At 42.6% G+C, this 288,358-nt stretch overlaps 1 protein-coding gene and 1 long non-coding RNA gene across 2 annotated transcripts; one reads left to right on the top strand and one right to left on the bottom strand.

The window, feature by feature from the left end:
* Positions 1-145,915: 145,915 nt before the first annotated feature.
* TNFSF11 (TNF superfamily member 11) lies at positions 145,916-252,558 on the top strand. Its single transcript, XM_030200542.1, has 5 exons — positions 145,916-146,147; positions 167,925-168,080; positions 243,156-243,201; positions 245,659-245,751; positions 251,363-252,558. The coding sequence occupies exons 1-5, from the start codon at positions 145,977-145,979 to the stop codon at positions 251,794-251,796; spliced, it is 900 nt and encodes a 299-aa protein (XP_030056402.1). The 5' UTR covers positions 145,916-145,976; the 3' UTR covers positions 251,797-252,558.
* A 1,848-nt stretch (positions 252,559-254,406) lies between these two features.
* On the bottom strand, positions 254,407-273,701 carry LOC115468660. Its single transcript, XR_003941900.1, has 3 exons — positions 273,681-273,701; positions 265,204-265,209; positions 254,407-254,494 (listed from the first exon to the last, which is right to left on the bottom strand). It is a non-coding gene; the product is annotated as an uncharacterized LOC115468660 (long non-coding RNA).
* Between the last annotated feature and the right edge of the window lie 14,657 nt (positions 273,702-288,358).

The following is a 288,358-nucleotide window of genomic DNA, read 5'->3' as shown; positions in this document are numbered from 1 at the left end:
TTAAGACTTGTGTGCAAGAATCATATCAGTGCTTAAGACTCAACATGGCACTGTGCTTCAGCATGTAACGTGCCTGCTTCAGGAGTCTGGCAATTGGTAATTGTAGTCAAAAATATACTGCTTAGTAGAAAAAGTGAGGAGGTCTTTAAAAAGGCCATGCATATGTAAAACAATGCACTGTGTGAGAAAATAGCGATGGTATGAACCAACACAATTCAAATACACCAAAGGCGTAGAATAAAGCATCAGTGCTCATTCACTTTGCTCAGCATATGTACGGTTTAATGGGGGTGGGAGGGGGTCAGTGACCACTGAGGGAGTAAGGAGGGTCATTCCTTTATTCCTCCAGTGGTCATCTGGTCATTTGGGGCACTTTTCTGTGGCTTAGTTGTTGTTACCTTAAGTGGAAAAAATTGATACCAGACTGAGTCTTTTTGTATCTTACATGTGTAGGAGGGAAAAGCCTCAGAGGTCCATGGTAAATACAACACCCTATTGGACTGGTCTGTGGAATGCCCTTTCTATGTGTTGCTGCACTATATCCCTGATGAAGCCAGTGGGTGAAAGTGTGCTGCAAGTTTTATGATGTTCTATTGGTATATATAAAAGAGCTAACCGTACAAGCAGTGCGTTTTTTCTAGTGAAAAAGGTGCTGGTACTCAAATGCCAAGCCACCCTTCAGGGGTGGGGTGATCACTGAGGGATCCACCCCACAATAGCCAGGCCCCCTGCAACCAATCACAGAATCTATAACAAGGCAGAATTGGTGCGTAGACCCCAAGCTCTTTCATTAAAACTTGGGGACCATGGGTCAATTTTAGCAGACAATTGAAAAGGTGCTGGTACTCAGTACCCCCAAGTACCCCCTCAAAAAAGCCCTGTGTACAAGTAGCTATATACTCCAATAAGTGCCATTCTATGTTTAAAGACAACAGTATAGAAGTGAAGTTACATAACAAATATTCAGAAAAACACAATAAAAAGGATTGAAAAAATTTCAAATAAACAGGAGGTTTTTTAGACCTGTGAGGAGGTTCGCCCAGCTACTGTGGTATACTACAAACTCCATAGGCTGAGCTTCTGAGGTATTTTTCCTCCCGTACTACAACATAATTAGTAAAATCAATATTGCTTGCTATTAAAGAATTGAGAAGTACTCAGATAAGCAAAGCAGCCATACTAATCTTCAATCATATATATAAAAGAACAAAAAAACATAAAATATTTGTTGGGTTAAATAAAGTGTAGTAATGGATGGAAGCAGATGAAAGGGTTTTTGTCGATGATAGATAGAGGTTCAGCGTGAACAGCCCAGAGTAAGCTTTAAACAAGCATACAAAGAGTGTTCCACGGACTGGTCCAATAGGATGTTGTATTTACTACGGATCTCTGAGGCTTTTCCTTTCTTTCCCTCCTACAATTGTAAGATATGTAGGCTCAGTTTGATATCAATTTTTTCCACTTAAGGTTAACAGTTTTGTGCGTGGTGTGGATTGAGGGATAATTTGGTTATTAATTGTTGTTACAACAGGTCTAGCCCAAAACATCTTAGTTTTAGTCCTGAACATTTTTGTTTTGTTCCATTATGGCTGAAAAATGTCCAGGTCTTAGGATTTCCAAAATCCTGCCCTAATTAACATGCCCCTGAAATACTCCCTTGAGATTTGGATGCACTGCAGACAAACTGCATAGAAAAATGTCTGGAAAATGGGTTTCGAAAATATCGATTTGGATGTTTGGTAAGAAAACTGTCCAAATGTTGCTTTATGCCAATTTTTAAATGTTTTTCTATTTTGAAAATGAGCCTCATTACAGCTTGACCAAGGTCACAAGGAGTGTCAGTGGCAGAAGCAGGATTTGAACACTGACTATCATTGTTCATAACCCATAACTCAACCACTAAGCCACTTCCAGAATTATCAGAAACAAGAAAGTGTTGCAGAATGGTTAAAATCATTAAAATCTTCTGGTAACCATTTGTCGATTACTTGAATCATGAAAAAAAAAGTTTTTCTTTTTCTTTGTTTTTCTAGACTGCAAAAATTTTCTTCTCTTTTATATTTTTTCATTTTTTCCCTCTTATCTAATTGATAGCTATGAAACGGTAAATGGATTTAAATTGCTGTTTGCACAGGCATGGCCCATGTGTTGTTTTATTCCTTTATAAAATTTCAGTAAATAAATTAGAGCTTCTGGTACTGCCCTGTGTAGGAGGCTAATAAATAAACTGAGCAAGTTGGGGGTTTGTTTCTAAGGTTCTTGACTGGATAAGAATTTGGTTGAGTAATAAATGATAGAGCCTGCTGTAAACAGAGTTCAATCTGAAGAAAGAGAGATGGTTAATAATGTCCCTAAGGAGCTGCTCCTATTCAATACGTTTTTGAATAGATTTGAAGTTAGATTAGGAGGAAAAATGAATCTTTTTGTGGTTGGTGCTAAGATATGCAACATAGTGGAAATGTCTGAAGGCCCCAAGTTTACCTGTGCTGCTGGCTGGTTTGGGGCCCCCCTAAATTCCTGTCCCATGCCCCAGTTTGTCTTAAAACAGGTCCTGGTCTCAAAAACATCCATGACCCGGGGAGACGGTTCCAAGATGGCGCTCTGAACGCACGCACCTGACGTAGCTCCGAGTGTTTGTTGCAGATCGCTGTTTCCTCCGGGTCCCTCGACTCCTTGTTATCGATGGGGAAACGAAGGGGGAAGATAAAGGAGGTCCCCTCGACTCCTCGACCATCGTCGGGGTTGAAACAATCCACTCTGCAATTTCCTACGGCGCAACCGGGTCCTCTGCGCACATCAACTCCTCCTGTAAATGCCGACGTATGGACGTCAATGGGAAGCGGAGATGGGGCTTCCCTGAGCCCTGTGGAACGCAGGGCTCCACCACAGCCGGGGAGTGAGCTATTCTCAACAGCCCAAGCAGAAACGGACACCGGAGTGGTGAATCCGCAACTGTTAGAGGGGAGGACTGTTGTCAATCGGAACGGGACCCAGGTCCAGGCGTTTTCGGGCGATTTGGCCTTAAAGGTACTACCACAGCATATTGTGACTAAGTTATCATGCACTGAGCTCCCGTCCCTCACCCCGGTACCAGCAGGTGAAATAGTTAAACCCTTAAATGTGACGCTTGAGTCACTGTGGGATATGGTCTATAACACTCACTCCTCTATGCAAAAAATGTTGCAAGAAAATACTAATGATATTAGAACTCTTTCAGACGCCGTGCTGATACAGGCACAAGTAACTGCGCAGCAGTCCTGTAAGATTGAGAGTTTGGATACTAAAATTCAAGAAATGGGGACTGTGGAATCTGCTTTGGTTAAAGACAATAATTTTCTGCATAAACATTTAGAATACCTAGAAAATCAGGCTCGTAGACTTAACCTTCGGTTCCTTAATTTCCCCAAATCTCCTCTAATTTCCCCAATGGACATGGCGAGAAAATATATGATTGATATACTAGGAATGGATAAAGACTCATTGCCTCCTATAACTCGGGCCTATTATATCTGGAATACTAGGGGGATAGTAGGAGAACCCCCTATACGAGGGACGGATGCAGAAATGAATCTTCCTTCCTTCCTGGAAACCTCTTTGGACGTAATTACCCACAGGACGACTATGCTGGTCACTTTTGTGCTGGAACCAGACCGGAATGCAGTACTAAGGCTTTCCTTGAGACATTTAGATAGTGTGTTTATGGGTTCCAAGGTTAGGATTTTTCCAGATTTATCTAGGCCAACGCAAATGAGACGCAGGGCCTTTTTGGAACTGCGACCCAGAGTTGAGGCCATTAAAGCAAACTTTGTATTACGTTTTCCTTGTATTTGTAATGTGATGTTTGAAGGTAAACAGTTTCAATTTGTGGACCCTAAACAGCTTAAAGATTTCCTAGATGCTAGAAGTGAAGTGAATGTTATATGCCCTCCTACACAACAGGCTGGAGTCTGAACATAGAGGTAGCAACTGTGTATTAATTTAATATTCTTGTTAAATTTTCCCTATCTTGGAACCAATTTTTTCTTTTGTGTGGACAGAAAAAATGTTCTCATTGTTTCCTTATATGTTAAATGAAATGTTTTTCTGTTTATGGAACTAAATGTGAATTGCATGGTCACATTTATTGTGTATCATTGAAAATATTTAAAAAAAAAAATTTTTTTTTAAAAACAGGTCCTGGTCTTATTTCATTGGGCAATTATGAGCTACTGAAAAGGATATTCTTTTTATGCATGTGATCAAACAATATAATGGCCTCTTCTAAAGGATTCAACAATGAAATCTGTGTCAGACCTTAGTTCAAACCTCAGCTCCGTGTCCCGGTCACATATGTTCAGCCTTGCCTCTGATGAATGTTTATTCATATCCTAAAACCACTATGCAATCTGACGTCAGAAGCCTGTATTGCAGTGACAGACATGAACTGAGATGCACTGGCACAGCTGTTAAGGCACATCTGTATTTGCTTGCCTACTACATTAACGTCTACTGTAGTTCTGGTTAAGGATATGAGCCCTTCACTTTTCCATGTGCTAATGAAAGGTGCCAGATTGATACTCCTGGAAATTAAAGTTCTTCATTTATCCTGAGAAATGGTATAGCCTGGGGAGTGGCTGTGAAGTCTTTCCCCACAGTACCCTGCCAATGTTCTTCCACCCTGAATTAGAGGGATCACATCTCTGTAGCTGAACGCTTTTTGGTCACTCTGCAGAAACCATTGACAATGGAACAAATTTGTGCCAGATTATGATAGTAATGATGTAGTGGTGCGAATACCAGACCACTGGAAACTGGATTAAAACTAGAAACTCACTTCTTTTAAACCACCAAATGGCTTTACGATAGTAATGGCTTTGAACTTGTGACCTTGAGGTGAAAGGCTCTATAACTTTATAGTAATCTCTCAACTAATCCAGTCCTCTTATCCCAGTTTGTGAAGAACAATGCATATATCTGATAGAATAAACTAGTATGCTGAATAGATATGAGTGAGTGAAGTGAGACATCATGTTTCTTTTTTTTTAACATAATGATTTATTTTATTTATTTATTCAAACTTACTAAACTGCCTTAACTAACTAGCAGACCAAGGAGGTTTACAATTCTAAAAATTACCATTATAAAAGGAACAACAATATAAATAGGAAAGAGTAGCTATTGTAACGGGGGGGGGGGGGGGGGGGGGGGGGGGGGGGTCAAGGGCTAAAGGAAGGAAATAAATAAAAATACTCACCTGGGGCTCCGGGATTTGTTGGGGCTGTTCGGGGCCTGAAGCAGAGGAGAGAAGCGTTGAAGGAAGCAGCGCTGACTTTTTGTTTTTAATCGGGGCTGTTCGCGGCAGCGACGGGGCTCCGGAGAGGTGACGCCGTTTTTGGGGCCGGTTGGGGCACCTTTTGGCCTGGCGTGACGGCATTGGGCGGTTTTGGGCCGGTTTTGGAGTGAGGCGTTACGGGGAGTAGCACCGGATGAGGGAGGAGCACCGAGAAGAGACGGCGATGTCGGATTTCCCTGCTCCCGGGGACGTTTGGACACGTCCCCGGGTCGGGAGTGAAGTGGCAGTGTCGGCAAGCCCGACTTGGGCCAAGTTCTGAGGGCCAGGATCGGAGGACAAGGGGGAGAGAGAGCGGCAAGGAAGAGGGCTGCCGGCAAAGAGGATGTCACGGAGACGTGCACGAATGTGCATGAGGTGGCGCGCCTCATGCACGAATCACGGGCGCGCATTTTCGCGTGTAGGGCGAAGCCGGGGCCTAGATTTTGGGCCAGCTTTGGACGTTTTTTTGTTTTAGTTCCGTTTTTCACTACGGAGGACCGGGACCGGAACCAGTGGGGGTCTTCACGCAAGGGGAAATTCTTCTTTCAGGTAAGGGGTCGCTTGACCCGAAATTTTAATTTATTTAATTTTAAATTGTGAAGATAGCGTTTTTTATTTTTAAAAATTCGGGGTTTTGAGTTTTTTAAATTTGGTTTTCAGTTTTGGGGTCGGAGAATATTTGAGGATTTTTGTGGCGGGTCAGATTTCGAGTTTGCATATTTTAAGTGGGAGTTTTTGGTAGGGTGTTGTTTAAAGGGGATCTGAAAGGGTTAATTTTTTTTATTCGACGGGGTAGGTTTAGAGGGGGTAGTTTGAATTTTTGAGATATTTTTAAAATTATTTTGGGATTTTTGAAAGGGGTTTTGGGGGGAAAATAGTGGGGTATGGTTTAAAAAGGGTTAAATTTAAATTTTGAACATACAGCTAGGTAGGGAATAAAAGTTTTATTGAGTATGGGAATTTTGGGACAGGTTGGATAATGTTTAGTTGAGTTTTCATTTTAATTATTGATTTTCTCATTATTTCCTATAGGAAATCAGTAATTAAAATGGGGATTTAGCACTGCTGGTCAAGATTCTGTCGGTCAGCAGTGAAGCTTGGAATTTTGAAGGAGGTGGCTGATTGGTTGGGGAGTGCTTGGAATGCTACTGAAAAGAGTAGTTACTTACCTGTAACAGGTGTTCTCCGAAGACAGCAGGCTGCATATTCTCACAAGTGGGTGACGCCACGTCGGCCCCGGAGGATTTTAAAGCAAAATCTCAAAATCTCTTTACGGCGTTCCGTCGCGCGAGCGATCGTACTGCGCATGTGCGCACACCTATTCCCGCTCGCCGAGCGGACACGCCCCTCAGTTATATCCAAAAGATGGAGGAGACAACTCCAAAAGGGGAAGGTGGGAGGGTTTGTGAGAATATGCAGCCTGCTGTCTTCGGAGAACACCTGTTACAGGTAAGTAACTACTCTTTCTCCAAAGACAAGCAGGCTGATATTCTCACAAGTGGGGTATCCCAAGCTTTCAGGCTTACACAACAAACAGTGGTCAATAGAGTCTCGCAACGGCGAGGCCAGAATAAAAATTGACCTGAAAGAAGAAACATCTAAATGAGTGTAGCCTGGAACAGAACAAACATGGGCTTAGGAGGGTTGGAGTTGGATTCTAAACCCCAAAGAAGTTCTGCAGCCCCGACTGCCCAAAACCGACTGACGCGTCGGCTATTCTGCTGAAGGCAGAAGTGAGATGTGAATGTGTGGACTGATGACCACGCCGCAGCTTTGCAGATCCCTTCAATAGTGACTGATTTTAGATTAGTCACCGATTCAGCCATGGCTCTAATTTTGTGAGCCGTGACATGGCCCTCTAGAGTCAGTCCAGCTTGGACAAAAATGAAGGAGATGCAATCTGCCAGTTAAGAAGAAATGATGCGGTTTCCGACAGCAACTGGCATTAAAAGAAATAAACAACTGGGCGGACCTTGCGAGGGAGCTCGTCTGCTCCACGCAAAAAGTGCGCAGCTTGCTTTCGCCAGGGCTTGTAAGATGAGGGAGAAAGCATGTTGGCAAGACAATTGACTGGATCAGATGGTACTCTGATACCAGCGCCAGTAAGAACCTTGGCTGCATGCGAAGAACTACTCTGTTAAGATGAGAAGTAAGGTAAGGAGCTTGAGCTACTAGAGTCTGAAGCTCACCGACCTTTCGAGTTGAAGGAACAGCCACCAAGGAAAATGACCTTCCAGGTCCAATACTTCAGATGACAGGAATCCAGTGGCCCGAATTGAGCTTGCAGCAGCTGGATGAAAACGACATTGAGACCCCAAGATACTGAATAAGGAGTGATAGGGGCTCTGACCGAAGCATAAGAGCCAACTGTAAAAATTATTGGGGGTGCTAAGCCCAACAGAAATAATCCCCCTTAGACACATACAAGGAATTCTCTCAATACTGTGGGAGAAGTAAACGTCATGAAGTGGACAGCTAAAGGCTGACCTTTTACACGTTGATGATAAGCTCTTATTGCACGAAGATGAATACTGACCGAGTTGGTCTTGAGACCAGATTCAGACAGGTGTAGAAAGAACTCAAGCAAGGTCTGTATAAGACTAGAGGCAGGATCTAGGGCCTCGCTGTCACACCAGACGGCAAACCTCTTCCATGAAAAGAATAACACCTCTTTGTGAAATCTTTTTCTGGAAGCAGGCAAGAGTCGGGAGACACTCTTCTGGAAAAGACAACGAAACCTACACTCTCAACATCCAGACCGTGTGAGCCATAGATTGGAGGTTGGGATGTAGAAGTGCCCCCTCGTTCTGCATAATGAGAGCTGGAAAACATTCCAACTCCAGAAGAAGAGGGAATCGTATCTGACGTAGCTAGAAAGGAGCAATCAGAATCATGGCTCCACAATCTTGCTTGAGAATCAGCAAAGTCTTTTCCACCAGATGTATGGTAGGATACGCATACAGAAAACTTGTCCCCCAAAGAAGGAGAAAGGCATCCGATGGTAGTCTGCCGTGAACCTGCAGCCTGGAACAGAACTGAGGGACTTTGTGATTGAACTAAGTTGCTCAGCCTGTCGGCCAGACTGCTGTTTACGCCAATTAGATAAATGGCTTGGAGAAAACAAGCCGCGTTGGCGAGCCCACCGCTACATCTGCATGGCATCTTGACTCAGAGGACAAGATCCAGTACTCCTTTGTTATCGAGTACATCACAACCCGATTGTGTGGTTGATTAAAATAATTAGGTTGGATAGCCAGGAGGGATGCAACCTTCGTCAGCAGCTTTTGACTGAGTAAGGTGGACTGGACACCTCAGAATCAAAATGGAGAGAATTAACCACCTCTGAGGGGAATTCCGAAGACTGGCGAACAGTTGGGTTACATCCTCTAGATGTGCAAAAGTGTCAAGGGAGTGACGTGAACTGTGGAAGCCATGTGTCTAGAAGTCTCAATATTACTGTGCTGTAATCTGTTGAGACGGGCAATCAACGTGTTAAGGGAACACTTGCACTCCCAGTCCATGAAGATACGCTGCAACAACAGCTAGGCACTAGGAAAAACATACTCTGGACGCAAAGTGAGTAGAAGTATCTTGTAAGCCCAGAGAGCATAACCATTCGTTTTCCTGAAGTATGGGAAGAAGGATTGCTCAGGGAAATCATCCTGAACGAAATCTGTTGAGGCCCCTTATGTCTATGATGGGACGGAACCCACAAGGAAGGACCTGGGATAGAAACTCAATCCTTCTTACCCTTGTGGAACAGGCTCGACTGCATTGGTACTGAGAAAGGCAGAGAGTTCCTCTGCAAGTACTCACTGTTGATGGAAGCTAAAGGATTAAACTTCCAATGAACAATGTGGAGGGTTTGATTCCAGATTGAGAATGTATCCTAACCGGACTATTTGAAAAAAACCCCCGGTTGGAGGATATAGAAGTCACCTGTGGTGGAGAATATTTGAACTTCCCCCCGACAGGCAGACTGGCCGGTACGGACATTTGTTGTTTTTTTTTTTTTTTTTTTTTTTTATATATAGTGGCTATGCTGAATTGGAGCCACTCCAAAACCCCTCTCTGGTTCCTGCGGAATAGCTGCAGGAGCCTGATTAGGTGCACGCCGCTGACTAGAACGAGCGTGCTGATCTCTTTAAAGAAGTTTCGAGATGAGGAAGTGTATGCACAGCATATCAACAATTTTCTGCTGAGTCTCCTCCTCCAGGTGAGAGGCACACAGTCATGAGAGTCTGCGCATCACCATACCTAGAGCAGAAATCTAGGTGTTACAATACAAGTGATGAAAACGCCATTGGACAGGAACTTGCGACACTTGGAAAAAAGATGTAGCCTACTCCGGTGGGAATGTTCATAAAGATCTGGCAGGACTTGGTCTTGGACGCGATCATGCCAGCCTGGTACGCCATTCTCCAAAGGAGGCTAAGGATGTATGCTCTGGCCTCGGGGGCGCCGAAGCAAGTTCTTAGAACTGCTATCAGTTCTGAGTTGAAGATGGTAGTCCAGGACCTCGAGCATCTGGCATTGGGCTGATTGACAATCTCCATTGTAATGTGTCAAGACAAATAGAGGATCTAGAGGATTCTCAGCAGAGAAAACCCCATGACCTTCATGTTCATCAGATGAACCATCATTGAACTGAGCCAACTACTCAAACAGAGCAGCTCAGATGCAAACATTGACCAGTATAGAACAACTGTCATACATACAATTCTACAGAACAGCTATGGAAAAATATGTTCTCCTGTAGCAAAATGGCTGTTCTTAACATGCATTTCTGGGCCTGGAAGCCAAGGTATGGAGGCGCGGTAAGTTCTACGAGCGAACACCCATACCAGAGGCAGCATCGGTGAAGGAGACCAGTTGAAAAGCTAGATGCCGCGGGAGGCGGTAGCATCCATGGCATCCAATGGTACCCATGGTCTCGAAGCCAAGGACAACATCTGGCAATGCAAGGGAATCGAAACCAGACTGCCAGATGACTTCCATAACAGAGATGTGACCGATGGTACTGATAGTACTCATGGCACCGACGGTGCCGATGATACACATGGTACCGATGACCCCCGGTACCAATGGAACCCATGGTACTTGGTACCGATGATAGTCATGATATCTGGTATCGATGGTACCCATGATACCCTAGTACCGAAGGGACCCTTGACATGTGGTACTGATGGTACCCATGATATTCGGCACCAACAGCACCGACGGTACCTATGGTACACATGGTATCGACGGTGCTCAAGACACCTGGTACCAATGGCACCCATGGTACCGATGGTACCTGGTCATGATATTTGGTATCGACGGTACTCATGTACCGACGGTATCCATGATACCTATCCATGGTACCGACGATACCCGATACCGATGGTACTCGTGATACTCGGTACCGATGGGCGATGATACCTGTGATCGATGGTGCCCATGATATCTGATGCCGATGGTGATACCTGGTGCCGACGGTGCCCATGCACCGAAGACACTCGGCACCGATGGTACCCATGGTACCGATGATACCCGGTGCCGACGGAATCCATGGTACCGATGGTACCGGTACCGACGGGACCCATGGCACCGACCATGGTACCAATGTTCCCGGTACCGATACTCCTCGGTACCGACGCACCGGTGACATTCGGCACCGACGGCACCCATGGTACCGATGATACTCGGTACCGACGGCACCCATGGTACCGATGATACTCGGTACCGACGGTACCCATGACACCCGGTACCGATGATACTCGGCACCGACGGTACCCATGACACCCGGTACCGATGATACTCGGTACCGACGGTACCCATGTGCGGTGTATCGACGTCCAATGCCAGGATACCTCCATAATAGAGGGAGCAACGCTCTCGGCACCGACTGATGTCTGAAGCCCGAATACCTCCATAATAGAGGGAGCAAAGCTCTGGGCACCGATGGTACCGACACCCGCTGATGCGCCCGAATAACCTGCCAAGCAGGAGGCGCCGAGGCAGGTGGAGACCTACTCGATGCATAACTATACCCAGCGTGCATCGGTCTCTGTCGGACTCCAGAAACTCCTTTGGGCATCCCTGACAAGTAGCATAAGTCTCGTCTTTGAGACACTACTTGCGCTTCACAGGGAGATGATCCGGTCCTTTGGGCATCCCTGGCAGAGTAGAATACGTCTCGGTACTTTGAGACACTACTTGCGCTTCACAGGGAGATGATCCGGTCCTTTGGGCATCCCTGGCAGAGTAGAATACGTCTCGGTACTTTGAGACACTACTTGCGCTTCACAGGGAGATGATCCGGCCCAAGACACTTCCGCCGATGCGTCCGAATGACCTGCAGAGCAGGAGACGCCGAGACGGGTGGAGACTCACTTCAAAGGTTACACCACTGATATTGTGTCACCAGGCTGCCCATTCAGTGGCTGACCAGGGATGCACCTGCTTAGGTTCCTGGTTTTTCCTGTGACATACACCTTCACCACTTGTGAGGCTCAAAGACAGTAGTGTGCTGAAGCAGGCTCTCACAGCTCTCGAGAGCAATTTGTTTAAGTTTTAATAAATGGATCAAAAAATGTGGGCTTGTTTTATTTGCTGGCTAGCCCACAGATAACAATATACCAGCACTTTCAAGAAAAAAGAAAAAGAGAAGCTTATATGCTTCGTTGAGGCACAGCCCCTTGTGACTCTGGCAATTACTTAAATTTTTTCTTGCCTCAGGTACAAAAAATACCTGTATATATAAGCCACAATGAGCCTGCCATAAAAAATGAAAAAATAAAAAAGAGATTTACTCCGAAGACCTGAAGAAAACACGAAGCCCTAACGAACTCCGTGTCTCCTCAGACGCGGAAAAAGAAAAACTGAGGGGCGTGTCCGCTCGGCGAGCGGGAATAGGTGTGCGCACATGCGCAGTACGATCGCTCGCGCGACGGAACGCCGTAAAGAGATTTTGAGATTTTGCTTTAAAATCCTCCGGGGCCGACGTGGCGTCACCCACTTGTGAGAATATCAGCCTGCTTGTCTTTGGAGAAGCTCCCTTTCCTTGGATACGGAGTCGTTGGCGGTTGGGAGAAGGTGTTGGGATCTGGTGAGGAGAGGGTGTGTTTTGGTGTGGCTGGTGGAGATAGGTGATTTGACGGTGAGTGATGTTGATTTGAGTTTGGAAAAGGGAGTGATTGGTCAGGAAGAAAGTGAATGAATAAGGAATTGGTGAGGAAGGGTGAATTAATGCTGGTGGTGCTGATTTGTATATATTTAGAGTTAAGTGTGAATATTGGGATTACTGGGGGGGGGGGGGAAGTGATTGTGGGGTGTTGTGTGGGCATGTCCCCGGGAGCAGGGAAATCTGGCGTCGCCGTCTCTTCTCGGCGCTCCTCCCTCATCCGGCGCTACTCCCCGTAACGCCTCACTCCAAAACCGGCCCAAAACTGCTCGATGCCATCACGCCAGGCCAAAAGGTGCCCTAACCGGCCCTGAAAACAGCGTCACCTCTCCGGAGCCCCGTCCTTTAGCCCTTAACCCCCTGTTACACTATTCATTCGCACAATTATACCACAGACACAGCCTGAGTTAAAGAGCAGAGCCAAATTAGGTACAGGAGAAGTAGGGAGGGGAGAAGCAAAACACCAGGACTCAGTGGAATCAGCAACAAAGACAGACCCAAGGCAAACTATGATGTCTTTTGCTACACTGAAATGAAAGGTAAGGAAATGAAATACAGACACACCCATCTCATTGCGTGCAAGGAATCAAAAGCTTCAGAATAAATAATGAATTCTCTGATGTGGATGGAGGTAAAAGCAGAGGCAAGGGGCTTTTTAAACAAACAGTGAGTAAGAAGTGCTCATCTGTACCATAATTTATGGGATGCTGACTAGTTTGAGAAAGATCTCATAGTCTATATTTGTACATAACACACATCAACAACTGTTACTAAATTTTACAAATCTTTATTAAATCATTCTCTTAACATAAATATATACTCCCTTGTTATCTAAAAATTCCCGCAATCATATCTAAACTCATTCAATCCATACAATCCCTTTTCTTAAAATCATTCCTTCCTATATAAAATATTTTTGACTCCAAATGGCCATGCCATACCCAAAAAATTTTTTCACAACATGTACACAACAAATACAATTCAATTATCTCATATGAGATTTCTCACACATTCCTGCATTCCAATCTCTTATCTCTCTATATAAAACGCACCGCCAACATTCTAATGAAGCCTCACTTTCCCAACATTCTAAAAGTGAGGCGGCAGAGACCACTTTTGATCCAAGAGTGTCTGCCTCGCCCACGCGTCAAACGTTATGATGTCGGGGGCGGAGCAAGCACACTCACCCAATAAGGAAAAGCTTCTTTCATAAAAACAAACAAACACCAGCAACAACAGAAACCCCCCCGCCCCCCCCCCCCACACACACACACTCTCTCAGTCAATCTATTGGATTTGTAGCAAGCACTTAGTTCAAGTACACTGTCCATTTGCTGCAAAAAGGTTCGTTGCTGTATCAGCATGTACCATCTACTATTCTGAAGCCCTCTGATGTCACGTACTTCCAAAACGGTTCGTGAAGGTGAAGCCATCAAACAGACCATCTCTTTGCCCCACCCTCGCGTCACAACATCTCGCGATTACGTCGACGGCGCGTCCTCTCCCGCCATTGGCTGAGCCGCACGTTAGGCATTCCCCTAGAAGGCGCGGCGAAATACTGTCATTGGACGAGCCTTCTGCATGGTGTAAGGAATATGACGAAAGGAAGAGGGACCCCAGCTACCCACCGGAGAAAAGAGAGCCGGAGGGTAGGAGGGAAGACCCTAGGGATGCTCAGGTTTCGCCCAAAAGGGACATATAGATGGGAAACTACAACTCCCAGAAGGCCACAGGAGAGCTCCGGGGGAGGAGAAGTAGGGTGCAGAACCAAGGAGCTCCAGAAGGAGGGCCGCCAGGGAAAAGGAAAAGCTGATTCTCCCACCTGGTGGAGGAGGTGGTGGAACCAGTGGCAGGAGAAGGAAAAGCAGCCTAGCAGAGTTAATGAAGAAAAGTGTAATCAGCTGGAAAAGGGGGGGGGGGGGGAGGAGAAAATGGACTGGGCTACTGAAGGAGAAGGGGAGAATGAACCAGAGGCGATGGAGCAAGAGGAGGCTGAGCTGGTCTTAGACGAACCCATGGAGCTCTTGGCTATGGCTCAGCCAGCACTGGAGGTATAGGGGAGAGGCCTGGGTCAATGCGGGAGGAGGTCAGGAGAATAGAGACTGACCCAGAGGGTGGGACCCAAGGCTTTGAGCCCGCGCAAAGCCTAGCTCTATTGAACTGTACTGAGAGAAGCCAGGCTGTAATTGGACTGTGTTAGAAACAGCCTGACTTTATTGAGCTGTGCTGAGAGAAGCCTGGCTGTACTTGGACTGTGTTTGAAACAGCCTAGCTCCATTGAACTGTGCTGAGAGAAGCCTGGCTGTAATTGGACTGTGTTTGAAACAGCCTAGCTCCATTGAACTGTGCTGAGAGAAGCCTGGCTGTAATTGGACTGTGTTGGAAACAGCCTGATTTTATTGAGCTGTGCTGAGAGAAGCCTGGCTGTAATTGGACTGTGTTAGAAACAGCCTGACTTTATTGAGCTGTGCTGAGAGAAGCCTGGCTGTACTTGGACTGTGTTTGAAACAGCCTAGCTCCATTGAACTGTGCTGAGAGAAGCCTGGCTGTAATTGGACTGTGTTAGAAACAGCCCGACTTTATTGAGCTGTGCTGAGAGAACCCTGGCTGTAATTGGACTGGGTTTAAAACAGCCGAGGAGCTGTTAAAGAAAAGGGGGCTGGGTTGCAAATCCCAAAAACAGGCCCAAGAAAGAAGAAGAAACACATAAAGAGGAAAACAGAGAGCTCGGTGCTGGTGGTGAGGAGGCTTCACGGACTTAGCCAGTAGGAGCCTTGTTTACAAGTGGTGTCAGGAGTGGGATTTTGCTGCGGGACCTGTCGCTAGAGGAGGCCGTGACCCGACTGGACGAGAAGCCCCACGAGAGGGCCAATGCTGAGAAAGGCGCAGACCCATCTTGGGTTCCGGTAAGCGGGCCTAACTGGGGGAGGGGGGGAGGTGTTAGAGGGATCAGAGAAAGAGTCCAACTTAAGTGAGGTAATCGCACTTGGAGGTGGTTCTCTGTTGTTTTGTCCCTCCCCCAGGTGGCAGTGCCAGTGCCGTGATGGACCCCAAGGAGATCTTCGGGTGGATGACTCTCCAGTTCCAAAAACAGCAGGAGCTGACGGCCAAGATAGTCGAGGACTCTCTGATGGCGGCCCGGGATCAGCAGCAACCAGTACTCAACATGCTACAAGACTTTTTCCAGAGAGGGGCTAATGTTCCCCGTGAGGGGGAAACCGGAGCAAATGGACACGGGCCCGGAGGAGGCGGTGCGGTAGGACATGTCTCCATGAATGCACTTAACTGGGGGAAGTTGTCCGAGCAGGATAATGTGGACGATTTTTTGACAGCATTTGAGAGGGTGGCTGGGGCGGCTGGGTGGCCACAAGAGCAGTGGGCCATGAGATTGGTGCCTTCTCTATCCGGGGAGGCTTTGGCAGCCTTTAGGGATTTGTCTCCGGAAGAGGCTGCCAACTATGGAAGGTTGAAAGAAGCTATCAAGGACAGATATGGACTCAGTACACAAGCTTACAGACGTAAGTTTAGAGCCACCAAATGGGAAAAGGGGACCCCCCCTAAAGCGGTAGCAAATAAGCTAATGGATTTAGTGAAAAAATGGTTGGAGCCCGAGCGACACAACCTGCACGAGGTACTGCAAGAATTAGTAGTGGAGCAATTCCTCCAGGGTCTGCCCGACGAAATTAGGGCCGAATTAATAAAGAGGGGATGTAAGACGGTAGAGGGGGTGACATCGGGTTTGGAATGTTACCTGGAAGCCCAGCAGTGGGGGGGGGGGGGGGGGGGGGGGGGGGGGGCCAGAGCGGGAGGGAGGCAGGACTCGGGCGTTAGAAAAAGGGGGCCCGAAAGTTTCCCTAATTAAGCCGGAGACCCCCGCAGGGAGTAAAAAGACCGAGTTAGACGCCGGCCCGAGTAGAAAGGCTATTCCTTTTGGGAGCAAGGGGTGTTTTAAGTGTGGTAAGGTAGGCCATTTCAAAAAGGATTGCCAGTGGCGGGAGGGGTGGATCTCTCAGGTAGAAAAAGGAGTTAGGCCCAGGTACCTAACTCAAGTTAAGGTGGAGGGAGTACCCATCACCGCCATGTTAGACTCTGGGGCCGACCAATCCATGATCTCCCGGAGGCTGTGGCAACAGATAAGAAAGAGGAGGGCCCCGGGCGGGGAGACCTATGATGGAGGGGTGTCTATCCAATGTATTCATGGGGCCAGGACCCGTTATGCACTCCAGCGGGTCAACTTACAGGGGCCCACCGGAGAGCTAGAGCTGGCCATGGCCGTTCTACCCAGATTGCCGCATGAGATGATTTTAGGGAGGGATTGGCCTCCATTTATAGAGTGTATGGGGGAGAGAAAAGTGTTAGTCACTACCAGGGCCCAGGCTCACCGCGAGGTAGACGAAGAAACAGAGGGAATAGGGGGGGGTTTTTCCTTTTCAGGGGGAGGTATTGGGCGAACCGGGCCGGGAAAAAAAAGGAAAGCCGTGAAAAAAAAGGAGCAGAAGGGTAGAAGGGAGGCTCTTCAGCGGGCACAGAGGGAGAGTTACCTGCCAGTGGCCCCGGAAGAATTGAGGGAGCAGTTTCCCCAATTTCATAGGGAGCAGGCCACGGACCCTACCTTAGAGTATGCCTGGGAAAGGGCGCGCCAGGGAGAAGGCCAGGTAGCTCCGGGGTTCCTGATAGAAGGGAACATCCTATATAGAAGGGTGCCAAATTGGGAGCACTCGGGCGGAGGGAAACAGCTGGTGGTACCCCGAGCTTTTCGTCCGCTGGTGGTAAGGCTGGCCCATGACCATCCTCTGAGCGGACATAAGGGCTCCCAGGCCACCCTGACCCAAATATTGGCGAGGTTTTATTGGCCGGGCATATATGGGGAGGTGGAAAAATACTGCAAGTCCTGCCCCAGATGTCAGAAGGTATCAGACAGATTCCCTCCTAAAGCCCCATTAAAGCCGCTGCCACGGGTAGAGCAACCGGTGAGGAGAATAGCCATGGATATTGTGGGGCCAGTAACAAGGTCACAGCGAGGGTATCTCTATGTGTTAGTAGTTATGGACATGGCCACCAGGTATCCATGGGCCCTACCCTTAAGGAACATTTCGGCCAAGGGTATTGCCTGGGAACTCATAAAAATTTTTTGTGAGGTAGGTTTTCCCCAAGAAGTTTTGACAGATCGGGGTTCCAACTTTATGTCCCATACCTTAAGACAAGTATGGGAGGCCTTTGGGATAAAACATGTACGTACGGCGGCTTACCATCCCCAAACCAATGGGATGGTGGAACGCTTTAACAGGACCTTAAAGGGGATGCTAAAAAAAGCCTTGGGGGAGGATAGGACCGGGTGGGACCAACTTTTACCCTTTGTGCTCTATGCATACCGGGAGAAGGTGCAAGACTCCTTAGGAGTTTCACCGTATGAGTTAATGTTTGGCAGAAGACCCAGGGGTATATTAGATATCGTACAGGAACACTGGGTACCTCCGGAAACCAGCGAGCAGTCCGTGGGCGAATATTTGCAGGATCTAAGGGGCCGATTGGGTAGGATGCAGGAGTATGCCCAGGACCGGCTAGAACAGAGCCAAGAACAACAAAAGGGATATTACGATAGAGGGACTCGGAACAGGGAGTTTGCCGCCGGGGATAGGGTCCTCATCTTAATCTCAGAAGATCCCCATAGGTTCGCCTCTAGATGGAAAGGACCCTGGGTGGTGAAGAGGAGACTCGGTCCCCTCACGTATGAGGTGGCGAATGAGAGGGGTCGGGTCCAGACGTTTCACGTTAATCTTATGAAACCTTGGGTAGCGAGGGTAGGGTTTCAAACGCGGGGGGACGAAAAGGAAGGAGAGGAGTTAGGGCCTCAAATAAGAGAGATTTTCAAACCCTGCGAGCCCGGAGTTAACCCCCGGTTACCCCAGGGGCAGCAAAAAGAGATAGGAAGGCTCTTAGAGCGCTTTAAAGATGTTTTGACAGCATGCCCGGGGAGTACCCACCTAGTAGAGCATGACATTGTAACTGAACAGGGTAAGATAGTAAGGCAAAGGCCCTATAGACTCTCACCAATGAAAAGGAGGGAAGTCATTAAACAAGTGCAGGAAATGTTGGACTTTGGGGTAATTGAGGAATCCCATAGTCCCTGGTCCAGCCCGGTGGTGTTGGTGTCAAAACCTGAAGGGGAGTGGAGATTTTGTATTGATTTCCGTCAGCTTAATGCTATCTCTCAAGCTGATGCCTATCCTATGCCTTATATTGAAGAGTTGGTAGACAGGTTGGGGTCAGCCCAGTATCTTACCACTTTAGATTTAACAAAAGGGTACTGGCAGATTCCCCTTTCCCCCGGAGCCCAAGCAAAGACAGCTTTTAGTACCCCTATAGGCTTGTACCAATTCAAAAGGCTGCCCTTTGGCCTAAATTCGGCGGCGGCGAGCTGCCAACGATTGCTGGACCAAGTCCTCAGACCACATCAGACATATGCCGCGGCCTATATGAATGATGTGGTAGTACACAGTGAAGACTGGAACAATCATTTGAAACAGGTAGGGGCAGTGTTGCAATCGTTTAGGGAGGCTGGACTTACCCTTAACCCGAAGAAATGTTACTTTGCCCAGTATAGGGTGAAGTATTTGGGGTATAATGTAGGCCGGGGGGAGGTGCGACCCTTACTGAATAAAGTTAAAAGCATCCAAGACTTTCCCCGACCCAATCGAAAAAAACAATTGCGTAGGTTCCTGGGTATGGTGGGGTATTACAGGAGATTCATCCCGCACTTTTCTGTAATGGCTACTCCCTTAACGGACATGTTGAGGGGTAAGAGCCCGGACCAGCTGAGGTGGGGGGAGGCGGAGTTGTGAGCGTTAGAGCAGATGCAGCAGGCCCTGTGCCATGAACCGGTGTTGAAGGCCGTAGATTTCGAAAAACCCTTTATCCTACAAACGGATGCGTCGGGGAGGGGGCTAGGGGCAGTGCTGTCTCAGGAACATGAAGGGGCAGAACATCCCGTGCTATATCTAAGCCGTAAACTCCTACCTCATGAGAACCATTACTCCACCATAGAGAAGGAGTGTTTAGCTATTAGGTGGGCAATACAAGAGTGTACGGTCTATCTCGAAGGGAGGCAATTTAAGCTAGTAACGGACCATGCCCCACTGAAGTGGCTAAATTTAATGAAAAATAACAATGGGAGGCTAATGCGGTGGTATCTAGCACTACAACCCTTCCAATACACAGTGGAGCATCGTCCGGGGAGATGTTTGGGAAATGTGGATGCCCTATCCCGGGTAGGCGAGGATAAGGAAGAAAAGGGGGAAGAATTGGGGAGTAAAAGCTTAAGGGAGGGGGTATGTAAGGAATATGCCGAAAGGAAGAGGGACCCCAGCTACCCACCGGAGAAAAGAGAGCCGGAGGGTAGGAGGGAAGACCCTAGGGATGCTCAGGTTTCGCCCAAAAGGGACATAAAGATGGGAAACTACAACTCCCAGAAGGCCACAGGAGAGCTCCGGGGGAGGAGAAGTAGGGTGCAGAACCAAGGAGCTCCAGAAGAGGGCCGCCAGGGAAAAGGAAAAGCTGATTCTCCCACCTGGTGGAGGAGGTGGTGGAACCGGTGGCAGGAGAAGGAAAAGCAGCCTAGCAGAGTTAATGAAGAAAAGTGTAATCAGCTGGAAAAGGGGGGGGGGGGGGGGGGGGAGGAGAAAATGGACTGGGCTACTGAAGGAGAAGGGGAGAATGAACCAGAGGCGATGGAGCAAGAGGAGGCTGAGCTGGTCTTAGACGAACCCATGGAGCTCTTGGCTATGGCTCAGCCAGCACTGGAGGTATAGGGGAGAGGCCTGGGTCAATGCGGGAGGAGGTCAGAAGAATAGAGACTGACCCAGAGGGTGGGACCCAAGGCTTTGAGCCCGCGCAAAGCCTAGCTCTATTGAACTGTGCTGAGAGAAGCCAGGCTGTAATTGGACTGTGTTAGAAACAGCCTGACTTTATGGAGCTGTGCTGAGAGAAGCCTGGCTGTACTGGGACTGTGTTTGAAACAGCCTAGCTCCATTGAACTGTGCTGAGAGAAGCCTGGCTGTAATTGGACTGTGTTAGAAACAGCCTGACTTTATGGAGCTGTGCTGAGAGAAGCCCGGCTGTACTTGGACTGTGTTTGAAACAGCCTAGCTCCATTGAACTGTGCTGAGAGAAGCCTGGCTGTAATTGGACTGTGTTGGAAACAGCCTGACTTTATTGAGCTGTGCTGAGAGAAGCCCGGCTGTACTTGGACTGTGTTTGAAACAGCCTAGCTCCATTGAACTGTGCTGAGAGAAGCCTGGCTGTAATTGGACTGTGTTAGAAACAGCCCGACTTTATTGAGCTGTGCTGAGAGAACCCTGGCTGTAATTGGACTGGGTTTAAAACAGCCGAGGAGCTGTTGAAGAAAAGGGGGCTGGGTTGCAAATCCCAAAAACAGGCCCAAGAAAGAAGAAGAAACACATAAAGAGGAAAACAGAGAGCTCGGTGCTGGTGGTGAGGAGGCTTCACGGACTTAGCCAGTAGGAGCCTTGTTTACAATGGGCGACGATGTGGAGAGGATTACTTTTACACTCCAGAGGAGAAACGCTCTACTGACAGCTCGGGAGATCCAACCCCACCTCTTGCGATGACATCGCCGGCGGCGCCGGGAAGGCAGAAGCCAAAAGTCGCATGGACAGACGTCAACGGCAGGGCAGGAAAGGCAGAAGGCACACAAAACCGCGACCAACGCAGGGGGAGGGAGGAGCACCACCACGGACACAGGGGGAGGAGCAGGAGTACAAAAACAAAACCGCGATGCGCGCACGGCGACGAGTAGGCCCTGCCCCACCTCCTCGGCGCATCGCTCACCACCTCCCCCCCAAGCACATACCTCCCAAACAATCGCCATGCCGCTCATCAACAGTGCCCACAGGGAACGCAGCTTGCCAGACAGCACGGAGGAACTGTGAAGGCAGGGAACCTACAGAGACACGCAGGAAGCGACAGCCCATTGCCACAGAGCCTCACACAAACACTGATGAATCATTTCTACACAGAACCCCGGTACCTCTGTCTCACACAGAGGAAAATAGCAGGAAGCTATGTACAACACACAGAGGTATAGAAAGTGTGACAGCCTCCATCACGATAGCTCAGGGACCTCACGGCACAGATGGCAAATTGCCTGGCACAGCCAGCCTCACGGGAAAACCTCCTCAACTACAGAAACCAGGATCACATACGCACTTGCACACACTCATTCTCACCCACACACTCTCTCTGTCACACCCAAACTCACATCCACACTCATTCTCTCACACACACACACACACACACTCGCACATTCACTCTCTCTATCACACCCAGTCACTCTCACATACACTCTCAAACATACACACTCCCAGGAAAGCCTTGCTAGCGCCCATTTCATTTATGACAGAAACGGGCCTTTTTTTACTGGAGAACACCTGGAAACTTATATAAAGAGGTGGGGGGAGAGGACCCTGGAACTGGGAACGAGGGAGGAAGGGAGGGACGGTGAGGACCCTGGAACTGGGAGGGAGGCAGGGTGAGGGAAACCCACGAACTGGGTGAGAGGGGAGGCAGAGGAGGGGAGGCCCTGGCACACACTCTCCTTCTCACACACACACTCTCGCACCCGTTCTCACTCTCTCTGTCACGCACACTCACCCGCTCACTCTCTATCACACAGTCACTCTCACACACACTCTCTCTCAAACATACACACTACGAGGAAAACCTTGCTAACGCCCGTTTCATTTCAGTACGAAACGGGCCTTTTTTTACTAGTGTGTAAATAATCATAATAATCATATCATCACTTGTTTTCTATCTCATTTCTCTTTAACACAAATGTTCAATATTAGCGATGCTATAGCTTTCTTTTCTTCTTCTTTTTCCTAAGTCCTTTTCATCTGTGTAGCTACTAATCACTGCTCAGTTCACAACTTTAGAATGCATTCCTTTTAGGTATCCATACCCATCACGGAATCAGTGTTCTGTATTAAACTTGTATTCAGGCAACAAGTCATGTGCTATAACTCCTTGCTTTTGTCCATTGAGGCACTCTGATCCTGACCTTACACGATCGTGTTTCGCTTATACATTTTTTATTTATTTATTTATTTATTTGTACCCGCACTTTTTCCCATTCATGGCAGGCTCAATGCGGCAGGCAATGGAGGGTTAAGTGACTTGCCCAAAGTCACAAGGAGCTGCCTGGGCCAGGAATTGAACTCAGTTCCTCAGTTCCCCAGGACCAAAGTCCACCACCCTAACCACTAGGCCACTCCTCCACTCCAAATGTCTTCAGGGGTCATAAATCGGCTCAAAACAGCATCCGATGTGCTGGTGGTAACGTCTCAAAGGACGCCCACACATAATCAGACAAGGTGATTAGGTAAAGTAATCAGGCAAAGTAATTAAATACGTTAATTGGAAAAGGTAATCGGGTATGGTAATCGGGCAAAGTAATTAGGTCCGGTAGTCGGGTACGGTAAAGTAATCAGGTACGGTAATCAGGTACAGTAAGGTAATCGAGTACAGTAATTGGGTATGGTAATTGGGTATAATAATCGAGTACAGTAATTAGGTACAGTAATTAGGTACAGTAATCGGGCACAGTAAAGTAATCGGGTATGGTAATCGGGTACGGTAATCAGGTACGGTAATTAGGTGCAGTAATCAGATACAGTAATCGGGTGCAGTAATCGGGTACGGTAATCGGGTACAGTAAAGTAATCGGGTATGGTACAGTAATTAGGTACAGTAATTAGGTGAAGTAATCGGGCACAGTAAAGTAATCAGCTACAGTAATCAGGCACAGTAAAGTAACCGGGTACGGTAATCGGGTACGGTAATCAGGTACAGTAATTGGGTACATTAAAGTGATCGGGTACAGTAATTAGGTGCAGTAATCGGGTACAATAATCGGGTACAGTAATTAGGTACAGTAATTAGGTGAAATAATCGGGCACAGTAATCGGGTACAGTAAAGTAATCGGGTACGGTAATTGGGTATGGTAATCGGGTACAGTAATCGAGCACGGTAATTAGGTGCAGTAATCAGATACAGTAATCAGGTACGGTAATCGGGTACAGTAATTGGGTACGGTAATCAGGTACAGTAATCGGGTACAGTAATCGGGTACAGTAAAGTAATCGGGTATGGTAATCGGGTACAGTTCTCAGATACAGTAATCGGGTGCAGTAATTGGGTACGGTAATCGGGTACAGTAATCGGGTACGGTAATTAGGTGCAGTAATCAGATACAGTAATCAGGTACGGTAATCGGGTACAGTAAAGTAATCGGGCGCAGTAATCGGGCACAGTAATCGGGTACAGTAAAGTAATCGGGTATGGTAATCAGGTGCAGTAATCGGGTACGGTAATCGGGTACAGTAAAGTAATCGGGTACAGTAATCGGGTACAGTAATCGGGTACAGTAAAGTAATGGGGTACGGTAATTGGGTACAGTAATCAGATACAGTAATCGGGTACAGTAATTAGGTGCAGTAATCGGGCACAGTAATTGGGTACAGTAAAGTAATCAGGTATGGTAATTAGGTGCAGTAATCAGATACAGTAATCGGGTGCAGTAATCAGGTACGGTAATTGGGTACGGTAATCGGGTACAGTAAAGTAATCGGGTATGGTAATCGGGTACAGTAATCAGATACAGTAATCGGGTACAGTAATTGGGAACAGTAAAGGAATCGGGTACGGTAATCGGGTACGGTAATCGGGTACAGTAAAGTAATCGGGTACGGTAATCAGGTACAGTAATCGGGAACAGTAATCGGGTACAGTAAAGTAATCAGGTATGTAATCGGGTACGGTAATCGGGTACAGTAAAGTAATCAGGTACGGTAATCGGGTATGGTAATCGGGTACAGAAATTGGGTACGGTAATTAGGTGCAGTACTCAGATACAGTAATCAGGTACGGTAATCGGGTACAGTAAAGTAATTGGGTATGGTAATTAGGTAATCGGGTACGTAAGGTAATCAGGTATGGTAATCGGGTACAGTAATCAGATACAGTAATCGGGTGCAGTAATCGGGTACAGTAAAGTAATCGGGTACGGTAATCGAGTACGTTAATCGAGTACAGTAAAGTAATCGGGTACGGTAATCGGGTATGGTAATCGGGTACAGTAATCGGGTATGGTAATTAAGTGCAGTAATCAGATACAGTAATCAGGTACGGTAATCGGGTACAGTAAAGTAATCGGGTACGGTAATCAGGTACAGTAATCGGGTACAGTAAAGTAATCAAGTATGGTAATTAGGTAATCGGGTACAGTAAAGTAATCGAATATGGTAATCGGGTACAGTAAAGTAATCGGTGCAGTAATCAGGCACAGTAATCGGGTACAGTAATCGGGTACAGTAAAGTAATGGGGTATGGTAATGGGGTACAGTAATCAGATACAGTAATCAGATACGTAATTAGGCACAGTAATCGGGCACAGTAATCGGGTACAGTAAAGTAATCGGGTACGGTAATCGGGTACGGTAATCGGGTACATTAATTGGGTACATTAAAGTAATCGGGTACAGTAATCGGGTACAGTAATCGGGTACAGTAAAGTAATCGGGTATAGTAATAGGGTACAGTAATCAGATACAGTAATCGGGTGCAGTAATCGGGTACAGTAATCGGGTACAGTAAAGTAATCGGGTATGGTAATTAGGTAATCGGGTACAGTAAGGTAATTGGGTACAGTAATCGGGTACGGTAATTAGGTACAGTAATCAGATACAGTAATCGGGTGCAGTAATCGGGTACAGCAATCGGGTACAGTAAAGTAATCGGGTACGGTAATCGGGTATGGTAATCGGGTACAGTAATCGGGTACGGTAATTAGGTGCAGTAAGATACAGTAATCGGGTGCAGTAATCGGGTACAGTAAAGTAATCGGGTACGGTAATCAGGTACAGTAATCGGGCAGAGTAATCGGGTACAGTAATCAGATACAGTAATCGAGTAAAGTAATTGGGTACGGTAATCGGGTACGGTAATCGGGTACAGTAAGGTAATCGGGTACGGTAATTAGGTGCAGTAATCAGATACAGTAATCAGGTACGGTAATCGGGTACAGTAAAGTAATCGGGTACAGTAATCGGGTACAGTAATCGGGTACAGTAAGGAAATCGGGTATGGTAATCGGGTACAGTAATCGGGTGCAGTAATCGGGTACAGTAAAGTAATCGGGTACGGTAATCGGGTACATTAATTGGGTACATTAAAGTGATCGGGTACAGTAATTAGGTGCAGTAATCTGGTACAGTATTCGGGTACGGTAATCGGGTACAGTAAAGTAATGGGGTACGGTAATTGGGTACAGTAATTGGGTACAGTAATCGGGTACAGTAAAATAATCGGGTACGGTAATCGGGTATGGTAATCGGGTACAGTAATCAGGTACGGTAATCGGGTACAGTAAAGTAATCGGGTACAGTAATCAGATACAGTAATCGGGTGCAGTAATCGGGTACAGTAAAGTAAACGGGTATGGTAATCGGGTACATTAATTGGGTACATTAAAGTGATCGGGTACAGTAATTAGGTGCAGTAATCGGGTACAGTATTCGGGTACGGTAATCGGGTACAGTAAAGTAATGGGGTACAGTAATCGGGTACAGTAATCGGGTACAGTAAAGTAATCGGGTACGGTAATCGGGTATGGTAATCGGGTACAGTAATCGGGTACGGTAATTAGGTGCAGTAATCAGATACAGTAATCAGGTACGGTAATCGGGTACAGTAAAGTAATCGGGTACAGTAATCGGGTACAGTAATCGGTACAGTAAAGTAATCGGGTATGGTAATTAGGTAATCGGGTACAGTAAGGTAATCGGGTATGGTAATCGGTACGGTAATCGGGTACGGTAATCGGGTACATTAATTGGGTACATTAAAGTGATCGGGTACAGTAATTAGGTGCAGTAATCGGGTACAGTAATCGGGTACGGTAATCGGGTACAGTAAAGTAATCGGGTACGGTAATCAGGTACAGTAATAGGGTACAGTAATCGGGTACAGTAAAGTAATCAGGTATGGTAATCGGGTACAGTAAAGTAATCGGATAAGGTAATTGGGTACAGTAATCAGATACAGTAATCGGGTGCAGTAATCGGGTACAGTAAAGTAATCGAGTACGGTAATCGTGTACGGTAATCGGGTACATTAATTGGGTACATTAAAGTGATCAGGTACAGTAATTAGGTGCAGTAATCAGGTACAGTAATCGGGTACGGTAATCGGGTACAGTAAAGTAAGGTAATTGGGTACAGTAATCGGGTACGGTAATTAGGTACAGTAATCAGATACAGTAATCGGGTGCAGTAACCGGGTACAGCAATCGGGTACAGTAAAGTAATCGGGTACGGTAATCGGGTATGGTAATCGGGTACAGTAATCGGGTACGGTAATTAGGTGCAGTAATCAGATACAGTAATCAGGTGCAGTAATCGGGTACAGTAAAGTAATCGGGTACGGTAATCAGGTACAGTAATCGGGCACAGTAATCGGGTACAGTAATCAGATACAGTAATCGAGTAAAGTAATTGGGTACGGTAATCGGGTACGGTAATCGGGTACAGTAAGGTAATCGGGTACAGTAATCGGGTACGGTAATTAGGTGCAGTAATCAGATACAGTAATCAGGTACGGTAATCGGGTACAGTAAAGTAATTGGGTACGGTAATCAGGTACAGTAATCGGGTACAGTAATCGGGTACAGTAAGGAAATCGGGTATGGTAATCGGGTACAGTAATCGGGTGCAGTAATCGGGTACAGTAAAGTAATCGGGTACGGTAATTGGGTACATTAATTGGGTACATTAAAGTGATCGGGTACAGTAATTAGGTGCAGTAATCTGGTACAGTATTCGGGTACGGTAATCGGGTACAGTAAAGTAATGGGGTACGGTAATTGGGTACAGTAATCGGGTACAGTAAAATAATCGGGTACGGTAATCGGGTATGGTAATCGGGTACAGTAATCAGGTACGGTAATCGGGTACAGTAAAGTAATCGGGTACAGTAATCAGATACAGTAATCGGGTGCAGTAATCGGGTACAGTAAAGTAAACGGGTATGGTAATCGGGTACATTAATTGGGTACATTAAAGTGATCGGGTACAGTAATTAGGTGCAGTAATCGGGTACAGTATTCGGGTACGGTAATCGGGTACAGTAAAGTAATGGGGTACAGTAATCGAGTACAGTAATCGGGTACAGTAAAGTAATCGGGTACGGTAATCGGGTATGGTAATCGGGTACAGTAATCGGGTACGGTAATTAGGTGCAGTAATCAGATACAGTAATCTGGTACGGTAATTGGGTACAGTAAAGTAATCGGGTACAGTAATCGGGTACAGTAATCGGGTACAGTAAAGTAATCGGGTATGGTAATTACGTAATCGGGTACAGTAAGGTAATCGGGTACGGTAATCGGGTACAGTAAAGTAATCGGGTACGGTAATCAGGTACAGTAATCGGGTACAGTAATCGGGTACAGTAAAGTAATCGGGTATGGTAATCGGGTACAGTAAAGTAATCGGGTACGGTAATTGGGTACAGTAATCAGATACAGTAATCGGGCACAGTAATTAGGTGCAGTAATCGGGCACAGTAAAGTAATCGGGTACAATAATCGGGTATGGTAATGGGGTACAATAATCGGGTATGGTAATTAGGTGCAGTAATCAGATACAGTAATCAGGTACGGTAATCGGGTACAGTAAAGTAATCAGGTATGGTAATCAGGTACAGTAATCGGGTACAGTAATCAGGTATGGTAATCGGGTACGGTAATTAGGTGCAGTAATCATATACAGTAATCAGGTACGGTAATCGGGTACAGTAAAGTAATCGGGTACGGTAATCAGGTACAGTAATCGGGTACAGTAATCAGGTACAGTAAAGTAATCGGTTATGGTAATTAGGTAATCGGGTACAGTAAAGTAATCAGGTATGGTAATCGGGTACAGTAATCAGATACAGTAATCGGGTGCAGTAATCGGGTACAGTAAAGTAATCAGGTATGGTAATCGGGTACAGTAATCAGATACAGTAATCGGGTGCAGTAATCGGGTACAGTAAAGTAATCGAGTACGGTAATCGTGTACGGTAATCGGGTACATTAATTGGGTACATTAAAGTGATCGGGTACAGTAATTAGGTGCAGTAATCGGGTACAGTAATTGGGTACATTAAAGTGATCGGGTACAGAAATTAGGTGCAGTAATCGGGTACAGTAATCGGGTACGGTAATCGGGTACAGTAAAGTAAGGTAATTGGGTACAGTAATCGGGTACGGTAATTAGGTACAGTAATCAGATACAGTAATCGGGTGCAGTAATCGGGTACAGCAATCGGGTACAGTAAAGTAATCGGGTAAGGTAATCGGGTATGGTAATCGGGTACAGTAATCGGGTACGGTAATTAGGTGCAGTAATCAGATACAGTAATCGGGTGCAGTAATCGGGTACAGTAAAGTAATCGGGTACGGTAATCAGGTACAGTAATCGGGCACAGTAATCGGGTACAGTAATCAGATACAGTAATCGAGTAAAGTAATTGGGTACGGTAATCGGGTACGGTAATCGGGTACAGTAAGGTAATTGGGTACAGTAATCGGGTACGGTAATTAGGTGCAGTAATCAGATACAGTAATCAGGTACGGTAATCGGGTACAGTAAAGTAATCAGGTACAGTAATCGGGTACAGTAATCGGGTACAGTAAGGAAATGGGGTATGGTAATCGGGTACAGTAATCAGGTGCAGTAATCGGGTACAGTAAAGTAATCGGGTACGGTAATCGGGTACATTAATTGGGTACATTAAAGTGATCGGGTATAGTAATTAGGTGCAGTAATCTGGTACAGTATTCGGGTACGGTAATCGGGTACAGTAAAGTAATGGGGTACGGTAATTGGGTACAGTAATCGGGTACAGTAAAATAATCGGGTACGGTAATCGGGTATGGTAATCGGGTACAGTAATCAGGTACGGTAATCGGGTACAGTAAAGTAATCGGGTACAGTAATCAGATACAGTAATCGGGTGCAGTAATCGGGTACAGTAAAGTAAACGGGTATGGTAATCGGGTACATTAATTGGGTACATTAAAGTGATCGGGTACAGTAATTAGGTGCAGTAATCGGGTACAGTATTCGGGTACGGTAATCGGGTACAGTAAAGTAATGGGGTACAGTAATCGGGTACAGTAATCGGGTACAGTAAAGTAATCGGGTACGGTAATCGGGTATGGTAATCGGGTACAGTAATCGGGTACGGTAATTAGGTGCAGTAATCAGATACAGTAATCAGGTACGGTAATCGGGTACAGTAAAGTAATCGGGTACAGTAATCGGGTACAGTAAAGTAATCGGGTATGGTAATTAGGTAATCGGGTACAGTAAGGTAATCGGGTACGGTAATCGGGTACAGTAAAGTAATCGGGTACGGTAATCAGGTACAGTAATCGGGTACAGTAATCTGGTACAGTAAAGTAATCGGGTATGGTAATCGGGTACAGTAATCGGGTACGGTAATTAGGTGCAGTAATCAGATACAGTAATCAGGTACGGTAATCGGGTACAGTAAAGTAATCGGGTACAGTAATCGGGTACAGTAAAGTAATCGGGTATGGTAATTAGGTAATCGGGTACAGTAAGGTAATCGGGTACGGTAATCGGGTACAGTAAAGTAATCGGGTACGGTAATCAGGTACAGTAATCGGGTACAGTAATCTGGTACAGTAAGTAATCGGGTATGGTAATCGGGTACAGTAATCAGATACAGTAATCGGGCACAGTAATTAGGTGCAGTAATCGGGCACAGTAAAGTAATCGGGTACGATAATCGGGTATGGTAATGGGGTACAATAATCGGGTACAGTAAAGTAATCAGGTATGGTAATTAGGTAATCGGGTGCAGTAAAGTAATCGGGTATGGTAATCGGGTACGGTAATCGAGTACGGTAATCGGGTACAGTAAAGTAATCGGGTACGGTAATCGGGTATGGTAATCGGGTACAGTAATCGGGTACGGTAATTAGGTGCAGTAATCAGATACAGTAATCAGGTACGGTAATCGGGTACAGTAAAGTAATCGGGTATGGTAATCAGGTACAGTAATCGGGTACAGTAATCAGGTATGGTAATCGGGTACGGTAATTAGGTGCAGTAATCAGATACAGTAATCAGGTACGGTAATCGGGTACAGTAAAGTAATCGGGTATGGTAATCAGGTACAGTAATCGGGTACAGTAATCAGGTACAGTAAAGTAATCGGTTATGGTAATTAGGTAATCGGGTACAGTAAAGTAATCAGGTATGGTAATCGGGTACAGTAATCAGATACAGTAATCGGGTGCAGTAATCGGGTACAGTAAAGTAATCGAGTACGGTAATCGTGTACGGTAATCGGGTACATTAATTGGGTACATTAAAGTGATCGGGTACAGTAATTAGGTGCAGTAATCGGGTACAGTAATCGGGTACGGTAATCGGGTACAGTAAAGTAATCGGTTATGGTAATCGGGTACAGTAATCGGGTACAGTAATTGGGTACATTAAAGTGATCGGGTACAGTAATTAGGTGCAGTAATCGGGTACAGTAATTGGGTACATTAAAGTGATCGGGTACAGTAATTAGGTGCAGTAATCGGGTACAGTAATCGGGTACGGTAATCGGGTACAGTAAAGTAAGGTAATTGGGTACAGTAATCGGGTACGGTAATTAGGTACAGTAATCAGATACAGTAATCGGGTGCAGTAATCGGGTACAGCAATCGGGTACAGTAAAGTAATCGGGTAAGGTAATCGGGTATGGTAATCGGGTACAGTAATCGGGTACGGTAATTAGGTGCAGTAATCAGATACAGTAATCGGGTGCAGTAATCGGGTACAGTAAAGTAATCGGGTATGGTAATTAGGTAATCGGGTACAGTAAGGTAATCGGGTACGGTAATCGGGTACAGTAAAGTAATCGGGTACGGTAATCAGGTACAGTAATCGGGTACAGTAATCTGGTACAGTAAAGTAATCGGGTATGGTAATCGGGTACAGTAATCAGATACAGTAATCGGGCACAGTAATTAGGTGCAGTAATCGGGCACAGTAAAGTAATCGGGTACGATAATCGGGTATGGTAATGGGGTACAATAATCGGGTACAGTAAAGTAATCAGGTATGGTAATTAGGTAATCGGGTGCAGTAAAGTAATCGGGTATGGTAATCGGGTACGGTAATCGAGTACGGTAATCGGGTACAGTAAAGTAATCGGGTACGGTAATCGGGTATGGTAATCGGGTACAGTAATCGGGTACGGTAATTAGGTGCAGTAATCAGATACAGTAATCAGGTACGGTAATCGGGTACAGTAAAGTAATCGGGTATGGTAATCAGGTACAGTAATCGGGTACAGTAATCAGGTATGGTAATCGGGTACGGTAATTAGGTGCAGTAATCATATACAGTAATCAGGTACGGTAATCGGGTACAGTAAAGTAATCGGGTATGGTAATCAGGTACAGTAATCGGGTACAGTAATCAGGTACAGTAAAGTAATCGGTTATGGTAATTAGGTAATCGGGTACAGTAAAGTAATCAGGTATGGTAATCGGGTACAGTAATCAGATACAGTAATCGGGTGCAGTAATCGGGTACAGTAAAGTAATCGAGTACGGTAATCGTGTACGGTAATCGGGTACATTAATTGGGTACATTAAAGTGATCGGGTACAGTAATTAGGTGCAGTAATCGGGTACAGTAATCGGGTACGGTAATCGGGTACAGTAAAGTAATCGGGTATGGTAATCGGGTACAGTAATCGGGTACAGTAATTGGGTACATTAAAGTGATCGGGTACAGTAATTAGGTGCAGTAATCGGGTACAGTAATTGGGTACATTAAAGTGATCGGGTACAGAAATTAGGTGCAGTAATCGGGTACAGTAATCGGGTACGGTAATCGGGTACAGTAAAGTAAGGTAATTGGGTACAGTAATCGGGTACGGTAATTAGGTACAGTAATCAGATACAGTAATCGGGTGCAGTAATCGGGTACAGCAATCGGGTACAGTAAAGTAATCGGGTAAGGTAATCGGGTATGGTAATCGGGTACAGTAATCGGGTACGGTAATTAGGTGCAGTAATCAGATACAGTAATCGGGTGCAGTAATCGGGTACAGTAAAGTAATCGGGTACGGTAATCAGGTACAGTAATCGGGCACAGTAATCGGGTACAGTAATCAGATACAGTAATCGAGTAAAGTAATTGGGTACGGTAATCGGGTACGGTAATCGGGTACAGTAAGGTAATTGGGTACAGTAATCGGGTACGGTAATTAGGTGCAGTAATCAGATACAGTAATCAGGTACGGTAATCGGGTACAGTAAAGTAATTGGGTACGGTAATCAGGTACAGTAATCGGGTACAGTAATCGGGTACAGTAAGGAAATGGGGTATGGTAATCGGGTACAGTAATCAGGTGCAGTAATCGGGTACAGTAAAGTAATCGGGTACGGTAATCGGGTACATTAATTGGGTACATTAAAGTGATCGGGTATAGTAATTAGGTGCAGTAATCTGGTACAGTATTCGGGTACGGTAATCGGGTACAGTAAAGTAATGGGGTACGGTAATTGGGTACAGTAATCGGGTACAGTAAAATAATCGGGTACGGTAATCGGGTATGGTAATCGGGTACAGTAATCAGGTACGGTAATCGGGTACAGTAAAGTAATCGGGTACAGTAATCAGATACAGTAATCGGGTGCAGTAATCGGGTACAGTAAAGTAAACGGGTATGGTAATCGGGTACATTAATTGGGTACATTAAAGTGATCGGGTACAGTAATTAGGTGCAGTAATCGGGTACAGTATTCGGGTACGGTAATCGGGTACAGTAAAGTAATGGGGTACAGTAATCGGGTACAGTAATCGGGTACAGTAAAGTAATCGGGTACGGTAATCGGGTATGGTAATCGGGTACAGTAATCGGGTACGGTAATTAGGTGCAGTAATCAGATACAGTAATCAGGTACGGTAATCGGGTACAGTAAAGTAATCGGGTACAGTAATCGGGTACAGTAAAGTAATCGGGTATGGTAATTAGGTAATCGGGTACAGTAAGGTAATCGGGTACGGTAATCGGGTACAGTAAAGTAATCGGGTACGGTAATCAGGTACAGTAATCGGGTACAGTAATCTGGTACAGTAAAGTAATCGGGTATGGTAATCGGGTACAGTAATCGGGTACGGTAATTAGGTGCAGTAATCAGATACAGTAATCAGGTACGGTAATCGGGTACAGTAAAGTAATCGGGTACAGTAATCGGGTACAGTAAAGTAATCGGGTATGGTAATTAGGTAATCGGGTACAGTAAGGTAATCGGGTACGGTAATCGGGTACAGTAAAGTAATCGGGTACGGTAATCAGGTACAGTAATCGGGTACAGTAATCTGGTACAGTAAAGTAATCGGGTATGGTAATCGGGTACAGTAATCAGATACAGTAATCGGGCACAGTAATTAGGTGCAGTAATCGGGCACAGTAAAGTAATCGGGTACGATAATCGGGTATGGTAATGGGGTACAATAATCGGGTACAGTAAAGTAATCAGGTATGGTAATTAGGTAATCGGGTGCAGTAAAGTAATCGGGTATGGTAATCGGGTACGGTAATCGAGTACGGTAATCGGGTACAGTAAAGTAATCGGGTACGGTAATCGGGTATGGTAATCGGGTACAGTAATCGGGTACGTAATTAGGTGCAGTAATCAGATACAGTAATCAGGTACGGTAATCGGGTACAGTAAAGTAATCGGGTATGGTAATCAGGTACAGTAATCGGGTACAGTAATCAGGTATGGTAATCGGGTACGGTAATTAGGTGCAGTAATCATATACAGTAATCAGGTACGGTAATCGGGTACAGTAAAGTAATCGGGTATGGTAATCAGGTACAGTAATCGGGTACAGTAATCAGGTACAGTAAAGTAATCGGTTATGGTAATTAGGTAATCGGGTACAGTAAAGTAATCAGGTATGGTAATCGGGTACAGTAATCAGATACAGTAATCGGGTGCAGTAATCGGGTACAGTAAAGTAATCGAGTACGGTAATCGTGTACGGTAATCGGGTACATTAATTGGGTACATTAAAGTGATCGGGTACAGTAATTAGGTGCAGTAATCGGGTACAGTAATCGGGTACGGTAATCGGGTACAGTAAAGTAATCGGGTATGGTAATCGGGTACAGTAATCGGGTACAGTAATTGGGTACATTAAAGTGATCGGGTACAGTAATTAGGTGCAGTAATCGGGTACAGTAATCGGGTACGGTAATCGGGTACAGTAAAGTAATCGGGTATGGTAATCGGGTACAGTAATCGGGTACAGTAATTGGGTACATTAAAGTGATCGGGTACAGAAATTAGGTGCAGTAATCGGGTACAGTAATCGGGTACGGTAATTGGCTGCGGTAATCAGGTACGGTAATTGGGTACAGTAAAGTAATCGGGTACGGTAATCGGGCAAAGTAATTAGGGATGGTAATCGGGTACAGTAAAGTAATCAGGTATGGTAATTAGGTATGTAATTAGGTACAATAGAATAATCGGGTACAGTAATTGGGTGCAGTAATTGGGTACTGTAATCGTGTATGGTAATTATGCACGTTAAAGTAATCAGGTACGGTAATCGGGTAAAGTAATTGGTTACCGTGATCGGGTACAGTAAAGTAATCAGGTACGGTAATCAGGTATGTAATGAGGTACAGTAGAGTAATCGGGTACGGTAATCGGGTACAGTAATCGGGTACAGTAATTAGGTGCAGTAATTGGGTACAGTAATCGGGTACAGTAAGGTAATCGGGTACATGTGGGAAAGAGGAACCTGAATTATAGCTACCCAATGCAATTAGGTACAGTAGAATAATCGGTACAGTAATTGGGTGCAGTAGTCGGGTACAGTAATCGGGTATGGTAATTAGGCACGGTAAAGTAATCAGGTACCGTAATTGGGTACAGTAAAGTAATCAGGTACGGTAATCAGGTATGTAATTAGGTACAGTAGAGTAATCAGGTACGGTAATTGGGTACGGTAATCGGGTACAGTAATCTGGTACAGTAATTAGATGCAGTAATTGGGTACAGTAATCAGGTACAGTAAGGTAATCGGGTACATGTGGGAAAGAGGAACCTGAATTATAGCTACCTAATGCAAGGTTCCATGTTAGGAGTCACCGACCAAGAAAGGAATCTAGGCGTCGTCGTTGATACATTGAAACTCTCTGCTCAGTGTGCTGCAGTGGCTAAAAAAATAAAATGTTAGGTATTATTAGGAAAGGAATGGAAAATAAAAATAAGCACGTTATAATGCCTTTGTTTCGCTCCATGGTGCCACTGCACCTCAAATATTGTGTTCAATTCTGGTCACCACATCTCAAAAAAGATATAGTGGAATTAGAAAAGATACAGAGAAGGGCGACAAAAATGATAAAGGGGATGGGACAACTTCCCTATGAGGAAAGGCTGAAGTGGCTAGGGCTTTTCAGCTTGGAGAAAAGACAGCTGAGGGGAGATATGATAGAGGTCTATAAAATAATGAGTGGAGTAGAATGGGTAGACGTGAATCGTTTGTTTACTCTTTCCAAAAATACTAGGACTAGGGGGCATGGAATGAAGGTATAAAGTAGTAAATTTAAAATGAATTGGAGAAAATGTTTCTTCACTCAACATGGAATTACTCTGGAATTCGTTGCCAGAGAATGTGGTAAAGGTGGTTATCTTAGCGGGGTTTAAAAAAGGGTTGGACGGCTTCCTAAAGAAAAAGTCCATAGACCATTCTTAAAATGGAATTGGGGAAAATCCACTGCTTATTTCTGGGATAAGCAGCATAAAATGCATTGTACTTTTTGGGGATCTTGCCAGGTATTTGGGAGCTGGATTGGCCACTGTAGGAAACAGGATGCTGGGCTTGATGGACACTTTGGTTGTACCACAGAAAGGCAGTATATCACATCCATGACTTTTCTTCTACTTGTTGCTCTCTTCTTCCAGTTGACCTCAGCACAGAGCCTATGAATAGGCATGAGTATTCACAAACTGTAGAGTGGCACTACTTTTCCTCCCTAATGGGCTTTCTGTTAGCATAGAAACCTCAGAAGAGGTGGCTCACAAGCTCTGTGTTAAGGCAATGTAAGAGGAGAGCAGTGTGGTAGTAGGTCTGGATAGAAGCAGGGTAGAGGTAGAAGCGTTCTGGTACTGGTTAACATTTGGAACCAGAAGCAGTTGCCTACTTTGCCTATGTCTAAATTAAAGTTGCCAACTGGATCCAGATACACAGGACAGGGTTGCTCCAGTCCTGGGGTTATCCCAGTGCATACTGGGACTTGCAGTCTTGCTTATCTTAGGCCATGTAATGAGGAAATCAGAACTACCAGTCCCTGCATGCAACAGGGTAAACCCAAGACTGGAGTAACCCTGCCCGGCAAATCTGGATCCAGATGGCAGCCTTAGTCTAAATCAAGGCCTCATATATTTTCTTTCTTGACTTGAAGGATCTTGCATTTTTCACTAGAGAGTCATTTTGCATTTCATTGCTAGCCCCTGAAACCTCAAGTGCATTTTAACATTTTGATCATTACTTTCAGAGAGTTAATAGGGTTTGCTCCAAGTTATTTGGTCCATCGAGTGGTGTGGTACACACCATTCTGATGCTGAATTCTAGCCAACACTCACGACTTCACATATATGTAAAACAGATCATTTTCTGGTAGGGCTCCACATCTGTGGAACTAACTGTTCTTAGAACTGAATTTAAGCCTAACCTTTCCATAAAACATTGAAAACCTGGTTATTTGACCAGTTTTCTCATTCTTAGCTAGTTATGGGAGTCTTTTACTAAGGTGCGCTCACATATTTAGCGCACGCTAAAATTGTGGGCGTGCTAAATGTTAGAGGCGCCCATAGGTACAGTGGGGGAAATAAGTATTTGATCCCTTGCTGATTTTGTAAGTTTGCCCACTGACAAAGACATGAGCAGCCCATAATTGAAGGGTAGGTTATTGGTAACAGTGAGAGATAGCACATCACAAATTAAATCCGGAAAATCACATTGTGGAAAGTATATGAATTTATTTGCATTCTGCAGAGGGAAATAAGTATTTAATCCCTCTGGCAAACAAGACCTAATACTTGGTGGCAAAACCCTTGTTGGCAAGCACAGCGGTCAGACGTCTTCTGTAGTTGATGATGAGGTTTGCACACATGTCAGGAGGAATTTTGGTCCACTCCTCTTTGCAGATCATCTCTAAATCATTAAGAGTTCTGGGCTGTCGCTTGGCAACTCGCAGCTTCAGCTCCCTCCATAAGTTTTCAATGGGATTAAGGTCTGGTGACTGGCTAGGCCACTCCATGACCCTAATGTGCTTCTTCCTGAGCCACTCCTTTGTTGCCTTGGCTGTATGTTTTGGGTCATTGTCGTGCTGGAAGACCCAGCCACGACCCATTTTTAAGGCCCTGGCGGAGGGAAGGAGGTTGTCACTCAGAATTGTACGGTACATGGCCCCATCCATTCTCCCATTGATGCGGTGAAGTAGTCCTGTGCCCTTAGCAGAGAAACACCCCCAAAACATAACATTTCCACCTCCATGCTTGACAGTGGGGACGGTGTTCTTTGGGTCATAGGCAGCATTTCTCTTCCTCCAAACACGGCGAGTTGAGTTCATGCCAAAGAGCTCAATTTTTGTCTCATCTGACCACAGCACCTTCTCCCAATCACTCTCGGCATCATCCAGGTGTTCACTGGCAAACTTCAGACGGGCCGTCACATGTGCCTTCCGGAGCAGGGGGACCTTGCGGGCACTGCAGGATTGCAATCCGTTATGTCGTAATGTGTTACCAATGGTTTTCGTGGTGACAGTGGTCCCAGCTGCCTTGAGATCATTGACAAGTTCCCCCCTTGTAGTTGTAGGCTGATTTCTAACCTTCCTCATGATCAAGGATACCCCACGAGGTGAGATTTTGCGTGGAGCCCCAGATCTTTGTCGATTGACAGTCATTTTGTACTTCTTCCATTTTCTTACTATGGCACCAACAGTTGTCTCCTTCTCGCCCAGCGTCTTACTGATGGTTTTGTAGCCCATTCCAGCCTTGTGCAGGTGTATGATCTTGTCCCTGACATCCTTAGACAGCTCCTTGCTCTTGGCCATTTTGTAGAGGTTAGAGTCTGACTGATTCACTGAGTCTGCGGACAGGTGTCTTTCATACAGGTGACCATTGCCGACAGCTGTCTGTCATGCAGGTAACGAGTTGATTTGGAGCATCTACCTGGTCTGTAGGGGCCAGATCTCTTACTGGTTGGTGGGGGATCAAATACTTATTTCCCTCTGCAGAATGCAAATAAATTCATATACTTTCCACAATGTGATTTTCCGGATTTAATTTGTGATGTGCTATCTCTCACTGTTACCAATAACCTACCCTTCAATTATGGGCTGCTCATGTCTTTGTCAGTGGGCAAACTTACAAAATCAGCAAGGGATCAAATACTTATTTCCCCCACTGTATGCATTGGCGTCTCTAACGTTTAGCACACTCACAATTTTAGTGCGTGCCAAAAATGTGAGCGAACCTAAGTGAAAGAGCCTCTATATTTACTCCAGCCACAACAGAAAAATCCATAGAGGGGCATAATCGAACGGAAACGCCTATCTCCATGGGCGTTTATCTCCAAGAACGGGTCCGTGAAGGGGCGGGCCGAACCGTATTTTCGAAAAAATGGACGTTTTTGAGCTGGGCGTTTGTTTTTTTTAGCGATAATGGAAACTAAAAACGCCCAGCTCAAAAACGTCCTAATCCGAGCCATTTGGTCGTGGGAGGGGCCACGATTGGTAGTACACTGGCCCCCCTGATATGCCAGGACACCAACTGGGCACCCTAGGTCAGTGTGGTAGACTTCAGAAAAAGCTCCCACATGCATAGCTCCCTTACCAAGGGTGCTGAACACCCAACACCCCTCCCCCAAAACCCACTACCCACAAATGTACAACACTACTATAGCTCTTAGGGGTGAAGGGGGCACCTACATGTGGGTACAGTGGGTTTTGGAGGCCTCCCATTTACCAGCACAAGTGTTGCAGGTGGGGGGGGGGGGGATGGGCCTGGGTTCACCTGGCTGAAGTGCACTGCGGTACCCACTAAAAGTGCTCCAGGGACCTGCATACACGCAGGCCTCTAGGACTGGTTGCTGCTATATAACCTTGGCAGACCAGTTGACACTTGAAGACTAATCTCTACGAAAATGTCCTTTATTGGAATAACCGCCTTTACTCACAGTTAACTGCAGATCAGAGGTTGTGCCCCACTGGCAACGAGTCTCCCTGGTACTGAGATGAGCAGTAGGTCAGAGCTGGCAGAATGCTGTACAATGCCATCTTTCAGCCACATTCAAGGGAAGAACTAAGTTCTCTAATGTGGCTAACACAGGAAAGGGAACTAAAACTGGCTTACAAAAATGGCCACTACCACATGGACTACAACAGGAAACACAACAGGGCACACTCTGACCCAGTAGGCTGGGGGAAAAGCACCATGGGAGAAGAGCCTACCAACTATCAACATTGTGAGACTGTAACACAAGCTAATGAAATCACGGAGCCCAATACCCTACACCCACCGCAATGCAATGCTGATGTGACCCTGTAGTGCACCCCAGAGCCACATCTGACACAGGGAAAGGCTGTGACAGGATCGAACACATTCTGCTGTCATGGAGGTGGGTACGGCATTTGAGGCTGGCATACAGGCTGGGAAAAAAGTTTTTTAAGTGGGTTTTTTTGGTGGGAGGGGGTTAATGACCACTGGGGGAGTCCGGGGAGGTCATCCCCGATTCCCTCCAGTGGTCATCTGGGCAGTTGGGGCACTTTTTTTGGACTTGTTCGTGAAAACAAAAAGGTCCAAAAAAAGTGACCCAACATCATGGTAAAAATGCCTTTTTTTTTCGATTATCAGCTAAAGACGCCCATCTCTCCTCGGCTGATAACCATGCTCCAGTTCCGCCTCCACCACGCCTCCGACACACCCCCGTCAACTTTATTCGTTTACGCGACGGAGTGCAGTTGGAAACGCCCAAAATCGGCTTTCGATTATACCGATTTGGGCGCCTTTACGAGACAAACGTCTATCTCCCGATTTAGGTCGCACTATAGGCGTTTTTCTCTTTCGAAAATAAGCTGGATAATGTCTCATCTTTGTAATTAGAGGATTATTCTTGTTTGGCTCTGTTGGCTCTTGATTACCTGAATTAATCCAATTGTTCTGAAAATTGGGGGGGGGGGGGGGGGGTGGCTAGATCTTAGTCATACAGCCTGAGCAACCTGGCTTCAGAGGTTTGTGAGAGAAGGGATGAACAGATATGAAGTTAAAAGCATGCCATTTTTCCAGTTTGATACTTATGTTCTATCGCAAATGAATACTTGAAAAAAAGTGACATAATTTTACAACTTTGGCTATTAAGATGCCTGCATTAATGTTGCTTTTCAAACTGATGCTTTACTGTAGCAAGGGCAGGCATAGGGGCCTTTTTACCAGACTGCCTTAGCACATCCTTATGTGGGTCATTCCCTACCATTGGGATAAAATGGCTGATGTTTGTATTTCCTGTAATAACGGCCATATGCTAATTTTCCATTAGCACATGGCCAGTAGTGCATGAGCCTTTAGCACCACTCTTTATGTAAGGGTAAGGACTCATGTGCTATGACATACTAATTGGTTACGAGCAGCAATGTAGCTGCACTCTCTGCCCCAGACCTAAAAAATAACCCCTTCTTTTTACAAAGTCATGCTAGCAGCCCATTCAAAGTGAATGGGCTGTGTCGGCATTACTGCATGGCTTTGTAAAAGGCGGGGGGGGGGGGGGGGGGGTAAATGTACTTTTTAGCATGTGGAAAACACATACACATCCAAAAATCACTATGGGATATGGTAAGCCAAGTTCTGCTGAACTAAGAATGCTGCAGGTTAGTAAAAGGACCCCATAAATTATTAGGGTACAGTTCATTGCCAGAAAATCATAATGACATGATATTGCTCTGACTGGAGGAGATGAAAAGCCAAGGAAGTTGCCAAAATACCACTATCCCCCGGATTCTATATAGCGCGCCTGGCATCGATTACACACAAAAAGAAAGAAAAAAACATGTTAACATACACAGGCTTAGCAAACACAATAAGAGCAAAAAAAAAGTATTACCAATAAAAAGGCAAAATCAATAAAAATAATTTAGAAAATGATTTAATCAAATCTGACATGGTCATGTTTCGCTCTCAGGCTGTGCCAGAAGATCAACAAAGAAATGTTTTATTCAATGGCAAATGAACTTTGAAGTATAGCTCAGGCAGACAGCTTCATAAATGTCAGATCTACGCATCACAAATGTGCTGGTAAGCAAAAGCTACTGATGGATTGTATCAGTGGCTCCCAAACCTTGTCCTGGAGGCACCCCAACCAGTCAGGTTTTCAAGATATCCACAATGATATATTCATGAGATAGATTTGCATGCAGTGTAGGCATGGCTCTTTCTTATCCAAGTTCAATGAAGCTCTGGGTAATGGAGAGCCAAATATTTTGTATTTATACCCTGGACACCATCTTGGAAGATAAGAGGACAGTGCTGATGAAATTGAGTCCTTTGTTACTTGTAAGTATTGTGGGTTTTGTTTTTTAGATTATATGATTATTATTTTTGTACTGGTTTTGGATTAAAAGTTTTTTTAATTTCTCATCTGTTTAGAGCATAACTCCTCTGATACAGTCTCAGCGAAACAAAGGTCCTTGTCAGGCGTTGCTCACTCACAAGACCCTTCCAGGTGCTGCAATTGCTAAAGACTTCTCCTGCACACCATTACCTGCATTATTAACCTAAATACTTTATTCTGTTTATACTTTTTTGATTTATGAGACACTCTACATAATCCAGTGAGTCTATACTGAGTTCATGTTTAATTGCTATGCACTTTCAAAGATTTTGCATTATTCATCACCATTTTGTAGAGTTTTGATTAGAAATGGAGTTTTTCTGACCAATGATGGTGATTTTTGCTGTAGAGGCTGAGTACCTGTTTTTTTTGTATAGGTCACTGATGTCTTTTTTTCCATTTCCTTATAGGAGGACTTGAATTTATTTATGATTTACAGATTGAGGTTTCTTGTGTAATACTAATATTTTCTATTCTGTACCTCATAGTAGTTTTATTTGTAAAATATTGTCATAGAAAAAGTGTTATGATTTTTTAAAATGATGACACTGAGAAAAGGTGCTGACTTATGAATACCCAGTGTCCTGAAGTTGCTGACTTCTATGATTATCTTAGATTGTTGAGGCAACATAACTTTAATGAATCATTTACATTTTGAAATGAGAAGTGCTTGGAGTTATTTGGTATCTAAGGAGCAGTAGCTGCTTGTTTTCCAGGTCTCTAGACAGTGTGGGCCACCAATAATTTCATGTTAACAGGCTGAAACCTCAGGTTTCCATAGCTTGGAGACTGAAGAAATGAGTCAAGATGTAGCTCGTGGTACCTACAGCACAGCTAAAAAAAATCTGTTTGCTTGATTAATACCACATCATCCATTATGGCAGGGATTCCCAACCCAGTCCATAACACACACCATAGCACACAGGTTTTCATGATACCCACAACGAGAAAAATGTGCATACAATGGAGGTAGTGTACGCAAATTTATCTCATGCATATTTATTGTGAGTAGGTTGAAAACCTGACTGGATAGGTGTGTCCCTATTTACCTATTTAGTAAAACATACTTGGAACAGCTCAAAGTAACATCTCTATCCAGCTATATTGTCTGTATTTCATTAAGAAATATGAAGCGTCACAGAATTTTACATTCTTTATACTGTATAATACAGTATATAAACTATCTATGGTCAGTTAAACTCCTCAAGTTATTTTCACTTACTTATGTATTTTATCTATTAATTGCAGATGCCACTGAAACATAATCAGGCTTATTTTCGAAAGGGAAGGACGCCCATCTTCCCACACAAATCGGGAGATGGGCGTCCTTCTCCCGAGGTCACCCAAATCGGCATAATCGAAAACCAATTTTTTGCGTCCTCAACTGCTTTCCGTCGTGGGGACGACCAAAGTTCACGGGGGCGTGTTGGCAGTGCACTGAAGGTGGGACGGGGCGTGGTTAAGAGATGGGCATCCTCGACTGATAATGGAAAAAAGAAGGCCATCCCTGACGAACATTTGGTCGACTTTACTTGGTCCCTTTTTTTTCACGACCAAGCCTAGAAAAGGTGCCCAAACTGACCAGATGACCATAGGAAAGAATCGGGAATGACCTCCCCTTACTCCCCCAGTGGTCACCAACCCCCTCCCACCCAAAAAAACTATTAAAAACATATTTTCCCAGCCTCTATGCCAGCCTGAAATGTCATACCCAGCTCCATCACAGCAGTATGCAGGTCCCTGGAGCAGTTTTTAGTGGGTGCAGTACACTTCAGGCAGGCGGACCCAGGCCCACCCCCCACCTGTTACATTTGTGGCGGTAAATGAGAGCCCTCCAAAACCCACCAGAAACCCACTGTACCCACATGTAGGTGCCCCACTTCATCCCTAAGGTTATGGTAGTGGTGTACACTTGTGGGTAGTAGGTTTTAAGGGGATATGGGGGGCTCAGCACCCAAGGTAATGGAGCTATGCACCTGGGAGCAATGTGTGAAGTCCACTGCAGTGCCCCCTAGGGTGCCCGGTTCGTGTCCTGGCATGTGAGGAAGACCAGTGCACTACAAATGCTGGCTTCTCCCATGACCAAAGGGCTTGGATTTGGTCGTTTTCGAGATCGGCATCTTCGGTTTCCATTATGGCCAAAAACCAGGGACGACCATCTCTAAGGTCGACCTAAATGTTGAGATTTGGACGTCCCCAACGGTATTATCGAAACAAACGATGGACGTCCATCTTGTTTCGATAATACGGGTTTCCCCACCTCTTCGCGGAACGTCCTTAGAGATAGACGCCCTTAGAGATGGTTGTCCCCGTTCGATTATGCCCCTCAATGTAACTGTGGTCTCACCAGTTTGGGTACCAACTAGCTCATCACAGGCCAGGGGCACCCGAGACCAGGGCCATAAAGAATAATTCAAACCACTGCAGTTTATTTCTAATCACACATTGAACGGGGCGCAGGCCAGGGCCGGATAAAAATCCGGAAGGCCATAGGATGTTAAGTTGGGGCTTTACTCTCTAATCACTTTTCTTTGTAAGTTCAGGGCAAGTAAATTTCACTCTCATGCAAAGATTATCTTATCACGTGATATTTTAGCACATGGTCCCATTCCCTGTGCTAAAATAACCCATCTTAACGGTAGCCTAAGTTGATAACTCCCCCCCTCTATTTTTTCAGTAGAGTTTTTTGACATATGATTTAAGTGTGCCAGTTGAGACCCGTTGATGGGTTACAGGAGGCAACGCTGTTTTTGATTGAGGTCTATTTTCTACGTTGTTTTTTTTTAAATTGGTGTTACCTTTGTTTAGTGGTTTTATGCTTAGAACATTCAGTCCACTGCACCCTAGTTTGCGCAGCTGGTATTTTGATTTTCAGTTTTTTACTGCTCTTCTGTCTTTTTTGATTTATTGTTGGGTAATTGAAATTTCTCATTATTATTGTGTTACTATTTGTTAGCCTACCTAATTTCTGTTAAAAATTATACTATACTTACTTCAAAAACTTATATATTGAAATCTTTTTTTTATTCCCGAAAGAAATCAACAGTACAGTTATACAGATAGTATTTTAACATTTAAATCCAACATCCTACCCTCCCATCCACCCTCTCCCCTCCCCCCTCAAAAACCCCCCAAAACCTATAGGAGAGCAGTGCTGAGTCCGTTACAAGCACTAGCCAAGAGTCCATTACATATTGAGCAGTCTACTTCGTGCAGTGGGCGTTTGCATGTTCCAAAATGGGCTCCAACATTTCTGGAAGCGGATGCCTGTAATAGAGGAAAAGTCTTGAATTTCCAGTCGTTCAAGTTTTAATAGGTGAAACATTCATGAGCGCCATTGCTGAACTGAAGGCTTATTGTAAGACAACCATTCAGATAAGATGACTTGTTTCGCAGTTAGTGTAGCCTTCTGCACAAAGGTTGCATACCCCGTGGGGGTGGGGGGACCCAATCTTGGGACACCAAATAGAAGCACTGAGTCGTAATGCCATCCCACTTGCCACATTTTAGAGACCTGTGATATTATTGCCTTCCAGAGGGATGCAACAACAGGGCACTTCCAGAACATGTGTCCCAATGTTGCCCCTTCTGTTCTGCATTTCAAACAAGATCCCTACGGGGAGAGGCGCATGTGAAAAGCCCTACGAGGGGAAACATATAAGCGCAATGCGAATTTATATTGAAGTTCCCAATGTACCACAAATGGCGTCCCTTTGCCTTTGATAGAATGTGATTTTTAAATTGTTCAACAGATAGGGTAACCTGAATATCTTTCTGCCACACCAAAAGCAGATGTTTGTAGTCCAGCTCTGGAACAGTGTCCCGGATGGGTCTGTGGTGGAATGAGAGTGGCACCTTTTGTTGTGCTTCTAGAGAGAATGCCATTGTGAGTTCCTCCTGCACATCTTCCGAAAGAGCTTCCCATGGCAAACATTGCACATAGTATTTCAGTTGGGCATAATCAAACTCGTCCTTCCGCTCAAGAGTAAATTCCCCCCGGAGTTCTTCAAATGTTTTGGGTTTCCCTTCTCGGGTCACCACCTGTAGTAAGTAAATGATTTCACGTCTCTGCCAGCAGCAGAACGTGGGGTAGAGATGTCCTGGGGGAAAGGCTGGATTATTATATATCGAAAGGAACGGTGTCACTATGGAAGAGAACTGATGCAGTTTGCAAATCCACCGCCACGTAGCCTTGGCGGTGGGAACTATGGAAGAGGTCTTTAGAGGTTGAGGGATTGGACCCCCTGCTGTGTGTAAGAGGTTGCTGAAGTGAATAGCAGGTGATAACTGCAGTTCCAAGGCTGTATTGGAGTAATCCTGTGTAGATCGGAACCAGTCATTAATGTGCCTCATGCCACTTGCTATCGTTATGTGGCGTATACTTATAAGTCCCAGTCCTCCATACTCCACTGGGATGCACATGGTGGCCAAAGAGAGTCGTGCCCTCTTTCCTCTCCATAGAAACTTTTGCAACATACCATTCAGCTTTCGCTCATCAGACGTCTTCAAGAAAAGTGGTAGTTGTTGAAAAACATACAACCATTTAGGGATAATAATCATGTTGTACAAGGCTATCCGGCCCAATAGGGTGATAGGGAAGGCTTCCCAAGTCCTGAATCTCTGTTGAGTGTCCTTTAACAAGCCCTGTACATTTAACTGATAGTTTAGATAGATCTGCTGGAATTTTTACCCCAAGATATTTAATCGAGTCTTGCACCCACTTAAGGGGGAAATCCACTCTACTAAGCCCTTGAACTTTGGGTGGGGGGGGGAGAGCACTTGTGACTTATCTAAGTTTAGCATAAAACTGGCAAATTTCCCAAATTGCTGCATGCGTTCCAGTAAATTTTTAAGTGAGTTAACTGGGTCAGTCAGCACCACCAGCAAGTCGTCTGCGTATGCTAAGGTTTGAATCTGATGACCGGAGAGAGTTACTCCCCTCACTCCCCCTGACATGGTAAGCTTCCTTAGGAGCAGCTCTAATGATAGTATGAATAGTAATGGGAAAAGTGGGCACCCCTGCCGAGTCCCTCTGCTATGGGGAACCTTTTTTCTTTAAAACCATTAATCAGTAAGCAGGCTGATGGGTTACTATATAGGGACTTGATCGCTTGTAAAAACCAACCCCGAAATCCCATATGTGACAAGGTGCGAAATAAATAGTCCCATCCCACCCTATCAAAAGCTTTGTCAGCATCCAAACTCACATATAGGGATGGTCTCTGTGTTTCCTGACAGTGTGCTAACGCCAGCAATAAGCGGCGCACATTGTGAGCGGGTTGACGTCAACGGATAAATCCTATTTGCTTGGGCCCTATCAACCTAGGGAGGCATTGGGCCAAGTGTTCCGCCAATATTTTAGAGAGCAACAACATCCACATTTAATAAGGATATAGGCCAATACGAATTGGCCTTTTCTGGGGGCCGGCCAGGTTTAGGTATGAGTGTTATCAGTGCAGTGTTATCATGTGGAGGTAAACAGCCCCTCTCCACCACCTCCTCAAAGTAAGCCAACAACGCCCCCAGAGCCTGGGGGCTAAGCGTTTTATAATACTCTCCCGCAAATTCGTCTGGTCCTGGGGCAGAGAACAGCTTTAAAGCTTTGATTGCTGCTTGCAACTCTGATAATAATAATGGAGCATTTAAACAGTCCAGTTCTGTTGGAGTCAAATCAGGAAGACCTAATGTAGACAAATAAGCTGATAACTCCTGAGGGTTCGGTGGGGGACCTGCTGCATAGAGTGCGGTAAAGTGGTCTGTAAAAATTTTTGATATCCTTTCTAAGTTGTTGGTGAGGACTCCCTGTTCATCCCGCAGTGCTGTCACCGATCTCGGCCTGCCCCCATTTTTAATGATCCGGGCCAGCATTTTACCTGGTCTATTACCAAACCTGTGCAGCTTGTATTTGCAATGTAGCAACGAGTGTGATTCTTTCTCATGCAGCAGAGTGTTAAGCGCTGCCTGAGTGGCGCATAGATTCTCCAAAGAGGTCTTAGAAGGACACCTAGCATGGGCCGTCCTGGCTTTCCTCAGCTGAGTTTCTAATTGGACGATACCTGCTGCCAGTCGTTTCTTGCGTGCTTAAACGTATGCTATTATGTCCTCCAGATTGCTGCCTTTGAAGCCGACCAATATAGAGAAGGTTGCCCTACCATTATTGGTAGTATATTCAGTCTACTTTTCTTGAATATATTTTTGGAAGACTATATCTGTGTGCAAATAAGATGGGTAAAGCCATCCTGCACCTCCTTTTACATCTGCAGCTGTCTCCATATCCACCCACATTAAAGCATGGTCTGAAACGTCTTCCGGGCCAATCTCTGAACTCTTTATCTTTGAAAATAATCTGTGATCTACCAAGATATAATCAAGCCATGCCAGTGTACCGTGGGCTCGAGCTCTTTGCTTGTAATCATGCTCCCCGGGGTGTAACGTACACCAAGCATCTATTAAATTAAGTGTTTGTATAAAATTGGCGAAAGTGTTTGCTTGCGGCCCTCTATAGTGCATTGAGGTCAGACTAGAGAAGTCTAAGGTAGGGTCGGAAACCATATCAAAGTCTCCGAAGACCATCATTTGTAGTGAACTGCGGTAATTCAGCAGTTTTAACATTACCACTCTGGGCCTCTTCTTATCCTCAGTCAGCCGGCCCACGCGGTGCACACGTTCCACTACTAAGGGGCCCATTGAGTTTGTGATCGCCAGTTCTTTCGACAGCCAAGCTTCGATCCAAGGGGTTAGATTCCACTGTGGAATATTCTCCGGAAGCCGTACAATCTGCAAGTTATTACGCCTTGAACGGTTTTCTAGATCTTCTAATTTGGTAAGATGTTCCTCAAGTTGCTTTGTCAAACAGGCTAAATCCGGGCCCTGCTCGCATATGTCGTCTTCCAGTGCTGAGACATGAGCCTCCAGATCCCCAGTGCGTATTGCCAATCCGTCTATTGTTGTGTGGACTGCCTCCAATTTTTGATTAAGTTCTTCCCAGCGGGGTTCTAGCGCTTTCATTATAGCCGTTAACTGTGAAAGCTGGGTCTATGTAAACGTTGCCACTGTAACATCCGGCGTCTCTGCCATCTTGACTTCACCATTACTGGTTTTGGTCTTCTCTTTTCTCAGTGATTTTTGAGCCATGAGTGACGGACTCTTACCCAGATACTTGTCCATACGTTATGTGATGAAATTGATCACCAAATGCGGGCATCCCCGCTCACGATTTTCTAAAGTGGCTCAGTTGAGAGCTGGGGGTCCCGGAGCTTCAGCAACACACAACCACCTTGCTCAGAGCATCATGTGGTCTCCCACTTCAAAAACTTATTTATATTAGGGTTGTGCTACTCACTTCAAAAATTTATATTAGGGTTGTGCATGCATTCAAAATGTTGTTGACATTTCCCATATAGTTTCATTTTGGATCCTTTTTTTTTTTTCAAAAAGATTAGAAAAACCCTGAAAATGTTGGCTTTTCTGGTATATTAATAGTGTGCACTCTTTCAAAATAGTGTGCACTCTCCTGAAAGCCTGCACACCATTTGCAAAGAGTGTGCATGATTTGCAAAAAGGGTACGCGCTTTCCTAATATTGCATGTGTATTCAAACCATTGTGGACGTGCAGAGAGTGCACAGTACACACCCCTTCTGAAAGACTGCTCTCTTTTTGCAAATAGTACACAAATAGGGGGGAAATTCTAGAACTGGTGCTTAAAATTTGGCGCTGAAAATAAAATCGATGCTGCACGCAGGCATTTCAGGATTGGCATCCTTTATAAAATAGCATGAAGCACCGATATTCACACTCAACTTTGGGCACAAGGAGTTATACCAACTGAAACTAGGTATAAATCCCAGTGCACAAGTTGGGTGCAAGAATTCTATAACACTGCGTGCATTTTAAAGGAATGCCTCTAGCCTGCCCATGCCCCTCCCATGGACACATACGCTTTGCAGATCCATGCAGAAACACTTAGGGCCCCTTCTACTAAGCCACGTAAGCATCTACGCGCACACGTGCGCCAAAATGGACTTACCACACGACTACTGCATGGTTCTTGCGGTAATTTCATTTTTGGTGCGCATCCGCTACAAGCGTCTGGAAAATATTTTTTATTTTCTGGCGCGCGTAGCAGACGCATGCTGAGTGGCAACTGACATGCATAGGTCATTACTGCCCAAATTTTTTACCGTTAGGTCTATGGCTGGCGGTAAGGTCTGATACCCAAAATGGACGCGCAGCAATTTTGATTTTGCAGCATGTCCAATTCCGGGGGAAAAACAGAGGCCTTCTTTATAGGTGCATTGAACAGTGGCGTAGGAAGGGCGGGGCGGTGGGGGCGGTCTGCCCCAGTTCCACGCTGCTGGAGAGTGCATAGATCAGCCGCGTGGTTGTCGGCTACGCTGGTTCCCTGCTCCCTCTGCCCCGGAACAGGTTACTTCCTGTTCCGGGGCAGAGAGAGCAGGGAGCTAGTGGAGCCGACAGGCGCGTGGCTGCTATCTGCACCCTCCAGCAAGAATGCACCTGGGGGGGGCTTGATGTGCCGGGGAGGGGGGTGTCATTGCGCTGGAGGGGGGTGTCGTGCTGCTCCCTGGGGGGACGAACACCGCTGCACCCGTGGGGGGGGGGGGGGGGGGGGTGCGCAGCGGCGATCCGCCCCGGGTGGCAGCCGACCTAGGATCGCCACTGGCACTGAAATATAATTCTGCTTGCGCCCAAAACCTGCATCTACACTACTGCAGGCCACTTTTTACCACGGCTTAGTAAAAGGACCCCTTAGGCACTATGGTAAATGACCATGGAAATGTGTTTTCACACAGATCTGCCATGTTTACCCCGTTTTGGTGCCTTGTATTAGTTAGAACACTTTTTCACACCAAATATTCAGCGCAGAAGTTGTGCCTAACATTCGGTGCCATATTTAGAATTTCTCCCACAATGTGCACTTTTTTAAAGAGTTTGTGTTCTTTCTGAAAGAATGCACACCCTTAGTTGCTCCTGTAACAAAAACGAACACACAAACAGACAAAACAAAAATTCCTGTAATGAAAAAGGGAAACGATATGAAACGAAAATTTTCAGGCTGAACACCCTTTATACACATGTCCCAAGCACACTCATCTTCACTCTCTTTTTTCCCCAAACACAATCTAATCCTAACATGCCTCACCCCCCACACCTATATCCTCCACAATTCTACTGAGCTCTTTTCCTAAACCGTGAAGGCGCCTACATGCACAAAAGTGGAGTTACCGCACGGCTACTGCGTGGCCCTTGTGGTAATTTCAATTTTGGCGCGCGCCCGCTAAGCGCATTTGAAAAATATTTTTTATTTTCTGGTACGTGTAACAGACATGCACAGATCATTACTGCCCAGATTCTTTACCGCTAGGTCAATGGCTGACAGTAAGGTCTCAGACCCAAAATGGACGCGCGGCAATTTTGATTTTGCCACACGTCCATTTTCAGCAAAAAAAAAAGAGAGGCCTTTTTTTTACAGGCGCACTAAAAAATGGATCGGCGTGCACCCAAAACCCGCACCTACACTACTGCAAGCCATTTTTCAGCGTGCCTTTATAAAAGGACCCAAACCACATGGATACCTATCATTTTTTTAAACTATAAAACCATCTCACAAGCAATCCATAATCTTTCTCATTCATAAATGTCTCAAAAATCATATTGTTAAGATTTGTAATTTGTTTTATTCATTTTCTGTTTCTTCACTGAATCCTAGTAAGGCCGTATTATAGAATTCCTGCATTTTTGAGGCATTGTACTACTGGCTCACTGGTGTGTAGGGAAGTGTTTTCAACTTTTTGACCTTAGTTTGAGTCAGTTGCATGGCAGAACCATGCTCACTGTGCTTTCCCTGTTAGTTCCAGATGTTCCTGGCATGAGGAGACTCTTTCATATCTGAAAGACGTATTATGACTTCCTGAAGAATGTAATGATGTTGATAATGTATTCTGTGAGGGAATCAGGCCCTTTGTGACTCATGTGTGAAAAACAAGAAAACCCTCCACCCCCACCCAAAAAATACCACCAAAAGCTAACATTCTACCAAATAACAAGAAACAACCACAGATTATCTATATACATCAGAATCAAGCTTGTAATTTCACAACATGCTAAGGAGATGTGGAGGGGCATAATCGAACAGGGTGCCCAAGTTTTCCTGAGGGCGTCCTCGCAGGACATCCCTGCGAAGGGGCGGGGAAACCCATATTATCGAAACAAGATGGGCGGACATCTTTTGTTTTGATAATATGGTCGGGGACGCCCAAATCTCCACATTTAGGTCGACGTTAGAGATGGCCGTCCCCGATTTTCGGAGATAATGGAAACTGAGGACGCCCATCTCAGGAATGACCAAATCCAAGCCCTTAGGTCGTGGGAGGAGCCAGCATTCGTAGTGCACTGGTTCCCCTCACATGCCAGGACACCAACCAGGCACCCTAGGGGGCACTGCAGTGGACTTCAGAAAAAGCTCCCAGGTGCATAGCTCCCTTACCTTGTGTGCTGAGTCCCCCAACCCTCCCCAAAACTCACTCCCCACAACTGTACACCACTACCACAGCCCTTAGGGGTGAAGGGGGGCACCTAGATGTGGGTACAGTGGGTTTGTGGTGGGTTTTGGAGGGCTCACATTTACCACCACAAGTTTAACAGGTAGGGGGGGGGATGGGCCTGAATCCGCCTGCCTGAAGTGCACTGCAGTACCCACTAAAACTGCTCCAGGGACCTGCATACTGCTGTCATGGAGCTGGGTATGATATTTGAGGCTGGAAAAAATATTTAAAAATTTTTTTTAGGGTGGGAGGGGGTTAGTGACCACTGGGGGAGTAGGGGGAGGTCATCTCCGATTTCCTCCTGTAGTCATCTGGTCATTTAGGGCACATATTTGTGGCTTGGTTGTAAAAAAAAAAAGAACCAAGTAAAGTCAGCCAAGTGTTCATCAAAGACGCCCTTCTTTTTTCCATTATTGGCCGAGGACGCCCATGTGTTAAGCACGCCCCAGTCCCGCCTTCACTACGCTTCCGACAAGCCCCGGGAACTTTGGTTGTCACCGCGATGGAAAGCAGTTGAGGGCGCCCAAAATCGGCTTTCGATTATGCTGATTTGGGTGACCCTGAGAGAAGGACGCCCATCTCCCGATTTATGTCGAATGATGGGTGCCCTTCTCTTTCGAAAATGAGCCCATTTTGCTACATTTCAGTTAGTCAGAGAAAGAAACCTCTTTATATTTATTTATTATTTTTCATAATAATACCACAGGCAAGTAAAGGATTAGCTTCAATCTATTAAGGTAATACTGAAAAAAAAATGCAAGAAAAAAAATACATTTGACTAATATACCAGTGTTCTTCAATGCAAGGCCCAGGGGTCACTGGTGGCCCCTGGATGCTTTGAGGAGACCCCCATTGTCTTTCTGATTTTTTTTTCTTTTCTGCGCTCTGCTTCTCTACCCAGGCCCAGGACAGAAAAGGGAAAATGGAAGAGCTGCATGCTTGAAGGGCAAGGCATTTCTCAACTGACAAAAGAGAATGCATGAAATTTGAAGGTGGGCTGGTGATGATGGATGTCATTGACACACACTGGTCAGCTGTGCCATACCCCCGCATAGGAAGATATTTGGCAGCTCTCCTTCAGCTCATTAGAATTCAAAGTGGACCCAGCTTAAAAATTAATGAAGACCACTGCACTAAATCAAAGATAATTAATTTGCCTTTGTATCGCTCCATGGTGCGACTGCACCTAGAATATTGTGTTCAATTCTGGTCACCGCATTTAAAAAATGATATAATGGAATTAGAAAAGGTACAGAGAAGGGTGACGAAAATGACAAAGGGGATGGGATGACTTCCCTATGAGGAAAGGCTACAGCAGCTAGGTCTCTTCAGTTTGGAGAAAAGGCAGCTGAGAGGAGAAAGCTTTCTTCACTCAACGTGTAATTAAACTCTGGAATTCGTTGCCAGAGAATGTAGTGACTATGGCATGTTTGAAAGCATCAGGAACAGTCACAGTGGAAAGTGAAAAATTGAGGATATGACAGATAAAAGGGATGACAGTAGGAGAGATAGTGTTAAGTAGTTGGGTGGGAATAGGATCGGAGGAACAGGTAGTTAGTTTTGAGGAGGAAAGAAGATGTGTAGTTTCCTCTTCAGTGATTTCAGAATAGGAAGAAAAGGAGGCAGGGGTTGGAGGGTTGAGAGAATGGACTAAGGGAAAGAGAGGTTGAGAATTCAAGTTTAATCTTGTGAACCTTATCATGAAAGTACTCAGCCAGAGTCTGGGGAGAAAGTGAAGAGGGAGTTGGAGGTGAAGGCACTTTGAGGAGAGAGTTCAGTGTGGAAAGAGATGTTAAGGGTTTGAGCCAAGAGAATTTGTCAACTGGATGTAATAATCCTGTTTGGAAAGTTAAAGAGCAGACTGGAAGGAGGTCAGCAAGAATTTGAAATGTATGAAGTCAGCATGGGCACGGGATTTCAGTCAAAGGCATTTGGCAGAGCGGGCACAGGAACATAGGTAGTGGATTCTAGAGGTCAGCCAAGGTATGATGACAGCGACGAAGGCGAGATGTACTCAGATAGAAAGGAGATGGATGAATGGAAGGAAGGAAGGAAATGTTGAAGGTTGAGAGCTGAGAAGAAGGAAAAGGACAAAAGAGATGGTGAGATGATGAAAGCAGAGGGTGGGCAATGTGTCCGTGCAGTGTACAGTGGTTTCAGATGGAGAAACAGATTAGGAATGGACAGTAACAGGAAGAGAAAGTGTACTGGAGCCATAAGTAGTAACAGGGAGAAAATATAAATGTAAAGAGAAAATGCTCTTAGAGCGGAGCAGGGGCGTAGCCACGGGTGGGCCTGGGTGGGAGAGCTGGGCACCTCTCTGCCAAGGAAAGGCTTACCAGGGGTTAGGCAGAAGCCAACATTTCTCCCCCTGAGGAGTGTCTCCTCCTTTCCCAATAGTATACAGAGTGCAGCTGTACCAAGAGGCTGAATCTAACTTCCTGTTGCAGGTCAGAGTTCACTCACAGGCTCCCTCTAAAAAACTTCTAAAAGAAGGGTAAAAAAAAAAAAAAACCCTCCGAAATCTAAAACAGCTAGACAAGCTTAAAAATGTAAAATAAGCTTGAAAAACCAAAAGAGTAATCAAAATTTGAGCATATACAAAACATGCATATTTAATTAGATGATGTCATCTCTTTAAAAAAAACCTCTGAAACAAACCTCTAACAAAAGGTTAAAATGCACTAGAATCTAAAAAAAAACAGCTGGACAAACTTTAAAAATATAAAATAAGGTTAAAAATCTAAGAAATAATCAAAAATTGTACATACTTAAAATCGTGAGAAATGTGGCCACGTTGGGTTGTGTTTTAAAGTGGCAAGAATAAAAGCTTACTGTCGCTTAGTAAAAGTAACCAATAAATAGCTAAAATCTCCAACACAGAAAGATTCAATACAATAAAAAAGGGGGGAGGGGAAAGGAAAAAATTAAAGAAAATCATGTCACTTACTGGGCTATGAGGAACAATTACACCATACCCCCCTTCCTCAGAGGTCCCCATTGGTGTAGCTGCTACAGAGATTCTTCTAGTCGCCAAAAATGTGGTCAGCTGTGCTGGTTCCTGGAAAACATAGTTGTGTAACTCTTAATGTATAATGCATTTGCAGAGATATTTTAAGTAAACAGTAGATCTTAACTGGATAACACCAGTCAGAGAAAAATTGTTTAAGCCTTTATTGAGTTTCATGCAAAACATTTGGGAATACCAAATTTTTCTTTCCAAAATAACAACATATTCCTAGATTTGAAAACATATCTTAACAAAAAAAAAACATTTCTATCCATGCTATTAGAAGGAGAAACTATTAGTCTCCAGTTATCACTTGAACTATCTCTATTTTCCAATGAATCCACTGTGGTGTCTCCTCCTTCCATGTGACCAACACACTTAGGGGTCCTTTTACTAAGGTGCGCTGAAAAATGGCTTGCGGTAGTGTAGGTGCGGGTTTTGGGTGTGTGCCAATCCATTTTTCAGCGTGCCTGTAAAAAAAGGCCTTTTGCCGAAAATGGGTGTGTGGCAAAATCAAAACTGCGGTCTGTCCATTTTGGGTCTGCGATCTTACTGCCAGCCATTGACCTAGTGGTAAAGTCTCACGTGGTAACCAGGCAGTAATGACCTACAAACGTCAAATGCCACTTGGCGCGTGTCCGATACGTGCGTCCGAAAATAAAAATTATTTTTCAGCTGCGTGAATCAGACGCATGCCAAAAATGAAATTACCACAAGAGCCATGTGGTAACCGGGCGGTAACTCCATTTTGGTGTGCGTTGGGTGCATTTAGATGCTTACGCAGCTTAGTAAAAGGGCCCCTTAGAATCCGGTAGATAATATGCTCTTACTATCAATGGAATAGAATCCTGTAGTATCTGTAGAACTTCCAAAAATATATTTTTATTTGCTGCTTAAGTGTAATATTAGATACCAATGGGATATTGAAGAATCTTAAATTAACGCTACGAATAGAATTTTCAATTGACTCCATTTTAATCATACCACTGTCAAACCAGTAACACACATTCCCAATTCTATATATAGTGCCTTAATCTGTGTGCACTAATTTGACTGCACGGTCAAATTGTAGACACAACTTAATTAACATGCCAATTAGCATGGATAATTGGTACTTAACCAGTTAGCAGCACTAATTGGCTTTAATTAGAATTTACGTGCACAACTTTCTAGGTGTATTCTATAACGCGGTGCACATAAATTCTAATGTGCACAGTTGAAAAGGGGGCATGGAATGGGTGGGTTGTAGGCGTTTCAAAAAACTATGCACACTATTATAGAATACACCCGATCTGCACCTAACTTTGGCACAAGTATTTAGGCCTGGTTTTAGGTGGTCTAAATGAGTGCACCTAAATTTTAGGAGCAAGAATGGCGCATAAGTGTATTCTATAATCTACACCTAACCTTAGGCATAGTTTATAGAATCATGCTAACTGTGTGGCTTTATGGTACCGATTTTTAAGGCGCCATATATAGAATTTCCCCCAAAGCTTGTACTGACTGTATCTGAGTAACCTTTTGTTGAAAGTTTCAACCTTCTCAGCCATTGTATTCAAGTTGAGGATTTCAGAGTTTTGCTGATGTATTCTTCTTACCAAAGCCTTAGGGCACTGTTTAGTAAACCATGTTGTAGGCAGTGGCGTAGCTAGGGTAGTTGACACCCAGGGCCAGTCATTTTTTAACACCCCCCTCCAAAATCCAGTTCCAGGCATACCGAGAATACAAAACACTCAGGATCTCTAGAACAATCTTACCATACCAGTAATTTCTACAAGTCACATAAGGAAAAGGAAAGCATCTTAAACACTACAGTGAGCGCTAGAACATCAATTCACCTACTGTAAAATGTAACCAGACAGAATAGTACAGATCGTCGATCCTGAAAAGTCAATGCCAACTGAAAGCCGTGTCTTTTTCACAAACACAGATAAGTCCGAAACCACTATAGAATAAGTAATCAAACTTTCTATTTAGGCAAAAATTAAACTGAACCCACAAGAGGCCAGACGGAGCATACAATACAACACCACAGAAACAGAAAATAAAATAATACCATTTTATTGGACTAATACATTTAGCTTTCAGAGGCCAAAACTTCCTTCCTCAGATCAGTATAGTGCTTTTACAATATCCTATCCTGACCTGAGGAAGGGGGTTTTGTTCTCCGAAAGTTAGTCAAATTATATTAAAATTAGTCCAATAAAGATTACCTTATTTACATGTTCTATTTATAAACATTTATTAACACAGCTACAATACTATATCCTAAAGCAAAATAATAAAAATATATATTTACAGTTTATTGTCTCTGGTTTCTGCTTTCCTCATCTTCTTTTCATTGTCTTCCTTCCATCCAGCATCTGCCTTCTCTCTCTCTCTCCCTGCCATCCAGTGTCTGCCCTCTCTCTCATGTCCCCTCCATCCAATGTCTGCCCTCTCTCCCTGCCCTTTCCATCTAGGATCTGCCCTCTCTCCATGTGCATCTCCTTCCTTTGTCTTTCCTTCCCTCCATCCTTGTCCAACATTTCTCCTCTCTTCCATCCATGTGCATTTCCTTCCTGACTTTCCTCCCCTCCATCCATCCATGTCCAACAACTCTCCATTCTCCCCTGCACTCTCCTCCATCCACCCATATCAAGCAAATTTCCTCTCTCCCCTGCCCCCATTCATCCATCCATATCCAGCAATTCTCCATCTATGTCCAGGAACTCTCCATTCTCCCCTGCCGTCTCCTCCATCCACCCATATCCTGCAAATTTCCTCTCTCCCCTGCCCCCATTCATTCATCCATGTCCAGCAATTCTCCTCTCCTCTGCCCTCTCCTCCATCTATCCATATCCAGCAAATTTCCTCTCTCCCCTGCCCCCTCCATCCATCCACGTCCAGCAAATTTCCTCTCTCCCCTGCCTCCTCCATCCATCCACGTCCAGCAAATTTCCTCTCTCCCCTGCCCCCTCCATCCATCCACGTCCAGCAATCTGTTCTCTCCCCCTGCCCTCCCCTCCCATCCATGTCCAGCGATTCTCCCTGCCCTCCCTCAGCTCCCTGACGGCCCTCCTCTCCGTTCCTTCCTGCCTTCCCCTCCATCCATCCACCCACGTCCAGCATTTCTCTTCTCTCCCCCATGCCCTCCCCTTCTCTCCATGTCCAGCAATCTGTTCTCTCCCCCTGCCCTCCCCTCCCATGTCCAGCGATTCTCCCTGCCCTCCCTCAGCTCCCCACAGCCCTCCTCTCCGTTCCTTCCTGCCCCTTCTCCCTCCATCCATGTCCAACATTCTCCTCTCTCCCCTGCCCTCTCCGTTCCTTTCTTCCTATCACCTGACAGTTGCCCCCACAAAACGCAGGGCTAGCGCTGCAGCAAAGCAGCTCTGCTCTCTTTAACAGTCCCTGTCCCTCTGAGTCCTTCCTTCCAGCCCAGGGCAGCCCTCCTCCTCCTCTCCGCACCCCCCTCCCCGTGTCATAACCCTTTTACTTCCCGTGGTGGCAGCGACGTCAGTTACGTTACGAAGAAGACAGCACAAGCTCCCCTCCGGCTCCAGCTTCTCCCTTCACTAGTTCGCTCTGCACACAGTGAGTGCCCTGCCTTCGCGATGATGCATTTCCTGTTTCCGCAAAGGCGGGACACTCACTGTGTGAAGAGCGAACTAGCGAAGGGAGAAGCTGGAGCCGGAGGGGAGCTTGTGGTGTCTTCTTCGTAACATAACTGACGTCACTGCCACCACGGGAAGTAAAAGGGTTATGACACGGGGAGAGGGGGTGCGGAGAGGAGGAGAAGGGCTGCCCTGGGCGGGAAGGAAGGACTGTTATACGAGGTGCCTATGGGGGGGATTTTGGGTGCGGGGGCTGCCTGGGAGCGGCGGATCACCCCCCCTTGAGCTGACACCCGGGGCAGACCGCCCCCCCCCTTGCTACGCCACTGGCTGTAGGCATGCTAGCATTTTTAGCGCAAGCTAACACTAGAGACACCCATATATTCCTAAGGATGTTTCTAGCATTAATGTGCTCTAATTTTTAGCGTGCACTAAAAACACTAGCACACCTTAGTAAACATTGCATTTAATTTGGGGAGCCAGACTATTTAGAATAGGAATAATTTTTTTTTTGTAAAATCTGAAATAGATATCCATATTGAGTCCAAGGATATCTCAGCAGGCTTTTTAGAGTGTTTCAGGTAGTTCATGTACATTATCAGTTAAATTATCTTCTACCTCGTGGTCAACTTTAGCTCCTAACAGCATTTGATACAAAGTTCCACCAGTTGGGTGCTGCTCCAACTTTTCTACACTGGAAAGATTTCCCATGACTGGCTTCACTGACACATTATTTGCTAAACCATCCTCCTGCTGCCCGAAGACTCACACTTCTTCCAGCGAGCGTAGGGAAGCCTGAGTAGAAGAGCTAGAGGGGCATAATTGAATGAAAACGCCTATCTCCATGGGCGTTTATCTCCGAGAACGGGTCCGTGAAGGGGCGGACCGAACCGTATTTTGGGAAAAAATAGACGCCCATGTTTTATTCAACAATGTGTGAGCTGGGCGTTTTTGTTTTTCAGCGATAATGAAAAATGAAAGCGCTCAGCTCAAAAACAAATAAATCCAAGACATTTATTCGTGGGAGGGGCCAGGATTCGTAGTGCACTGGTCCCCCTCACATGCCAGGACATCAACCGGGCACCCTAGGGGGCACTTTTACAAAACCAAAAAAACAGGTAAAAGAGCTCCCTGGTGCATAGCACCCTTCCCTTGTGTGTTGAGCCCCCCAAATCCCCCTCAAAACCCACTGCCCACAAGTCTACACCATTACTATAGCCCTAAGGGGTGAAGGGGGGCACCTACATGTGGGTACAGTGGGTTTGGGGGGGTTGGACGACTAATAAGCATTAAGCAGCACAATTGTAACAGGTAGGGGGGATGGGCCTGGGTCCACCTGCCTGAAGTCCACTGCACCCCCTAACAACTCCTCCAGTGACCTGCATACTGCTGCCAGGGAGCTGGGTATGACATTTGAGGGTGAAAATAAAAATTTGTGAAACATCATTTTTTTGTGGTGGGAGGGGGTTAGTGACCACTGGGGGAGTCAGGGGAGGTCATCCCCGATTCCCTCCAGTGGTCATCTGGTCATTTAGGGCACTTTTTGGGGCCTTATTCGTGAAAAAACAGGGTCCAGGAAAAGTGTCCTAAATTCTAGCTAAAAACGCATACTTTTTTCCCATTATCAGTGAAATGCGCCCATCTTTGTTCGGCAGATAACCACGCCCCAGTTCCGCCTTCGCCACACCTCTGACACGCCCCCATCAACTTTGTCCGCATCCGCGACGGAGTGCAGTTGAAAACGTCCAAAAATCGGCTTTCGATTATACCGCTTTATTCGTTTTTGTGAGATAAACGTCCATCTCCTGATTTAGGTCGGAACTTGGGCGTTTTTCTCATTCGATTATAAGCAGGCTAGTCATCTTCAGTTGTAGAGGCATGGTCCTAGCATTCAGACTCAGTCATTTCAGGCCCAAAGGAACGTTCCACACCTCCCTTTATGGCAGACATTTCTAGCAGGCACTGCTCCGGATATAATTGTTGTTCCCCTGCATGCTGAACAAAATTATCAATCGGACCAACAGTAGATACAGTAGGTGACTTAGGTGGCTTCAGCTTCTGGCCACCTTTTTGTTTCACCATCGCTGAATAATAGGAAAAAGACTCTCATAGGCAAATAAATATGCGTGCTACAGCCCTTGAGTTTGCAGCAGCCATCTTGGATCTGATGATGATCAACATTCTATCAGTTCACAGCTTCTAACAGTTTCTCATCAAAAAGTAAAGGGAGAATTTTGGAAGCCCAATTTTTTGCTTGATAATTTTGGTGTTCAAATTCATGTGAGAGATTTGTGTTTTCTTGCATACCGACTTTGGTGAAATTTTGCCTACAAGCAAACAGACAGATGGCAGGATGAACATTGATTTTTTTTTCACATAATGCTTTCCAGCATTCCAGTTTTGCGGGAAAGCGTAATAATGAAATAAAAAAAATGTTTTCAGTCATCATCTACCAATCTTACTAGAACAGATGATTCAGATGTACTAGGTAGGGCAATGGAAATGATTGGTCACCACAGTATAATACTTATGGTAAACAGCTCATAAGTGAAAAAAACCTTAAAGTTATTTGGTTGTGCATGTTTTACAATAGGAGCTGATCGGGATATGTTGCTTTGCTTTTTTAATTTTTAACATATTATTTTTCAAAGCAAGAGACACAATACGTGGCTTGTTTATAAACATTTTGTACTACGAAACTTTAGCACATAGAAAGGAGATGAGTAGTCAACTAGTTACGCTCATTGCCCTGAAAGGTAAACTATAGTGAGTGAATCATAAAGCTAAAACTTGCATCACTCCACTGTTGCAAAATATCACTATATTAAATAAAAAGTCCCCAGTTGCATAATGCCAAGAAATTAGTGCCAGGATGGGATGGGGTAGTGGGGCTTGGGCTGTCCTAGTTCACTGGGAACACCATGTTGTATTGTGACTGGCTACCTGCCATCCCACTGCTCCTCTATACAACCATGCTGACTGGAGAGGAAATTAGATAGTAATGTACTGTAACTCCCAGAAATCAAAACATTCAATCTTGAAAAGATTTAAGTAATGGGCTTATATCATATTCCATAGGATCAGTAAATAGAATGTTCTGAAAGTCATCCATACGTCAAGAGAGAAAATCAAAACATAAAAAAAGTATAGCAGAGATTCATACTGTCAATACAAGTCATTTTAACTTTCAGAAAAATGGTAAGATATAATTTTAGTGACCTTGCAGCAGTTGATATAAAAGATATGTAATATATTTTTAAGATGTGATTAATCACATATACTTCCATGAGGCAAATAAAGTACTGTGAAAATTACACAGAGGAAAACACAGAAGTAAGGGTGAACAGCCAAGTTATGACACCTCTTTGTTGGACTAACTTAGGTTTTTTTTTTACTAAGCCACGACAAAAAGTGGCCTGCTGTAGTGTGGGCACGTGTGTTTGGTGTATGCTGGGCCAGTTTTTACCGCATTGGGGGGGAAAAAGGGCTTTTTTTCAATGGGCCAGGAAAAGGGCCTGTGGTAAAATTGAAACCAGCGAGCGCCTATTTAAGGCCTGAGCCCTTAACACCACCCATTGATTTAGCGGTAAGGGCTAGATTAATACCAGAAATACTGCGCACGGTAGAAAAACAATTTTTGTCTCAGTGATATGGGTGCATGCCAAACCTGAAATTACCACTAGGGGGCGCACTAGCCTGGTGGTAGTCTCATTTGGCACATGCTGCACGTGTGTAGAGCCTACCGTGCCTTTGTAAAAGGGCCCCTTAATGTATCTTTGACAAGTTTCAAGAGTTGAGTGGAGAAATAATACAGTTACACTGGGTTTAAATAGTACAAACTCGCCTAGGTTTTACATTGCAGCACATGTTGGTACAACTTACTGATTGAGACAGCAACAATTTAAAGTTCAAAGGCCCTATTGGGGCAATTTTATACATAAGATGCTAACAGCTATATGAATTGATTATGCACGTAAACAGTTAGGATACCAGCATTTATGTGCCTGTATGTGCACATACGCATGTAAATACCAAAAATACGCTTGAGCGCTATTCTGAAAATTCTTTCATATCTTGCATAGTGCGTGTTTGACAGATGGGTAGAGACTGGGTGGAGTGTGGGCAGGACTCATACTTACATGCAGAACTTATAGAATTCTATAAGTTTTGTGCATATGTCTGGAATTTAGGTGCAAGCATTTACATCAGTTCTATGGCCGAGAGAAGTGCTTGTGTCCAATTATATGTGTGTTTCTAACCTGATATACCAGTATTCCATAAAGGAAAATAGGTGCCTACTTTCCTTTATAGAATAGGTGCCCTCCATGTACTTAAATATAGGCACAATATTTTATTTAACATTTCTTTATACCACACAATCCAAAAGTTCTCTGCGGTTTACAAGATATACATACATAAAGTCAAAATACAATTCTTCACGCCGACATAACATTACTGAACTAAGTAAAATAAAATAACAAAAACAACGAATATAAAAATCTTTTAAAACTTCACTCTCATCACTCAATCTGACTTCTTCCACCTTCTCAAATCAGATCGTCTTCCGCCCTCATACACTTGTATAAAAATGTAGGTCTTCAATTCCCTTTTGAACTGTTTGATCGCTTGTAGTTTCTTGTCTCAGTGGTAAATAGTCCACAAAGTAGGACCTGTTACATAAAAAATAGCTACTCTATATTCATTTAATCTTTCACTGCTGCTTTTTAGCTCCCATTACTTCCCTCACCCGTAACTGTCTTGTTTGTCTGTATTACTTAGATTGTAAGCTCTTTTGAGCAGGGACTGTCTCTTTGTATCAGGTGTTCAGCGCTGCATGCGTCTGGTAGCGCTATACAAATGCTAATGCTAATAATACATCTAAATACAATTATGCAGAGCTCAGGGTTCTGGAAGTCTGATACACATGTAATTTTGCTGCTAATATTTCTGAAACCTTACCAATTACATAAGTACGTAAGTATTGCCATACTGGGAAAGACCAAAGGTCCATCAAGCCCAGCATCCTGTTTCCAACAGTGTCCATCTAGGTCACAAATACCTGGCAAGATCCCCCAAAAATTACAAAACATTTTATACTGCTTATCCCAGAAAACTAAAACTAAAAGCAAGATTTTGATTTTATTACAATATTCAATGGGTAACCAATGCACAGATTTCAAAAGTGGTGAGATAAGCTCATATCTATTGACACCTGCTAACACTCTAGCCACAGAATTTTGTGCTACCTGTAATGCCTGTAACCGAGATCTAGAAATGCCAAGTAACAGAACTGTTACAATAATCAAAACACGGTATTATAAAGCTTTGTACTACTGTTCTGAAGTTTTGTTGAGCTAATAATTTTTTTTTAATGTCTAATTGGACGCAGTTTGAAAGCCACATCTGATAAGGGGTGAGAAAGTCAATGTTTCTATTCCTTTTGTGTCCGTCTCAAAGTGTTTGATAATTCTAGTTTTACAAGTTTTCTGTTCCTGTGTGTTCCTTTCAAAATTAGAATGAGCAAATACTATCCGCCAGATTCTGTATAGGTCGCCCAAAGATCGGCATGCAATTTTGGGCATGGATCACAGATCTGCACTTAAACTAATTAGTTAATTAGGGGATAACAATCAAATACTGACGTTAAGAAGCAGTTTTCCGTAATGAGGAGTTACATATGTATCTGCTCTACACCTTATTCTATAACATGTGCACCTAAATTTCATAGCACACAACTCCAAAAGGGCACATGACCATCGGAGGGGCACAGGCGGGTTATGGGTGGTCCCAGAAATTAGTCACGATGTTATAGAATACCTGCATTTGCGTGCCTAACTGCCATCAGTTCAACGTGAACATTTACACCAGCCTTTGGCAGAGTTAATCCTAGTGACCAAAGTTAGGTGTGAAATGTGAAATGAGATAGAATTCTGTAAAGGTCATTCCACACTGAGCAACCTTTTACAGAATACTAACTTAGTGGCCCTTTTTCTAAGCTGCGGTAAAAGGGGGCCCTGTGCTAGCGTGGCGTCTGCTTTTGCTGTGCAGCAGGTAAAAAAAACTGAAAATAAAAATGGCTGTGCAGTAAATTCACACTTGCCATGCAACCATTTTGTGGGGGGAGCACTTAGATACCCCACCCATTGAGGTGGCGGTAAGGGCTCCTGCTATAACCCTGGCGGTAACCGGGCAGCACATGACATTGCCTGACTACCACCAGGTAACCCCCTGATGAAATATTTTTAAAACATTTCTGCTGGCACCGGGAATGGCACGCATTGGGGGTGAACTACCGCTGTCATCTGCATTGGGCCGGCGGTAGTTCTGGGTTGCCTCACAGCAACCCTTTACCCTTAGTGTGCATCATTTCAGTGCCTATCTTTTGGTGTCATTTATAGAATCTAGCCCTTAAGGGCAATTCTAGAAATTGGTGCCTCAGTCTAGGTGACCCAATGCTTTGCACCTAGCACCAATCTGTAATAGTATCTTGGCACCAAGATTCCATTAGAGAATACTAGCGTAAAGGTTGGAATTAGTGAGTCCATGTGTAGGAGCGTCCTCTTAAGCCATCTCAATGACAGGCATAAGTTGGCAGGCTTAGGTGTGCCACGCGACACACAGTTTATAGTATTCTATAAACTTAGTGCCTAACTGGGAGACATGCCCATGACCCACCCATACTCTACCTACCTGTATGTCCCCTTGTGGTTAGGCTCTACTTTATACAATAGCGTATTGTGCACATAGGCACCTAAATATAAATGTGATGGTGCCTTTGATGTGTGTAAGTGCCGCATACCTCTAGCCAACCATTTAGTTTTGTCCCCTTTGAGACTAACACAAAAGTACTCAACAGAGGCATTAGTTTTCTTACCCATTATCAGATAAAGGGCGTTTGAACTGTAGATTAAGAACGCATGAATGTAACAGTTGTCCTACTGGGTTAGACTAATGGCCCTTCTTGCTTAGTATCCTGTTTTTAACAGTGGCCAACCAGGTCACACATACTTGGGCAGAATTTTAAAATGTAGGAAGATTCTATGCTACTTACACCACAGGGTTAAGTAGCGGCTTTTCCCAGATCTACTTTAATAATGGTTTATGGATTTTTCCTCCAGAAATGTGTCTAAATCTTAAATACAGTTACATTAATTGTTTTTATCTCATGCTCTAGGAATGAGTTGCTGAGCTTCGTGATGTGTTGAATGAAAATAAAATTCCTATTTGTTTTAAATGTATTACTAAGCAAGTTCATGGAGTGTCCCCTAGTCTTTGTACTTTCTGAAAGAGTAAGTAATCAGTTTGTATTTACCCATTCCACTCCACTCAGGACCTCTATCATATCTTCCCTCAGCTGCCTCTTCTCCAAGCTAAAGAGCCCTAACGTTTTTAGCCTCTCCACATATGAGAGTTGTTTATCCTCTTAACCATTTTGGTCATCCTTCTCTGTACCTCTTCTAATTCCAGTACATTTTTTAAGATGCAAGAACCAGAATTGCACACAATACTCAAGGTGCAGTCTCACCATGGAGTAATACAGAGGCATTATTATATTATATTGTTTTATTCTTTGTTCCTTTCTTAATAATTCCTAACATTTAGGTTTTTTTTGGCTACCATCACACACTGATCCTACACCGGACTACCTCACTTAAGTGGACACGCATAACGCTTTATGCATCACTTTATTTTCCATGCCGGAAATGAACTTTCTATATTTGACTATTTAACCTACCCTATAATTTACTTTAATGCAATACCACCTTGTAATCTACTCTATCATTTACGAACTTTAATGCTACACCACTTTGTATTTATCAGATCAGGAAATGGCATCTGTCACTATGGAATAATGTAAGCCACATTGAGCCTGCAAATAGGTGGGGAAATGTGGGATACAAATGCAACAAATGAATAAAATAAATAAATAATCAGAAGATTTCAATGTATTGTACAGAATGACACCTAGATCCTTTTCCTTGGTAGTGATTCTTAATGTGGAACCTAGCATTGTGTAGCCATAATTTGGGTTATTCTTCCCAATGTACATCATTTTGCACTTGTTCATATTACATTTCATCTGCCATTTAAATATTCTGTCTTCCAGTCTCCCAAGGTCCTCCTACAATTTCTCAGTCTGCATGCATTTTGACAACTTAGAATAATTTTGTGTCATCTGCAAATCTGATCACTACACTTGTTGTTCCCATTTTTAGAAGTATAGGTCCCTGTGATACTCCACTATTCACCTTCCTCCATTGAGAGAATTAATGTTTCAAGTTTTATTTACATTTTATATACTGTGTATCGTATACAGTTACATATTTTACAATTTTATTACAACAAATTAAGGAGCCCTTTTACTAAGCCACAGGAAAAAAAGTGGCTTGTGCTAGTTTTTGTGTGTGAAATTGGTACATGCTGTATTTAAAATATTGTGTATCAAAATTAAAATGGAATTTTGCCTGACACTGGAAGCCAATGCTCTTATTTAAGTAGAGGTGTAGCATGGTCTCATCGTTTTGCGCCAAAGATCAATTTTACGGCATTGCAATAATCTAAGCAGGGTTGCCAACTAGATCCAGATTCGCCAACAGGGTTGATCTAGTCCTGGCCTTACTCCATTGCATGCAGGAACTTGTGGTTTTGATTTCCCCATTGGATTTCCTAAGAAAAGCAAGGCTACAAAGTCCCTGCATGCATTGGGGTAAACCCATGACTGGAGCCCTGTCAGGTGAATCTGGATCTAGTTGGCAATCCTCCAAGCATCCAAGCACTAATGAATGAAGAAGAGTACACATTTTTTAAAATCAAAATAAGACTTAACTGACTGTATTTTTTTTAATTTAAAGCAACATATTTCTGAAAATCTAATTTATCAACAATGATGACACCCAAAAGTTTTAGGCAATCCACTATTTGTATTTGCTTGCCATCTGTGGCTAGTTCAATAAGCATTGATTTATCGTTAGTTCGGGAAAAGTTTAAAGCCTTTTTTTATCTACATTAAGTTTTAACTTATGGAGTCACAGCCATTCCGAGTTAGTACTCGGTTTACCATTAAATGTTTTGATGGAATGAAATAAAGAAGAAATAACTGAATATCATCAACATAAGTAAATGATGTAATATCTAATATTTGAATCAGGCTAGATAAAGCTGATAGAAAGATGTTGAATACTGTAGGTACCCTACTCTCTGATTTACATCTTATAACCAGTTCTCAGTCACAACAGTATATTGCCTTTTATTTCTTTTTAAGTGCCAACACTCAAAACATATGTGTTGCCTCTGCTGTTGATTTAGATCAGGGGTGTCCGACCTTGGCCCTTGCCAGGTTGGGTTTTCAGGATTTCCCAATTAATATGCATGAGATCTGTTTCCATGCAATGGAGGCAGTGGATGCAGACAGATCTCATGCGTATTCATTGGGGAAATCCTGAAAAACAGACTGAATTGTGGCCCTCAAGCACCGAGGTTGGACAGCCCTGTTTTAGATGATAACAGTTATAAAATGGTTGCTCTCACCTCACATAGCTACTGCATAAGTATGCATTCCTGCGTACATTTCAAAAAAGGCTCTACGTCGGCAGATCCTTTCCTAAAATACTACTGGAATCTGATGCACCTTTGTAGGTGCAATACAGATAACACATTTTTGGGGGTGTTACTGGGGTACCTGAAAGAAATGGGTCCCAAACAAGACTAATATTAGTGAGTAAAGTGTCAGAAGCAAATGTGTTCCCATTATCCTTAGATCTAAACCCACTTTGCCCAAATAATAGAAAGAACTCCACCACCAAGTATTATAAAAATAGGGCAATTATTTTATTTACAATAGCAGCAGATATCATAAGAAAGGCAGGAATAAAAACACAGTCTCATCACAGAAATAGCTCAGAGTAAACACACATGACCCTAGAAAGACTGGCTTAGGACTCCATCTCCAGACCTCTAGATGGCAGCGTGAGCTGCATGTTTTTGCTGGGTCAGACCCATCTGCACAACTCAAGTAGGAATATCTTTCTATTATATGGAAGTGAGAGCTGTTTGAGTACACTTAACTTTTACTGTCCTTGCCTTTGCATAGTTCTTTATAAGTTGTAGTCAATAAACATTTTTTCCTATAGACACAGAACTGGGAAATTTCTTGTTAGGCCGTTATTATTATCTATTCAAAATCAAGAATGACTGATGCTTGCCATTACTATAATAGAAATACCAAGAGCTTAGAGCACATACAGTATGCTTCAGTAGCACGGGGGGGGGGGGGGGGGGGGGGGCACTTATGAGTACAAATAAGTCTTTTATGGTCCACACCTGGTGAATCAAATAAATGCTTCTGTAGGCCAACAGAAACATTTCATTTTTTCTCTCAGTCTTAAAATTGCCTATGTCCCCCTGTTGTGTGGTTGTATGTAAACACTCTCAAAACCTAATAAAAAACAAAGTCAAATAATCAGAATGAATTACTGATCCAATCAGAACCATGAACAACCATATACCTGTTTGTCTTCTGGGAGCAAGGTGTCTAACACATGAGAGTATTAACTTGCTTACTGGCAGTTACTGGGAGATGCCTCTGTTAAAAAAGTGATGCTGCTTTTGACTCTAGCATTATAAACATATACCATGTATTGATCATGAATGTTTGTGGTTGTGCAATTTTGGTGGAGTGAATCTCTTGATGACAAATGAATCTCTGGTATACTGGGTCACCCTGTATTAAGACACATAAAACCAAACATGCTTTTTGTATTGGTTTACATTGAAAGGATTTAATCTACTCTGAGACTTATATTCTGCTGAATCCTCGAAGGTCCAAAGCGGATTTCAAAAGTAGTAATACAACTACAAGAGCAGCAAAATAACTGGGAAACACAGATAAGATTAGTTAATCATAATTAAAATTAACGTAAACAGTTTTTAAATGAAAAGGTTTTAAGAGTATATTGAAAAGAGTCATAGAATTTTAACACCTAAGATATTTAGGTAGCGAATTCCAATACTGAACGGGTTGAAATCCATACGAACTTTTAAACCCTTGAGAAATGCACACCTTTTTGATGAAGGAAGATAAATAAGTGACACATAAAACTTTCAATATCGCTGCGTAAATAATTTTTGAAAAAACTTGTGTCAAAAAGAAATCGCATACATAAAATAGAAAGCTCAAAGGGTTTTTTAATTCTATAATCATCTTTTTCCTTTGGGTGATGAGAAATTCACTACTGTTTGACTTTAATTTCTGTGCTTGTGCTTTTTTTTATATGAATAAATATATTTTTTGGTATCCTCATTCGTTCTCCTCACTTTTTTTGTACTATATCTTGAGAATTGCCCACCTTCAGCATGGCCAAAATTTTGTGTTCCACAACACGCATTTTAACTTCATTGTCGAGTGCCTTCTCAAAGGCATGTTTTGGTTGTGGAGGACAAGAATACACAAAACTATGGGGTCCTTTTACCAAGCTGCGGGAAAAAGGGCCCTGTGCTAGTTTTCCCACAAGCCGGGGTAATTTTTTCCACAGCCAGTAAAAGCCCCCCCCCCTCAAAAGAAAATGGCCATGCAGTGAGATAACTCTTACCGCGTGGCCATGCAGTGGGGAGACCTTACTGCCACCCACTGAGGTTGCGATACGGGCTCCCGCATTAACTCGGTTTTAACTGGGCATCATTCGGCGATGCCCGATTGCTGCCGGGTTATTGCCATGCAAGCCATTTCTGGGGGTTTTCATTTTCCCCCAGAAATGGCATGCACTCAGGGTGCGACTACTGCCGGCGGCCACGTTGGGCCAGCAGTAGTCCCAGAACAGAAAGTGTAAGCCCGTGTTGGGCTTACCACCACTCTGTAAAAAGGGCCCCTATGTATATTACTCCCAAGGGAAAAATTTATCTACAGAAAAAGGTGTAAACTCTTTGAACACTTTTCTCAGGGCAAAAATCAAATCAAAACTTCCCTGCCTGCTTAAATCACTTGGAGCAAGCTAACTGTGGATATTCAACAGCACTTAACCAGGCAGTGCCACAGAATATCGGCACAAAAAGACCATTTATGAGCAAGGGATACACAGGGGTGGGGTTAGGGAGGAGCCAGGGGTTCTCCCGATGCCAGCAATATTCATTGCTGGCACCTCACATGCCAATACTCACCATAAAAAGGTGCCCTCTGCTCCTTCGACATCCCCACTGGTGAGGCCCAGATCCCCTCCCATTACCACAGAAAGGTCTACACCCCTTCAACCCACTCCACAGATCCAGACCCCTCCTGACCCTCCACTAGGCCTACTTAAATTCCGTAATGGTCCAGAGGTGCAATGGGGGAAGAAGCAAATCCCACTCACTTTTGCCCCTAGCAACTGCCTCTACAAAATGGCTGCCTCAACCTCTACCTAGGAATGTTCTTCCAATATCCATCAACTCTGCTAGATCCTGGACTGTTCATTCTCAAGTGCAAATGTTAGCATAGCTGGATAACTGGAGACTAATTTGCTTTTAGTTTTTTCTCATACTGAAACTTGGTCATTATACTGGCAAAGAATAATTTCTTTTTAGAAAGAAAATCTTGGTAGTGCAAACACAGCAAATTGACCTGCTCTGTTCTGTGCTATTGCCAAACAGTAACCAATTAGCACAGGATTAGTGTGTGGGGGTAAGAGCTCAGACACTCATTTTTGTTAATGACTATGCGCTAATGACAACATTAGTGCATAGCTATTAATTCAAAAATCGGAAGAGCAGCCATTTCCTGGCAGCAGTAAAAATGGCTTTAGCACTTGGGAAAGACCCACGTAAGGGTGCACTATGGCCATTTTTTACTGCAGCATGGTAAAAGGACCCCTTTATGCTTTAATGTTCTTATGACGATATCAGTTGTCTGAGGAAGACTAATACAAAAAGCCAAGGTATACTAAACAAATGAGTCACAAAATTTCTATGGCTGATGAACAATGAAGGTATTAATCATGAGTTAGTCTGCTGGTAGATAGTTTAAAGAAAATGACATCTAACGGTCAGTAATGGTAATGTCATTATCTGTCTGAAATAGTTGAGGTTGTTATAATAAGCAATCACTGGATGGAAGGCCATAGCTTAAGAATGACAGTGCCTTAACATCAAAAGGTGATGTGAGTAATGCAGTGCTGTGTGCATGACAAAACTTACGTTGAAGACCCTCATTATCATCAGTACACTCATTGTATACTTTGGCAGAGAAGGGGAGAGAGATTAAAGTTAAACAAGCTTGGGAAAATAGTCCAATACATGTAAAATATAGCTGGAGTTATTAAATATGCCACAGAGGGCCCCTTTTACCAAGCTATGGGAAAAAGGGGCCTGTGCTGGTGTCGGAACGTGTTTTTCAAGCCGATGCTCCCTTTTACTGCAGTGGGTAAAAGGGAAGTCTCTCTTGCCTGCAGGAAATGGCCGTGCGGCAAGTAAAGCACTTGCTGCGCAGCCATTTTGTGTGTGTGTATGTGGGGGAGCCCTTACCGCCACTCATTGAGATGGCAGTAATGGCTTCCACTCTAACCCAGCGGTAACTGCACAAGGCACTGCCTGATTACTGCCGGGTACACTCCGGATATGACGGCACGCTAGGGGTAGAAAGTACCGCTGGGCTGCTGGGGTTGCCCGGTGGTACTTCCTGTTTAGCGAGCGGTAAGTCCACATTGGGCTTACCGCCGCTTAGCAAAAGGGGCCCTGAGTTAGTAAAAGCCAATGTCATTAACATTTTTTGTAATATCTTTTTTTTCTTGGCAAAAATAGTATTAGTCCATTTGTAGTCATATCTATCTATATTTATATATCTATATAAAAATATCTATATCTAGTTTATTAATCTTTATGCCTTCAAATGGACTAACACTAATTTTGCATTTTCTGAATCTGTCTTTTTTCCTGCCTTGCTCATAGAGAACCTGCCTGCTTGAATGACCCGTTTATATACCTATCTGTTCATTAAAATCACCCAATGTAGCCTACAGCAAGTGTAACTGGACATAAGAAATTTATAGTGATGGTATGACCATATTAAAATGCTCAACCATTAGCATAAAACACAACTAAAAGAGCAAGGCCAAACACTGAAGTGAGCAGCCAAACACTGAAGTGAGCAAATTAAATCATAGTAATAGCAATGATATGATGCAATGTCAGTCCGGTACTCATTAAAACACAGTAAAACATTCATATAACAGTGAAACTTAGTAAAATATTCACATAATTAGAGGCATGGTACTCATAATGTTAACTTGTCTTGCCCTTAGAACTTATGCTGTAACCATCCTTGCTTTATGGACTTGCTGTGCCTGCATTGAATGGAAGGGCTGGATTAACCATTCCGCAGATTAGATGGCAACAGTTCTGGAGGGTGGGGGGAGATGGGAAGAGCAGCTGCAGCCAGGTCACAGGAAGCCAATAGGTTTTGACAGTCACATTAACTCAGAGAACCAGGTATGGGGGGGGGGGGGGGGGGAGGATTCTGTAACTGGCCCTCGAAAAGGAGTGCCGGAAAAGATTAGTGCTAAGCTCTATTCTATAAAGGGATGGACTCGGAAAAATCCACTACATATTCTAGGATAAGCAGCATAACAATCTGTTTTACTGTTCTGGGATCTTGCCAGGTACTTGTGACCTGGATTGTCCACTGTTGGAAACAGGATTCTGGGCTTGATGGACCTTCCGTCTGTCCCAGTATGGCAATGCTTATGTTCTTATGGAACTTACCTGGTGCAAATGTGGGTACCTAAATGTGGCAGGGATGCACATAACTTGCAGTATTCTGTAAATTACATGCTTAAATTTAGATTAGGAACTGGTTAATGGATAGAAAACAGAGGGTAGGGTTAAATGGCCATTCTTCTCACTGGAGGAGAGTGAATAGTGGAGTCCCCCAGAGATATGTACTGGGACCATCTCTAGAAATGGCTATGACGAGTGAGGTGATTAAGGGGGTCTTTTACAAAGGCAAGCTAGGATCTACATGCATGCTGCATGCACCAAAACAGGACTACCACCAGGCTACCAACCCCCCCCCCCCCCCCCCGGCGGTAATTTCAGATTTTCCGCGCACCCATAGTGCCTGGATGATTTAGTTCCTCCCATGTACAGCGTTTCTGGCAGTAATCGGCATTTGGCGTGTGCCAACCGGTCACCATGTGTGTAGCATATGAGCCCTTACCGCTAGATCAGTGGGTGGCATTAAGGGCTCAGGCTGGTTTTAGGTGCACGCTGGTTTCAGTTTTACCACATGCCCTTTTCCTGTCCCATTTTAAAAAAAAGCACTTTTTTACAGACACGGTTAAAACTGGCCCGGTGCGTACCAAAAACATACGCCTACACTACTACAGGCCACCTTTTACCGTGGTTTAGTAAAAGGACCCCTAAATTTGTGGATGACACAAAAATGTTCAAAGTTGTTAAAATGCAAGCAGACTGAAAAACTGCAGGAAGACCTCACATGCCAGTACTCACTTACCATAAAAATGGCAGATGATGTTTAATGTGGACAAATGCACAGTGATGCACATTGGGAAAATAATCCAAATTATGGTTACCTGATGTTAGGTTCCAGCATTAAAAAAAAAAAGATCTAGGTGTTATCGTGGACAATATGCTGAAATCTTCTGTCCAGTGTGTGGTGTCAGTCAAAAATCAAACAGAATGCTAGTAATTATTAGGATAGGGATAGAAAATAAGACAAAAAGTACATATTGTCTCTGTATTGCTCCATGTTGTGACCTCACCTTGAGTATTGTGTGCAGTAGCAGAATTAGAAGAAAGTTCAAAGAAGGGCAACCAAAATGATAAAGGGAATGGAACTCTTCTCAAAAGAGGCTATGAATCTTCAGCTTGGAAAAGAGATGGCTGAGGGGAGATAGATTGAGGTCTACAAAATCCTGAGTAGTATAGAATGGGTAAACTTGGATTGTTTATTCTTTCAAAAAGTACTAAGACCAGGGCCGCCGAGAGGGGGGGCAGGGGGGACAAAATTCCCTGGGCCCAGGCCTCCAAGAGGGGCCCGGTGCCGCAGTCCTCCCCACCCACCCCCCCTCTGTTCACCACCGGGCTGGGCCCCCCTGAATTCAAATCATAGCGCCTCACCTCGACCTCGCTCCGTGTGAAAGAAGCACAGCAGCAGCAGTTTGCAGATCGCCTCCCTCCCTTCGGGCCTTCCCTCCCTGTGTCCCGCCCTCATCTGACGTAACTTGCGCGAGGGCGGGACACAAGGAGGGAAGGCCCAAAGGGAGGCGATCTGCAGACTGCCGCTACTGCGCTTCTTTCACACGGAGCAAGATCGAGGTGAAGCACTATGATTTGAATTCAGGGGGGGCCCGGCCCGGTGGTGGATGGAGGGGGTGGCGATGATGATGACCTCGGGGGGGGGGGGGCCCGGGGGTGGCCTTGCCCCGGGCCAAGCGTAGCATATGCTGGTAATTTAGGAACATAAATTTTGGGAGCGTAAATTTAGAAGCATATCCTTTGCAGAATAAGGCCCCATTGTAGGAGGAAAGATTACGCTCGTAATTTAGGAATATAAATTTAGGAGTGTAAAATTAGGAGCATAAACTTTGTAGAATAAGGCCCTAGTTGTTACATGCGTCATTTATACAATAGCACTGAGCACTCTGCTAGCATTTATACGTATAAATGTACTTACTCATATGCTAGTAATTTACAAATGTATGCAATTGGCGCATAAATTTAGGAGCCATGTTACAGAATGAGGGGTTATCCCCCAGATTCTATGTAGCACACCTAGACATCTGTGCCAAAATCCATATATAGAATCTCCCCCCATAAGTTTAAAAGCTTGGGGGTCGATATTCAAAACAATTTAATTGACCAGAAATGGCTCTGGGCTGGTTAAATCACCTATTTGGGGTAACTGCTCATTTTCAGCGGCACTTAACTGATTAGGGTCACTGAAAATAACCAGTTAGTGCTGAAGTGAAACCGGCTAATTTGGGGGCTTTTCATGGACAGAGTTGGCACTTGGCCGGTTAAGTGCCGATATTCAGCATATTCCAGTCTTACAATTCCATGTCTAGCCTTCCTCCTTTTACTAATATATCTGAAAAAAGTTTTACTCAGTATTTTTTTCTGTTTCTTTTCTTATGTCCTTCTGTAATTCATTTGCACCATCTCTTTTGCCCTTAGTTTTTCAACCACTTGTTTGGAGAACCTACATCAGTTTCCTTTTCCTTTTATTTACTTTCCATAGATAAAGATTTCTGCCATTTTTATAGTACTTTTCACCTTGGACCACTGCTTTTTCAGTTTTCTTATTTCCTCCCATCCTATCAGCTCTTTCTACAGTATGTCTGAAATCCAGGACGTTTTGTTTCTTAAATACACTCTCTCCATTTGTGAGTACTAGATCCAGCATTGCTCCTTCCGTCACCATTTGTCTGAGCATCCATGATCTCATATTTACATCCCAATTCACATCTGGCAGGTTGAAATCTCACAGCAACAGCACCTTTCCATTTGGTTATCTATGGTCAGTTCTTTGCCCGGCTGTTTACATAGTAAGATCCATCCAGTCTGCCCAACAAGATAAACTCATTTACATGGTATGTGATACTTTATATGTATACCCGAGTTTGATTTGTCCTTGCCTTTCTCAGGGCACAGACTGTAGAAGTCTGCCCAGTACTGTTCTTGTACTAAGTTCTGAAGCTAAGGTCGAAGCCCCTTAAAATTTACACTCCAGCCCATCCCTATCTGTTCAGTCACAAACAGGGCATAGACTGTAGTAGTCTGCCCATTTTGTTTCCCAATTACCAGTGTCGCCACCCAATCTCTGCTAAGATTCCGCTGAACCATTCCTTCTAAACAGGATGGTCTGTAACAGTGACGTAGCTGGGGGGGGGGGGGGGGCGCCAGGGGAGCGGCTGCTCCCCAAACGGACTTGCACCGGCGCCTATTTTTTACACAATGTGTTGCATTTAAAATGGGCGCTGGGGCAAGCAGAAGTTCGCTCTCGCGTCACTCTTGCTCCCCCCGTGCCTTCAACCTGGCTCCGCTTCTGGTCTATAAACAACTGAGTGGATAGAGGTGCCATCTTCTCTTTCTAACGTGACCCATATTGCTTCCTCCTTTCCCCAAGCCCCTTGCATTTCAGCTGCTATTATATTGTTTTTCACATACAGTGCTACTCCTCTTCCTTTTTCAGTCAACTCTATCCTTCCAAAATAGATTTATAGCCTGGTATGGTTGCATTCCACTCATGGGAGTCATTGAACCATGTCTCTGTGATAGCCGCAATATCTAAGTCTACCTCTAACATCAGGGTTTACAAATCCTGCAATCTGTCAGAGATTGGGTGGCAGCACCCGTGGTTGAGAGGCAGGGCTAGTGGTTGGGAGGCGGGGCTAGTACTGTGCAGACTTCTACGGTTTGTGCCCTGAAAATGGTATATACAAATCATGGTCGGGTATATATATAAAGTAGCGCATATGAGTTTATGTTGTTGGGCAGACTGGATGGACCATACAGGTCTTTTTCTGCCATCACCTACTATGTTACTCTCAGGCTTATTTTCGAAAGAGAAGGATGCCCATCTTTCAACACAAATCGCAAGATGTGTATCCTTCTCACAGGGTCGCCAAATCGGTATAATCGAAAGTCGATTTTGGGCGTCCCCAACTGCTTTCCGTCGCGGGGATGACCAAAGTTCCTGGGGGCATGTTGGAGGTGTAGCAAAGGCGGGACTGGGGCGTGCCTAACGCATGGGCGTCCTCGACCCATAATGGAAAAAAAAGGGCATCCCTGACGAGCATTTGGATGACTTTACCTGGTCCTGTTTTTCTTACGACCAATGCACAAAAAGGTGCCCAAACTGACCAGATGACCACCGTAGGGAATTGGGGATGACCTCCCCTTACTCCCCCAGTGGTCATTAACCCCCTCCCACCCTCAAAAATTTTTTTTAAAAAATATTTTGTGCCAGCCTCTATGCCAGCCTCAGATGTCATACTCAGGTCTATGACAGCAGTATGCAGGTCCCTGGAGAAGTTTTAGTGGGTGCAGTGCACTTCAGGCAGGCGGACCCAGGCTCATTCCCCCCTACCTGTTACACTTGTGCTGGTAAATGTGAGCCCTCCAAAACCCACCAGAAATCTACTGTACTCACATCTAGGTACCCCCCTTCACCCATAAGGGATATGGTAGTGGTATACCAGTGATGGCGAACCTATGGCATGCGTGCCAGAGAGGGCATGCAGAGCCCTCTCTGTTGGCACGCACACCAAGCCACATTTTCTTCATCCTTCGTGCTACAAAAAGAAAAAAAACCCCAAGCAATCACAGCACTGCGCGCCATCCAGTTCCCGCCCCCCCAAAATTTAAAACTCATACCTGTCCTGCTCGGGGTTAAGGCGGCGTCAGCAGCAACAGCACCAGTGAAAAGCGTGCTAGCTCGGCGTGCCTTCAGCTTCCCTTCTGTCTCTCAAGCTCTGGTCCCGCCCTCAAGGGGGGAGGCCTGATGCCTGGTGCTGGGTGGGAGGGAGGGAGGGAGGCCTGATGCCTGATGCCTGGTGCTGGGTGGAGTGCCGGGTGCTGGGTGGGATGCCTGGTGCTGGGTGGTGTGCCTGGTGCTGGGTGGGTGGGAGGGAGGGAGGCCTGATGCTGGGTACTGCTGCATGCTGGGTGGGTGGGAGGGAGGGAGGCCTGGTGCTGGTGCTGCTGGGTGGGAGGGAGGGAGGCCTGGTGCTAGGTGGTGCTCGGTGGGAGGGAGGCCTGGTGCTTGTTGGGAGGGAGGGCAGGGGGGGGAGATGAGGGTGGCTGGACATGGGTGGCTGGAGAGGAGGGCAGAGGGAGAGGAGGGTGGCTGAAGGGAAGGGCAGGAGGGAAAGGAGGGTGGCTGGACATGGGTGGAGGGCAAGAAATGAAGAAGAAAGGAGGAAAGTAAATAAATAAATGGAAAGGAAGCCCTGGAAATGGAGTTAAGAGAACAGATAGAGAGCAGCAGAATCAGCGACTAGGACCAATATGGATAGAAAAACAAAATCACCAGACAACAAAGGTAGAAAAAAATCATTTTATTTTCATTTTAGTGTTTGGAATATGTCCAATTTGAGAATTTACATCTGCTGTCTTATTTTGCACTGGGTATACTGGAGCTGTTACAGTTTACAGAAATGATTTATAATGAAAGAAAATCATGTTATTTTTTTCTCCAATACTAGTATAATATTTTCAATGATGTCTGTTTATATGCGCAATGGCTGGTGTAAGGGGTGTGGCTATCATAGGGGTGAAGTCATATGTGGTGACCCCACCCATAATGAGTACTGGCACTTTGCGATAAATAATTAGATTTTGGGTTGTTGTTAGGGCACTCGGTCTCTGAAAGATTCGCCATCACTGTAGTATACAGTTGTGGGTAGTGGGTTTTAGGGGGTTTAGGGGGCTCAGCACACAAGGTAAGGGAGCTATGCACCTGGGAGCTTTTTCTGAAGTCCACTGCAGTGCCCCCTAGGGTGCCCGGTTGGTGTCCTGGCATGTGAGGGGGATCAGTGCACTACGAATGTTGGCTTCTCACACAACCAAATGGCTTGGATTTGGTCATTTCTGAGATGGGCGTCCTCGGTTTCCATTATCGCTGAAAACCGGGGACTACCAACTTTAAGGACGACGATCTCTAAGGACGACCTAAATTTCAAGATTTGGGCATCCCCGACCGTATTAATGAAACGAAAGATGGGCGTCCATCTTGTTTCAATAATACGGGTTGCCCTGCCCCTTCACCGGGACGTTTTGCGAGGACATCCTCAGCAAAACTTGGGCGTCCCTTTTGATTATGCCCCTCCACATGTATATGTATGTTGTTTATACTGAGACCATTTATGTTCATTGCTTTCCAGCTATATGCTGACTGTATTATCTGCTGTATATCTTTTTGCCTAGTCTCCACTTCTACTTTTGCTGAGATGATTTTGTATTATCAACTTTATTTCCCACACTGCTTTCACACTTTTGCTGGGGGCGACTGTGAACTTGCCTGCTTCCAAATGCCATCCCTCCTTCTAGTTTTAAATGCCTAGAAACATATTTTCTCGATTTCTCACTAAGAAATTTCTTTCCTTCCACAGAAAGATGTAGCTCATTTTTATAGTATAACTTTTTGTTTTCCATATATTGCCCCAGCTCATTATGTATGTAAAACCTCCTTTTTGACAAAGTCTTTGAGCCACTTATTGAACCATCGCCCTGCAAACTGCCCAACCTCCAAAAAATACCCTCCTGCAACTGCCTTGCCACCCCACAAACTACCCCACTCACAAAATCTAGACCTTCCCCGATTCACAGAAACACACACTCATGGATTACAAATCATTTCCTAGCTGCATTTTAAGTTATTCAGGTATGTGTCTTATTTTTTTTTGTTCTTTTGCAGAGCTGCCAAGGCGGCTGACCCACTCAGCAGGAGATCAAGGGTCCGCCCCCAGCCCACTCCGCCCCATCCCACCCATTGCTCTGCCCCACCCTCAACTCCTTCATTGCCCCGTCCATCCCAACCCATTGCTCCGCCCAAGCACAGCTAATTCACGGCCAGCGGCAACAGGAGTGGTCTCGTCCAGCGGCAGCAGGAAATGCCTTCACAAAACGTCATCTCCTGCTGTTGTGGGATCAGCGGGAGATGACCCACAAAAGCAGGAGCGACTTGGCAGGTTTGTATTTGCAGTGTGAAACTTTCTGACTGAATTGTACTGTCAATTAATATCTGTTTAATTTAACAGAAACCAGAATGCAGGTATACACTTTTAAAAAAACTACAATAATGTAAACCTAAATGTACACTGATGAAACAGTATTATAAAGTGAATTGTGCTCAGTTTTTTTGGGAACCAAAGATAAAGATAAGGAAGATTATTCGTCTGATGTATCACAGAGTGTTTTGCAATATATAAGCATTACGTTGCCCCGGGGCTTGCATTGCTTTCTGCATAGGACACCAGTACTCGCGCCACCCCACTCACAAGATCGTCTCCTTTCAGATACTACAAGAGCGTTTTTTTTGCTACGACTATACAGCTAAGTAGTCATTTTTATGATTGTTTTCTTTTATTGCTAACTTTTGGTATGGGAGTGGAGGTAGGTGTGCAATGATGCTGGAATGGTGTCTTTATATACAGTATTTGCAGCCTTTGGGTCGATGTAAAGTACCAAAAAAACTGAGCACAATTCACTATATAATATAGAATATTGATTCACTATATAATACTGTTTCATCAGTGTACATTTAGGTTTACATTATTGTAGTTTTTTAAAAAGTGTATACCTGCATTCTGGTTTCTGTTAAATTAAGAAGTTATCATAAGGGAAACCGATATTTAATTAAAACCCATCATATCTACTAGCTAATTAATATCTGTTGCCATGGGCAGCATTAAATTGAGACATTGGCAATTTAGGAGAATACCTGGGGTCCAAAGTTTAGAGAAGCCTTCTCAGATGTGCTCAGGATTCAGGAGGTTAGGACTGGCAGCTATCTGGTGTTGTTAGGATTCTACTAATTACTACATTCATGTCCAGAAGCTAAAAGGATGACTAACATGTCTGGTCATTTTTTCAGTTTAAAACCACTATCTGCAGATCTCCAGTCTTTCCTGCTGTGTGAATGAGCCTGTCCCACCAACTAGCAACAGGAAACTGTTAGTGGGTAGAATCTAGACCATGGGAAGTCTGTGGGGCGGAGCACTGGAAGGCAGCTCAAATCACAGACACTGGGGGTGGAATCCAGACAATGAGAAGTCTGTGGGGAGGAGCACTGGAAGGCAGCTGAAGTCACAGAAAGAGAGGTGGTGAGCCCTGCTCTGCTGTAGAAATGAAATTGCATGAAGTGAGAGATGGAAAATAAATGAAGTTATTGTTGTAATGAGCAAAGTAATTCCAACAGCTTTAGTATCCAAACATTGATTCACAGTAACATAGCAATTATGAAATGTACCTTTCAAACAGTCCTCCTCTATTTCCCCTCCCAGTCACAGACACACAGAGAAGCAACACAGTTATAAATATATACATACTAGTATGCCCATTTATACACAGACACATACATGCAAGCATTTGCACACACATGTACAATCATGCACATACATACAAAAATGCACAGAGATATCAGACCACAAAGATAAACATACACGCACGCGCGCACACACACACACACACACTGTTCTGCCCCCATTTTCATGGAGGCACGGTATATTGTGATGTATATTTAATATGAGTATTATTTGTATTTAATTGCATTGTTTGTTTACTCTATAGTTTGCAGTTCCTGTGACTAGCTCCTTGTGAGCTTTCCCTATTGCCTGTGAGTTCTGAGCTAGGGCCAGCCCTCTTTCTTTGCCCCGCAGGCTGGGTGGTGTGAGAGGCTCAGACTGTGTCTTGCATGCCATGTGCCAGCTTTCCTGAGAGCTGACCTTTTTCAGTTCCACTGTGGTTCCATCAAAATATTTTTTTATCTTCTCTTTTTCCTCACTCACTCTCTCTCTCTCCCTTAGGTTGCTGTAAAAGACATTTTCCCTTTCTTTCTCCCTGTTTGAGTCAGGGCCGGTCCTAGGGTCTCTAGTGCCCCCCTGCAGACTATGAGTTGGCACCCGTGCCCCCCCCAGCACCTCTTTTCTCTCTTCTCCCACCCTGCCCCTGTCCAGCGATTCTCCTTCGCCCCCATCCCCCGCCATATCGCGCCGCCCTTGGTGCTTTAAATCTTCAATTTACCTCCATTCCAGCAGCCGCATCATTTGAAAGCCCTGCCCCGTCTCTAGCCTTCCCTCCCTTCATGAGTTCGTTCCCTCAGAGTCCCGCCCTCCAGGAAATGATGTCAGAAGGTGGGACTGCGGAACGAACTCACGAAGGGAGGGAAGGCTAGAGACGGGGCAGGGCTTTCAAATGACGCGGCTGCTGGAACTGAGGTAAATTAAAGATTTAAAGCACCAAGGGCGGCGCGGTATGGCGCTGCAGCGGCGCCCTTGAAGGCAGGCGTCCCCCTGCGGTGCTTACCCCGCTTACTGGGTTTGACCGGCCCTGGTTTGAGTTTACAGCTTTTACGCTCAGCAGTCCTGAGATCTGGCCTCTCCTTGCCTCTGGGGTGGCTGGGTACTGACTCCATGTTGCAATAGGCATAGTTCTTACAGGCAGCTGAATTGTAGATTGGATTTTTTGTGCATAGGGAGAATTGCAATAACATAGATTTGTCTAGGAATTGAGAGTCTAGTGGTAAAGTTTTCTAGTTGGGGAGGAGGGGGAGGTTTAACTGACTGTGTGGTCAAACTGGGCACTGACCTGGACTGGACTGACTGAACCCAATACTCCTTCTAGAAGGGCAACCTTCGAAAGCTAATCAAGAAATGTATTAAGTTATGTCCAATAAAAAAGGAATCATCTTATTTTCTTTTCCATGTTTTATTTCTATTGATTACCTTTAAAAGTGGACTAATAAGGCTACCACACATCTCTACTCACATATGAGAAAACAGCAGTTCCACCACAGAGGATCAAGACCTGGAAGAACAGACAGAAGATAAGCCTGGAACGAAAGTATAATCAGGAACACAGTGGGTCATAAACTTTAGACAATTCAAAGCAATTGTGAAACATACAATGGGGAATGTCAAGGGTTGTCTTTTATTTATTATTTACATTTTGCTCACACTTAAATTTTTTACAGAAATAGGGCAAAACCACAAAAGGGGCGGGTCTATATGCATGAAACCCACTGTACCCACATGTAGGTGCCCCCTCGTCACCCCTTAAGGCTATGGTAGTGGTGTACAGTTGTAGGGAGTGGGTTTTGGGAGGGTTTGGGGGCACCAAAGGTAAGGGAGCTATGCTCCTGGGAGCAATTTGTGAAGTCCACTGCAGTGCCCCCTAGGGTGCCCGGTTGGTGTCCTGGCATGTGAGGGGGACCAGTGCACTACGAATACTGGCTTCTTCCATGACCAAATGCCTTGGATTTGGTCGTTTTTGAGATGAGCATCCTCGGTTTCCATTATTGCCAAAAACTGGGGACAACCATCTCTAAGGTCAACCTAAATGTTGAGATTTGGGCTTCCCCGACCGTATTATCAAAACGAAAGATGGACGCCCATCTTGTTTCGATAATAGCGGTTTCCCCGCCCCTTTGCCGGGACGCCCTTAGAGATGGTCGTCCCCGTTCGACTATGCCCCTCCACGTGTATGCCCATCTGTAAAATACGTTCTATGGAAGATAGGTGCAGATTTACAGAATAGTACTTAAGTGGAATTTTGGCATGTATATTCATATAAGAACATATTCCTGTGTATATGCCATTATTCTAATCAATAATGCTCATGATCTATGCATCTCTGCTAGCGTGTACTTTTTAGAACTGCTCTGCTTGACGGTAATTTTATAAACAATTTATTACATAGTAACATAGTAGATGACACAGATAACAACCAGAACGGTCCAGCCAGTCTGCTTACCAAGATAAACTCAGTATAATGTATGATACTTGATTTTGATCTGCCCTTGTCATTTTCAGGGCACAGACTGTAAAAGATGACCCAGCACTGGCCTTATTCTCCAGTTACTGAAGCTGAATCTGTTCAGCCACGATCAGGGCACAGACCATAGAAGTCTGCCTAGCACTGGCCTTGCTCTCATTACTGAAGCTGAATCTGTCCAGTTATGATTAGGGCATATACTGTAGAAATCTGCCCTGGACTGGCTTTGCTTCTCAATTATTGGTGCTGCCATCTAATTACCACTAAGCTCATTTGGTTCTATGCCTTCTATATAGGATTCCTTTATGTTTATCCCACACCTGTTTTAATCCCATTACTGTTTTCATCTCCACCACCTCCCGCGGTAGGGCATTTCAGGCATCTACCACCCTCTCCATGAAAAAGTACTTCCTGACATTAATCCTTAGTCAGCCTCCCCCCCCCCCCCCCCCCCCCCCCCCCGCAACCTCAGTTCATGTCCTCTAGTTCTACCACCATCCCGTCTCTGGAAATGATTTGTTTGTAAATTAATACCTTTCAAATATTTGAATGTTTGTATCATATCATCCCTGACTCAGGGTGTACATGTTCAGGTCCTCAAGCCTCTCCTTATACATCTTGCAATGCAAACTCCATACCATTTTCATTACTTGTCTCTGAACCGCTTCAAGTTTTTTACATCCTTAGTAAGGTACAGTCTTCAAAACTGAACCCAATACTCAGCAACGATTTCCCTATATAGGAAATTTTCATTTGCTGCATTGGAGCTAGATAATCATTTTTTATACTTTAAATTAAGCAACTGATACAAGAGATATCATTATCTCAAATAATAACTCCTAACCTCTATTCACTTGTACAGTACCCTTGTGTGTTTTAACTTTCCCACCTTATTCATTCTCTTATCCCTTGTTTGTCCTGATTAGATTGTAAGCTCTTTTGAGCAGGAACTGTCTCTTCATACTCAAATGTACAGCACTGCATATGTCCAGTAGCGCTATATAAATGATTAGTAGTAGCAGTTTTTAAAGCTGGCAGATGAGAGCTTGAGTAATGTAAAAAAGTATTTTTGGCACTAGGTTTTGATATACAAGTTCAAACTTAAACGTTGAGAGCATGCTCTACTATTACTACTACTAATAGCATTTATATAGCGCTACCAGATGCACGCAGCGCTGAACACCTGATATAGAGAGACAGTCCCTGCTCAAAGAGCTTACAATCTAGGTAAAACAGACAGACAAGACATTACGGGCAAGGGAATTACAGGGTAAAGAGGAACAGGGGAGGTGGAGGTCAAATGAGTAGCGGTTAGGAGCCAAAGGCAGTAGTGAAAAGGTGAGCTTTCAGCATAGATATAAAAACAGGTAGAGATGGAGCTAGACGTATGGGTTCGGGAAGACAGTTCCAGGCATAAGGTGCCACAAGATAAAAGGAACAAAGTCTGGAGTTAGCGGTGGAGGAGAAGGGGGATGACAAGATAGATTTCCTAGCGATCATCTCCTCCTATCCTGGGCCCAACTCTCTATTCTGGATTCCTCAGATAAGTTCCCGGTTAAGGTACTTCTGATTGGGTCAACTCCTCAGTACTGTGAGGTTGTCGCTAGAGTTTGTGGCCACCATTTTTAAACCAGAGCCACTAGAGGCAGGAGCAAGTGAGCTATGCTCTTGCCTCCATGACCCACTGGTCCATCATTGGAAGCTAAGGTAGGCATGGGGGGGAGTGACCTACTGGCACAAGGAGGGCTTCTATTGTGGGAGGGGTTCTGGTAGAAAGGTATGGTCATTTTGAGTGGCTTCTATGCTTGGGGGGGGGGGCAGGAAGGGAGATTGGAATTGGAGGAGGGAGGCTTGGTATGGTGGCAGAGTCCAAGAGGGTGGATTGGAATCAAGGGGGGAGGGGATTTAGAGGACCTCGACCTGGCATCCCCTTATGTGGGTCCTGACTGAATATCATCCGGGACCCGCATAACATCCAGCAGCCACCACATGCTCAAACAGTTCCAGAATTCAATGCTGGTGTCTGGACATGGTCAGGCATTGAATATTGGGGGCTAATTTAGCCAGTGACAGTCAGTGCTTTAAAACACAATTGGGCTCATTTTCGAAAGAGAAGGATACCCATCTTTCGACATAAAGCGGAAGATGGGCATTCTTCTCACAGGGTCGGCCAAATCGGTATCATCGAAAGCCGATTTTGGACGTCCCCAACTGCTTTCCGTCGCAGAGATGGCCAAAGTTCAAGGGGGCGTATCGGAGGCATAGCGAAGGTGAGACTTTGGCGTGCCTAACACTAGGATGTTCTCGACCCATAATCGAAAGAAACAAGGATGCACCTGACAAACACTTGGATGACTTTACCTGGTCATGTTTTTCTTACGACCAAGGCACAAAAAGGTGCCTGAAATGACTAGATGACCACCGGAGAGAATCAGGGTGACCTCCCCTTACTCTCCCAGTGGTCACTAACCCCCTCCCACCCTCAAAAAACATCTGTAAAAATATTGATTGCCAGCCTCTATGCCAGCTTTAGATGTCATACTCAGGTCCATGACAGCAGTATGCAGGTCCCTGGAGCAGTTTTACTGGGTGCAGTGCACTTCAGGCAGGCGGACCCATCCCCATCACCCCTACCTGTTACGTTTGTGGAGGAAACAGCGAGCCCTCCAAAACCCACCACAAACCCACTGTACCCATATCTAGGTGCCCCCCTTCACCCGTAAGGGCTATGGTAGTGGTATACAGTTGTGGGTAGTGGGTTTTTGGGGGGGGTTCAGGGCTCAGCACACAAGGTAAGGGAGCTATGTACCTGGGAGCAATTTATGAAGTCCACTGCAGTGCCCCCTAGGGTGCTCGGTTGGTGCCCTGGCATGTCAGGGGGACCAGTGCACTACAAATGCTGGCTTCTCCCACAACCAAATGGCTTGCATTTGGTCGTTTCTGACATGGGTGTCTTTGGTTTTGAAAATCACTGAAAATCAGAAACGTCCATGTCTAGGGACGTCCATCTCTAAGGATGACCAAATTTCAGGATTTGGGGGTCCCTGACCGTATTATCGAAATGAAAGATGGATGCCCGTCTTGTTTCAAAAACCAGGTTTCCCCGCCCCTGGATGGGGACATTTTGCGAGGACGTCCAAATCGAAACGAGGACATCCCTTTCGATTATGCCCCTCTAACTGTCACCAGCTGCATATTGACAGGACTCTTTTCTTTTGGAAGAACACAATAACTCTTTGCAGATGTAATAATGTGTTTTGAGGTTCTCCAATTTTTTTTGAAAAATTGCTCACATTATTAATGAACATTGGAGTATTCTATCACTATACTGTTTTTCAGGAAAACTTCTAAGAATAATAACTTACACTAGGTCAAAGTATTTAAGAGTATCTGTGCCCTTCAGACTTACCAGAATTAAAAAGCCCAGATTGACGTAATAGATGGAATTCTGTTATTGAGACATTATAAATGTGATAAAAGTGAAACCTGTAAGGTTACTGTGCAGAGGAAAGAATTCCAAAATCCAGCAGATGAAAAAACATATAAGCTTAAACATGTGAAGTCCTATTGTAGAAAGGATGTGGAGAGGGAAATTCAGACATCCAGGTCATGATGTAGAGAATTACCACAGTATTTTGAAAAGGCTCTGTCATGCATGACTGCATATTCATGCCTTTTTCATCCCATGGAAACAGGGTCAAGCACTTTGGACTGCAAAAGGAAAGAGTTCCTTTCTTGCAAATTTTTGGTGTTGGCAGCTTAAATTTGATATTCTTGGTGGACAATTTGATGGGATTGTTTCTAACTGTAGGGTGTAGTCTGTCTAGACTATGTTAAGAACCCACTGATCTGAAGTTATAAGAGCTATCTTGCTTGGAAAAAATTCAGCCTCCCTCCTACAAGTAGGTCATCCAGAATGGCCATGTTTATTACAGCTATGATCTCATGGTGCTAGTCACAAGTTTGTCCCATACTTTGAGGAGCTAGCTGTGACTTCTGAGCCCTTTTGTGGTCATGGGCAGGAGTGGGAGCTCTGGGTATTCTGAGGGAGGGGGTCATGAGAGGGGAGGAAACCTATGCCTTTGAGAGTAGTAGGTCCTCTGTTGCTCTCTACCACAGTTCCTCATGGATAAGGAGGATGAGCCAGGAATGGGCTGGAACAGTAACTTGATGGTCTCAGAACGCTTCTTAATGAGGTCAGCGACCTCCTCCATCTTGTCACCAAAAAGATTATGGCATGGAACGTCTGCCAGCTTTTCCTGAACTGCAGGTTTCAAGTGTAAGGCATGTAACCAAGCAAGTCTGCATAACCCAATACCCATAGCGTAGGCCATGGACACCATATCAGAAACATCATGGGTTGTCCAGACCATGTGCTTTCCACACTCCTGCTTGGTTTCTAGATGGTGGAGCTCTGCAGCTTTTTCTGGGGGCAGAGTATCTGCAATCTCTGAAAAACTGTGTACTATATTCCAGAGCTGGTAAGAATATATACATGAGGCAAGCTTAGCATTCTGAAAATACGTTTTCCCAAAAGATTCCAAATTCTGAGCCTCTTTTCTCAGGGGCACCAAGGAGTGAGTCTTGGAGCTTTTGGCTCTTTTGAGAGTGGATTTGACCACTTTGGAATGGTGAGAAAGCTAAAGCTTCTCAAATCTAGGAGCCTTTTGGCCATAATCAGACTTTTCATGTATAGGATGAACAGAGGTGAGGGCCAATGTTTCCTCGAAGGAGAGGCCTGGTGTGTGCACATTTTTTTCTCATGTGAGCAACAAATTTTAATAACCAACAATTTTTGAGCACCAGTATTAGCAATGCATTTCTGTATATAGCACAAAAAAGCTTTTATGTGAACAACCATGTAAAATCCGTGAGCAATGCTCCTAAAATGTATTAGCAATTGCTCATGCACTCTGCTTAGAGGGAACATCGGTGGGGGGTGGTATCTCCCACTGCTTCATCAGTATACTCCTAAGGATTCTGTGTTTGGCCACTGTCACATCTTCCATCATAGGGGTATCAGACTCAAGGTGTCCAACAACTTGACCCAGGGCTCATCTTTGGTCTCCAAATCAAATGGGATGGACCTAGCCATCTCCCTGATAAAATCAGTAAAACAGAGTTCCTCAGGAGGGGAGTCTGGTGCTTCTTTAGAGTACCATGAGTGGTGTAAATTACGCTCATAGAAATAATTCTCTCTCTATGTCTGAATCGTTGCCTGCTTTAGTCTACTGACAGGCTGGTCAGGGCTTGGATGGGGGTGTCAAGTGAGAGGTGATCTCTGGTGCCCCTAGGATGGAAGCTTCCTCCTCTGAGGGACTGGGCACTGACACTGCCTTGACACTCACTGGTTCTGTTGCCCTTCAGGGTACCGGTGTTGATATACATGTGATAAGCCTGGCATCCAAAATGGGCTGAAGCTCCACAAGAGCTGATATCAAAGCTCTCAATGCTTGGGCATTGCTTTGGACTTGAAGGCACCCCATCTCTTCTTGCAATATGGCCCAGATCTGCTTCTTGAGGGGAGCCAGCAGTAAAGGCTAAGGCTTAGCTGATGTGGTTATATCCTTCAAACACATTGGGGCCAAATCGATGGCCTGGTCTTGGCTCAATGGAGGCTGGCACACCCGCTCTGAGGTCTTGGAGTGTGAGCAGTCCTCGCAGCACTTGGTACTTCTCAGGTATCAATGGTTTAGATGCGTCAGTGCTCTCAAAGCAGTGCCTTGAGCGGGGACAATGCCAATGTTCTCTTGGCATCATTATCACTCAATGCACAGCATTGGGGTCTCTCAGCAATGATAAGGATGAAGAGGAATCCTTTCTTGTCCTTGGTGTGGGATTGGAGGATGTCTGATCCCAGTGGCTGCTACTGACAGTTAACGTCAAAGCAGACAGAGTCCTTCTCGATGTTGATGCATCCATAGAGTTTTATGCATCTCTGGGAGTCATTGAGACTGATAACTTCAATGCCAACGTTGGCACCAAAAATATTTTTGCACTCTTTTCATGACCTCTAATACTCCTTCTTGGCATCTGTGAACAGAGCTCAAAAGAAGAAGGATTATGATCAGGCCCCAGACCTTGCAGGCACTTATTGTGAGTCCATGAGGGACATGGTCTCTTGCTACATTGGGTGCATTTCTTAAAACCACAGTGTGTCTTCAGGGACATGTCAGGGGGAAAATAGCTGATGCAAAAATCAAATATCTTGATTTTGGAAAAAATACCCCGACCAGGTTGTCTAGGGCCTATGTGTGCCTCAGAAAAGAAAGGAAATGTCGAAAATACTGAAAACCTGACTGAAAAACTACAAAGGAAGGTAGGCACTAACCTGTGCAAAGACTTACACAAAGACAAGATTAATTATTAAAAATCTGAACAAAAAAGAAAGAGATGCAAGCTGATGGATAATCCACAAAATGCAACACCACTATTCCAAAAGGGTCCCACGTGACAGCAGTGGGTGGGAAGGCACATGCATGCACTATGAAGTGCCCTCAAAGCAGTGCCGTAGCGAGGGCTAATGGCAACCGGGGCGGGTCGCCGCTGCACACCCCCCCTGGGTGCAGCACGGCGTGACCCCCCCCCCCTCTGTGGCTCACCCCCCCGGACCGCATTCTTACCTGCGGGAGGGCCGATCCGCCCTGAGTGCACGTCACTCGGAGCTGCGTCGGCCCCGCTGGTTCCCTGCTCTTTCTGCCCTGGAACAGGAAGTAACCTGTTCCGGGGCAGAGGGAGCAGGGAACCAGCGGGGCCGGCACCCCCGAGTGCGTGCACCCGTGGCGGACCGCCCCTCCCGCCCCCCCTTCCTACGCCACTGCCTCAAAGACTTCTTGAAGTTGCTGGATATTCAGTGGCACATATCCAGATAGTGCTGCTTAATATCGGTACTAATTAGCCATTTTAAAAATGGGCAGGTGGGGGGCCTTCCAGAAGCAGAGTTGGGGAGGAGCCAAGAGCTATGCAGGTATCAACAATATTCAGTGCCCACACCTGCATAGCTAAGTGACCAAATAGGACTGCACAAATAGAAGTTCTAACTTTTGTCACTTGGGTGCTGGCACTGAGTATCTGCTGGCACCTGCATAGCTTTTAGGTAGTGGCCAAAGCTGTGGTTTAGCTCCTCTGTCTTCCCCACTCTCCCAATGAGGTCCTACTCTCCTCCTAACCCCCACCAATATGACCCAATCCCATTCCTAAACATGAGTGTTGCCCTCTCCCAGCACCTCCCGGCAATGACTGACCCCCTCTGAAAACAGACCTCCCCAACAGCATACCTCCTCCCTAAAAACTGACCCTTCTCCTGGCAGCTCCCTCTTAATAGCAGATTCCCACCCCCAAAACAGACTACCCCCCCAAACAGCCCTACCCCTCCCCCAAAACAGACTCCCCTCCTGGCCCCTTCTTCTAATAGCAACATTAGCGCATGGCCATCAGTTTGGAAAATGGGAAATCAGCCATTTTCTGACTGCAGGAAAAACACCCTTAGCGCATGGGGAAAATCTGCATAAGGGAAAGAGAAATGGAACTTGAAATATTTCCTTTCTGAGGTTTTTGCAACTACATTCAAAGTGGTTTACATATATTCAGGTACTTATTTTGTACCAGGGGCAATGGAGGGTTAAGTGACTTGCCCAGAGTCACAAGGAGCTGCAGTGGGAATTGAACTCAGTTCCCCAGGATGAAAGTCCACTGCACTAACCACTAGGCTACTCCTCCACTAGTGACATGCCCTCTAGAAGCCTGCACTTGCAGATCAGCAATACGGCCGCGCAGGCTTCTGTTTCTGTGAGTCTGACGTCCTGCGTGCAGGACGTCAGACTCACAGAAACAGAAGCCTGCGCGGTCTTGTTGCTGATCTGCAAGGGCAGGCTTCTACATGGAATGTTGCTAGTGGAATAGCAACATTCCATGTAGAATCTCCAATAGTAGCAACATTCTATGTAGAATCTCAAATAGGGAAAGGGAAATGGGACTTGATATACCGCCTTTCTGAGGTTTTTGCAACTACATTCAAAGTGGTTTACATATATTCAGGTACTTATTTTGTACCAGGGGCAATGGAGGGTTAAGTGACTTGCCCAGAGTCACAAGGAGCTGCAGTGGGAATTGAACTCAGTTCCCCAGGATGAAAGTCCACTGCACTAACCACTAGGCTTCTCCTCCACTAGTGACATGCCCTCTAGAAGCCTGCACTTGCAGATCAGCAATACGGCCGCGCAGGCTTCTGTTTCTGTGAGTCTGATGTCCTGCGTGCAGGACGTCAGACTCACAGAAACAGAAGCCTGCGCGGTCTCGTTGCTGATCTGCAAGGGCAGGCTTCTACATGGAATGTTGCTAGTGGAATAGCAACATTCCATGTAGAATCTCCAATAGTAGCAACATTCTATGTAGAATCTCAAATAGGGAAAGGGAAATGGGACTTGATATACCGCCTTTCTGAGGTTTTTGCAACTACATTCAAAGTGGTTTACATATATTCAGGTACTTATTTTGTACCAGGGGCAATGGAGGGTTAAGTGACTTGCCCAGAGTCACAAGGAGCTGCAGTGGGAATTGAGCTCAGTTCCCCAGGATCAAGATCCACTGCATTAACCACGAGGCTACTCCTCCACAAGGGAGCCCTAATCCCACTTTCTACCACAGCTTTGTAAAAGGACCCCTATGTCTTGTTATATTGCAACATTCTGGTGGAAATGTGGAATGGAGTGTTACATAGTTTCTTAAAAAGACTTGTAATTTCAGTGAATGAACAGCTCATGTCACATAATATTTGGTTTTGAGGGATATTGTGACATTACTTTATCCACAAGCATGTTTTATTGATGCATCATGCCAATGCCTGTGGGGGAGTCTTATAAAATGCTTTCTAATGTCCAGACCTCTGTCCCAAGTGTTTCATAATACAGCAAGACTGCATATTTTGAAGAAAAAAAAACCCTACATCTTTCTACTTCTTTACATTCCAATGTTTTACTTGTTATTTGTTCAGCTTTTCAGGAAAACAATCAGAGCAATGATAATATTGAATACTTGTGTATATTGTGAATCAAGCAAAAACAAGAAGGGAAATGGTCATACTGCCTTTCTGTGGTTACAATCAAAGCAATTTACATACTATATACAGGTACTTATTTTTATACCTGGGGCAATAGAGGGTTAGTTGACTTGGCCAGAGTCACAAGGAACTGCAGTGGGCATCAAACCCAGGGCATCAAACCCAGTTCTCCAGAATCAAAGTCCACTGCACTAACCACTAGGCTACTCCTCCACTCTACTCCTTCCATAAACAATCACTAGTCAAACGAAAAGAGTGGAAGGCATTGAGACAAGTTACCAGGATGGCCAAATGCTCAATTTGCTTGTAAGATCCATAGAAATCAAACAAAATAAAACATGGAAAAGAAAATAAGATGATACCTTTTTTATTGGACATAACTTAATACATTTCTTATTAGCTTTCGAAGAAGAAGGGCAACCTTCAAAAGCTAATCAAGAAATGTATTAAGTTGTGTCCAATAAAAAAGGTATCATCTTATTTTCTTTTCCATGTTTTATTTTGTTTGATTTCTATTGATAACCTTTAAGAGTGGACTAACACGGCTACCACACCTCTCTACTTGTAAGATCCAAAAGGCATACGTAAAATACAGTCTTCAACTGCAGTATACAGAACGCACGTTACATCAAACCCAATCAGTCGTATATTCTAAACAAGAAGAAGCCCACAACATGTGGAGTATGCATAAATCATTTACATTACACCGAGCAAAAATCTAATGAATAATAATGTATTGTGTGAGACCGTCTAGGGGAACATCCTGAAAGAAAAAGGACATTAAAAAAAATACTTAAAAATATACTTTTTCACAGCTAGGAATATTGGTATTTTCAATCAGTTGCTTCAACATGTGGCTACTACAAGTTTAGTCAATTTACTGCTTTAAAGGGGATTAAGAAATTGTTACTAGAGAATGATTACATAAGATATTAATATAAGGATGTGCCTGATAGAGCTGAAGACTCTCCAAACATGCAAAATTATCTCTTTTTTTTCTGTAACTCGGAAATCAGTTTAGGATTACAGCATAACTCTCATCTCAAACTTTAAACATACATTCTAGGGGGTGTATTGAAGGACTTTGAGGCACTAAGACTATGCCACACCTTGTACTGTTATTTGAATATTTTTAATGCTGTAATTGTCTATTGCCTATGTTTGACTTATTCTTGCTATATACACTGCCTTGAGTAAATTTCTTCAAAAAGGTAGTACATAAATCCTAATAAATAAATAAGACTAAGACAGACTGTTTTCCAGCACACAGTAAGAGGGTAATAATATAACATGGTGTCCACTATGAGCTGGATTCAGTTAATTCGGTGCTGAAAAAAATTGGTGCCAAAAAAAAATCAGTGCTGAATGGTATTCTTTATTGGGCATTCTGGGATTAGTGCCCTTTACAGAATAGCTCATGGCACTAGGATCTGTGCTCAACTTTGAGTGCGAGGAGTTACATCAAGTGAAACCAGGTGCATGTTGGGCACGGATCTGCACTATTCTACAACACCGCATGTATTTTAAGGGAATGCCCCTGATCCGTCCAAGCCCCTCCCATGACCATACCTCCTTTGCAGATCTACACAGAAGCACTTAAGTGTTATTCTATAAATGGGAATGGATCGTTTGCGGAAGTAGCACCTAACGTTCAGCGCCATATATAGAATTCCCCTGTATTGGCATTGGCTATTGCAGTTATCCTAAGATGGTTCTTGAAAAAAAAAGTAGGTGCCTACTTGTCTTTATAGAATACTATCAGAAGTGGCCAAAGACATACGTACAGAAGGCATGATCACTTAAAACAGCCCAATATCTACTATAAATCCTAGTGCCTAGATGTTATCTCATATGCAAATGATAGAATTTACGTATGCATCTGTATGCACACCCACCAGCAAAATATAAGCCATCAAATCATGGAGTGTGCTTTCATGCTAGTCAGTATTCTATAAGAGGCTACTGAAACACCCAGATTCTATATATGGTGACTAGAGTTCTACGCAGAAATCGGCATGTGTAGCTGATTTGTGCGTGGAACTTAAATAGGTAATAAGCCACTCAGTGCTGATAATTGGATGTTAACAAGCTATTATTGGTACTAATTGGCACTAATTGGGATTTACACGCATAGCTCACTAAGGGCTCTGTTTATAAAGGCACACTAGCATTCATTAGTGTGCATTAAAAATTAGTATGCGCTAACTGTGTAGGCACCCATAGGAATACTGTGGGTGCCTGCACAGTGCACACTAATTTTTAGCGTGTGCTAATGAACACTAGCTTACCTTTGTAAACAAGCCCCTAAGCATATTCTATAAGGGGATGCGCATTTGGACCGCACGTATCTCAAAAGGGGCTGTTGCCATGGAAGGGGCATGGGTGGGTCATGGGCATTCCTAAAATTTATGCCTAGTGTTATAGAATATACCTGATCCACATCTAAATTAGTCATATGATTTTAACACCAGGTTTTATTTGGTGTATATGGCCATGACTAAATTTAGTCACAGGAATGGGCACTATGCGTATTCTATAAACCACGCCTAACTTTAGGTGGTTAAATATTGAATAGTGCTAAACATGTTTTTTTTTTCCACACTGATTTTTTTTTTTAAGCACCATATATAGAATTTGGTCCAAAGTATGTAAATGAGTAGAACGACTTCATTTACATACCTTCCTTCCACCTACAAATATCAGCTCTTTATAGAATATTCATGACAGAGATTTGCATGCCATGCCTCCACTGCATGCAAACCTCTAATGAATATTCATGGTGGATATCCCAAAAACCTGACTGGCTAGGGTGCCTCCAGGATCAGGTTCGGAAACCACTGTCTTAACCATTTTATAATGATGACTGGTGGATGGCTGAAATGTGAAATATAAAGCAAGAATGGTTAAAATAGGCTAGCAAGCTTTGAGCAGAAAAGAGGCCATGAGAAGGAGGACCATTTCTTATTAGTCCACAAAACACTTGAGAGGCACTTCAGATCCGTACCAGTAGCAGCGCACAAACAAGTAGATCCAGGTGTATGGTTGAAACAATCACTTTATTAAGACAGAACTCTTTGAATTTGTCAAGTTTTGTCTGTCTAAGATTCTTGTTAAAAGATTCTAGCTGTAAATTATAATCTTGGAACAGTAACTCAAAACACACTCCATATGCTCTTTCAAAAAAGTAAGTTCTTTATCTAGCTTTACTTTTATTTCCATCTTTCTATTTTAGGTCTGTATTACCAGATCATCAGATTCTGAGAACTTCTTCTTTGAAGCTCAGGATATTTTTTTCCACGGAGAAAAAGATGTCTCTGCCTCAAACAAAAGTCCACAAAACACTTGAGAGGCTATCTTGAACAAATGTTCCCTGGATCTGATGATCCTGGTAATACAGACCTGTACTAAAAAGATAGAAATAGAAAAAAAAACTTAGATAAGGAACTTACTTTTTGAAAGAGTATGATGTGTGTTTTAGGTTACAGTAAAGTCAAAAACACAAAAAAGGTAGAAACCTCTTCGTGTCGTCCAAAGCAACAGTAGAGGATGCCACAACACCCAACCAGCCAACGGGATGAAGTCAGAGTCCTTTATTCAAAGCACCAGTAACTGGACCTGACATGGTCCGTGTTTCGGCGGTAAAACCACCTGCTTCAGGGGTCACAATGCAACTTGCCAAGCAAAGGTAAAAAATAGTGAAACCTAGCGCAAAACACTAGCACAGCAAGTAAATCCGTCTGTAGTGTTATCTCAGCTGAATATTAACTCTTAGCACATATGGCTAGATTCTATATATGGCGCCTGAAAATTCCGCACAGAAAAAAATACACCTAGGCATATTTTCTAAAGTACACCTAAATTATGTAGAATAGGCTTAAATTTCCACGCGGTATATAGAATAACGCCGAGCACCTCTCCATGTGACCAAATGTAGTCACGACCATTTACACCATTTTTTACTTGGAGTAAATCCCAATGCCTAAATTAGGCGCAGAGCGGGTTTATGCTATAACAACGCTCATAGATTTCAGAAACGCCCACACCCCACCCATGGTCATGTCCTCTTTTCAACTATGTGTCTTAGAATTTAGGTGCAACACATTACAGAATACACTTAGAAATTTGTGCACGTAAATCTTATTGCCAATTAGTGCTGAAAATTGCTTGTTAACATCCAAATAACAGTGCTGATGACCTAGTTAACCAATTAAGGGGTCTGTTTACTGAGGTGCACTGAAAAATGGCCTGCACTAGTGTTGGTGCATGTTTTCGACACCTGCAGATCCGTTTTTTTAGCGCGCCTGTAAAAAATGCCTTTTACTTTTGGCTGAAAATGGACATGAAGCAAAATGGAAATTGGCGTGCATCCATTTTGGGTCTGAGACCTTACCACCACCCATTCACTTAGTGGTAAGCTCTTGCACGTTAACCAGGTGGTAAATCATCAATATGCGTACAATGCCAATTACCGCGCAGTTAGCACTGCATGCCAGAAAATAAAATATATTTTCCGGCACACGTAGTGGATTCGCATAAAAAATGAAATCACTGCCTGGGACATGCGGTAGCCAGACGGTAGTTCTGAATTGGTGTGCGTTGGGCACGCGTAGGCACCTACATGGCTTAGTAAAAGGGACCCTAAGTTACACACATTGTTATTAAATACGCTTTGATTTCCATGTGAAAATTAAGGTGTCATATATAGAATCCCGGGGATAGTGGCTAACCGGCTATCTGTGAAACCTCAACTGCTGGCCGGCTAAGTTTACTTACTTGGAAGAGGAAAAATAGTTATGATTATGAATTTCTTTTTATTTAAGCAGCCCATTTAATTCTTTCAGGGGGTCTTCTACTGAGGAGTGGCCTAGTGGTTAGGGTGGTGGACCTTAATTCTGAGGAACTGAGTTCAGTTTCCACCTCAGGCACAGGCAGCTCCTTGTGACTCTGGGCAAGTCACTTAACCCTCCATTGCCCCACATAAGCCACATTGAGCCTGCCATGAGTGGGAAAGCACAGGGTACAAATGTAACAAAATAAATAAAGCTTAGCTTGAGTTATCTTCAGCAGGGCCCATAGGAATTAAATGGGCCTTGCTGCAGATAATTTGAGCTACGCTTTGGTAAAAGACAACCTCATGGATGCCCTTAGGGTTTTGGAATTATAAGCTGAAAAAAGTATAGAACAAGAAAAAAATCTAATCAAAGATGCATTGTCCCTCTGGCTAACAGTGATCAGACATATCCTGTCCTACACTCAACAGAGAAGTATCCACAGAGTAAGTTCTCTCTGTACATTTTCTGTTTCACAGGCACACTGTGGTTGCAGATTGACAGTCTGTGGGATGTAGGCAGACTACCTAGTATACAATTGCACTTGTGAGAAGAGGAAGTGTCCAAATGCTTTGTGGGAATGTGGGCGTTTGATTTTGATTATGAGTGACTGCTTTATCAATCATCAAATTCTGTTATGAGGGAAGCTGTCTCGATGGAGCTAAGATCAGTAGAGCTGGAAAACAATAGTACAGTGACTCAGCTTTCTAGTCCTGAAGCTTCACAAATTTTCAGTGCCAAAAGGAAATATTGCAAAAATATAAAGACCCCACCCCTCACCCCCCACTCCACACGCACATACATTATATACAGGAAACCATGGTTTTTGCAAATTGTGGTTAAAAATGAACAGTCCCATATTTCAACATTTGGGTTTTCAAGTGGTGGGTATTTTGGCCACTAGTGGAGAGAAATATTTTAATTGACCTCTTGGTGCTGGATGACTTATCAATGTGTCATTCACATAAAAATAAATGTCAAACAGAAGATGTAGAAGATACCTATTCACTGTACTAAATTCATTTTTTCATTAGGTTTTGAGAGCTATGCATCTTTTGTCAGGCCTTCATACATACTCTTCATGTTCAAGTGCGTACATCTAGTAGCGCTTTAGAAATGATAAGTAGTAGTAGTAGTTTTTAAAGGAACTTAGGGGACCTTTTACTAACACATGGTAAAACTTTGCACTTACTACATGGCAAGTGTCCAAATTACCACACTGTGGGATTCTTTTATAAAGCCACGCTATCGATTCATGTGCAGCAAATGACAGGAAGCCCATAGGAAATGAATGGGCTTCTTCTCATATGCCACATTGGGAATCAACGCACGGCTTTGTAAAAGAGGCCCTGTAAGTGTAAATCCTGTGTGATAACTGTTCAGGGTTTTCCCTATATCTTCCCATACAGGTACAAAAAAATAGTTTACCATGATATAATGTTATCATGCCTTTGTATCGCTCCATGGTGTGACCACATCTCAAATACTATGTGCAATTCTGGTCACCGCATTTAAAAAAAGATGTGAGCAGAATTAAGAAAGGTATAGAGAAGGGCGATGAAAATAATAAAGGGGATAGAATGACTTCCCTATGAGGAGAGGCTAAAGCGGCTAGGGCTCTTCAGCTTGGAGAAGAGAGAGCTGAGGGGAGCTATGATAGAGGTCTATAAAATACTGAGTGGAGTGGAATGGGTAGACGTGAATTGCTTGTTACTCTTTCCAAAAATACTAGGACTAGAGGGCACGCAATGAAGTTACTAGGAAAAAAATTTAAAACAAACTGGAAAAAATATTTCTTCACTTAATGTGTAATTAAACTCTGGAATTTGTTGCCAGAGATTGTGGTAAAAGCAATTAGTTTAGCAGGGTTTAAAAAAGGTTTGGATAAAAGAAAAGTCCATAAGCCATTATTAAGATGGACTTGGGAAAATCCACTGCTTATTTCTAGGATAAGCAGCATAAAAATACTGTTGGGGATCTTGCCAGATACTTCTGACCTGGATTGGCCACTGTTGAAAACAGGATACTAGGATTGATGGACCTTCAGTCTGTTCTAGTATGGCAACGCTTATGTGGTAAGTGTGTTGACAGTGCAGATGTATTTAGGGGTAATTCTTTAACTGGGTGCCTATAATAGAGGAGCGACTGCGAGGATCAAAAATTTACATCAGGCGTGGATGCTGTTCAAAAACACCATCCTGGAAGCCCAGGCCAAATATATTCCGCGTATTAAAAAAGGAGGACGGACGACCAAACGACAGCCGGCATGGCTAAATAGTGAGGTGAAGGAAGCTATTAGAGCTAAAAGAAAATCTTTCAGAAAATGGAAGAAGGAACCGATTGAAAATAATAAGAAACGGCATAAGGAATGTCAAGTCAAATGCAAAGCGCTGATAAGGAAAGCTAAGAGGGACTTCGAAAAAGAGATTGCGTTGGAGGCAAAAACACATAGTAAATTTTTTTTAGGTATATTAAAAGCAGGAAGCCAGCAAAAGAATCAGTTGGACTGCTAGATGACCAAGGAGTAAAAGGAGCGATCAGAGAAGACAAAGCCATAGCGGAGAGATTAAATGAATTCTTTGCTTCGGTCTTCACCGACGAAGACTTGGGTGGGATACCGGTGCCGGAAATGGTATTCGAAGCTGATGAGTCGGAGAAACTTAATGAATTCTTTGTAAACCTGGAGGATGTAATGGGGCAGTTCTACAAACTGAAGAGTAGCAAATCTCCTGGACCAGATGGTATTCATCCCAGAATACTGATAAAAATGAGCTTGCAGAGCTATTGTTAGAAATATGTAATTTATCCTTAAAATCGAGCATGGTAGTGGAAGATTGAAGGGTGGCCAATGTAACGCCAATTTTTAAAAAAGGTTCCAAAGGAGATCTGGGAAATTATAGACCAGTGAGTCTGACATCGGTGCCGGGCAAAATGGTAGAAACTATTATTAAGAACAAAATTACAGAGCATATTCAAAACCATGGATTAATGAGACAAAGTCAACATGGATTTAGTGAAGGGAAATCTTGCCTCACCAATCTACTATATTTCTTTGAAGGGGTGAACAAACATGTGGATAAAGGGGAGCCGGTTGATATTGTGTATCTGGATTTTCAAAAGGCGTTTGACAAAGTACCTCATGAAAGACTCCGGAGGAAACTGAAGAATCATGGGATAGGAGGTAGTGTTCTATTGTGGATTAAAAACTGGTTAAAAGATAGAAAACAGAGAGTAGGATTAAATGGTCAGTATTCTCAATAGAGAAGGGTAGTTAGTGGGGTTCCCCAGGGCTCTGTGCTGGGACCACTGCTTTTAACATATTTATAAATGACCTAGAGATGGGAGTAACTAGTGAGGTAATTAAATTTGCTGATGACACAAAGTTATTCAGTCATTAAATTGCGGGAGGATTGTGAAAAATTAGAAAGAGGACCTTACGAGACTGGGAGACTGGGTGTCTAAAAGGCAGATGACGTTTAATGTGAGCAAGTGCAAAGTGATGCATGTGGGAAAGAGGAACCCAAATTATAGCTACGTCGGCTCCACGTTAGGAGTCACAGACCAAGAAAGGGATCTAGGTGTCATCGTTGATGATACGTTGAAACCTACTGCTCAGTGTGCTGCTGCAGCTAAGATAGCAAATAGAATGTTAGGTATTATTAGGAAAGGAATGGAAAACAAAAATGAGGATGTTATAATGCCTTTGTATCACTCCATGGTGCGACCGCACCTTGAATATTGTGTTCAATTCTGATCGCCGCATCTCAAAAAAGATATAGTGGAATTAAAAAAGGTGCAGAGAAGGGCGACAAAAATGATAAAGGTGATGGGACGACTTCCCTATGAGGAAAGGCCGAAGCGGCTAGGGCTCTTTAGCTTGGAGAAAAGGTGGCTGAGGGGAGATATGATAGAGGTCTATAAAATAATGAGTGGAGTTGAACAGGTACATGTGAAGTGTCTGTTCACGCTTTCCAAAAATATTAGGACTAGGGGGCATGCGATGAAGCTACAATGTAGTAAATTTAAAATGAATCAGAGAAACGTTTTCTTCACTCAACGTGTAATTAAACTCTGGAATTCGTTGCCAAAGAATGTGGTAAAGGCGGTTAGCTTAGCGGAGTTTAAAAAAGGTTTGGACGGCTTCCTAAAGGAAGTCCATAGACTGTTATTAAATGAACTTGGGGAAAATCCACTATTTCTGGGATAAGCAATATAAAATGTTTTGTACATTTTTGGGATCTTGCCGGGTATTTGTGACCTGGATTGGCCACTGTTGGAAACAGGATGCTGGGCTCGATGGACCTTTGGTCTTTCCCAGTATGGCAATACTTATGTATTTATAGGTGTCCAATTTATACTGAGTTTGATGGAAATTTAGGTGTGGAGGAATAGCCTAATGGTTAAAACAGTGGACCGAGAACCAAGAGAGCCTGGTTCAAATCCCACTGCAGCTGTTTGTGATCTTTGGCAACACTTAGACTGCTAGCCCTCTACTTTGATGGCTTGCAGGTAGTATATAAGAAATTAACAAATAATACATAATTGAAATGTGCAGCACCTATTAAGGGAAGAAGCTAAGGGAATGAAAATAGAGGGTGGAGCACCAGCACCCTCATGATCAAAAGCAAACATCGGCGCTAGAGGCTGTTAACGCCATACTAGCGCGGCGTTTGCTGCCGCCCCCAGGTGATTAAATATGAAGGTGTATAGCATCACAGCCTTAGTTGGATCAGTTTCCAACTGAGCTAGAAGTCTAGATGAGTTGGCAAAAGATGCAAGCCACATGTACACACACATAAGGAAGTAAATATCCTGCTCTTGCATTGATTTTAGTGGTTAGTGCAGTGGACTTTGATCCTGGGGAACTGAGTTCGATTCCCACTGCAGCTCCTTGTGACTCTGGGCAAGTCACTTAACCCTCCATTGCCCCTGGTACAAAATAAGTACCTGAATATATGTAAACCGCTTTGAATGTAGTTGCAAAAACCTCAGAAAGGCAGTATATCAAGTCCCATTTCCATTCCATTTCCATTTTTGAAAGCTTTCAAACTTTGATCCAAATGAAAATTATTTCCATGTTACTTGTTATCAATAAAGCTAGTACACCAAGAAAGTGTGGTCAGCTACAAGAAGAGGATTGGATATAGCAGAAGCAATGTTTAGTAAGACCTGACATGGCCCTGGGTTTATTATCTCTACTATAATAAAACGCACCCTCAACGTTCTGAAGCTGACTCCGTGGCTTCAGTGAAGGGTTTGTAAGTTCGTAGGTGTGTAACCATTTCTCTCTGGCCCGCCCTCGCGTCAAAACATGATGACATCGAGGGCGGGTAATCTCTCTCTACCCCGCCCTCGCGTCAAAACATGATGATGTCGAGGGCGGGTAATGAGAAAATAAAAGACGAGTTAGTTGGCTCTGTACTTCCGCAACGCGCCCTCTACACACAACACCAGAAAAAAAAAAAAACTTAAGGAACCGCCTGCAAGCTTTCGGACGGCAACAGCAGAGAAAGACAAATTGAACTAACAACCAAGGCACATAGAGCCACAGGAGGCAGCGGGAAAAATGATTCTTCGTGAACACGCAGCAGCTCACTCCCCAACCACCCCTCCAAACATTTAAAGCGCAAGGTACGGCCCTCACTTCACCGTTTTCTTCTCTGTCTCTCTCAGGATCTCGATCGCATGCTGCGTTTTCACGGGGCTATGTGCTGGCACTGGCAGACACCTGGCGATAGCGCTGCAGGAACCGGCACTAACACACTGCAGGCTGCTTGCAGACCGCGTATTACCAACAGAATCAATGTTATGTTTGGTAACAGAAACAGCATCTCTGTCACTGACACCCACACACTCCCCTCCCACCCCCCCTTAATACACAAACTGTAAAATGCAAAATTAACATCTCTATCTCTCACTCAGACATACACACACACTCCCCCCAAACACCTCCACAGATCATACACAAACTCTGCCACGTGAATCAAGATCTCTGTCTCTCACTCACACCTACACACTCCCCCCCCCCCACACACAATAAATACACAAGCTGTACCATGGAGAATCACCATCTCTCACTCACACACACACAACCAAACTCTAACCCCTCCCCCCCCCACAAGAACATACACACACTCTTGCCATGGACAGACAGCATCTCTCTATCTCACTTACACACACACACACTCCCAGCACCACCACCCTTCATACACAAATTCTACCAAGGTAATTCAACATATCTCTCTCTGACTCACACACAGACACTCACAGCCCCCCAACCCCCCCCAAAACACACAAACGCATACACTGATGCCGAACACCGCTACCATCCACCCTCCCCCCCCAAGAATGGCAACGCAGATTGATCTTGCAACTCACACACTCCCAACCAAATCAATAACCAAGGCCCCCCCCCCTTCCGGTACGGGGCTAAGGAAAGGGAACTTCAGGCGAAGAAAGGCAATTATCCCCCCCTCTAAACACTCTCACACACAAACACCGCTACCCTCTCCACCCACCCACCCCCACATCATACACAAACTCTGCCACCCTCCCCACCACCCCCACCACCACCCACATCATAAACAAACTGTCCAAGGGACCATCACCATCTTTCTGTCTGACACAGACACACATTCCTTCCACCCCCCCCCCCCCCCCGCCACATCATCATACACACACTGTGCCATGGAGAAACAGCATCTCTCTCTCTCACTCACACCCACACACTCCCCTCCCTCCCCCCTTAATACACAAACTCTAAAATGGAAAATCAAGATCTCTCTCACTAAGACACACACACACACATTCCCCCCAACCACCACCACAACATCATACACAAACTCTGCCATGGTGAATCAAAATCTCTGTCTCTCACTCCCCCCCCCCCCCCCCCAATAAATAGACAAGCTCTAACATTCACAATCAGCATCTCTCACTCACTCACATCCCCACACACAACCAACACAAAGAAAAAAAACCAGAAACAAAAAAACACCCAATATATTACACATAATACAACAATGTAAACTATTCATTACCATGACAACACATTTCTCCTAACAATCCCTTTCAAAACATTAATTGCAGCATCCCAATACCTTCCTAGCACCAGTTTCATTGGTTTCAGAAACTGCCTTTTTTCCTAGTTTGCTAATAATACAGACAGTGATCAAAGTAAACAGGAAATGACAGTAGCTCAGTTCCTGAATCTACCTGACAGAATTAAATTGACTCTTGCTCTATTGTTAAAAGACATTGTTAGCAAAGAACCTGGAAATTAGCTACAGAAAGAAATAATGGAAGACATGCAATTTAGAAGAAAGAAGGACTAAGGACCAGATTTAAGGTTTGGCTAAAATAAAGACAAAGGAGAGGTGAACACCTACTGCACATTCACAGTTTTGAAATATTATGGGGTTATTTTAGAAGCATCTCCATGTGTAAATATGTATTTATTTGTTACATTTGTATCCCACATTTTCCCATCATTTTCAGAAAGCTATTATTCACAGTTGGGGATCCCCATCACACAGAGATTTAAACTAGAGAGTTGCACAGGGATCAGTGGCGTACCAAGGGCAGAGCGGTGGGGGTGGTCCGCCCTGGGTTCACTCTGCAGGAGGGGTGCAGGGAGAAGCTGCACGGCTGTCGGCTCCGCTAGTTCCCTGCTCCCTTTGCTGTTACTTCCTGTTCCGGGGCAGAGGGAACAGGGAACCAGCGGAGCCAACAGCCACGTGGCTGCTCCCAGCACGCCAGTAGGTAAGAAGAATGCATCCGATAGGGGGGTGCTTTGAGGTGATGCGCCAGGGGAGGGCGGTGATGCTCCAGGGGGAAAGTTGCACCCGGAGGGGGGGGGGGGGTGCTGGATCAGGGGATGTTGTGCTACACACGGGGGAGGACAGATGATTCTGCACCCAGTGATCCGTGCCGGGTGGCAGCCGACCAAGGAACGCCACTGACAGTGACAGAAATCTAACCCATCTCTGCTGGAATCTAACCCATCCCCACCCCTCCCCACAAGAATTTAATGGTACCTAAAAAAAATTCCGCTCAACTCTGTCTCTCTTTGGGTTTCAGCCACAGCACTGCAGGCAAGGAAGGAACAGAAGTTTGAACTTGGAACACTCTGGTGTGCACATGTAAGACCTGTCTCTAATTTGCTGGCACTGTGTGCTGAGAGGTTGTCACATGCATGTGCCAGTAGGTCAGGTGACCTCTGATGCTCATGCCTGTGTCAGAGCTGAGGCCTGTGCATCAGCCCAAGAGCAGAGAGGGTTAATAGAAAACTTTCCGCATCTACACTGTTAAAGCAAGGAGGAGGAGGCAGCACTCAAAGAACTTGGTACTTGGTAGGTGAGAGGCTGGCAGAGGTGCAGCTTAAACACTTCCATGGGAACCCAGCAGGAACTGCTTCCATCCACACAGAAACCCCGCAGAACTGCTTTAGTCCCTGCGGGAATCCCGCAGCTCCAGAGGGGATTCCTACAGGATTCCCAAAGATTCCAGGGGATTCCCACAAACCCTGTTCCTGTGCAGATCTATAATTTCAAGCAGTGTGGCGGGGGTGATGTTTGAGTGTGCCTTGAGCAGGATAAAAATCTACATTTATATTCTCTATTTTACAAAGAAAATAAATACATGTATATGGGGGAAAGTGCAGGCAGATTTCTTGAGCTGGCATTCTCTGAATCCAGGGAATGGGAGCTGAGCACAGAAGCATTCCAGAAAGTAGTGGACCAGTGGGATCCGCCCTATTTCAATCTGATAGTCTCAAGGCAAAACTAAAATTTCACTTGGTTCTTCAACTGATGAAAAGAACCAGGTTCCGAGGGCATTGACACTGTGGTGCAGCCATGGCTCAGGCAGGCCTCTTTGGCCTCTGATTAGTAGAGTTCTTCACCGGCTAGCAAGCCACCACTGCCCAGTGATCTTAGTGGCTCCCCGATTCCTCTGCCGAAGTGTCAGAGCATCCTGAGACTTGGCCCAGTCCTGATGGAGGACCCAGATCCCTTCTGGCTTATAGCTTGGCACTTGAGAGGCACCATTTGAGTTCCAAGGATTATTCTCCACAGCTCATCTCCACACTGCTGCAGGCTTATTGGAAATTCACATCCCTGGCTATGTCAGAGAGTGGATGCTCTTTAACCAGTGGGGTGCAGAGCAGTAACTATCCCCATGGATGACAAAGTTACTTCAGTTTTGGCATTCCTGAAGAGGGGTTTCAAACATTACCCCTAATTTCTCTAAAGGTCCAGGTGGAAGCTCTGGTCTACTTCCAGGAGAAGCTACAAGGAGTTTCCCTTGCTGCTCATCTAAACATAGCACAATTCTTGCAGGGGGTTGAACACATTTACCCTCTGTTCCTGGTGGTCCCCACTCAGCAGAACCTCAACCTAGTGCTCAACATGTAAAGGGTCCACTGTTTAAGCCTTTGAAGGGACCTCCTTGAATGACCTGTTCCTGAACACAATATTCCATTTGTTCAATGAGATGAGTTTTTGAGGTCCAGGCCTTGTCCTATAGAGATCCATACATGTCCTTCTCAGAGGATGCGGTCTCTATTAAGACAGTTCCATAATTTTTTCCTGAGGTAGTCTTTCCCTTCCATCTTAACCAGATGGTAGTCCTCCCTTCCTTCATGAGGAGCAGCAACTCGGAGGTTGCATGGGAAACACACATGCTGGAGCCTCCTCTTCTGGTACCTAGAGGTCACCAACTCTTTTCACAGATCAGATTATCTGTTTAAACATTGCAAAGGAAAAGCAGTATCTATGTTGACCATGGCACATTGGATTAAGTTGGTCATTGAGGCAGCTTACATTATCCATCACAAAGTAGTTCCGAAAGGTCTGAGGGTGCATTCCACTTGCATCCAAGTGGCATACAGGGCAGAGACCCAAGGCAGTAACGCCAGCAGTTATCTGCAGAGCAGCAAGTTGGTCATTTCTGCATTCTTTCATGAAGCATTATAAACTGGACATTATGGCCAAACAAGATGTGACTTTTGGTAGGGTGGTCATTCAGGGGACCTTATCTTCAAGTTTCTCTTTATTTGACATACCGCCCTATAGTCAAGTCATCTAGGTGGTTTACAATGCATTAAACAGAAAAGGAAAAGAAAGAAATAGAGTTGAAAAACAATTTATGTATAGGAAAAAAGAAAGAATCACTTTGCTATTGCTACCACATGCGTCTGTACCCCCATTTCTGCATTTCCTTGGAAGGTAAACATGGGAAAATGTAGGGGAAAATAACCCTCAAACGCTTTTTGAAAAAAATATGTCTTGAGAGCAATATTGAACTTCTGATGTGAAGACTCAAGATGCAAGAACAGAGGAAACTTATTCCACAAAGTAGGGCCTATGATATTAAACATAGAGTCCTGAAATGTGTCAGAAAGGCTTGATGGAATGATCAAAGTTTTGTTGGGACCAGTGGCGTAGCCAGATAGCCAATTTAGGGTGTGCCTAAAAGTAAACTGGGTGGGCCCAAAATTTCTTCACTGCCAACTCCTTCCTGGTGCACATTCCCCCCACAGCTCAAAGAAATACCTGAGCTGGTGTGGATCCATAAGCCCCACCAGCCGAAGAACTCCTCACTGAACAGACTCCTTAAAACTCATCTGCCGGCAGTAGTGCCCCTGCATTGCCATTGCTGCCGCTGGCCTCCACACATGCTTAGTTTTGCACATGGAGAAATTGAGCATGCGTGTGTGTTTGTGTGTGTGTGTGGGGGGGGGGGGGGGGGGGGGGGGAGGCGGTAGTGATAGTGGCAGCAATGCCAGCAGCCCAAATTTTAAGATCCTGTTCAGTGAGAAGGAGGTCATCAGTTGGCAGGGCATATGGATCCCCGCCAACCACATTAAGGAAGTGTAGGTGCATAAATGCTAGCATTCTATATATTGTACACACTACTGCTAGGCACTCCTCTGACCCACCCATGCCCCTCTCATGTCTATGCCCTCCTTGTAGTTGTGCATGAAAGATTTTATATGCGCAATTTAAAGAATTAAATGACAGTTGTACATATAATTGCTAATTAGTACCAATTATAGACATTAATTCATAATTAATGCCAAGCAGCAACTAATTATACTATTAAGTTACATGCACAACTAACACTATTCTATAACTTGCAAGAGCAGATTTGCATGCTAAGCATAAAATTGTGCATGCAAGTTTATAGAATTAGGGGGAATATATTCTGTGAAAAAAGATAAGAACAAAACCATTGCATGCTCTATCAATTATGATCTACCAGATCGAAAGCTGCCAAAAGATCAAGTGACAGAACACTTTTATCCTGGTTCAAGGATGCTTGAATAGTGATGAGCATACCTAGAAGAGCAGTTTCTATATTATGATATATATGAAATCCTGTTTGATTAGGATGTAAAGTATTTGTTGTTTCTAAAAGTGTAGTCAGGTGTTCAGATACAATGTACTCAGCAGCTATGTTGGAAATGAAGGAACAGTTGGAAATAGGACAACAATTTCAAGTGATATCCCTGTTGAGAAGTGGATCCTTTTGACATGGCTGGATGATGGAAGATTTCCAAGCAGGACGAAGATTCCCATGATCAAGTCTATTATAGACCCCTGACGCAGGCCTCACGGCCGAAACACGTCACGTGTCGGGTCATTTCTGCTACTGTCAATAAAGACCTTGTTCAGGAAGACACTCATTGTGAGAGGACTTTTTTGGATCCACTGTGTGTTTTGCAAGTCTATTCAAAATCATAGTATAAATAAATGGAAAGAGAGCATCCTGAAATTGCTTAATTGATGTTAATGGGAAAGGATCATGAGGCACCATAGTGGACTCTACTGCTTGTAGTGCCTGTGAAATTGCGGAGAGGGAGAGTAATGAGAATGATGATAAGGTGCTGCATAAGGAGGAGGGGGCCTTTTGGGAATCTAAAGTTGGGGAAGAAGGTAAGGGTTTTGATTCAGCAAGGTTAATGTAGACAACAGAGTTTGCATTTTGTTAGAGAAATAAGTTGCTAATTTCTCAGAGCTTAAGGTTCCAGATGAATGATTAAAGGTAGGTGTCTTAGTTAAATACTTTTTGGAATCTGCTAGATTTTTGTGACTTGAACTGATCATTCTCAGAGACAAGATTCTGGGCTTGATGGTAAGGGCTTTGATTCAGTAAGGTTAATATAGACAGTAGATTCTGCATTTTGTTGGAGAAATAAGTTGTTAATTTTTCAGAGCTTGAGGTTCCAGATTGATGATTAAAGATAGATGGCTTAGCTAAATACTTTTTTTTAATCTGCTAGATTTTTGTGACTTAAACTGGTCATTCTCAGAGACAAGATTCTAGGCTTGATGGACCTTGGTCTGACTTAGCATGGCTCATTTTATGCTCTTAATCAAAAATGGATTGGGATGAAAGAAGGACCAGAGAGCAGAACCAAACAGAATGCTCAAGTTGTTTGGATGTGACAGGGAGGAGGGAAATGATTGATAGCTAGTGAGGCAAATAAGATCAAGGAAAGGTTTTTTTTGAGGACTGATGCAAATCATAGTGTGTTTGAAAGGAGCGGGAATGACTACAGTGGAAAATAAAAGACTGAGGATGTGGCAGATGGAAGTAGAGGACTGAAAAGGAGATAGAACTGAGAAACTGGATGGGAATGGGTTCAGAGGAACAATTAGTGAGAACATAAGCATTGCCATACTGGGACAGACCAAAGGTCCATCAAGCCCAGTATCCTGTATCCAACAGTGGCCAATCTAGATCACAAGTACCTGGCAAAATCCCAAAAGAATAAAACAGATTTTATGCTTATTATCTTAGAAATAAGCAGTGGATTTTTCCAAGTCCATCTTAATAATGGCTTATGGACTGTTCTTTCAGGAAATTACGTGAAGCAATGTGCAATCCCAAACAGCCTTTATTTAAAATGACCTGACACAGTCACTGTGTTTTGGCTAAAAAGCCTGCATCAGGAGTCTATAGGAACATAAATGCTGACTGATGGACCACAGCTTCAAAGGTTGTTTAAAAATAGTTCAGTGGAACTAGCAAAATTTAAAACGCAAGATAAAGCACAGCTGTTATGCTGAATTTACCACTGAATTTGCTAGCCATTCTCTTTGGATTTTTAACTATGGTTTATCTTGTGTTTTAACTTCGCCTCACATGTTTTCTCTCCACCTTCCTTTTGTTGCTGTTGCATTTTTGTAGAGTTTTGCATCCCTTCTTCCAATCTTTGTACTTTCAGGAAATTATTCAGACCTTTTTAAAACTATGCAAAGCTAACTGCTTTTTCCACATTTTCTGGCATTGAATTGCAGAGTTTAATTACACATTGAGTGAAGAAATATTTTTTCCAGTTTGTTTTAGATTTACTACTTAGTAGCTTCATTGCGTACCCCCTAATCCTAGCATTTTTGGAAAGAGTAAACAAGTGATTCACTAACCATTCCACTCCACCCAGTATTTTATAGACCTCTATCATATCTCCCCTCAGCTGTTTCTTCTCTAACCTGAAGAGCCCAAGTCGCTTTAGACTTTCCTCATAGGAAAGTTGTCCCATCCATTTTACCATTTTCATCATTCTTCTCTGTACCTTTTCTAATTCTGCTGTATCTTTTTTGAGATGCGATAACCAGAATTGCACACAGTATTCAAAGTGTGGTTGCACCATTAAGCAATACAAAGGCATTATAACATTCTCATTTTTGTTTTCCTCCCTTTTCCTAATAATTCCTTGGATTCCATTTGCTTTTTTAGCTGCCGCTGCACACTGAGTGGAGGGTTTCAATGTATCATCAACAATGACACCTACAACCTTTTCCTGGGAAGTGATTCCTAATGTAGAACTTTGCATCACGTAGCTATAGTATGGGTTCCTCTTTGCCAAATGCATCACTTTGCATTTGCTCAAATTAAACATCATCTGCCATTTGGATGTCCAGTTTTCCAGTATCGTGCGATTCTCTTGCAATTTTTCACAATCCTCTTGCGATTTAACAATTTTGAATAACTTTGTGTTGCCAGCAAATTTAATTACCTCACTCGTTATTCACATCTCTAGATCATTTATAAATACAGTATGTTAAAAAATAGCAGTTCCAGAATTGGCCCTTGGGGAACCCCCACTATCTACCCTTCTCCATTGAGAATACTGACCATTTAACCCTAATCTCTGTTTTCAATCTTTTAACCATTTCTTAATCCACAGTAGGACATTACCTCCTATCCCATGACTTTCCAATTTTCTCAGGAGCATTTCATGAGGTACTTTGTCAAATACCTTTTGAAAATCCAGCTACACAATATCAACCAGCTCACCTTTATCTACATGTTTGTTCACCCGTTCAAAGAAATGTAGTAGATTAGTGAGGCAAGATTTCCCTTGACTAAATCCATCTTGGATGTGTTTTACTAATCCATGCTTATGTATATGCTCTGTAATTTATATCTTTATAATAGTCTCTACCATTTTGCCCGGCACCGTCAGGCTCACTGGTCTATAATTTCCTGGATCCCCTCTGGAACCCTTAAAAAAAAATTGGCGTTACATTGGCCACTCTGCAATCTTCTGTATCATGCTGGATTTTAAAGATAAATTACATATTACTAACAATAGCTTTGCAAGTCCATTTTTCAATTATATCTTGAAGAGATGGGCGGTCTTTTCTTCTGTGACAAGATGACAGAGGCTATGGAAAGGGAGAAGAGTGAACTAGTAGAGGTGGAGGTAATTGGGTGGAGAACCAAAAATGTATTTTGTGAACTTTTTCGTGGAATAAAAGTCAATATTTAGGTGAAGAGTAAAGAATGGTTTGGGAGGTGTTGTACTCGTTCCCATTTTTTTCCTTGCAAGCAAAATTGCAGAAATAATGTGAGAATATAACAGAAATTAAACACATTAGTATCAATACAAACTTAGGGGCCTTTTAACCAAGCAGCAAAAAAAGGGGACCCACGGTGGTGTCGGCACATGGCATTGCCGCATGCCGAGGCCATCTTTTACCGCAGTGGGTAAAAGGCCATTTTTGAAATGGTGGTGGTAAATGGCTGTGCATTAATTTAAAAACTGGCACATGGCCATTTATTTCCTGAGTCCTTACTGCCTTCTATTTAGTAGGTGGTGAGGGCTCCTGTGGTAACTTTGCGGTAATCGGGCAGCATGCACCACTGCCCAATTATCACCAGGCACACCTACTCCCTGCCCACCGGCACTAGAAAAAAATCTTTTTTTCTAGCAGGGAAGTGGCACATGGTGATATCAGAACTATCACAGGGCACCTGGGTGTACCCAGCGGTAACTACCCCGGTAGTAGCCCTACCACCAGTTCATAAAAGGGCCCCTTAGCATAGTAGTTCTTTCAAGTATATTCTCACTACACTAGAATTCTACATGAGGGAAGAAGCCAGAAGTCTCAGAGCACTCTTAAGGATACAGTCTTAACCAGGGCCTGTGGCTGACAGGGTCCAAACACAGTCTATGTGAAGAATATATATGTACATAAGATTAGTGCACAAATCTATCTGTACGTGATTCCAGGTTTACAACTGTGAAATAATTTTCTATGCTCTCCCCTCTCCACCCCTTTTCCTAGATTACAAGTAAGGAGTAGTCAGACAATCAGCCAAGGAAGACTATGGTGCATGACAATAGCGCTAAAGAAATGATTTGTAGTAGTAGTAGTAGTATGACAGGCCTCCTATTATGAGGAGAGACTTGCTGACCTGAACATGTATACCCTGGAGGAAAGGAGAAACAGGGATGATATGCTACAGACGTTCAAATATTTGAAAGGTATTAATCTGCAAATGAACCTTTTCCGGAGATGGGAAGGCGGTAGAACTAGACGACATGAAATGAGATTGAAGGGGGGCAGACTCAAGAAAAATGTCAGGAAGTATTTTTTCACGGGGAGAGTGGTGGATACTTGGAATGCTCTCCCGCAGGAGATGGTGGAGATGAAAATGGTAACGGAATTCAAAATTGCGTGGGATAAACATAAAGGAATCCTGTTCAGAAGGAATGGATCCTCAGAAGCTTAGCGGAGATTGGGTAGCAGAGCCGGTGGGGGGAGGGGGGCTGGTGGTTGGGAGGCGGGGCTAGTGCTAGGCAGACTTCTACAGTCTGTGCCATGAAAATGGCAGATACTAATCAAGGTCAGGAATACCCAAAAAGTAGCACATATGAGTTATCTTGTTGGGCAGACTGGATGGACCGTGCAGGTCTTTCTCTGCCGTCATCTACTATGCTACTATATAGGTATTAACTGTGCTGTTACTGTGCATCTGTTTCATTCTCAGCAGGATATTTTGGGACCATTCATCTGACATTATATTTTGTCTCCTTGGTTTGCAAATAAATCATAATTTCCTATCCTGATACTTTGAGCACCATCTGGCTAACCTTCCGGTTGAACTAGCCTCGTTGAATTACCACTGCAAGGAATGAAGATCTGGTTGCACTACAAATTATTCTTCACCCATATGTGAGCAAAAATGTTCCAAACCCACATAACAGTTAGACCTTCAAGCTCTTATGTGGAAAATCTTTTCTCTCTGTTTCGTGTAAAATTCTGCTTGCATCGGCACTGTGATACTATTTCCTTTTTTCAATCTGTTTGCATAAGCATTGCTTCTAGTTCTATGTCACACATGTCCATGTGGACTGCAAACAACGATGAAATTTGCAGGTCAGAATAAGTTTGTTTTCTTTCTTTTAAAACAAATCCAAAGAAATTCCTAGTCCATCAAATGAACCTTAATACTCCTGTCACAACTTCCTGAGTTAATGCTTGAAGGATCTTTGCAGACTAGGATATTTTTTGCTGAATTTGGGCCTGCATACTTCAGATGCCCTGGGTTAGACCAAAGATCCTTCAAGTCCAGCATCCTAGATAATCAGCAGAATCCTGTCTAAGTACTGCTGAATATTAGCAGTGGAACTGACTAGCAGAACAAGGGTTTCAGAATGGTGCAGACAACTAAAGGAAAAGAAATTATCAAGTAAGACATAATTTCACCTTCCCCTATTACTCCATCACTTCTCCTCAGCTTCTCTTGTATTCATCACTCAGGTTTGTCTGTACTAAAAGCTCCTAAGTTTACTTAAGGGGCCCTTTTACTAAGCTGTGCTAAGTGCCATTTTAGTGCAAGTTAATCCATGCACTCAAAAATGTTTCTATTGTGGGGGGGGGGGGGGGGGGGGGTGCGTATCAGAGAGCATTCTTGTGCTAGTCAGCACAGCTACACCTCTGCGAACTAACTGGTTACACAGGATTATCTCATGAACCCTTACTGCCTACAAAATGGATGGCAACAATAAGGCATGGCCATTAATACAAAAAATAGAAAATCGGTCATTTTACAAATGCGGCAAAAATGACCTTAGCGCACTGGAAAAACTCACACAAGGGTGCGCTAAGACCACTTTTTGCTGCAGCTTAGTAAAAGGGCCTCTAAATTCACAGTTTCTAAACACCTAAGACTAGAGAAGCTCCATGTATAACAATTTTTACATCAAGAATTATCCCTTCAGCCCCCCAGGAATTTTTAAAAAACTTTTAAAAATAAAAAGCCCTTATGCAGCAGGTACTGCCATTAACCACACAAATGCTTTTGAATATTGACTTCATAATATGCTAATTATCTGGATATTTCCTGACGTGGTAAAAACAACACAGGATAGAAGGAAAAAATTTCTAACTTTCAGAGAAGAAGTTAAAAGTATTGGTGCTAAATTTTTGCTTGCTTATCCTTGTAAGTGTTGTGTTAAATATCTAGGAAACAAATATGTCTTTTTTGATCCTGACCAATTACAAAACTTTTTGAATGTAAAACGAATAGTTAACTAGATGGTAAATTGTTAATGAAGGAATAACTGATTAAGATATAGAAAATATGGAACTTCTGGACAGGCCTATTTACCTTAAAAAGCATATTGTTTGGATATCTCCTCTGTTTCTATTTCTCCTTCCCCCTCCATTATATTGTGGTCTAAGAAGTATAATTATTTTCCTTTTACTGATTGGAATTTTATCCAATGTAAATGACTTTTTTTTTCCCTTCGTGTTACTAAAGCAAGTTGTCTTGTATAAAACTATAAATGCAAAATAAATAAATAAAAAAATAATATGCTAATTATCAACTACTACAAAAATATATTATGATCTTTTTCTATCTCACTAGATTCCAAGAGAACCAAATTGACCAGAATGAATCCTTTGATAACAACATGTTCATGGAAACTTGGAAAGCATGGTGGATACCTGTAATGGCCTCTGAAAGAGGTTGGTTGTTGTTGTTACATTTGTACCCCGTGCTTTCCCACTCATGGCAGGCTCAATGCGGCTTACATGGGGCAAAGAAGGGTTAAGTGACTTGCCCAGAGTCACAAGGAGCTGCCTTTGCCTGAAGTGGGAATCGAACTCAGTTCCTCAGTTCCCCAAGACCAAAGTCCACCACCCTAACCACTAGGCCACTCCTCCAAAAATATTCCAGCAAAAATAGTGCTGGAATTCAAAAAGAAGTGGATTAACAAAGTCGATCCCTAAAGGGCAAGAAGATAGAAACCAAAAATAGAACACCTCAACTCAAAACAGCTATGAAATGAATGTTGGGCGTCTGCTAAGACGCCATGGGCAAAACAACCTGCACTGCACAGTAGGGGCAATTCTACTGGGGCAAATTGGTCTTTTTCTACCATCAACCACTCTTTGTTAACATTTCCTTTGCTAGGATTCTATTGGTTCTTTGTTCAGGTGTTCCAGCTATATGGAATATCAAAATGATCTTTCACTTTCTGTTCTGAATGATCACATTATCTGGCATCTAATAGCATGGTTGGGATCTCTTGAAGAAGGTGTGTATTGTCTGATTACACTTTGACAGTGCATGCCAATTGTCCCAGATTTCTGTAGGGCACGGGGATGCATGTTTCCTGCTTGGCACAGAGAACACAGATATAAGATGACTCTCCATGTCTTGAATTTAGTTCTATAATAGCAGTCCACCAAGCAGAATATTTTAGCTTTTTGATATTTCAAACCACAATAATCGCAAAGGAGCACAGGAGCTCAGCAATCTCTTGATGCTTGCCCAAACTAGTCGGTTGCAGTGCTTAGTCTCTCACTGTCTGTGTTTCTGTATAGACTGCAGCTAATACTGAACTGGAAGTTTTTTTTTATTTCCGAAACATAAGTACAAACCTTTAAAAAAACATCAGAAGATGATTGTGTTTGAGTTTCATAAAACCTGCGGTCTTATATTCTGAATTCCAAAAAATACAACATTACTTTCAAATCTGGATGCAAGACAAATTTTGATGTTTAATATTTAAACTTTAAGTTAACCCTTGGTCATTGCTGGCTTGCTTCCTTGAGGAAATGTACATTTCATTTTCTAGATCTGTCAGGATTCTCTGCCCACATTTTAATATTACAGATCAAACATTCCTCTGTTTACAGAAGTATTTTTTTCTTTTCCCGCATAGATTTTTATGGTGTTGGGCTGCATGTGAGCATAGTTAGCTAAAGCAGCATGGTGACTGAAATGTTGGAAAACAATTATGGTGACTTCCTCTCAGCTTGTGCTGACATAAGAACAGTCATACTGAGATCAAAGGTCTTTCTAGTCCAGTATTTTTCCAATAGTGGCCAATCCACTTCATAAGTGCCTGGCAAGATCCCAAAAGTAGCAAGATTCCATGCTGCTTGCTCCCATGTATAAGCAGTGGATTTTCTCAAGTCTATCTTAATAATGGTTTATGGACTTTTCCTCCAGGAACTTGTCCAAACCTTAGTTAAACATAGCTGAGCTAACTGGTTTTTACTACATCCTCCATCAATGAATTCCATAGCTTAATTGTGCATTTAGGGGCCCTTTTACAAAGGTGTGGTAGGGCTACTTTGCGGGTACATAAGTACATAAGTAATGCCACACTGGGAAAAGACCAAGGGTCCATCGAGCCCAGCATCCTGTCCACTACAGCGGCCAATCCAGGCCAAGGGCACCTGGCAAGCTTCCCAAACGTACAAACATTCTATCCATGTTATTCCTGGAATTGTGGATTTTTCCCAAGTCCATTTAGGAGTGGTTTATGGACTTGCCCTTTAGGAAACCGTCTAACCCCTTTGTAAACTCTGCCAAGCTAACCGCCTTCACCACGTTCTCCAGCAACGAATTCCAGAGTTTAATTATGTATTGGGTGAGAAAACATTTTCTCTGATTTGTTTTAAATTTACTACACTGTAGTTTCATCGCATGCCCCCTAGTCCTAGTATTTTTGGAAAGCGTGAACAGACGCTTCACATCCACCGGTTCCACTCCACTCATTATTTTATATGCCTCTATCATGTCTCTCCTCAGCCGTCTCTTCTCCAAACTGAAAAGCCCTAGCCTCCTTAGTCTTTCTTCAAAGGGAAGTCTTCCCAACCCCGCTATCATTTTAGTCGCCCTTCGCTGCACCTTTTCCAATTCTACTATATCTTTCTTGAGATGCGGCGACCAGAATTGAACACAATACTCAAGGTACGGTTGCACCATGGAGCGATACAACGGCATTATAGCATCCTCACACCTGTTTTCCATACCTTTCCTAATAATACCCAACATTCTATTTGTTTTCCTAGCCGCAGCAGCACACTGAGCAGAAGATTTCAGTGTATTATCGACGACGACACCCAGATCCCTTTCTTGGTCCATAACTCCTAACGTGGAACCTTGCATGACGTAGCTATAATTTGGGTTCTTTTTTCCCCACATGCATCACCTTGCACTTGCTCACATTAAACGTCATCTGCTGTTTAGCCGCCCAGTCTCCTAGTCTCGTAAGGTCTTTCTGTAATTTTTCACAATCTTCCTGCGATTTAACGACTTTGAATAACTTTGTGTCATCAGCAAATTTAATTACCTCGCTAGTTACTCCCATCTCTAAATCATTTATAAATATATTAAAAAGCAGCGGTCCTAGCACAGACCCCTGAGGAACCCCACTAGCTACCCTTCTCCATTGTGAATACTGCCCATTTAATCCCACTCTCTGTTTCCTATCTTTCAGCCAGTTTTTAATCCACAATAGGACATTTCTTCCTATCCCATGACCCTCCAATTTCCTCTGTAGCCTTTCATGAGGTACCTTGTCAAACGCCTTTTGAAAATCCAGATACACAATATCAACCGGCTCCCCTTTGTCCACATGTTTGTTTACTCCTTCAAAGAATTGAAGTAAATTGGTCAAGCAAGATTTCCCCACACAAAAGCCATGCTGACTTGGTCTCAGTAATCCATGTCCTTGGATGTGCTCTGTAATTTTGTTTTTAATAATAGCATCTACCATTTTCCCCGGCACCGACGTCAGACCCACCGGTCTATAATTTCCCGGATCTCCCCTGGAACCCTTTTTGAAAACTGGCGTTACATTGGCCACCCTCCAATCTTCCAGCAGTATGTAAAAGCAGCAGGCAGTCAGGCTCGTCTCCTCGCCGCTTCCCTTCCCTCTCAGTGCATCCCGCCCTTGCGGAAAGGAAGTTACATCAGAGGAAGACGCGACACGCTGAGAGGGAAGGGAAGTGACGAGAAGGCGAGCCTGCCTGCTGCTTTTACTGCTGGTTCGCCGTGAATTCGAGTAAATTAAAGATTTCAAAACAGGGAGCACGGGTGCACGAATGGAAGGGAGCGGGCAGGTGAGCCGGACCTCACAAAAAAAGCACTGGGCGAAGTTGAGGCGCGCCATGCGGGGCCCCTTTGAGCGCGAGGCCCTATGCGGTCACAACGCTCGCCTCGGCCTAAGACCGGCCCTGGCCGCCCCCCCCCCCCCCCCCCCCCACAGCGAGCAGGTATGCTACATTCGGACTATAAGACGCACCCACATTTTCCTCACAAATGTTTTGGGAAAAAAGTGCGTCTTATAGTCTGAAAAATACGGTAAATCCCTTTGAACATTGGGTCCTGAATTTCTTTGTGTTGTCAATTTTTCTAAGTCACAAATTTGACTAAGTAGATTTCTTTAATGATCTAATACTCTTTTTAATGATCTAATGCTCCAATTCAGAACTACCACAGGAGCCCAGGAAGTAGCTCCCACCCGCAGCATGCACCATTTCCGGTACTACTGCCAGGTAAGCACCGGTATTTTCTATTTTTGTAGCACCGGTGCTTACCTGGCAGTAATTGCTGCCTAGTTACCACTAGGTTAGCACAGGAGCCCTTACCACCACCCATTGTGCTCATCCTCCCCCTGAAATGGCCACACGGTAAGTGGTTTACTTACCACACGGCCATTTCTTGTCAAGAAAAGAAGATAGCCTTTTATCCACTGTGGTAAAAGGGGTCTCAGAGTGCATCACAAATATGTGCTGATGCTAGCACCGGCCCCCTTTTACCACAGCTTAGGAAAAGGACCCCTAAGTGTATTTTGAAAGTGGTACGCAAAAAATCTAAGTCGCATAGTTGAAAAGGGGTTGTGGCCATGGGCAGGGTGTGGGCATTTCTAAAATCTATGTGGGTTGGTATAGAGTACACCTACTCAGTGCCTAACTTAGGCATCAGGATTTATACCAAGTAAAATGTGGCGTAAATGGCCACAAACTAAATTTGGTCGCACGGAGAGGCGCTCAGCATATTCTATATCCCACGTGGAAATTTGAGCCTATTCTATAAAATGTAGGCATACTTTAAAGAATACGCCTAGGCGCACTTTTTTTCACGTGGAATTTTCAGGCACCATAAATAGAATCTAGTCCTAGGTTGATAAATTAGGATCATAAATCAAAGTAAATAAATGGCAGACCTAAATTTATAAGGATAACTTTTAAGCTCCTAAATGAAGAAGAATTTTTAGCTGAAAATTTGGGCCTACTTCTATTGAACCTATATTAATCACATTCGTTTCCTCTTATCTGTGACCTTCATTTTGTTAAAATATAAAGAATTGCCAAGTCATAGATTATTCCATAGACTTATTTTTTATTTAATATTATTTATATGCATCTGCTTTATTTTTCTTTTCTTTCTTTTTATTTTCCTGGGTATCATTGCTTAACTCAGCATAAACATAAAAAAGGCCCCTAACTATTAACCTGTGTTAGCTTTTCAAGGCAAGGATTGCTGCATGCAAAAAGTGTAGTACTGCTTTTAACACAGAGGTTAAGTAGTAGTGTGTGTTAATTGCTGTGACAAACTGCTAGTACAAAAATATGGGCAGGGAATGGTTTGGAACTGAGCTTTGCAGTTAATGTGGAGGTCATTACTATGCATCAGTGGCTATCATCATGTAAATAAATGTGAAATAGATAACTATGGTGGCTATTTTAGAAGCCCTGTTTATGATTTACATGTGTAAATACTGGCATTTACATGTGAATCTTGGATATATGTAGATGTCCCAGCCAGGGTCAAAGTGATTTAACCAGGCAAGAGAAGCTCCTGCCAGGTTAAACTGTTTGGGGCCAGCTAACTGCTGATATTCAGCCGCAATGAACAGGCAGTGCTGCTGCTGAAATTTCAGCCCTGGCTACCCCTGCACTATCCAGTCCCGCGGCAGAGTCTGGGTGGAGCCAGCACTTATCTGGACAGTTCTATTTTTACTTGATTAGCTTTCTGGAAACCGGCACTGAATATCACCCGATGTTGGCAGCCTTGAGAGCCCTATTTGGCCCCCTGTCTATTCAAGAGCAAGCTAACACCCCCTCCCTCTCCCCTACCAGGTTAAATCATGCTGGCCAGCCCAGGAGCAGATATTCAGTGGCACTTAACAAGATGGTGCTGCTGAATATCTGCTCTGACTGCCATGGCACTCTTCGGTTAGTACTGGGACAGACCAGGGGTGGAATTTGAGCAAACCAGGAAGTTATCCAGGTACTGCTGATATTCAGTGCTGGTGCCCAAACAGCACAAATACAATCCTACCTATGCCTGGTTAGCTATGTGGGTATAGCACTGAGTATCAGCTGTACCCAAATAATATCTAGGTGCTTACAGAGACCTGGATATTTATTGTCAGTGACTGGATTTTATTATTATTATTACATTTGTACCCCGCGCTTTCCCACACAATGCAGGCTCAATGTGACTTACATATTTAGGCCTGGCACTGAATAACTAGGCCAAACTTTGCTTATGGGCTTGATTCCCATTTTTGCGGGTCATTTCCCGCCTGCCAGCTGAGGAGCCGGGATATCCCGCTGAGCAGCCTCCCCTTCCAGCAGTAGCAGGAAGTGCCTTGATAGAACAGCAGCAGCAGGAGAAGATGGCATTTTATGAAGGTGTCTCCTGTTGCTGCCGGAAGGGGAGGCTCCTTCTAGTACTGCAGGCCGCAAATCGGCTGTGCTAGGGGTGGGGCTGTGGGCAGGGCTGGGTGGAGCTATGGCAGGGATGGGCAGAGGGGGCCAGGCTGTGGGCGGACCCTAAATCTCCCGCTTAGGTCGGCCCCCTTGGCAGTTCTGCTGCAGCAGTCAGTGCTGTCAAAAACGCTGACCACCGTGTGCTGAATATTGGTTATTTAGCAAATAGGCCTCTACATTGTTTAGGAAATCCGAACAGCTAATGCTAATCTTAAAAACACGAAAGAGTAAAAACCATATTCAAGTACAAAACCAAAACTCGATAAAAATGACTCTGTTTGATGTCTCAGAGCTTAGCATGTACATTGAAAAAGAAAGGGAAATCAAACTGGATGTGTGTGTATGTGTTTTATTCTAGCTGTTTCAGAATGAACAATCTCTAAAAGCCATCATCTGTGGAAAAATCTGTGTTTGCACATTTCTGTGGCCAGGAACCAACATGACATTTTAATTTATATATAAAAAAAGGTCTGCTGTATTTCCCAGAGAAGTTTTACATGCAGTGGTCAACCAAAACAGGATCTTTAAGAGAGAGAGAGAAGAGGGAATAATATTGACATAAATTGTTGGCCTTTTCAATGGAAAATAGAGTCATTGAGATTCTGTGGACAAAAGATGCAATGTATTTCTAGTCTTTATCAGTAGGGATGTGCAGTTATTTTGAAACAATTTGAAAACATCAATGACATATACTACGTTGTATTCTAACGAATTATCAAAAATTACAAAATCTGCTTAGAGCAATAAAATTAGAAACGATTATGTATGTTTGCTCTAACAACTTGGTATTGCTTGTGCATATACTCAAGGTCACTTATTATGTGTATCAAAATAGGCCTCATAAGCCAAGGGTACCAACTCTGTGGACATACCTACAATGGCTATCATCACAGGCCAACCATCACCTCCGAAAAACCTGCAGAGTGAAACAACTCTATAACTAGAGAAAAACAGTCTGCAGTAAAAAAAAAAAAACGGAGCATGTACTTGTGACAAATCATTTATCCAAATGCCTTTGGATAAATGATATACTTGTGACAAATCATTTATCCAAATGCCTTTGTCACAAGTACATCCTCCGTTTTTTTACTGCAGACTGTTTTTCTCTAGATATAGAGTTGTTTCTCTCTGCAGGTTTTTCGGAGGCGGTGGTTGGCCTGTGATGATAGCCATTGTAGGTGTATCCACATACTTGGTACCCTTGGCTTATGAACTGGCCACACAGACATCCCAGCAGTGCAGAGTGGCAGCCTAGTGATCAATGAAGTGGACATCACATAAAGGGACCCAGGTACAAATCCCACCTAAACCCCTTCATATTGTATGGTGAACCCTCCAGGGACAGAGAAAAACTACTGTACCTAAAGGTCCACCACTACAATAGCCCTCAGGCTTCCAGGTTATTAATATTTTTAGGTACAGGAGGTATTTCTATGTTTCAGGAGGGCTCACATATTTGTACTGTCCTCTGCACTGACCATTAGGCTACTCCATCCACTTGCTTGCTAATCACTTGCTTGGCCATAATATCTGGAGCTGTCTTAGAGCTTGGTATCTACTATCATATCGCCCCAAACTCTCCAAATGCTGTTGCTTGTTTCCTGTATAAAGCCTGTAAAACAGAGTTAGCTTCACTCCTATTGATTGATTATACTGGCTGCCAGTGAAATTCTGTATTTGGTTTAAAATTCTCTACATTACCCACAAGACTCTTCATTCTGGTTCCCCTCTCTATCTGGCTTCAATGGTAATCACACACTCTTTCATGGTCTCCCTATTCTCTAGGCGCGCACTGTCTGGTCTTTTTCATTGCACCTGTACTGTTCTAGGCAAAGTGTAATGTAGCTTAAACAGCCAGTATAAACCATCCCCAAATAGAAGCTTTACCAGCAGACTCTCAATTCTTAAGCAAATCTTCTTTATTGTAATACTCAGAATAAACAAAGAAAATCCAACTTACAGTTTAGTTGCTTGTAAAAGAATTGTTGCCTTCTGCACATAAAGTCTGTATCTAACAACCTCAGAGGCAAGGAGATGGCCAGAAACTCAGCCCAGCTAAGAGGAAAAGCTGTAACACTCAAAGAGGAATCATGGGGAGAAACTCAGGGAAAATAAATGGGGAATGACTTGGGGAGATGATGAAAAATTGTGAAGGAATTACAGTAGATTAAGGAGGGATCAGCCTCCTTGAACAGCTGTTGATCACTAAAGCATGCTAGCAAGACTGGGATCTCACACACAGACAGCAGAGGCAGAGGGGGAGGGCTGGCCCTACCTCTGAGCTAACAGACAATAGGGAAAGCTCACAAGGAGTCAATCACAGGATACTACAAATTGTAGGAAAAATAGTCCTAATACATAATGCTATCTATATCACAGACAATGTAATTGAATACAGATCATACTCATATTAAATATACATAACAATATACCTTGTTTCTATGAATATGGGGGTAGAACAGCACCTAAGTTGTGGAATGACCTTCCCCCTCCCTAAGATCTGAACTTTCCTTCCCTCGGTTCAGGTCCTGGCTAAAAACTAATTTTTTTTATATTGGCTTTTGGTATTGTACCTCAAGAGGCCTAATGCTGGAGATTTGAAGCCCCGGCAGGCAGGGATTGAAAAATTGAGAAATTTGTTTGTATGTTTGTAATTGATTTGGTTGCTGTCTTGGTTGATTGTTGTCTTTCCTATCCACAATTTGGCATTGCTTTCTTTTAATAGTCTTATTTTTTTTGTAAACCGCTTTGACTTGGACTAGACATAATGGTATATCAAATGCGATAATAAACATAAACATCTTTGGTGGGTGAGGGGGTCAGTGATCACTGGGGATTAAGGGGAGTCTGACCCGTGACCAGGGCTTGGGTAGGATGCAGTCCACCCATGAGCTGAAGTGAGACCTTTGAGGGGTACCCTGAAAGGAAAGACAGTCATAAGGAGTCCAGCCCTGATGGTACTGAAGTACATCGGGAGAGTGAAATCCACTCTGGGCTAGATCCGGCTATAGGACAGGCATAAGGGATTTGCACATGTGTTAACCCAGAAAAGACTATTGTTTGTGATTATCTTGGAAAGCATATATGATTTACAACCATGACTATCAAGATCAATCCAGTAAAAATCATCACTTATTCAGTTTAATAAATATTCCAGTTGTTCTTAATCCTCCAGAGTGTTGCATTGTTCCTGACTATAAGAGCTGATGGGACTTGGACCTAAGTAAATGTCTCTTGAGCCCAGTGTGAGCTGCAGACCAGTACAGCTCCTAGCTGACTGAGAAAGACTGGGAGTATGTACTGAATGGCCTGAGAGTTTGCTGTGACTGTTGAACCTGAAACAGTTAGAAAAGAGCATTATCCCCTTGTGGCCTGGGTCCCGAGCCAACTTGGGTAAGTGTCCCAGGTTACAACTGCATCCCCTCCAGTGGTCAGCTGGTTAGTTAGGGCACCTTTTTCAGAGTTATTTTTGTCATGATTGAAACAGGTCTATATAAAAACATACTTCTTTTCTGTCCTGGACCTTTTTTTATGTTGCATGATCACAGAAATGTCCATATTGTAAGCCCACTCAAGTCCCGCCCAAAACAGGCACATGCCTGCTGAATCCCACTGAATGGGAATTCCCACCTCAATCATCAGTGCAACCAGCATGGCAGATGGAGCATTTGAAAAAAAACAAGCTGGCAATGTCTCAAAGTCCTGAAGATTTCTCTTAAACATCTGGAAAGGCACCAAAAAGACACACTGGGCTTACAATAATTCAACCGGGAAAGCGATGCTTCCAAATGACACACTATAGTGCTTATGGGGGCTGCTTATTATACTTATATTTTGTTTGAAAACAGCTGTTCAAATTATCCAATTCAGAATAGTCCAGTAGGGTGGACTAGGTTTTATTCTGTTACTTTTACATTTGTCTGAAAAGATCAGCCACAGTGTGTAGTGGAGACATTCTTAATTACAGTTTTTGAATCTTGTGTTTACTTAACCTACTTTCTTTAGTGTTTTAAGTGCCCTCCTTGGACAGAAAGTGACCATAGCTTTAACTGTCTCACCCTTCTTCTGTGCCTCAGTCCATTGTGGTGGAGACTAGAGTGTTGTATTGACTAAATCAAACTGCAAAATGCACTGTGTATACAAATATGAATTTTTAAAAAAACATTTTTTGTTGATTACACATTGTTATGAAATACTGTGTAAATGATTCTAAAGTTGTTTCAGGATTCATGCGCTCTTGTATTTTCAGTAATAATATACTACCTAAGAGGCTGTGGTGAAGAAGTGGGAGAGCAGTTGGTCAGTCTTGTTTTCCTAAGCTTTTGACTAATTCCCGAGCCTGTTCTTGAGTTCACATTAGCATGGCTGTGTTCAACTGGTTCATGAACTTCTTGAACCATCTTATCATTGTTTTTACTACATAAATCTGTCAAATGCTATTACTGTAACCAAAATATAACATGGTTACACAGAGTTTCATTCACCCCTGGAGGTTATGTCCTCCAGGAGGCGAGTATCAGCTGAATAAAGGGATTTCCCCAAATATCTATTCTAAAGGGGTATGTTCAAGCACTATTGGGGGGTGTCTTCAAACTCTCAAAAAAAAATCTTAAGAAGCCTGCAAAAATATATTTGGGATGTGTAGGAGGTGAACAGCACTCGATAGTATGTACATCTAGTAGCACCTTACAAGTGGTAGGTTTTGTAGTAGTACAAGTAATAGTAGTAGCAGCAGCTGAAAGCCACCTATGCTGTCATTATCTATCTTCTGCCCACAAATGGTTTGAATTAGCCATTTCACATGTAGATTCTATGCACCTTTCCAAAAGCCTCCAGTCCGATTAGAGTTTATTCCAGTTCAGAGGTGGAGTAAGTCTGGATAACCTTCCCTTTCGCTGCGTACCTCTCATTATATCCCATGAAAGGATAAACTATTGAGCCTAACACTGATAGTAGCCACCTGCTGCATAAAGTTGAATGAGTGGTATATAAATCAATAATACATACATGGTTTCTTTCTCAGCCTGCACAGATATTAGCAGAGAATGCAGAACACAATTCTGCAAGTAGAGAGCACTGTAAGGAGGCTAGAAACCTCCAGACTCTGTGTAGAGCAAATGGGGAAAAGCATTTAGAGCATGGCTCATGGAATTTGTGTGTGTGTGTTCTCTCTTTGTGTGTGTGTCTTTGAACTGGAGGGAAATGGGGCGGTTTGAATGGATTGGTAATTTGGAAAGAAGAATAAAAATGAAACCAAGTGAAATAATATATTAAACCATAGACATCACTATGAACAGATTCCAAAAGACAGATTTTGCAGTATAAAAAGAGAGTGCCACTGTCCCACAGCAACAGGTTTTAATTGTCAGTACACACAGCTATTAAGAAAGTTTTATGGTTCATTCAGTAGGTTTCATAGAATTTGCAACAAAGAAAATGTTCTATTTGTTTAAATTTTGCTCACACCTTTTTCAGTAGTAGCTTAAGGTGACTTATATTCAGGAATACCGGAGGGCTCACAATCTAAGTTTGTACCTGAGGCAATGGAAGGTTAAGTGACTTGCCCAAGAATCTAAGGAGCAGCAGTGGGATTGGAACCAGCCACCTCAGGATTACAAGACTGGTGCACTAACCACTAGGCTACTCCTCCACACTAAACTTCATCCTCTGTTGATTCAGGCTCTGCTGTGCTATAGTATTAATTCCCTCAGCTGCTCTATACACTATGAAGCTTTGCCCCCATTGCCACCCATTGGAGGTGATGGCGATAGGCTCACACTTTAAATTTATTGTATTCTTGTGTCGTTTTCTGTTCTAACCATCTTTATTGTATTGTTTCAGGCTCTGCTCTGTTGTGTTGCCAGTTCTATCAGCTGCTCTGTCAGTGCTGCAAATATTCATTTATTTATTGCATTTGTATTCCACATTTTCCCACCTATTTGCAGGCTCAATGTGGCTTACATAGTACCGTAAAGGCATTCACCAAGTCCGGTAGATAAACAAATACAAGGTGATATTGTGGTCGAATAAGGTATATGTGTGTCAGGTACAATGGAGGTTGAAGGGAAGAAAGGTTATGTGGAGGGGCATAATCGAACGGAAACACTTATCTCCATGGGCATTTATCTCCGAGAATGGGTCCGTGAAGGGGCGGGCCGAACCGTATTTTTGAAAAAATGGACGTTTTTGAGCTGGGCGTTTGTTTTTTTTTTAGCGATAATGGAAACTAAAAATGCCCAGCTCAAAAACGTCCTAATCCGAGCCATTTGGTCATGGGAGGGGCCACGATTCGTAGTACACTCGCCCCCATGACATGCCAGGACACCAACTGGGCACCCTAGAGGTCAGTGCGGTGGACTTCAGACAACGCTCCCACATGCATAGCTCCCTTACCACGGGTGCTGAGCCCCCAACCCCACTCCCCAAAACCCACTACCCACAAATGTACAACACTACCATAGCTCTTAGGGGTGAAGGGGGCACCTACCTGTGGGTACAGTGGGTTTTGGAGGCCCCCCATTTACCAGCACAAGTGTTACAGGTAGGGGGGGATGGGCCTGGGTCCACCTGGCTGAAGTGCACTGCGGTACCCACTAAAAGTGCTCCAGGGACCTGCATACACGCAGGCCTCTAGAACTTGTTGCTGCTGTATAACATTGGCACAGCAGTTGACACCTGAAGACTAATCTCTCCGGAAACGTCCTTTATTGGAATAACTGCCTTTACTCACAGTTAACTGCAGATCAGAGGTTGTGCCCCACTGGCAATGAGTCTCCCTGGTACTGAGATTAGCAGTAGGTCAGAACTGGCAGAATGCTGTACAATGCCCTCTTTCAGCCACATTCAAGGTAAGAACTAAGTTCTGTAACATGGCTAACACAGGAAAGAAAAGTAAACTGGCTTACAAAAATGGCCACTACCGCATGGACTACAACAGGAAACACAAAAGGGCACACTTTAACCCAGTAGGCAGGGGGAAAAGAACCATGGGAGAAGAGCTACCAACATCGTGAGACTGTAACACAAGCTAATGAAATCACGGAGCCCAATACCCTACACCCACCACAATGCAATGCTGATGTGACCTTGTAGTGCACCCGAGAGCCACATCTGACCCAGGTAAATGCTGTGAGAGGATCGAACACATTCTGCTGTCATGGAGGTGGGTACGGCATTCGAGGCTGGCATAGAAGTTGGAAAAAAAGTTTTTAAAGTGGGGTTTTTTTGTGGGAAGGGGTTAGTGACCACTTGGGGAGTCCAGGGAGGTGATCCCCGATTCCCTCCAGTGGTCATCTGGTCAGTTGGGGCACTTTTTTGGGACCTGTTCGTGAAAAAAAAGGGTCCAAAAAAAGTGACCCAAAATCGCGGTAACAACACCTTTTTTTCGATTATCAGCTAAAGACGCACATCTCTCCTCGGCCGATAACCATGCCCTAGTTCCGCCTTCACCACGCCTCCGACATGCCCCCATCAACTTTACCCATTTCCGTGACAGATTGCAGTTGGAAACGCCTAAAATCGGCTTTCGATTATACCGATTTGGGCGCCCACGGGAGAAAGACGCCCATCTCCTGATTTGGGTCGCAATATAGGCGTTTTTCTGTTTCGATTATAAGCTGGATAGTGTCCATTTCGATCTTTGGTTTTGCTGTGTTGCAGAGTGTAGGTATCTATGTTGGGTCGGTGGGGTATGCCTGTTTGAATAGGTAGGTTTTTAGTGATTTCCTTAGGTTTAGGTGGCCACAGGTTGTTTTCACCGCTTTTGGCAATGCGTTCCATAGTTGTGTGCTTATATAGGAGAAGCTGGATGCGTAAGTTGCTTTGTATTTGACTGTATGACACTGTGAAGTCCCTCCTCATCGTCACTCACTAGAAATGATTTTGATAGGCTCATACTTCAAAATTTATTGTATTCTTGAGGTGCAGATTGTGCTCCTTAGTGCATTCCTTTATGGGCACCCTGAGTGCACACTATGAAATTGAACATGAATTCTTTAATATGGTATTTAAGAGTGTATTTGGCATTTATTTCTCTGGGCAGATCAATCAGGTAAATTGACTTCAGCTTTTAGGGATCCTTTTTACAAAGCTGCGTTAGGTGCTAATGAATGACTAATGCAGCAAAAAAATGGAGTACCATGAGATGCGCTCAGGCATTCTGTGGTACCTTGGAAATCTGCACGCACTTTTTTAGGGAGTGTGCCATGGGTGGAGAGTTGGCATTTCTGTGCTAATCAGTTAATGCATCTACATTGCTGCACACTAACTGGTTAACAAATGGATACCACGTGAGCCCTTACCGCCTACAAAATGGGTGGTGGGAAGTGTTCACACAGTAATTTTAAAAAACTGGCAACATTAGCACTTGTCAAACAAAACAGGAACTGAATGTAGAATAAGTCACACCTCCAAAAAACATTCAGAGATTGCAAAAATATTGGAACAAAAGTAATAACAAAAATAGAGAAAAAACCTCAGTGAGACCTTGATAATGAAGCATTTCACAATATTATCATTAGCTGCCACAAGAAAAAACATCACTGGTCAGAAAAACTCCATAACGCCACACGTGCCCATATATTAAACAAAAACATCCTCAAACCCAACATCTTCGTGAAAATGTCCAAAGGCTCTAAATACTTACATTTTCAAATAGAAGTACCTAGCTTTCCAAAAGGAGCACCCGTGGTTGCCCATTCAAACATACAGGCTCTCAGGTTCCAATACTGGAAGCAAATAGGCAGAGAAGATCAACAGCTTCAGAACCTTAAATGCATTCAAAATTACAGTGCATGGGATTCCCCACAGGGGCCCTGTTTCATTCACACTGCCTCAGGGGAAATTCTGTCACCTTCCTTTCACTGAAGGCTTATTTCTTCTTTAACACATGGCCATTAATGCAAAAAAACAGAAACATGCAGTAGAAATGGCTTTAGTGTTGGAGAGAACCCCATGTAAGGGCACACTAAGGCTACTTTTTTACTGCAGCTTAGTAAAAAGACCCCTTAGTTTGCTTTATTTAGCATCTGGGCAGAAATCCTTTGAGGCTGGTGTTTCCAAAGAAACTTCCTCATGATTCTCTCCAATTGCTTATAAAATACAGAGGGAAAGTGTAAAGAGAGCATACTAAGAACACTGCACCTTAGAAGCAAGTGCCATCTTGATAGTTTGAATATACCTAAATTTGTAAATGTTGAGGCAGGTGTTTAAAAATTTTTTTTAAAAACATTCTCAGTTGGGATTGAATGTTATTTTTTTATTTCAGCTGCATCCAGAGCTGGATGTAAACTGAGGTGACGACCTTTTTCAGATATATTGAGGAAAGGAGAAAAATAGAAATGGAATTCAAAGACTGAAAGATGCTGAGAATGGCTATGTAGAGAGTGATGAGGATAAAGCGAACATGCTAAACAAATACTTCTCTTCAGTGTCCACAGAAGAAAATCTTGGAGAAGGACCGCGGTCGGCTGCTGAGGGTATATCTGGGAATGGAGTGGACAAAGCTATGGGGCCAGATGGGATACATCCCAGGATACTGAGGGAACTCAGAGAAGTCCTAGCAGGACCTCTTAATGATTTATTTAATAGATCTTTAGAGACGGGAGAGGTTCCATGGGATTGGAGATGAGCTGATGTGGTCCCTCTTCACAACAGTGGGGAGAGGAAAGAAGTGGGAAACTACAGGCCAGTAAGCCTCATGTTAGTGGTAGGAAAAATAATGGAGTCACTGCTGGAAGAAATGATAGCTAACTTTCTAGAAGCCAACGGGTTACAGGATCCAAGGCAATATGGCTTTACCAAAGGAAAATCCTGCCAAAGGAATCTGATTGATTTCATTGATTGGGTGACTACAGAACTAGATAAAAGACATGCGCTAGATACAATATACTTGGATTTCAGCAAAACCTTTGATACGGTCCCTCACAGAAGACTCAAGAATAAGCTGAGAAGGCTGAACTTAGGACCCAAAGTGGTGTACTGGATTGGAAACTGGTTGACTGACAGGTGACAGAGGGTGGTCATAAATGGAATCCACTCAGAGGAAAGGAAGGTGAGCAGTGGAGTGCCTCAAGGGTTAGTACTGGGACCGATTCTGTTTAATATATTTGTGAGAGACAATGCTGAAGGGTTAAAAGGACAAGTCTGCCTTTTGCAGATGACATGAAGATAGACAGTAGAGGATGTTATAATGCCTTTGTATCGCTCTATGGTGCGACCGCACCTCGAATATTGTGTTCAATTCTGGTCGCCGTATCTCAAAAAAGATGTGGAGGGGCATAATCGAACATGAACGCCCATCTCCATGGGCGTCTATGTCCGAAAACGGGTATGTGAAGAGGTGGGACAGACCATATTATCGAAAAAGATGGGCATCCATCTTTCGTTTCGAAAATATGGTTTGGACGGACAAAATTCCATGGATTTGGTCCCTTCTGAGATGGGCATTTTTTTTTTAGCGATAATGGAAACTAAAAACGCCCAGCTCAGAAATGTCCCAATCCAAGCCATTTGGTAATGGGAGGGACAAATGTACAACACTACCATAACTCTTAGGGGTGACGGGGGCAACTACATGTGGGTACAGTGGGTTTTAGAGGCCTCCCATTTAAAACCACAAGTGTTACGGGTGTGGGGAGGATGGGCCTGGGTCTGCCTGCCTGAAGTGCACTGCAGTACCCACTAAAAGAGCTCCAGGGACAGGACTTGTTGCTGGTGTATAACCTTGGCACAGCAGTTCACACCTGAAGACTAATCTCGCTGAAAACGACCTTTATTTGAATAAGCACCTTTACTCACAGTTAACTGCAGATTAGAGGTTGTGCCCCACTGGCAACACGTCTCACTGGTACTGAGATTAGCAGTAGGTCCGAGCTGGCAGAATGGTGTACAATGCCCTCTTTCAGCAACATTCAAAGTAATAACTAACGTTCTCTAACATGGGTAACACATGAAAGGGATCTAAAAGTGTCTTACACAAATGGCCACTACCTCATGGACTACCGGAAATAAAACAGGGCACACTCTGACCCAGTAAGCAGAGGGCAAAGCACCATGGGAGCAGAGCCTACCAACTACCAACATCGTGAGCATTTAACACCAGCTAGTGGAATCACGGAGCCCAATACCCTACACCCACCACGATGCATTGGTGATGTGACTCTGCAGTGCCCTTAACAAAAAGGTGCCACACTCACCCGAGACCCACATCAGAACCAGGGAAAGCCTGTCAGAGGATAGAACACATTCTGCTGTCATGGAGGTGGGTACAGCATTTGAGGCTGGCATACAGGCTGGGAAAAAAAGTTTGTAAAGTGGGTTTTTTTTGGTGGGAGGGGGTTAGTGACCACTGGGGGAGTCAGGGGAGGTCATCCCCGATTCCCTCCGGTGGTCATCTGGTCAGTTGGGGCACTTTTTTGGGACTTGGACCTAAAAAAAAGGGTCCAAATAAAGCGGACCAAATTCTCGTCAAAACCGCCCTTCTTGTTTTGATTATCAGCTAAAGACGCCCATCTCTCCTTGGCTGATAACCATGCCCCAGTCCCGCCTTTGCCACGCCTCTGAAATGCCCCAGTGATCTTTGTTCGTCTCCGTGACAGACTGCAGTTAAGGACGGCAAAAATCGAGTTTCGATTATACCGATTTGGGCGCCCACGGGAAACGGACGCCCATCTCCCGATTTGGGTCGAAATATGGGCGTCTTTCTCTTTCGAAAATAAGCTGGATAGTGGAATTAGAAAAGGTGCCAAGAAGGGCGACGAAAATGATAAAGGGGATGGGATGATTTCCCTATGAGGAAAGGCTAAAGTGGCTAGGGCTCTTCAGCTTGGAGAAAAGGCAACTGAGGGGAGATATGATAGAGGTCTATAAAATAATGAGTGGAGTTGAACGGGTAGATGTGAAGCGTCTGTTCACACTTTCCAAAAATACTAGGACTAGGAGGCATGCGATGAAGCTACAATGTAGTAAATTTAAAACGAATCGGAGAAAGTTTTTCTTCACTCAACGTGTAATTAAACTCTGGAATTCGTTGCCAGAGAATGTGGTAAAGGCGGTTAGCTTAGCAGAGTTTAAAAAAGGTTTGGACGGCTTCCTAAAGGAAAAGTCCATAGACCGTTATTAAAAGGACTTGGGGAAAATCCACTATTTCTGGGATAAGCAGTATAAAATGTTTTGTACTTTTGGGGATCTTGCCAGGTATTTGTGATCTGGATTGGCCACTGTTGGAAACAGGATGCTGGGCTTGATGGATCTTTGGTGTTTCCCAGTATGGCAATACTTATAGATACCCTGGAGGGAGTAGAAAACATGAGAAGAGATTTCTAAAAATAAGAAGAATGGTCAAGGGTCTGGCAGTTAAAATTTAATGCAAAAAAGTGCAGAGTGCACTTGGGGTGCAGAAAACCAAAACAGATGTACCAGATAGGAGGAGAGAGATTGATAAGCTCTGCTCAGGAGAGGGACCTTGGGGTGATGGTGTCTGAAGATCTCAAGGCAACGAAACAATGAGACAAGGCAGTGGCCATGGCCAGAAGGATGTTAGGCTACATAGAGAGGGGTATAACCATCAGAAAAAAGGAGCAGTTGATGCGTCTGTACAAGTCATTGGTGAAGCCCCAATTGGAGTATTGTGTTGTTTTGGAGGCTGTATATTGATAAAGATGTATAAAGACTTGAAGTGGTTCAGAGAAAAGTGATGAAAATGGTATCGGGGTTTGCGTAGCAAGATGTATGAGAAGAAACTTGATGACTTGAATATGTTTACCATGAAGGAAAGTAGAAACAGGGGTGATATGATACAGACATTCAAATATTTGAAAGGTATTAATCTACAAGCAAACCTTTTCCAGAGATGGGAAGGTGGTAGAACTAGAAGACATGAATTGAGGTTGAAGGGGGGCCAACTCAAGAATATTGTTATGAAGTACTTTTTCACCAAGAGGGTAGTAGATACCTGGAATGCCCTCCTGCAGGAGCTGGTGTAGATTTAAAAGGTAATGGAATTCAAAAATGTATGGGATAAACAAAAAGGAATCCTGTTTAGAAGGAATGGATCCAAAGAAGCTTAGTGATGATTAGGTGGCAACACCAGTAATTGGGAAGCAAAGCCAGTGCTGGGCAGACTTCTACAGTCTGTGCCCTGATCGTGGCTGGATAGATTCTGCTTCAGAAGTTGGAGAACAAGGACGGTGCTGGGCAGACTTCTAAGGTTTGTGCCCTGATCATGGCTGGACAGATTTCGATGGGCTAGAGTAGAGCTTTTCAGGGGCTTCGATGACAATTTCAGATGTTTTAGAACAAGGATGGTACCGTGCAGACTTGTACAGTCTATGTCTTGAAAATGGCAATAAAAAAAATCAAGATCAGGTATACATATGAAGTATCACATCATACCTCATGCTATGAGTTTATCTTGTTGGGCTGTGATGTGTATATTTTCTTGTTATGCAAACCCCTGACGACGCTCATACGAGCGAAACACGAATCGTGTAGGGTCAGTGCTCAACACTAGCATCTTTGAGAATAATGATCCAGTGTGTTGGATGAAGAACCGCTGTTGTTCAAGGATGTCATAGGCATAGTAGGAATGCGATTGATTGGGAGCCAAGTTTCCCTCATTGAAAAGGACAGTGCTTACACATAACGTTTTGAAATATCCCAAGGTGCAACGTTGTGGAGATCAAGTCCGCTTCCTGGTGTCCGGGAGGACTGTTCACCTGATGTATATAATTTTTTGATTAAGAATGTGGGTTGTATGTGCATCCGCTCAATTTGTGAACATCTGACTCAAGGAATATTTACAAAGATGAACTGTTGCGTCTGAAGTTAAAATGCTATGTACTCTAACTTGACCCAACTTCGCAGATTATGTTATATACTCATGATTAGTTTAATGCTTGTAATATGTGATTGATGTGTGATAGTATGAGAGAGGTGAATGGGATGTGTATGGATAAGTGGTGTGAGTGGTAAGGGAATGATTGTACAGCGCTGCGTACGCCTTGTAGCGCTATAGAAATGCTAAATAGTAGTAGTAGGAGGAGGAGGAGGAGATCTAACAGAATTTTATTTGTTTTTTCAATGTAAGATTTAATAAAGGAATTTTGGCATTTGTATAGTTGTTAGGACTATTGTATCTATTTAGAGGTATTACAACTCTAGTGAAACAGATTTACCCTGTGTATGCAAAGATCTTAAATTTAAAGATAACAAATTCCAATCTTTAACTGTTTTCCAGCCCTTTGGATATGGACATTACAGATGGTACCAGGAAGACCTTACAAATGCAAAGCACAAAATCAAAGCTGCTGGGCTGTCTAAAACACAATAAGGGTTCAGTAAAATATTTGCTCTTGCAAAACAGTGAGAAAAAGAGTAAGTACATTTTAAATGGGTGATTAATTCAAAGGTCCTTCTTAAAATTAGTATGCATTATAAAATCCCACAAACTCTGCAAGTAAATTGTGCTATAACCACTTTGAAACGGAACAGCCTTTGCTCAAGGCTTTATCTTCCTGCCAGGGATAAATATTGTATAATTTAAAACTTGCAGAAAAATTGCTCCGGGAATTTTGCTTAAGGTTGAAATGTGGCCTAGTGTCTGTAAATCAACTTTCCAACTGCAGGAAGAACGCAGTATTACCTGTTTAAATTGGCTTCTACATGTGTTGTAGTTATAGCACTGAGTTTCAAAGAAGGACCATAATATGTATGTATGTATGTATTTATCTATTTATTTATTTCAACCTTTATTTACTTGAAGAACAAAATGCTCCAAGCAAGGAACAACAAAATAATTTACACTCATATGCCAGTGATTTTTATTATACTTATATGTAAAAATCATATACAAAAGCAATAGATAAATTACTTTAGTGACTTTCCTACACCATTGAATCCTTGCTCTGAGGACAGATATCATAAAGCTTTTATTGATTTGAATTGGTAGAAAAGAGTATTTCGCAGTTCCTACTTCAGCAGTCGGTAAAGTGCTGGGTCACACTGTTCTTACCAAGCGGCTCAACTTTTGTTTGGAGTAGTTACACCCCCTGATGAAGAAATTTTGAATCATGGCAATGTTGGGTTGTTTTCTTCTATGAATCAAAGGCTTTTGAATGTTTCTTTGTCTTGTCCACCTTGTTTTAGATCTACTGTGTTGGTACTTGTCTGTTGTGAATGCTGGTCTCTTTTTTTTGTACCACACAAGTTATGGGGTCCTTTTACTAAGGCGCGCTGAAAAATGGCTTGTGGTAGTGTAGGCACGGGTTTTGGGTGTGTGCCGATCCATTTTTTTAGCGCACCTGTAAAAAAGGCCTTTTTTAAAAATGAAAATGGACGTGCGGCAAAATCAAAATTGCCGCATGTTCATTTTGGGTCTCAGACCTTACCGCCAGCCATTGACCTAATGGTAAAGAATCTGGGCGGTAATGACCTACATGCATCAAATGCCACTTGGCGCACATCCATTACGCTTGCCCAAAAATAAAAACATTTTTCAGATGCACGTATCGGACGCATACCAAAAATGAAATTACCACAAGGCATGCGGTAGTCAGGCAGTAACTCCATTTTGGCGTTACTGCCTATACTATCTTCTGATATGTCTTTTGTTATCTTTGATGGTGTATAAGATTAAGGTGCTCAAATGAAAAGATCACGTGTTTTGAAAGGCAGAATTTGGACATTTTACACTGCAGTTCATCCATATAGCAAGAGGGCGTGTTGGAGGCATATTTTAGGTGGGATTAGGGCGGGCCCAAAATTAGGATGTCTTTCAGCGATAATGGAACGGGAAGAAACAGTCAAGTCTACAAAGAAGGGTGTTTTTATTTAGACCTGCTTCAATCACGTCCAAGGTACAAAAAGTGCCCTGATAGAGCAGCTGACCACTGGAGAACTGAGGGCATGACCCGCGTCATCTCCAAGTGGTTTCAGACCCCTCACCGCCCCCCCCCCCCCAAGAAGTGAAAGTGACAGTGGATACCAGGCTCTGACAGCTTCAGGAGTTATGGCCTTTCCTAACAGAGCAACAAGTATAAAGAGTAGCCTAGTGGTCAGTGCAGTGGACTTTTATTATTTTATTTTGACATTTATATCCCGCATTTTCCCAAACAATGTTTAGGTTCAATGTGGCTTACAGATACAAATATTTAGAGAAATACATACTGTACAGTGTAGTTGACTGCAATTAAGCATAATCTATTTTACAATAAATTTTATAAGTCAAAACAGAAACATGCAAATTGTTTCACAATGTTACAGAATGATTACATTTCAATTTAGTCTTCTCTGTTTACTAAGCCGTGCGCGGCAATGCAGACACAACCCATTAGCACATAAAAACCATCACAGATCATCTAACTTTCAGGAAATCTCTGAAGACCATGTTATTCAGAAGTGCTTATCCCACGGCCTCTTCCTGTGTCTCCACTGCTGGAAGTGCATCAATCTAGAGACATTTGGACACATCCCCCTTCCCTTGTCCCTCAAAGTTTCCCTTCACCTTTCGTCCATTCCTACTCTTCCACATTATCTCTTGTAGGTTTTCTGCTGTATTAGCTTCATTTTACTGCATTGGTATCTGCCTCTGTGGTGCATTGTAAGCCACATTGAGCCTGACACTGTTGGGAAACTGTGGGGTACAAATGAGATAATAAATAAATAAACAAACTCCTGTTCTGTAGTAAATAATGCAGGTATAATTACAGATCGGATTGAGGCTGAGGAACCAGAACTGGTGTTTATGGTTGAGACCTGGTTAAGAGATGTATGCCCTGATGGATATAAAATGATACACCTTATTAAGAAAAGAAGAGGGGAGGTGGATCTGCAATAATTTATAAGGTGCTTTTTAATGTTCAATTATTGTCAGAGCACAGGTCATCCTCCTTAGAAATATTGGCCTGTACTATTCAGGACAATACGCTGGAGGATATACTGTGTTGCATTTTATTTTATGTTCCTTCCAGTACCTTGAATGAAGCTCACACTACTTTTACAGATTGTATTGCTAATACTGGTTTGAATATGATAATGATAATATCAGGTGTGCGGATGTTATAATGCCGTTGTATCGCTCCATGGTGCGACCGCACCTGGAGTATTGTGTTCAGTACTGGTCTCTGTATCTCAAAAAAGATATAGTAGAATTGGAAAAGGTACAGCGAAGGGCGACAAAAATGATAGTGGGGATGGGACGACTTTCCTACGAAGAGAGGCTGAGAAGGCTAGGGCTTTTCAGCTTGGAGAAGAGACGGCTGAGGGGAGATATGATAGAAGTGTATAAAATAATGAGTGGAATGGATCAGGTGGATGTGAAGCGACTGTTCACGCTATCCAAAAATACTAGGACTAGAGGGCATGAGTTGAAGCTACAGTGTGGTAAATTTAAAACGAATCGGAGAAAATTTTTCTTCACCCAACGTGTAATTAGACTCTGGAATTCGTTGCCGGAGAACGTGGTACGGGCGGTTAGCTTGACGGAGTTTAAAAAGGGGTTAGATAGATTCCTAAAGGACAAGTCCATAGACCGCTATTAAATGGACTTGGAAAAATTCCGCATTTTTAGGTATAACTTGTCTGGAATGTTTTTACGTTTGGGGAGCGTGCCAGGTGCCCTTGACCTGGATTGGCCACTGTCGGTGACAGGATGCTGGGCTAGATGGACCTTTGGTCTTTCCCAGTATGGCACTACTTATGTACTTATGTACTTATCATTATATTGGAGGATATTAGCTTGCATTTAGAAAACCTCATTGATCACAGAATATGGTTTACAACATTTTAGAATCTTTAGGATTCAAATGGTTTCCAACAACTTCTACTCATATTAAGGGCCACCAATTGGATTTGTTTGCATGTAAGTCCAATAAACCAGATAATCCTTTCATCTGAGACCATTTATGGACATCACTGTCATAGTCTGGTCATTAAACTTTGAATTTTAAGATTCCCTGGCGAGAAAGGATAGGAGGAAACAGGGACAAGAATGGTCAGGTAGAATACTGTAATACAAGGGGTGAAACTTGATAGTAATGCTTTTTAGCCTAGGGCAAATGAGATGATGGGGCAGTTAATGGAAGTTACAGAACATTTTCTGATTGACTGAAATGTGATGAGTAAAGAGGTACTAGATGAGATAGCTCATATAACTCAGAAGAAATGTTCAGCCAAGAAGTCAAACTCTAGGTTTGCTGCAGATATCCTTACTGCTAAAAGAACCTGTAGGAAATTTGAAAGAATATGGTGAAAAAAAACAGCAAACACTGGACAATAAAAAGTTGTGCAGAGAGGTAATTAATAATTATAAAGACATGATTAAGAAAGCTAAATCATCATATTTTCTTCTTATGTTAAACAAGATGCTCTTGATACAAAAGAGCTATATACATTAGTGAACAAATTGGTACATCCATTAGAATTATTAGCAGTTACTGAATCCTCTCTGACTGCTGAAGATTTAGTTCAAATAGGGGAAAAATCAATTACATAAGGAACTCTGCTATCTTGGCATTCAATGAAAATAGACTTCTATCTCTTAACTAATGATACAGGAATTGTTGCACATAGAAAGTGACCTGAATTTACGCATCCCACTAATGTGACTGTTAAATCCTGCCTATAGAAATATGCTAGTGGCACTGCATTCTGGACAATTGTCTGTCTCAATTGTTGAGAAACATGTCAGTGGAATTTGAGAAAAATACTTCTGGATATTTTTCTAAGGATACTGGCAACGTGGAGGGGCATTTTTGATATGATGTCAAGTCCAGTTGTAGATGTCTTGCTGAGAACATCTAAAATTCGCATCCTGAACATAACAATTTTTGAACTGTGGACGTGGTTGTGAGTAAGCTGCTTCCAAGGAACCGGAACCAGGCCTGTGCCTGGAGGTAAGGCCCTGCCACGCTGAAGGCTTTTGAAAGAAGAATCTGCTGACATTCATAAGGATCATAGCACTGGCGTCCCTGGCAAAGGAATTACTGAAGCAGAGTGTTTTGCTGGACGGGTTGCTAGCAGTTATTGGAAATATACAGAGAAGTCAAGGCAAATTATTTCTCTACTGCTTTTTTGAAAATCTGCTGCTATATTAATTGATTGATTTTGGACTTTCTAAGTGCAGAGCCTTTCTTTTTCAGCAGATTAATGAGTTTCGCACTTGCCAATTACTCGGGAATTTGAAGAAACAGTTATTATTATTATTATTATATACAGTTCCTTTAGAAATCATTTGCTTAAATACATGGTGTAGGAAAATATTGAGGGACATTATGATGTACAGAGCATGTTTATCCACTCCTACTATATTTAACCATCTCTCTGACCTCATGTGCAACTTTCTTTAAATTAGTCACCTTATTTTCTTACTCTCTTACCTATCTATATGTTCCATCTTTGCTTATACCCTACACTGTCAATTAAAATGTTCTATTATGTATTGTGCTGACATTGTAAGTAGTTTACACGCCACACTTTGTATTGCTATTTGAATATTTTTTACTGCTGTAATTACCTATTGCTCATGTTTGATTTTATTCTTACTGTACACTGCCTTGAGTGAATCCTAATAAATAAAATAAATAAATAAGTGAGCCAAAGTTTGGCAATTTCTCACTAAGATTCTGCTTGGATACAGCCTATACTGAAAGTTCCTCACCTTTATATAAAGAGTTGAAATATTTGCATAATTCCCGTGGTATCTGTCATGCGAATTGTACATTTTTGTGGGATTGATTTTGTAATAAATCTTGAGCACCATTAGGAATTTTGTCACTGAATGGAATATGAGCCCTTTTATTTATGTAATTTGAACATATAGCTATTGGAGAACATCAGAAACAGGTACAAAACCTGTTAATTTGTGACATTTTACAATAATGTTAAGATTTTGAATGCTTTGTTGTGAAAAACACTCAGTAGGTGAGTAAGAAAAGCACTGTTTTTGGAGCGAATCAGTCTGTATATAGAGGAAGTGTGAGTAGCAATGATAGGGGTATTGGATTGAGTGTTTCAGCCTGATTAAGCCAGTGCATAGTCTGCCTTCCTCTGGGATCATGCATGTGGAATGGGGAGTATTTCTGACAATGCTACCCCAGAGGTTCTGGAATTCACTTTTTACTTAAAAACCTAAATTTGGCTTCCAGAACCTCTCTCCAATACCTTATGTTGTTGGTACCCATATATACCATGCAGTTGGCTCCTCCTCAGCACTGTTTAAAATCCTATCTAGGTGACATGTGAGGTTTGCCACCTTCTTACCAGGAAGACAAGTTACCAAGTGACCCTCATGTTTACCAGCCAACCAGCTATCTACATTCCTAATGATCAAATTGCCAAATACAAAAACCATCGTAACCCTTCCCTTCTGAGTATGTGCTCCTGGAAACACATCCTTGGCATGGGAGGTTATCGTATTTGTTTCTCAAACCTGTCATGGATGACCACCAGCCAGATGGGGTTTCAAGATATCATTAATGTATATGGATAAGAAAGATTTGCATATAATAAAGGTGACAGGCATGCAAATTTTGTCGCACACTAATGGTCCTCCAGGACAGGTTTGAGAACCACTGACATAGAAGACAGGTCCTAGCTCCAGGAACACTTCCTACCACACCAAGATTATGTTTTCCTTTCAGGTGTCATTTCTCCTCCAAGGTGGCATAGAGGCTGCCAGACTGGAGGTGGTAGTACCAAGTGACAATTCTGCACTATAGGTGAAGAAAGAGAAGATCCTCAACTACCAGCAAATGCAATCAGAGACCAAGAAAATATTGTGGGAAGGTGGAGAAATTGTCACAATTGGGTTGGATGCCACTGTCCTGATTAAAAAAGAATTTCCAAATGAATTTTGATATGTTGGCTGTATGTAGTATGAATCAACAGAGATCAAATCCACTGCTTGCTAATATTGATAGTCTCAAAAAACACACACATGCAGTGAAGACTGTCTATATAAATTAAGGGGAAAAAGTCTCATCAAACTGTGGGGTGAACAGGTTTGTCAATTGCACACAGTGTAAAAAGTAATCATCGACAAAAAAAACCCTTTCTTTCTTTTTTTGCAATTAAGTTTGAGTTTTTCCGTCCAACAAGAACAAAAAAAACAACTTCTTAATCAAACGTCCTTATATATCAAAGTATCAACGTCCTTAAGTATCAAATAGATGAAATTATAATGTAAGTATTGGAATGTGTATTAGGCAAGCATAGGGGTAAAGTTTATGCTCGCCTTGGCATGAACAAAATTAACACATTTGGAGATATAACCCCAAGGTGAAACCTAAAGGACTCCTCTATTTACTTCTCTTATCTGTCTCCACTTGTCTGAATTTGGCACTCTAGCCTCCAGAGATCAGGATCATTGTTTGAGAGCCAGGAGCTCTTTGCACTTAGTGCAGATATAGAACCTCTTACCAACTGGGACATAATCATATGTGAGGTACTCCATGCAAAAACCTGGGTAGTCCTCATATCACTACTGGATTGCTGTCAGACTGAATGGCAATAAATGAAGATGCAGATATACTGGACAAATTTAAAAAGGATTTTTTGCATACATAGGACTAGATTTTATAAATGGTGCCAAAAAGTCAGCGTTGAAAAATTTAAGTGCTGAGCGCTATTCTATAAAGATTCATATCCTTTATAGAATAGTGCTAAGTGCATAAATGAAGCCTAACTTTAGGTGCCTGCAATTAAGCCTGCTGAAAGCAGGTGTAAATGCCGGTGGCTAAGTTAGGAATTGATCGAGTCTATGATGTAACAATGCATGTAAATTAAGGGAATGCCTGTGGAACCCCTCCTGAAACACCACTCTCCGTGTTCCCTTGAGATTATGCACTATAGGAGTTCTGAGCACGTAACTCCAGTTAATAGCAATTTACACCAATAATTGGTGCTGATTGGCTCAATAATCAATTAAGTTGCATGCACAAATCGGCTATGCACTCTGATGTCCACGCGCAACTGTAGTCGCCATATATAGAATCCAGGGGATAGGGGATAATTTTACAAAGAGCAGTCTGCTTCTTAGTATTACTTAGTTGTTAGTTATTTTAAGTTGCTTGGGGAGTAGTGAACCTTCTAATTCCTTTCCTACACACTTCTACAGACAGATTATTAAATACATGGACAGATGTACTAAGTGGGTTTTGAGTTTATGGGATACAACCTTTGTATATCTAGTTTCGCTGTGTAAAATATTTTTTGTTTAGTCAGTGAAATTAGCACACGTAAGCTGAGAGCCACAAAGCACAAAATATGTCTGCAACTCCACGGTTTCATTTACAGTGTTTTAAATCGCCACACTCCATGTACTTACAATTCTGCATACGACCCATTTTACTTTTTCTGCCGTCTGTCCCTGACATCTAAAAGTAGTACCTTTCAAAGATAATTTTTTCTTGCCTGCAGAATGTCTGCCCAAGGGCACATCAAATGCATACTCCTCCTCCTCATTTCTATAGCACTACTAGACGTACGCAGTGCTCAGAGTGCTGTACACATTACCTAGACTTGTGCCTCTAACTTTAGAACGTACAGTGTCCCATTCTCCATTAGTACATTAGATACACTAACTGCTATAAACAAGGCTCCTTGTAGCTTTCCCTGGTCGAGTAAAGGGACACCGAGTTCAACAGCACCAACGCTCTGAGGCAATGGGGACTCTTTACAGTAATATTAAACACCCGCGCGAGCCTCGCCAAGAGGCGGGGACAGAACTCACCGCCCGCTCTGATTGGCTGTCGCTGGCAATTATAAAAGGCGCCGTAGTCAGAGAGTGATCCAGTGGGTGGTCCAGTGAGTGATACAGTGGAAGCGCCGCTGCGTGCCGAAGGTGTCCGGAGATTGCCGAAGCCGTAAGATGAGCGCTGGGAAGTACCGCAGTTACCTGTGCGGCTCCGCGGAGCTGGGGAGCGACCCAAGAAGCCCGCCGCCGGGGTCCGTGCCCAGGTCCGTACTCGCCGCGCTCGTCCTCCTTGGGGTGGCACAAGTCGGCTGCACTCTTGGATTATTTTTCTACTTCAGAACCCAGGTATATTACCCGTCCGCTCCATCTATCCTATCCTTTATGTTATAAGGCAGCTTTTGCACCAGCGCGCTTTATTTTTTCCTTCTGCGACAAGTTGGCTCAAGGACCAGTAAGCTTAGCCTGAGAAGAACAATGGATGAATGTATTTTTAATTTGGAGATTTTTGTTTGGGTTTTAAGACAAGATTAAAATTTGTTCGGAGTTAGCTTGCTGCATGTATCTTATACTTCGTTCTTCAAACAAGTTTTTTAATTTGTTCTAATGAATTCTTAGAGAAATACAGCCATGTTGTGGATCATAAAATACATATGTTAAAATAACATAGTAAATAGTAATAATATAAATAATAAAGTATAAATAATACTAATTTATTATCGTTGTTATTAACAACATCAATGAAAGGCTAAAAGCATATGCATAGTAACTGAAAACAGAGTTACTTATTTCTAGTAGTTACCGAAGTTTAGGAAGAAAAGCTCGTCTACCTGTCTGATTTTACACCAGTAGGTCTCTAATTTCCTTTGGAATTTAGAAGGAACAGGTATTTCAAGTACCGGTATGTGATCAGCAGTGCAAGGCTACCTCACTGAAAGTTTAAAAAATAATGATGTTCACTGCTGCACTCTGAAACAGTTGAGGGAAAGTGAGAGGGGTCTTGTTTTGTGCATTGAAGTGTGTGCGGGGGGGGGGGGGGGGGATTCGGGGGAACATGTGAGGATGGCACTGGAACTCAGATCCTGCTTTTGGAATAGTACAGGAGCTTCAGAGCAGGCTGCTACACGGTGTTCTCAGGGGAGTCAAGGAGGTGGTGCATGTTTTTTTTTTTTTAAAGGATCTGTCCACGGTGGACATCATTTCCTGGCTGACCTGCTACTGAAATGTACTTCGCATTTCTCCCTAACTTCATTATACTCATACAGACAATATTTATGAATTCATGCCCTAGGAACAACTCCTAAGGAAAGAAGCATGTGACTGTAAACTTTCAGAGTTAGTGCTCTGCTCTCTATTGGCTTTTGCATCTTGAAGCGCAGCCCGTACTGGCTTGTCAGCTATACTGTAGGACATAACCACTGCAGGAGAAGCTATAAACTCTTGTGTGCCTCCTTCCCCAAATCTAACCATACACACAGACTGTCAGCCCACAAAAATCTGAAGTATAAATAACTTCAAGTTTACTAACATTTTGCCTGCAATCTCAGATCATGTAGCAGAAATTGTTGCATGTCTCTGGGGGGGAAAAAAAGGAGAGACATTCCCAGAAAAGAGAAGTAAAATGCACATTGCAAACACCGTTTTTAGATAAAATGTATTTAAAGCAAAATGGAGTTATTTATAAAATCCTTTCCCCCTTCATATGGTTTGAATCACCGGCCTTTTGAAGGGCAATCTGAGATTTTGCGGAAACAAAAATACTTTATGTAAATCAGCGTGGACTTGAAAATCAAGAGATTTGGAGTGAAGAGTGTGGGGATATCTGAACCAGGTGTTGGAAATGTGGATATGAATATTCGTTATGGGCTGGTAAAGAAAGTGTTTTTGCCGGGCTCTGATTATAGCAGCTAGGATGCTTTATGTGGCTGCAAGGCTTGTTAGAACTAATACTGCATTTGCATTTCTAGCAGTAAAGAGAAAAGTAAAGTATAGCTTTGTTTTTACTAATTTAGTAAAAACAAACCTTTACTGCATCCAGCTCTATTGATAAAGAACAGAATAGTGTTAGCATCTTCTGAATTTCATATTTGCTTCCTAATTTATGATACATGACAAAGCATTGGTTTAAATGGTTTTGAGAAGGCTCTGGTCTTCATAGAAGCTTATTTATCCACTTCTTAGATGATGGCACTGAAATGCAAGAGTTGGAGTTTGGAAAGGGAATGGGACCTATATACTGCCTTTCTGTGGTTTTTCCAACTACATTCAAAGGGGTTTACATATTATATACAGGTACTTATCTGTACCTGAGACAATAGACAGTTAAGTGACTTGCCCATAGTCACAAGGAGCTGCAGTGGGAATTGAACCCAGTTCCCGAGGATTAGAGTCTGTTGCAGATGGTTGGGGGGGGGGGGGGGGGGGAGAAGCTCATTTAAAAAAAATCAGCTGTTGAGCAATTATGGAATTAGAACAGTGATAAATATACAATTTTGAGAAGGAGGGAATGACTGAATTATGTATTGTTAATCCGTGTTCAAGGGATCTTTCCATTTCTTTTAAATTGGACTCCAGGTAAATCATAGAATTTTAGTACGTAACATAAACAGCAACACAGCAGATGACGCAGAGAGACTGAAATGGACCATCTAGTCTACCCAGTAATATGGATAGGGTTGACAGCAACCTCGTCCTATTTAGGTCTAGTGCTAATAAATCCATAGGCAAATATGAAAAAGTGTGTGACCAACAAGACTCAAGTAGATCACCTATAGTAAAAGCACATTGATTTTTTTTTTCTTTCTGTGTGCTTGCTCCTGTTTTTCGTTCTCCTGAATTATTTTATGCATGCACATTAAACCTAGTGGCAATCCTTCTGGTTGTATGCACCTGGCTAATATAGTAGATTTATGTATCTGTCTGTATTCAGAAATCCATCCATATGGAAACAGTTGTGGCAGTGTTGACTGCTCAAGCTAAAGTTTTTGTGATTTAAATAAAATGTTTATACATGACTTCAGAGTAACCAGCATATATTTTCTTATAATGGAAGCATAATTTGTTTCTACTGTGTTTTTTAATCATTTAATTTGTACCATTGTTGATTGTTGCAAAATGATTCAAGGATTTTGAATGATCCAGACAAATATAGATTCATAGGAATATACAAATCTATTTTTAATGATTTGTATAGCTTGTTCTCTAATATTAAAAAGATTAGATTTTGTTAGTCATGATTTCCTTTGAGAATTGAAGTATGTGCTTCTTTATCATTGATATGTTGTGTGTTAGCTACTGAAACACAGCCAACACCTAAAGATTTGTGTTTACAATTTATGCATTATGAGGACAGTACTTATTAGCAATGGCATGTGAGTAAGTTTATTCTTTTATGCATAGATAAAATAGCATCTATGAAGTATAATTATCAATATCCTAAGATTTCCTTGGTGAAGTGAAGCATGTTGTGTAGTCTTTTGATGAGTTCAGCGACCAAATATGATTGTAACCGTCATGGTTGGCACTGCTGCTGGCAAGTTTCAAACTAGTGTTAATTCAACCATTTGTATCTGACTAAATATTGAATTGGTGCAGATGTGTATTAATTTCACACTTTTATATTTCCATAAGCCCATTTGAGACCGAGTATGGCACAATATGCAGATTAAACAGTATTTGAGGTTTTGATGCCCTTTGACTTCGCTTATTTTGTAGCTTAAAGGATTTGGAATTTCAGAAAATTCAGTAACTGAGAATGACACTGTATACTCATTGGAAAATATATCTTTGTGACCAACAATTGTATTTGCATTTTACAATATAACACATGAGAAAAAAGTAACCTGGAACTCACAACAGATCTTCAAGTCTTCCTGAAAGTAGAATTCATTCAGCCTTTTCTCTCTAAAGCAATAAAAATATATTTAATACATATTTGTATAGTGCTGTAATTGTACAATAGTATGATCAAACCTTTTCTGCTAGCATCTGCCTCCCTCCCAAGTACGCTTGAGCTAAAAGGCTCATGAGATTTGTACAAATCAAAAAGGATCATTTTTAATAGACAGCTTTTCATTATGTTCTCAGCTTTGCTGTAGGTGTAGCTTACTTGTGTGTGCACTAGGTCTCTCAGGGAGCCACAGCCAGGAAGCATATGGCTCTCTGATTGAACATAAGAGGAATTTGTAGTACTTCTAAGGATCAGAATTTTCTTATGCTGGGCAAGCCCAAATCTAACTATTTTAATTAAAGCTATTTTCAGCACCTAAGAAAAAACAAGGCTGTATTTTAGTGCTCTGTATCTAGAAGGTGCAGTACAGCTAAGTCAACTTTTGAAGGCTACTGAGTTGAAATGATAGTTTGAATGTTGAAATTTCCTAGAAGTGGCTTTAAAAAAAGAGATTAGGTTACTGATTTATGTGATAAAGACATTTCATGTTTTCGTTTGAACTTCATTTCCATTTTACCCTTTTAGTTTGGATTGGGTAGAGAGTGATTATAAGGTCTGGATATGCAGAAAATGAGGGTATGCATCTCTCTGAAGGATCCCTTCTATCCGTTAATGGCTTCACAGTGATCTAACGTTTACGGATGGCATGGACTGAAATACTGAATTGTCTAACAAATTGTATTAGAAAAGAAAACAACCATGATGAAATCAGATGAGGACACTCCGTACTTTTGCAGCCTCTTATCGTTGGTTAGATTTATTATGCTTTCACCACTCCAACAACGCGTTGAGGTGACTTTATACATTTGGACTATATATGCATTTGCTTTCTTAATATCTATGTATGTCATCAAGAATTCCTATCAGCATTGACCCCTGATGCAGGTGTAAATATGCCAAAACATGGCCCGTGTTGGGTTCATTGAATATTTCTTGGTTTGCCAAATGGCTGTCATACACATGTAAGTATCAGCACAACACGTGTAAGTCAGTATTCAGGACTTACATGTGTAAATTGCCGAGTTTCCACCACTGATTTTTTTTTCACATTTATAATTCTGAAATGGATGCTCCTGCTCCATGTTCTGAAAAAAAAAGGAGAACCTATGCAGAGTCAACGAAAGGTCCAAGGAACAGCGGTGGTGGTCCAGAAAAGGAGGAGAAAAACAAGGGTTCACATGAAACTTTTATTGGAGAATGACCCTACTCGGCTGAGTTTCAGCAGTAGCTTTCTTCAGGAGTCATCAGATGTTGCCAACACAGTCTTCAATGTGAACTCTATGAGGCACAAATCCTTACACAATCTAAAACTGGAGCAAACATCTATGGTGCTGCTGCATGGGGCTATTATTCAAAACCATTTTGAATAACTGCCCATGCAGCAGTACCGTAGAGGATTGCTCCGGTTTTAAAGAAAATTGTGTAAGGACTTGTGCCTCATTGAGTTCACATTGAAGACTGTGTTGGTAACATTTGATGACCCTGATGAAAGCTACTGCTGAAACTCGGCAGAGTAGGGTCATTCTCCAATAAGTTTCATGTGAACTACCTGGTTGCCCAAATAATCAGTCTGCCCCTGGTCAGAATTGACCACTGGCACCACACTTCTCCATTACTTCTACAGTTGGTATAATAGTGGTTAGCTCATTGATTGTCTTTAAGTTTTATAATGCCATGTTTATTTGACTGTATTTTTACAAACACACTTAGGGGCATGTTTACTAAAGTTTTACTAAGGAGGTGAAAGTAATTCTATAACCTACAAGCCCAAATTTACATACCACTTGCACACATAAATGTCTAGAATACTAGGACACAAATGCGCACATACCCATGAAAGTGGCAGCAGGACACCCAAGTACTATTCTACAAATATATCCCATTCTATATGTCAAGTTGCACATGTTAAATTGGGTGCAAGCCCAGTTTACGCACTCAACGAGCCAGTCAGCACTGATAATTGAGTGATAACTAATTATCAGCACTAATTGGCAATAATTAGAATTTACATGCACATTTTTTTAGGCATATTTTAAAAAGAGGCGCATGTAAATTCTAAAATGTGTAGCTGAAAAGGAGGCATGGCCATGTAAAGAGCGTGGGCATATCAGGAGCATTCCTCAAATTTATGCACATAGGTATGATTCCCCTGAATTCTATAACTAAGTTAGGTGTGGTATTTACACCAGATTTTTAGTGGTGTAAATGTCTGTGCCTAAATGTAGGCATGTTCCCCGGCCCTTTGCGTTATTCTATAAACCACGACTAACTTTAGACTCAGTCATTTTTGGATTGATGCAGTGAAAGTGCAAGGGAGCATACGCGTGGGCAGGATATGTATGGGGCTCCCACTTGCACACGTACCTTATGCTCCTGTGCTGTATTTAGGTGCCAGTACTTATGCCAGATGTATAGCTGGTGTAACTGTGGGTGGCTAAATGTTAGGTGTACTGATACCAGGGAGGTTTTATGACAGGAGATGGCATGAGCCTTTCTGGCCCTTTTTGTGGGTGGAGCTTGATGCCATATTGAGTGACACCCAAACATTTTCAGACGCTATTGAAAGCAATAGCAAACTTGTGAGGTTTATATTGTTTTAGTAAACCTCTTTGGTTTTGTATTCGGGGGGGGGGGGGGGGGGAATGTAAGGGGAGTTGGAGTGGGGTTTGTGGAGTTTTTGAGGGGTCTTTAAAGGGAGGAGGGGTTATATTCAAAATGTTTTCATTGCTCCAGAGCTTGCTTTGTTGTTTGCAGTGCTGAATTCAGGATTTCAGTGCCGCACTATATGCCTTTATTTTTGCTTATGATGACAAACAATATCAAAAGCACTTATGACTTCAATGTGTGGATTTTTTTGACAGCTTTTAAAATTTGTTTACCGCGGGGGGGGGGGGGGGGGGGGGGGGGGAATCCTGGGGCATGAGCCACAGTCCCATCACAGATGCTCCGGAACAGCTGACTTATTTTTGGAGCCATGGAAGTCCCTTCAACTCGATCCTGAGACTCAGGCAGAGTGAGGGGCATTCCTAAAGCTGCTTCCTACAAAAAGATCAAGCCTCTCACGGTTCCAAAAACAAGTCTGCAGCTTTGGAGCGACCACACCTGTTGTGGGACTGCGGCTCACATGGCCCCCACCCATGGGCACCAATGGTAGTCTCTTCATCCCCCCAAAGGTAAAAATAATTTTAACCTCTAGTTACAGTTCTGACGGTTCCTCTGTGAACATTCATATGCTGATTGTTTAGAGTACCTCAATATGACGGCTGCACAGGGGAGACAGCTTCAACTTTTTGACATCATGCCATCTCTTGTTATAAAACCTCCTTTGCTGATACCAGGTTACCTAATATTCCATAGTGGAACTTGGGTTATTGGGTTCTATTGGCGAATAAGCTCCTACCTCATGGCCTCTGGGCAATTAAATGGAGGTACCCAGTTGTAGAATTGTCCCTTAGCATGCAAATTAGTGCTTACCGTTAGCTCATAAACATAACTCATGCTGGCATGGCAGCATGTGCTAAGTTGCACACTAGCTGCAAGCCTTGCTATGAGGTAGGGAATGAGCAGGTTATGGGCTTGAGAATGCAGTGCAGTTAGGTGATAACTGCATCTGCGCTAATTATGAATACACTTAAGTCTCGATAAAGAACGTTTCTATGCAGCAACTGGGGACATGCTGGAAATGCACTGAACAGCACACTGCTTTTGCATTTAAAGCAAATTAAACATGGGGTTAAGGGCAAAACTTCATGACACTTGAGTAAACAGGCCCCTTAAATTTGTGTAATGACAGAAACACTGCTTTAGACAGTAAGCTGTTTGGTATGTGGAGGCCATGCAGTGGTACATCTTCTGATATGTCTTTGTTATATGCACCTGGCGGAGCAGGTGGGGGGAAGAGGGGTTGGTGGTTGGGAGGTGAGGATAGTGGTGGGCAGACTTATACGGTCTGTGCCAGAGCCGGTGATGGGAGGCGGGACTGGTGGTTGGGAGGCGGGGAATAGTGTTGGGCAGACTTATACGGTCTGTGCCCTGAAAAAGACAGGTACAAATCAAGGTAAGGTATACACATATGAGTTTATCGTGTTGGGCAGACTGGATGGATCGTGCAGGTCTTTTTCTGCCGTCATCTACTATGTTACTATGAGGCATATTTTCAAAGCACTTTGGGAGGCTAAGTGCCATAGATTTCTATGGAACTTTGGGAGGCTAAGTGCTTTGAAAATAAGCCTCTATGTTATCTTTGATGGTGTATAAGATTAAGGTGCTCAAAATGGTCCAAAAGACCACGTGTTTTGAAAGGCAGAATTTGGACATTTTACACTGCAGTTCATCCATATAGCAAGAGGGCGTATTGGAGGCATATTTTAGGTGGGATTAGGGCGGGCCTAAAATTAGGATGTCTTTCAGCGATAATGGAACGGGAAGAAACAGTCAAGTCTACAAAGAAGGATGTTTTTATTTAGACCTGCTTCAATCACATCCAAGGTACAAAAAGTGCCCTGATAGAGCAGCTGACCACTGGAGAAATGAGGGCATGACCCGCTTCATCTCCAAGTGGTTACAGACCCCTCTCCACCCCCCCCCCCCCAAGAAGTGAAAGTGACAGTAGATACCAGGCTCTGACAGCTTCAGGTCTTATGGCCTTTCCTAACAGAGCAACAAGTATAAAGAGTAGCCTAGTGGTCAGTGCTGTGGACTTTTATTCTATTTTGACATTTATATCCCGCATTTTTCCAAACAATGTTTAGGTTCAATGTGGCTTACAGATACAAATATTTAGAGAAATACATACTGTACTGTGTAGTTGACTGCAATTAAGCATAATCTATTTTACAATAAATTTTATAAGTCAAAACAGAAACATGCAAATTGTTTCACAGTGTTACAGAATGATTAAATTTCAATTTAGTCTTCTCTGTTTACTAAGCCGTGCGGCAATGCAGACACAACCCATTAGCGCATGGCAGCCGCTAACACGGCTTAGTAAACAGGGGGGAGTGTTAAGAAAGATGTACAAAAATATTCAAAGACCATAGATTGGATTAGAATTCATCTTTTTGTTCTAATAACGTTTCAAAAAATGTTTTTAGTGATTTCTGGAAGCTCATATAATCTGGGTAACCTTTGATGCTTTTTGGTAATGAATTTTACCACTTAGTACATTGATTTGAAAAATCAGCTGAAAGGACCGATTTATGTATACTTTTCTTACAGTTGGAGTAGTGAAGAAGTAGGCATTCTCGGATGGAATTAGAAGCAGGAAGTTCAATCAAGGGAATCATGTAATCCGGTGTCAATCCATAAATGTACCTGAATTTATAAGACGTGCAAGCACGATGGCTATTGTAGTGATCTAACTTTAGGTACAGTAGGTTTTTATCTGTTCCTGGAGGACTCAAAATAACATACAATGGAATTAAGTTGGGATTTGTACCTTGGTCCTATTGTTTAAAGTCCACTAAACTGACTACTAGGCTGCCCCTTTGCTCTGCAAGGACATCTGTGTGGCCATTTTTGTACAAATGATGCCAGATCAACTTTTTTGTCTGCTTTTTTTGGCATTCATATTTTGGATGTTTCATTTTGGAAAATGGCTGTTCATTTTGAACGTTTTCGGCTCAAGAATGTCTTTCTCATATAATTTTGAATAGGAAATCCTAATTTTTCCTGTTCAAAAATGGCTATGAGATGAATGGGTTTTTTTTGGACGTTATGGGCTAGATTATATGGCGCCTGAAAATTCTGCATGGAAAAACATACACCTAGGCATATTGTCTAAAGTATGTCTACATTTTATAGACTAGGCTTAAATTTCCACACGGTATATAGAATTACACTGAGTGCCTCTCCTCGTGATCAAATTTAGTCACAGCCATTTATGGCACATTTTACTTGGCGTAAATCCTGATGCCAAAATTTAAGCTTAGAGCGGGTGTATTCTATGACACGCATAGATTTTAGAAACACCCACACCCTGCCCATGACCACGCCCCCTTTTCAACTGTGACTTAGAATTTCACACGCACCATGTTACAGAATACACTTAGCAAGTTCTGCGCATATATCTTAATGCCAATTAATGCTGATAATTACTTGTTAACATCCAATTCACAGCACTGATCAGCTAGTTAATTGTTACATGCATTGTTATAGAATATACTTTGATTTCCATACAGAAATTAAGGCACGATATATAGAAACCGGCAGTATGTGCAGGACGTCCCAATTTTGACTTGGATATTTTTTCAAAAATGTCCCTCTAAATATACTAATTGTAGACAGACCACACGCTCAGTTTTCAAGTGAATCGTTGGCACAAGTGTAGATGGGAATAAGTATGCTATAGTTCGTACATACCTTGTATACTGATTGTCAACTGGACATTTTTACCAAGCTAAATTATAGCCAGTTTTTCAGAAGCCTTGTGATTTACATGTGTAATTCCTGGCTTTTTCACATATAAATGGTGCTTTTTACTCATTGATGACCTTAACGTGTTGAAATTATAAGGTGGCGTGATGTGGGTATAGATTGGGCATGATCTGGACAAATCAAAAATCTGCCCATGTAATCCCTATTTCAGAAAGGAAATGCATGTGTGTGACCTATTATTCCAGCTTCAAGATTTACAGGTGCTTCTTGGCATGTTTAGGTTGCTAGCCCTTTACATGAAGGACTGAGGCCCCCTTTTACTAAGCCACATAGGTGCCTATCTGGTGTATTTTCAAAGCACTTAGACTTACAAAGTTCCATAGTAACCAATGGAACTTTGTAAGTCTAAGTGCTTTGAAAATGAGCCCCTTTGTGCGCCAAATTGGAGTTACCGCCCGGTTACCACGTGGCCCTTGTGGTAATTTCAATTTTGGCGTGCGTCTGCTACGCACATCTGAAAAATAATTTTTTATTTTCTGGCGCGCGTATCGGACATGCGCCAAGTGGCAATTGACGCGTATAGGTCATTACCGCCCAGATTCTTTACCACTAGGTCTATAGCTGGCGGTAAGGTCTCAGGCCCAAAATGGACATGCAGCAATTTTGATTTTGCCGCATGTTTGTTTTCAACAAAAAAATCAGGCCTTTTTTACAGACACGCTAAAAATGGATTGGCACGCACCCAAAACCTGTGCCTACACTACCGCAAGCCATTTTTTAGTGCGCCTTTGTAAAAGGACCCCTAAGGAAGGTATCCTCCCTAGCCCCCTATATTTATTCCCCCTTCAAACTGAAACTAAAGAAAGATATGGGCTCTATAGTTAGTAGCATATAGGTTTGCAAGGTGGTTCACATATATGTAAGCTGCAAAATGCCAGCTTACATGTGTAAATGTGGGCACTTAATTTTGTAAGTTGCCAACTTTTCTCCATCGATTTTTTTTTATTTTTTTTCCCCTATATGTAAATCTGTAAACTGGCTGCTCCCATTGCACATGCCGATTAAAGCACACTTGCACTCCTGGATGTATTTTAAATAGGCTCTAGGTCGGGAGATTCTTTTTAAAAATACCACTGGAACTGAGCATGTTCCAGTGCTCTATGGAAAATGAGACTCTGTGTGTCCTCATAGTACCTCCAGCAATGGTTAAAAGACCTTGGTGCACTAACCTTGTATAAAGAGGAAAAGGTTAAAATTAATGTGCAGAAAACGTTAGCAGTCTTCTTTTATAAGTTACTGTTTCCTGAAGGCTGTTTGTCTTAGCAGTATTAAATATTATTCAGATTGTGATCTGTACTACCATTACCCTGGAGGTAGATGGTGTTTAAAGTGCACATCACGCTGCATTAGCAGTAGCAGTATGCTTTGCAAAATGTTCTTCCATTTTCCTTAGAAGCTTTCCACTGGTCTACCAGGCAATACACTGGGATATATGTAAAAGAAAGGTCACTAATTAACCTTTCTTTTAATAATAAGAGTTGTAAATTCTGAGGCTGCTGTTGAACAATGGGATTGAACTGCTGCCAGTTGAGCAAAGAGCCATAGAATGTTTGCATTGCAAAGGATTTGCTTGGGATAGTTATTGTTCCCTCATACTGATGATCTTATGGCTTTTCTGCAATGTGTATAGCAGTGGTTCCCATACCTGTCATGGAGAAACCCCAGCCAGTCAGGTTTTCTAGATATCCACACTGAATACACATGAGAGAAATTTGTATGCGGTGGAAGTAGTGCATGCAAATCAATCTTAGGCTGAAAACCTAACTGACTGGGATTCCTCCAGGACAGGTTTGAGAACCATTGGTGTAAGTGCCACCAAGGTACCAGTTTGGCAGAGAAGATGGGGGGTGGGGGGGGGGAACACATCGTAAGTGGCAGACCTCTAAACCTTCTTGGATGGAATTGTCAAGCTCGGCAACTTGCTTGATGGCCTTGGTGCTTCATGCACAAAAGCAGCCTAACCAGCTTGCTCACTGTGGCTTATATTTGCAAAGGTGGTGTAGATGGCACCTGCGCTCACATTTGTGTGTGCTGCCTATTTCCAACTGGCAGATGGGTTTACTCCTCTGTGTTTGCATTTGGTAGGACTGGAGGTGTGTTGTGGCAAGGCACAGTCCAGCCAATATTTATTTGCTTAGATTTAGCATACTCCCAACGAGGACAGCTCTGGGCAAAGTACAAGGCAAATAATAAAATACAATAGAAATAGTAAAATAACAAACCAGGACACCACAGAGATCTCTCAGCTAACATGACAAAAAAAAAAGCAGGAACTTCTAGAGTCTCAGGCACAAAACAGCATAAAAACAGACATGAATTGTGGTGGTCTCAGAAAAGCTAATTCTGCAAAAATCATGGTAAATAGCCAAGCTTTAATTTGTTTTGTTTTTTGGGGGGAGCCCAAATAGTTTTGCATATGTTTCAAATCCCATTAACCAACCTTCATGGCTGGTGTGCAGAGGAGAGGCTCACTGGAAGATTATAGATTCATGCCAGCAGTATAATTCTGAAGACAGTTACTCTGCTGCTTTGGTCTCTTAAACAGCATTGTCTCAAAAAACATAGTAGACAAGATCTTAAATGATTCTCTGAAGACTGCCAGAAGCCAAAGTCTCTGATGTTAGACAGATTTAATTTAATACAAAGATTTGTAGCTTGCTATATCCCCTATAGTTCAGAATGAATAACAATTCTAAAAAGAAAAATAACAAAACATACATAAAACCTAACATTCACATAAAAATAAAATTTATTAAAATATAACTAATCCTAACATAACATTAAATTGAAATGAAAAACAAACAGATTGCTCTTCCAAATACATATACTCAACATCATACTAGTGTTGCCCCATGGTATACCCTGGCTCTGCCAGAATTAAAAAGAAAAAAATTATGTCTAGGGGTCATTTTAGATCTCTCTCTCTCTCTGTTAGGGCTCTAATGTCTACTTATTCTCATTTATGGCTTTGTAGAACGTTAACATTGATTCTTTCAATATCTGATTTTAAACAGTTCTTCTATCCCTAATCTTGGTTCAAATAGCCTACTGTAATTCTCTGTCTTTTAAGGGCTAACACAGAAAGGACCAAATTTTATAAATAGTACTTAGCACTATTCTATAAATGGCACTTAAAGGTAGGCGCCATTTATAGAATATCACTTAGTGCCAGGATCCGCAACTACCTTTAGGCACGAGGATTTACACTAACTGAACCCTGGTGTAAATTCTTGCGCCTAAATTAGATCCAGATCCCCTTCCTATATAATAATTCTCACCTCCAACGTTCTATGCTTGGGACCGTGGATCCCTGGCTGCAAGTGGTCTGCGAGGCAGACACGCACGGACGTCACTGATGTCAACACAGCTGATTCCAAGGCAAGGAGAGGAGTAGGGAAACACGCGCAGCGTGTTTCCCTACTCCTCCTACTGCCTCGGAATCAGCTGTCACCCCCTCCCGCGAACCTGTCCATCATCCCCCCGGAACGCCGAAAACTGCCGCCGCCGCCGTTGTTGTGCTACCTTCCCTTCCCGTAGGTTCTTCAATCATCTTCTTAGAAAGTTTAACTCCGTGCGTCTGACGTCAGACGCACGGAGTTAAACTTTCTAAGAAGATTGAAGAACCTACGGGAAGGGAAGGTAGCACAACAGCGGCGGTGGCGGCAGTTTTCGCTGGCACGGGGGGGGGGAACGACAGGTTCGCGGAAGGGGGGTTCGAGGGGGCCGTAGCACGGGGGGGGGGGGGGGGGGGAATTGCCTGCCTAAGGCCCGTTTCCTTGCCTACAGAAACGGGCCTTTTTTACTAGTTTTCTATAACAGTATATATTGCAGGAACACCCTTGATCCGTCCAGGACCCTCCCATCACCACATCCCCTTTTTGGAACTGCATGTAAAATTTATACGCAGATCTGGTTGCACATTTTAAATTAATGCCAATTAGCACTGATTGGGCCCCGTTATCAGTACTAATTGGCTCATTATTCAATTAAATTTCATGCACAAATTGGTTGCACAACCAAATTTGAATGTACAATTTTTAGTTCCATTTATAGAATTTGGGGGGAGGGGATAATGTTTACGGCATTACTGCTAGTTCAAAATTTAACAGCTAGATTGTCTGATTTTGACCACATTAGTTTGATTCTGTTGTCTTTGCGCTGGCTTCCATTTTATTGGGCAGTAAAGATTGAAAGTCTTTGTTTCATATATCAGATTCTTCTTTATATTTTATTTCTGGTTTTAAAACCAGACGTTCCTACTCATTCTCTGTACTCTGAAAAAACTAGAAGGCTTTAATTATGGAACCCTGAACACTGACATGTGTTTACTACAGATCTATAATAGATCATTCACAGTGGCAAGTGTAACACACCCTGTTGCTCAATAGTGTGGATTATTGTGGAACAGTGCACCTAGGGGCACTTTTTTACAAAGCGGCGGTAAACCCAATGCGGGCCTACCGCACACAGGGCCGCCCAGGGCCGTGCCTAGGGTCTCTGGCGCCCCCCTGCAGACTATCAGTTGGCCCCCCCCCCCCCCCCTGCTGAAAATGATCGCTCACCACTTGCCACACTGACAGGAATTGTCAGCAATATTCTTAGAAACAAATTGCTATACATTGCAAAATAAGATAGCAGATGTAAATTCTCAAAGTGGACATATTCCAAACGCTAAAATGAAAATAAAATGATTTCTTTCTACCTTTGTTGTCTGGTGACTTTCTTTTTCCGATCATGCTGGCCCAGTATCTGAGTCTGCTGCTATCTGTCCTCTTAACTCCATTTCCAGGGCTAATTTATTTCTTTACTTTCCTCCTTTCTTCTTCATTTCTTGCTCTATATCCATTTCCAGCAATTTCTTCTCTCTCCCTGGGTCCTGCCCTCCCATCCATGTCCATTCTTGTCCCTCTCTGCCCTTCCCTCCTCCATCCATAGCTAGCAATCCTCCTCTCTCCCCTCCCCTCCATTTCCAGCAATTTGTCCTCTCCCTGGGCCCCCATGTCCATCCTTGTCCCTCTCTGCCCCTTCCCTCCTCCATCCATAGCCAGCAATCCTCCTCTCTCCCCTCCCCTCCATTTCCAGCAAATTGTCCTCTCCCTGGGCCCCCATGTCCATCCTTGTCCCTCTCTGCCCTTCCCTGCTGCATCCATAGCTAGCAATCCTCCTCTCTCCCCTCCACTTCCAGCAATTTGTCCTCTCCCTGGGCCCTGCTGCTGCCCTCCCATCCATGCCTGCCATAGGCGGTCGGTGGCCCAACTGTTTGGGGAGGCTAAAGGGGGCGGGGTTAGGGGTGGGCCAGGGGCGGAGCTTACCTCCATAAGTGTTTGACAACACACAGAAAAAAAATAAGTAAAAATAAAAGTCACAGTTAATACCTTTTATTAAATTTAGATATTAGATATGTATCATATGTCAAAGAATAAAGTGGTTGCTCAAAGCATATACTAAACACAATCGCTCAACTGCAAAACACTAGGCACAACTTTGTGCAAAAACACACTCAGAACCTTACTGTACCATAAATATTACACTGGGCAGAACCTAATACACCAATATACCACCCATACGGAAAATGCAGACCGTCAACAATATGAAACAAGGGATCATAATATCATGATACGTGTAGAGCCAAAAAACACCCTTTTAGGGTGGCTAGTGTTCACAATGAGCTCCTTTTATTAACGACCATATGTAGATCCTTCAAGAGGTAGTGTGTCATGATTTACGCTGTACACCCTTTCTGGTGTTTTGGTGCCAACTTAGTAAGGCCAACACACAATCTCTCCACTGCAAAACACTATATACAAACTTGTGCAAAACACACTCATAGCCTTACCAAACCATAACAGCACTAATTCCAAGGACAGGACGAGCTACAACCTTTATGTGTGGAAAGGCAGCACTATAATTACACCGGGCTCTAAAACACCAGTACACAACCTAGTGAAACCAAATAAAACAAAAAGGGCTGCAAATACTTCACGCTAGCAGAATACTGCATCTTGATCACACATGAAAAACACATGGCTTAACAGATATGAAGGCAAAATACAAGAAGTCAGACTCAGCATGCAGCAATACTAGAAACATTGAAACTTACATGCAAAATATCACAGATGTACATTTCCAAAAGCTGACATATTCCAATTAATAAATTTTGAATAAAAAATGTTTTCTACCTTTGCTGTCAGAGCATTTAGTTTTTCTATTAGCTTTGGTCCCAGTGTCTTCTTTCCATTTGATATTTTTTTCTCTCATCATGTCCACCATCTTTCTGTGTCCTTATGCGTCCTGTCTACCACCCTATCCTTTCTCCAGTTTCAACATCTGCCCTCAAAGTGTTCCAATCCAGCCTTTAAATTCAGCAATTTCCCCTCCATCCATATAAAGCATTTCTTCTCACTCCCCTCCATCCATGTGCATCTACAACCTTTGTCTTCTCTTCCCTCCATCCATGTCCAGCATTTCTCCTCTCTCCCTTCCACTCCATCCGTGTGCATCTCCTTCCTTTATCTTTCCTTCCCCCCATCCTTGTCCAGCATTTCTCCTCTCTTCCCTGCCCTCCACTCCATCCATGTCCAGCATTTCTCCTCTCTTCCCTCCCCTCCATCCATGTGCATCTCCTTCCTGACGTCCCTCCCCTCCATCCATCCATGTCCAACAACTCTCCATTCTCCCCTTCCCTCTCCTCCATCCATCCACCCATATCCTGCAAATTTCCTCTCTCCCCTGTCCCCATTCATCCATCCATGTCCAGAATTCTCCTCTCTCCCTTGCCCTCCCCTCCATCCATCCATCCATGTCCAGGAACTCTCCGTTCTCCCCTGCCCTCTCCTCCATCCATCTCCAGAAAATTTCCTCTCTCCCCTGTCCCCATTCATCCATCCATAGTAACATAGTAGATGACGGCAGAAAAAGACCTGCATGGTCCATCTAGTCTGCCCAAGATATGAGTTTATATTGAATTTGTACCTGTCTTTTTCAGGGCACAGACCGTATAAGTCTGCCCAGCAGTATTTCCCGCCTCCCAACCACCAGTCCCGTCTCCCATCACCGGCTCTGGTACAGACCGTATAAGTCTGCCCTCCCCTATCCTAGCCTCCCAACCACCAACCCCTCTTCCCCCCACCTGCTCCGCAACCCAATTTCAGCTAAGCTTCTGAGGATCCATTCCTGCTGCACAGGATTCCTTTATGCATATCCCACGCATGTTTGAATTCCGTTACCGTTTTCATCTCCACCACCTCCCACGGGAGGACATTCCAAGCGTCCACCACCCTCTCCGTGAAAAAATACTTCCTGACATCTTTTTTTTTTTTTTAATTATTTTATTTATAAGTTTTAACAAATTATTACAAGAACACTTGGTTCCTGACATCTTTTTTGAGTCTGCCCCCCTTCAATCTCATTTCATGTCCTCTTGTTCTACCGCCTTCCCATCTCAGGATCCCATCTTCCCATCTCCCATCATCCATGTCCAGAATTCTCCTCTCTCCCCTGCCCTCTCCTCCATCTATCTCCAGATAATTTCCTCTCCCCTGTCCCCTCGATCTATGCCCAGCAATTCTCCTCTCTTCCCTGCCCTCCCCTCCATCCATGTCCAGGAACTCTCCGTTCTCCCCTGCCCTCTCCTCCATCTATCTCCAGATAATTTCCTCTCTCCCCTGTCCCCTCGATCTATGCCCAGCAATTCTCCTCTCTTCCCTGCCCTCCCCTCCATCCATCCATGTCAGCAATTCTCTCCCCTGCTCTGCCCTCTCCCCTCCTGTCCAGTGATTTCTTCTCTCTCCCTGCCCTGCATCCATACATGGCCAACAATTCTCCTCTCCCCTGCCCTCCCCCCTACATGTGGCAGGCTGCAGCGTTTTTGCGAGGCAGCTCTGGCTCTCCCTCCTTCCTTCCTTGGTTCCCGCTCTGGCTCCCCGATCGGCAGCCCCCCCCCCCCCCCGCGTGTTTTAACCTTTACTCTCCGACGTGGCAGCGATGTCAATCAATGAAGAACGTAGAACAGACTCGCTTCCAACTTCTCTCTTCACACAGTGTCCCGCCCTCGCGGGAACAGGAAGTGCATCATCGCTGACGCTGAAGGCGGGACACTGTGAAGAGAGAAGCTGGAAGCGAGTCTGTTCTACGTTCTTCATTGATTGACATCGCTGCCACGTCGGAGAGTAAAGGTTAAAACACGCGGGGGGGGGGGGGGCTGCCGATCGGGGAGCCAGAGCGGGAACCAAGTAAGGAAGGAGGGAGAGCCCGAGCTGCCTCACAAAAGCGCTACGCTTGTGAGGGCAGCAGGGAAGTCTGAAGAAGTCCACGATTGGGCTGGGGCGCCGGGGCGAGGGTAAGCACCGCGGCGGCGCCCTCCAGAGGTGGGCGCCCCCCTGCGGCGCTTACCTCGCTTACCGCATCGGCACGGCCCTGGGGCCGCCGAGAGACTAGGCTGAGCCCGGGGCAAGGCTACCCTGCTTCTGCCCCCCCACCGCTGCCGCCCCCATTGTTGCAGTCCACGGTCTCACCTGCCTGCCTCCACGGCTCCGGGCCCCCTGCATTCAAGGCGGCAGTCACAGATCGCCTCTCTTCTGGCCTTCCCTCCCTGTGTACCGCCCTCGTCTGATGTAACTTCTGGTTTCCACGAGGGCAGGGCACAGGGAGGGAAGGCCCAAAGGGAGGCGATCTGTGACTGCCGCATCGATTGCAGGGGGCCCGGAGCCGAGGAGGCAGGCAGGTGAGACTGGGAATTGCAGCGCCGGCAGCCTGACCCTGGCGCCGGGTCCCCCTTGGAGGCTCGGGCCTGGGGAATTTTGCCCCCCCTCTCGGCGGCCCTGACCGCACGCTAATCTGGAGCTACCCCCGGCCCAACGCAGGCACGATGGTAGTTCCAGCCCCAGCGTGCACCATTTACTGTCCTGTATTTAGTAGTCAGGTAATGCCTTGCACTACCCGCATGGGAGCTCATACTGCCACCTCAATGGGTGGTGGTAAGAGCTCCGTCCCCCTCTCCCCACATGGCCATAGTTATTTCCAGCCTTTTTTACCTGCTGTGGTAAAAAGGGCTGAAGCATGCAGCAAAAATGACCCCCGCCACTAGCACAGGGCCCCTTTTACTGCATTTAGTAAAAGGATCCTCTACGGAGCAATAGTGCGCATAATTGATAATACAGAAAAAATGTCTTTTTCCTGCCATTTCAGGTTAAAAAACAATTGAAACAGCATTGATAATGCTGATATTGCCCATTACACTTAACAGCTGTGCACTAAAACTGGGGAAGTGCCACTTTTCTGCATATGTAGTGCAAGCAATAATTTTTCTGGAAAGTTATATGTACATGTTTACCCAGTTTCACTAGTATTCTATAATGGAAAGTGGGCGCCTCTTTTCCTTTTATAGAGAAGGTGCCACATAGGTGCCCTAATGTAGGCACATTGTTATAGAATTATCCCTCCCCCTTCAGGGGTTTAACATGGCAATTAGGACGTGTTAACAGAAAATTCATTGTCTTAACTGTTAATGTGGCACCCTGTAAGTGCATATGGTAGTATGTAGTTGTAATTTTTGTTAAACTTTTTAAGATGTCTGAATGTTTAGCTTGGTAAACGTGGTTTGTATATAGAGTTATATAAATGTACAAATTAATAAATAAACATTATGCCTATATGGTACCTATTCTGTCAAGGGGACAGTAGGCAACCCCTTTCCTTTACAGATTACTATCATAATTGGGTTTATTTGCATATATGTGCTTAGGCACAAGCACTTACCCCCTAATTCTATAAAAGTTGCCAAAAATTGCGGGTGCAAATTTCAGCATGCATCCAATTTGCATGTGCTATTTGTCTAACAAGCTAATTAGTGCCACTAATTGGCTATTTAACAAGCAATTATTGGCACTAATTAGATGTAATTGGACCTTAAGTGTGTAAATTTAGGTGCAGGATCTGTGCCTCAATTTTATGCAGGAGTTTAAGAAAGGGGCGTGGTAATAGGAGGGTCATGGGCAGAACAGGGACATTGCTAGCATTTAGGCACATTCTTATAGAATGCAGGGGATATGCGCCAGAGTGAGGCGCGTACATTTGCACCGTGTTTCAGTTGGTTCAAATGGCCGTGCCAAAGTTAGGCATGAGTCCCGGGAGTAAGTGCTATTCCGTAAACCGTGCCTAATTTTAAACACAGATTATAGAATAGAACTGGTCTAAGTGTGTGCATCTGTATTCCAAATGATATGCATGTAACTTACAGCATTCTATATGTATTGCATGTAATTTTGTCCTCTGCCGAGACTCTATTTATTTTATTTATTTATTTGTAGCATTTGTATCCCACATTTTCCCACCTATTTGCAGGCTCAATGTGGGTTACAATTGTTCCGTAATGGTGATCACCAATTCCGGAAAAAAGAGAAATACATAGTTAAAATATGGCGGTGACAGAGTGGAATTAGTTAGCCAAATAAAGTTCATTTTCGTAATAAGAAATAAAAGATAATTGGATAAAACTTCAATCGTAGTAGATTAGACTTGAACAATCAGGAATAAAGAGTTACTTTTTGTGTAGTTCTGTATAAATTTTGTTATTGGTAATATAGGATGGATCTTTGTGGTATGCCTTACTGAATAAGTTAGTTTTCAGTAATTTTCGGAAATTATTTGTTGTGTGTTTTTATTGATTTTGGTAATTCATTCCATATTTGCGTGCTTATATAAGAGAAACTGGCTGCATAGGTTGATTTATATTTTAGTCCTTTGCAGTTGGGGTAGTGGAGATTCAGGAACATACGTGATAATTTAGTAGAATTCCTGGTTGGTAGGTCTATAAGGCCTGACATATATCCCGGAGCTTCACCGTGTATGATCTTATGAACCAGAATGCAGACCTTGAACGCAATACGTTCTCTCAATGGAAGCCAATGTAATTTTTCTCTTAGAGGACTGGAGTCTTCATATTTCATTTTTCCAAATGTCTGGCTGCCGTGTTTTGTGCAGTTTGGAGTTTTTTTTAATGATTTGTTCTTTGCATCCAGCATAAATTGCATTGCAGTAGTCAAGTTGACTTAATACCATTGATTGTACCAGTCTGCAAAATATTTCCCTTGGGAAGAAAGGTTTTATTCTTTTGAGTTTCCACATTGATTGAAACACCCAACTCTCAAATATGCATTATGGAAGATACATGCATATTTACAGTATAGCTTTCATGGAATTGTGGGATTTTTGCTTATATGTGCATACATACATGTGTATATGCCAGGTCTAATCATTTCCCTGTGTAATCAGTGCATAACTGTTAGCACCCACTTTATAAAATCACGCTGAAAAGCCACATTAAACACCTAACACAATTTAATAAGTAAATAGCTCCTCTCCCTCCATGTCTGTTCTAAAATTAATAGACTTAAGAAGACACTTTATAGTTTAATATTCAACAACCTGCTTGAATGTTAGCATTAAAAGTAGAACAACATGAAACAAATGACAACACAAGAATGAATTGCTATGTGTTTTATGCTGATAAAGAACACATCTATGAAGTTACTTTTCATACACTGTAGGAAGGAAAATTACATTACTGGAGGATGAGCTGCTACAAAGCTGCAGATGTTTGTGGGCATCCAGAGGAAAATCCCTGGTTTTGTATGGGATTGCCTGCAGAAATCTAAGAGGTTTCAGCTGTTTGTCCTGTAGCACCTTCCGGAAAACTTGTTTGATGCTTGCATGAATTGTTTTCCGAATGTTTTGTTTTGCAGATGGGTCCTAACAGGATGCTTGAGGAAGAACTACAGTGCTTGAGGAGACTTCTAAAGCTTCATCACAGCTCATATCTAGGAGACACAGCACCAGATGAGTCAAAGTTCGTTGCATGCAGTGAACTAAAACAGGCTTTTCAAGCCGCTATAGAAAAGGTAACAATTCTTCATGGTGAAAACTAAATAAACTGAAGCACGATTTACTTATTTTGAGGACAATATTAACAATGTGCTTTTGTGCATACACTATGCCAAAGAAATGTCACTCTCTCCAGTTTCATGGCATTTGTTTATGATGTCCTCAATTGTGGTTAACCATGTCTGCATCCAAGCTAACTTTGTCTTCCTCATCTTTAATACAAATAAACATTTTTCTTTTCACAATTTGAGAAGATATTAGAGGGCCCTTTCACAAAGCTGCAGTAAGCATTAATGCATGCTTACCGCAGCAAAAAATGGTGTACCGCAGGGCATGCTGAGGCATCCTGTGATAATTTTGCCATGTGCACGTGCTGGCCATGTGCTAAAATATTTTTAATGTTATGGTGCGGGAAGTGTGCCTGGGGGAGGCGGAGAGTAAGCGTGTTCTGTACTAATCAATTAGTGCAGCTACACTGATGCGTGCTGTGCTATTAGCGCAGTTTAGAACATGTGTCCTTACCACCTACAAAATAGGCGGCAGTAGGAGCTGATGCTAATGCTACCAGTTCACACAAGCATTTTTAAAATTTGGGTTTATGGTTCCTTGTATCTAAGTAGGACCCCATGTACGAATTTATTTGATATGATTCAAGCTAATTTGCATATTTCTTTAGCTCATGAAACTGACTTGCTGTCAGAGACCAAAGTTGTGAGCTGTGTTACACACTGCATATGTGGTGGAGCCAGAATCTAAATGTGTTCACTTTGCAACTCTTTCAATGCACATGAAAAGGCAACTGACTGAGTAGCTCATAGGCCTAACCAGTCTTGTATGTTTAAAGGATGGCGTAGAATCCACCTACTTATTATTTTGAACTGTTTTCTTTGAGCATCATTGCTTTGAGCAGCCTGTTTCAAGATAATTTCATGTATTTCATCCAGTTTTCATTGTACATTTATGATCTGTTAGGCTTTGAGCTCATATCATTCTGGTAGCTTATCCCAATCTTTAATCCCTGGAACTTCCTTCCTTCTGAAATCTTCAATTGTGCTCTGTAATTGTATGCATAAGATTAATTCAAATACCTAGTTTTCCTCTCTTGTGCAACAACTGCCTCCTTCTGACCAGATGGTCTCCCACCCAGGGGCGTAGCCATGGGTGGGCCTGGATGGGCCCAGGCCCGCCCCGCCCGAGACAGCCCCCTGCACTGACCTGAAGCGCGTTCTCCCTCCAATCCAGCACCGGCGATCATAGCCAGCCTTCTACCACGTCCAGCAGGAAGTTGCAGAGTAGGCGGGACACACCTGAGAAGAAGCTCCGACGCGCGCTGGACGTGGTAGAAGGCTGGCTATGTTCGCCGGTGCTGGATTGGAGGGAGAACGCGCTTCAGGTCAGTGCAGGGGGCTGTCACGGGCGGGGCGGTCGCGGGTGGACACAAAATGTGGCGGCGGGCGGGGGTGGACGGTGGAGAGGAAAGAGGTCTGTGCCCACCCAGTCCACCTCCAGGCCCACGCAAAAATTAATCGCTGGCTACGCTACTGCTCCCACCCTATACTGAACACGTGACTTTTTAATAAACCGCGTTAAGAAATGGAATTAGTGCATTTTAACATGGAACTTTCTCAGCACACTAAGGGGGAAATTCTATGTAAAAATTTGCGCCATAAAACCACACAGTTAGCATGATTCTGCCAATTACACCTAAAGTTAGGCATAGTTTATAGAATACGTTCACATGCTGTTCTTTCAACTAAAATTTAGGCACACCCATTTAGGTCACCTAAAACCAGGCCTAAATACCTGTGCCTAAGTTAGGTGCACATCGGGCGTATTCTATAATAGCGCATAGTTTTTTGAAACACCCATAGCTATGCCCCCTTTTTGACTGTGCGCATTAGAATGTATACGCACTGCATTAGAGAATACGCCTAGAAAGTTGTGCACGTAAATTCTAAATAAAGCCAATTAGTGCTGCTAATTGGTTAAGTATCAATTATTGGTGCGGATTGGCTTGTTAATCAATTAAGTCATGCGCACAATTTGGCCATGCGGTCAAATTAGCACGCACAACTTAAGACACCATATACAGAATTTGGGGGTAAGCACATTTTTAAAAAATTTGCAGGCCTTGGGTTAATTTTTTCCATTAACGTGCAGAGTACTTCTTCAGTATTTAGGAGGTGAAATAGGAAGTGCTAAGTGCTTCCATGTTACTCTGCATTACCCAGTCAGGGAAGAATTTGATAAATGGTGCCCAAAGTTAGGCTATAACAAAAGAGAAGGAACGAAGTACAAACTAAAGTCCAAACAAAAAAAACAGCACCATGGGCCTTTAAAAATGGAACACAGTTCTTTAATGAATGAGCCTTGACAAAAAGACCCGACATGGGCCGTGTTTCGGTGACTAGCACCTGTGTCAGGGGTCACAGTGATGACGTGGAAAACTTGGGGAATAACTCGAATATAGTTTGGATACAGAAAGTGAAAGTGCCTTGTTGCTTTTTAGCTTTTACTATATGAGACATGAGGTAAGGAATATATTGTAGAGGAATATATTAGTTATTCCCCAAGTTTTCCACGTCATCACTGTGACCCCTGATTCAGGTGCTAGTCACCGAAACACGGCCCGTGTCGGGTCTTTTTGTCAAGGGTCATTCATTAAAGAACTGTGTTCCATTTTTAAAGGCCTGTGGTGCTGTTTTTTTTTGTTTTCCCAAAGTTACACACCAGGATGACTGCATGCTCCGTGCAGATTGACCTATACAGAATATTACCTTAGTGTACATTTTACCCCTAATTCTATAAAAGTTGCCAAAAATTGTGTGCAATTTAATTGAATAACGGACTAATTAGGGCCAATAATTGGCTTTTAGCAATTATTGGCACTAATTCGATTTAATGAACTTATGTGCATAAATTTAGGTATGAGATCTGTGGCTAAATTTTACAAGCAAGTATGGAAATGGGAGGGTCATGGGTGGAACAGGGATGTTCTTAGCGTTTACCAGGGGCATAGCTACGTGGGGCCACGGGGGCCTGGGCCCCTGTAGATTTGACCCTGGGACCCCCTGCCAATGACCCTCTTGACCACCCCCTCCCGCCGCCAATCCGCCGTCACCTACCTTTGCTGGCGGGGGACCCCAACCCCCGCCAGCCGAGATCCTCTTCTTCATTCGTTCTGTTTCTGAGTCTGACGTCCTGTGCAGGATGTCAGACTCAGAAACAGAACAAAAACAGAACGAAGCCTTGCGATCTGCAAGGCTTCATTCTGTTTCTGTGAGTCTGACGTCCTGCACGTACAACGTGCAGGACGTCAGACTCAGAAACAAGAAGAGGACCTCGGCTGGTGGGGGTTGGGATCCCCTGCCAGCAAAGGTAGGCGATGGCAGCAGGAGGGGGGTCGAGAGGGTCGTCAGCAGGGGGGGGGGGGGGGGTCAAAGTTGTTGTTGGTGGTGGTGGTGGCGGCGGGGAGAGTGTCAGCAATGGTGGGGTGTGTCGGCAATGGTGGGGGGGGGGGGGTCGACGGTGCCATGGGGGGCTAAAATGTGCCCCCTCACCTCGGGTGCTGGACCCCTCTCCTGCCGAAATCTGGCTACGCCCCTGGCGTTTACACGTATACGGGGCATATCTGCTTAATTTAGGTGCATACATTTGCACCACGTTTCAGTACAGCCTGGGCATAAGCACTATTCTAGGTACCTAACTTTGGGCCCCTTTTACGAAGCTGCGGCAAAAGAGGGCCTGCACTTGGTTGTGAAGCACGCCGAGGCCCCCTTTTACCGCAGTGGGTAAAAGGTAAGTCTTTTATTTTTTGAGGAAATGGCCATGTGTCAAGTGAAGCACTTGCCATGCGGCCATTTCGTGGGGGGCGGGGGAAGCTCTTACTGCCACCCATTGAGGTGGCGGTAAGGGCTCCTGCGCTAACCCGTCGGTAGCAGGGCAGCGTGGCACTACCCGATTACCGCCTGGTACACACCGGCGCTACAAAAATAAATATATTTTTATAGCGCCAGATATGATGGTGCGCTGGGGTGGGAACTACAGCTTGGATGCTGCGTTGGGCTTACTGCTGTTTTGTAAAAGAGGCCCTTTAAGTGTGGCTTATAGAATAATGCTTTTTTTTCAGCATCAATTTTTTTTGGCGTCATATATAGAATTCACTACTTTGCACCTAACTTTGTGTGAGCATTTACACCTGCCAAACGCTCTGCCCTGCAATGGCAAAAGGAAACAAGTGTTTTAGTAAAAATAGGTTGTTGCTTCCTTTTGCCACTGCAGGGTGGAGCTGGTCTAAATGGTGGTACTCAATTTATGGCAGTTAGGTGCTTAAATCCTTTGTTTATCATTTATTAGGTTTACTATACTGCTTCTCATTGAACCAAATTGAAATGGTTTACAAAATAATCCTTAAAATACTGGTGCCTTAAATATGAGATTAGGGTGTAGGAAAGTCACATTAAAATGCGCTAAGCCTATATTTTAGCACATTTTAGTAAAAGGACCCCCTTGTAAAGGGGACAATATTGAAAACATCAGCAGCCATATAAAAATATGTGGACAATATATCGACTTATCTTTATGCCCCATGTTCACTGGAGCTATCATTTAGGTAGGACTGATGAACATGTGGTCCTAACTTAACTGGATAACTTATCTGTTTAAAATTAGGACTACGGTTTGTTCAGTCCTCAAACCAGTAAACAAATCTGGACACAGCGAATTTTCTAGACAGATTTAAGCCCCAGCCCTGGAATGTCCCTAGCTCTTTTTTTTTTTTTTACTAAAAGGATCAATTGTGGACAGATTCAAAATTTAAGAGTTTGTTTCTCCTGCCCTCCAGCATTTAAAAAAAGAAGCACTTATGTTTATTTATGTTTATTATATACAAGCTTGATATGCCACCTAGTCTGATTGGCAGGTCAAGGCAGTTTATAAAGATAAAAAAAGAAATATCAACAGAACAGAAACATTCAGCCACAGGACAAGGGGAGTGCCCCAAAGAAAGTAGCATTTGGGCACAAAAGCATTTATTTATTTATTTAAAATGTCCTATATCGCACAATCCAAAAGTTCTCAGCAGTTTACAAAATGTACATAAATCAAGGCTAGCATAACATTAGAAACTCATTAAAATAAAATTCAAACAATCAACATGAAAATTATAAGGCTCCAATCTCATCACTCAGTCTAATTATTTCTGCCTTCTCAATCCTGATCATGTTCAACTCCATATGCTTGCATGAAAAAATAGGTCTTTAATTCTCATTTAAACTGTTTTACCTCCTTTATTTTCTTAAGTCTCGGTACTACCCGAAATGAAGATATATCTACGTACAGTTGTTGTGCATGTCTCAGGGTTCTCAAAGGCTAATACACATGTAATTTAGCTGCTAATATTTCTGATACTGACCAGTTAAAATCTTAAAGACTAAGAGCAAGATTTTGAATTTAATACAATATTCGATAGGTAGCCAAAGCAAAGATTTTAGAACTGGTGAAATATGGATCTGTTAAAAGTTGACTGAAAATAGTGAATCTTTATAGAGGCCTTAAATTTAGGAAAGGATGTTTTTGCATGAAGTGAGGTGGTGGTGGGGGGAGATCATTCCACTCTCCAGGAACTTGTCCAAACGTGTTTTGTACCTTGCTATACTAGATATTTTGATCATGTCCTCCAGCAACAGATTCTATAGCTTAATTATGCGCTGTGTGAAAAATACTTTCTACAATTTGTTTTTAATCTTTTGCTTGTCAGTTTCCTAGATCTCTTCTTGTCCTACTGTTGTCTGAAAGGTGAAACTGTTCCAACCAACTCATGATTCTAGAAACTTCTGTCATCTCCTCTGTCTTCAAGGCTGATATGCAAAGGGTTTATACATCTAACTTTGAAAATTTACTAGGGTTGAGGGCCTAAATGTAGTCTCAAAATTATACCAAACTTTTAAATTTAGGATCCAAGAAAGTGGTGGCAGCAAGATTGGATTTAAAGTGGGTAAAAAAAGGTTAGTTTAGCACTGATGTACAGTATTATGGGCTAGATTCTATATAAGGCACCTAAAAAAAAATCCACATGGTAAACATTTCCACCTAAGCGCATTCTGTAAGCGGCACCTAGATTTAAGCGCAGTATATAGAATATGCTTAGTTGATATCCCAGCGGTCGGTCTTCAAACCTGGGCCGCATCCGCATTGAATTTCCGGGTTTTAGGGATTTTTTTTTGGTTGCTATGAAAATAGCCGGTTAAGCTTTTATTCATTGGCTGATCGGCTAAGTTATAGCGGCCAAAGATAGAATATGCTTAGCGAGTTGTGTGTGTAAATTTTAATTATTGCCAATTAGTGCCCATTATTGCTTGTTAAGTGCTGTTATCAATGCTGATTAGCTTGTTAAGCTAGTTATGTGCATTGTTATAGAATATGCCTGGATTTTGGCAAAGATCTGGAATCCCACAGTTTATTTCAACGGAACAGAGCTGCATAACATATTATCTTCAATAAAAACAAAAAAGTGAGGACAAGTGTGGAAGCAATCTGAAAAACTTTATTGATTATAAAAAAACGACCCGACACGGCCGTGTTTCGACATCAAAGCCTGCATCAGGGGTTTTTTGATAATCAGTAAAGTTTTTCAGATTGCTTCCACACTTGTCCTCACTTTTTTGTTTTTATTGTCTTCACTTTGCGTGAGGATTTTCCTCTCTGCTTTTTGTTTTTTAACATACTATCTTGTCATAAGTTGCCTTTTTGGTAAAAAATTTGTCACATAGTTTTGGTCTCTGACTACATTGCTATCTACTTGAGGATCTTTTCTCTCCCTATATCCCTATACTTTTCTTGATAAGTACAGCAAAGTATTTTGCAATACAATTGAAACAAACAAAAAAACCCAAGAAAATTGCAATACTATTTAATTTGAGCAAGGAAATACAGGATAACACAGAGGGGAGATCTGGTATCACTGTTATATGCTGATCCAAGACACTTTAACATATAGGGAAAACAAAACATTCCTGGAGAACTATATCTTTTAATATTTCTTTTGTCATACCAAGAAAAGTCACATCTTTCTATTTACCAAATATGCACTGAGTCAAACCGTTGCATCAGTGTTTTACAGATTATTGGTCTTCATGAGATGCTAAAATCCTCCCATGAAAACGTTATAGACTAAATTCAGTAAATGGCGCCTAAATTTCATAATTGAAAAATGTTTGCTTAGCGCTATTCTATAAACAGTGCCCCACATCGGGTGCCATTTATAGGATAGTGTGTAGGCTGGAATCCATGTCCAACTTTTAGGCGTGAGGAATTACACCAGTTGAACCCTGGTGTAAATCCCTGCACCTAAATTAGATGCAGATCCCGCAAATTCTATAATAGTGAACACCCCTGAGCTGCCCATGGCCACACCTCCTTTTCAACTGTGCACTAAAGAGTTTACACGCATGTCTTTATAGAATAGAATTTAGCAAGGTGCACGTGTATATCCAAAATGGTTGCCAATTAGTGCCCAGTTATTGGCACTAATAGGCTTGTTAATTAAATTGTGCATGCAAATTTGGGCACACAGATTTAAGCGCCATTTATAGAGTTTCCCTACATCTCTTGTCATTAGCATTTGATAGTTCTTATTCTTGAGTACCTTGCCTACATCCCAGTCTGTTTTGTCATTGCACTCTTCCCCTTTTGGAAGAAAATTACTGCTGCGTTTAATATCTGAGACATAGAAAACTGGTAAATCTTATAATCTGTATGTAGTGGCTGAACTGTTTAGGAAATTAGCATATTGTTTTGCCAATGCTGTACCCCATTTGCAGTACAAGAACATGCAACCTCTATGGTGAAACATTATTTATTCTTACATATCAGCATCATAAGGCACAGAGTTCAAAGCAGTTAACAGAAGTCATCTACACTGGTATTTTGAGTGCCGTTGTTCAATATTCAGCGAGACTTGTACCGAATTAACTCCATGAGTCAGAAACCACACCACAAGTTCTAATTGCTGCTTTTATTGTTGTTAAATGAAGTCATTTCTCGACAGCCCATGACTGAACACATTAAGCGATTAGTCAGGCAGGCTTGGTGGTGGGTTCGCTGCATGTTGAGCAGCCCTGATATATGGGTTCTTGTTTCCCCAGGCTGGGCTAAAGCAAGGAGGTGGCAGAACTAAATGTGCAGGGTCTCGGCTTCCCATGGTGTGAAACAGATCTGCTAAGTGATTGGAACAGTGGTTATTTTGCAGCAACTAGCCTTTGGCATTCACAAGAGTCATAGCAGAACATACATAGCAGTCTTTTAGCATGCAACAGCATATGCTGGAGATGAGTTTCTGTCCATTTTAAAGCAAGATCTACATTTACTGGCAAAGGTTTTATTTTGGCATTTATTTATTGATTGGAATTTTGGCTCAATAGATCATTTGCCAGGGCTCTGAACGATTGACATCAGAAGAAATAACACTGCCAACAGTATAACTCAGTGGTTCCCAAACCTGGTCCTGGAGGCACTCCAGCCGGTCAGGTTTTCAGGATATCCATAATGAATATTCATGAGAGATTTGCATGAAACTCCAAAGGGGGCGTGGCTCTGGGAGGGGCATGGGCGGGTCAGATGCATTCCCAGAAATTAGTCACAATGCTATGGAATACCTGCATTTGTGTGCCTAACGTCTGAGTTGGATGCAAGCATTCACACCAACCTTTGGCAGGTCTAATTGGTTGCGTCCAAAGGGGCCCTTTTACTAAGTCGTGGGATGGCTTAATAACATGGGGATTTGAGCATTTCTGTCTTGTTGTTTGTATTCACTTTTATATTCATTGATTTAGTTATGTCCTGTATTTATTTTACCTTTTTTGCTGTGGTTTGGAATAAAGGTTTGGAGGCTTGGGGGGGGGGGGGGTCACTACAGTAGACATCAGCAGCTGGACTAGGTACTGAACAAATGCCATAACTGAAACAACTAAATGGAAGTGCTTAGGAGAGTGGGCAAATTTGTTCCCTCAATTTCCATATCTTGGCTGCAACACGGTGGCCAGCGATTCGTGATTTCCGATTTTTCCAACCTTGCCACTGTCCCTTTGAGTGAATGCTGCAGAAAAAGAATGGATATGGAGTAAAGGGTAAGCGGCAGAACTTTCTGTATCCTGAAGTCATTTGGTGGTACAGCGATGATTAGTAATGTATGATTTTGACTGAAGAGCATGAATCATGTGTTCCCGGCTTTCTACCCAGCAGTTTTTGCACTCATGTGTTACAGGCTGGGTAGCATCAGTTTCTCAGTAGTAGTAATATCTTGCATTGGTTTGTTCAAACACAGTGCACCTCTGAACTGTGCTATATACCTTTGTGATTAATCACCCATAGCAGACCGAGATTCTACTATATAAGAAGCCTGCTAGCAAAGTTTACAGAAACTCAGATAAGTGAAAGAGTAATGAGAAATGATCACTGAGTCAGCCTTACTGGGTATGTTTATTTTGGTAGATGACCATTACATTGAGATGAGAACAATAAAATACATCATGCCAAAATAATCAGATTTAGGATCTGGTTTGCATGGAGTCGCTATATCAGGCAGTGGGTAACCAGCTCCATATCCTGGTTTCTTTAGCTCTTTCTCTTATTTACTTTAAGGGAGGTACATCAAAATAGGGCACAATGTGCTCCAGGCCATTTGGCAGTTGATCTGGTTGATATACCTTTCAAAATTATTGTTTGGAAATTAACAAATGTAAATTAAGCAGGTGTGTACTATTGGTGCACCATGCAGAGCTCACCCATATATTGCAGTTTACACATGAGAATCATGTGCTTCAACAGGCAGAAATGTACATATGCTTATTGCTGTTTTGTTCTGTTCTGACCCCTGGAAAGCCTTGCAGCGAGTAAGTATGCCAACCCACAATGTATATATTCTATCCGAACAGATTATAGTAACAGAATGCAGGGCAAAATAATCGCAAGCAAGTATCTAACATGCTGATGTTTATTGACAAATCAGATTCCAAGAGCTTATTAGTTACAACAGTACTGTATATCCCAATTTGTAGCTGATCAGCACATTTTACATAAACATTAGCCATCTGTGTTCTATTACAGCAAGCAAATTCCTTGGTCAGAGGATACTCAGCACCGCTCTGCCTGCCCTGCTTCCTGCCCTGGTGTGCATGCCCGATTTTAGTGAAATTGAGCATGCGCAAAGCTCACGTATGCTCAATTTCATTAAAACCAAGCCTGCGCGTGAGGGAAGGGGAAGCAGGGCAGGCAGAAGGGTGGCGATTATCGCTGCAGGAAAGCTTCTGCTAGTGGGGCTCGGGGACCCCCATCAGCTAAACCAGCAAATTTTGGGGGCCTGAACCCAAATCGGGGGGGGGGGGGGGAAGGCCCCCAAGGCCCCCCAAGGCCCCCTGTGGTTGTCACTGTGCTTGGTAAACTGGTTTCATTGAATTCTCTATTAGATTCCAGAAACTACTTTGCACTGGGTTTATCTTGTGTAAGCTTGTTATTATCATTATTTTCACTTCAGCTGGTCAAGCTTATGAAGTCTGGCCAAGCAGGGTAGTTTTGTGGCGTTTGTGGTGTGGTTTAATTATTCAGCATGCCGTGGAAAGCAAAAGGCGGGCATCCATGGTGCTTTGTACCATGGATGCGTCCTGGTGATGACACAGACATTCTGCCACCAAACCTCAAGCCCTGAGCATGCAGACTCTTGGAAAAATAGCTTTTTGTCAAAAGCTGTTGAGAGAACAAAAAAAGAGCAGTATATACAGCGAAAAGTATAAATACTGCTATTTCTATTCTCTTTTTGGGTATAAGAATATTTTTGCTTTATGCTTACAGTACAGAATTGACAGGGCTGGTGGAAGAGTATGGGGTGCCCTAGGGAAACCTTCAGCCTAATGCCTACTCCTGTTATCTTTCAGGACCCTAATCAGCCCCCCTCAGGACATTGTGCTTTTAAATGTTAAGTTTTGTTCTTGTGGTGGTGGTGGTGGTGTGTGCGTATGCTTTAGTATTTTGCTTTGACTACAGCTGTTTGCTCCCCCCCTCCCCCAGAAGCTGCTGTCCTAGGTGACCACCTAGTCTTCCGAATGGTTGAGCTGGCCTTGAGTATTGAAATGGTTTGCATTATTTGGTAGCATATGTAATGGCTGCCTGTGGTACTACTGCGCCATGTTGCAGCTATTTATGAAGAAATTCTGCTGTTGCCTTTGGGTAACATGTTTTAAAAAATTGACTCTCTAACTAAGCTCATATCCACCCCCAGCGTATGTTCCTTCTGTTGGTGACTAGTCTGATTTAAAGCTTGTGATATCTGAAGCAAGTTGAATTGAAAGGATATACATTTTTTGCATGAAAAATAGTTTTCTATGAGAAAAATATCGAATCCCCATCATTATTGCTCAGTATGGAGGGACATTGAGAATTTGCCTCCATATTGTGTTTTTGTGGAGTGTTAGGCTTTTGGATTTATTGCCTCTGTTCATGATGGCATTGTAAGCAAAAATAACCTTGAGTCAAAATATCATATTGCACAATTAAATACATGCATGCAGAAGTAAAAAATAGGTAACTTTGGTTATATGCACAATTTTATGATGTTGCATACATTTGTACAAAAATAAATTTCATTATCACTGCAACAAAGATGCTGTATGGTGATCTTGGGGCAGTGAAGAAAGTTAAATAGTGTAGCATTTAAAGGAGTAGTGTGGGGGCAGGGGGTGGATCCATGATGGCTCCCTGAGAGATATGCGGGTGTGGAGCTCCTTCAGTCTTCTCTGCTTTGATGGGGAAATACAAGGGCCAGGTAAAACATAGTGTAATACCCTGAACCTGAAGGGGACTCACCTTGCCCAAATCATTTGCAGTGGCTTCCTGTCCTGTTGTGGCTGGAGTAGTATTGGGGTGAGATGAAGGGCTGACTCAGGGCCTGCCTTCCCTCAGTGATAACGACACCATGCTGAGTCTTGAGTTGCATTTGCCTCCTCCTGTGCATGGAGCAGCATCAGTATCTAGACTGGAAGTTCAGCGGTCCAGAGTGCTTGCTTCAGGTGGCAAGGTTCTGGAACAGCTCACTGATGCCTCTTCAATTGGAGTCTTTCCTGTCAAGATAGCAGCCTGTTTGTTGGAGCAGAGGAGCATGATGGTGGAGGTGACCATTATTTCAATGACATCTGAGGATTCCGGAGGAGGACCCTTGAATGGTGGTGAGGCCCTTCAGGGGGAATTTGCACCATACCAACCAGTAGTTGTTGCTAAGCCTCCAGTGGTGACTTTAGATTTAATATGCACTGCCTAATAAAAGATAGAAGCATCTTTGGCTTCATGAATTGATAGTTTTGAGTCAGGCTGCTCAAGTTTTCCAATGGGTCAAAGTGGTGGAGGGGAAATGTGTGAAGCTAGATAATGAAAACAACTGTTAAAAAATCAAATAACTGAGACTGAGAACTTCAACAGCATTTTTATTAAAGATCTGTTTGCCCTTCGGAGAAAACAGGAAACATTTGAAAATTTTACTAAAAGTCTGAATTTACGATTCTTGAATTTTCCTAAGAGTGATGTGGTTCCTCCATATAAGATGCTATTATATAGAAGTACTTAAGGCAACTCCAGAAACTATTCCCCCAGTCACTAGAGCTTTCTATTTACCTATTAAATCTGTGGGGGAAAAATAAATTGGATCAGAGTTTGGAGGTGGTTTCAGAGGACAGCCTTAATGTTACTGCATTATTGGAAGATTCTCAATTGGAGCCTGTGACTCTTGGGACACTCTTGGTAACTTTTGCTCTGGAACCTAACAAAGTTTGCACACAGAAGCCTTTCTTTAAATATAGAACTGCCTCTTTTTTGGGCTGAGCAACTTCTGTCTTTCCAGATATTTCAAGAGCTTCTCAGGAAAGACATAGACCCTTTCTTTCTTTGAAAGAGCCAGTAATTTCTAACGACACAACATTTTGTTGCACTTTCTTGTGTATGAGTGATTAAGTATCAAAATCATAAGTACTTTTTCTATGACCCAATACAATTGAAGTTGTTTTTGGAAAACAGGGCAGCCCAGATTTCCTCTAGTACTTCTCTTTCTTCTTCCTTGTTACCATGTTGGGTAGTCTTGTGCATCTTTCTCCTGTAAAAAAAAACCCAAAACACTGTATAATGGATCTCTGGTTGTTAGTTTTGGGCTTTTTTGTGTGATTTACTTATTGAGGTCTTAAATGTGCACTGTTTCTTTGGGATCCTTTCCCCCCTCATTTGGTCTTAAATCTTATTGGGGGAGATTCTATATATGGTGCCTAAAAAAAAAAATCGACTAAGCGTATTCTAAATTCTAATCAGTGCCAATTAGTGTTCATTATAGAATGTTAAGAGCTATTATCAGCGCTCATTAGCTTGTTAAATTATGAGCATTGTTATAGAATCTGCGCCAATTTTGGCACTGATCTCTAGGCACGCTATAAAGAATCCGGGGGATTATCTGTAATTTTGTATATATTTGTTTGCCTTGTTTATTTACATGGATTGATTTGACTGTATTAATGCAAGTTAATCTTCTAATTGTATCTAAAAGTCTATAAATAAAAAGTTTAAAAAATGTAAAGGATTAATGGCAGAACTCTACAAGAGACTAAAAATAATTTTTCATTTTTAACATTAGTTATTAATCTATCTAATATGGAGAGTCGCTCCATTCATTAGATCTGATCTTGATGATTTCTGCTAGTTTCCTAGTGAATAGAGATGTGCAAATCTTTCAGAATTTGTATAGATGGAAATTCAGGGGGTCATTTACTAAGCCAAAGTAGTGCTTTTAGATCATGGTAGAGATCAGCTAGCAGTAATCGCCGAGATACCCATAGGAAAATAATGGATGTCTCGGTGTCTACTGCCAGCTGATTTCTACTGCGAGCCAAAAATGTTACCATGGCTTAGTAAATGAGCCCCTCAGTGATTTTTCAGATGAATAAACAAATTAAGGGTTCCTTTTGCTAAGCGGAGATAAAAAGCGGCCTTAGCGTGGCCTTGCACAGGTTTTTCCTACTCGCTAAGTCCATTTTTACCACAGCAGTAAAATGGCGGATTTTCCATTTTTTTAATGACTAATGTTGACATTAGCATGCGACGAAAAATTACTTCAAACCAGACAACCCTATTGCAGGAGGTTTTTTAGGTCGATGATTTTAGCCTGAAATACGCCTTATGATCCATTCATTTATTTGGGCAGGCAGGTATTTTGAGACCTTTTTCCTCCATATAAAGCTACTAGCTCATTAACTGATTGTCTCAACACATGTGAAGACATCAGCATGTGGCCATTAAAAATATTACCATGTGAACACTTAATGACACTTATTTTGTAGGCGGTAAGGGCTCACTTGGTAATCCTGTGCTAATCAGCACACAGTAATATAGCTGTACTAACAGATTAGTACAGGAACACCCTCTCTCCAAACCCCGGACATGCCCCTCCAGGAAAAATATTTTTTAGCACATGGTTAGCACACTGCTTTGGCAGTTACCTCAGGACACCTGAGTGCATCTCATGGTGCACCATTTTAAGCTGTGGTTAATGCCCTGCTTACTAAGCCATGCTATAGGAGTGCTAGTATTTTTAGCGTGCAGTGATGCTAGAGACAACCATAGGAATATATGGGTGCCTCTAGCATTAGTGTGTGCTAAAAATGCTAGCTCACCTTAGTAATCAAGTCCCTAAGTGTGTGGTACTAGCTACTGCAGCTTTGCAAAAGGGCCCCTAAGATTGTGTACGCTCACCAGGTCTTCATAATGTGGAAGTTATACATTTTTCATAATAAGGGCTAATGAACTTTCCCATGCAGTCTCTGGTTTAATTACACACCGATTAGGCATATAGGGGGAGATTCTATATATGGTGCCTAAAAAAATCAGTGCTAAGTGTATTCTATAGGCAGCACCTAGATTTAGGCATGGTATATAGAATATCCTTAGTTGATATCTCAGCACATAAAACCATGCACCTCCATTTATACTAATGAAAATGGGGCGTAAATCCCGGCTCATAGATTTAGGCTCACTGGGCCTTATTCTATAACTACGTGTGTAAATTTTGGAATGCCCATAAAATTTTCATTTCCCCACTCATAACCATGCCCCTTTTTGCCTGCATACATTAGAACTTAGATTGTAAGCTCTTTGAGCAGGGACTGTCTTTCTTCTATGTTTGTGCAGCGCTGCGTATGCCTTGTAGCGCTATAGAAATGCTAAATAGTAGTAGTAGTAGTAGTTAGGCGTATTGCATTACAGAATGCACTTAGCAAGTTGTGCGCGTAAATTCTAATTAGTGCCAATTAGTGCTCATTATTGCTTGTTAAGAGCCGTTATCAACACTGATTAACTTGTTAAGCCAATTAAGTTATGTGCATTGTTATAGAATATGCCTGGATTTTGGCGCAGATCTCTAGGCTCGCTGTGTAGAATCCGGGGATAAAACCTTTTGCTTGCTCATCTAAAAACAATAGCATGCTCTAATAACTAGAATATCAGAAAAGAAAAAGGAAGGGAAACTAAGCAAATGATTCCCTCCCCAGAATGTTTAAATAACATTTTCAGCTCAGTCTGTTTGCTGGTCTGTCTACTGAAACAAGGTCACAGACAGAAAGGATAACCTGATGCCCTCATTAGGAATTCTTAAAGACTGAAAACTTATTTTATGCAAGTTTGAGTGGGTTTTCAGGCATACCTTATTTTCAGAAAATTGTTCTGGACCTTTGGAAAATCTGAAGCAATTTCATTTGCTTAACAGATTTTCTATCATATTTTTGATTTTTAAAGAGCAGCTTCATATTTTCCCCAGATCTGGTGGGAAATCTGCAGTAGATTAAAGATGAGGAAGTGTGCATTTATGTACATATTTTTTTAGAATACATGCATATGTACAAAAATTCATCCAGAATATTTGTGTGCGCCAAAGATCAGGTTGAAATGCATAAACTCTTCTGCCCAGTATGCGGCAGTGGCCAGAAAAGCAAACGGGATGCTAGGAATTATTAGGAAAAGGGATGCAAAATAAGACCAAGCATATTATAATGCCTCTATATCACTCCATGGTGCGACCTCACCTTGAGTATTGCATATGGTCTCCATATCTTAAAAAAGATATATATCGGCATTAGAAAAGGTTCAAAGAAGAGCAACCAGAATGATAAAGGGGATGGAACTCCTCCCATATCAGGAAAAGCTAAAGAGGTTAGGCAGGGCCGCCGAGAGACAAAGCCGGGCACACGGCAAACACCCCCTGGGCCCGTCCCCCTTTCCGGGTGAGCCCACCACTGAGGTTAGGGCTCTTCATCTTGGAAAAGAAACGGCTGAGGGGGGATATGATTGAGGTCTATAAAATCCTGAATGGTGTAAAACGGATTGAAGTGAATTGATTTTTCACTCTTTCAAAAAGTACAAAGACCAGGGGACACTCGATGGAAATACTTTTAAAACAAATTATTCAGCTAACTTTAACCTGATAGGTCTCACTGAATATCAGCCTTGTTGTAGACAAGCATCTGAAGTTTTTATAACCACCAATTCAAACAGACCCCATAGCCCATAAACTAGCATTTAGACAATTATATTGCAGAGAAGTCTAAATCACGATTTTTAAAAAGCCATCTAAAACTCAAACATGTATATGGCAAAGGAGTATAGTCCAGGTGTGTTTTGGGCTGAATTAGGGTGGGTCTAAAAAATGAACATGTACTCCCATTTCAGAAGGGGAATGCACATCTGTGTCCAAAAAGGACATGATTTACACCTGCTCCAGGGATGTCTAGGTCAGAAAAGTGTTTGTATTGAACAGAGCTCTAAAAGAGAAAGTAGGAGAGACTGCCTCCTTAATCCCCCAGTGACTGATGTCTCCCTCAAAAACAATGGCATAGCCATATGGATAATTTAGGGTGGGTCTAAGCCCAAAGTGAGCCCCAAATTTTGTCTCTACCCTGTACCACTCCTGGCACCTCACCAAACTAAAAATAGAAATAACCTGAGATGACGAGGATCCCCAAGCCCTGCCAGCTGATGACTTCTTCCTGGCCAGAAATCTTGCAACCTGGGCAGCTGGCAACAGTGTTTCTGCTGGACCCTGTGCATGCTCAATTTCTTGCATGTGTGAAAACTGAGCATTCACGAAGGGAGGATGGGGGCTGGCAGTGGCTTGGGGGACACTGTCGCTGGCTGCCCAGGTTACAAGAGTTCCAACTGAGAAGAGTTCTTTGGCTAGTGAGGCTTGGAGATCTCTGCCAGCCACACCAAAGGAGCACCGATTGTAGGAGGGTCTGGGCCCAAAGTGGATGGGCTTTGGCCCACCGGTGGCAATTCCACTGCTCAAAAGTGAAACTGACAAATACTGAATTCTTGACATTTTCAGGAAAAATACATATGTATACTTCTAAAACAGTCGATATAAATGTTAGTTAACCAATTAAGTTATGTTCATTGTAATAGAATATGCCTCGATTTCTGCAAGGAATTTCAGATGCCATATATAGAATCTGAGGGTATGTAATTTAGATGCCTGGTAACATAGTAACATAGTAAATGACGGCAGATAAAGACCTGTACGGTCCATCCAGTCTGCCCAACAAGATAAACTCATTTTACATGGTATGTGATACTTTATAAGTATACCTGAGTTTGATGGTGTTAAAGAATAGCACACAGACAGATGCATGTGCAAAACCAAACTAGAGTCAATTAACTTCAGTAATTAAGGTCAATTGATTAATGGTTCATTAACAAATTTGTTTGCATTCGCACCATGGATCCGCACCAAAATTTAGGCGCCCTATAGAGAATCTGGAGAATAGCTGCAATTAGGAAGGGGGCATAAGTGTGGGAGGAGCATGGGCAGGACATGGGTGTATCAACAATCAATTCATGCAGCTTTTAGAATAATCTAAGTTGAGTGTGTTGACTGGTGCATTTATATGTCCCCACTTACACCTACCATAGACCAGGAGTAAGTGGGTGTACCTTTTTGGTATGCTGATGCAAGTTTACACTGAGGGGCATAATCGAACGGCGCCAGCCATCTATATGGGCGGCCATCTATATGACCGGTGCCGCAAAGGGTGGTCTCGAACCGTATTATTGAAAAAGATGGCCGGCCATCTTTCGTTTCGATAATACGGTTGGGGCCAGCCAAATGTTTGAGATGGCCAGTATCGTTTTTTGCTGATAATGGAAACCGATGCCAGCCATCTCAAACCCGGCCAAATCAAGACATTTGGTCGTGGGAGGGGCCAGCATTCCTAGTGCACTGGTCCCCCTGACATGCCAGTACACCAACCGGGCACCCTAGGGGGCACTGCAGTGGACTTCAAAAATAGCTCCCAGGTGCATACCTCCCTTACCTTGTGTGCTGAGCCCCCCAAATCCCCCCAAAACCTACTCCCCACAACTGTACACCACTACCATAGCCCTTATGGGTGAAGGGGGTCACCTACATGTGGGTACAGTGGGTTTGGGAGGGGGGGTTTGGAGGGCTCCCATTTACCACCACAAGTGTAACAGGTAGGGGGCGATGGGCCTGGGTCTGCCTGCCTGAAGTGTACTGCACCCACTAAAAACTGCTCCAGGGACCTGCATACTGCTGTCAGGGAGCTCGGTATGACATTTCAGGCTGGCATAGAGGCTGGCAATTTTTTTTTGTTTTTTTTGGGTTGGAGGGGGTTGGTGACCACTGGGGGAGTAAGGGGAGGTCATCCCCGATTCCCTCCAGTGGTCATCTGGTCAATTGGGCACTTTTTTGAGGCTTGGTCTTAAAAATAAATGGACCAAATGAAGCCGGCGAAATGCTTGTCAGAGCCGGCCTTCTTTTTTCCATTATCGGCTGAAGGTGGCCATGTCTTAACGCCTCCATCCCGCCTCCATCCCACCTTCCATACCCTGCGGAAATGCCCCCTTTAACTTTGGCCAGCTCTGCGACGGAAAGCAGTTGGAGCCGGCCAAAATCAGCTTTCGATTATACAGATTTGGCCGGGTTCAGGAGATGGCCAGCCATTTCCCGATTTGTGTCAGAAGATGGCCGGCGATCTCCTTCAAAAATAAGCAGGACTATTATCTATAACAGAATCAGGGCACCCTGATGCCATTTTGGAATAGGTGCTCCCCGTGCTACATCGGGATGCCCAACAGGATATGCCCTTTTCTACAATTGCCGCCAAAGGCCCAGAAAATGACTCTGAATGATTAAGATCCTGTAAGTATATGTAATTAAATGTTTGGCTTCTGCTCCCTTGTTTTTCACAGAACCAAAACAGTAATACATTGGGGGTTGTTTACTGAAGCTTAGTTCGAGTTTACTGAAGCTTAGTTCGCGCTATCTGCAGCAGGGCCATAGGAATAAAATGGGCCCTGCTGCAGATAATTCGAGCTAAACTTTAGTAAACAACCCCTTAGCTTCTTCCAAGATGGTTACTTTTATGAAATAACTGTATTTCTAATAAATAGTGTTCCTATTGGTCACAAGACATATTTTCAAATACAGAAAAATGAAATTGAAGAAAATGAGAAAAAGTTGGGAGAAGTTAGACATACAGAAGATATTGGCAATGAGAGGACTGATTGGCTCACCTAGTGTGTTCATATGTATCTGCTTACTGAGGGGCCATTTTATTAAGCTGCAGTAGAGCTAATGCACAGGTAGCATGCACCCAATTGGCACTACCAGCCAGGTAGCACGGGCACCCGGTAGTAATTTTGAAGTTGGCGTGCGCTGTTTCCCACGGTAAAAAATATTTTTCTATTTTCTACCGCAGGGGCATTCCTGGCAGTAATTGGCAGTACAGCTACATTAGTGCATGCTGCATGATTACCGCATGAGTAGCACGTGAACCCTTACCACTAGGTCAATGTGTGGCGGTAAGGGCTCAGGCAGTAAATAGCCATGCACTACTTTAAATTTTAGCATATGACCATTTCCCACCCCATTAAAAAAAGCCCTTTTCCCAGGTGTGGTAAAAAAAAAATGGCCCAGACTACCACAGGCTACTTTTTACTGCAGCTTAGTAAAAGGGCCCCTGAGTTTAAGACCTATTTCAGCAATCTGCCATCTTTTGTCTTTCTCATTTTCTCATTCCATCTCTTCTCTTAGTGTGCTTGAAGGGACTACTTTAGATTTTTTTGTTATTTTAAGTTTAGCATTCTTTTGAATTTGTTTGCTCTGATCAGTGTAGCACTGTTGTCATAATTGACTTGATGACATCACCTGGCTTTTTGACAGCTTTTTAAATACCGCAGTTTAGTGGGCTTTCCCGTGTATTAACACTGTTTTATGTTAGAAATCCTGGAGGTGTGTAAGTTTTGATTTTTCATACTTCCAGTATTTAGCTTCTATCAGGGCAAGTGCTGTTTGAATTCTTTTTTAAGGCTTTTAAGGGGACATTTGCTTTCATTTTGGAAGGTAACAAGGTAAGGGGAAGCTCACTCAGATGAACGTACAATACTCAATAAACCACAATAGAGTGAGCAAAACTCTGCATTGACTAAACACCTTAAAAGGATAATGGGGGAAAAGACCTCAGAGAGCTGTGGTAACCTCCTGAATGTCTAGTAATATGAAAAAAATCTAAAACATTCAAACCACAGTGTGTAGCTTTAATTGGCCATTAAAAACCCCCAATCTAACCTGGTGTGTAATTTATAGTTTTTGACTTTTCCAATTGCTCTTGTGAAAAATCATCAATATAGCAATTGCTCTCTACAAAAAATCTACAGTTCAAATAAATCAAAGGTTGAACTTAGCTTTGCTTTGCTTGTCTGTCCCTGCAAAATGTATCTAAACCCAACGGACCCATTTCACCATACGGCTTCTTCAGGGGACTGTGGATACTAGGACCCTTTGAAATACTGCTGTCAATTCAACTCTAGCAGTTTATTTAATTAATTTATTTAATAACATTTATACCCCACATTTTCCCACCCACTGGCAGGCTCAATGTGGCTAACCACAGCCTGAAAAGGCATACATTAATCTGGCAAACAATCAAGTAAAGTGAATAGAGTGGTAAGTAATTATAGGGGAGAGGAAAAGAGGAAAGGGTAATAAAGTCCATAGGTCTTCATAGTAGTTGTAGGACGAGACCTTTAGCGTAACCTTTTCCAAATAAGCTGGTGTTGAGAGATTTTCTGAAATTCAGATGATCGTGAGTAATTTTCACAGATTTAGGTAAAGCATTCCACAATTGAGCGCTGATATAGGAAAAGGTGGAGGCGTAAGTGGATTTATACTTGAGACCATTACATGTAGGGTAATGGAGGTTTACGTATGAACGAGATGATCTATAGGAATTCCTAAGTGGCAAGCAATGAACCTCCAGACTTCATTTTGGAAGCAATTATTTAAAAGTATTTTTGTAAGGTTTTTCTTAGCACTTTTTAAGATTAGTTGATTATCATTGCATCTCTGTGAAAGTTTGGTCTTTTATTTAGGTTGGTTACGTTTGTATGTATATTTCAACAATTTGATAAGCATGTGTGAGTAAGTATGAGCAATTTTTTAAATATTTTTTTTGCTAGAGAGTATTTAAGGTCATGGAGGATTGTCAACATTTATTGTTCCACTTATTCAAATATGCATATAGTTACACTAAGTTAAATGTGTGTAAGTTTTCTTATGTTTAAATTTTGTGCTGACATTACTGTATGTTTAAGTTTATGATATTATTTATTCTACTTTTGTTTCATTTGTTTCATATGAATTAGTCCCTGATGTATGCTTCAACGCCACAACTTGGCCAAGTCATGCATTTTTGGGATTATACAAATAAGGGTTGTGGTCTTTCAACACATCTAGAAACCCTTTTCTGCAGCTGTGTCTTTCTCCACTCTTGTGGTTGCTTTTTATATCTGTGTCATATTTCCTCTGTCTCTCTTTTTCTTTCTCCTTTCTTTTATAGAGAATGCTTAGCTTCTTTCTCTCTACATAAAGCTTATAATTAGAAATATATGTACAAATGAAAAAAACTTATATTCTGCAAACTATGCAGATTACAACAGAGTTGGCTAGGCATTATTAGGAGGTACAATCTTATTCAGTATTTTATGACATTCATTGTTGGTTTAATCATGATTTGATAATGAATGTGACTGTTGGGCAGACTAGATGGACCAAAATGATAAAGGGGATGGAACTCTTCTCATATGAGTAAAGGCTAAAGAGGTTAGGGTTCTTCAGCTTGGAAAAGAGATGGCTGAGGGGAGATATGATTGAGGGTTACAAAATCCTGAGTGGTGTAGAACGAGTAGAAGTGAATCTATATTTTTACTCTCATAAAGTACAAAGACTAGGGGACACTCAGTGAAGTTACATGAAAATACTTTAAAATCAAATAGGAGGAAATACTTTTTCACTCGAATATTTTAGCTTTGGAATTCATTGCTAGATGGACCATTGGTCTGACCAGTATCCCAATTCTTATGTTCTTATGACCATTCAGGTCTTTATCTGTCGTCATTTATTATATTACTATGTAGAATAATTGACCAAGTTAGTTCAGATGACTAAAGATTTCTTAACCAAATAAGTTTTTAACTTTAAGTTTCAAAAACTCAAAATAATCATGTCACGATCAAGTTTCAAGTAGTAAGACATTCCAAGTTAATGCTACTTGTTATGAGAAAGTTTGAGCTAACACACTTTTCAATATTATCCCTTTTGGATCAAGGAAATATAACAACGAATTTACACTGTCTTACTTGCTCAGAATAACTGGAAAAAAATCTAAAGAGCCCCTTTACTAAAGTAAGTTAGACACTAAGGAGTGAATTCTCTAAATCTCGCCTAAAAATTGCTGAAAAATCCCGCATAAACACTATTCTGTAAGCTGCACCTAAAGTTGGTACAGTTTATAGAATAGTGCTTTAGTGCAGGAGTTTCATGTAAATTTAAGCACATCCACTTGCACCATCAAAAACATAGTGCAAATGACACCACCTAAATTTATATGTGGAACCCCTTTATTCTATAATTGTGTGCGTAACTCAAATTAAAATTACACCTGTGAAGCACACTGATGAATCATATTTACCAATCCCCATAGGATATACTAATTCCAGATCAGTTGTCAATAAACCAGAAATCATTAAAGATTGGATAGAAGAGGAACAATTTGGTCTCACCCTAATCACTGAAACTTGGATACATTCTAAAGATGACCCCATTATCCATGATATTTGCCCCCATGATATAATATCCTAAGCTTAATTAGAAATAATTTTTAAAAAAGTCAGAGGCATTACTATAATATATAATATAATATACTACATTATAATATATAAAGCCTTAGCCTATCACATCTCAGATGAATCTTTATCTAAGCATATTACTCATATTACTCTACCATTATCCAGGAAAATAGGATTCAGCAGAAGAGGAAATAAATGATTTTATTTCTAATATTTGTATCAATTCTGATAATGCCTTACTGATTGGTGACTTTAATCTACATTTAGATATAATTCAAGATCTTAATACCAAAATTGTCTCATTTTCTCAGTGCATGGCAATTCACTCAACTTAATGGAACATCTCACATTAAAGGTCACCAACTGGACATACTAGAACATAGATTTTCAAATCCAGATCATTTATTTATCTCAAATCCAAAGTGGTTGCCCAATCCATGGTCTGATCATAGTAAAATTTCCACAATCAATTGAAAAGAGGTTTTCAGTCACTAAAGTTAGTGGCTATCAAGGTACCCACCATTAAATCAAGGGACAAACTCAACATAATAGACTTTTGGTCCAATCTGCCTTTTAACCATCTAATTCCCATCTTACTCACCAGACTTTATTCAAATCTGGGATGATATTTGTAGTGTTACACTAAATGAGAGCGCACCAGAAAAAAAAACTACGTAATTGGCTCACGTCAGATAATTTGGAGGTGAAAAGATGTTGCAGACATCTAGAGAGGACATGGTCCAAAGTCAAAAACACTGAAATATGGAAAAAATTATATCAAGACTCCCATTTCTTTCAGGCATAACAGCTGATAGAATTTGGTCATTTTTTCCCTACCCACTCCAGAATTAGTTAAACCCTTCCTCAGTAAATATGCATCTTCACAATGCATTCTAGACACCTGTCCTGGCTAACTTCTGAAGTCGGTTCCCAAACAATTTATTGTTTAAATTCACATATTTTCTTCATGTTATCTCATGGTCTGTTCCCTGAAGACAAAGGCACCATTATTTTAACTCCTATTCCAAAAAAGCTTCAGATTAGCAGGGGTGAGATTTCCAATTACAGACCAGTTGCCTCAATTCCTTTGTCAAAGTGACTGAAGGAATAATTGCACATCAACTTATGGAGTACCACATTGAACCTGAGCCAGTTTGGGATGATGTGGGGGTATAAATATCATAAATATTGTGCATCCTAACAATTAACACAGGACAATTTAGTGCATCCCAAATAGGTTATATTGATGCACAACTTGAATAATAAAAACTACCAATGCGTCCCACTAATTGCCATGTTAGATTTACTGCTAACGCATAGAAAAATCCCACATTAAGCCACATTAACTGCAAACCTTAAAACATTTTAGTAAAGGATAGTGGTGCAAGCCTACATCATACTATTTGATTATTGTAATGCCGTTTATTTGGGAAGGCCAGGGTATTGCCTTCAGGTGCTGCAGGTTGCCCAGAATAACGTGGCCCATGTACTGTTGGGTTGGTCATGATTTGATCATATATCACCAGGTTTAAAGAGTCTCCATTGGTTACCAATTACATAGATGATTCAATTTAAATTTTATCTTTGGTTACATAAAGAGACTCCATTGCTGGTTAGTTTGTTACTCCAGCTTTATTGACCTGGGCGCTCTTTGCGTTTGGTTGATAAATTATTGTTGCTATCAGATTAGATTTAAGACTTATAGATTAGCAATTTGCGGGGGGTTACTGGTACAGTTTTGTGGAACTCTTTGCCATTGGAGTTCAGAAACATCACTCATCTACTATAATAAAACTCACCCTCAATGTTCTGAGGACACTGACGTCAGTGAAGCCAAGCTCTGACTTCCTTCAAAAAGGTTTGAAGGTTCGTGGTGGTGAAGCCAGCAAAATCGCTCCGGGCCCTCCCTCGAGGGCGGAGCAATGGCAGAACAATGAAGGGGTTGGCAGGGAGGCAGGGAGGCGGGGGGTGGGAAATCGCTCCAGGCCCCGCCCTCGCGTCAAACGTTATGACGTTGGGGGCGGAGCAATGCCAGAACAACGAAGGGGTTGGCCAGGGAGGGAGGGGTGGGTGTTGGCGAAGAAAACCTTGCTAGTGCCCATTTCATTTGCTCTGAAACGGGCTTCTTTTACTAGTGTTTTAGGAAACACTTGAAGGCTTATCTGTTTGCTAAAGCTTTTGAATGAGTTATTTTGTGGGACTTTTTACAGCTTTTAGAGTAAACTTTTAGTAATGAAGATGATTTGCTTGTTAGGTTTTATGTTGTTTTGGACTGAATTCTATAAATGGTGCCTAAAAAAAATGGAACAAAGCGCTATTCTATAAACAGTGCTTAGTTAGGCACGTCCATTTGCACTAATGAAACCTTAGAGTAAGTCCCTGTCCTAAATTAGGTGCAGATCCCCTTTATTCTATAACAATGTGCATAAATTAAAGGAATGCCCCTGATCTGCCCATGATCCACCTATGGCTGTGCCCCCTTTTTGAACCCACACCTAAATTTAAGTACAAAAATTGTAATCAATTCCAAGTAGCACTAATAATTACTTGTTAAGGTTTCAATTATCAGTGCTAATTGGCTTGTTGAATTAAAATACATGTGCAAATTGGTTCCATGCACAATTTTTATAGAATTCATGGGTTTGTTTTATTTTGCTTATGTGTGTATGGTTTTGCAGGTTTTTAAATAAAAAAAATTCAAACAGGTAACCAGTATAGTTTAAATAACAAAGGGGTAGCTTTGAGGGGCATAATCGAACGGGGGCGCCCATCTATAAGGGCGCCCCTCTCCGGGGACGGCCCCAGGAAGGGGCAGAGCCAACCGTATTATCGAACAAGATGGGCGTCCATCTTTCATTTCGATAATAGTCAGGGCTGGACAAATCTCAACATTTGGTTGACCTAAATGTTGAGATCGCCAGACTTAGAGATGGCCGGCCTCGGTTTTCGCCGATAATGGAAACCGAGGCTGGCCATCTCAAAACCGGCCAAATTCAAGCCATTTGGTCTTGGGAGGAGCCAGCATTTGTAGTGCACTGGTCCCCCTTACATGCCAGGACACCAACCGGGCACCCTAGGGGGCACTGCAGTGGACTTCATTAATTGCTCTCAGGTGCATATCTCCCTTCCCTTGGGTGCTGAGCCCACCAAATCCCCACAAAAACCCACTCCCCACAACTGTACACCACTACCATAGCCCTTATGGGTGAAGGGGGTCACCTACATGTAGGTACAGTGGGTTTCGGGGGGGTGTAACAGGTGGGGGGATGGGCCTGGGTCCGCCTACCTGAAGTGCACTGCACCCACTAAAACTGCTCCAGGGACCTGCATACTGCTGTTATGGAGTTGGGTATGACATTTCAGGCTGGCATAGAGGCTGGCAAAAAATGTTTAAAATTATTTTTTTAGGGTGGGAGGGGGTTGGTGACCACTGGGGGAGTACGGGGAGGTGATCCTCGATTCCCTCGATGGTCATCTGGTCAGTTCAGACACCTTTTTGAGGCTTGGTCCTGAAAATAAATGGACCAAGTAAAGTTGGCCAAATGCTTGTCAGGGCCACCCTTCTTTTTTCCATTATCGGCCAAGGGTGCCCATATGTTAACCACGCCCCCGTCCCGCCTTTGCTATGCCTCCGACATGCCCCTTTAAACTTTCGTCACTCCTGTGACAGACTGCAGTTGAGGGCAGCCAAAATTGGCTTTTGATTATACTGATTTGGCCGCCATTTTGAGAAGGACGCCATTCTCCCGATTTGTGTCGGAAGATGGGCGCCCTTCTCTTTTGAAAATAAGCAGTTTGTCAAATTTATGTGCATGACACATTAGCCGTGCTGAGGTATTTTGAAGACCTGGTAAGACTGATGAGACCTCATTTAGAATATTGTGTACAGTTCTGGAGACCACACTTCCAAAAAGATATAAACAGGATGGAGTCTGTCCAGAGGGTGGCTACTAAAATGTTCAGTGGTCTTCATCATAAACCGTATGAGGACAGACTTAAAGATCTTAATATGTGTACTTTGAAAGAAAGGTGGGAGAGGGGAGATTTAATAGACATTTAAATACCTAAGCAGCATAAATGCACAGGAGGTGAGTCTTTCAATTGAAAGGAAGCTCTGGAACGAGGGGGCATAGGATGAAGGTGACAGGGGATAGACTCAGAAGTAGCCTGAGGAAATACTACTTCATGGAAAGGGTGATGAATTTGTGGAACAGCTTCCTGGTGAAAGTGGTGGAAATGAAAACAGTGTCTGAATTCAAGAGAGCTTGGGACAAGTACATAGGATCTCCAAAGGAGTGATAGGGAGAATAGATGGCATGGATGGGCAGACTGGGTAGGCCACGTGATCTTTATCTGCCTACATTTTTCTATGTTTCTAAGAAGTTTGTAACAATAATTTTTTAAGCACAACCCATATTTAGGCTGTTATAGTAATCAATTGGAATCAAAATATATGCCTGGATCCAAAGTTTAAACGTATTTTGTTGAAAATAGTATCTAATCCTACAAAATTACCTTTGCTTTCAAAATACCTTTATAACTAGTGTATTAATCTGGTGGTCCATTGAGAGGGAAGAATTTAAATAACTCCCAATACCTTCAAAAATTTCTCAAACAAGGGAGCAACCACCAATATCTCTCTATATATAACCATTCTGGGTGATGTTTACCTAACCAAATAACTTTATTTTTCTTTGTTTAAGAAGGGAAGGCAACCCATTTTCCACTTTTGTAAAAAACTTATTAATAATAATCATGGGATAGTCAACCATAATAGAGGACAATGGAATAAGGAGTGTAATACATCAGTATAACTGTACTAATGTATTGTCTAGTTAAAATTTTACCCAAAGATTTCATGTAGATGTTAAAAAAAAATGAGTGAAAGTGGGGAACCCTGCAGAGCCTCGCAATTTACCTGCCATGGTTTAGATAGTCCCTTCACTTTAAAACTATGAGCTCTGCTAGTCGAAAAGAATCCCTAAACCTTCCAGTACTCAACTTAAAATCCCAGTCTCATTTAACATTCCTAATAACAGTGAGCGATGCACATGATCAAATGCTGATGTCAAATCAAATTGCAAAATTATGGCTTGCTGACGTTTTGCCAAAAGCAATCTAACTTCAGATGTTAAAGTAATGCAAGTAATGTCTCAGTCCTAGAATGATTGTGAAAACCGAATTGTGAATGGTCTTAAATATCATACTTCTCTAACAAATTAGAAAGTTGTCCAGCTTCATATTCTTCCAACATTTTAGAGAACAACGCAATATTTCTGACTGGATGGGAATTAGACAACATGGTACAATCAAAATTACAGGACTTGATATTCAAAACAATTTAAATGGCTCTTTGCTGTTTAAATCACTTGTCCATGGCTAACCAGGCATTTTCAATGGTACTTTACTGGATAGCAGTGGTGTAGCTACGTGGGGCCAGGGGGGGCCTGGGCCTCCGTAGATTTGGCCCTGGATCCCCCTGCTGATGACCCTCTTGACTCCCCCCTCCCGCCGCCAACCCTCCCCCACCATTGCCGTGGGCTACTTTTGCTGGCAGGGGACCCCAATCCCCGCCAGCCGAGGAGGTCCTCTTCTTCCTGCGAAGGCTTCGTTCTGTTTGACGTCCTGCACGTACAATGTGCAGGATGTCAGAAACAGAACGAAGCCTTTGCGGGAAGAAGAGGACCTCGGCTGGCGGGGATTGGGGTCCCCTGCCAGCAAAGGTAGATGACGGCGGGGGAGGGTTGGCGGCAGGAGGGGGGTTGAGAGGGTTGTCAGCAGGGGTCGTCAAAGTTGGCGGTGGCGGTGGGGGCAGGTCTATAATGGCTGGGGGGGTCGGCCTCACTGGGGGGGGGCTAAAATGTGCCCCCACACCTCGGGCTCTGGACCCCCCTCCCGCCGAAGTCTGGCTACGCCCCTGCTGGATAGTGCCACTGAAAATGCCCAGTTAGTGCCCAAATCAAAAACACACAGTAGAAGATTTTAGATGGCAAGTCATTGATAAGATTGAGGGGCCCTTTTACTAAGCTGAAGTAGGCTCTACGCACGTGTAGTGCATGCCCAAATGAGACTACCGCCAGGCTAGTGCACCCCTGGTGGTAATCTCAGATTTGGTGCGCTCCCATAATGCCTAGATGAATTGTTAGAAATTCTTGGAGGGTACAAAAATTAGTGTTAAGGCTCTGTTTACCAAGCCGCGCTGTAACAACTTAAATATAAAGGTATAATACTAGAGACTCGGTATTTGTATTTGCCAGTGCAAACCAAGAAAACAAAGAAATGAGACTTATAAAGATATGGAGGAAGGGTAAGTATTTTTGTTTATGTAGAATGCTGATGAGGTCCCTGAAACACTGTAGAATGGACAGTCCCCTGGACTAACAAGTTCTCCATTGGATAGCCAACTGCAGAAGAACAGCATAGGCTGTGCTAGCCTGCAAGCATGTCTTCTCCCCCCCCCCCCCCCCCCCCACACACACGTTTTATTAAGAAATTGTGGCTCACTACATCTTTCCCTTTTTGACTTCTGAACATCTTATCATATGAACTTTAGCTTAGAAAGCATGACAAAATAGTCCCTTTTTTCTTCCTTGTATCTGGTCATGGTTGATTAGTTATTGTTTGTGTAACACCGTTGACTTACTGGATGATTTGACATGAGTGACAACTAATATAAAGCCATCAGCAATCTAAGGTGTGGCTAAATATAATTTATAGAATCACCTGTGAAACTTACCATATGTACCTATGATGAACTTAACCTGTGGAGGTTTGAATGGTTAATCAAAGTACAGCTGTATAAAAATCTAATATTTGAATAAGATGTCTGAGTTCAGCTGTATTTGCATGATTTGATGGATTATGTTTTTGTATTCTGGGAGTGCTAAATTAATATTACTTAATACTATGCTGCCTCTTCTCATTCCTTTTACGTTCAGCTGTAAGATGTAAAGGGTAATGGATTTTATATGCTGTCTTTCTGTGGGTACAACTGAAGTGATTTACATATATTTTAAGTAGGTACTTTCTCTGTCGCTAGTAAGCTGACAATCTAAGTTTTGTATCTGGGGCAGTGAAGGGTTAAGTGTGTTGCCCAGGGTCACAAGGAGCTGCAGTGCGAGTTGAACTCAGTTCCTCAGGTTCTCAGCCCACTGCATTAACCATCAAGCTACTCCTCCATGTGTCCTAGAAACTTTTTTTTTTTTAATTTTGAGCAGTAGAGTTGACTTTTGTAATGCATATCTCTGCGTTTGTTTTTAACGACAAGGCAAAAATTCTTGAAGTCTGTAGCTAGCAACATGGGTTGCCAGACCACACACTGGATTACTGAATCATCTCTTCATAGAATCTCTCTCCAAAAGATACTATCACTGTGTATATATTTGACAAGCATCAGAGAACCTTCCTTTATCATATTTAGTTTCTTACATATTATTATTATTATTATAAAAACTTATATTCTGCATTATCCATCGTTCTAAGCGGATTACAGTGGGAATATTCATAAGACAGAGGACATGATATAGTATAAGTAATTCAGTGTCTAGTCATTGTAGGAAAGTCACTGGGATGTGTTAGTGCAAGATGTTGATCCATGTATCGTATATTGAACATCTGGTGATAGATGTTCTGGTTCTCCCCAGCTGTAGGCGTGTAGAAACAGCAGCGTTTAAAGTTCTCTTTTGAATTCTTTGAGGTTGGTGGTGATTCTGATTCTCAATGGTAGCTTGTTCCATAATTACAGATTTATGCTACATTTCAAACACTATTTGATTTTCATAAAATTGTCTCTATTCTGGGAACTGTCCAGACTAAGGTGCTGAACAACAGTGAATGTCCTTTAATAAACTCCCAAATTTATTGGTTCTGGTCGCCTCATCTCAAAAAAGATATAAAGGAATTGGAGAAGGTGCAGAGAAGGGTGACAAAAATGATAAAAGGGATGGGACGACTACCTTATGAGGAGAGGTTAAGACGGCTAGGACTCTTTAGCCTGGAGAAAAGGTGGCTGAGGAGTGATATGATAGAGGTCTACAAAATGAGTGGGGTAGAGTGGACAGATGTGAAGCGTTTGTTTACACTTTCTAACAATAATAGAACCAGGGGACACAAGATGAAACTAGAATGTGGTAGGTTTAAAACAAATTGGAGAGTTTTTCTTTACTCAGCGTGTGGTTAGACTCTGGAACTCATTGCCAGAGAAGGTAGTGACGGCAGCTGGCCTTGCTGAGTTTAAAGGGGGTCTGGACAGATTCCTGAAGGAAAAGTCCATTGATCGTTATTAAATTTTGGGTTTTTGCCAGGTTCTTGGGGCCTGGATTGGCCGCTGTCGGAGACAGAGTGCTGGGTTTGATGGACATTTGGTCCTTTCCCAGCGTGGCAGTGCTTATGTACTTATGTACTTATTGGTAATTTTTGGATTCTTTTTATATCAGATCAATTTCATAATACCTGTTATAAGTTATACAGAAGAAATGGAATACAACACAGTCTTGTGAATTTTATCTAAACTTTATATCCTTTTATTTTTTCCACTCTTTATGCTATATTTATTTTTTACTTGTACGTGTACCGTATCGACATGACTGCATTCAGGTATGGTGGGCTAACAGAACACCATCCTAGAGTACTTAGGGTCCTTTTACTAAGCTATGGTAGAAAGTGGCCTTAGCATGCCCCTTATTCGGGTTTTTCTCACATGCTAAGTCCTTTTTTACTGCAACTGTAAAAATGTTTTTCTATTTTTGTGCATTAATAGCCATGCTGTTAGCATGCAGCCATTTTTTAAAATTACCATGTGAGCACTTACTGCAACCTATTTTGTAGGCAGTAGGGCTCCTGCCTTATCTGCATACTAATCAATTAGTACACGGTAATGTAGCTGTGCCAACTGGTTAGCATAGGAACACCCATCTCCGCCCCGACAGATCCCATAGAAAACATTAGAAGAACTTTAAACGTCTGATCTCTGCAACATAACATACCTAACGTTCGAAATGGACCTAACACAACTCTTCCGTTGAACGATTCCCTAATGTGGCTGTACCACATGAACTTTATCTTACCACAATATCACTTTGTATTTTTTTACACCGGAGTATGCAAACGCCTCTCTGGTAATATGTAAGCCACATTGAGCCTGCAAATAGGTGGGAAAATGTAGGATACAAATGTAACAAATACATAAATAGATTTCTGCATGGAATACGTACATAACTTAATTGGTATAACAAGTCAATCAGCATTTTTAACAGCACTTACCAAGCAATAATGAGTATGAATTGGCAATTATCACAATTTATGCATGGAAATCGCTGTGCAGTCTATAAAGAACTGCACCTAAATTGTAAAGCACTCAGTTCAAACTAAACATGCATAGTTTAAAAGGGGTGTGTTAAGGGCATTTCGTGGGTGTTCCAAAAGTTCCACGTGCAATTACAGAATACGGATCAGTGTGCCTAACAGGCTTATTTTCGAAAGAGAAGGGAGCCCATCTTTTGACACAAATCTCAAGATGGGTGTCCTTCTCCCAGGGTCGCCCAAATCGCCATAATCGAAAGCTGATTTTGGGCATCCTCAACTGCTTTCTATCGTGGGGGCGACCAAAGTTCAGAGGGGCATGTCAGAAGCCCCAGGCGGGACTGGGGCATACTTAACACATGGGCATCCTTGGCCGATAATGGAAAAAAGAAGGGCGTCCCTGACGAGCACTTGGGCGACTTTACTAGGCCCATTTTGTCTTGCGACCAAGCCTCAAAAAGGTGCCCGAACTCACCAGATGACCACCGGAGGGAATCAGGGATGACCTCCCCTTACTCCCCAGTGGTCACTAACCCCCTCCCACCTTCAAAAAACAAGTTTAAAAATATATTTTGCCAGCCTCAAATGTCATACCCAGCTCCCTGACAGCAGTATGCAGGTCCCTGGAGCAGTTTTAGTTGGTGCAGTGCACTTCAGACAGGCGGACCCAGGCCCACCCCCCCCCCCACCTGTTACACTTATGGTGGTAAATGTGAGCCCTTCAAAACCCACTGTAACCACATGTAGGTGCCCCCCTTCACCCCTCAGGGCTATGGTAGTGGTGTACAGTTGTGGGGAGTGGGTTTTAGGGGGAGTTGGGGGGCTCAGCACACAAGGTAAGGGAACTATGCACCTGGGAGCAATTTCTGAAGTCCACTGCAGTGCCCCCTAGGGTGCCCAGTTGGTGTCCTGGCATGAGGGGGACCAGTGCACTACGAATGCTGGCTCCTCTCATGACCAAATGGCTTTGGATTTGGTCGTATCTGAGATGGGCATCCTCGGTTTCCATTATCGTCGAAAACCGGGGGATGACCATTTCTAAGGTCGACCTAAATGTTGAGATTTGGGCGTCCCCGACCGTATTATCGAAATGAAAGATGGACGCCCATCTTGTTTTGATAATATGGGTTTCCCCGCTCCTTCACCTGAGGACGTCTTCAGAAAAACTTGGGCGCCCTGTTCGATTATGCTCCTCCACATATTCACATGTGGCTGTAGAACAAGTTTTTATTGGCATAAATGGGTGCACTTAGATTTAGGTGCTACGGTATCGACTAAACATATTCTATAAACCGTGACTAAATCATATAGATTATACTTAGTTTTGCATGGATTTTTTAGGTTCCATATATAGAATCTGGCCCTAAGTGTGCATTAGTGCCTATTGATGAATTTAGCCTGTGGAGATTTGAATGGTTAATCAAAGTACAGTTGTATAAAAATCTAATTTTTGAATAAGATGTCTGAGTTCAGCTGTACCCTTAGATTCTTTTTATCAATAGGAGCTCAGTAGAAAATACTTAAAACATTTTTTCTTCTCTGATATTAAGAGCCCTGTAACCATGTAGATGCCCATAGGAATATTATGGCCATCTACACAGTGCACACTAATGCTGATTTATTTATTGCATTTGTATCTCACATTTTCCCACCGTATGGCAGGTTAAATGTGGCTTACATATTGCTAAAAAGGCGGTTACAAAATTTAGATTTGTAGAAGTCTAGTACATTATGCAGAAACACAATAAATGCTTAGGTTGATGTATTAGCATATTGTGAGAGAGGTTAATATTATTGTTTTCCATTTCTGATCTTTTCGTGATGTATGGTGGCGTGGGATTAGGCAGATTCAGGGGGGAAAAACTCCTTGACAAGATGTTTTCAGATTTTTTTTCTGAATTGTAGGTAGTTTTCTGTGAGTTTCAGGTCTTTGGGTAGTGAGTTTCAAAGTTGTGTGCCTGTAAAGGAGAGGCTGGTGGCATGTGAAGATTTGTATTTTATACCTTTGCAATTGGGGTAGTGAAGGGTTATGTAGGTTCTTGCTGTTCTCGTCGCGTTTCTTAATGGTAGATCGATAAGTTCCGTCATGTAATCTGGTGCGAGCCTGTAGATGATTCTGTGGACTATTGTGCATATTTTGAATGTCATGCGAGCGTTAATAGGAAGTCAATGTAAGCTTCTTAGGAGGGGTTTCGCACTTTCGAAGCGTTTACCAAAGATGAATCTGGCAGCTGTTTTGTGCTGGCTGTAGTTTTCTTATGATTTGATCTTTGTAGCCTACGTAAATAGTATTGCAGTAGTCTACATGGGTTAGCTCTATGGTTTGGATCATGTTGTGGAATGAATCCCTGGGAAAGTAAGATTTTATACGTTTCAGCTTCCACATAGTGTGGAACATTTTCTTGGTCGTGCTAAAAGCGTTAATGTGCCTCTAGCGCGGCTTAGTAAACAGGGGCCCTATATAAGAGACTCAAAGGGAAGACTAATATTTTTAAAGATATATTTAAAACAGCACAAGTTTAAAAAAATGTCAGTTTCATCAGTCATAAATCTTACAAAGCAGCAGCCTTGGGAGCTATTCTTTCATTTCCTTTTTACTTGTCCAGCAGAGAACAGAATCAGTTTTAGATGTTTTGGGGGGAATTCTATAAGTGATGCCTAAAAAATTGGCGCTGAAAAACAACACGCTTAGTGCTGTTTGTATAAACCTCACCAAAAGTTAGGTGCAGTTTATACAATATGTGCAGTGCCATTCCCATGACTTAATTTATTCATGGCTATTTACATCGACTAAAACCTGGTGTAAATGCCCATGCTTAACTTAGGTGCAAATTGAGCATAATCTGTAACACTGCACGTAACTTGTAGGAACGCCATGCCCCTCTCATGCCCACGGCCCCTTTTGAGATCTGCACGATAGAATTTATGCACACCACTTTATAGAATACGCTTACCAAGTTGTATGCTTAAAATTAATTAGTGCCAATTAGTGCTGATTAGTGGCCAATTATCAGGGCTGATTGGCTTGTTAATCAATTAAGTTATGCACACAATTTGGTCACACAGGGAATTACATATTCTTCTGGGGATGCAGCAATTCTGTATAAAATTGTAGAAGCAAGGGTTCAAAACCATAGATGATGAAACCATAAAGGACTAGAATGTGTGTTTTCTTTTGCAAATAGCAGCCAGCATTCTCTCCATTGACACATAAAATGTAAACGCTGTTTTGTGGTTCAGTGCTACTAAATCAGTGCAGTTTGTACAGTGCTTATAACTATCACATTCAAACACATCAGAAAAAAGAAAACCTTCACTTGTTTGCCTAAAGTCACAAAGTAGATAAGGAACAGTATTGTGAAGATAATTACAATACAGGCCAGCTTTGCCTTTATAAATGTTTCAGTTTGCTAACATGTAAATGGAATGTCCTATAAATATTTGCTTTGTCCCTATAAGCTTTGTAATTGTTGTTTTGCACACGTGTCCCCTGTATTAAGATTGGCCTCTGGATGCCAAAATGGCAACTGTTATAAAATGATATTCAACAAAAGAATATTTGAGGTGCACAGGAAGAACCATCACCACAGATGTGCCACTAATGCCATTCATTTTGATTAGATATACCTACAAAAACTTTGACAATTCTATAAATTGGTGCCAAGATTTAGATACCCCAGTTCCATGTGCTTAGTACTACATTCAGTAAATGGCACCCAAAAATAGGTGCCAAAAATGAGCAGTGAGCATTATTCCATAAACTGCATTCCAAGTTAGATGCTAGTTATACAATAGCGCGTAGCGGTGGGATCCGTGCCTAACTTTGGGCGTGAGGATTTATAGCAACTGAAACCTGATATAAATCCTTGCATGTAAAATTAGGTGCGGATCCCCTGAATTCTATGATACTGTGAACATCTTTAGTGAATGCCCATGACCCGCTCACGCCCCTCCCATAGTCACACCCTCTTTTCAGTTGCACACTAAATCAGTTATTGGCATTAATAGCAACAATTTGGATTTATGTGCTGTTCTGTAAAGATGCACATGTAAATTTTTTAGTCTAATTATTGGCTCTAATTGGCTTGTTACTCAAATTGCACATTCAAATTGTAGGTGTGCCCAAATTTTCATGCAATTTTGAGCACTATTTATAGAATTTGGGGGTCAGTGCCAATTCTATAATGGCATCTTGGTACCAGATTCCATTATAGAATATTACCGGAAGTGGGCATTGACACCTAAAGTTTTGCACCAACAGTTACACCAAGTCAATGCCAGTTGTAACTGTTGGCACCATATTGTTGCTTGAAGTGCGCATAGTTTATAGCAGTGTTTCCCAAACCTGGTCCTGGAGTACTCCTTGCCAGTCAGGTTTTCAGGATATCCACATTGAATATGCATGAAAGATTTGCATATAATGGAGGCAGTGTATGCAAATCAAGTTCATGCATATTCATTGAGTATCCTGAAAACCTGACTGGCAAGGGGTACTCCAGGACCGGACTTTAGAAACACTGGCTTATAGTATTCTGTAGGGGTATTTCCCTGTGATCTTACATAAGCTGGTCTTGGCCTATACAAGCCTATGACATCTTGGTACAATAAGATGGCTGCTGCAACCCTCTGACCGGCACATCTCTGTGTCAGCAAGTTCCAGCTTCAGCTTGTGGAAAATCACTGACAGGCTTGCTGAAGCCAAGGACATTCTGTGTTCCAACCATCCCCCTTCTATCTCTGAGAAGCTGGGAAGGGAGTAATACTCATGGCACCAGAAGTTACCATCTCCAAGGTCACAAAACAAAGAACTCTTCTTGCCCATGCACTGGACTGTACGTGATCATAATTGGTCCGGGCTATCACCTGACCGGGAGGTCTGGAAGAACGCGGGAAGAGTGGGAGAAGTTAGTTAGTCGGAGACCCTCGGAGGAGGAGTACCTGGTAAGGACCTGAGAAATCCAACAAGGCTCGGGGTGAGCCAGAGACTGATACCAACCTTGTGACCTGCATAACTGGTGCAAATACCTGTGGCAGAGATATTGGCTCTGAAAACCAACGGAGAGACGGAAACCGGCTTGCTTGCTGAGAGAGACCTACACTACATCTAAGACACAGACAGCTGAGAGAGAGCGTCTTTGGGAAAATCAGCTCCTGTCTCATCTGCAGCCGTCATCAGGACGGTGTGGTGAGATAACAGTGTTATATTTCCTAGTCTGGGGTTAGGCATTGGTTTTATCTAAGTACGACTGGTTTGTCAGCTCTTGGTCAGGGAAAGCTGCTAATGTGTATTTTGCATAAGATGTGATAAGTTTTCATGAGGATCATTAGGATATCATTTGTACTGTTCTAATCATTACTGTACATAGTCTCAGGATAATCAGAGTGTAGTTAGACAATATATTTTGTTAGTGTGCATATCAGTAAGAGATATTATATTGCATATAAGCTATTGCAGAGTGTTTCTATTTTTCTTACCTATAATAAATAATAATAATAATCTGTGACGTGGCTTCTGTTCTTTGGCGGGGAACAAAACACTGGCAGGGTGCCAGCTCCAAGGTTCCCGTATAATATACCCCTAGGCTGAGCTAGGAACCTTGGAATAAGTAATCAGTGGGTAATTATTATCCTAAGTATTATCTATTTACACCCTACAATTCTATAAATTATGCATGCATCTCTGAGATACACCCATGACCCGCCCATACTCCACCCTTGTTTGCACGCTCCTCGTACTCATGTGCTAAGAGATTTTGGCATGTGTTATAAAATAGTACCTATTACTTATGTGCATAAATGCCAATTACTGATGCCAGTTGCACATTTGTGCTATTGTTCTATAACGTATACACCCAATTGGTACCTTTGCCTAGGTCCCATTTATAGAATTGCCCTTCACGTGTTACTGTATTTGTACCCCATACTAGAACCCACTGGGGAGCAGGGAGAGGAGCAAAGGAACAGTGTGTTAACCCAGCGGCAGAGCAGAAAGTAGAGAGAAGGGCCAGGGGAGAGAAATTGCTATTTGAAAGCAGATCCCTTAGCCATACTGGGCAGCAGAACTGGGATTCAATTTATTCTGAGATGCTTAAACAGGCTTAGCTTACCTGGCAGCCAGGATTGGTTGATAAAAGTGCAGCTGGAATTCAAATTGTTTCTTTTTATGAGTTGCTCCTGGTGGGTAGCTGCTTGGAGCTGGTAACAATAATGTCCGGTCAACATTCAGCCAGTGGTGGTCAGTTTTTTTCACATAGTGACTGCCACAGGTAGAATTAGTCTCTGATATTCAACATCAAGCCAATATCCAGACAGTGACACTGAATATCCAGGTCTGACTGGCCGCCAATAGTTTGTCACTGGAGCTTATGTGGGTCCGCCACCAATCTCTGGCCCCCCTGATCCTTTACCAGACTGGAAGGCCCACTATAATCCAAAATCCACCCCTTCCTCTACCTCTAGATCTCCGTCACCTCCCTTCAAACCAGGGACTTACCATGAGGAGATTTCTGGTGGCTAGTGGGATGGGACTTTCTACTCTTGCCCCGTTCACTCCGGCAATCAAAATGGCAGCTACCCTAGCAGTAGTGTGTGTCATAGGCGCCCGGTATAAGAGGCTTGGGGAGGCTATGCCTCCCAGCCACAGCAGGATGGACCAGCTGCTTCTATAGAAATGCTAAATAGTATTAGTAGTAGTTCTGCCAGTCCTACTGCTCTGGGGGGTTTAAATAGCAGCAGCTTCAGTGAAAGCTGTCTCTAGCCTTGTGTATAACCAGTTGTAATTTGATTCTTACTGCTGGGAGAGCAGAGCAGGGGGGTTGGCTGGAGGTGTCCTGGGTTGCCAGGGAGATATTTAACTAGGATCATGAATTCCTGCACACGAGCAGTTCACACCAAAGAGACTTGCACTGATCCCTGAAATTTTAAAAGTGCTAAATATAAGTTTTAAAAGTATTTGCATTAAATCTAATTGCAGAATTTAGGTGCTAGGAAGTGGGATTGGTATGCTATGTACTCAAATTTGCTCAAGCCATATGCAAATTAGTCCATTTTTGGGAGGTTCTCATTTGCATATTTATGGGTAAAAATTGTTGGAAATGTTTACAGCCTTAATGTTAGGGCATGGCTCTGATCAAAAATGTGAGCTTTGATCCAAAAACGAAGGGTTTAGCTAGTGTTTTTGACAAAAAATTCCCATTAGAGTGTCTGTATGTTAATCTACATTCAAATAGAGCTCTCTGATTGGATGAGCAGCTCCTGTTTGAAAATCTGCCTGGGAACAGAGAGGAGAGGAGAGAATCAATGGGTGGGTATGGATGGCTGGAGGGGGGGGGCAGGGGAGCGAGGACAAGAAATGAAGAAGAAAGGCAGAAAGAGTTAAGAGGACAGATAGAAGCAGAATCGGATACTGGGCCAGCATGATCAGAAAAAGTCACCAGACAACAAAGGTGGAAAAGATCATTTTATTTTCATTATAGTGTTTGGAATATGTCCACTTTGAGAATCAGGTGCTCAACATTAAATGTTTATATTTATTTACTTATGTATGGCATTTTATCCCACATTAAACATGAATTAGGATGTTTTGTGGCTCTACATGAGAATTGTGATATTATGATCCTTGTTTCATATTGTTGACGGTCTGCATTTTCTGTATGGGTGGTATATTGGTGTATTAGGTTCTGCCCAGTGTAATATTTATGGTACAGTAAGGTTCTGAGTGTGTTTTTCACAAAGTTGTGCATAGTGTTTTGTAGTTGAGCGATTGTGGTTAGTATATGCTTTGAGCAACCACTTTATTCTTTGACATATGATACATATCTAATATCTAAATTTAATAAAAGGTATTAATTGTGATTTTTATTTATTTATTTTTTTCTGTGTTATCAGACAATTATGGATTTAATCTCCACACCTGGCCCCACCCCTAACCCCGCCCTCTGTAGCCTCCCCAAACAGTTGGGCCACCGACCGCCTATGGTGTGTGTGTGTGGGGGGGGGGGGGGGGATCAGAAAGGATGGACAATTGGATGTGGGGTGAGGGGCCATGGGGATAATCGGAACATAGGGTTGATGATGAGTGAAAAGGCATGGAAGGGGGTGGAAAGGGTGAGCCATTGGATCACTTACCTGAAGTAATGTGGGTACTGTCTGAAATTCAGTGCTGTCACCCGCATACCTAAGGAAGCATAGTTAGGACTGCTTTTTGTGCAGCACTGATCATTGCCAGCACCCATATAACTGATGGCTCCTCCCTGACTCTGCCTCCTTAACGACTCTTTGTGATCAGGTTGCAAAATGGCTGGTTCGTGTCGATATTCAGAGGTACTGCCTGGTTAAGGGCTGCTGAATGTCAGCGGATAGCTGGCCCCACATGATTTAAGCAAGTAGGAGACTAAGTCCTAAGCACTATTCTATAAATGGCACCCAACTCAGAGCATCATTTATAGAATAGTTCTTACCCTGGACTCTATATAGCATGCCTAGAGATCCGCACCGAAATCCAAGCATATTGTATAACAACGTGCATAACTTAATTGACTAACAAGCTAATCAGCGTTGAAAACAGCTCTTAACAAGCAATAATGAGCATTTATTGGCAATAATTATAATTTGCATACACAACTCACTAAGCGCTTTCTGTAATGCAGTGTACCTAAATTCTAACGTGCACAGGCATAAAGGGGTATGGTCATGGGTTGGGAAATGGTCTTTCCGAAATTTACACACATTAAAGAATATTGCCCAGTGCGCCTAAATGTACGTGCTGGGTTTTACGCCATGTTTTCATTGGTGTAAATGGATGCACGTAGTTTTAGGTGCTAGGATGCATATAGAATACGCTTAATCGGCACTGATTTCTGTGCCGATTTTTTTTTTTTAGGCGCCATATATAGAATCTCCCCCTTAGCGTTCATTTTTTTTGCATCCAAATTTGTGCATCACAAAATTTAGTCCTTTGCATGTAATTCTGGGCGTGAGCATTTATGCCTGCAAAGGCTTGTGTAAATGCTCATGCCCAATTGATGGCAGTTAGGTGCGCAAATCCAGGCATTCCATAACATCGCGCCTAATTTCTGGGAATGCCCTGGAACCACCCATGCCCCTCCCATGGCCACACTCCCTTTGAAGTTGCACATGTTATAGAATAGGGTGTAGGGCATACCCAGGTGTGACTCCTAATTACTGCCAATTAAGTGCTTAATTCCAATTAACTGTTAGCACCTAATTAGCTAATTTGTTTATGCGCAGATCTGTGATCCATACCCAATTTGGGGCAACCTATACAGAATCAGACAGATATATATACACCTATATTTTTAAGGTCTCCCCAAATCAAACTAGAACGCTCCCTCTTTCAAGTATATGAATGCTGCTTGCCATAGGCGGTCGGTGGCCCAACTGTTTGGGGAGGCTAAAGGGGGCGGGGTTAGGAGTGGGGCCAGGGGTGGAGCTTAAATCCATAATTGTCTGATAACACACAGAAAAAAATAAATAAAAATAAGTCACAATTAATACCTTTTATTAAATTTAGATATTGCATATGTATCATACGTCAAAGAATAAAGTGGTTGCTCAAAGCATATTCTAACCACAATCGCTCAACTGCAAAATACTATGCACAACTTTGTGCAAAAACACACTCAGAACCTTACTGTACCATAAATATTACACTGGGCAGAACCTAATACACCAATATACCACCCATACGGAAAATGCAGACCGTCAACAATATGAAACAAGGGATCATATCACAATTCTCATGTAGAGCCTCAAAACACCCTAATTCATGTTTAATGTGGGATAAAATGCCATAAATAAGTAAATAAATATAAACCTTTAATGTTGAGCACCTGATTCTCAAAGTGGACATATTCCAAACACTATAATGAAAGTAAAATGATCTTTCCTATCTTTGTTGTCTGGTTGTCCGATTCTGCTGCTATCAGTTCTCAGTGCAGGTCAGGAAGTCATCCTCGTTAAATATCTCCATGGCAACCCAGCCAACCCCCCCTCCCCCTGCTCTCCCAGCAGTAAGGTAAACAAACCATAAACCAATTTTTACAATTGGTTACACAAGGCTAGAGGGCTTTCACTGCAGCTCCTGCTGTGAGGATGGAGGTACATAAGTACATAAGTACATAAGTAGTGCCATACTGGGAAAGACCAAAGGTCCATCTAGCCCAGCATCCTGTCACCGACAGTGGCCAATCCAGGTCAAGGGCACCTGGCACGCTCCCCAAACGTAAAAACATTCCAGACAAGTTATACCTAAAAATGCGGAATTTTTCCAAGTCCATTTAATAGCAGTCTATGGACTTGTCCTTTAGGAATCTATCTAACCCCTTTTTAAACTCCGTCAAGCTAACCGCCCGTACCACGTTCTCCGGCAACGAATTCCAGAGTCTAATTACACGTTGGGTGAAGAAAAATTTTCTCCGATTGGTTTTAAATTTACCACACTGTAGCTTCAACTCATGCCCTCTAGTCCTAGTATTTTTGGATAGCGTGAACAGTCGCTTCACATCCACCCGATCCATTCCACTCATTATTTTATACACTTCTATCATATCTCCCCTCAGCCGTCTCTTCTCCAAGCTAAAAAGCCCTAGCCTTCTCAGCCTCTCTTCATAGGAAAGTCGTCCCATCCCCACTATCATTTTCGTCGCCCTTCGCTGTACCTTTTCCAATTCTACTATATCTTTTTTGAGATACGGAGACCAGTACTGAACACAATACTCCAGGTGCGGTCGCACCATGGAGCGATACAACGGCATTATAACATCCGCACACCTGGACTCCATACCCTTCCTAATAACACCCAACATTCTATTCGCTTTCCTAGCCGCAGCAGCACACTGAGCAGAAGGTTTCAGCGTATCATCGACGACGACACCCAGATCCCTTTCTTGATCCGTAACTCCTAACGCGGAACCTTGCAAGACGTAGCTATAATTCGGGTTCCTCTTACCCACATGCATCACTTTGCACTTGTCAACATTGAACTTCATCTGCCACTTGCACGTCCAATCTCCCAGTCTCGCAAGGTCCTCCTGTAATCGTTCACATTCCTCCTGCGACTTGACGACCCTGAATAATTTTGTGTCATCGGCGAATTTAATTACCTCACTAGTTATTCCCATCTCTAGGTCATTTATAAATACATTAAAAAGCAACGGACCCAGCACAGACCCCTGCGGGACCCCACTAACTACCCTCCTCCACTGAGAATACTGGCCACGCAATCCTACTCTCTGCTTCCTATCTTTCAACCAGTTCTTAATCCATAATAATACCCTACCTCCGATTCCATGACTCTGCAATTTCTTCAGGAGTCTTTCGTGCGGCACTTTGTCAAACGCCTTCTGAAAATCCAGATATACAATATCAACCGGCTCCCCATTGTCCATATGTTTGCTTACCCCCTCAAAAAAATGCATTAGATTGGTGAGGCAAGACTTCCCTTCACTAAATCCGTAAATCAACAATTTAAACCTCTCTGAGCACAGCAGGGGAGGCTTAGCCTGTCCAAGCCTCTTATACCGGGCGCCTATGCTGCTTGCATATGACATATAAATAGCACTTCTAAAATCATTACTTATATCTGCATATTGACTTACATCTATAAACGGCTTTTTAAAAATATGTATATTACTTCTAAATTCATCTCTAAAATTTAGTCCAAAAAAAAGGTATAACCTTATATATGTTTTTATTTCTGCACATTCAAGTGGACTAAGAGCAAACACATTATTTTATTCAATATTAATCAATCTGTACATTTTTTAACTAATTTGAAAGCGTGCAAAGTAGTTCATTTAGGGAAACATTGTTCACAAGAAATTATAAAGGGCCCTGTTTACTAAGCCACACTGTAGGCACGCTAACATTTTAGCTCGTGCTAAAAATTAGCATGCATTAACGCCAGAGACACTCTTGGGAACATATGGGTGTCTCTAGCATTAGAATGCACTCATTTTTAGCACCTGCTAAAATGTTAGCGCACCTACACCGCGGTTTAGTAAACGGGGCCCAAAGACTGTACATAAACATTGTAAGTGTGCTCTACAGGTATAAGTGGTGTCTTAATTTTCAGATGTTAAATTAGAGTAGTGAAGTCAAAAGATAAAGGTCTGTGGAAGACAGAAAACCAAAGAATGTCTTAGGAGTTGTTTGTTTAATTACAAATTGAAGTCTGTGGATCACATCCTAAATGGAAGTACCTAAGAGGAAATGGCTGAGCAATTGAGGTCTTAGTCCACTATGGTGGTATGCAGTCCTATCTGTATGCTGGTCAATATTCAGCCTGCAGCAGTCAGCATTTTTTTCAAGGAGGTTTTATGATAGGAGATGGTATAACGTCAAAAAGTTGAAGTTGTGTGACCCCAAACATTTGCAGACACTATTGAAAACAATAGCAAACTTATGAGGTTTGACTACTTATGTTGTTTTTTTTTTTAATTTTACAGCTTTTTTATTTATTTGAAATCTTCCTATATATAACACAAGGGAGTTTTTTTTAACATCTGGGTGGGAAGGGGGTCCCCACAACTCTGCCCTGAGGCTCAGGCAGAGCCAGGGCCTTTCGAAAAGCAGCCTTCTACAACAAATGAGCTGGAGTGCCCACATCTGTGGACCGTGGATCACGCCCCAGGATCCTCCCCCCACCCGAGGTTAAAAAACCTTGGGTTACTTATGGGAATCTTTCAAATAAAGCTGTCAAATAAAAAAAAAAAAAAACACAAAAAGGCAATAATAAACCTCACAAGTATGCTATTGTTTTCAGTAACACCTGCGAACAAGGGTTGTGTGTTGTTAATTTAGCCAAATGAAGTTTTCTTGGGAGTCCATATGGCCCTATGATAAAGAGCATTGATTGTATTAAACAAGCTGCAGAAATAGGTTTCAAAACAGTATACCATAGAGAATCATATAATGATTTATCTAACTTGAAGTTTGTATCGAGTTCTCAAAAGTTTTGAATTAAAGCACTGTGTTTATATTTATTATCACGCAAAAGTTTGTATAGATATGATGCTATATGGCCATTTGCTGATATAGTTACTATTTGAGTTCTAATGCTTGGCATGGAAGATGATAGGCTTGATAGTAGCTTAGACTTCTGATCACAGGTTTTCAGCTGCAACCATCTATAAAATTGTGAAGAAGGTAAAGGGAAGGTCTTCTGAAAATTATCAAATGGAAGAATTGTTTTGGAAGAGGCATCACAGATATCTGCTACTGTTAGTATCCCTTTATGGTACCATTGCTTCCAATATATTGGTACGTTGTCTATCTTGATGCGTGGATTATGCCATAATGAGGTAGAAGTTGAATTGTGTAAGGAATTGGTCATACTGTTGTCCAGTTCAAGCATACATTTTTGAGTATTAATTAATGAATTAATTTGTTTTGAAACTGGTAAAGACATACAAGGTAGCATGCTCAGTGGAAAAGGATTAGCAAGAGTTTGCTCCAATTGAAGCCATGGAGGGAGATATTCAGCAGCAGAAGAAAACTGAAGCCATCCTCGCTGCATAATAGAAATACGATAGAGAAGGAAATCCGGAAACAATATACCAAGCTGCTCTGTAGGTGTGCAAACATTTAGCGCACACTAACGATAGACACCCTTTATATTTCTATGGGTGTCTCTAATGTTAGCGTATTCTAATTTATAGCATGCGCTAAAATGATTGTGCGGCTTAGTAAACAGGGCCCCAAATCTGCTCTTAGTTGCTTTAAGTTTGGTTAACGAAATTCTGGCAGGTTTATCTTTCCATAAATATACTGTTATTAATTTTGTTGCATGAATACTGCATGAGCCCTTACTGCTAGGGCAATGGGTGGCAGTAAGGGCTCAGGTAGTAAATAGCCATGTGCTACCTTTCATTTTAGCGCATGGCCATTTACTGCCCCATTGAAAATTGCCTTTTTTCGCAGCTATGATAAAAAAAATGGCCCAGCGCACACCAAAAACATGTACCCACACTACCGTAGGCCACTTGTTACTGCAGGTTAGTAAAAGGACCCCACAGAGACTGGATCTGGAACTACTGCACTTGTTACCCCTTTGCCCTTGAAAAAAATTGAGTTGGATCATAGAAAACTCTCTTGCTATCCTATTGATGTTGTAATGTATTTTCCTTGTCTTAATTTTAGTGCATATTGTAAACTGCTCAACGTTTGCTAACTGGGCGGTATTGCAAATTTGAAATAAACTTAAACATTTTCACATTTTCAAGTAAAATAGCACATTTACAGGGATATCTATGTTGAAATTTCGCCCCTAGGGACAAAACTTAACAACCTTCATCCAAGAATTTCTTCCTCCTGGCCTGTATCCATTTTTGTACGTCTGGAAAATTACTCATCACCCATAAACAAATATTCAGTAGCATGGAAAAGGCGTCATGTCTGGAAAAAAAGAGAAAAGGAAATCAATCAGGTAGACTTTTCAGCAACCTCTTCTGCTGAACATTCCAGAATTTCCAATATATTCAAACTGTCTGGGGATCTTTGAGCACTCTCCCTAGTTCGAATCTTAGGAATATAGTATATCTTGTGTAAAGGAGGAAAGTTCAAATCAGAATACTTAAGACAATCCTTTAAAAATCACTGAAATAATTCTCTAGGTGTTGCTGCTAACACTTTCGGGAAGTTCAAATTTCTTAAATTTAAATGTCAAGTATAGTTATCAAAAATTTCCAATTTCCTTTGAAAAATCAGTCTATCTTGAGTTAAGGATATCTGAGACTTTCATCTGAGAACATTGAGAAAACTCTTCTAATTTAACATTTTTTCAGAAACTAGTTCCCAGCTTTTGAACCTTAAGTGAGTTTTGTTGCACAGTAGAAGATAGTCCAGCATATACCTTAATAATGGTTTCAAGTGCAGTCCATATTTAATCAAGTATTATCTGGGCAGGTTGTGTAAGGGGGGACGGTACTGTTTTCAGTGCCCCCTCCCCCAGATCTATGCACTTTACCCCAGTAGTGGATAAACCTGCTTAGACTCTGTTGGAGATGCCTCCGCCCTCGATGGACCTGCTTCAGAATTCAGTTGCTGTGCTGCCATCCGTAGCAGCACTTGGCAGCATGTTCTTCTCCACTTCGCGTTTCTGAGCTCTTGGCCCTGGGGGAGACACCGGTTCTTGCATCTAAGCGAAGTATTCTTCCAAACTCAGGGCTCTTCCTTACAGCCTGAGCAGATCGTCTGCGCTGAGATGTGGCTAGTAAATAACTTGGAATTTCCATCTGCCAAAGAGGGGTTGTTGAATGCAGATGAGCAGGCATCTACTGTTTTCCTCTTTGCTTAGGCATGTCAAAAGAAAAAGGGTTAAAAAGAATCATTTCAAATAGTTGAATTGCAGAGGAAGTTTATACAATGTCTTACTGGGCAGCCATCTTGTTCCTCCTCGCTCCAGTTCTGCACTCTTTTTAATGACCTAAAATAAAGCATTTATACCAGCTCTATGGTAAGTGGTTGCTCCCAAATTGTATGCATGTATTTTACCTGTTATACTAGCACTGTCCTTTTCACAAGCATGTTAAAAATAATGTTCAATAATTAGTGCAGTTTTCCTAGTCATATATGAAATGACTATCCAGTTTATAATTGAAAAAGAAAAACGCCTATATTGCGACCCAAATCGGGAGTTAGATGTTTATCTCACAAAAACGAATAAAGCGGTATAATCGAAAGCCGAATTTGGATGTTTTCAACTGCACTCCATTGCGGATGCGGACAAAGTTGATGGGGGCGTGTCAAAGGTGTGGTGAAGGCGGAACTGGGGCGTGGTTATCGGCCGATCAGAGATAGGCGCCTTTCGCCGATAATGGAAAAACAATATGCGTTTTTAGCGAGAATTTAGGGCACTTTTCCTGGACCCTGTTTTTCCACGAATAGAGCCCCAAAAAGTGCCCTAAATGACCAGATGACCACTGGAGGGAGTCGGGGATGACCTCCCCTGACTCCCCCAGTGGTCACAAACCCCCTCCCACCACAAACATATGCCATTTCACAACTTTTTATGTTCACCCTCAAATGTCATACCCACCTCCCTGGCAGCAGTATGCAGGTCACTGTAGCAGTTACTAGGGGGTGCAGTGGACGTCAGGCAGGTAGACCCAGGCCCATCCCCCCCCCACCTGTTACACTTGTGCTGGTAAATGGGAGCCCTCCACACCGCCCCCCAAACCCACTGTACCCACATGTAGGTGCCCCCCTTCACCCCTTAGGGCTATAGTAATGGTGTAGACTTGTGGGTGGTGGGTTTTGAGGGGGATTTGGGGGGCTCAACAAACAAGGAAAGGGTGCTATGCACCTGGGAGCTCTTTTACCTTTTTTTTTTTTTTTGTAAAAGTGCCCCCTAGGGTGCCCAGTTGGTGTCCTGGCATGTGAGGGGGACCAGTGCACTACGACTCCTGGCCCCTCCCCCAAACAAATGCCTTGGATTTATTCGTTTTTGAGCTGGGCGCTTTCATTTTCCATTATCGCTGGAAAACAAAAACGCCCAGCTCACAAATTGTCGAATAAAACATGGACGTCTATTTTTTCCCAAAATACGGTTCGCCCCTTCACGGACCCGTTCTTGGAGATAAACGCCCATGGAGATAGACGTTTTCGTTCGATTATGCCCCTCCACATAATTCAGATTAAATATGTTTTACTAGTTATCAAACTATCAATCGTTTACTTTTGCTTTTCTAAATATTTTTATTTCGTTTTCAATTTAATGAGATTGAAACTTGCTTATCTACAGTCTGCAATCTTAAAAATCTACAGTGAGCCATTACCTTCCAGTTCTGTTTTTACTAATCATCATGTAAGTTTATGTGAACTTTTCCATTTCGGTTTTACAGTTTAACACATACTGAGTAATATCATCCCCAGTAGCAGGAGAAGCAAAGGTGAACACCTACGTGCATCAAGTAAAATTCTGTGTTATGTGGTTGACCTCAATTATTAGATGCTACCCTTTTTTTTTTCATTCCTTCCTATATATAGGTCAAGCATTTGAAGCTGCATTCTTTGGCTATAGGCATAGAATATAATTTTCCCCAGGTCTTGGAAAGTTGCCAGATGTAAGCTGTCATAAGTTCTTGGTGCCAGTGTTTCTTTGGAGTTTGAACCAAGATATCCATTTAAGTTAGACAGTTGAATGTGTGGTCTTAATTTTATGCAGATGTTATCCATATAGAGTTAAGACTGCTACCATATTTCTGTAGTCAGATTTGAATAGACTGGTCCCTCTATCTTACCTCTCTGCATCATGAACTCAACAATACTTTTCCCTTTTCCATGGACTTAAATTCTGAAACTTACTGGGATGGTTTGGCTTTTTTGGACTTATCTATTGGGTCAGATGGGAGAAAATACAAATATGCAATAAGACAAACCAAAAGGTCTTATTACAAAACCAAAATACGGCCAGACTACAAAGACACGAACAAACTATATCAACTCGTGAACAAATTACTAGATACCACATTGGTTACCACAACCAACACAGACACCCCATCTGCAGACCAACTTGCTAAATACTTCAACGGGAAAATAGTAAATCTATGTAATACATTATCACAGAACACCACCGACATCGAAAAATTCATTGACTGCCTGGACCTAATCCTCAGTGAATACCCAGCAGACTGAATCTGGTCAAACTTCGCTCCCCTTACCGATGAAATCGTCACCCAAGCGATTAACAGGTTCGCCAAGACCCACTGTAAACTGGACACATGCCCCAACCACCTAATAAAATCTGCCCCTCAACGCTTCATAGCTGACCTCACATTACACCTAAACTACATGTTGCAACATGGACTCTTTCCTAAGGACAAAGGTAGCATACTACTCACCCCAATACCCAAAGATGCAATGAAAAAAGCAAATGAAATCACCAACTACCGCCCGGTAGCATCTATCCCTCTGGTAGTCAAACTGCTGGAAAGCATAGTAACCAAGCAACTTACTGACTACTTAAACAAATTCTCAATGTTACATGAATCACAATCAGGATATTGCTCCAACCACAGCACTGAAACAGTGCTCATTACTCTCCTAACCAAATTCAAACAAGAAATTGCAACAGGCAAAAGCATACTTCTCCTACAATTCGACATGTCTAGTGTCTTCAACATGGTAAACCATAAAATACTACTAAACATCCTAGAATACTTTGGGATTGGTGAAAGTGTACTTAGTTGGATCAAGGGTTTCCTAACCACAAGAACATACCAAGTGATATCAAATTTGAACATATCACCATGGAAACCAGAATGTGGAGTACCGCAAGGATCACCGTTATCACCGACCCTTTTCAACCTAATGATGTCCCCACTAGCCAAATTCCTATCCAATCAAGGCCTTAACCCTTACATCTATGCAGATGATGTCACGATATACATCCCGTTCAAACACGATCTAACAGAAATCACAAATGAAATCAAACTCAGCCTCCAAATCATGAACTCATGGGCGGATGTATTTCAACTAAAACTCAACGCAGAAAAAACACTCTCATCCTCTCATCCCAATACAACACGAACAAACCCACCAATATAAACACCCCAGATTACACCCTTCCTGTTTCAGACAGCCTGAAAATTCTCGGAGTTACAATCGACCGAAACCTCATGCTAGAAAGCCAAGTGAAACCTACAACAAAGAAAATGTTCCACTCAATGTGGAAACTCAAACGAGTAAAACCTTTTTTTCCCAAGGGAAATATTCCGCAGACTGGTACAATCAATGGTACTAAGTCACCTAGAGGGGCATAATCGAATGGCGCCGGCCAAATTGATGGCTGGCCATCTTCGGGGCCAGCGCTGTAAGCGGGCGGAGCCAAGCATATTTTTGAAATACGCTTGGCGCCAGCCAAATCGCTTACCGGGTTTACAACAGGATCGCCGGCGGATCGCCGGGTTTATATGAGATGGCTGGCTTCGGGTTTAAGCCATAATGGAAACCGGGCCCGGCCATCTCAAACCCAGCAAAATGCAAGGCATTTGGCCGTGGGAGGAGCCAACATTTTTAGTGCACTGGTACCCCTGACGTGCCAGGACAAAAGCCGGGCACCCTAGGGGGCACTTACACAAATTTAAAAAAAACACAAAAATAGCTTCCAGGTGCATAGCACCCTTACCTTGTGTGCTTACCCCCCCCCCCCCCAATCCCCCCAAAACCCACTCGCCACAACTCTACACCATTACCATAGCCCTAAGGGGTGAAGGGGGGCACCTACATATGGGTACAGTGGGTTTTGGGGGGTTTTGGAGGCTGTACATTAACCACCACAAGTGTAACAGGTAGGGGGGATGGGCCTGGATCCACCTGCCTGAAGTGCAGTGCACACACTAAAAACTGCTCCAGGGACCTGCATACTGCTGTCAAGGAGCTGGGTATGACATTTCAGGCTGGCATACAGGCTGGCAAAAAAAGTTTGTTTTTTTTTGGGGGGGGGGGTGGGAGGGGGTTGGTGGCCACTGGGGGAGTAAGGTGTGGTAATCCCCGCTTCCCTCCGGTGGTCATCTGGTCAGTTGGGGCACTTTTTCCAGACTTGGTCCTAAAAATAAATGGACCAAGTCCGGCCGACGAAATGCTCGTTCGAGCCGGCCTCTTTTTTTCCATTATTAGCCAAAGCCGGCCATCTCGTACCCACGCCTCCGCCCTGCCCCTCGTTCTGCCTTCGCTACCCTACCAACACACCCCTTGAAGGTTGGCCGGCGCCGCAACGAAATATCAGTTGAAGCTGACCAAAATCGGCTTTTGATAATACCGATTTGGCTGGGATCAGGAGATCGCTGGCGATCTCCAGATTTGTGTCGGAAGATCGCCGGCGATCCCTTTCGAAAATTAGCCTGCTAGACTTCTGCAATGCAATATATGCCGGATGCAAAGAACAAATGATTAAGAAACTCCAAACCACTCAAAACACCACAGCCAGACTCGTATTTGGAAAAACAAGATTCGAAAAAGCCAAACCTTTACGTGAAAAACTGCATTGGCTCCCAATCAAAGAACGAATTGTGTTCAAAATCTGCACCCTGGTTCATTAAATTATTCACGGGGAGGCCCCGGTATACATGGCAGACCTCATAGATTTACCAACCAGAAACACAAAAAGATCAACACGCACATACTTAAATCTCCACTACCCTAGCTGCAAAGGACTAAAATATAAATCAACCTAAGCATCCAGCTTCTCCTACATAAGCACGCAACTATGGAATGCACTACCAAACGTCATGAAAACAATGCACGACCTAATAAAATTCCGGAAATCACTAAAAACCAACTTGTTCAAAAGGGCATACCATAATCCAACAAAAACACCTGAACCCTGCAACACAATGAAATCTATACCAGAACTGGACTAAACTTATCTCGTCCTCCATTACCTAATTTACTCTGTCACTCATGAACTCCAACGCAATACCACTCTGTATTTCTTATATCGGAACTGGCGATTGCCATCACGGTAACATGTAAGCCACATTGAGCCTGCAAACAGGTGGGAAATGTGGGATACAAATGCAACAAATAAATAAATAAAATGATCAAAGCAAGAGGAGAAAGGGGCAGGAACCTCACCAACAAGATTGATCTTAGCTGCACCAAGGTTGCTATATAGTTTCATACACAAAGGTGAATAAATGAGTTTTTAATGTGATTTTACCTTTATCATGGTTTAATTTGCCATACAAGAAGATTCCAATAATGGGGGCCTAGGTATGACAGCCAAGATTGTCTTGTGCACTCAAGATGGTGTGAGAAGGTTGATGGGAGAACTAATTGATTCATATGGGACTCAGTACTATAAATGACACCCAAATGTGGGCTCAAAAAATGTGCATTAAGCGCTATTCTAGAAGCGGTACTCAAACTTGGGCACCGTTTATAGAATAGTGCTTAGCGCCGGGATCTGCACTCAACTTTGGGTGTGAGGATTTACACCAACTGAATCCTGGTGTCAATCTGGGAGCGGATCCCCAAATTCTATAACACTGCATGCAGAAACACCCTTGACCAGTGGTGTGCTGGAGCCGGCTTGCACCGGCTCTTCAGAGCCGGTTGTTAATTTTTGAACAATTTTGCGAGCCGATTGTGCTCTCAGCCGGGACGTGAAATTTTTTTTTTCACTATTTGCAGAGGGAGGCTGGAGGCACACATGCCTAAACACACCAGCTGTCACCTGATGTTGGTGCATGCGTGGTGTGTGGCAACCCTGCCGCCTCATGCTGCACTGCAGGCAAGAGATTCATGTGCTGGCTCGCTAACCTAGGCAGCGCTCCTGATCACAGCCCAGCTGGTCATGGAGCTGTGTACTGCACGGTCCAACACTCCGACTCCAACCTCAACTTGGCTGCCCCGCCGCTGTCCTCCTGAGAATTCAGCTGCCATAGAGGAGAGCCCTGCTGGCTGCTGGGCTGATCGTTGCCCTTCCCGCCCTATGTGTTGAACATTTTGTCCTTTCAGTTTCTTCCCTCCTGCATCCACTCCCTCCCTCAACCTCTCTCCCCCCTCCCCCGCCGCCGCTCCCTCCCTCAACCTTTACACCACCCCCCCCCCCCCCCGCCGCCATCCTCCGGACCGGACCGAACCATTACCGTACCTGCAGCAGGCAGTGGCAAGGACAGGATGCCGGGGTCCTTCTGCTGCCACATCCCGCCTACTCTGATTCAACTTGCTGTTTCCGCATAGGCAGGATGCGGCAGTCAAAGGACACCGTCGGGACCAAGGAGGTTTGAAGTGATGAGCCGCCTATCTACTCCACGATAAACAAGGAAGCCAATTTGGTTAATCTCTGTTTCCAATCCCCCGCGCAGCCGTCATCTCTAGTACACACAATCCAAAGCAAGCAAACCTATGCGCTGCTGCATCCACATTGTCGTTTTATTGTTTGTCCATCTGTAACAAGTCTAAAGCTGTTTCAATTGGATAGGAGTAATGCCTTAAAAGGTAGAGGTCAAAAGTTTTTGGTTTTTTTACTTATTGGACAGCTTTTTAATTTATTTGAAAGCTTCCCATAAGATATAAATATCATGAAATAACAATTGAATATCACTAAAACATCTTTTAAAAATTCTTATAGGTGGTAGAAACAGCAATTTTAAACTATGTATTTTATGCTCATTTTTCTACATTAAAAAATAGTAATAATAATAAATAATTAAATACACTGTATACAATACAGATGGCCAAATTTCAGTGAGGATATCCTGTTTCCTGATGGGTTCATCTTAACTGTTGTTGTTGTAATCTACCTTGGGAAGCCTGGTGTTATAAAGATGATGAAATATATATTGAAATTAAATTGAACTAGAATTAAACTCTACTTTCATTGGGGCACATGGAATCCGATCTTAATCTGTTTTGTTTTGTAGAAGTTTATCTTTTAGATACACAAATGGATTATTCTGTTTTGAACATGTTTCAGTGGCAAATGGTTTTATTAGTCAAAATAAAAATAAATATTTTGTTTCATGCAGATTTCTTTTGTTTAAACATAAATGGGCCATAAGCCCCTAATGCAACCCATATTGGTTTTCTTATATTTTTTTCTTGTGATAACTTATACTGTGCGAAAATGAAAAATTCATCTCTGTCTGGTCGGTAATAGGAGCTCATTGTGAACACTAGCCACCCTAAAAGGTTGTTTTGTGGCTGTACGTGAAGAATTGTGATATTGAATAAAAATGCATATGTGTAGCGTGCCTGCACGGGTGGGGGGGGAGAGAAATGTGTTGCCCCCCCCCCCCCAAATTGCAGGGCTGGCTATGCCCGGAGAGAGAGCCTGTTAAAATTTTACTAGCTCTCTCTCTGGGAATAGCCAGCTCTGCAATTTGGGGGGGGGGGGGGCGTGCAGAGGTAGATGGGGGGCGCAGAAGTGGATTGGGGGGGTGCAGAGGTGGACTGGGGAGAGAGCCTGTTAAAAATTTACCAGCACACCACTGCCCTTGACCCTCCCATGCCCCCTACCATGGCCACGCCCCTTTTGGATCCGCCCAGAAAAATAGAATAGCGACTAACATGCAGAAATTCCAATTATTGCCAATAATTGTTAAGACCAAATTATCTGTGCCAATTGGTTGGTTAAACAAGTGCATGTACAATTTGGGCACACGCTCAAATTTGCTTGAGTAATTTTGCGAGCTATATATTTTAAGGGGATGGTATGACCTCATTGAGCCTGAGAAAGAAACAGGAGTAAGTATTCTGAACATGTGTAGGGGTATACCTGAGTAAAATGATTTATGATCTCTTGGTCTGTGTTTTGTGGATGAACATTTGACCTTTGATGCTATTAGCGTCTATCTTTGCTGCCAAGAAATGACTCATCAGGTGAAACAGAAAACAAGACAAGCTTTCTGCACTTGGAGTTGCTTGCACTGCAGTTTTGTATTCCTCAGTGTATATGAAGTTGTCTGTTAGTTTTAATGTAATGCTTTCTCTTTTGGTCTCAATATTAGGTTTTCTTTCTTTTTTCCCTGAGGTACTTTATTCCTTATAGTTCACGTTATTTTGCATTAAATAGTGTTTCTCTTGTTATAATTTGATTGAAAATGGTTTTGGTACATCAGGGATGTAGCCAGCAATCCATTTTGGGGGGACCCCGGGGTGGACTGGGAGGACCACCCATTCCTCTCTACTTTCCCCCCTCCCCATTAAAAAGTTTACCTTTGCTGGTGATGATGCCTAAGCCCCACAAGCTGAAGAGCTCAAAGGCCTGAATCTTCCCCCGGTGTAAAGAAGTTGGTGGTATGCTTTTCAGCCACTGATACCAGAACTCTTTGCACATACTCAGTTCAAGCTGAGCATGTGTGAAGAGTACTGGCTGAAAAGGCTGGAAAGCATATGCTGACTTCCTTGCACCAGGGGAGGTTCGGGCTACACAGGTCTTCAGCTGGCAGAGCTTGGGCATCCCTGACAGTCATTAAGGAGGAGGGCCAGTCCTCCAAGGCTCACCCATGACTGAGCTACTGGCACATTGCATTTTGGCTGCATTCTTGACTTTAAGATTAGGGACCTTGGAGTGATGGTGTCTGAGGACCTCAGGGCGATGAAACAATGCGACAAGGCATTGGCCACGGCCAGAAGGATGCTAGACTGCATAGACAGGGGTATAACCAATAGAAGAAAGGATGTGTTGATGCCTCTGTACACGTTGTTGGTGAGGCCCCACTTGGAGTGTTGTGTTCAAGTTTTGGAGGCTGTATCTTGCTAAGGATGTAAAAAGACTGGAAGTGGTTCAAAGAAAAGCAATGAAAATGTTATGCATTTTGCGTGGTAAGACGTACGAGGAGAGACTTGATGCATACCTGGAGGAAAGGAGAACCAGGGGTGATATGATACAGACATTCAAATATTTGATAGGTATTAATCTGGAAACAAAACTTTTTCCAGAAACAAGAATGTGGTAGAACTAGAGGACATGAATTGAGGTTGAAGGGAGGAAGACTCAGGAATAATGTCAGGAAGTATTTTTTCACCAAGAGGGTGGTGGATACTTGGAATGTCCTACAGCCAGGGCCGGTCTTAGGTGACCGAGGCGGCCGCATAGGGCCCCGCGCCTAAGGGGGCCCCGCGCGGTGCGCCTCGCCTCTCTGACCACGCTCGCCTGCTCTCCACCCATGTCCCGTGACGCGAGTCTCCTCGTTCCCCTGCTGCTCCCCCTCCCTCCAGCCACCTGAGACCCCTCCCGTCTGAGCCCCCCCCTCCCCGACCCGCCAAACGACCCTCTTCTGTCGCCCGCACCTCACCTGACCCGACCCAGCATTTTTTTAAAAACCTCCAAGCGGCGGTGCCGGTGCCTCGCGTCTGAGAGAAGAAAACTCGCTTTGTCGTTGGCCGGCCTTCCCTCAAGTCCCGCCCTTGCGGAAGTTACATCAGAGGGCGGAAGAGGGTCGTTTGGCGGGTCGGGGAGGGGGGGCTCAGATGGGAGGGGTCTCAGGTGGCTGGAGGGAGGGGAACAGCAGGGGAACGAGGAGACTCGTGTCGCGGGACATGGGTGGAGGGCAGGGGGACGGGGGGTTACTGGACATAGGTGGATGGCAGTTGGCAGGAGGGACAGGAGGGTCGCTGGACATGGGGTGGATGGAGGGGAGGGTGGGCTTCTGGACATAGGTGGATGGCAGGGGCGGGCAGGGAAGACAGGAGGGGCGCTGGACATGGGTGGATGGCAGGGGAGGGGGTTTCTGGACATAGGTGGAGGGCAGGGAGCACAGAGGGTTGCTGGACATGGGTGGATGGCAGGGGAGGGCATAGGGAACAGGGGGGGTTGCTGGACATGGATGGCAGGGGGGACAGGAGGGTCACTGGACATGGGTGGATGGCAGGAGAGGGGGGTTCTGGACATAGGTGGATGGCAGGGGAGGGCAGGGGGCACAGGAGGGTCACTGGACATGGGTGGATGACAGGGGGGGTTGCTGGACATGGATGGCAGGGGGGGACAGGAGGGTTGCTGGACATGGGTGGATGGCAGGGGAGGGGTTTTCTGGACATAGGTGGATGGCAGAGGAGGGCAGGGGGCACAGGAGGGTCGCTGGACATGGGTGGATGGAGGGGAGGGGGTCTCTGGACATAGGTGGATGGCAGGGGAGGGCAGAGGGGACAGGGGGGTTGCTGGACATAGATGGATGGCAAGGGGGACAGGAGGGTCGCTGGACATGGGTGGATGGAGGAGAGAGAAGAAATGCTGGACATGGATGGAGGCGAGGGAAGAGTGAGGAAGGAGATGAGGTGAGGGAAAAGGAAGAGAGGAGAAAAAGAGCACATGGATATAGAAAATAGGCAGAAGCTGGATCCACTGGACAGTCAAGTCTGCGAAGGACCCAGCTTTTACTTACGGATGTAGGGCAAGAAATGAAGAAGAAAGGCGGAAAGTAAAGAAATAAATGGAAAGGAAGCCCTGGAAACGGAATTAAGAGGACAGATAGCAGCATGATCAGAAAACAGTCACCAGACAACAAAGGTAGAAAAAACTATTTTATTCAGGATTTATTAATTGGAATATGTTAGTTTTTGGAAATGTGCATCTGTGATATTTTTCATGTAAGTTTTAATTTTTGTAGTATTGCTACATCCTGAGTCTGACTTCTTGAGGTAACTTTCCAGTTCAGTATTTTGCATTCGTGTGTTTTTCAGGTGTGATCAAGGAAGGTGCAGTATTCTGCTAGCGTATAGTTTGCAGCCCTTTTTGTTTGTTTTTTTTTCACTAGGTTGTGCACTGGTGTTTTAGAGCCAGGTGTAATTACAGTTGCCTTTCCACGCCACGCATAAGGTTGTAGCTTGTCCTGTCCTTGGAATTAGTGCTGTTTATGGTTTGTTAAGGTTATGAGTGTTTTTGCACACGTTTGTTATAGTGTTTTGCAGTGGAGAGAATGTGTGTTGGCCTTACTAAGGTGGCACCAAACATCAGAAAGGGTGTAGAACCTAAATCATGACACACTATCTCTAAAAGGGTGTTTTGTGGCTCTACATGAGAATTGTGATATTATGATCCCTTGCTAGCTTTATATTGTTGATAATCTGCATTTTCCGTATGGCTGGTATATTGGTGTATAAGGTATTAATTGTGACTTTTTTTTTTACTTATTTTTTTTCTGTGTTGTCAGACAATTATGGATGACAGACAGAGTCCAGAGTCTTCTTGAGTCAGAGAGTTGTGGTATATATTTTAAAACAATTTTAATACCTTGGTGGTCTATATGTTTTTATATTGTACATTATATTTTACACATCACTTTATTTTATTGTATCTTTTCATTTCATTTTTATTTTATTGCATATATGGGTTACAGAGTAATAGGGGAATTTGAAAGTACTGAATCTTTTCTTAATATTTTTCCTTTATTCTCCTTTGTTATGAGAATTGGAAGTACTAATTGTAGTGGACTTGAACTGAATAATTTCTGGGGAGGGGAGGTTTCATGATAGCATTGTGCTTATTATTTCAATCAGTTTTTTGTACGTTTAGCTTCATTTGTCTTTATTTGAAATTTCATAAATAAAAAAATGTTCTAAAAATGGAATAATCTTATCAATGGGGTGGAGCTAGGGTGGGGACGGGGCTATGGTGGGGGTGGGGCTAGGATGGGGCCCCACCAAATTGGTCTGCATAGGGCCCTGCACTTGCTAAGACCGGCCCTGCCTACAGCAGCAGATTGTGGAGATGAAAACCGTAACAGAATTCAAAAATGTGTGGGATAAACACGTAGGAATCCTGTTTAGAAGGAATCAATCCAAAGCAGCTTAGCAGAGACTAGATGGCAACACTGGTAATTGGGAAGCAAAGTCAGTACGGGGGCAGACTTCTATGGTTTGTGCCTTGATCATGGCTGGATAGATTTGGATGGGCTGGAATGGAGCTTATAAAGGGATTCGATAACTTCAAAAGTTTTTGAACAAGGACAGTGCCAGGCAGACTTCTACGGTCTTTGCCCTGAAAATAGCATAGACAAATCAAGTTCAGGTATACATATGTTGTAACTCCTCATATATTATATAGTGAGTTTCTCTTCAGGCACACTGGATGGACTGGATATTTGCCATCGTCTACTATGTTACTATGGTGGATATGCTAGTCGCAGTCATATTGATCCTATGATTGACAATTTGGAGAACTATCCCTATAGGCCAGTGGTTCTCAGCCCAATCCTCGGGACATATGTAGCCAGTCAGGTTTTCAGAATACCCACAATGAATATGTATGAGATACAATGAAGATAGTGAATGCAAATTTATCTCATGTATATTCATTGTGGATATCCTGAAGACTGGCCAAAAAAAGAAATGCTGAGTGGCCATTTTAGGGGGCAGCACTCACCGCCACCCATTGAGGTGGTGGTAAGGCCAAGGGCTCCCATAGTAGTAATTCTGCTAGTGCTAGAAATGGTGCATGCTGAGGGTGGAACTACCACTGGCACCCACATTGGGCCGGCAGTAGTTCCGGGTTGCCACACAGCAACCCTTTAGTAAAAGGGTCCCTTAGATAGGAGTATAGGTTTTCTGATCTGTTATGGTAACATTTTGTTTTCTAAAAACCTTTCCCTGAGTGCTCTTATAAACTTGTGTGGCTCTCTATGGAGACATACCAAGGTGCTACCATTTAGATGCCATCTAATTGCCGGTAGTGAACCTTATTCTGTAAGAACACTTAAGTACACAAGTGTCATTATAGAATTCTAGCGTAAAGCTGCATCAACACGCCAAAATTTAGGCATGAAGAGTTATGCCAGGTCTATGACTCGTACAGTATTCTGTAAGTAGCCCATGTAAATATCGGCCCTCCCTATGCCCCATCCCTGTGAACAACCCTTTAACAGGTACAAGCTATGCCATTTTAGTGTGTAATTATAGAGCTTAAGTGTGCTACTGCTACTGCCATTTACCTGTGTCAGTGGCGTATGCTATAAGTTTAAGCACAAAAAAGGCACTTAAGTTTAGGTGACCTGCTATAGAATGAGGGTTATGTATTTATAAGTTTGTAAACAGGTAAGATAGTGCATGCTTATACATGCACCACATGTAGACCTTCCTGGAGACATAGTCTGGGCACAGCAGGGATGAAATTGCAATGCACATATATTATAATACATGTGTGCACACACACATGAACTCCTTTGATAGGTGTAAATTTGAGAGGTCATGGCAGCCATCTTGCTGCTGAACCCACCAGGGACAAGAGCAAGTGGGGCTTGTTCTTGCCCCGATCACCCATTGGACCACCAGGGATGGTCAGGTAAGCCCAAAAGGGCTTACTGGAATGTGTGTTTGTGTGGAGGGGGGGGGGGGGCATCATTGGTTAGGGGATCAGATCCTGTTAGAGGGAGCTTTTTGGGGGTGGGAGGGGGATTAGGTTGTGTTGTGGGGGGTGGGGCGGGTTAGAATGTGGGAGGAGGGGACTTGGTATCCCCTTATATGAATCCTGGCTGATATTAAACCAGGATCCACATAAGATCCAATGGCCAAGACATATCTGGTCATACCCAGATATTCAGTGCCAGTGCTTGGACCTGGGTCAACATTAAATATGCAGGGCTAGTTTAATCAGCCACGGTCAGTACTTAAAAAACATTGATTGTTGCTGACTGATTATTTACTGGTATGTTCATATCAAAAGACTAAGGATAGGTGTATATTAAAGCCTTGGTGTTATTTGCACTTTATGTGGGTTAGTCGACCAAGAGTGTGCCTATTTTTATCAGTACATATGGTCCCTGGGGCCATATTTGGGTAGAGCAGAGATGCAGTTGCAATATACACACATCTTAAAAAATACCCTTGTACATATCATGCACACATTTACATCTTCGATAGAATAGTTGTAAATTTGCATGCAGACATTTGTGTTCTATTGGGACTAGTTCTTGGATTCATTTCATAAGGTGAATAAGTGCCTCTATAAAGTAGGTACCTTTTTGGACTTTTCACATAGGCATCCTGTTATAAAATTGTCCCCCATAAGCTCATGTTGTAATTATAGCATAGCAAAATACTCACCAAACTTACATCAGAAATCAAAATGAATAGATAGCTGAATTTCTGTGGAGAAAAAAACTGGTAACAGTTATGTTACATCTTTATGGGGTCATTCTGTTTTAAGAAGTTCACCTGTACCAGTTTCTTCCCCATAAGAGTTTTATGCCTGCTTATCTTTATGCAGAGACAACCCTGCTGAATATTGACTTCCTAGAGTGCAGTATTGATAGAGCCTGTCATTTCATCACAAGAAAGCTATAAAGGAAAGGTTCTCTGTGTGACAGTTCTGAATGTAGGTGCTGGAGGAGTAGGCTAGTTTATTAAATATTTCTGTATCACTGATGATCTTATCCAGAGAATGTTGGAAAAGCAGTTAGCTTAGCAGGGTTTTAAAATGGTTTGAATAATTTTCTAAAACAAAAGTCCATAAGCCATTATTGATATGGACTTGGGAAAATCCACTGCTTATTTCTAGGATAAACAGCATAAAATCTGTTTTACTCTTTTGGGATCTTGCCAGGTACTTGTGACCTGGATTGGACACTTTTGAAACAGGATACTAGGCTTGAGGGACCTTCAGTCTGGCCCAGTATGGCAACACTTATGTTCTTTTGCTTTTTTTCCTCAGTTCCTATTTTAGGTCAATTTATTTACTTCATTAATCACATCTACAAAAGCCCAGTGCATTGTACAATGTTTCATAAAAGCCATCAATAACAATGAAAGCAATTTGCTGTCTGTTGGTGTGAAAGACAGCATGACTGTGAATTACTCAGTCTTACTATCAGGCTCATTTTCAAAAGAGATAGACGTCCAAAAAGTGACATAAGTCAGCATTTGGACGTTTATCTCACAGAAATGAACCTCTTTTTGGACGTCTTTCTCTGAAGTCTGTCAGAAGGACGTCCAAATCTCAAGAGGGCATGCCAGGGGCATGTTCAAGGCGGGACTTGGGCGTTCCTAAGACATGGACGTCTTTCAGCAATAATGGAAAAAACAAAGACGTCTAAGACTTAGATGTTTTGTGCTAGACCTGTTTTTATAGCAAATAGCTACAGTGGGAATTGAACCCACTTCCCCAGGATCAAAGTCTGCTGCACTAACCACTAGGCTACTCCTCTACTCCACACAAAAGGTGTCTCAAATGACCAGAAGACCACTGGAGGGACTTGGGGATCACCTCCCCTTAATCCCCCAGTGATCACTATCCCCCTCCTACCCCAAAAAATGTGATTAAAAATATTACTTGCCAGCCTCAGATGTTATACTCAGGTCAATTAGAATAGCATGCAGGTCCCTGGAGTAGTCTAGTAGTGGTGCAGTGCTTCTACCAGGCTTCTACCTCCTCCTACCTGTTACACTTGTGGATGAAACTGTGAGCCCTCCAAAACCCACCAGAAACCCACTCTACCCACATAGTGGTGCTTCCTTCACCTGTAAGGGCTATGGTAGTGGTGTACAGTTGGGGGTAATGGGTTTTTGGGAGCTCAGCAGACAAGGTAAGGGAGCAATGGTGAGATGTGTACCTGGGAGCATTTTATAAAGTCCACTGCAGTGCCCCCAAGGATGCCCTATTGCTTTCCTGGGATGTCACTTTTCCACTATTCTACCTGATGCCAAGCTTTCTATTTTTTTTATAACATCTGAGCCTTGTCTATTGTTATCTGTAGATTTGGGCTTCAAATTCAGATCTATAGATGAAAAGGAGGGCTCATTACATATATCTAAATACCAGAGTGCTATTTTTCCATACTTCATAGCAAGAGTGCACAGTCCCTAATTACCTGTCCCAATGCAACTGAACCTTTTACCTCCTCAGGGCATGTAAATGGTTTCATCTCTGTGTGGATTCTCTGATGCCATGTGAGGCTTTCTTTCCAACCAAAGCTTTTACCACACTCAGGACATGTAAATGGTTTCACTCCTGTGTGTATTTTCTGGTGCATTGTGAGGTTTACCTTCTGACCAAAGCTTTTACCAGACTCTATACATGCAAATGGTTTCTCTCCCGTGTGGACTTTCTGATGCACTTTGAGATTTACATTACAACCAAAGCTTTTACCAGTTTATTGTGGATTTTCTTGTGTATTTTGTACATTTTGCATTTGGATGTATTTGTTTGAAAATGGACCAAAAAATAAAACATCCAAATCACAAAACATTTTTCCAAACAGCATTTTCAAAAGGAAAATACTTTTTATTTTGTAGAAAATGACCTTTCCTGTTCTGATTTTGGATGTTTTACAAAAAACGTCCAAATTCAGACTTAGATGTCCTATCCAAAAATGCCCCTTGTGCATTTGACTTGCCCAAAGTCACAAGGAGCAGCAGTGGGAATTGATCGCATGTGGCCAGGATCAAAGCCCGCTGCACTAACCATTAAGCCACTCCTCTGTTTGAACGTCTTGCATTTGGATGTCTTTTGTTCGAAAATGGACCAAAAAAAGGGCATCCAAATCACAAAACATCCATAGTATTTTCAAACACAAAAGACAGACGTCCATCTTTTTTGAAAATGACCTTCTTTTCTGTTTGGAATTTGGACGTCTTTGTAAAATGTCCAAATTCTGATTTAGATGTTAGTGGGATTATTTTCTGTGTCTTGGGAGTCCTGGTTGAGTGGTAATAATGAGGTGTGGGAGAGAGTGAGCAGGGGAGGAGAAAGGAGCAGAAGAAAGTGGGCTAGAGGTGAAAGAGGAAACATCAGATAGTGGAGGACCTTCAAGAACTTGCAAACAGTGAGGGATCCTGGTCAGCCCAGCACAAGCAAGGTTGGAACGTGAAACTATCACATAAAATGAGATCGTGAATGCAGTTGCTGACAATTATGATGCCCTATTTGGACAACAGGTCATGTGGAAGTCCATGTCATTTATGGATGCCATCAAGAAGGATAATGCCAGAAGCATTTACAGGTGTACCAAAGATCAGTAGACAATATGAAGCAAAGATTCTGGGATTACAAGATTCTGTTCTTAAGGACAGAATGAGCTGGAATAGAGCACACATATCCTACATAGGCAAAGGATCATAACTGTCCACAGATCTGACTCCAGCAGTGAAACTTTTGAAAGACCTTGGACCAGAGAGTCAAGAGTGTTCCTGTAGAACTGGATCTGGATGTCACCAGCTGAAGAAGATGCATATGAGAACATACATATGTTTACGTTACCAAATACAGTGGAAGGAAGTGGAATAAAAAATATCACAAACAGCAAAATCAACACCTATCCACTAATACCAAAACTAATGAGTTACCTTATACTATAGGGAGGAAAAAGCCCAAGTAAACCAGATTTACTTCATTTAGTCTATATATGGCTTCGATGCAATCATAGGCAAAAAAAGCCTCCCACAAATACAATTTTTAGAAATTTTCAAATTTTATATTTAAAGATACTTAGCTTATAGAAAAACTTTCACACTTCTGCCCAAATCCAGCAGCTCCATTTTCTGTAATACTGCAACCATCCAATGATGGCCAGCATTTCTTACTGCATCAGGGATTTGCAGAGTTCTTAAAAATAAAGAGAAAAAAAATGCACTTAAAAACTGGAAGCTCAAATCTATTTAAAGTATACGTCACTTACTATTATGTTTAAGCTCAATCAACATTGCTGCTATTTGCAGGCTAGCTCATACAAAATGGCAGCTCTTTCCTTTTAAACTAAATGCCAATCTGTAGAAGCACCAATTAGGGAAAAGTTCTCCATTAGAACCAATGGGATTTAAAAAAATGATGCCATTCAATCTTGCCATTTAACCCTATAGGTTCAAACAATTTCAGATTAAAAAATCCATCTTTGCTCAGTTTGTAACAGCCGTATCCTCCTGTTACCGCCTCCTCTACCCGGTGGAATGCATTCTAGTGCCAAACCTTTTAAAGATGCAAAAGTATGATTGAAGCGCTTACAATGGTACACTAATGGGATGTTCTTCTCTGTTGTAATGGCACTCTTATGCTCCAAATTCCTGGTCTTCAAAGCTCATATTTATCCCACATATACTTTCTCACAGGGGCATAAAATACAATATACTGCAAATGATGTATTACAGGAACTATTTGAGTTCAGTTTATAAATGTTACCATTGACTGGGTTCTCAAATTCAATAGCATATAATGTAACATCACAATGACACAAGACATACACACAGTATGCCCTTGAATGTTCATTCAAAACTGTAGCATTTATATGAATATCTGATGGATATAGAATTTCCTTAAGATTTCGCCCCCGGCTAAAAGCCACTCTAAGCCGGCTGTTTTTGAATGCAGGTAAAGGAGTCATCTGCCAATGTCACTTCATGATTCTGACAATAACATTAACTGTAGTGGTATATCTCAAAATACATGTTATGGTATCATCACGATTATTTTTCTGACTCGTTGAATTTAACAATGGTGATCTATTGTTAAATTTTGCTCTTTTATATACCTTGCAGATAACAGATGTAGGATATCTTCTCTCCTATTTCTGCTTGAAGATCATACTTTGCTCTCTATATTCTTTATCTGTAGAACATCTATTCTTATATCTCAAAAACTGTGACACTGGAAGACTGTCTTTCAAAAACAAGGGTGACGAATGTCATATTGTAAGAACGTATTCCTGTCAGTTTTCTTATGAAAACTAGTAGTCTTAAAGTCAGTCTCTTCCTTATGAATCTTTATATCTAAAAATGAAATTTCCATAAGATGACATTGAAAAATAAACTTTAAAGTAACATGACATGTATTTGACCAAATAAACCTATCCAATACCTATAAGGAATTGTCCTAAAGGAAAAAAATGTCATCTATAAATCACACCTAGAATTTTACAACTTTGAAAAAACTGGAATTGACAACTTTCTGTTCAAAAATGCCACAAAAAGATTTGCCACTGAGAGGGCCATTGCTGTCCCCATAGCTACTCCTGATAATTTTACCATACTGAAAAAAATTCTGTCATTGCTAATTCCACAATAAATGCTGTTGAAACCTTATTTTTTTTGTAGATACTTTTTATGTCAAATATGTCAACACCTCCAATGCTTTTTGTGGAATTAGTGTACAATAAGGTAATGTCCACAGTCACAAGCATTAAATTAGTCAATGACTGTTGAGTATCTTGAAAAGGAATTAATTTATTCAAAAAATCAGTTGATACTGTCTCCTATACCAATGGCTGTAAAAAATAATCTGCATAGATTGACAGGGGATGTAGAAGAGAGCCTTGGCTGGAAACAATCAGTCGACCAGAGGGATTAGTTAAGTCTTATGGATTTTTGGTAGAACATAAAAAATTGGAATGGTTGGATATTGCATTTTTAAAAAAAATCAAACTCCTTTTCAGTCAACGAGATTTCAATGCTTCCCTTGAAAGCTTAAAACTTAGTTCTTGAAGACTCTAAGTTGGATCAGCTTCTAATTCCATATAATCAGTAATAGATGATAATTGACAAAACACCTCATCTTCATACTTATTCCTGTCTATGAGAACAATGGCTCTTCCTTTATCCGGACTCTGGATAATGAATTCTGGATATTTCTGTAATGATTGAAGAATCGCTAATTCCTGTTTAGCACAATTTAACTTGTATCTCCCAGAGATTGTTCCATTTTCTCAATATCTTTTTATATACTAGTTGTTTAAAAGCTGATAAGACCGGATCAAGTGGTCCAGGAGGAATCCAATGTGATTTATTTGACTATGGACTGATCCTCAGTACTTATGACCATTGCTGACAAAGTGTTTAATCTACAGAATCCTTAAAGTTCAAAATTCTACATTGAAACGAATCATGTCCTCGTGTGGGTAAAAATGAAAGCCCCATTAGATAACAGTGATTTCATCTGTTGTCAAATCAATTTGAGAGGTTAATCACTGCCAAGGCATTTACCTCTGTGACTGTGTGTATGGTTTCTCCAACCTGTCTTGTCTGTCTAGTTTCTCTTGTCTTTCTTGTCTGTCTTGACGGAACTGCCGCTGTTGACCTCTTTTCATTCTTCCCCTTTCGCCTCTGCAACTACTCCCTTGTAAATGCTTTTGTCCTGAGGAACTATTTGAACTAGATGCAGCACCAGCTTCAAATGCTGGTTTTCATTGTTGTGTACCCGCCAACCAAGGATAAACTGTTTTCTTAACATAATCATCCTCATCGCGTTTGAATTTCTTGATCTTATTTTATCTTGTTTATATAATTGTAATTTCTTTTTATATTCTTCATGTTTTTCAAATTCAGCCATAGCGATGGTGTTCTTTAAAGATGCTAATCTCTCACCCACCTCTTTACAAATTATCTTCTTAACTTCCAATAGTTGCCAGCCCATTTAGTTAAAAAATCCTTGTCTTCCAAAAATAATTTTGGATTTTTCATCTGAAATCGTTTGAACCTATAGGGCTAAATGGCAAGATTGAATAGCATCATTTTTTAAAAATCCTATTGGGTCTAATGGAGAACTTTTCCCTGATTGGTGCTTCTACAGATTGGCATTTAGATTAAAAGGAAAAAGCCACCATTTTGTATGAGCTGGCCCGCAAATAGCAGCAACGTTGATTGAGCTTAAACAAGATAGTAAGTTAGATAGCTGAATAAGTTCTTTAAATTGATTTGAGCTTCTAGTTTTTAAGTGCAGTTTTTTTCTCTATATTTTTAAGAACTCCACAAATCCCTGACGCAGTAATTCAAAACACTGGCCATCATCGGATGGTGCAGTATTACAGAAAATGGAGCTGCTGGATTTGGACAGAAGTGTGAAAGTTTTTATATAAGCTAAGTATCTTTAAATCTAAAAATATATAAAATTTGATCATTTCTAAAAATTGTAATTGTGGGAGGCTTTTTGCCTATGATTGAACCAAAGCCATATATAGTCTAAATGAAGTAAGTCTGGCTTACTGGGGCTTTTCCCTCCCTATAGTATAAGCTGTCTCTTTAGTTTTGATATTAGTGGATTGGTGTTGATTTTGCTGTCTACAACATGTGTTTGCAATAAAGTGATTTCTAGAGTACAGGAAGGCATGTGGAAAGGATATTCCTGAGTTCTACATAATATACATTCAATAACAACAAAAATGTATTTTTCTCAACAGGTCCTTCAAAGGCCCAGGGAAAACTGTTGCTCCACCTCATTCAGCTTGGTTCAAGGATGTTCTAGGGAAATCCTCATCCATGGAAGAGCTAGAGGAATCATAGGAGGTAGAACTTGTAGTGGATAGAATGGAAATCTTGGAGCTGGTGGTACTAGTATTACTGTCATTGATGTATTGTAGTTGCTTCATCTTGGGAAGATACTCAAGTGAAACAAAGAGTAGGAGGAGCCTCCTGTAGACTCAGGTCATTTCTAGTACTTGCAGCTACCAGTCAGCAACTTAGTCTGTCCTATAAGAGACACTGCCAGCTGGTGGACTAATCCCAGGAGCTCTTCCTACCATGTCCCCTCCAGTAACTACAATTACAGAAAAGGCTAATCCAGAAGAGGCTGAAGCTAATCGTGGAGAAAACTTACAAGTCCTCTGTAGAAATATACATCAACTCCAAAGGAATATCTGACTATCCACCAAACTAATGAACTGGAATCAATCTGTGTTTCCACAAATTGGGACAGTATTAATCCATTGGATGCTACAGTAGAGATTTAAGTCTTGAAACTAGTGAACACAGGGGCAATTTTATAAAAGCTTTTTCACACATTAACCCCTGGATTCTATATATGGCACCTTGAGTTAGGTGTGCAAATACATGTATATTCTGATTTGCACGTGTAACTTAATTTGATAATGAGCCAATAATTGGATGCTAACAAGCAATTTTCAGCACTAATTGGCAATAATTAGAATTTACAAGCACTACTCGCTAAGCATATTCTAAAACGTAGCTCACGTAAATTCTACCGTGCGGATCCCAAAAGGGGGTGTGGCAATGGGAGGAGCATGGGTGGGTTGTGGCTGTTCCAAAAATGTATGTGCAGTGTTACAGAATAGCCCACTCTCCTGAGAATTCATTATAGCATGCCTAAAGATCTGTGCCAAAATCCAAGCAGGTTCTATAACAATGTGTGTAAGTTAACAAGCTTAACAAGCTAATGAGTGCTGATAACAGCACTTACAAGCAATAATGAGCACTAATTAGCACTGATTAGAATTTAGGTGCACAACTCACTAAAGCGTATTCTGTAACAAAGTGCACCGAACTTCTAACATGTAGAGGCAAAAGGGGTGTGGTTATGGGCAGGGAAATGGGCGTTCTGAAATTTAAATACGTAGTTATAGACTATGGCCCATAGACTGTGTGTAATTTTAGACATGGTTTACAGAATAAGCCTAAGCATGTTTTCTTTCAGATCTGATTTTTCAGGCAACATATAGAATTAGGTCCTAAATGCCAGTACTCGTGCATAAAATTCCTCTTATAAAATTAACTCGTGCGTAAAAATATGCATGGGCTAATGACAAGACAAGAATGCAGGCACTTAAACTGACTCAGTATAGGCATGTTCAGGGGTCATGATTTATGCATGTTCTTTATAAATATGCATGTATATAAGTGTAAATATACACAGGATCATTTTACCCACAATTTCTGCAGGATTTGTGTTCCTGTGTGGCTTTATTAAATAAGCCCAACATAAGTGCTTTTTACATATAGATGACCTTTTATAAAATTACCCTTAACAAAAAAGTATAGAAATCCATAGGCTCCAACTGGAGCATCTAATGTTGTCCAAAGAATCCTACCAAATACCACATGGAACCAAAGAAAACAAGCTACAAACACGAGGTTGAAGAAATACCTCTAATACTGGTCATACCATTTTGGTTGGCAAGGGCCCTGTCCACTTTAAATGTCATCCATAAAGAACTGTTTGTTTAATTCATGGCTAAAATTTGTTGGTTTTCTACTCTGCCAGTAGAGTGTGTGGGCATACTTTGCCATGGATACCGGCTAGATCCCTTACCACTGTGCTTTTTTCCATATACAAATAAACAAAGTATGTTTGGCCAAGGTTATTTCTCTCTCCATTCAGCTCTTTATTTCTGTTTAGCTTCTGTTTTCCAATGTGATATTTGTATATTGTGTGTAAGTATAGTCTAATTGTATGTGAAAGCTATGCTCATGATTTCCCAAAATATGCATTTGCTGTAAAAGATATGTGAATGATTTCTAAATCTTTCAGGAATTTATCTGGTTTTAGGTTTTAAATAATAAAAAAGAGACTATTTTTTAATATCTATAAAACATCTCTTTAAAGTCCCTGTGAAAGAGTATGTTTAACAGCATAGTAAGTACTTCTGGTTTATGATTCATGGTTAATTGACTTAATATGAGGGGCATAATTGAAAGAGACGTCCTCATTTCTTTTTGGACGTCCTCGCAGAACATTCCGATCCAGGGGCAGGGAAACCCATATTTTTGAAACAAGATGGATGTCCATCTTTTGTTTCAATAATACGGTCAGGGACATCCAAATCCTTAAATTTGGTCATCTCTAGATTTGGTCATCTGGTCATTTCTGATTTTTGGCGATAATCGAAACCAAGAACGTCCATCTCAGAAATGACCAAATGCAAGCCATGTTCGTGGGAGGAGCCAGCATTTGTAGTGCACTGGTCCCCCTGACATGCCAGGACACCAACTGGGCACCCTAATGGGCACTGCAGTGGACTTCATAAATTGCTTCCAGGTACATAGCTCCCTTACCGTGTGTGCTGAGCACCCCCAAAACCCACTCCCCATAACTGTACACCACTACCATAGCCCTTACGGGTGAAGGGGTGCACCTAGATGTGGGTACAGTGCGTTTCTGGTGGGTTTTGGAGGGCTCGATGTTTCCTCCACAAACATAACAGGTGGGGGGGGGGATGGGGCTGGGTCCACCTGCCTGACGTTCACTCCACCCACTAAAACTGCTCCAGGGACCTGTATTTTGCTGTGATGGACCTGAGTATGAAATCTAAGGCTGGCAATCAATATTTTGAAATATGTATTTTGAGAGTGACAGGGGGTTAGTAACCACTGGGGGAGTAAGGGGAGGTCATCCCCAATTCTCTCCGGTGGTCATCTGATCAGTTCAGGCACCTTTTCGTGCTTTGGTCATAAGAAAAACACGACCAGGTAAAGTCATCCAAGTGTTCGTCAGGGACATCCTTGTTTCTTTCGATTATAGGTCGAGGACGTTCTAATGTTAGGAATGCCTAAGTCCCGCCTTCACCACGCCTCTGAAACACCCCCTTGAACTTTGGCCATCCCTGTACGGAAAGCAGTTGGGGACGTCCAAAATTGGCTTCCGATTATACCGATTCAGACGACCCTGTGAGAAGGACGTCCATCTTTCGATTTGTGTCGAAAGACGGGCATCCTTCTCTTTCGAAAATAAGCCCGTATATCACCTTTCCTTGTAAAATAACAAAGCAATTTACAAATTAGTTAAAATACCGTAACATAAATTCAATAATCAATTAAAAGAAGGGAGCATTAGGAAAAATGGAGTTGTATCTTTCTACTATTTTTGTTGACCTGGGGCACAGTTGAAAGATACAGAGAAAATCCACCTGGGTGGAGGAATGCTGAGATCCCATGAGAGACACCAAGAAAAGAGGAACAGTGGGAAAAAGACCAGGCACTCTGGGGACAAATCAAGCAGACTTCAAATTCTTAATGAAGCAATATTTATTGTTAAGACTTGACACAGCACTGTGTTTCGGCCAAAGGTCTGCCTGAGGAGTCTTTTCTGTTCAATCTGGATGATAAAACCATCCAATGGTAAATGTACCAGAAGAAGTTGAAAAAAAGTGATCTTTAAAAAGACCTTTCGGAGGAAAACCGCAACGGAGCGTGATTGTGCTTCCAAAAGAAGTCTGCTTGATTTATCCCCTGAGTGCCTGGTCTTTTTCCCACTGTTCCTGTTTTCTTGCACAGTTGAAAGAAACATATCAAAAGGTGGATAGGGGAAAAGAGAAGCCAAAGAGCTACAGGAACTTAAAGGGGATGAAGCAAGGTGAAAAAAGGAGGAGCTTTAAATGAGGAGGGGATGGTAAATCTGAATGGAGCAAGAGGGAAAAAAAAGAATTGTTTGGCGGAAGAGGAACTTGAAAACGGGTGTGGAAACAGGAACTGTAAAGGAAGAAGAAATTTGAAGGTAAGGGAAAGAAAACCTATAGGAGAGAGGAGAGGCATGAATTAATGAAAGGGGAGAAGATGGGGGAAGAGGATGGTGATACAGAAAGGAGAGAAAACCAGGTGGAGTGACAGGAAAAAAAGATAAAAGAAAATGGAGTAAGAATAGACCCCCGGATTCTGTAAAGGTTGCCTAAATTTGTGTGTGGATCTCAGATTCACGTGTAATCTAATTAGTCAATTAGGTGCCAACAATCAATTATTGGAGTTAACAAGCACTTAATTGGCAGTAATTAGGAGTTACATGTGGATCTGCCCTATTCTATAACATGTACGGCTAAATTTAATAGCATGCAACTCCAAAGGGGGCATGGCTGGGGAGGGGCATGGGTGGGTTATGGGTGTTCCCAGAAATTAGATGCGATATTATAGAATACCTGCACTTGCATGCATGCCTGACTGCCATCAGTTGGGCGCAAGCATTAATAGCTTGTAGCAAGTATAAATGCTTGTGCCCTTTTTACTTAGCTTTTAGCTTGAAACAATGGACACACTGCCAACATGGCCAGGTTTCGCAGGCTTCATCAGGGAAGCAGTCCGTTTCAATGCTCAGGTTCTCTCATAATGCATCTCATCAAAGATCTCATTATGAGAGAACCTGAGCATTGAAATGAACTGCTTGATGAAGCTTGCGAAATCTGGCCATGTTTGCAATGTGTCCATTGTTTCAAGCTAAAAACTAAGTAAAAAAAAAAATGTATATATATAAAAGACTGATGACAATATAGTGGCTTCTACAAAGAGTCTTGCTGCTCAAAAGGAATACCCACTAAGACTGATCCATTTTAAAAAACATTTTTATTGAATAGTATTGGTTTATTGCTCAACCAGTTTCATTTCTATGCCTATGTTTTATTGCTTATTGTGTAAAAAGAGTAAAGAAGTCAAGTTTGCTGGAATGTCTGTTTTGTTTTATCAGTGGTTAGTATGCATCTTAGTGCTAGATTTGAAAGCATGTGTGAAAGCATTGCAAGAAAGAGATATGAATGGAAGGACATGTCTGGATAATCAGCACAATTGATAGGGACTCTCAATGTTGCTTTTCAAGAGACAAATGCCACATAGTGCTATGGTATTTGTGAGATTGAGAGAAATTGCTTTTAGGTTTCCATTACATGTACAGGAAATGCATTATAGTGCCCCCCCCCCCCCCCAAAGTATGTCAGGGACTGGCTTTCATAGTTTTTCATGGCATCTAAAGAAAATTTGAAAAATACATTTTCCATAGAATGGGAGGCCACTTAGATTTACCCCTGCTAGGAGCAGAAGTAAAATGTATTTGAGGTGGAAGCCTTGGCGAGATAAATAGTCCTAACATCTAGGAAGGTGTATCGCTAGTTGTAGGTGCAAATGGAGGCAGAGCCCAATAATAGCATCAATAGCTGGTCCACACTTGTGCACAGCAGATTTTCTTTTTTCAGACCTTCGTGAATATATTTTGGAGCGAGCTCCTGAGTGGGCGCATCATGATCCAATTTTGGCCATATTCAAATCCAGACTAAAAACTCACCATTTTGAGGTTGCTTATACATCTTTACCACTTCTCTGAAATATATTTTCCTGGAATTTCTTGTTAGTCATGTATGTCTTGGTTGAATTGTAAGCTCTCTGGAGCCAGGACTGGTAGCGCAATGGAAATGAGGAGGAGTAGTTTCAAAAGTACTTGAATAACAGCCTTTAAATTTCAATAAATAAATGGAAAAAAAAAATAAAAGGAATAACAGCCTTGTGCTTCCTTTAAAGAGAGGTGATATTTGGCCAAAACTGCTGTTCAAACAGTACTCACCAAATGGAGGCCCAGATGATCAGGGATGTGAATCCACTTATTTATCAAAACATAAAAAGTGAACACATTTTATTCTTGATACTGAGATGTTAACGCCCATCAATTTAACCATTTTAATTGGGTCTTTTATTTATTTTCATTTCAGGAAGTACATCATTACCTTAAAAGAATTCAGCCAGATTTAGAGGAAGGTAAGTGGTGATTGATCAGTGACAACAGTAGAAACTGTATTCTGTATAAATTATTTTCTGACACCATATAACACAGGGACTGATGTTCAGAGACCCAATATCCAGTTAAAATTAACCAGATGAGTTATTTGGTTATTTTTAACTAGATATTAAGATAGCTTATCCACTGAATATTCCTCATTAAAGGCAGAGATGCCAAGGGTGAGCCATCCCAAACAGTGAGATGTACTACCTAAAAGAGTGAAAGCTTTCCGATGGTATGTCCATGGTTTAAATCTAGAACTATTTTAAGTATCATGCTGGTTTGCAAACAAAAAAAGCTGCATAAAGTATTTTTATTTATATGCTGCCTGCAAGCTATTGAATAATGTACTTTCAGGTACAGTAGGTAATTTGTAAGCCTTCCAGGGGCAGAAATCTAAGTTGGTACCTGAGGCAAAGGAGGATTAAATGACTTGTCCAAGATCACAAGGCGCTGTAGCGTGATTTGAACTAGACTCCCCTGAGTCTCAGCCTACTGCTTTAACCATTGGTCTACCCCATTTGCTTTTCTTTGCTGTCTCAGACTGAAGGCAATATGAGTATTTTCAAAAACGTTTTTTCCAATAGTTACCTGGGTTAATGCTCTGGGCTGAAAATTGTCCTCCACTTAGTAGCAAATAGTATGGAAATGTGGTGGTGCCAGGATAAGGGATCAGGCAGTGGAAGTCAAAGTATATAGTAAGCTGTGCTCAGATATTCCTACTGGTAGGGTCCTTGGCCTGTCTTCTCATGAGGCTTGCCTTTCATGAAAGTAGTGATCAGGATTCAGTGCACAGATACTGAGGATCTAATAAGTGAGAGTGTCTCCAAAGGAATGTCACATATTTCTAATGGCATCTCTGTAATATAGGGGTTCTCAACCCAGTCCTTGAGACACACCCAGCTAGTCAGGTTTTCAGGATATTTACAGTGAATATGCATGAGATAGGTTTGCTTGCATTGCATCCATTTAAATCTACCCAATGCATACTGTGGCAAGGCTTCAGCCTATAGCCCTTCAGAGTGACAGTTCAAGGGCCTGCATCCCTTGCTTTAGGGGTCAAGCACTAATCCCAAGTGCTTCAGAGAGCTACAGTGAAGACCTTTGTCTCTAATAAAGGGACTAGAAGCAGTCAATTGCCACCTTCTGACACCAGTAGTCCTTGCTGTCAGTTTCCTGTGCACTCAGGGTGACTTCCCACAAGTTACTTCTTCACTTTTCTTATGTTCCATACCTTCTTTCCTTAGGAAAGAAGCTCTTTTTTTTCTGGCACTGTCTGTCTCTTCTACTTTAAAAATAAATATACTTGGTTAGAGTTTGGGGTTATATGCAAAACAGGCTCTCTCCACATCCAAGGCTTATGCAAATTAGCTTTCTCTGCTGCCCTCATGCTTGGGCAGCCTCCTTCAACCTAGTCTCTAGGGGTAGGGGTCTTGCCTTCCAAAACAAACTACAAAAATACACATACAGACCACAATCTACTAAGGACATATGGCCTTAGTCCAACAGCCTCCTTACCATGGATAGGACAAAACCCCAAGGAACCTTACAGTCCTCTCCTCCACCCCCGGCTAAATTTCTTAGTTCAACTCCGTACCTTTCCCAGTTTTCTTCTCTGCTCATCCTTTGGGATGCTGCTATCAGACTGGCCATCCTTCCTCGTCAGAGCATTTGGATGTGGGCTGCAGGCACTTCTTCTCTTCCTTCCCCCTCTTCCCTGTCTGCTATCTGGGGAGATCTTTGGAAGGGGCTTCATGGTATCAACCCCTCCCTTCTCCTTAGGCCTATCCTATCTGAGGGCTTAACTCCTTTCCCACTCGATTAAATAAAGTGGCCTAGCTCTACCCAGTTTCTTCTATTATGAGCCTAGTTTGCTGTGGAGGGTTTGCAGGTGTCCCTGCCCCCACCCTGGCTCCTTTTATCCCCTGCTCTTGTGTAAAGCTTTATGGGACCTGTAGTTCGGCTTCCTTTTTAAAGGAAAAACACATTTTCACAACCTGACAGGTTCTGGACCTGTCACAGAATTTATTGTGGATAACTTGAAAACAAGACTTGCTTAGTGTATCCTGAGGACTGGATTGAGAATCCCTGCTGTACAGGCAAATTACCCAGTTAAGCTTAGAACAGATGGTTGTACAGCCAAACTTAACTGATTAAAGTGTAACTGTCCCTTCCTACCCATCCCTTCCATCGGGCTCTGACTCTGCCCAATGAGAAACAGCAAAATTTTGTCTGGTCAATACATAGGCTGGATAAATGAATGGGGAGAAGGTGTAAAGAATTTCCTGATAACTTCCGAACTTACTGGACCTATCTTTTGAAAACTGAACCCACAATGTACTGTACAGTATTATAGATGGCCTAGATTTAAGTTTGTTTTGTGCTGCAAATCCACAGTGCTAATAATTTTGTAATATCATTTCTTTCATCCTCAGCTCTTGCTGAAGAAATGTGGACGATCAGGAAGCGCAGGCATGAGAAATGGCCCATTGCTCATCTCACTATCAATCTGTCTAATCACACATTGGGTAAGCTTGACAAAAGCCCAATCCATCATATTGCTTAGAAAACAAAATTATGAAACATTGACCCACAAGTCTGCCTACCAGATATAAAAAAATGAATGGGATGCACTTTCCAAGAAATACAGACTTGGTGGGGTTTATGTTTTGGCTAGGGATTTTTTTTTTTTAATATTGAGCCACCCAGAAGTACATTAGGGCTGTATAGCATCCGTTTTCTATTCATTAATAACCATAATTTATAGTAGTTAGAATAATCACTTTAATGGCCTTTTACTAAAGTGCACCGCCTCCTAAGGGGGAAATTATCAATGTATGTACGGTTAAGACATGTTAAGAACATAAGAACATAAGCACCGCCATACTGGGAAAAGACCAAGGGTCCATCAAGCCCAGCATCCTGTCTCCGACAGCGGCCAATCCAGGCTTCAAGAACCCGGCACAGATTCCTGAGGGAAAAGTCCATTGAACACTATTAAAAATTAAATTTTTTTTTTTTTGGGGGGGGGGGGGCCCCCCCCCCCCCCAAAAAATTAATTTTTAATAGTGTTCAATGGACTTTTCCCTCAGGAATCTGTCCAAACCCCCTTTAAACTCCGTAAGGCCAGCTGCTGTCACTACATTCTCCTGCAATGAGTTCCAGAGTCCAACTAAAAGCTGAGTAAAGAAAAACTTTCTCCTGCTTGTTTTAAATCTACCATATTCTAGCTTCATCTTGTGTCCCCTGGTTCTATTGTTGTTTGAAAGTGTAAACAAATGCTTCACATCTGTCCGCTCTACTCCACTCATTATCTTGTAGACTTCTATCTTATCACCCCTCAGCCGCCTTTTCTCCAAGCTGAAGAGCCCTAACCTTCCCAGCCTTTCCTCATAGGGAAGTCGTTCCATCCCTTTCATCATTTTCGTCGCCCTTCTCTGCACCTTCTCCAATTCCTTTATCTTTTTTAAGCTGCGGCGACCAGAATTGGACACAATATTCGAGGTGCGGTCGCACCATGGAGCGATACAACTGCATTATAACATCCTTGCGTTTGTTTTTCATCCCTTTCCTAATAATACCCAACATTCTGTGTGCTTTCTTAGCCGCCGCAGCACACTGAGCAGAAGTTTTAAACGTCTTATCCACGATAACTCCCAGATCCCTTTTAAGGTCTGTGACTCCTAACGCGGAACCTTGCATGACATAGCTGTAATTTGGGTTGTTTTACTGTTAACCTCAGTTATGAGTAACTCTGTCTCATTGCATAAAATGGCCCCTGTTCTAAAATAGGACAACTTAATGTGGGCTACTGTTATGACTGGCAGGGCCACAGAGAGGATGGGGGTGGAGGAGCAAGATTCCCCAGGCACGGTCTCCATCGGGGCCTGGCGCTAGAAGGTTCTGCTCCTTCAGTCTGTCTCTCTCCTACTTCTGTGTGTCAGGACCCAGGTGACTGCATTAACGTGATAACCCGGGTCCTGGCACACAGGAGCAGCAGAGTGACAGACCAAGGGATGAGCAGACGCAGGAAGGTAAGGGGGCAGGAGGCAGTGGCGGCCCGAGTGGAGGGGGTGGAGCAGCGGTCTGAGTGGAGAGGGCAGGGCTGCAACTGCGACTATGTCTCTCGGCAGCCCTGATGATTGGTTATTGTACCACGACTTATACTATTTTAGGACAGGTCCCATTTTATGCAATGAGACCTAGTTACTGGTTAACAGTAAAACACATCTTAACAGTAGCCCACATTGATAACTTCTCCTTTTTGTGGTAAAATAACATGTCCTAATGGTATAACCCATATTGATAACTACATTCCTAAACAGTTGCTATTTCCAAAGAAGAAAGTAATTTATAGAATGCATATGAGATCTGTACTTGGATCAATTTTTAACATATTGATTGATGATCTGGAAAAGGTTGAGGTGATTAAATTTGCAGTTGACACAAAATTATTCTATCTAGAAAAAGTAAAGATCTTTATATAACAGGGTGCCTAAGCTATGAAGGCACATAAGCACATGTGTTGCACCTGTTACCGTGTTACCTATATGCCAAGAGCCTCCTCAAAAGCTCCCACTCAGTTTATTTATTATTTTTATTTTATGTATTAGGATTTGGTTCATGCCTTTTTCAGTTTTAGCTCAAGACCAGTTTCAATTGGGTGCAGTAGGTGTTTCTGTACCTGAGGCAGTAGATGGTTAAGAGACTTGTCCAAGGTCCCAAGGAGTGATAGTAGGGTTTGAACCTGCATTCCATGGTGCTATTTAAGCAGGATTTACACTAGTATTTTATAAAGACACGTAGTTCTCTATCCCCCCAAACTCTATATATGGAACCCAAAGTTAGGTGCAGAATTCCATGTGCGGTTTCCATACCTATGCGTAATGTAATAGGATAATTGGCTCTCAAATGGTGCTAAGGATCAGCACCTTAACAAGTGCTAATTGGAGCTAATTAGTAGTTATGCACTTAAATGCCTGATGCCCTGTTCTAGAACCCCTGCGTCAAATTTCCATTGTGCAAAACTCCAAAGTGGGCATGGCATGGACAAATCAGGGGCATGCCTAGAAACCAGGTTTGGGATGTCATTATTGCACCTAATTACTGGGACTTCTACACCAGCATTTACGCCATCCAGTGCTTGTGCCTAAAATTAGTTCCATATGGAACTGCCAGTATAGAACTGATGCTTAGCATGCATCATCCTGGCACATAAGTTTGGGTGACCATTACTGAATTCCCCTTTATAGGCTAGATTCTATAGAAGGTGCCTAAAAAATTGGCACCAACCCTTCCCCCTCCCGCATAAATGGTACTCTATAAGCCACATGTAAAACTTGGTGTGCTTTATAGAATTAACGCTTAAGCAGCGAGGTCATGCGTAAATTTAGGCATGGCTATTTGCACCAACAAAAACATGGTGTGAATACCCACATCTAAATTTGCACGGGGAGCACTTTTCTATGATTACGCATGCAACTCAAAACCACGTCCCTGCTACACCCCAAAACACCCATGACCTTCCTATTTCTGTTCCCCCTTTTTTGGGCTCTGTATAAATTTTAGGTATGCATCCCGCATCTAACTTTACGTGGGTAAGTCCCAATCAAATCTTATTACTGTCAATAACTACTTGCTAAAAAGTCAATTATTGGCATTAATTGGCCCAGTCTGTTAAATTGCACTTACAAATTAGGAACACACCTAAATTTGTGTGCACAATTTTTGCCAACCTTTATAGAATCAGGGGGTATGTGTCTTTTTAAACTAGGACAAAAATAGACAACTTGTTATATTCTTAAACCTAGATACCTTGTTATAAAATTACCCTCTGAGTATTCTTATTTCATATTATATGTTCTGATTCAGACAGATGAGGCCAAAATCCTATGAAAAAAATCAATTTAACTGCTCTGTTAAACATTTGCAAAAAGTAATATTAGTGTTTTAATCATGCCTTTAGGGTTCTTTATACTAAAGTGCCATAAAGGTTTGCAGTTGCTATATAAAAATTGCAATAATTAATACATGGTAACTACAAAATTTTGCATCAACTGTTGGGAGTGTCCTCAGTATTTTCTTATTCAGTTTAATATCCTGAGCGGGGTTTGTGGGTGAGCCTGCGAAATAACACAGCCGGACAAAGGTGTATAAATGAAAATAAGTGATTTATTAACTGAATCCTGAGGCCTGATACGTCACAGGGCCAGGAACACAAGATGAAATACCTTTGTAATTCAATAAATACAGTCTCAAGCAGGCCCTTTAGCTAGCAGGCCCATAACACAGTCTGTGACTGGTGGGGCTGCCATGCCCCAAACACAGCCTGTAAGTTCTTCTCAGAGTTCCAGGCCTGGCTCCAGCCAAACCTCAGAGCAAGGCTTGTTAGTCCCAAATCAGGAAACAAAAGTGGCTTCTCAGCCAGGTCACAATCATTAAACATAACTTTTAGCAGCATATGCTGAGGCTTCAGTTCTTCCTTCCCTGGGCCTCCTTAACCTCAGTCTGGCCCTGCCTCCCATGGCAGCTTAAAATGACGTGCCACGGGAGGCGCTCAGGTGTCCTGCACTAATTTCCAAATATCTGCATGCTAACTATGCATTAAAATATATTTTTACATTTTGGGGGGGAGGAGGTGTATCAGAGGGTAGGGAGTGGGCATTCCTGTGCTAGTCAGCACATCTAGATTACTGCTCAGTAACTGGTTAGCACAGGATTACCCCATGAGCCATTATTGCCTACAAAATGGAAAATCAGCCATTTTACTGCTGCAGTAAAAATGGATGAGAAAAACCCATGTAAGGGTGCACTAAGGTTTTACCGCACCTTCGTAAAGGACCCCTTAAAGCACATTAATTGCATGGAAGATAATGCAAAGCAGTTAGCTACAATTCTTGAGGTGGCATCAACTGCTCCAGGTTATCTGCCACATTAACAGTTAGTGCACAATAACTACCTCTTCATTAATTGTGAGGCATGTTCTCTGCTCATTCCATGTCCCTTCTGTGTTAGTTAAGACAGAGTAACTGTTAGCCTTGGCCTTTGATAACTATTAACATATGGTAATTCCCATGTTAAGCAGCTAACACAACTTGGTAAATAGGGTTCTTGAGGGTAATTCTATAATAGGGCACTCAGGATAAGAGGATAAGCAGGAAGAAAGGCGGGAGAGGGGAGATTTGATGGAGACATTTAAATACCGATGCAACTGAAAGGAAACTCTGAAATGAGGGGGCATAGGATGATGGTGAAAGGGGATAGACTCAGAAGTAACCTTCTTCATGGAAAGGGTGGTGAAGTCGAAAACAGTATCTGAATTTAAAAGAGCTTGGGACAAGTACATAGGATCTCTAAGGGAGTGATAGGGAGAGTTGATGGCATGGATGGGCAGACTGAATAGGCCATATGTCTTCTTTATCTGCCTACATTTTTCTGTTTCTTTGTACTTATTTCAAGCCTATTCTATATAGAAAAGTAGGCACCTATTTTTAAGTTACAATTTCCTACACCAGCCCTACAGCTGGTTTAAATGTCCGTGCCTAGATGTTAGCCAGAATACGTGCAAAGATAAGTACTAATGTGCAAATGATAAAATACAGTAATTTATGCATGTATTTGCGTACTTCACCCAAACTCCTCTCATGTGCACGTTCATCATGGTGAGTACTTTTCCACTAGTCCAGGGTTAGGCAACTCCGGTCCTCGACAGCCACAGGCAAGTCAGGTTTTCAGGTTATCCACAATGAATATGCAGGAGATTGATTTGCAAGCACTGCCTCCATGGTATGCAAATCTATCTCCTGCATATTCATTGTGGATATCCTGAAAACCTGACCTGCCTGCGGCTCTCAAGGACCGGAGTTGCCTACCCCTGCACTAGTCAATATTCTATAAGGGGTGATTTACATGCATTAGTGGCCACATATATGTGCAAATCACTACCACCATTTAAGTGCCTTTCTACTGCCTAAAACCAGGCAGCTCCTTTTAGAATAAACCCAAATGCATGTATAACTGCAGATGTAGGAGTTTTGTATGTAGTATGAAAACTGTTTATTTTCTTCCATGTAGTGTGTTTTCTCGAGCAGTATATTTTGTGATTATTTATGGTGCATCATTTGTAAAATGTTTTTTAAGGTACCCAACAAAAAGTTGATCTTCTATCCTGGAACTACCAAGAAGGCTGGGCAAACATATTAAATATGACATACAACCATGGAAAACTGAAAGTCAGTCAGGATGGATTTTACTACGTGTATGCAAACATCTGCTTTCGACACCATGAGGCTTCAGGAAATGATGACCTGAGGGACACAGTTCTTCAGCTGATGGTTTATGTATGTAAATCGAACATGAAGAAAAAAAGTTCTGAAACTTTGATGAAAGGAGGTGGAACCAAGGTCTGGTCAAGAAACTCACCATATTATTTTTATTCAGTATATCAAGGTGGGATCTTTAAGTTAATGGCTGATGATGAAATATTTATCCAGGCATCAAATCCATCATTACTGGATCCAAGTCAAGAGGCATCTTATTACGGGGCTTTTAAAATTCGTGGTCTAGCTCCATGATTCTTTCTGGTTCATTCCCTATGTGATTTACATGGTTAATAGCATTGAAACAGGAAAGACAGTATGTTACTTATGGTAACTGTTTCAGAGACTACTAAATGATTACATTCTTTGACATACATTTTCCAAATGTAAAGGCTATATTGTAAAATAAATGTATATTATGTTTTGAATCACTTGAATTAAATTGGTATCGTGAAGCAGCTGGTTAATGTAGTTTAAAAGTTTGGAGGCCTGTGTTAAACTTTCCTACATGTGTAATGTTACTTAGGACTATACACTTTTTGATACATTTGAGTAAGATCTGAAATAATGGATGAGGTCTGTTTCCTTTGCATAGCAACCTACAGCACCCAAGCAGAGGAAAAACAGAACTAGTAGGAAGCAACAAGTAGATTTTATTTATAAATCAACCATAAAACACAAAGTAAAAATCATCCACAAAGTTACAGATAATCCAGTCAGAGTCAGACAAAACTCCACCAATTCATAAGGAATCATAAGTTCAACAATAGCCTGGCTTGTTTCAGTGAACTGTCTGCATCTGGAACCACTAAATAATTAGAATAGACACTGGGCCACTGGTGTAAACGAGAAGCATTGAACCAAGAGGAGCTCTGATCCTCTGGGGACTGATTGGGATACTCTTAACGAAAAACCTTTACTCGAACACCCGGTGATACTGCAGGAGAGTAGACGTGGAGGGGCATAATTGAACATGGACGACCATCTCTAAGGGCGCCCATCTCTAAGGATGTCCCGGCGAAGGGGCAGGGAAACCGCTATTATCAAAACAAGATGGGCATCCATCTTTTGTTTCGATAATATGGTCGGGGACACCCAAATCTCAACATTTAGGTCGACCTTAGAGATGGTAAAGTATCCCCAAGGTGAAGAGTAGTTTGCTCTAAGCAATTGCTATTGACAACCTTTTGATTCCTCATGAATTGCTGGGGTTCCATCTGGATCCGACTCTGGACTGTTTGTATCTTTGTTGTGTTTTTCATTGTATGTTATATAGCTGATTTGTAGAAGATAATGTATCTGTTAACACCTAGTTCTGTTTGAACTCTGTTTGGTTGCTGCTGTCCTTTTGCTGCAGATGGACTTGCCTCTACTGTACTTTGGACCTACAGCAGTCATTCATTTACTGTAAGAGGCACTCTCAAACTAGAACCTGAAATGAGAAAATAAGATATGCCAGGTATTATTTTGATAACATTTTTAAAAATAGGAAATCAAAAGAAGGGTTTAAAACATCCCTCCCGTTAAAAAAAAAATATCAGCTATATTAAACTGCTGCTTTTGATAACATAATGTTCAGAATTAAAGTACTGCGTTGCGATAAAAAGTCTAGTTATCAGTTCTGATCTGCTGGTCAGCATTAGGACAAGGTGCAGTACATCAGGCTTGTTTATAGTTCGGGGTTCTATTCTTAGGTGTTTACAACTTGTAAATTTAGGTGGTTACTTTCCAGATAATTAGGTTTTTTTTTAAGGAATATAAAAATCAGTGTTTTGTGGTACAGTTACTATGGCTGGGTATATTTTTTGATTTAATTAAATATACATATTTGTGTACCTGGGGAGGAGTCAGCATGGCAAAGGCACAAAAACAGAATGGACGATCCAACGCAGACAACGGGAGTCATAAAAGATCACTAGTGGAAGAGAGATTTTTCTGGTGGTTATCCGGTTAACACCTATTTAATTTCTTCTGCACCAGGATGCTTAATTGTTGTTCATCGGTTAAAGCCTAAAATTAGAAGCCCTAGTTAAATTGAATGAAACTGTATATTTTGTGGCGTGGTTGCTGAAAACACATATGGAAAATATATATCAGCACACGCGGTTTACTGCTTACCAAGAATCATTTGCCCTAATCTATCTGTAAAAAAATGATTTTGACAGTCGATATAAAGAGAACGAGTCTGTTTTGTCATAAACTTCTTTTAACACATTCAAATTGAACCTTAAGATATATTTTTTCAAAATGGCTTTTGAACTAAGTGGTAATACTTATTCCTTTGCACCCTCCCAATTGGCAGTTTTCCTTGGATTAATGATGGCTTGGAGATCCTGTTCCAGGCCTTAGAATGTAAGCTTGATTGTAAGACTTCTATGATTGCGTACTTTCCTGTTGTTTTTGTGGCGTTCTTTTCTTTCTTATTATTTTATTCTGTAAAGATGGTATATCAAAACCCAATAGACAATAAATGAAAACTGACCCCGGAATGATGGAGCTTGCTTAGGATTCCTGTATCTAGACAGGGTAGCCTGGGATCAGTCATCACCCTTTTTCATGGGTGCATCTCTGTGTGTGCTGTTAATAGACATTTAACCGTGGCAGTCAGCACCATGGTTATATGTAATCCAGATAGTCAGTGCTGGTTCCCAGATACGGCCAGCATTGAATATCCGGATTCAGCGCTGTCCAGCAGCAATATTCAAGCCACTAATGGGGTAATTCTATAACAGGGCACTAGGCCCTTTTACTCAGGCGTGAAGAAAAATGGCCTGCACTGGTGTAGGTGCGTGTTTTGGACGCGTGCAGTTCCATTTTTCAGCGTGCCTACAAAAAAGGATTTTTTTTGCGGCTGAAAATAGACATGTGGCAAAATTAAAACGAGCATGCATCCATTTTGGGCCTGAGACCTTACCGCCACTCATTGACTTAGTGTTAAGGTCTCGTGCGTTAACTGGACCATAATCATCAGCGTGTGTACACTGCCATTCACTGCCTGATTAGCGCCACACGGTAGAAAATAGAAAATATTTTCTGCCACGTGTTTTGGATGCGCGTCAAAAATTGAATTACCGCCCAGGGCACGCGGTAGCCGGGCGGTAGTCCTAATTTGATGTGTGTAGGTGCCTATGCACCTTACTACAAGGGCCCCTTGGTAGGAGCCTATTCTATAAAGGAATTGGGATACCTACTTACCTTTATAGAATATTACCATGAGCTTGAAAATACGCATTTAGAAGTTAGGCATGAGCACTTATGCCAGCTGTATGGCTGGTTTAATGCTCACATCTAAATGCCAGGGATACATGTCTAACTTATGGTATTCTGTAAGGTGAATATGCAAGTGTGAACCCTGCCTTATGCTCCGCCCAGACTCCATCCCTATGTGCACCCACCATGCAAACATGCACAATGCAAGATAATGTATATTTACAGAATAGTGCTTAGGCACTCATTTGGCATATATGCACATGTTTGTGCGCATACACGCGTAGAAGCTAGTACTCTAAACATGTGTAAATATTAGTGCCTATTTTATAGGCTTGCCCTTCACCTAAATAGCTGGATAAAGTTAGGACAGCCTTTTTGCAAACTTTGTCCAGATATTTATCCAGTTAGTGGACTTAATGTCCCTGCTAACTAGGTAACCTCAGGTTCTGCCCAAGTCCACCCATTCTACCCCCACCTCCGTACCACCTCAGCGCTATCTGGAAAGTGATGAAATGGTCAGAGGAAATTTTCAGCAACATTATCCAATTATCCCCTAATTCTATACATAGCATTCAAATTTGCATGCACAAGGTTGAACATGCTTCCAAATTGTGCATGCAATAAAATTGCTTAATGAGCCTACTGGCTCCAGTAATTGGGTGCTAACAATTATTGGCACTAATTGGCAGTAATTGGAATTTACGCATGCATTTGTATAGTCGCTATTCTATAAAGATGGGCATGTAAATTTTTTCCACGTGGATCCAAAAAGGGAACGTGGCCATGGGAAGGGCATGGGTGGGTCAAGGGTGTTTCTAGGATTTGCATTTAGATGTGGGGATTTATACTAGGGTTCAGTTGGTGTAAATCCTCATGCCCAAAATTGGGCAAGTATCCCGGTGCCAAGTGCTATTCTATAAACAGCACCTGACTTGGAGCACCATTTACAGAGTAGCACTTAGCGTGTATTTTGTTTTTCTTGTTGCCCAAATTTGGGTGCCAGTTACAGGACTGAATCCTTAGTGCTATTGAATATTCAACTGTCAGCATTTAAGTGCCTTTAAATAGTGACCCCATGTTAACATGGTATATCTCTCATGTGCCCCATAAAAATGCCTTACTTGATACCAGCATGATAATATCTGCCATTACAGAAGACTGGCTGTATATTTTAATAACACAAATACTTAAGTTTTTAGTCTTCAAATGAAAAAGAGGTACATATCTGAAACAGTGATATGTTTTGATTATTGTCTCCTGCCTGAAACTGCAATTTTTGACGAGGCAAAATATGTATTTTGTATATCAAAAAGTTATAATTTGGATATGTTTTGTGCTAAATGTTGTAAATTATACTTCTGATGTACTATTTGATGCTATGTATTTAAAATTCGACTTACTGTTTGTATATTTTATGTTTCATACTGTTTTTTTAATGTACAGACATATTTAACTGGTGCACTTTTAATAATCCCAGTGGGGTGACTTGCAGCTAAAAAGATTGTTTGCTACCAAATGTAATATATTTCCTTCTTACTCTTGTTAACTTAATAGATTTCTGTTAAACTTGTCAGTATTAAGCCAAATAAAAATGAATGTCATTGCTAAGCATTTCAAAAGTGGCAATCATCGGATGCCTTTTAAATTTGCAAGACAGCTGTACTTACAAAACGTACAGTACTGAACAGGCCAGATAGTTTTCTAAGTACTTGCATAATTATGAATTGCCTAGTCTTTTTTTAAGTTTTCAGTAGTTTTTATAAAATGCAAAATAATAAAAAAAATTTTATGTACAAAACAAATCGTGGAACCCTTCATCAAAGCAACTTAATGGAATTTTGTAGAATGTTTTTATACTGTACAACTCACCTTTCCTTTGAATGTTACTATTTTTGGTTACAAAAAAATAAATATATAAAAATATGACTTTTGATTTACCTATTTTATTTGTTTCAATCTTTGTGGTTTTTGCCATAAGCTAGAATAAAAAAAATTCTATTTTCTGATACAGCAGTGCAGTCTAGAGGTAAGAAATGAGTTTTATGGTATTAATTTGCCCAAGTTGAGGAGTCAGTTGAAACTGACTGCAGATAAAGGATCATAAAACCCATCCAGTCCGCCAATTTCTGATGTTATACCACAGATCCTCACATCTAATGAAATGTCTGATGTCAGATTTTTAGTTTTAGTTCAGTTTGATACATACAAGGGAGGGAGTATTTTACAGAAAATGTTACAAGTTGAGCAGCGGATGATATTTGAATGGAAAACAGTGACACCTACGGGTCTAAACAAGGAAGCGGAATGGGTGTCTTTATAAATAGACAGTGTTCTGCCAGAGTTCAAAAGTAAGTCAGTATTGCGCATGCACAGTGTCTTCCTAGTGGAGAGGCGCCATTTAAAAAAAACTAAAGTACGTAATGGACATAGTACAACTCTTCCTTTGTACGATTCCATAATGTGGCTGTGCCACATGAACTTTTTCTAACCACAATATCACTTTGTATTTGTTTACACCGGAGTCTGCAAATGCCTCTCCGGTACTATGTAAGCCACATTGAGCCTACAAATAGGTGGGATACAAATGTAATAAATAAATAAATTTATCCTGCAGCCAGTTGGAGTTTCATCCGGACAAAGGTAGAAAAGTGTGTTGTTCATATAAAAGGTATGTTCATATAAAAGGTATGTTAATGATAAGAAAGAGGGTAATATGTGCAAATGGATAACTGTGTGAATTGTGTTGAGTAGGTATTTCATTTCTTTGCTATCTTTATAAAGACAAAATACAAGATGGCAAAGAAATGAAATACCTACTATAATAAAGTCAATGCCTCACAGAACACGGTTAGCGAAACACAAATTTGTGTAGGGTTTTGATAAACTTATAGATGAGGAAAGTTTCATTTAAGCTACATGAGTAAAGAAGATGGCTGGATAACTGAGCTGTGTGGCCGGTATTAACTGCGGCACACTGGTGGTTTGAATTCTTATAAAGAGAAGTGGGAGTAAAGACCCGGATTAAGGACATGCACACAGGAGTAGAGATGGTTGATTTTGAACTTTTCAGATTAGTAAAACTTAGTCAACCAGTGATATGATGGACTGCATAATATCACATTAAGCCAAGTTTGTAGATGTACCCGAATGTCAATCTGGTGAAAATGTCTTGAAGAGAATTTTAATAAGGATACAAGTATACAGTCCACTTGAAAAGAGCCCATAAGATTGGCAGCACTGATTTTGAATTTCGGACACGCAAGGGCTTGTGACTAATAGACAGCTGGGCCATATAAAGGACATCAAGTTAAGATGAAGGCTACAACTGCATGTTAAACGAATGTATTGCTTAGTGATTTGAGGGAGTCATATTAACAATTACTTCAGATTGTATTGTGCAGACATTGCAAGAACACACAATTGGTATTAGTCCCCGTGAGAATTTGGCTGGAATGAATGGTATGAATGATGTGTATGAGATGGTAAGGAAAAATAGATATTTTAATAATGGTGTATTTAAAATGTATATTCAAAATAAGTGTTTATTATAAAAATGTTTTGTATGATGAGGAAAAATAAAGAGTAGTTAGTTGAGGTGAGATAATGAATATGGATGAGATAAATCTGCATACAGTGGTGGTAGAAGGCATGCCAGTCTTTCATGCATATTCGTTGGGGATATTCTGAAAACCTGACCTGTTGGAAGCCCTCAAGGACTGAAAGTGAAGACCAACACTCTGTTGGTATGCTCTTGAGCAGGTGTAAATTACTTCAGATAGGCATGTAAATGACTATTTTATAATCTACATGCATGCTTGTGAATTCCACTCATGATCCATCCAAACTCTACCCCTGCAGACTTTTACACCCATTTACACATGTATATCTGTTCTATATATAAACATGGTTTATAAAATTACTGTCTATTGACCCCTTGTTTTAGAACTTTCAATCCAGTAAAAAAAATGCTTCTTGGGAGCAACTCCAAACCTTGGCCTCCATAAATAGATGCCTAGAGGGTGCCTAGTAGGAGCCTGTTCTAGGAATGGAAGATAGGCCTGGGTAGAGGGTCTACCTGGAAGGGGGGGGGGGTTGGGAGTTGGGGGAAGTTTGGGGAGAAGGGATTGTGCCTCAGGGAGGGGAATCACAGAACTTAAATAAAAGTTATGCTGGACAATATTCAGCCATGGCCTGCATACCTGTCTTATGCGGGCCCCAGCTGAATGTCAGCCAGGACCTGCATAAGCTCTGGCGGTTAGCTCCACTTAAATTAGACCCTAATATTCAGTGCTACTGCCTGGACACGATCTAGCACTGAATATCTGGGGCCAATTCTCCCCTTGGCTGTTAGCGATAAACAAACGCTGTGGGCTGAATATTACCCACAATAAGTCTGATCAAATGTCTCCTATTTTGGTTGATTTGTATTGGTTGCCTATTGCAGCCAGGTTTATTTTCAAGCTACTGTGCTTTGTTTACAAGGAATTTTATATGGGTTATTCCAAAACTCTTTCAAGTAAACTGCATACGCAAGTTTCAGTGTTGCCAGTTTCAACTTCCTTCATTCTGACAATCTGACTTCCGCTAGAAAACAATATTCAAAACAATTTAACCAGCCAAAAATGGCTCCTGGCTGGTTAAATCATTTGTTCAGGGTTAACTGGTCATATTCAGTGGCACTTAACTGTATAATGCCCGGTTAGTACCGAATAGAAACCCAGATATTTTGGGGGCATTCTGGGGATGGAGTCAGCAGTTGGCTGGTTAAGTGCTGATATTCAGCACTTAATCAGTCAAGTTAACCAGATAAACAGGACCACATAGAAGTCAGTCCTCTCTTTATGAGGTTCACCATAGCCAGTTAAGTGCTGAATATTGTACTTAACCGGCTATGTTTTCGAAAGGCTCTGTATATCTGGAAATTCAATGCCAGAGACTGGACATGGCCCGACACTGAATTTCCAGGGATAACACTGTGGTGGTGGTCAGCAAAACACAGATTGCTGCTGGCTGAATATTGGGCCTAAAATCTTCTGTTATACTGGACCTTTTTTATGGAACTCCAGGCCAGCTGAAACTAGCAGTATCACCACTTATCTTGGTTATCGTAAGGCTCTGAAAAACTGGCTTTTCAAAAGAAGTTTTCAGTTTTTAACAGGAAGTGTGTTAATATTTTTTTATAGTTATTTCTCTGGAAATGTATTATTGTAAATTGCTTTAAAACTTTGTTGTACAAAGTGGAATATCATCAAACTGATGTCTTCAGGGTTATGCCCCTTCCATTCAACTAGGTAATGTAGTTCTTGGATGTATCTGAAATTGAGAATCTGATTGACAATGAGTTTCTGTTCCCCCTACACCTCTCTTCGCTATGTAGGATGTGTCTGTTGATCTGGGAATGGCTACTCATTATAGGGTTTTAACAAAGACACATGCTAGATGGGGTGGATTGAGATATTTGCTGGCAGTCATTGGATTTATCTGATCTTGGCCAAATGAATTTTTGATCAAGTTTGGTCTTTTCATTCATATGTGCCTTGTTGAGATCCATACTATGTCTCCCGATGAAAATTTTTTTTTTTTTTGGGGGGGGAGGAGGGGGTATCTTGTTACTATCTGTCTATATGCTTTTTCTGAATGGGGAAAAGATTTATGAGTATAGCAGTGATTTTCAGCACCTGGGGGTCTTTTACAAAGCTGCGCTAGCATTTTATTTATTTGGATTTTGCTCACACCTTTTCAGTGGTAGCTCAAGGTGGGTTATATTCAGGTACACTGAGTATTTCCCTGTCCCTGGAGGGTTCACAATCTAAGGGGTCCTTTTACATAGGAGCATTAGGCTCTTCTCACATGCAGCGCACACCAAAATGAGATTACCGCGCCCCCTGGAGATAATTTCAGATTTGCCACATGCCCATAACACCTGGATGATTGATTTATTTATTTTCTCCCACATGTGGCATTTCTGGCGGTAATCCGCTGTTGGCGTGCTGACCGGTCACTGCACATGTAGCGCGAGCCCTTACCACTAGATCAATGGGCGATGTTAAGAGACAAATTTAGACGTCTAACATAGGTGCCTAAAATAAGAGCTCATCTTTTTTTTTTAATATCTAACCTATTTATTCTAAGACACTTTTAATTTTTAAGTAATAAATAAGGGTTTTTCTTTTTACTGCAGTGATTATGTTTTTATCTTTATTTTTATTAAAACTTAGGTACAAAATATATATTAGCAGTGATTCTACTAACATCTATGCTCCTTGCATAAGTAGACAAACAGAGAGAAATATTGCTCAAATGTAAATATCTGATGCAAACTTCATGCTCTGCCAAAGAACTCTGAATTTTGGCAACATCTCAAAATAAACACTACATTAATATCTATTTTCCCGGAATATAACATAACTCATGTTTACTCTATTGCACTGTTAAACTTCTAGTCAGGTAACAATAATTTTTTTCCCTACAAGAACCTGTTGATGCTGGAATTTAGTGAGTGAAGAGGTACAAGGAAGTGAAACTAATAAAAGAAAAACTATATATTTTAACGCATTTCTGAAGCTCTAGTAAAAAAAGTTCTTACATACAAAGGTCTACAGTCTGAATGAGGCTATGGAATGCATTTGTTCAGTAAGGCTAGCAAATAAAACAATGCCTATTCAAAGCTGGAGCAAAGAATGTTCATGAAGCTGACATCAGGGGAATGAAGTGCAAATGAGCATTTTGAGAGCAATTTTCAAACAGCTCCCCGTAATAAACTGTTTACTTGTGTAAAAAAGGCCTACTTAAAGTTCCTCAGCTTAATTCAGTAGGGCACCTTAAGGGGTGCTGCAGTGGGCTTCAATAAAAGGTCCCAGGTACACACCTCACCGTTACCCCCTTATATTGTATGGGGAGCCCGCCAAAACCCACAAAAAAACGTTTTCCACTACAACTCTAACAGTGAATTATGGTCTGCGTTCCCTTCTCCACAGTGCACTGCACTTATCACTAGGCTACTCCAGGGACCTGGAGAAGAAACAGCAGTTGACCATGAGACTCAAACCAACATTTGGTGAACTAGGCTTGAAACCAAAACAAAGCAGTGGCAATAATGCCTAATTACCGGTAATATGCTGAAGGCGCTACAAGTAGTTCAGAACGCTATAGCCCAAGTGATTAAAGGAGGCTCTCGTTATGATCATGTTACTCCAATTTTGAAATCACTGCATTGGGTCCCTGTTAAATTTCGCATTGAATTTAAAATTTTATTGCTAGTTTTCAAAATATTTCACCACCTCTTAGTGCCACTCTAAGATGTTATCAACCTACTTGCTCTCTGAGATCATTTCAGAAACAGCTACTTAATGTGCCTTCATTTCATCAGGTTTATTTAGAAGAATGCAGATCATCTATTTTCTACATCAAAGGTCCGAAATTATGGAATTCTTTGCCCATTGAACTTCGTTCAAAACAAAATATGGACCAGTTTAAAAAAGCATTGAAATCTCACTTAATTATTCAGGCTTTTGGTTCCTCTGATGTATAAATTATTTTAATACCATGTAAATTTTAATCTGCTGTATGTTTGAATTGTAGAATTTTTTTGTATAGTTTGTTGTGTAAAGAAATATTTTTTATTGCCTTGTTTTTTTCATATTTTGTTGTGATTTGTTCCCCGCTTAGACTTTTAAAGATGTGGAGGGGCATAATCGAACGCAAACACCTATCTCCATGGGCGTCTATGTCCGAAAACGGGTACGTGAAGAGGCGGGACAGACCGTATTTTCGAAAAAATGGACATTTTTCAGCTGGGCGTTTGGTTTTTTTTAGCGATAATGGAAACTAAAAACACCCAGCTCAAAAACGTCCTAATCCGAGCCATTTGGTCGTGGGAGGGACCACGATTTGTAGTACACTCGCCCCCCCTGACATGCCAGGACACCAACTGGGCACCCTAGAGGTCAGTGCGGTGGACTTCAGACAACGCTCCCACATGCATAGCTTCCTTACCACGGGTGCTGAGCACGTAACCCCCTCCCCCAAAACCCAATACCCACAAATGTACAACACTACCATAGCTCTTAGGGGTGACGGGGGCACCTACATGTGGGTACAGTGGGTTTTGGAGTCCTCCCATTTACCAGCACAAGTGTTACAGGTAGGAGGGATGGGCCTGGGTCCACCTGGCTGAAGTGCACTGCGGTACCCACTAAAAGTGCTCCAGGGACCTGCATACACGCAGGCCTCTAGGACTTGTTGCTGCTATATAACATTGGCACACCAGTTGACACCTGAAGACTAATCTCTCCGAAAATGTCCTTTATTGGAATAAGCACGCTTACTCACAGTTAACTGCAGATCAGAGGTTGTGCCCCACTGCCAACGAGTCTCCCTGGTACTGAGATTAGCAGTAGGTCAGAGCTGGCAGAATGCCACATTCAAGGTAAGAACTAAGTTCTGTAACGTGGCTAACACGTGAAAGGGATCTAAAACTGGCTTACAAAAATGGCCACTATCTCATGGACTACCGGAAACAAAACAGGGCACACTCTGACCCAGTAAGCAGGGGGGAAAGCACCATGGGAGTAGGGCCTACCAACTACCAACATCGTGAGCATTTGCCACAAGCTAGTGGAATCACGGAGCCCAATACCCTACACCCACCACAATGCATTGCTGATGTGACTCTGCAGTGCGCATAACAGAAAAGCTGTCACACTCACCCGAGAGCCACATCAGAACCAGGGAAAGGCTGTCACAGGATAGAACACCTACTGCTGTCATGGAGGTGGGTACGCAGTGGAGTGCTGGTAAATTTTTAACAGGCTCTCTCCCTGGTCCACCTCGGCGCCCCCCCCCCCCCCACGTCCCCCACTGCGCCCCCCCCCCCCCCCACAAATTTCAGAGCTGGCTATACCCCGGGGGGGGGGGGGGGGGCGCCAACACATTACTCTCTCCAGGAAAAAAAAATTAAATTATCCCAGGTTCCAATCTAATTCATGTTTAATATGGGATAAAATGCCATAAATAAGTAAATAAATATAAACTTTTAACGTTCAGCACCTGATTCTCAAAGTGGACATATTCCAAACACTATAATGAAAATAAAATTATTTTTTTTTCTACCTTTGTTGTCTGGTGACTTTGTTTCTCTGTTCATGCTGGTCCAGTATCTGATTCTGCTGCTCTCTATCTGTTCCCTTGACTCCGTTTCCAGGGCTTCCTTTCCATTTATTTCTTTTCTTTCCTCCTTTCTTCTTCATTTCTGGTCCTCCGCATACTTGACTGTACAGTGGATCCAGCTTCTGCCTATTTTCTCCATCCATGTGCAGTTTCTCTCCTCACTTCCTTTTCCCTCATCTAATCTCCTTCCTCTATCTTCCCTCCATGTCCAGCATTTCTTCTCTCTCCCTTCCCTCCCCTCCATCCATGTCCAGAATTTCTCTTGCTCTCCCCTCCATCCATGTCCTGAAACTCTCCTCTCTCCCCTGCCCCCTCTACCCACCCATGCCCAGCAAGCCTCTCCCCTGCCCCCCCTCTACCCACCCATGCCCAGCAAGTCTCTCCCCTGCCCCCTCTACCAGTCCAGCGATTCTCCTCCCTCCCCTGCCGCTCCTGAAGCATGTCCAAAGATGTCCTTCGCTCCCACCCTCCCCTACCGCTCCCCTCCGTCTTTTTTTAATTACCTCCATCGAAGCGCGTGCCATTTAAAGCCCTGCTGCGTGCTGGCCGTCTCCAGGCTTCCCCTGCTTGCTTTGGAGGATGATCGTGCCTTAGTCCCGCCTTCATGGAAAAAGGAAATGACGTCAGAATGAAGGCGGGACTAAGGCACGAACATCATCGGAAGCAAGCAGGGGAAGCCTGGAGACGGCCAGCACGCAGCAGGGCTTTAAATGGCATGCGCTTCGATGGAGGTAATTAAAGAAAGACGGAGGGGAGCGGGAGGGGAGGGTGGGAGCGAAGGACATGGTTGGATATGCTTCGGAGCGGCAGGGGAGGTAAGCATGGCCTGTGATGGCGCCCTCCTGCCATGCTTACCTCCCACAATGGAGCCGGCTTGCCCCCAACAACAACCGGCTCGCAAGAGCTGTCAAAATTTAACAAACGGCTCTTGCAAGCCGGTGCAAGCCGGCTCCAGCACACCACTGTGGGTACGGCATTTGAGGCTGGCATAGAGGCTGGAAAAAAGTTTTTAAAGTGGGGTTTTTTTTGGTGGGAGGGGGTTAGTGACCACTGGGGGAGTCCGGGGAGGTCATCCCCGATTCCCTCCAGTGGTCATCTGGTCAGTTGGGGCACTTTTTTGGGACTTGTTCGTGAAAAAAAAGGGTCCACAAAAAGTGACCCAAAATCGCGGTAAAAACGCCTTTTTTTTCAATTATCAGCTAAAGACGCCCATCTCTCCTCGGACGATAACCATGCCCCTGTCCTACCTTCACCACGCCTCCGACACGCCCCCGTCAACTTTACCCGTTTCTGCGACAAATTGCAGTTGGAAACGCCCAAAATCGGCTTTCGATTATACCGATTTGGCTGCCCACAGGAGAAAGACGCCCATCTCCCGATTTGGGTCACAATATAGGCGTTTTTCTCTTTCGATTATAAGCAAGATAATGGGTTATAAATAAAGTGTGTATTATTATTATTATTATTATTATCACGGTAAACTAAATCGAAGGCTGCTGATAGACCTAAGAAATTAAGAGCACATCACAATGCTGTTCTAAGTTAGTATGAATAAATTCAGTGAGAGATACAAGAGAATGCTCAGAATAATACTGCTTAGGATCTAAAGCATTCATCTAAAAACAGATTGGGGTAATGAGCAACAAATATCTCTGTAAGCTTAGAGAGCAGAGGGAATTGAGAGATAAGGTAATAATTGTGGATCAGGGATTGGGGTTAAGAGAGACCCAGAGCTTTTAGATTAATCTTATGAATTGAAGACGTTCCGAAAATGCCATGTTGCTAAATTGCACAATACAGATAAGCGGAAATATCTTAATATTTGGAAGCATAGAAATGAAATCTTAGATGAAAGAGCGTGTAGTGCTATACAGCTGTATAAGTACAATTTGCACCAGTGGAGCAATCACGTGAATAATCACCTCACCTTGTTGGTCAGGCAGCGTGCTGCTAAAACAGACAGTTACTAAGCTCTGGGAACACAAGGGTAGAATGATAATAGGGAGAGATGTCATAGCAGGAATTTGTCAACTTATAAAAAGCTTATATGACAAACGGAGTTGTGATACACTCAAAGAGATAACTTCTTTCGAGATTTAGCCATCCGCCAACTTACATTACATCTAAGCAACTCCTTGACTTGCGCAACCTGTGTCAGATCAGGAGGTTCAGATAGCCACAAATCAATAAAAAAAATCTAAGCGGTTTACAAACAGAATTACAGAGAAAACAGAACCAAGGCTAATAGAGTAATGGAAAGGAGAAACACAGAAGGAGAGCTAAGTTACAATTCTGTTTAATAAGGGATTGAAGGAAGGATACAAAATTAACCCTAATGATACAAAACAGAGGAAGGAGAGACAAAGACAACACACATGTAACACATCCCAGGGCTCTATTAAAAGAGGGCAATCAGCAATTAATACACAACCTGTAAAACATTAGTTCAGGTGGAACCAAAGGTTTTGTTAAGGAAAAATGTTTTTAGTGCCACCTTAAAATTGTTAAAAGAAAGCTGTAACCAAAAATGGAGAGGCACAGAGTTCCAAAGTGTAGAAGTGACTGCGGAAAAGTATGCAGATCTAGCTCAGTGGGAATGAATACATAGGTGTGAAGAGACAAGAAGTAGGTGCTGTTCGACAGAACAGAAGGCATGCACTGATGCATGGGATAAGTGAGCAAAACTAAAACTGAGGGAACCCTGTATGAACAATTTGCAAAATTAAGCATCTCAAGTTAGGAAAGGCTCCAGGATGATGGGCTAGGACCAGACTATTATAACGGGTATACATATAAAGTATCACATACCATGTAAATGAGTTTATCTTGTTGGGCAGACTGGATGGATCTTACAGGTCTTTATCTGCTGTCATTTACTATGTTACTATATTGAATGAGCTGAAAGCCTTTTCAAAGCTTGTGTGCTAAACTTTGTGCTATGAGAAAGGGAGAAGGACCGCTCACTCATGCCTATGTTATCTTGTCTACTGGGCTACTCTTATCTTTTCCTTCCGAAGGTTGAATGAAACATCTTTTTAAAGCTCATAATATCTTAATTAATTTCTACCTCACCTATTGTAAAAATGAATGGGTCTGGTTGACTATGATTGGAGTTAGTGAGAATATAGGTTTCCTAAAACTTTATCAAAGAACAAGGGCTGCTGGACTGCCTCCAGGTGTAAGCTGGAGTCAGAATGGCAAGTGTACAATTTGCCCTGTTTATTTCTAATCATTGCACTACTAAGTAGGAAGTGAGGCTGTTCATGAATTTCAAGATGTAGCCTCAGACCTAGTTTTCCATTGAAACCTTCATTTGTTTAAATGTTATAATTATTTTATTAAGCATTTGTTATACTGCCATTCATTGGTGATATCTTGGCAGTGTACAGACCAGGGTAAGTATAAACTGTACAATACATTTAAGACAGGTATAAATAATTTAAAATAGCACAGAATAAATAAAAAAAAAAGGCACACAAAAAGATTGGGAGTGAATAGAACAACAAAAATTTCCAGGTTTCTACAATATGGATAAAGACAGAAAACAAAATAAATCAAATAGCTAAAGATCATAGCAGTGCTGCAATGGCCAAAAACATACTTAAATTTCCTATAGGATGATTTTGATCGTAAAGTTATTGGTAAAAAATAGATGGAGCTACACAACAAAATTCTTCATTACGAGACTGATCGAACAAAATGTGCATTTGAGGATCTAAGAAGGCTCAGCATTCTATACCACAGTGCAAAGCAAACTCTCAAACCTAAGGCAGGAGTTCTCAATCTAATCCTTGCGACACACCTAGCCAGTCTGGTTTTCAGAATATCCACAGTGAATATGCATAAGATAAATATGCATGCATTACCTCGATTATATGCAAATCTTTCTCATGCATATTCATTATGGGTGTCCCGAAAACCTGACTGGCTTGGTGTGTCCGGATGACTGGATTGAGAACCCCTTCTGTAAGGAGAAAAGCTTCTTTCAGATTTTCTTTAAAAAAAAATTTTTTAGACCATTATCAGTTTGCTGTGTCAAACATAATCTGGCTGTCAAGAATTCCTAATTTGCTGCCCTAAGTCAACTAATGTGTCATATAATTGTTAACTATGCCATTATAGCATATACTAAACATAAATATTTATAGAACAAAAGAACAAAGAACATTAATGGAAAATGGATATACAATGGGCCATCATTGTATACTACAAAGACTCCTTGAGAGCCCAAAATGATTCACAAAAGCACACAAAGTTAATTATAAAGGTTGCTACAACAAATTGTGTAAACTGCTTAGGACTGCACATCTGGAGTGCAGGAGTAGCCTAATGGTTAGAGCAGTGGGCTGAGAACCAAGGAAGCTCAAACTACTACTGCGGATTGTTGTGATCTTGGGCAAGTCGCTTAACCCTCTGTTGCCATAGGTACAAACTTAAGCGCCCTTTTACTGTGCTGCATTAAGGGGTGAATTCTATGAATTGCGCCCCCCAAATATCAGTGCAAATTTTTTAAATCGGTTAATTGCTATTCTATAAGCTGTGCCTAAAGATAGGTAGAGTTTATACAATAGCGCTTAAGCGCAAGAGTGGTGTGTAAATTTAGGCATGTCCACTTGCATCAACGAAAATGTGGTGCAAATGCCCACACCTAAATTTACGTGCAGAACCCCCTTATTCTACAACTACATACATAATTGGAATCCACGTCTATGCTCCACTCTGAAACGCTCATGACCCTCCCATTCCTGTGCCCCTTTTCGGGGATGCACCGCATAGAACTCCTAGGGGACATTGCAGAATAGAAGTGTAAAATGTAATGTAATTTAGGCGTGGATCATGTGGCTAAATTTACATGTGGAAGATAAAACAAAGAGGTACATCTTGTGAGAAAAAAAGTCTTTAACTAAAAGCTCCCAGGAATTCATATATCTGTGCCCGACAAAGCCATGTTTCGCCTGAGATACCGGTTGCTTCAGGGTCAAGATTACCAGCTGGTATAAAGCTACAGACATCATCTTGGCTGGTCCAGCAGAAATGAAACCAGCAATGCAAAATGCATCCAGGAACAGGAGCATTGCTTGCATCAAGACTATTTGTACAACAGCATCTAGGAACAGGAGCATTGCTTGCTTCATTTTATCTGTTGAAGCAGCCAACGAAACATGACGATGTCGGGCACAGTTGTTTGAATTCCTGGGAGATTTTAGTTAACAAATAAAGGGCCCTGTTTAGTAAGCCGCGCTATAGGCGCACTAGCATTTTTAGCATGCACTAACGCTAGAGACACCCTAGGAATATATGGGTGCCTTTTGTATATAGCGTGTGCTAATTCTAGCACACACTAAAAAATTTAGCACACCTTTGTAAACAGGGCCCAAAGACTGTGTGTTTTCTCACAAGGTCTGCCTCTTTGTTTTATCTTCCACGTTGGATTTGGTCTTTGGTGGACCCCTTGCCTTGTTGTTTTCTAAATTTATTATAACAGTAAATGGGTATGGAAACACAACTTCTCATAAGAAACAGTAACAAAAAATTGATCCACAGTCTCCAAGTTGTTTGGACCCTGAAGAAGCTAAGTGAAATGCTGGCCAACGTTGGTCCCGGGAGTATGGACACTGGCTCATGAAGTCACCGGTGGTGCTCTACACTGGCTGTTTTTCAGTTAAGGTTAAGTACAGCATTAAGAAAAGACTGTTTGATATAAGTTCTACGCAAACTACCAATTTCTATACTTTACGATATTGTTTGACTGAATATTTATTTATTTATTTATTACATTTGTATCCCACATTTTCCCACCTTTTTGCAGGCTCAATGTGGCTTACATATAACCGTTAACAGCATTAGCCAATTCCGGTCTGAACAAATACATGGTATGAATGAATACAAAGTGATATTGTGGTAGAATGAGGTACATGTATGGTAGGTACAATTGGGGGGAACTTAGACAGGGAAAGGGGGAAGAAGAGTCAGGTAATGTCCGTTACGGTCTTTGGTTACATTGTGTCGCAAGTGTCCAGGTATTTTTATGTTGGGTCGGTGGGGTATTTTTCCATCCCTGGAAGGTTCACAATAAAAAAAAAAATACACACACACACAGAAAGAGCTAAAATGGGACTTGGACCTGGGTCCCTTGGTTCCCAGCCCACTTCACTATTAGGATCACACATATTTATTAATTTAAATAGAATTGGAAGGGTTTTTTAGCTGACGATGAAGAGCAGATCGGTTCTGGATCACATTTAGCTGTATAAACCTTTTGGTGCTCTTTGAGGCTTTTTTCCTTACTTTCTTGCATAGATATTTGCTATTTTGCTATGTTTTTTTGAGCTGCACTAGTATTTTCTTTCATACACGCATTTGTGAAGTAGTTTGTCAAATCCACAAGGATTTTGCCACTATGTTGAAATAGTTTGGTCAATTTTTAAAAATGTGTGTTAGGAGACTTTGTGCTGAATCTCTGTGCATGATTTTAACACAAAAAAATGCAGAAAGGCATTTTAGAAAGGTCATCTAATTCAAAATATGGATGTACAAGTCAGTATACCACATATTGGCGTCCATTTCTCATGTATTTTAGAACAGGATCTGCCAACATACAACCTGTTCTAAAATACATGAGAAATGAATGCCTGTATGCTGGTGATGACCAGCATGAACATCTGTCTTACAAACTGAGGGGGTCTTTTACTAAGGCGCACTAGTGTTTTAAGCGCACGCTAAACGCTAGAGACGCCCGTAAGAATACATTGGCTTCTCTAGCATTTAGCTTGTGCCTATTTTTAGCATGCACTAAAAACACTAGCACGCCTTAGTAAAAGACCACTTGAAATGTCTAAATTATGAATGAACACAACAAAAAGCACCAACGGCCTCCAAAGAAAAGGGATCAAGTCTTTAATGGTATACATTGATGAAACAATACTTAAATGGACCCGACACAGTCCGTGTCTCGGCGCTCAGCGCCTGCATCAGTAATGTCATTAGACACACCTTGTGATATTGATTTTATGTATCCTGATATAAACCAGGAGGTTGATTTTAGTACACATTATGGTTCCAATTAAATGAATGTTGGATACTATTAGATGTATATGTTTTGTATATGTACTCTTTGTTATGGCTCTTTATATATGAGAATGAGTTTGATTTGCTATATATACATATTTCAATGATTATGGTACATATGTATGTATATATTATGTTAAAAAAAATTTTTTTGTTTTTATGTTTAATACAGACCCCTGACGCAGGCACTGGGCACCGAAACAAGGACTGTGTCGGGTCCATTTAATATTGTTTCATCAACGTATACCATTAAAGACTTGATCCCTTTTCTTTGGAGGCCCTTGGTGCTTTTTGTTGTGTTTGTTGGCTTTTGCTGTGCTTTGCTCCCGCTCTCTGTTATACATAAATTATGAATGAGACAAAGTAAGGGAAATGGGTGTCTTTGTGGCAGCATAGGCAGGAACATCCATGTTATAAAATTGCCACATAGACATCTACACAGGGCAGAGAGGTAGCCTAATCCAGTAAGTGGGATGGGTACCCCAGGGCCCCTGGTTCAAATCCCACTTCAGCTCCTTGTGACTTTTTTTTTTTAATTGTGAGTCCTCCAAGGACAGAAAATACCTACTGTACCTTAATGTATAAGAAACATGAGAGAGCCTGAAAGCTATGGAAGAACTGTACGTTCAGGTACAATAGGTATTTTTTCCATCCCTGGAGGGTTCACAATTTAAAAAAAAACACACACACAGAGAGCTAAAATGGGACTTGGACCTAGGTCCCTTGGTTCCCAACCCACTTCACTATTAGGATCACACATATTGGAATATTAAGAAGTTAATTTTAAAAAGAGTTTAGTACCATGAATGTCCATAGTTCCTGAGGCTGTCATAGAGCCCAGTATACTTTGCTGGTTTCTTGTTTGGGGATAGCAACCACTGAGGGATTAAGGAGGTGACTTCTTAATCTCTCACTGGAAAGCTGCTCTATCAGAGTACCTTTCTGCAACCTTGATATGCAAAGTACCAGGTCTAAATATCGACATCCATCTTTTTAGACATAAACATAGACGTCCCCTCCCCTTCAGTAATCAGAGTTGGATGTCCATATATTGGCTCCTCCCTAGTCCTGCCCAAAATATGGCCAGACCCCAAGGATGTACTAGTTTTAGATGTCCATGTCCTGGCTTTATAAAATTGAGATTTGGACAACCATGCAATATGGATGGCTAAATGCCGGTTTACTGATGTCCAATAAGGGCCATTATATCAGCCTCTGAATCAGTGAAGCAGGTCTGTTTAAAGATCTATTCACGTCCTCCTCCCTCTCCCACCCCCACTATCGCTGAGCTAAAAGCACTGAGGCTTTGGATTGTGCAGATGGAGCTGTGTGAAACTGTGCATAGAGGAATGCACACATGAACATATTGATTGGGTTCCAGATCAGGAGTGGAGTGGCCTAATGGTTAGGGTGGTGGACTTTGGTCCTGAGGAACTGAGTTCGATTCCCACTTCAGGCACAGGAGCTCCTTGTGACTCTGGGCAAGTCACTTAACCCTCCATTGCCCCATGTAAGCCGCATTGAGCCTGCCATGAGTGGGAAAGCGCGGGGTACAAATGTAACAAAAATAAAATAGATACTATTGGAGATTCTACATGGAATGTTGCTATTCCACTAGCAACATTCCATGTAGAAGGCTGCGCAGGCTTCTGTTTCTGTGAGTCTGACGTCCTGCACGTATGTGCAGGACGTCAGACTCACAGAAGCAGAAGCCTGCGCGGCCACATTGATGATCTGCAAGGGCCGACTTCTGCTTCAGGCACCGGCAGCTCCTTGTGACTCTGGGCAAGTCACTTAACCCTCCATTGCCGCATTGAGCCTGCCATGAGTGGGAAAGCGCGGGGTACAAATGTAACAAAAAAAAAAAAAGTAGATTGTGCGAGTTTGGCTAAGAAAATCACTTTAGAAAAAATGCTGAGAGGTAGCAAGTTCTGTCTATGTGCTTAGAGCTGCAGAAATAGTGTATAAGGTGAAGCTGCTTTGTCTGAATAATGAATGCTGTAAACCAGATCTGCAAAAGGTTAAGAGATTTGCAGATAGAAATCAGAGTAAAATAGTCTTTGGAAAAGCACCAGAAAAGAGCAATCGTCTAGCCCAAAAAATCTGTGTGAAACCTGTACTTAGAGAAAGTTACAGAGAGAAAGAGAATTAAAACTGTAACAAGACAGTGTAAGGATTAATTCCTCAGAGCCAAAATGCATTCAGAAGTACTTTACTCTATAATATTCTCCACTGATGCAGAGATGTTATGTGTAGTTTTTGGGAAATAAATCCTTTGTGTATGACTCTCAAAAGTAATTTGTACTGTGGCTTTCTGAGCACAGAATATAGGATGATGACACCGCTTGAATAAAGGATTATGACACCGATTTGCTGAAAGGAATGGTAGTTTTAGGTCAGTACTAGAAATCTGATAATGGATTCTATTAATTGATGTATATTTGAATAACTGAGAAAGCGAAGTATAACACTGACTGAATTTGCAGCAATTTGTGAAACTGAAAGAGAGACAGGGTTTTCTTTTCTTTATTTATTTTAGTTAACTTTTGAGTATAGGGTGTAGAAGTCAGACTGGGAGAAGCCGAACAATGTGATAAAGGGTGGTTGAGTAAGGCTACAAATTTGAATCAATGATCCTCATCAGAACCAGCCTGAGAAAGACTCAGATAATACCAGCAAGGACCCCATCAAACAGAAATCGTGAGCTCACACACGTTACATGATGTAAAATTACCAGACACACAGAGTTATAAAATTATTCTAATCAGAATATTAACAAAGAGAAGAACTTTGTTAAAGTTACAATTACAAGGTTCCAGAGAACTGGGAGATGTAGAGGGGCATAATCGAACGGCGACGGCCATCTATATGGCTGGCGCCACAAAGAGCAGTCCCGAACCATATTATCGAAAAAGATGGCCGGCCATCTTTCGTTTCGATAATATGGTTGGGGCCGGCCAAATGTCAGAGATGGCCGGGTTTGAGATGGCCAACATCGGTTTTCGCTGATAATGGAAACTGATGCCAACCATCTCAAACCCGGCCAAATCCAAGGCATTTGGTCATGGGAGGGGCCAGCACTTCTAGTGCACTGGTCCTCCTCACATGCCAGGACACCAACCGGGCACCCTAGGGGGCACTGCAGTGGACTTCAAAAATTGCTCCCAGGTGCATAGCTCCCTTACCTTGTGTGCTGAGCCCCACCCCCCAAATCCCCCCCAAAACTCACTCCCCACAACTCTACACCCTTACCATAGCCCTTATGGGTGAAGGGGGCACTACATGTGGGTACAGTGGGTTTTTTGGGAGGGGGGGTTGGAGAGCTCAACACTTACCACCACAAGTGTAACAGGTGGGGGGGGGGGGTGGACCTGGGTCCACCTGCCTGAAGTGCACTGCACCCACTAAAAACTGCTCCAAGGACCTGCATACTGCTGTCAGGGAGCTGGGTATGACATTTGAGGCTGGCATAGAGGCTGGCAAAAAAGATTTTGTTTTTTTTTGGGTGGGAGGGGGTTGGTGACCAATGGGGTAGTAAGGTGAGGTGATCCCCGATTCCCTCCAGTGGTCATCTGGTCAATTGGGGCACTTTTTTGAGACTTGGTCCTAAAAATAAATGGACCAAGTGAAGCCGGCGAAATGCTCCTCAGAGCCGGCCTTCTTTTTTCCATTATCGGCCGAAGCCGGCCATCTCGTAACCACGCCCCGTCCCGCCTTCCATACCCTGCCGAAACTCCCCCTTAAACTTTGGCCGGCCCTGTGCCGGAAAGCAGTTGAAGCCAGCGAAAATCGGCTTTCGATTATACCGATTTCGCCAACTTCAGGAGATTACCGGCCATCTCCCGATTTGTGTTGGAAGATTGCCGGCCTTCTCGTTCGAAAATAAGTAGGATATTGAACCAGCCTGTTTGTCCTAGCTAAGAGATAGAGGTCAACAAAGTTATGCAAGAAAAGGGAAAGGGTTAACTTTAGAAAAAAAGAAATTTACTAAGGGACTACCGCATGAGTAGTGTGGGTGCCCTGCAGTAGTTTCAAAGTTGGCATGCATTGGTTCCTGTGGCATGGGGGGGGGGGGTTTCCTGGCAGTACTCTGCAGCTTGGCCACATTGGCGTGCGCTACATGATTTCCACACAAGTAGCGCGTGAGCCCTTGCCGCTAGGTCAATAGGTGGAAGTAAGGGCTCAGGCAGTCAATAGCCATGCATTTTTAATTTTAGTGCATGGCCATTTACCGTCCTATTGAAAAATGCCTTTTTCCCCAGCCGCGGTAAAAAATGTCCTAGCCCGCCAAAACCACACACCCGCACTACCGCAGGCCACTTTTTACTGCCGCTTAATAAAAAGGACCCCTTATTGTTTAAACCTGTAAGAGCAAGAATACTGAGTGCACCTATAGAGCTACCAAAGACTTAATTAGAGAAAAAGAAATAGAATTTGTGTATAAAAATGGTTTCAAACTTGTACAAAGGAGGTATATGTTTCCATGCTCATACTGACATAAGTGTAATAATTTGTCTTGACTTTCCTGTTCCATGAATCAAAAATCTACTGTCTGCTTTTGAATAGTTTTCAACATCTAGCAGGAAAGTTAAAGTTCTTTATTGGAAATTGTCTGGTCTTTTAAAAGGATAACTTTCTATCACATATCCTCCAACTTACTTAGAGCAACATAATCTCTTTTTATTATCTCAGCCTTTACTCCCAACCTGTGGGAGACCCAGAGCCCATGTGGGTTTACCTCTCCTTTAGTAAATCACAATGGACAGATGAGATTGAGGGGGTTGCAGTAGGGAGCCCCTGTTCATTTATACATCTTAGAAACGGCAGCAGGGGGGCAGACCATTTCACCCTATATAATTGCCAAATATCCCACATCAGAACAAACAAACAGCAGGAAGAACCCTTAGTGGTGTGCATCTGTACTCTCTTCGTGGTGCTTGCCTCAATCGTGTCTGGTTTATACTAGCCCCATTGTATACCACGCACCACATGTGTGGAAGCAAGTCCCACTGCCAAGCAACTATTTGGTAGGACCAAGGCAACTAAGCATTTCAAGCCCTCACTCATAGGCGTAGTTTGACTGTTTCATTTGGAGGGGGGGGGGGTGGCAAAGGATGGGGGCGGAGCATATTAGCATATTCATTTGCATATATACATATGCAAATGAATATGCTAATATGGAGGAAGGAATTGAAATTTACAGACAAAATATCACAGATGCACATTTCAAAAAGCTGACATATTTCAGTTAATAAATTCTGAATAAAATACTTTTTTCTACCTTTGTTGTCTGATCATTTAGTTTCTCTATTCGCAAATGATATGTATGCTTAATTTGCAGTTCCCTCTCTTTCAAGCATCCCCTCCTCTGCAGATTGGCAGCTGTTCTCCTATTGTCCAGCAGCTCACCCTTCTCCCTCTCACCTCCTGATTCTGCAGGCCTCCTCTCTCTCAACCCCCCCCCCCCCCAGCCTTGTGATTCAGCTCATTCAACCTCCCTAGTCCAACAGCTTCTCCCCTTTCACCCCCCCCCCCCCTGATCTGGCAGCTTCCCTCTCTCTGACCCCCTCCAATTCGACAGTTCTCCTCTCTCTCAACCCCCCAGGTGCCTGTAATCCAGCAGCGCCCCCTATCTCAATCACTCCCAGCCTGTGTGATCCAGCAGTTCCCCCCTCTCTTAACCTCTCCTGCCCCTGTGATTCAGTGGCTCCCTCTCTCAAACAACCCCCCCCCCCATTCCAATAACTCTCCTCTCTCTCAAGCCTCCCCACCAGCACTTGCAATCCAGCAGCTCCCTCTCTCTCAAATACTCCATCCATCGACCAGCTTCCTTCTCTCTCACCCGCACCAATACGGCAGCTCTCCTCTCCACCCCCCACCCCATCTACTTTTAAATAAATGCTCTTCTCTAGCAGCGGCGAACGGACAAGCGTAAAAGCAGCAACCATGCGCAGCCAGGCTCAAGTACTCCGTCCTTCGCTTTCTGAATCCTGACCTCTCAGCATCCCACCCGAAAGGAAATGACATCAGAGGAAGGCGGGACGCTGAGAGGTCAGGATTCAGAAAGCGAAGGATGGAGTACTTGAGCCTGGCTGCGCTTGCTTGCTGTTTTTACGTTTGCCCGTTCGCCGCTGCGGGAAAGAAGATTAAGTTGTTTTTGTCGTCTTGCCCCCCCAGTCTACGCCCATGCTATAAACTCCCCCCTCCCCCCCACACACACACATATGGCCAAGGGCAGACTGACTCTGTTCTGAGCCCTCAGGCAAAAAGGGCCATGGGCCCCTAACCACCTAACAATCGTAATAAAATTAGATGGAAGCTAGGGGAGAGTGTGCCTCCTACTGCTGTGGGCCCTCAGGCATTGCCCTATTGTTCCAATGGTCAATCCACTCCTGCATTTGAACACCAGTACATTAACCTCTACAGCTAATGACCGGAGAATTGAATCATGGACGTGCTATAGACATAATCTACTTAGATTTCTGCAAAGCTTTTGACACGGTTCCCCACAGGAGGCTCTTGAATAAACTTGGCAGGCTGAAGATAGGATCTGACGTGGTGAACTGGATTAGGAACTGGTTGACGAACAGACGCCAGAGGGTGGTGGTTAATGGAATTCGCTCGGATGAGGGAAAGGTGAGTAGTGGAGTGCCTCAGGGATTGGTGCTGGGGCTGATTCTGTTCAATATATTTGTGAGTGACATTGCCGAAGGATTAGAAGGTAAAGTTTGCCTTTTTGCGGATGATACTAAGATTTGTAACAGAGTGGACACCCGGGAGGGAGTGGAAAACATGAAAAAGGATCTGCAGAAGCTAGAAGAATGGTCTAAGGTTTGGCAATTAAAATTCAATGCGAAGAAATGCAAAGTGATGCACTTAGGGAGTAGAAATCCACGGGAGACGTATGTGTTAGGCGGTGAGTCTGATATGTACAGACAGGGAGAGGGATCTTGGGGTGATAGTATCTGAGGATCTGAAGGTGACGAAACAGTGTGACAAGGCGGTGGCTGTAGCTAGAAGGTTGCTAGGCTGTATAGAGAGAGTTGTGACCAGCAGAAGAAAAGAGGTTTTAATGCACCTGTATAAGTCATTGGTGAGGCCCCACCTGGAGTATTGTGTTCAGTTTTGGAGGCCATATCTTGCTAAGGATGTAAAAAGAATTAAAGCAGTGCAAAGAAAAGCTACGAGAATGGTATGGGATTTGCATTACAAGACGTATGAGGAGAGACTTGCTGACCTGAACATGTATACCCTGGAGGAAAAGAGAAACAGGGGTGTTATGATACAGACGTTCAAATATTTGAAAGGTATTAATCTGCAAACGAACCTTTTCCAGAGATGGGAAGGCGGTAGAACTAGAGCACATGAAATGAGATTGAAGGGGGGCAAACTCAAGAAAAATGTCAGGAAGTATTTTTTCACGGAGAGAGTGGTGGATACTTGGAATGCCCTCCCGCGGGAGGTGGTGGAGATGAAAACGGTACTGGAATTCAAACATGCATGGGATAAACATAAAGGAATCCTGTTCAGAAGGAAGGGATCCTCAGAAGCTTAGCCGAGATTGGGTGGCGGAGCCGGTGGTGGGAGGCGGGACTGGTGGTTGGGAGGCGGGGCTAGTGCTGGGCAGACTTCTATGGTCTGTGCCTTGAAAATGTCAGATACAAATCAAGGTAAGGTATACACAAAAAGTAGCACATATGAGTTTATCTTGTTGGGCAGACTGGATGGACCGTGCAGGTCTTTTTCTGCCATCATCTACTATGTTACTATGTTTAGATTATTATGCACATTGTTGCTAGAATACTAATGTAGTGCCCCAACCTTCTCTTGTCCCCTTACACCCCTACCCACACTATTCTATGTCTGTGTCTGTTACCCTTCACCCAGTAGCAATATACTCAGCCAAAAAAAATCTACCTTCTCCTCCTTTCTATATAGCCTCTCTCAGCTTTTCTTCCTCTAGTGATGGAGTCTCTCAAATATTTGCTTGCTTAAGCAATCCTGGAAGGCCTCTGAGGTAGAAGGTGGCTTCAATGGTGGACAGATGGCTCTGAGGCAAGAGGCAAACTCTACTGTGGTGTTAAAAAAAATTCCTCTGTTTCCTGTGTGCTCCTCCTCCACTTCACAGTAACGCCTGCACAGCTGCTCCTGCCTCCTCAGATTTGGCAGCTGATACTGTATCAGTCCCTTCCTCTGTTGGGCCAGTGCTGGTAAATTCACAGAGTCCTATCAGCCTGTGTGGGCCAGTGACACCATCATTAATGAAAAAAGAAAAGCCACAAAAGAAAAACATTTGGCCATTAGGGTTGGATATTCACTGAATAAACAATTAACACATCTGGTAGCCCCTTCCCTTCCAAAAAACATGTGGGCCTTAGACTCATCCAAGTTTGCCTATGCTGAGCCAAAGCCATTGTCCAATCTCTAACCCATGGGTATGCCTTACAATTTGAGAAGCACTGTACAATTTTAATAAAATTATAGTTTAGGTTGGAAGATAATCCACAAGTTACATTTTACTGTAATTCCCTCACTAAAATGACTGGGTTTACTTTAATCTCTCTCAATACTTTTGCTCTGTATTTTTTACCCAAGTTCTGTATTTGCTTAAAATGTTTGCATGAACATATATGCTCATGAGAACCAAAAGGTTAGCAAAGTACATCCTACGTCTTCTCTCCATAGAGTTCGGTTATACTTAGACACTGTGGCTTTATGGTAAGGTTATCCTAATGATCTAATAACACCACCCTCTCTAGGGTGAGAGGAAGTTCACTGTCAATCCACATCCAACCACAGTCCCTTCCTGTACAGACACTTCATGATAGTTGTGCCAAATACTGCTACTTGATTTGATGATATGGATTCCTGCTGCAAGTGAATAATCTGATACCATCAAATTCATTTCAGTTAGGATCTCAGGGAATTAAAAATAAACTGCTATTATATATTTGTTTCTTGATATACCATGTTTCTGTGCTACAACCAAAGTGGAATACAGAGTAGGTACAGATACTTTTTCTTCCCTATTGAGCTCACAATCACAGATCGGCACGTGCTTCGGACACGCTAATAAACATGTGGTGTCTGTTTGGGGGCAGAGTATAGGCATGCCCAGCACTAATCAGTTAGCATAGAGGAGTGGAGGAGAGGCCTAATGGTTAAAGCACCTGTCTTGCAACCCAGAGGTGGCCAGTTCAAATCTCACTGCTGCTCCTTGTGATCTTGGGCAAGTCACTTAACCCTTCATTGCCTCAGGTACAAACTTAGATTGTGAGCCCTCTTGGGACAGAGAAATATCCAGAGTACCTGAATGTAACTCACCTTGAGCTACTACTGAAAAAGGTGCGAGCAAAATCAAATAAAAAGAAAAATAGCTACATTGGTACACACCAACCAATTAGCACAGGAGCCCTTACCACCTAGAAAATAGGTGTCGGTAAGTGTACCTGTGGTAATGACCACACATGAATAGGGAATTAGCACATAGCCATTACGAGGGGAAATGTGGCTATTATATAGCTGCGCTAAAAGTGGCCTCAGTGTGAGAAAGCCCGCACTACTGATACCGCAGGCCACTTTGTAAAGGGTTCCTAAGTAGGGTTACCATATGTCCGGTTTTACCCGGACATGTCCTCTTTTTGAGGACATGGCCGGACAACTGGGCAGGTTTTGCCAGCCTGCCCGTTTGTCCGTAATCAGCAAGGAACAGCATGCAAATGCTGTGGGCAGGAAGTGGGGGGCTCTCCCCTGCCCCGAAGAGGTCATTAGACCACCAGGGCAGTATAGTAAGGTAAGAGGGGAGGATAGGACACCCTTAGGGGTGTGCGACGGGGGGCGGGGGCAGTATGTGATGAGGGGCGGGGGGGGGGGGTGAAAAGGGGCAGGGAGCGTGGCGTGGACATGTCTTCTTAATGGGGGGAGCAAATATGGTAACCCTATTCCTAAATATTTTTGTACCTGAGGTGGCTGATATATCACTTCTGAACTCTTATACACATATTGGGAGTGATGAAAGCTGGTCCTGTTCCATTATTTGATTTTCATTAGAGTCAGATTTTCAAAAGAAGCCGAGTTCCTAAATTTAGATTCCCGAGGTAGACTCCTAAATTTATGACCTATTTTCAGATAAACTTAAGAGTCTAAAGAGCTCTTTTACTAAAATGTGGTAAGTTTTGCATGTACCACAAGTTAACAGCAAAAAATTAATGTGCAGTAAATGCAAAGCCTGTGTGGCAAATGCAAAGGGCCAGCTCACATCTGCCCTGTATTAAAGGCACAAGGCAGACGCTTACTACACAGCACCATGTTACATGCAGTGCCAGATAGCAGAGGCTGACTGCTGCTGCAGGGGACTTCGGGGTCCTTTTACTAAGCAGTGATAAAATGTGGCCTGCAGTAATGTGGGCGTGTGTTTTTGGTGCTCGCTGGGTCATTTTTTATCATGGCTGGGGGGAAAAAAAGGCATTTTTCAATGTGGTAGTAAATGGCCGTGCGCTAAAACTTAAAAGTAGCACATGGCTATTTACTGCCTGAGCCCTTACCGCTAGATGCACAGTAATCATGCAACATGTGCCAATGTAGCTGCTCTGCTGATTACCGCTGGGAAAGCACCCTGCGGTAGAAAATAGAAAAATATTTTCTACCATGGGAAACAGAGCATGTTTACGCTGAAACGGTTGTTTAAAGCATCCATCTCTCCAGTCTTTTGGTATCCGTGGTCAAACATCCCACTTTTTCTTCTCACAAACAGTGCGTGTCAACTTGAAAACTACCGCAGGGCACACGCACTACCCCTGCGGTACTGTCAATTTGGCACGCACTACTCATGTGTTGGCCTTACTGCTGCTTAGTAAAAGGACCCCTTACTGAACTACCACTGCAGATCCTGGGTAGGTCCTGGGACAGTGAAGAAGGGAAGCATAGGGCTCTTGGGGGAGGGCAAGTTCTCTGTCAGGGAACAGGTGTTTTGTGTCAGGGGCAGGATTGTTGTATCAGGTTGTTCAGGAATGTGATGGGGGTGGGGTGGATGTCAAAGGAAAGGCAAGGAGGCTGCGATCCACCATTTTATCTGTGGCTGTGCTACCAGATTGCTGATAGTGCAGCTGCAGTTTCCTCCTCCTATTGAGTTGGTAATAACTGTGACCACACTATCAGCAGTCGTGACGGCTAGCTGACCACTCCTCTATCTGAAATGTTGAAAAAAGCACAATGGACCTTCAAGAGTGGGTAGGCATCAAAGTAATGTTTATTAGGTGACCCAAAGTGATGTTTATTAGGTGACCCAACACGGCCCATGTTTCGGCGGAGCATCTGTGTCAGGGGTCGTGGTGCAATAGACTATCTCATGAGAAAGATCCACTATGGAGACTGAATCTATTGAACTAAATTAAAAGAATAGACCTGTAAGACAAAGAAAACACAATTGTAAGTAGTGTACTATGCCATACTTTCTATTGTTATCTGAATATTTGTACTGCTGTGTCTATTGCTTATGTTTGATTTATTCTTACTGTACACTGCCTTGAGTGAATTCTTTCAAAAAGGCGGTAAATAAACCCTAATTAAAAAAAAACAAAACAAAACCCCAAATAGTGCCAAACCATTTTGCTGAGTCACAATCCAGCACTACCGCTGGCCTAATGTGGGAGTCGGCAGTAGTGCTGCCCCCAGCAAACGGCATTTCCGGCGCGACCAGAAATTTTTGTTTTACCACCAAGTTAGTGCGGGAGCCCTTACTGCCTCCTAAACAGATGACAGTAAAGGCTCCCCCTGGAAATGGCCTTGTGGCAAGTGCTTACTTACTGCACAGCCATTTCCCTTTTTGGGCTTTTTACCCGCTGCAATAAAAGGGGCCTTGGTGCACGGCAAATCCATGTACTGGCGCTACCACAGAGCCCCTTTTACTGCAGCTTGGTAAAAGAAGCCCAGAGTGAATTTTGTGCATTCAGAACAGCAGAATTTATTCAAGAGCATAAGCTATTTGCTTTTTTCAAGTTTGATTTATACAGTAAACACCACAATGAATCCAAGTATACATATATACACAGAGAACATGTGACAGTAAATTTGCCTTTGTGGGTGATTGATTTATCTAGAATGCACTCAACCTGAAAACAAATGTTTGTTTTGCGTGAGTTGAATCCTAGAAGATTGTGCTTGCAGTATTTAACATACACACAAACAGTATCAATAATGCAGAGCACCGCGTGGCACAGAATTCATTTTGCAGGTAAATGTCCTAATTAGCGTTTTAAGGTTTATCCAGTCATAATATTAATCCTTAGTAATCTCTGCCTGCCACGCTTTCTGTCTTTTTGCAGTCAACTCCTATATACATATATATTTTTAAATAGTTCAATGAGTTATAGATCACAGAACTGCCAAGTTACCTATCAGGGAGACTTTTTGGCCTGTAAGACTTTGTTTTCAATAGCATCTGCAAATGTTTGGGGTCACACAGTATGGCGGCAAGCTCCGCCCACTGGCTTCAGCCCACAGAATGGGCCAGGTAGGCTCATGCCATCTCCCGTCATAAAAAACTCCTTTGCCGGTGGATACTCAGAGCTGGCACCCACATGCTTAAGCAGGCAAAGATAGGACAATATAAAAGGTAGTCCTGTCTGTCCATGTAGCAAAACAAGCATCAACACTCAATATAGCTGATGCCCACATAACTGCCATCTCCTCCCCAGCTCCGCCTATGTACCACCCCGGCACTAACCAGGCAGTACCATGATGTTCAGAGTCAATATTTTGCAACACTGCCTAGTTATGGACTCTGAGCCACAGTTTAAGTGGGCAGGAGTCTCTCTGAACCATGCTGAATATCAACACCGTTGACTTAAATTAGTTTTAAGATCAAAACTGATGTAAGGCTCTCTCTCGCTCTCTGGCACTGATGCTATACCAAACAGTGCCTGCCCCATACTGCAGTAACAGCACAGAAAAATAGCCCTCAAAGCTAATGGTATTCAAATTACATGCATGCTGCGAGACTGAAATTAAGGAGGAGAAATGTGCCTGGCATATGTGCACAAGAGTCTCGCGGTAAGCGCAGCTCTTATGTGCATACCCGGGCAAACCTGGAAGTGAAGCACACATCGGCACTGTACTTCTGCACCTTTAAATATAAGCTTTTCAATTTTTCTTCCACTTGAAAGGCTTATTTTAAGTGCAGAAAACAGGTGCCTATGTGTGCTTTCACTTTTGGGTTTGCTCAGACTCAGGAACAACAACAGGGCATTTATATACCACCTGTACCAGGATATCAGTTAGCAGAAGATTGAGAATTATAGTACCAGCACTTAGAGGCTTGCGAGGACTTCCTTCTACTTCAGAAACAAATCAAAACTGGCAGATTTTAAACAGAAAACCATAAGAAATCCTCTCTTTGAACCCACCAATGCCAGCTCCAAGATGACTAAGTTTCCAGCGTTAATAGAAGGGTTTATTTGTGCTCTGTTCTCTGAGCACTGGGAGGGCATAGCAAATGATCACATTAGCATCCATTTGACTACATTTAAATACAATTTTCAGCAATCTTTGGCATACACGTTGTTTCCTGCACTGAAGCCCTCTAAGCATTCAGTACAGATTAACGCCGGTGCTAGTCCAGCGCTAATTGGCTCTAACGACGAAGTTAGGTTCTGAGCATTGGCCCCTATGATTCTCTATCTATATATATATATACCCAACTTTATATCTGCATTGGATTGTTTAAGTAATATTCTGGCATGGAATCAGTACATGCTGGCTGGATGAAAGGTTGTATCATAAATGTGAGCATGTAGGCCCAGATCCTCACCTGTCATCATAAGCTATAAAATCATCAGAAACAGCAGCTATGCCTTGGGGACATGATACTGCCTTACCACCTTGTATAGTTGTCCCAACAACAACTGAAAGTAATGTTTCAATGAAATCTCAGCTGAGGTGGTGGCAAATGGACAAGTTAAACTATTCCAGGATGCTCATGCACTGACAGATTTGAAAGACTATGACCTTATTCTCCCTCCATCACAAAGTGTAAATAAAAAATCATTGTAGGGCTGGTCTAGTGGTTCCTTAGCAGAGGACATAGGTTGACTTCTCAGGATAGGACTCGCTTCCAGGGCTGTCTGGGCCTTTTGATGATGCAGCAGTGGAGTTCACTGCCTGTGAAGGAGTGGAGCCTCAGCCATCAGTGTTTAATGACACCTAGGGATCAGATTCTGGTCCCAGAAGTATGCATTCTATTGTGAGTCATGGTGCCTGAATCCCTGGCCAAAGTCTGTCAATGTAGAAGCCTGGCTGCAGCGGAAAGAGATGGGAAGGGGCGTTTTCGATAAGACGCCTAAATCTGATTTTGGATCATATGGTGAACATAGCCATTTTTGAACCAGAAAAATGTCTTTGTGTTTCGAAAATGGCCATTTCCTAGACATTTTTAGACATTTGCTCAGTGTGTTTTTCTTTTGTGACTTTTTGAAAAAACAAAAACGCACAAAAACAAGCCTTCTGGACGTATTGGGGGGGACAGCATTCTTAGTACACTGGCCACACAGACATCCCAGCAGAGCAGTGGGGCACCGCAGTGGACTCAACATAAACGGTCCCAGATACACACCTCACCATTACCCCCTTATATTATATGGTGAGCCCTCCAAAAACCAGCAAAAACCTACTGTACCCAGCTATACACCACTACAATAGCCCTTATGCCTGCAGGTGTCACCTGTATATGGGTACAGTAGGTTTTTGGTGGATTTTGAAGGGATCAAACTTTATACCACAAGTGTAACAGAATGAGATATGTGCCTTGGTCCCCTTCTCTACAGTGCACTACTCCGACCACTTGGCTACTCCAGGAACCTGCTTGCTGCTCCAATAGGTCTAACCATAACATCTTATGCTGTCATAGAGGTTGGTATATACTGTTTCTTTCATATCTTTGGGGGTGGGAGGGGGTCAGTGACCATCGGGGGAGTACGGGGGGGGGGGGGGTCATATCTTAATTCCTCCAGTGGTCATTTAGGACACCTTTTTGTGACTTCGTCGTGACTGAAACTGGTCTAGAACAAAACGTCTAACTTTTAGCCCTGTACATTTTTGCTTTGTTCCATTATGGCAGAAAAATGTCCAAGTTCTGGGAATGCTCAAATCCCACCTCCAACACGCATCTGAAATGCCCTCAACACACCCCCTTGTGTTTTGAATGCACTGCTGATTAAATGCATAGAAAAACATGTTAAAATGTGTTTTGAAACTAGCAATTTGGTCATTTTGGACCAAAAACATCCATCTGCCATTTTGTGCTGCTTTTTAGATGTCTTTCTGTTTCAAAACTAAGCAGCAAGCCCCAAAATATTTGTTACTAAAAGTCAAGGTAGTCACACCTCAAATCTCACAACACTGAGACCAATTCGGACTTATCCAGAGGTCTAACGAAGAAGGAGAAAGCTGCGAGGAGCCTGCTAGTAAAAGTATAAAGTCCAACATCAATTCATTGAATTATTTATGTTGAAACATTTGATATACTGCCTTTCAACAGATATAACAGCAGTTTACCAAAGAAAATCAAGGCAGTTTACAAGATAAAATGACATCCATTACAAATACAAATGAAAACAAAATACCACGATAATTACTCTACAATAAAAAAAACAAAAAACAAAACAGCATACAATGTTTAAACTATTAAACATAAGAGTAGGAAAGCAAAACATATAATCCTCCAAAATCACTAAGACTCAGTACATAGCCTCTCTGATAATCATGATACTCTTATAACCTGAATTTACAGCATATGATTTTCTGCGACTCAAGACATAGTAGAGAAAGCATCCCTACATAGCCGTGTTTTCAATTCTCATTCTTTTATAAAACCATGCTAGTGATTCCTACGCGGCAATGAGAGGAAGCCCATAGGAATTGAATGGGCTTCCTCTCATTTGCCACACCGAGACAATGGTGGATTGGTGCACACAACTGATAGAATACTGTAAGTTGCACAAGTGCCACATTTAGGCACACCCATTTATTTCTGCCATAGACCTGGCATAAGTGGGTGCGGCTGAATTTATGTGTGGCAATACTGCCTTATGCTCTATAAAGGAATCCGGGTGCCTAGATGATGTCATAGAATCAGTAGTGTGCATCATTGAGGCGCCTAGTTATAGAATTGTCCTCATAATCAATAACAGTGATAGCATTCTACATATACTCAGCGCTGCTGCCTAACTGTATACAGCTAGATTCAGTAAATGCTGCTTAAAAACTGGCAAACAAAACAAAGCAGAGAGAGTCCAGAGAAGAGGAGATCTCAAGTGCAGCCACAAACGTAGTTTACTGCAAAATGACCCAACTTGGCCAAGTTTCAGCACTTGTGCCTTCATCAGGGGTCAAACACACAATTCTTCACTGGCATAACAAAGCATAAAAGTGCAAACTGCCAGGGCTGAAAGAAACAACACATGTCCGTTGAGCTGACAGCGTCACAGTATCTCTTCTCTGGACTATCTCTGCTTTGTTTTGTTTGCTTGTGGTGTTTGTGCAGAGAATTTTGCTTTTGTTTTTGTCACTTAAAAACTGGTGCCAGAAAAAGCAAATGGTGCTCAGTGCTATTCTATAATTGGCACACAAAGATTGAATGCTGATTTCAGCACCCAAATTTGGGCACCAGGACTTATGCCTGTTGAAACCAGGTGTAGTTCCTGGCACCCAATTTGGGCACACATCCCCAGTATTCTATAACACTGCGCGCAAACTTTAGGAACGCCCATGACCTGCTCATGCACTTCCATGTCTATGCCCCCATTTAGGTTCAGCGCTATGGGATTTGGGTGCACATTGTTATAGAATAGCGTATAACATGATGTGAATGCAAAACCAAATTGGTGCCAATTAATGCTAATTAGCGCCCTATTAGTGGCACTAATTGCCTTGTTAGCAAATTTAATTGGGTGCACATCTTGGATTGGTGCCCAAATATCAGTGCAGTACTGAATATGTATTTTTTATTAAACACCATAGCTAGCATTTATTTAAAAAATATATTTATTTATTATTTATGACACCTTTATCCCATATAAGCCCAAGAGCTTAGGTTCAATGTGGCTTTCATTGCAAACATCAGTAGACTGGTACCCTTTCTAAAAAGTATCAATTCTTATAATGCATCTTATAATACTAAGTTGAAATTTAAAATGAGCTATTTCAACGTATGTAACAATAATCCTGAAATACATAATTCTATATTGAGAATTGATAGAATGATAAGGAAAAGGGAATGGGACTTGATATACTGCCTTTCTGTGGTTTTGCAACTACATTCAAAGAAGTTTACATTGTATATACAGGTATTTATTTGTACCTGGGGCAACAGAGGGTT

This window comes from Microcaecilia unicolor, chromosome 4 (genome assembly GCF_901765095.1).
Source record: "Microcaecilia unicolor chromosome 4, aMicUni1.1, whole genome shotgun sequence".
In the NCBI taxonomy this organism is placed as follows: Eukaryota; Metazoa; Chordata; class Amphibia; order Gymnophiona; family Siphonopidae; genus Microcaecilia; species Microcaecilia unicolor.
The sequence above is the reverse complement of the archived record's forward strand: the minus strand, read 5'-3'. Positions and strand labels throughout refer to the sequence as shown.

Coding starts and splice junctions, on each gene's coding strand:
- TNFSF11 (XM_030200542.1), top strand. CDS start 145,977: ATGAGCGCTGGGAAGTACCGCAGTTACCTGTGCGGCTCCGCGGAGCTG. Junction 146,148..167,924: donor TTTTCTACTTCAGAACCCAG/GTATATTACCCG, acceptor TTTGTTTTGCAG/ATGGGTCCTAACAGGATGCT. Junction 168,081..243,155: donor TTCAAGCCGCTATAGAAAAG/GTAACAATTCTT, acceptor TTTTCATTTCAG/GAAGTACATCATTACCTTAA.